Source organism: Haliotis cracherodii, unplaced genomic scaffold (assembly GCF_022045235.1).
Source record: "Haliotis cracherodii isolate W230 unplaced genomic scaffold, xgHalCrac1.p SCAF_5, whole genome shotgun sequence".
In the NCBI taxonomy this organism is placed as follows: Eukaryota; Metazoa; Mollusca; class Gastropoda; order Lepetellida; family Haliotidae; genus Haliotis; species Haliotis cracherodii.
In genome coordinates, this window is record NW_027266308.1 from 43,851,104 (window position 1) to 44,131,894 (window position 280,791).

The 280,791-nt window shown below is 39.6% G+C and overlaps 6 protein-coding genes and 1 pseudogene across 11 annotated transcripts; 5 read left to right on the forward strand and 2 right to left on the reverse strand.

Moving 5' to 3' along the window:
* Nucleotides 1-1,285: 1,285 nt before the first annotated feature.
* Nucleotides 1,286-125,647, forward strand: LOC139442050 (uncharacterized). 5 transcript variants are annotated; one of them, XM_071222832.1, is made up of 9 exons: nucleotides 1,286-1,362; nucleotides 37,867-40,173; nucleotides 107,999-108,101; nucleotides 109,091-109,231; nucleotides 109,901-110,028; nucleotides 121,528-121,677; nucleotides 122,388-122,489; nucleotides 124,614-124,685; nucleotides 124,949-125,647. In XM_071222832.1, the coding sequence occupies exons 2-9, from the start codon at nucleotides 37,957-37,959 to the stop codon at nucleotides 125,150-125,152; spliced, it is 3,117 nt and encodes a 1,038-aa protein (XP_071078933.1). In that variant the 5' UTR covers nucleotides 1,286-1,362; nucleotides 37,867-37,956; the 3' UTR covers nucleotides 125,153-125,647. The 5 variants fall into 5 exon arrangements, with proteins under 5 accessions (XP_071078933.1, XP_071078932.1, XP_071078936.1 ...); XM_071222831.1 differs by lacking the exon at nucleotides 1,286-1,362 and adding an exon at nucleotides 2,158-2,232; XM_071222835.1 differs by lacking the exon at nucleotides 1,286-1,362 and adding an exon at nucleotides 13,917-13,947.
* LOC139442171 (uncharacterized) lies at nucleotides 114,899-119,482 on the forward strand (annotated as a pseudogene).
* Nucleotides 125,648-127,054: 1,407 nt separating the features above from the next.
* Nucleotides 127,055-127,528, forward strand: LOC139443700 (uncharacterized). The gene has a single exon (XM_071224636.1). It carries the CDS (start codon nucleotides 127,055-127,057, stop codon nucleotides 127,526-127,528), a length of 474 nt encoding a protein of 157 aa, XP_071080737.1.
* Nucleotides 127,529-142,619: 15,091 nt separating this feature from the next.
* LOC139442692 (inositol-trisphosphate 3-kinase A-like) lies at nucleotides 142,620-155,966 on the forward strand. Its single transcript, XM_071223571.1, has 8 exons — nucleotides 142,620-142,797; nucleotides 150,256-150,346; nucleotides 150,446-150,586; nucleotides 151,264-151,391; nucleotides 152,922-153,071; nucleotides 153,315-153,416; nucleotides 154,528-154,599; nucleotides 155,418-155,966. Exons 1-8 carry the CDS (start codon nucleotides 142,654-142,656, stop codon nucleotides 155,619-155,621), a joined length of 1,032 nt encoding a protein of 343 aa, XP_071079672.1. The 5' UTR covers nucleotides 142,620-142,653; the 3' UTR covers nucleotides 155,622-155,966.
* Nucleotides 155,967-160,077: 4,111 nt separating this feature from the next.
* On the reverse strand, nucleotides 160,078-173,741 carry LOC139442855 (uncharacterized). The gene is made up of 5 exons (XM_071223759.1): nucleotides 173,617-173,741; nucleotides 170,937-171,141; nucleotides 165,615-165,845; nucleotides 164,828-164,889; nucleotides 160,078-163,851 (listed from the first exon to the last, which is right to left on the reverse strand). The coding sequence occupies exons 2-5, from the start codon at nucleotides 171,133-171,135 to the stop codon at nucleotides 163,306-163,308; spliced, it is 1,038 nt and encodes a 345-aa protein (XP_071079860.1). The 5' UTR covers nucleotides 171,136-171,141; nucleotides 173,617-173,741; the 3' UTR covers nucleotides 160,078-163,305.
* Nucleotides 173,742-193,044: 19,303 nt separating this feature from the next.
* Nucleotides 193,045-194,586, reverse strand: LOC139442404 (bifunctional protein GlmU-like). Of its 2 annotated transcripts, none has more exons than XM_071223217.1 (3): nucleotides 194,528-194,586; nucleotides 193,638-193,805; nucleotides 193,045-193,460 (listed from the first exon to the last, which is right to left on the reverse strand). In XM_071223217.1, the coding sequence occupies exons 1-3, from the start codon at nucleotides 194,531-194,533 to the stop codon at nucleotides 193,215-193,217; spliced, it is 420 nt and encodes a 139-aa protein (XP_071079318.1). In that variant the 5' UTR covers nucleotides 194,534-194,586; the 3' UTR covers nucleotides 193,045-193,214. The 2 variants fall into 2 exon arrangements, with proteins under 2 accessions (XP_071079318.1, XP_071079319.1); XM_071223218.1 differs by having other exon boundaries at nucleotides 194,482-194,579.
* A 258-nt stretch (nucleotides 194,587-194,844) lies between these two features.
* On the forward strand, nucleotides 194,845-220,276 carry LOC139442606 (putative E3 ubiquitin-protein ligase UBR7). The gene is made up of 11 exons (XM_071223463.1): nucleotides 194,845-195,026; nucleotides 195,923-196,056; nucleotides 199,262-199,322; nucleotides 200,422-200,517; nucleotides 201,269-201,322; nucleotides 204,132-204,237; nucleotides 204,971-205,215; nucleotides 207,032-207,160; nucleotides 210,003-210,168; nucleotides 215,847-215,908; nucleotides 217,734-220,276. Exons 1-11 carry the CDS (start codon nucleotides 194,877-194,879, stop codon nucleotides 217,827-217,829), a joined length of 1,299 nt encoding a protein of 432 aa, XP_071079564.1. The 5' UTR covers nucleotides 194,845-194,876; the 3' UTR covers nucleotides 217,830-220,276.
* Nucleotides 220,277-280,791: the final 60,515 nt, after the last annotated feature.

A 280,791-nucleotide genomic window follows, 5' to 3' on the forward strand; every position in this document is an offset into this window, starting at 1 on the left:
CATTGCGGTTATGTTTACGTCCAGACGATATACACGTTAAGCATCGCCAAGAAGTATGTTACATCACGAAAGGGGCGGTGGGGTAGCCTAATGGTTAAAGCGTTCGCTCGTCACGCCGAGGACCCGGGTTCGATTCCCTACGCGGGTACAAAGTGCGAATCCCATTTCCATCGTTTCCCACCGTGATTTTGATGGAACACTGCTAAAAGCGGCGTAAAGCTTTTCCGTCACTCACTCACTCACTACATCACGAAAGAAACTAACATCTGAAAAACAGTTTTCCATTGAGTTCACTGTGTTGTTCAGTGTCATATATCACGTGCGTGCAATGGATATAACAGTATATGTTTAGTTTGATATTCGCAGGACAGAATGAAAAAGAATACAGCCCCCTTCAAATTCCGATTCCACTATATTTTATAAGAGCGCATTATGAGCATATTTTAAGTACCAGACATTACATACGGCTGTGAGTCACGAAATACGCCAATGTTTACACACGTGGTTTAAACCCCAGACTGCCCAGCCTATATGCACATGTCCTTTGTAATGCGAAGGAACGTGTGTAAGAGATGGGATAATAGGGCCGACTGTTGTTATTTAAGGTGGTGATAATTGTGCTTGCATGGCTAAAAGCTGTTGTTTTGCCTTAAACAGATTATATATACGCCTTATATCTATATATAGGGGAGATGGAGAGAGGAGAGCAAGGTGGGTAGAGAGAGGGAGGGGTTGGGGTTACAGGGGACCGCGGGGAGGGAGAGGAGGAATGAGGGTGTGGAGGATGAGAAAGAAGGCTGTTAGTCACTTGCGGTTTTTTTTTAAAACAAATATATCCGAAAAAACCAAGCAAGTCTACAATACTTTGACAAATCTAGATTTTTCAGTTTCTGAAAAGAAATGAAATTTCTGGTCTCAATTACATTATATATAAAATGACAATTAAAAAAACAACTAAATTCAGTTCCTGGTGTGCCTTATAGCAACAATTCGGTCATATCAAGCCGGAAACATAAGTGTTTTGCCCATCACGATCTGTTACATGTAACAGAATATAAGGTCGACGTCGGCAGACAAAAACGCGACGTCGTGTCAGATCGCGACGGGAACCTCAGTAGAATACCTTAAATATGTCGCCCTTTAACGGGACCCTTCAGCGGGTATTCAATATTGTGTAAGACGGGTTTAAACTGGGTCTATTATTGTCATGGTGTTCTGACGTAAAAGTAAACACACCGTTACAGAAGCGTATCCGTGATGATACAGTTTCAAGTATTTTGTCTAGGAAAACGTAGACTGCGGCTGGAGATGCAGGTTTGAGACAGTACAACCTCAGCAGCGTACATTACTTCATATCGAAAGGTAAATGTAGTTATATTTCAATGTGTGTGTGTGTGTGTGTGTGTGTGTGTGTGTGTGCGTGCGTGGGCGGATACAGAGGAGGTGCGGGGGTTTCTGTATAAATTACCACCAAAGACAATAAATAGATCTTAATTGTGCATCCCCCCTCTTTTCAAAAATCTGTATCCGCCCTATTGTGAAATAAGTACTCTGATTTATTATTTTTATTATTGGGGAAAAATATGTTGAGTGGCAATGAGGCAACATATGTTGACATGTTCCCAAAGTGATTGATCTGCCATTTGCTGAAAGTTCAGCAGAAATCGTTACTGGTAGCAAAAGATTAACATATAATGATCGCAACACATTTTGTCACTCTGCATAATTTATTAATCAGTTAAATTATCAATAATACAATATGGGTAATATATATATAATAGGTGTTTGTATATATGTATATAGACTATGACCGTTTGCAATCTTGATTGTGAGTATAGATTTGAATTCAATGATAAAAAAACTAAACACAATAGACCAATGCGGAAGTTTATTCAATTGAGGCGAATTCTCATTTTAATAACCAAATCTCACATGACGCCATGTAGTTTCCAACTATTGCGTATTGTCATGCCTATCAGTATATATATATATCTATTTATCGATAAGTAATTGATCAACGCATATCCATTGGAAAATGATAATTCATGAACACCATAGTACAACTAGCCACATATGTTAGTCCAAATAAATAATCGATAGTGTAAAACGTGTACCGAAATGACGACAACCCATGTAGGGCCTCTACTGTCACATATCGAGCGAACTCAATGTAACAACATGGCGGGCACCTGTTGTGAATAGCTGTCAACGCTATGCAGTGAGGAATCGCAGGTATGTTCGGTGAATGTGTAGTGGGCCGTGACTTACATATTATAGTCTAAGACAAGTGGCGTGACTGTCTTTATTCTCGGAACAACATGTAAGCGCTAATTATGATTGGAATAACTCTGTTCTATTTTCGATCACAAAGCAAGCGTTCCGTGTCTGTCAGCATACTTTCAAAGATTTCACCTACACGTATGTATGGTATTGTGTGTTTTCTAAACAGGGCATAGACCCTATACGTGTATTGACGGGTTTAAGGCGTGTAATTGTTTTTTTAGACAGTTATATTTGGGGTAGTGTTTTATAGTAGGTTGAAATCATATTTGATATTGTCAACTGGATATTAATGTTTGTGGTGCTAGTTAACGAAACAGATGGCCACACTGTGATACTATGTAAATAGATCTATATATTCACTCTTTCTCATCATCAACTCAAGGGTTTCCTATTATAATGACAGCTATTTATAACATACGACACTGTAAGACATACGGCTGGCTCATGGAAACATATTGCCAAATGCTTATAATGACACTCATAAAATATTGAATTGTGTGTGTGTGTGTGTGTGTATGAGAGTGCTTGTGGCGTCCCTGTGTGAGAGTGTGTAAATGGTGTTTGTATGAGAAGTGTGAATGGCTGTTGTTTTTATGATAAAAAAGGGGATCCCATCATGTGATACATATATATTATGTATTAAATCATTTATTATCACCAGTAATATCAATCTCACATTACAAATGATGTGCAAACAGTTAATGTATTAATATGCATTATATCGTGTACAATGTATCCTGTACCCTGAATAAAAAAAGTATCACCAAAAAAATAAAAAATATTGAATTTATTTCTGAATCTAAAACTGTTTGCATATCACACAACATGCCCATTACCAGTTGCCCAGATTATTGTAATTTGATAAAACCAAAGAGAACGTGTTATCATAATTCAGATGACACTTAAATGCAAATATTATGATAAATAAATTGTACATGTCTGCAAACATATAAATTCACAATATTTCTTCAATTGAGTTGTAAAATTGAGTTCATTACCAATAAGAAAATTGAATTACTGTTTTTCTTAAAAGCTTTGGGTTGTGGTCGAAATAATAATTTGTTTGTCCTTTTTGTTTTTGTCAGACTATGGATAGGACGTTCCTGATGGGTTGTTAAATGAGGGATAAATAATGGTCAAATTCTCTATTTTCGTCGTGGCATTTTTGTGAAATGTGACAGAAATACAGTGCGCCAGATAACACTTTCAGCCTTTTTGCATTTTGCATTCATTTTGCATCAGGAAATAGAGATCTGCAAAGAAATACAGTCACACACGCTGAAAAGAATACATTGGGTAATTACACAGAGTTTTCACATTTATTAATATATATTTGAATGCAAACAACTCATAAGTAATTGGGTAATGGTGATATATTTTGTGTATTTTATGCAAATACGCAGCTTATCTGGAGCTTTGGGGATACCAATATACTGTTTGCATCAACCAAGTCAGCGAGCCTGACCACTCGATCCCGTTTGTCGCCTGTTACGACAAGTATGTGTTGCTGAAGACCTATTCTACCCAGGGTCTTCGCGGGTCACCAGTAAAACTAGGAATAGTTCTTGAGCCAACAATTATGCATCATTAAGCATGTACTGCTCGTAACAAGTTGGGATGTTTTATTTATAAGAGTGATTATCAGACTCACAGGTACTGAAAGAAGCTTTAACTGGGAGTATTTAAGATATTTTCCACATTCCGAAATTTTGAAATGGAGGTTCTTAAGACAAAATTTCAAACCCCTAACTGTACATTCACATTTTACATTTTTGAAAGATTATAATAACAACAAATTGTTTTAATATAATTCAAAGACAATATTTTAGTCCAAGCTATTGACTTGATGCTGTATTGATTTTGACAAGTCTCTTTGTCTATGAACAGCTGGCAGAAATAACTGAGAATGTTGTCTTTCACACTTGTAAATTAGATGAATCTTTGTGTACACATATTCTGGGCAGTGTATTTATGAATATTGCTGCCGTAAGCAGTGTAACAGCAATTGTATTTTCTAATAATTCAGTTGGAACTGGAAGGCTCCAGTTTCAAATGAAAAGAAACTCTATTCTATCAGGTGTTTGTGGGAACGTAATATACCATTAGTAAGAGTTTTACTTACATCAGGACATCCTGGACATTGGGGGACATAAGTTGATAGAGCTTGTGTGTTTCTATGAAACAGTGACCAATACACCCTGAGGCAGCAAATTGCAGCCTATTAGTGATCCCTCAGTGCATAGTACACTCTTAACAGTTTGCATGCATTACCGTATTCGACATAATAAGCGCCTCTCTCTAATAAGCGCCCACGGCTATATTGCTAATATATTGGCTAGTGAACAATCCCAATTAGCACCCCTTCCAATTGATCAATGTACAAAAGACTTATTTATGATGCACTCGTGTGTTTTATGCACCCTTAATTATGGGCAATTAAATTCTGGAAAAATATATCTATCGTATATAAACATTTAAGGCTGTCAGCATAAACCACGAAACTATCTTTCAACTCTGTATTTTTTCACTAAAATAATATTCTAATAAGAGCCCCCTATTTCTAATTTTGAGAAATAGGGGTATTACGTCGAATACGGTAAGTACAATACTTCCCATGCTAACAGGCTGTGTTTCAACCAAATACAAAAGCAGGCAGAGTAATTCTGCTTGCATCAAAGTGAGTAGGTATTCTCTTTTGACGAAAGTGGACAAAATTGGATACTGTACTGTGATTAAAGGGCAAGTTCACACGGAAATGAACCTTTTTTTCTTGTACTTTTTCCACATTAAAAGTGTTAACATAGAAGTGACATAGACAAAAATATAAAAACATCATATTTAATTAACATATTTTTTGCACTAAAACGATTTATATTTTTCACATTTACCAAGTGTTCTATTTCCATAACAAAAACACCATGGCTTATGTCCCTTGCAATATGACGTCATTGGTGCCAATTGATAAACATTATGACGTCATCATGCTTTGTTAGAGCCGCTTCACGTGGTGTAGGTACAGTTTTGTGATTCTAGCATCTCAGATGCCAGCCAGAATTGTGTTATGCTGAGTCACCACTGCGCCGGAGTGTGTCGTAGACCATGTTGTTTTACCGCAAACTGGTCCTTGATATCGTTTGCGTTGAGAATAGACAGGGACCCAGTTGAATTGGCACCAATTACGTCATAATCTAAGGGGGATAACTCAGGCCTGTTTCGCTCGTAAAACGAAGGCCTCATAACGGCATATCACTTTCACACTATTGTGAGCTTCCTACTTTCACTGTGAAAAAAAATGAGTGTATATTTTCAAACACAGATACTAACTAATTCTAAAACTGCGTTTTGTTTAGAAAAAGAAAGAAAGTGATTTTTGCGTGTACACTTCCCCTTTAAGTATCTCCTACAGACATCCGTGGGATTAAGCATTGAAAAGGATTTAATGCTTCTGTCAGGTGAAGTTGACTGATGACTGACAGTTATGACATCTTATATTGTTCTAATATTTGCATGTTTTTTCTTCATGTTGGGCCCCTGTGAAGATCTTGGTTAGAATTGGTCTTCAGCAACCCATACTTGTCCCCCGTGAAGATCCGGGTTTAGATTGGTTTTGAGAAACCCATGCTTCTCCCCCGTGAAGATCTGGGTTAGAATTGGTTTTGAGAAACCCATGCTTGTCCCCCATGAAGATCTGGGTTAGAATTGGTTTTGAGAAACCCATGCTTGTCCCCCATGAAGATCTGGGATAGAATTGGTTTTGAGAAACCCATGCCTTTTCCCTGTGAAGATCCGGATTGGAACTGGTCTTTAGCAACCCATGTTTGTCCCCTGTGAAGATCTGGATATTAGAATTGGTCTTCAGCAACCCATGCTTGTCGTAATAGGGACGAACAGAACTGGGTGGTCAAGCTCACAGACTTAGTTGATGCATGTCATTGTATCCCATTTGCAGAGATTGATACTCATGATGTCAGTCACTGGATTGTCTGGTCCCAGACTCAATTAAATACAGACAGCCATACTACAGCTGGAATATATCTGATTTTGGTGTTAAACAACAGAGATACAAACTAACAAGTCATGTTGGGAATCAGCAGGGATTTCATCTTCGATCCTAGATTATCTTGGCTTAGGTCAATTTGTACTGACAGAATAATCACATAGAACCGGAGACAAATATTTTGGTATTTGACACGTATTGTATTTCAAGATCGGGCTTTGTCAATGTTTATCATGCGGACATTTTCAAAACCGTATTCCTAAAATATCTCGAAAAGGTGAAACAAAAATGTGTTGTTGTTTGTTTCATATTACTGTGACGTCCGGGGAGAATATAGATTCCCGTTATTTGTCTCAGAATACGTATCCTGTAACCAATGTGTGTCTTCCTGTTGGGATTCTGATTCTGGGGTAGAAAAGGTCCCCAGTGTCCAATGTGTGTCTTTTGTTTGGGTTCTTGGGTAGAATAGTTCCCCGGGGTCCAATGTGTGTCTTCCTTTTGGGATTCTGGGGTAGAATAGGTCCCCAGTGTCCAATTTGTGTCCACCTGTTGGGTTTCTGTGGTGGAATAGGTCCCTAGTGTCCAATGTGTGTCCTCCTGTTGGGATTCTGTGGTCTAGAATAGGTTCCCAGTGTCCAGTGTGTGTCCTCCTGTTGGGATTCTGTGGTCTAGAATAGGTCCCCAGTGTCCAATGTGTGTCCTCCTGTTGGGTTTCTGGGGTAGAACAGGTCTCCAGTGTCCAATGGTTGTCCTCCTGTTGGGATTCTGGGGTAGAATAGGTCCCCAGTGTCCAATGTGTGTCCTCCTGTTGGGATTCTGTGGTCTAGAATAGGTCCCCAGTGTCCAATGTGTGTCCTCCTGTTGAGTTTCTGGGGTAGAATAGGTCCCGTGTGTCCAATGTGTGTCCTCCTGTTGGGATTCTGTGGTGGAATAGGTCCCGTGTGTCCAATGTGTGTCCTCCTGTTGAGTTTCTGGGGTAGAATAGGTCCCGTGTGTCCAATGTGTGTCCTCCTGTTGAGTTTCTGGGGTAGAATAGGTCCCGTGTGTCCAATGTGTGTCCACCTGTTGGGTTTCTGTGGTGGAATAGGTCCCGTGTGTCCAATGTGTGTCCTCCTGTTGGGATTCTGGGATATAGAATAGGTTCCCAGTGTCCAATGTGTGTCCTCCTGTTGGGATTCTGTGGTCTAGAATAGGTCCCCAGTGTCCAATGTGTGTCCTCCTGTTGAGTTTCTGGGGTAGAATAGGTCCCCAGTGTCCAATGTGTGTCCTCCTGTTGGAATTCTGGGGTAGAATAGGCCACCAGTGTCCAATGTGTGTCCTCCTGTTGGGATTCTGGGGTAGAATAGGTCCCTAGTGTCCAATGGTTGTCCTCCTGTTGGCTTTCTGGGGTATAGAATAGGCCCCCAGTGTCCAATGTGTGTCCATCTGTTGGGATTCTGGGGGTATAGAATAGGCCACCAGCATCCTGTGTTTGTCTCCTTATGGGGAGTTTTGGGTAGATCAGGTCCTCAATATCTTTTGTCTCCTTGTTGCGATCGTTGGTCAGTCAGTCAGACTGGTTGCCTCATCGAGGCATTTACAGACAGCAGTGATGTTTTTTACATATAAAATGATGCTGCTTGCGACCATAAGACCAAACTGATTCAGTCATCTATAACAGTGAAGTGAATGTGATTTCTTGGATGAGTATTGATTTCCCCATCTCGTCAGAGCTGTTGGCCTGCATTTTCTTGCTCCTCATCAGGATGTTGGTACGTTCCTATTAACAGGATGCTTGAAATGTGAATCCTCAGTACTAATAATAGAATGTGCTGTTGACACTATGGTCTTAGGAAGTGTGGAACTGTGGAAGTGCTACTATAAATAGAAACTATTGTCACGCACGGTGGAATATTTATATACCTGCTTCATAAAAAAAAAATGTCCGACAACCCCTGTTATAGCAGGCACGTGATGGTATTCAATTTAGGTTTGCTCATTTTCAATAGAAGAGGAGTAATGTTTTTCTAAAAATGATCAACAAAACATGCTCTTCTCATGAAACACTATTAAAATAAAATTAATGCATATATTACAACTAGTGGATAAAACGATTGCGTATATTACAACTGTTAGATAAAATGATTGTGTATCAGCTGATGTTAAAATTCACTTTGTGACAGTTACATTCAGAAAAGCTTGTGTAACAAATATACTGATAAATGCCAGTTGAAAAGCGTGTCGTGCCTAGTCAGTGTACAGGTTGTATCTTAAACAGTCGCTGATTGATGATTCAAGTAATAGCGCCATTCTTACGGAGCAGCAAGCAGATGTAGATGGGTAAACTACTCGTACTATTCATATACTTTAAATGAATTACATCTATAGCTCTGAATAGACATTAACCCTCCTTATAAATTCCAAGTTTTTTAAGCGCCATGCTGTAAACACTGCTTTATACTGAGATGAATAAGGTCATTACAATGCTTTCTACCCTAGGCTATCTTTTAGTCTATGAAATCTTATATTACACATCATCCGTCTTGACTCTAAAAAAAAAGAAATTTTCCTATGCTGATTTCATTTGGAATAGAGCTAGCTAGAGCTGGCTGGACTTGCTTTTGTATACTTTCCTAGATTGTGTTTTTCTTCTTCATAAAATTACTATATTCCACAGTCATGGTGCAGGACTATTTCTACCCCAGCACCAGTGTGGACATGTCTCTGCTGACATGTTCCAGTTTCAGGCAGGGCTCCTGATACGTTTTTGAGCTATTGACTATTTACTCGAATTTGTTCATTCAGTTTGAGGTTTTTTTGGTATTCTGTATATTTTTATCCCCTTTCATCCAGTCTATTGGGTACCGGTATTTTAAACCAATGAGTAGTCTTTTTTCTTAAGATTCTTAAATAATTTGGCTTAAATGCTGTTTCAGGTGACTTTTGTTTGTGTCTGCCAGTGTCCTGTCCCACGTGTGTAGCATGTCGCATAAACTCACAACAGCGATATGCATGTCTGACTTATAATAAGCCACACATAGGGCATTTTTAATGCATTATTCACTGCAGTCGATCAGCAAATATAAGATTGGTTACGCGATAAATTGCAAAGAACAATGAAGAACGAAGTGTGGTTTTTTTTCACGATAAAACATTGTTCTATCATGACGTCATTTCTGGAGATTCCAACATACGCTCGCAACATGATGACATCGTATAATTGACAACATTATTTTTGAGTGTTTTTATGAGTTGTACGCCATAGATGTAGCTGGACAAAACAAATTAACATGATGGCCGACCAATCGCATCCAAAAGCGGGAGATATATGACAATCAGTATTGGGAGAAAAAGTACTGTTAATCGATGTGAAGATAGTGAGAATATGCAGGAAATATCTACTTGTGCATAAAATGGACTTGTCCAACATTGCCGAGGTCAGATTCTATGCAGGGAGTCATCATTATTTGAAAAAAGGGGTAATTATTTTTAAAGCTTGTACACTTTCTCATTATCTTTAAAGAGGCTGTAATTAGTGTTGATATATGTCCATCATGGTTTATTCTCCCTCCAGTGTTTTAGTGTACGATAAACAACTCCCACTCATCGTTTATTTCTTAGATAAAGATCCGTATAGAAATACATGGATAAATACAAGTTAAAATGGATCAATACATTGGGTATTTGTGCAGAGTGATGTTATAGTATTGGCTTTTAAGAACTTTTGGGAATTTCTTGTATTCAATTACTGCTGGGACTAAGTCTGTGTTATTGTGTGGAACCTACGATCATCTTAGTGCTAAGATCGCTTTGTGGAAAGAGTCCCTTGCCCTTATCAACTTCAGTTTTTCCGATAGTCATCAAGGACTTACTTATAGGCAGACCCATGTAAACCCGTTCCATAAACGGATCGTAGTTCTACGATGATCGTAAGTCTATGTTAAAGTATGGGCTTTACGACGATCTCAGCACTACATTCACTTTGTGGAGCGTGGCCCTGGACTCTTATAAGAAACGTGGTACTCTACATCCCATTGTGGTCTTTTCACATACAGTGTTTCAACACTTGTGTGTCTGGTTACAACTCACGCTTGACTTCAGCCTCCATGGGTAGATGAGGAGATGACAGGGAATATCCTGTGGCCCAAATTGCTTTTGCCATGGTTCTGGTTCATAAACAGTCGCCCTCCTAATCATATTGCTCCATTTAACATGTTAATGTGGACATCGAATCCATCATCAGCCATTTGTACGATTCAGGTCATGCAGCCTCTCTGTAGGAAATTATGCATGCTGTTGTTCAGTTATGTTTGTTGGGAAGATTCTCTCTTGATAAACATCGGGAATAATTGGGTTTCATATGGTCCCAACTACCCCTAGCTGCTTATCACTTTCACCCATCATGCCTATAGAAACTGGAAGGTTAAAGAAATATAACACAAAAATATATGAGTTCGAAACGAAAATGAAAACACCATGCTTACAATGCTGCATTCAAACTGCGAGTCATCGCTCTAGCTGAAACATTTTCTCACGGGTTCATAATTCTATATACACAGATTCACAAAATGGCGTCTCCTTTTTGATGGCATCATAACAATCATTATGAGGTTAAAAAAGACAACAGAAACAGCTTCCCACATTAGGGGAGTGGAGGACTTGTTTGTTATATCTTTGTTAGAAATTATAATGACTTTTTCAGTATAGTTAACATTTTCAATATTGTCGGCTTATTTGCGGTCATACACTGTAGATGAAAGCAGTAATGTCAAGTTCCAAGATATACCTCTATGCACCCCTACCTGCTTCTGCCACTGAAATCTGTTTCTTATACAGTGGCGAAGCAACATATTTTTTTAATTGCCTTTCGCGGCAATCCATCGGTCTGTCCGCTAGAGTAACTGCCCTTTGTCAAAGGGAAGCTACTCTAACCCTAGTCTATGAGACGTCACGGCCACAGTCAGACGTTGTTGACAGTCGGTCTGTCCTGTCATAACGTTAAGAAATGTAGTCAGATGTACACACAGCCACAAAACGAAACAAGGTAACAATTGATACATATTTCGGCCAAATCCAACTATTTTGATTTGTGGAGAAGGTTTCAAGCCGCAGAGGTCTACAAGCACAGATATGGCTACTGATCCCGCTTGGCTAGGCCTCGTGCCCTAGCAAAATTATTTCAAAATTTATATCTCCAAAGTTGTCAAAACTTATAAAATGCCTTAGCTACGTCACAGTTAGACACTGATTTTCAGTATATTAGACTGTTCTTTTGATAATGATAGCAATTATCCATGTAGTTTATCCAGATTCCCAATGGTTAATTCTGACTCGATAGCCGAATGACGAGGGCGATGCCATGTTTGTTTATAAACAGTGACAGTAGTCCTACTTGACCTTTGATATTTGCATCTTTATCCGCATACATCTTCCCGAGGCAAGGGAGTTAACTGACTTTAAAAGTCCAGTTTCCACCCTTGCCGAACTAGGCTGGAATTCCTGGGCTTGATCGTAGCGACACCAGTGGCTATTATGAGTTATGTCCTTTCTATGCCTCTCCTACTGACCAATCAGATTCAACCTCTCGTATCACTTGCATTTGCTTCAAACAAAACGGTGGCGCCCAGTCAAGACGATCTGATTGATAATCAAGATCTATATTGTGATAAAACGAGTCTTTCATCGCGAAGTTCATCAAATAACGTGAGCACCTTGATTAAAAGCATGAAAAGATTTAGAAAATATCTGTTGACAATGAGTTAGCGGTGCACATGCTTTGCAAATCCTGCAGTCAACCAAAATCTGCATGACACTTTACGAACCGGATTTCGATATTGGTGTGCGATTTTGATTGGACTATGCATAGACTCGTAAGTCCAGCCAGAATGTAACTCCATAATACCAGCCTTGTTCGGCAAGGGTGGAAAATGGACTTTTATAGTCAGTTAACTCACTTGCCTCGGGAAGATGTCCGCATATGACCCCAACGGATATCGTTTTTATCCGTTGGCTTTATCCTGCCGAGAAACCTACACATTATATGATAAATTAACTTTATCAGGTGTTTGCTCAACCCAAAAGTATGCCATTATATATTTGTAAATTTTATGCATTATTGGCATGTGGCCTAAAGTATTGAATAAAAGTGTATCACTCAAAAACAATTAAAAAAAAAACAATAAAAAAAACTTAATTGTGACAGAATGAAGGTACCATGGCACACTTGTACACAGTGATCTTAGCACTTCTATGGGTTCGATTCCCAACATGGGTACAATGTCTTAAGCCCATTTCTCTTGTCCCCGCCTTGATATTGCTGGAATATTGCTAAAAGCAGTGTAAAAACAAACTCACTCACTCACTATGATCGTAACTCCCATACTTTAGCATAGACTTATGGAAGTTGTAGGGCCGTGATCACATGGTGCAAGTGTGCCAAGATGTGTAAGATTAACTAAGATGATACATGTACTATTCTGCTGCCACAGTTCCTGATGATTCAATGTCAATACATGGTGATTAAATAAACATCTAAGAACTAAATATTCCCAGTTACATATCGAGGTTGTTCCTTGTTTTGATGGCTTGATGATATAATACAATGTTCATGTAACAGTTAAAAAAACAAACATGTTTTTGGTTCATGACATGTTTTCTGTTTTTGAAATATGTTTTTGTACCTGTTTTATTTTTTAACCCCCTCATGGGTATTCCAGATTACAATAGGTCCACAGCAATCTCAGCTTGTTGTAAGAGGTCACGCCAGAAGAATGGTGGTCAGAGTGACTTGGTGGATTGCATGTGATTGCACCCTGATATCATGTTGCTCATAATCAATCAACGGTTTGTCTGATCCAAACTTGATTATTTACAGTTCGCCATCATACACTTGGTATATTGCTGATAACAGATTATCCTTTTTATGAAATCCAGAAAAGACACTTGATGCTGAGGGTAAATAAGAGATGGAAGTCATCTGGAGTGGGCGTCTTGAGTCTGTTCTTAGTTCGGACTAAATGAGTTTGTTTACAAACAAGAGAAATGTCCGATCATGTGATAAGCCTACACATGCGGTGTAGTCACTGCAGCAGAAAATTCTCCCTCGGAATAAGGCGAACAAAGCCAAGTAAACTCAGGGGATGCTTCAGAGAGGTCGACATCCTGTCCCTTTAAATTGCCCTGAGATGCATGCATGACTTGCGATGTATCATTCTTATCTGAATGCCAATGTATTTTTTTTATGATACCCATAGACGTTTTAGAGTGGTAAAATGCAGAATAATACTTACACGGTGGATAATATGATACTCCACTGTACATGTTTAAGAACGAGAGTAATTTGTTTTCATTGCTCTCTTCATGTCACATGATAATAGCTGGACCAATTTACCCTGTTTATTATGGATCATCGTTTCAACTTGAAAAGGACAACATTATCACTCTGCAGCCATTGTTGACGTGAGCCATTATCAAGTTGCTGTTAAATGCACATGCTTATGAATCAGGGCAGCCAGGGACAAACAAACATTCATGTGCATATAACATTCACATGAGAGAGAACCTGTGTCACTTTGCCCTTTATCTCTATTGAAAACCTGGTTGTGGTTTTGGAATATGTTGGTATTGCACTAGTGAATTCACACAAGGCAGTGAAAGCAAACACCACATCACCTACTGGGGCTGTCCAGGTAAGTATATAGGTTTTCAACATGCTATGTAGCAAGAGACTACTAGATGGATCAGACCCTTGAGGATCCAGGTTAGAATTGGTCCTCAGCAACCCATGCTTGTCGTAAGAGACTACTAAATGGATCAGACCCTTGAAGATCATCCCAACCAAATGTAGGTGTGACAGAAGGTCCAGGGTTAAATTCATCCTTAGAAATGTAGTTGTGATTTAAGGTCCAGGGTTAAATTCATCGTAACCAAATGTAGGTGTGACAGAATGTCCAGGGTTAAATTCATCGTAACCAAACGTTGGTGAGCCAGAAGGTCCAGCGTTAATTTAATTGAAACCAAATGTAGGCGTAACAGAAGTTCCAAGGTTAAATTCATCCCAACCAAATGTAGGCGTGACAGAATGTCCACTGTTAATTTCATCATAACCAAATGTAGGCGTGACAGAATGTCCAGGGTTAAATTCATCGTAACCAAATGTTAGTGAGGCAGAAGGTCCAGAGTTGAAGTTCATCCTGATTTTATCAAAAGGTAGGCGTGACCATGGTGACAAAAAATCCAAGGTTAGCTTCATCCAAATCAAAAGTAGCGTGACAGGATTTCCAAGAGTTCCAATGTGTGTTAGGCCACATCAGCTTTGAACTCTGGTAACCACAAACACAGAAAGACATGTGATAGATGGGTCTGCCACTGGTTGACGTTGTGACCCCAAATTACAGGTCACAACTGCTCCTTCTGTAAGAATGCAGCTCTCCCTTCATGGGACACGTCATCAACATAATGTTTCAACTATGTTAATAAGTGGAGTACATCAAGTCCCAGGAAGCAGGCGGGGGCATCAGTCTTACAAATCTACAAGATAATACTGGGACGTCAGGTCTTCACATGGAGGAGGTGTTTTACAAATAGTGTCTGGTGCTACGATGTTTCAGCAGTTAGGATTATTTTCCTTGAGAATGTCCTATGTGTGGCTGAGGACTTGTATGGCATGGTGAGAGGTGGGTTGAAGACTTTTTGGAATAGGATGAAGCAATAAATGTTACCTAAATTTTCATATTATGATCCAAATATAATCTACAGATCTTAACTTTTATTACCATATTCATCTATACAGAGCTCCAGATAACTTTTTGAGCAATTGAGTTTTTACTCCAGGGTTTCTATTTTAATTGGGTTATTACATTTTTCATTGGGTAACCAGTATTATTTCACTCATCTATTCATCACGCTTTTGGGTTTTTCCCAAAATTAGTGAACATTTTAAGGTTTTATAAAAATGAAATAATGTTTTCAATGTATATAACTGTTCTAAATATATACCGGGGTAGGCTTGACTAAAGTAGCTCATAATGTTTTCAAAAATTAACCACTTTGTGCGCATGCTGGAAAAGCTTCATTGGGTATTCACGTGTGCTGTTTTTATTCATTTGAGTTTTTCATTTAATGCATGCGTTTCTCTACGCAAGTTAATTGAACGTCATTGTATTTTGAATATTTTGGGGGTATTTAACTCAAATACGCTGCTTATCTGTAGATCTGTCTATATATTATTACTGTTTCATTTTTGTGCTTTAATTACATTTCTTTATTGTTTGATTTAAGGGTGAATAAATGTCATTATTTTACATTTGGCTGTCTAATAGTTCAAAGTCAAATGACACATATTCTTGTTTCAAAGATGCCTACAATTTCCAACCAATACTATCTACATCTATACCACACAAAAATATCGTCCATAAAGAAAAAGATTTCACAAAACAGCAAGAACACCATACTTGTTGTTGATATTGGTTGTGTTCAGTGGATTGCAACACTGAGGGGTGTAAGTGGGGGCAGACTGTGTTTGAGGTATTTAGATCCATTGCTTCAAAGAAAGGCATCCTAGACTTAGTTAAGGCCGTCTATATATTCATTTAGTTGGTTTATGAGTCCAACCGTCCAAATAAACTAAAAAAAGTTTTATTGAAATTATTTTTTGACAACAAAATTGTCTGACTACACAGTTAATAAAATGAATTATAAATAAACAAGATTTTATCACTGTTCTTAAAAAATTAGTGAATAATATGTATTAAAATCTTATTCTATAAAGCAATACCAATCTATTATCTTTCAGTATCTTGTAATGTTAAAACTTGATTGTTTTTTATTCATTAGGTCAGTACTAAACTGGCAGTTGCCTTATATAAATCGTGTTGGTATTTATCAATATATACTACTCAAAAGAAGTTAAACCCCTTACGGCATGATGGATTGACTATAGCAATATGAAAGAATCGGGCGTTCTTTAATATATTTTTTGTAGTATATGACCTCACTGTATGCACTTGACAATAAAATGTAAGACATTATGTTTGGTATTGAGGCAGGCGTGGATGAAAATCTATTATGGCCTAATCTTGAACTGATTCGAGGACAATGGGTCTGTCTCACAGTCCCTGAACCATATCATTTTATTCTGAACCAAGTTTAGATTTTACACAGGTTCTGAATCTCCCATCTCACTCTCCTTTTCTATTTATATGAAGGTAATTGTTTTCATCAAAATTATGTTTTTTTGGAGACGAAGAGTTAGTCTAGGTGTACCAGCTATAACCACCGAGACACTGAGTAGGCCATGGATTAGTGTATCCAGGCAACACTACTGTAGTCGGTAGACATGAACTAATCCTTCTTACCCAGATACTGCCTGATGCAAGGTGAGCCGAGCTGACTGATGTATTATCCAAATGGTCACGTCTTTCATAGGCATTGTTGGAGGACCATGAAGACAGTTTTATTGATACACGTCTTCATATCCCAGTGGTAGCAGTTGTTGCTAAAGCCGACCTGGTTGAACACATGGGCATTGTCTATTATCATGAAACAAATATATACCGTATTTCCTCTATTAGAGACTGCACCTCCAATACACACAGACATCTAGTTCACCAGGGCAAATGCCTGTCCTAAAAATAGAAGCCAGGGCCCCGTTCCAGTGGGTGATTGAAAAGCTAAGATGATCGTTACTCCCATACTTTAACATAGACTTACGGCAGTTGTAATTCTAAGATCGATTTGTGGAACAGCAACTGGCCTCTATAAGATGTATGATTAATAATTACTGTTTCCTGCAAATTTAGCCTTTCCATGGAGTGATTGTAGCACTAAGATGAGCGTAACTCCCATACTTTAACATAGACTTACGACAGTTGTAATGCTAAGATCGATTTGTGGAACAGCAACTGGTCTCCTTAAGACATTAGGTGATTAATAATTACTGTTTCCCGCAAATTTAGCCTTTCCACTGAGCTATAGTAGCGCTTAGATGAGCGTAACTCCCATACTTTAACATAGACTTACGACAGTTGTAATGCTAAGATCGATTTGTGGAACAGCAACTGGCCTCTATAAGACATTAGGTGATCAATAATTACTGTTTCCCGCAAATTTAGCCTTTCCACTGAGCTATAGTAGCGCTTAGATGAGCGTAACTCCCATACTTTAACATAGACTTACGACAGTTGTAATGCTAAGATCGATTTGTGGAACAGCAACTGGCCTCTATAAGACATTAGGTGATTAATAATTACTGTTTCCCGCAAATTTAGCCTTTCCACTGAGCTATAGTAGCGCTTAGATGAGCGTAACTCCCATACTTTAACATAGACTTACAACAGTTGTAATGCTAAGATCGATGTGTGGAACAGCAACTGGCCTCTATAAGACATTAGGTGATTAATAATTACTGTTTCCCGCAAATTTAGCCTTTCCACTGAGCTATAGTAGCGCTTAGATGAGCGTAACTCCCATACTTTAACATAGACTTACGACAGTTGTAATGCTAAGATCGATGTGTGGAACAGCAACTGGCCTCTATAAGACATTAGGTGATTAATAATTACTGTTTCCTGCAAATTTAGCCTTTCCACTGAGCTATAGTAGCACTAAGATGAGCGTAACTCCCATACTTTAACATAGACTTACGACAGTTGTAATGCTAAGATTGATGTGTGGAACAGCAACTGGCCTCTATAAGATATTAGGTGATTAATAATTACTGTTTCCCGCAAATTTAGCCTTTCCACTGAGCTATAGTAGCGCTTAGATGAGCGTAACTCCCATACTTTAACATAGACTTACAACAGCTGTAATGCTAAGATCGATTTGTGGAACAGCAAATGGCCTCTATAAGACATTAGGTGATTAATAATTACTGTTTCCCGCAAATTTAGCCTTTGTTTGACTTTAGAATAAGGGATTTGGTAAGGCAGTGAGTTAGTTGCCACTGTGCCTGCATTGAAATAGTATGGACGCCGTGTCAACAGCTTGTGTGAAATGAATAGATGCCTGGGTGTCTAATAGAGGTAATATGGTACCTTGGGAAATATTTCATGGTTTGACTGACAATTTGAATATAATAACAATAGCATTACGTATTTACGAGTACAGAATGATTTGATTCATTAACTGTCTGTCGTTTCTAAATGTTTAGCAGACTTTGTTCGAAAAATTGTCTTCGGTCATGAAGAAGTGAAAACTATATACAGCTCCACTTTTGATATGGACATTTTTCCATGATACGCAAAACTAATTTTCATAATATGTCAGGTGTATATCTAAAGATATCTGATAATCCTCATCACAAGTTGAATACAGTAGAACACGGATATAGCGAACAAACGGATACAACGAACTGTTAATAAATTCCCGATTTATCTCCTATATAATATCATATAAAATATACGTATATAACGAACTCTCTACAGCGAACTAACGGATACAGCGAACTGATATCTGATCACCGACAAGCCCACGTGTATAGCGAACTGAGAAATCTAACTCGGTGTCTGTACGCAATCAGCGGTGAATCAACACAATCACAGCGAATCAATATAATCAGCGGTAACGGATCAACCTTGTTAAACTTGCATTGTGTTAATCTTACCTGTACCTGTAATCTTGTCTGTAAAACAAACATTAAACATATATATTTTACGAGATTGTGTCCAAGTGTCAGTTCACTTGCATATGCTATCATGGCGGGCAAAAGTAAGAGGAAGCTATCAGTTTACACACAAAATTGAGAATCATAAATGCTGTTGATGCTCGCATAAAAACCAAGAAAGACATTCCAAAATCAACATTGAGTACGATTACGAAAAGCGAAAACGTGTATAACGAACAACAGATGTAATGAACTGATTTCTCTTGCCCCTTGTAGTTTGTTATATCCATGTTCTACTGTAGTATATATGGCTTAAATGAATGTGGCAGGAGTTCCTCCCCATTACTGTCAACACTGCATGATCACGTTAAACATCGCTGAAGCAATTCCTTCTGCAAAGTATTGATTCTTCATGGCAAAGCTGTATCATTACTGCATTGCAAGATTCTAGAAATATAATTTTTAATTCTGACACAAAAGTTTTGGGGGATGGCAGTACTAAAATATTTTTCACCACATTTTTTCTTTTTTTTCATTTTTCTCAGTTTTTTTGGGTTGGAGGCATTTGTTATGATTGTTGTAGTTCATTATCTGTAGTTCAGATCATCTGTATGTGTAGTTCAGGTCATCTGTATGTGTAGTTCAGGTCATCTGTATGTGTAGCTCAGGTCATCTGTATGTGTTGTTCAGGTCATCTGTATGTGTAGTTCAGGTCATCTGTATGTGTAGTTCAGGTCATCTGTATGTGTTGTTCAGGTCATCTGTATGTGTAGTTCAGGTCATCTGTATGTGTAGTTCAGGTCATCTGTATGTGTTGTTCAGGTCATCTGTATGTGTAGTTCAGGTCATCTGTATGTGTTGTTCAGATCATCTGTATGTGTTGTTCAGGTCATCTGTATGTGTAGTTCAGGTCATCTGTATGTGTAGTTCAGATCATCTGTATGTGTAGTTCAGATCATCTGTATGTGTAGTTCAGATCATCTGTATGTGTTGTTCAGATCATCTGTATGTGTTGTTCAGATCATCTGTATGTGTAGTTCAGATCATCTGTATGTGTAGTTCAGGTCATCTGTATGTGTAGTTCAGATCATCTGTATGTGTAGTTCAGATCATCTGTATGTGTAGTTCAGATCATCTGTATGTGTTGTTCAGATCATCTGTATGTGTAGTTCAGATCATCTGTATGTGTTGTTCAGATCATCTGTATGTGTAGTTCAGGTCATCTGTATGTGTAGTTCAGGTCATCTGTATGTGTAGTTCAGATCATCTGTATGTGTAGTTCAGATCATCTGTATGTGTAGTTCAGGTCATCTGTATGTGTAGTTCAGATCATCTGTATGTGTAGTTCAGATCATCTGTATGTGTAGTTCAGATCATCTGTATGTGTAGTTCAGGTCATCTGTATGTGTAGTTCAGATCATCTGTATGTGTAGTTCAGGTCATCTGTATGTGTTGTTCAGATCATCTGTATGTGTAGTTCAGGTCATCTGTATGTGTAGTTCAGATCATCTGTATGTGTAGTTCAGGTCATCTGTATATGTTGTTCAGGTCATCTGTATGTGTAGTTCAGGTCATCTGTATGTGTTGTTCAGATCATCTGTATGTGTAGTTCAGGTCATCTGTATGTGTAGTTCAGGTCATCTGTATGTGTAGTTCAGGTCATCTGTATATGTTGTTCAGGTCATCTGTATGTGTAGTTCAGGTCATCTTTATGTGTAGTTCAGATCATCTGTATGTGTAGTTCAGATCATCTGTATGTGTAGTTCAGGTCATCTGTATGTGTAGTTCAGGTCATCTGTATGTGTAGTTCAGGTCATCTGTATGTGTAGTTCAGATCATCTGTATGTGTAGTTCAAGTCATCTGTATGTGTAGTTCAGGTCATCTGTATGTGTAGTTCAGATCATCTGTATGTGTAGTTCAGGTCATCTGTATGTGTAGTTCAAGTCATCTGTATGTGTAGTTCAGGTCATCTGTATGTGTAGTTCAGGTCATCTGTATGTGTAGTTCAAGTCATCTGTATGTGTAGTTCAGGTCATCTGTATGTGTAGTTCAGATCATCTGTATGTGTAGTTCAGGTCATCTGTATGGGAGTTCAGATCAGCTTTAATTGTAGTTGGATGTGTGCATGATTTGAACCTTTGGGTGTATGGGTGCATGATTTGAACCTTTTTGAATGTAGGTGTCCGGAAATCGTCATATGCGCCGGACATGTCCGATTGGGAATCTCAAATGTCCAGTTTAAAATATTGCTTACCGGACATTTAAATTTTTCTGTCCGGACATTTTAAAAGTATTGTCCGGACATTCTTAAATTTTGAAAGGACATGATCAACAGTTAGGACTGAGCAGTTTCTGTCTGCAGTTGTAACACAATGAAGATAATCTACACTGATTGCTGTAAAAATACATCGTACCTACATGCTAGTCCAATCGGTCAATCACTGTAATAGGCAATAAACTGAGTTGACACTGATTAATCGTCTATTAATTACTGAGAACATCTTGTTAATTTGAGTGAAAGGTGTTTACAACTGTACATAAATACCTTGCATCATCGATGTACCTCATTATCCTCACAATGCTACGATACGTAACCTCAGACAAGAAGCAAAAGCGTGATGACAGCCAGTCGACCGATGCAGATCAGTCGAGCGGATCTGCCAAACCCTCAAAGTCTGGACGATCATTTTGTAAGTCGTGGCTAACGACTTTTACTTGGTTGACATACAATGAGGATTTGCAGATTTTATTGTTTTCAGTAGCTAGTCGTATATTGAATCTTGATTGACCGCCATTTTGCTTTCTCTGACGAACAATAGTCATTTTTTTTTATGGTCAATAATTAAGGACAGATGAAAAAATTGTTCAAATAACTATTGCTATCAAAGATATTTTAGTATTTGTGATTATATTATCTATCTTGTTTTTAAATAATCTTTAGTTATTTAAAAAAACTTTTATTCTGTGAGGTCACGTGATAACCAAATATGGGATAATAGTCTCGATCCAAATGTTACAACGCGTACACTTGAGAAGACTCATGAATATTAATTAGACCATTCACTACGTTAACAGATCGTTATTATAACAGAAACAAACGTATGTTTTCCATGTATATCTAAAATGATATTATTTGTTATTAATTGTCCGGTGAATTAAACAATTTAAATTAAAACAATTCATAATTGGTTATATTATGAATACATAACAACTTGTAATGTGTGTGAAAAGTTGTACTAAAATACTCTATTTGAAGGGGGCGTGGCCTAAATGCAAATGTCCGATTGGGATTTTATATTTTCCGGACCCCTGGTGTACACGATTTCAAACCTTGGATGTCTACATGTAGATGTATGTATGCATGATTTTAACCCATGGATGTATGTTTGCACACTCTGGGCAGGAACTGCAAATGCTCTGACGCTTGTTTCTCAAAGTCCTTATAGTGCACATGTTCATGTAATTAAACTTAGAATTTCGATCATACATATTAATTAATCCATCAACAATATTCGCAAAAGATGATGGAAAACTTCACGTTTAGAAACAACAACATATTCTTTCATAAGATAATGAAGTATACAAAGCGTTATGCATGTTAATTATGAAGGGGAGACTTTTGTCCCCATTTTCTCCACACCATGTAAAGCAAGATTACATGAGGGTCCTCATCGGTTTCCTATTTTGTGAGATGACCCAGAAACACTGTCCTGCAGATACGGTTCATTGTAAGAGTTAAACATAAAAATGGCAATAGAATACTGCTTTGTGTAAAGTAAGACTTTATTGCCTAGCGTTAATGTCAAACATTGACATGTGACAGAAAAATACCACTCCTTCACGACATTTATCATGGAGTCACTTCAACAGACAAGAAGGGCTTCGCTCGTTACTGGATAAAATAGTCCTTTTTGCCAAGGCCTCAATAATAACCAAGGGACCCTTTTTCGTCTAGTGGACAGACATATGCTGGAGCTGATTCATGACCTTAATGCCTCACTATGGAATAAGCAACAAGGGGACAATTAGCAGGATGACAGTGTCAGATATCCTCATTATCTTAGTCCTGCATTGAAAATACTGTAATGATGTTGGAAGTGGCTTCAAGCCCCAAACGACTATCTCCAGCTCTGTGGATTCGTACATTTGTTGAGATTATGCTGTTAATACTGGCAGGAAATGTATGAGGATCATTTTCTCTATTTATGCTGGCTGAATGAGAAACTTACAAAACACACAGAAAAGGAGACTTTTTCATGATTTACAAGAGGTAAAACTGTTATATTAGTTTACCACATAACTGGTTCATATGCAATAACAAATAACCTTGTGGGCTCCCAACATTTTATTCTGGTCATAACAGGTTACTTAAGGGATTGGCAGTCAGGTGACTGATTCAGTCTTATGCAGTTACTTTAATATTCCAATGTCAACTTGATTATTGATTATCTTGTTTGTATAAAAAGTAATATTTAAACAACACTTTTGTGCTTAACAATAAATTTCAAAAGTAAAACAATTAACAGATTCTGACAGGAGATGACCCATTTCACACAGGCTGTTATTTTTTATCATGACGATGAGATACTATTTCCAGAAATTCCTTGCAATTATCGCTAGATGCATGAATATTTAAGCTTATTCCTTGGTATACTACTGTCAATTAAATATAATTCCAAATACAGAACAGCTTCCTTCCTACACATGCCAAAAACAGTTAAAAGAGATGAAAACACTCGAAGCAATTGTTTACACATGGGCGCAGCCATCTTGAAACTCTCAGCGCCCTTAGCGGAAGGAAGATAACTCATCCTGGCTTAACATGCCGACTAATATAAACCATTGAACGTGGAACTTAGATGAATTGATTGACTCATTAACTACTAATCATATTCCTGGGAAACATCAAAAATATCTAACATTCATATATAATAATAGACTTTGATGGCTTAAAAATATACACAATTTACATCAACTTTACCTGTGAGGCCGGTGCAGTCTGACCCTGAACTTGCCTAGCTAATTCTAGCGCTTTCACAATTTGTACAAACCTATCACCTACATATATAGAACCTTGGACATATAATAAATGTTTATGTATGTATACTGATGTGGTAATTAACTGTGGGGAAGAATAACGCAAAGCTAATAGCTGATGTTCACTCGGTGCTTTACTGTCAAAAATGGCGAGTCTCATGAAGGCAAAGATGGGAACCCCTTAGCTGAAATACCATATAAGGACGTGCTTACTTAGAGTTGCTTCCCCTTTGACCATGGTTGACACGATAAAGAATGCCAAAGCTGCAGTAACTGAGTGACGAACTATTAGATTTTGTGGGCCCCCCTTTTTAAATGCAACATTAAAATAAAGCAATTTACCACATGTTACACTCTCCCCGGGAAAACAAATGTCGACTCGACATTTAACTAATCATGAACAACCAGTGACTAAAAGTCAAACAAGATGCATTCAATCTAATACAAGATTCTTAAATAACTCCTGAAACCACATATACAACCTTTCAATGTCTTCCACAAGACACAATATAGCACTTCCTAGGGGAACATTAATAATGTTCTGACGCTATTCGGAAAGTTGCTTTGAAGATCAAGTCTTCACTCTATACACACTGTACAGAAAATCAGATAAGTGTAGAAACATGGATGGCCAGTCCATATTAATCACAACTCTACCTGGGCTAAACCCAGAGTACATTGTAGCTCATATTTCAATGCTGTACACACTGCCAGCTAATTATTCTAGTTGATTCATCCCCCCACATCTCTTCTTCAATCAGTCAGATGAGATACACAACAATACTAGGTACTAATAAATCAATACTTGGAATTGTACTTTTATCTCAGTCACATCACAAGGCAGAATCAACTAGGTAAAATTCCTTATCACATGAAAATTCCTTTGGCACATGGCACTTCGTAAATACTAGAAACATACAGGAGATCGGTGAATAGTTCTTCATCAAAGAGTTCAATCATACTTCTTTCACACTAGTAGTATGTTACTGGAACGAGGGGGGGCACGGGTGGCCCAGTCGTCTAAGGCGCCGCGATTCGCTGTGCAGACTTGCGTCCCTTGGGCACGCCAGAAACCTATGATTGTGGGGTCGAATCCCGGTTCGCCCCAATTATGTTTCTAGGTTTGTCAGCACCATACCCGTGCTCGTGGGTTTCAAGGAAGTGGTAAACGTCTGAGACCTGCATCACTTCGGGCTTTCCTCCCACATTAAGCTGACATGCCGCGATATGACTGGAATACTGTTAAAAGCGGTGTTAAACCCAACTCACTCACTCACTACTGGAACGAGGTAACAATACACAGGAGACATCATAGTTACCATTTCTGGGAAATAGGACCATGCTTTCACTACATTAACTGAGTAAGAGGGTTGACCTAACAAGTCATACTGGAATCGTGCTGGTGGACGACGCTGTAGATGTGAGGAATGATAACTGACTGGTGAGGTCTGCACCTCATTAATTGGAGTTTTGGGTACGCACTCATCAATAGCAGTCTCTGACTGTGTAATGTCTCCATCTGTCACTAACTGATCTCCATTATCAGAGCCCAAATGCTGGTTGTCGTCAGCCTCTACTGGTTGATTGTCATCTGTGGAGTAACTGTCCACTCTGTCATTATTCTCCATTTCTGGTGGAACTGTTTCATCACCCACTGTGCCGTCATGATCACCCCCAGTGTTGTTGATCTCGTGCAAAGGATGTGTATGAAATACAGGTTCATATTCGTCGACCGAGTCACCGTCAGATATTTGATCAGTTTCTTTTGAAATGTCAGCTATCCGCTGTCTGTTTGCCCTTGGTTGTTCTGTTTCTCAGATTCAAATTTTAGGGCTGTAGAGGAAGACTATTGCAGGGCATCAACATGTTTCGATGAAGTGTTCGAAGCTTACCTGGTCCTTGGAGAGGCTTAACCTCATATACTGGGGTGTCGTTACCTACCCTCTTAACAACTTGGTAGATGCGCTCTTCCCAGTAGGACTGCAGTTTACCTGGACCACCCCTTTCTGTATAATTCCGCACCAAAATTCTGTCACCAGGCTCAAGAACAGCACTCACTCCACGACGGTCATGTGCCCTCCTTGCTTTCTCAGACTTCTGTTGTGTTCTCTCTGACGCATTTCTGTAGGCTTCCGCCATGCACTCCCTCCATCTCTTAACGTAATTTTGCTTGTCAGCCTCAGAAACAGTTTTCCCAGTCTTAAACATCAAGTCGATGGGCAGATGCAGGTGTCCCCCAAAGGGCAAGTAAAAAGGGGAGTAGCCTGTTAAGTCATGTATTGTGCAATTATAAGCGTGGACAACTTTGTTTAGATGACTTTTCCATTCAGCCTTATGATCACTGGACAGTGTCCTCAACATTGAGAGTAGAGTGCGGTTAAATCTCTCTACTTGTCAGTTTCCCTCTGGGTGATAGGGAGTGGTTCAGGATCTGGCAATGCCTGTACTCTTCTGGAGTTGATGGAAAAGTTTATTCTCAAACTCCTGCCCTTGATCGTGATGCAAACGGGTAGGGAACCCAAATTTCAGGAAGAAATCATTGAACAGTCTGTCAGCAGCAGTTCTTCCAGACTTGTTGGTGGTTGCATATGCTTGCGCATAAAGTGTATAATGGTCCATTACAACAAGTATATATTCATAACCGCCATGTGATTTTTCAAGATGAAGGAAGTCAATGGAAATAAGTTCAAAAGGTGAAGTTGTTATAATAGGCTTCAAGGGAGCATTAGCTTGTCTCATTGGCTTCTTGTCTTTCAGGCAAGTACACTCTTGAGTAATGTAATGTTCGATGTCACTAGCCATGTGTGGCCAGAAAAAGCGATCTCTAACCAGTGCTATAACACGATCTATGCCCAAGTGTCCCATGTTGTTATGCAGCTCCTTCAGAACAAACTTGCGATATTGTTCTGGCATGACAATCTGTGATCTAAAAAGGCCTTCAGGCAGGTGAGTCTTCCTGCACAAGATCTGATCCTCATTGAAGTACAACTTGCTCCATTCGTGTACCAAGGCTCTTGTCTCTGGTGGCTCTCCTCTCCTCTCAAAACGCATGGGTTTACGGTTTTTCTTGAGATAGTCTCTTCCCCGTTTTATGCCAACATCCTGCTCTTGAACTCCTCGGGGTCTATTGAACTCACGACTGGAATTACCTTTCCCAGCTCCTGCTCTACTTCTCTTGCACTAGTTCCAAAGGCTGTAGCCCACTCATGGTCCGCAACAAATGAAGCAAAAGTTTACTTGCACACTGTCTCCAAACTGTTAGGGGATATCTCCTCTGTATTACCTTTCACAACTTGATTGATGTCCAGTGGCATGCGCGACAATCCATCAGCATCTTTATTGGCTGGCCCTGGTTTGTAGTGAATGGTGAAGTTGAATTCCGCCAACTCTGACACCCATCTGTGCTTTGTGCTGTCCAATCTTGCAGATGACAGTATATAAGTCAAAGGATTGTTATCCGTAAAGCATAGTAAAGGTAGTCTCTAAACTTATCTGTTATGGTCCATTTTAAGGCGAGAAACTCCAACTTCCCTGAATGAAGATGGTAATTCTTTTCTGCAGGGCTCAATGTCCTTGATCCATATGCACCCCCATGCTCAATGTCCTTGATCCATATGCACCCCCATGTTCTTGGTAAAGAATGGCACCAAGACCCTCTTGAGATGCATCCACATGAAGAATAAATGGCTCATTATAATCAGGATAGGTCATAATCTTATCAGCCAGAAGGAAGTCAACCAGTTCATCCACTGTGGTCCGATGTATCTCCTCCCACTGAACATGCTGGTTACTTGCAGCCTGACCTTGTAGAACTCCTTTCCTCCTTGATTGTTTTCCCTTTGATCCCTTTGTGTCTGCCTTTAGGAGATCATACACTGGTTTCGCCCGCCGTGAAAAATCTGGAATGTATTTTCTGTAGTACCCTATGAATCCCAGTAGCTGTCTCACCTCCCCTACTGTACAGGGTTTCCTATTCTTCAGGTCAAGCACAGCTTGTCTATCAGCTGGGTTCATCCTGTACCCAGCAGCAGAAACCAAGTGGCCAAGATATCTGACCTCCCGTTTAAAAAGTTTGCACGTGGTTTCAACTTTATACCCTTTGACGTCAGTCTCTGTAATACTGTTCTTAGGTGTTCAACATGGTCATTAAAATTTTCACTAAACACCAAAACATCGTCTAAATAAGGCAGACATATTTCGTCTCTCAGTTCTTCCAGACAATCCTCCATGAAGTGCTGGAAGCATCCTGGTGCCTGTGATATACCAAAAGGAATATGATTCCATTGGTACAAACCGGACGAGTAATGAATGCTGTCAGATGACGATCCTTTTCTCTTACATAGCCCTGATGATAGGCTTTCCCCTGGTCAAGGAGTGTGAACCACTGTTTTCCTCGCAAAGTATTTAGAGAATCTTGGATTCTTGGAATTGGCTGTCACTCGACAAAACTTTGACGATTTAGCTGGCGATAATCCACGCATAGTCTCAGGCTGCCATCCTTTTTTCGTACACACACAACTGGACTAGAGTAAGAGGAAGATGATTAAGATACCCATCCCTTTCTAATCAAGTCGGTCACATAATCCTTCACTTCCTTGTGCAGGGGTGGTGGTATTGATATGTAGGTTTTTCTAATGGGTGAGTCATCCTTTAAGTTGATTTCCAATTCTAGAGAAGGAACATCCCCAACATCATCATCAGACTTTGAAAATACCTGACAGTTTTCATGAAGGACCGATCTTACTTTCTCCTGTTGCTGCTCATCACGATGGTCCAGGTCAACAGGTGATCCCAAGTTTCATCACTTCCTGGTGCTGCAGATTCAGACTGCTGCTGTTTATCTGTGCTGTCTTCCTTCCGCACAAGTGGTATTACTGACTGAACTGGTTGTACCTCTCCAAGGGAAGTTCTGTGTATGACCATATCTACTATCGGGAACTCAGGGTAGGGTACAAACAAACCTTCCCCTGTCACCTCACACACTCTAGCTGTGCACTTCAGAATTACAGTACTTTCCTTTGGCACGTGGATGTTCTTTCTACCTGTCTTGATGGAACAAAGTGGTTGGGATTCTGTTTTTAGCAAACGCACAACCATTGATGCCCCTGTGGAACTAACACCTGGGATTGTGGATTTCACAACATTAACCCAGCTGGAGTCCTTAACACCTGAAACATACACTTTAATTACATTGTAACCCACTAAAGGCTGTGTCACATCATCTGAATCTGTGACAAGAAAAGGTACAGTTAACACATGATCATCTGTAGGCTTAACCTTAAGATCTAATTCAACAAACCCAGAGTATGGAATTGTGCTATTGCCCAGATCTGATACCTGCAAATCAGTATTAATTAAATCTGAAATTGGTTTAACAGGAATGTTCGGGAAATGGTTCATAAGCCAAGAGTCTCGAGCAAGGCTGACTTGTGCACATGTGTCCCACAACACCTTAGTTTGAGACCCGTTGAGGTAAACATCCATCTCGCATACTTCCCCCACAAGAGAAACCATGGTCTTCTTCTGCTTTGGCGATAGATAACATCCCTTCCCCTTCTGCCTTTCCATGTCATTCCTTGATGAGGTTGGCACCTGTGAGTCCTGAGTTGAACAACCCAAAGCAACTTTCCTGATTGCCTGACAAATGCTTCTGTGTTGCGCCCAATGTCGCCTTTGGTAAGCAATGGATCAGTACGTAGCAGTATGACAACCAGAACACATGTTTGACTTTTGTTTCACCTCCTGTGTGCACATCAAGCATCTTGGGATCTCTTCCTCTAATGGCTCGGTCACTACAGGTCCCCTTGCTGAAGTGACCTCTGTCCGTTTCCCTGCTTGCTGGTTCTGCAACCGATGGTGATGTGATTAGCACTTCCACACTTCCAGCAATGTTTGCACATCTCTCCCTCTTTACAGTTTGGACACACTCTGAATCTTGGTTTAGCTGAAGTTTGTGATTGTACTTGTGATGGTCGTGACTTGAGCTTCTCTCGCAGAGTAGCAACTTCTGCTCTCAACTGCTCAACCTCAGGAATTTTCTTGTCTGCTTCACCAACGGAACCATCAACTTTGTTGACCTTGCCACTCTGTCCAGTTTTCTTAGAAGTCGTTTTCTGTTTTCGTTCATTCCCATCAATAATCAACTTCCCTAGTCTCTGGATCAGCTCCTCATCGGACACAACACGATTTTCTGTGAAACAGCGCATCTCAGCATGCACAGTCTCATCTGTGAAGCTAGAATTCAGCGACTGTATGAACATATTCTGTACAAGAGTCTCATTCGCATTTGTGTTTTCTTCTTTACTAGCAAACAGGATCTTCTGTTTAAGGTCCAGGGCCCTAAGTAGATAGATTTGGGATTCCTCAGTGGGGCCCTGGGCTAAACGCCCTAACTTGGAGTACAAGTCTGTGACACTACTCTCCTTGAAGTGCGATCTCTGAGGATTCCCTTCAGTGTATTTAAAGAGATGTCTGCCCTACCATCTAGATAGTGTCGTAGTGAACTGGAAGGCTCAACAACCCGTATAACCCCATCCACCACTTCCCTCTCACTGTACCCCTTCTCCAACCCAGTGGTAATCTGCCGTGCTAGACTGGCGTAACTTTGCAGCATTTGCGATGAACTCCTCAAGTATGTTAAACAGGTCAGGTGAGGTCAGTTTCTCAGGTTTGCTGATTTGTATCTGTAGTGTCAGTGCAAGATGACAAAGTTGTTCCTTGGATAGTCGATACAGCAGTCCCTTGGCTCTGTATATGGCCTCATCTGCCATGGTTACCAATTATTTCATCCTGCCTACGAGACTCAGGAACTCTAGACATGGACAACGTCAAACATGGCTCCCATCCCCTTCTCCAAAGTTGATGGATCTCTTGCAGTCCCGTTTCACCATCAGCGACCTCGGTAACGTTCTACCCCTTGAGTGTGGGACATAGTCATCTCGCATCCCGGACGAGCCCCCAAAATTGTTACACTTGCCGGGAAGCAAGGTGAGATGCAGCCACGAACCTGTGGGGAAGAATAACGCAAAGATAATAGCTGATGTTCACTCGGTGCTTTACTGTCAAAAATGGCGAGTCTCATGGAGGCCAAGATCCTTCAACATATGTATCACTCAATGGTTACACAAATAATTGGTTACATGTTGATAACATTGTGTAGTGTGTACTACAATCTATATACTTTCATTGCTTGTTGTCTAGGGGTATATTTACTTAATGAAAGTACAAACAACTCTGCACCAAGAGCACATGGCAATTACCGAATGGTACTATAAAGAACTACAAAGTAACTACAATTCAATTGGAACAACCACTGTGTATTACAGAACAAAATAATCCAGAAATGACTGGCATATTAATGATCATCAAGACACTGAATATGCATCTTTGTAATGCTTAACTGCTGTTGTTACATACAAGGTAACAATACTGATTCAGTCTTATGCAGTTACTTTAATATTCCAATGTCAACTTGATTATTGATTATCTTGTTTGTATAAAAAGTAATATTTAAACAACACTTTTGTGCTTAACAATAAATTTCAAAACTAAAACAATTAACAGATTCTGACAGGAGATGACCCATTTCACACAGGCTGTTATTGTTTATCATGACTATGAGATACTATTTCCAGAAATTCCTTGCAATTATCGCTAGATGCATGAATATTTAAGCTTATTCCTTGGTATACTACTGTGAATTAAATATAATTCCAAATACAGAACAGCTTCCTTCCTACACATGCCAAAAACAGTTAAAAGAGATGAAAACACTTGTTTACACATGGGCGCAGCCATCTTGAAACTCTCAGCACCCTTAGCGGAAGGAAGATAACTCATCCTGGCTTAACATGCCGACAAATATAAACCATTGAACGTGGAACTTAGATGAATTGATTGACTAATTAACTACTAATCATACTCCTAGGAAACATGAAAAATATCTAACATTCATATATAATAATAGTCTTTGATGGCTTAAAAATATACACAATTTACATCAACTTGACTGATCACGTTACCCGTGAGGCCGGTGCAGTCTGACCCTGAACTTGCCTAGCTAATTCTAGAAAATACGTTATTGTCTTTTGTACAAGAGGGCTTTTTTCTGTTTTGTCCGGGTAGTCCTGTGGGTACCCCTGTCCGACTGAGGACCCACCCGACCCTTGTAACCAAGTTACCCATACCAGCCGTATTTTGTACACTGCATGTATTGTCTTTTGTACAAGAAGGCTTTTTTCTGTTTTGTAGTGAACAAAGACTATACCCAGGGTCATAATTCTCTAAGGGTCACCGAGGTATGTAGGTTGTCAAACATGAACATATGCAAAGGGTCTGAGTATGGTGACAATGTCATTGACAGTTGAAGAACATGTTGTTTATGCCTATGTCACACTGATTGGATGCTTTATGAAACTAGAAAAATAAACAACGGCTATGAAAAACATTGAAAAGTTCAAAGTTAGGTGATGGAAAAAGCTTCCCCAAACACGCCTAAACACAAACAATGGTTTAGCCCATGCAGGTGCAATGAATGACAATTATAAACCTATTCATTGGGATCGCTATTAAGTAAGAGACTTCTTTCTATAGGCATTAAAACCTGTTGTGAGGTTTTACTTTCCAGTCTGGTTAAATCTCATAAACATGGACGTTGTAATGTCCCTGAGATTTTATATAATATCCCAGGGATATTATATAATGTCCTGGGTATTTTATTAATATAACTTCCGTTCATATTGTAACATGTAATGAAATGTAAAATCAAATGACAAATGTTTTCTTTATATTCCCGAGGATCGAACTCGCAACCTTCATATTTGTAGCCCACTGAGTGGACCACGAGGCTACAGAGGTGTTGATAAGCCTCACTGGTTTTTAGAATGTCCTTTTCAAGATCCGTACACCAGCAACAGATATTTTACGCTCGTTTCCTAAGGTTCATGGAAAGTATGTTCGAAACATAAAAATGTTGATAAATGTTGTTTTTCGCCCCCTTGGTTTTTCCCTCTCCCCAGGGCATGCTCTGTCTACCAAAACCTCGTGAGCGTGTTTTCCCATACGTTACAGTCTATGGGGGGTATAAAAGGGTTCATTCCAGATGCAACTGATATACATTTTTCTCCTATTATCTGCATGCCCCCTGAATAATAACGCTAAGTATATACACAATACAATTGATCAAGTAGTAAGAAAGTTAATCATTGTTTTTGGTACTGATTTGTTGTGTTGTCTTTCATATCCATCAAAGAGTTAGGTGGAATTTTGTGTTTTCCTGAATGGGGTTTTAGTAGGGCTGGGATGGGTAACTCGGGTACTAGGGTTGGGTGGGTACTGAGTAGGACCCAGGTACAAACAGGACTACCTGGACCCTTGGCTAGTCACATGATATATTGTTTAATGGCCAGACTTATCTTGAGTTACAATACAAGTCAGTGATGTTCGCATTTCTTTCTGACTCATACGTATTGGAGAAAACACGCTCACAACGTTTTTCCCCGACCCCCAGGGCATGCTCTGTTTACCAAAACCGAAGGAAAGTGTTTTTCCATACATATAAACTGTCTAAATTGATTAAATGTTATAACGAGCATCTATAAATGAGGCGCTTCATTATAGCGCTTCCTTGAAGACGTGATATCATAACTTGTACGTGAAATTCGCTGTCTTGCCAGGCGGTCAAGAGCACTTGGATGTGTCAACAACAAAACACAACTAAAATACTTACTTTTAAATGAAAGTGAAATCTTTGGTTTCTAAATGTTTGTGTTGCAATATTCCACTTCTTTTAAACTTTTCAAAATGAAAATTCGTAAATTTTTAAGGTGTTTTTTGCTTTACAAGATTTTCGACTTTAAACAATCCAATTGCTACACAAAGGTAGTTGTGACGTAACGGCTAGCAGTAACTGCACATGCAAATTTTGCAGCATTGATAAGCACTTGTTTAAAAGCATTTGTTTTGAAACCTCGCTGTCCTTTCACCAGAGACTCTGAAGTGAGGTCGCTTTTAAATGTCCACGCGGAACTGTACACCTAACATTCAATTTTAATTGAATTAAAATTTTGAATTGCTACTTGTTGTTGTTTTTTCAGTTACTTGGTTAAACCTGGGATTTGAGGTTTTACATTTAAAGTAAAACCTCCAGAACGAAAAAAACACCTCATAATAGGTTTTACTTTGAAAGTAAAACATCTTAATGGGTTTTACTTTGAAAGTAAAACCTCACAACAGGTAGATAAAGAAAGGTCACCTGTACTCTAACTGCCTTTGATTTATGTAGGTTATCAGAGCTCTCATTATGCTGCCTATTTGCATAAAATACGCATTATATAAACTGAAATATGCAGACAAATCAAATCCCTAGTGTGTCAAATACGCAACAAAATCTATAAATACGCTATTGAAATAAAACAAATGCGTATATTACAACTGTTAGATAAAACGATTGTGTATAAGCCAATCGCAAAATTCATTTACCGATTGTTACATTCAGCAAAACATGTGTGACAAACAAACTCATATGTGCCGCTAGACATAGTTTAATATACCTTAAACAGTCGCTGATTGGTGCTTCTAAAAATAGCGCCAAGGTCTTTCTCACAATGCTAGGTTTTGTAAACAAAAAGGCTTCCCAAAGAGGTCGTCAAAAGCAGACGCTGCTAACGGGTCAAAACAAAATTTCAAGCTTATCTAGAGCTCAGAATTATCATACAGACATAGTCTATATAGTGTTCATCAATATTTTGTTGCTATGTGGTTTCCAGTTTGGCTGTGGTGAGACAGAAAGCAGAGTTAAAGAGGATCTGATTGAGAATAATTGCCTCCACTATTGACAGCTTATGTTGCAGACGCTAAGCCCCAGCTGGATCTCCAGAATCACTTTTACATTTAAAGTGTTGGCTGTCCTTGAACTGTCACAGTTAATTTACAGCCACACAAGCAAACTACTAATAGTACTATTAGTTATAAAGGCTTGAGGAAATCGGTGGTGTTAGGTGTTGTGACTAGTGAAATTTGAGATAATACGTCACTGGACATGATGAATACCATTTAAATTGCATTTCCTGTTCTGCTGGGCATTGTTTCATATGAGATAAAGATTACAGTGTCTGTTTTCTCGTAAACTAGTGAGTGAATTAAAATTGAACGTCACATCAACATTATTTCAGCCACATAGCGACTTCTCGTAAACTAAGCCAGAAATACGAGCAACAAACTGAACTGACATTTTCACCCAGATCTACTGGTGATTCAGTGAAAAAATACCCAGTGATATAATGTAAAGGATTTTGATGCAATGATCAGAAGAAATTTTATCTGAAACAATTATTTTATAAGGAATAATATGTTCCAGCACCTACTTATTTTTGTTGCAGCTTTTGTTATATATATTTGAAATCATAATAACCATAAACATAGCACTTTCGTACAGCTGAGTGCTATTGCCAGATTGTTTTATGTGTGGACCAACTTGACCATTCACCATTTAGGCTGCTTTTTTTACAAAGCAAATACAAAAGTCCATCTACACTAAATGCACTTTTTTATTTTGACATGACATATTGCCTAATAGAACAGTTGGATGAGTCACCGTTAGAGGTTTTCTGCAGTCGACGTGTGATATATGAGATATGTATCAATTCGAGATATGTATCAATTCTGTCAAGTTAGGTTCATTTCAAGGCATTAATAGTAGTATTCTGAACGTGGTTGACGTTAATAATGATGAGTTGGTGTGATGTACCAGTCAGTTGAAAGATGATTTTGCCTAAATTAATGTAAACAATGTTGAATGAAATTTTGAATAAAATTAATGAAATGGATTGCAAACATAAATCCAGATATACAACTAACCTTTTTATATCCAGACAGTGTGATAACATGATTGACTTACGTATTTCTGCACAGATTTGTTGACATGGTATTTTCGGCGTTAAATGCTCATGGATCAGAAGTGGTTATTGTGATTTGAAACCTCTGTGTGATGCCTTATGCTTATTAATGATGGAGATTTCCTTGTTTTAATCTAAACTTAGTGATGGGTGATGACAATGTGACATGGATTGTCTGAACATTGATTTATTTGGACTGACAGCCTCCGTGGTCTAGTGGTGCTCGAAGAGCAGAAGGTCAGGGGTTAGATCCCTGATCGCGTCATACCAAAACACATTAAACCCTGCCTGGTGCTCCGCGTTAAGGGTCAGTGAATCAGAATACTGTGTCTGTGTCTGGATATTCATGCCAAACTATGGCATGGCATCTCCGTGGGCTAGCACTTGGAAGTCGGCGTTAGTCAGGACTAGCACAAGCAGCCACACACACATATATGTGCATGCATGTCGCTACTAATAGGGCTGAGACGATATTTACAATTTCACTACCAATTTTCACTACTAATTAGTGTTTAGTGTAATTGTTATTTAAGCAAACATTAAAGGTAAGAATTGATATTTTTCACTTAGCGCGATACTTGTATCGAGAAGTAAAAAATGGCGATCCACCGATGCATCAGGGTATTGTCCCACTATACTGCCAGTGCAATAATCTTGAATGCGACGTAAAACCCCATTTCACCTCACCTCACCTCACCTCACCTCACCTCACCTCGCACCAAGATCGAAACAAGACGGAGAAATGCATTGTGTGAGATAGGCTATGAATATACATATACAATTTATTGTAAAATGTTCAATTTATGGGGAACTACTTTTACTCTTGAATAGAGTAGTTCATTGTAGGATTTTCTGTATTCTTATTTCTGAACAATATTGCGTTCATAAAGTCACTGTACCAGACAAATACTTGAATTGTGAATTGTTTGCGACAACTGTGGTAACTGTGTTCAAAGAAATTTATCAGTAGCTGAAATGGTAATCTTGTAAGTCTGCATCACATCAGGCTTTCCTCCCACTTCAAGCTGATGACCCGTGAACATTCCGGGTTAGAGTAGGTCTTCAGAAACCCATGCATGCTGTAAAAGGTGACTATGCTTGTCGTAAGAGGTGACTAGAGGGATCGGGTGGTCAGGCTCGCTGACTTGGTTGGTGCATGTCATCGACCCCAATTGTGTGGCTCGATGCTCATGATATCAATCACTGTATTGTCTGGTCCAGACTGGGTTATTTACAGACCGCCGTTATATAGCTGGAATATTGCTGAGTGCGGCGTTAAACAACAAACCAAACCAACCTGTGTGCACAACAATACTCTTATCAAGACAGGCCAGGTCAGCTTCGTGCTGTTCTAGGGGCGGTCGGGTAGCCTAATGGTTAAAGCGTTCGCTTGTCAAGCCGAAGACCCGGGTTCGAATCCCGACATGGGTACAATGTGTGAAGCCTATTTCTGGTGTCCCACCCCCCATGATATTGCTGGAATATTGCTAAAAGCGGAGTAAAGCCATACTCACTCACTCGTGCTGTTTTAGGGCACATTGTTGTAAAACAGAAACACACTCCTGAGTTGTCTTTTCTCTCTTTTAAATTGATGCACAGAAGTAAAGAAGACAAAAAAATGCTAGACAGAAATTGAATTTTATGCATCAAAATAAAAAACAAATTATTTTTTAAAACATTGAATGCCGCTTTGAACAGTATTCCAGTTATATAAAGGCGTGTGAGCTTTTTGTGGGAGGAAAGTCTGAAGTGATGCAGGTCCCAGATGTTTACTGGTTTGATGAAACCCACGGGCATGTGTATGGCGCTGACAAACCTTGAAACATAATCAGAGCAAACCAGGATTCAAACCCATGATCTTAGCTTTCTGGCAAGCCCAAGGGCTGCAACTCTGCACAGTGAATTGCGGTGTCTTAGACAACTGGGCCAAGAAGAGAGAATTTTTCTAAAATATCACAATATGGTAAAGAAGAACATAGGCACTTGTTTATTCCTTTGAGTATATTTCATCTCTGTCATTACATTACGTACCACAATCGGCATGTATCAAACTGATTGGTTTATGTTTCAGGTGATGTCCGTCTCAGTCTACACAAGATAAAGTTTGGACATTCTCAAAACAGTGAAAACATAATTTAATGGAGCACCAGTCGTGGCTAAAATGTCAAGTGAGAAAAACTTTTCCTCAAGGAAATCTCGAGGGGGTGCTTCAAAATCCACACATCCTCCTGAGAACAAAGGTGAATATCCGTCTCCAGAGTTGACTTTGCGTTCACAATTGAGTGTAGTATTACGGAAACAAGAAAACCTGTCTTCCAATCGCATTCACCAGGTGTTCAGCCCCCAGAGACAAATGGCAGTTACTGAAAGAAGACAGGGAGGGAACGACCTGTCCACAAATCCATCACCAGGTTTGTGTGATTCCAATGTACAAAATGGTATCACTGAGAAAAAACACACTCGAAAAGATATCTTCCATGTTCAGACACATGAGACTTGTAAACCTCGGAGACAAATGTCAGGTTCACAGAAACAGGATCTTTCTCCTAATCAATCCATACAGGTGGAGAGAGAGAGATCAGTAATGTGTGATAGGCTGAAACGGGAGGATCACTCTCCAAGTCGAACTCAGGTTCAGAGGGAGAGGTTGTTGATGGAGAGTCGCCTCAAAGGTCAGTCTACTCCTGGTCAGGAGCAAGGGGAAGTGATTCAACAGGTCAGGAAATCATACCAGTTTGATAAACCTGCTCCCTCGGAAGTATGGACTAAACCGTTTCAGATTTGTGTTAAGAGGAGAACAGCTCACAATGATGTGAGCAGAACTGGTTATGATTTTCAGTCAGTGAGGGACAAGTTCGAGCAGTGGTCACAGTGTTATCCAGTTCAGCCTGTCGATTACAGCATCACTGCAGGGCTGAGAGGTAGGTCACCAAAGAAATCTCCACACACTGGTGGAAACAAACGATCTCATAGTGCTTCATCACCACAAATATCATCCCGAGCTACACACTCAAATAGACTGTCAGTTGAGGCAAGCCAAAAAAGAAACTCATTTTCGGGTGAATCGCTTTCTGAAAAATACTCAAACTGTTCCCCGGTTTCATCGCAGCAGTCATCAGACACTATCAATTCTAGGACAGTGATCAAAAGTGTTTCTTCATCTGGTGGTTCTGGTTCATCCTCACCAAGCCACAAAACAAGTAGCTACTCATCTTCAAGGTTCCTCTTGCCCGAAAGCTCTACACATGTGAAAACTGATGTGGTGAGTGCTTCCAAGCATTCAGTGGCTGCGGGACATGGGCACAGGGAATCGAAATCTCATCACAAAATGCTCAAGAGCCCAGCAAGGGCTTCCAAAATGTCAATAAATACACCTAACCAGTATTGTGAAGATGAAAACAAGATGGTTTATCACAAGGAAGTTGCTGTGGATGATGCACAGCAGACGTCAAGTTTGCATCGTCAAGACGAAATGCACAGTTTAGATAATTGGTTACAGTCTGTTCTTCAAGCAAAGGAGACGGATAGGAAACACTTTGAACAGGCTCAAAAACATTGTGGTGGAATAAAACCGCTCAGCAAACACACTCTTGCATCAGAGCAACACCAGTATAGTTATTTGAATCAGACAGTTCGAGACAGAGATGTCAGGAAGATGCCTGCTGGTCAGGGACGACATACAATTGATAGTGCTCAAAAACACAGTATTTCATATGAACATGATACTCGTAAGGAACTGTCCAGAGCCCATATTGATGGACTCAATGGGAATGTGCCAGCCAATAACGAATCAGTGCTCAGACCAAAGAACCCACCTTATATATGCAATTTCTTGCCAATAAACTCACAGGAACCCCCTGTGACTATTTGTGTTACGGAGGAACCGGATGATGATGTTCAGTATCATTCATTATCCAGAGCTTCAGTAGATGAAGAGCCATCTCCTCAGCATCTTCCCCTCAGTCCTCGGAGTAGCTTCGGGAGTGTGTGCAGCTTCAAATCCAGTAATGCAGACTCAGCAGTAGACATGAATAACCCAGATGAGGAGCCCAGCGAAGACTCAGTGATAGACAATAAGTTATTGCAGATCCAAAATCAGTCGCATCACAACCGGCAATCCATGTCGGACTCTTTGTCCTATGTTCCTCATCTTAAACTAAATCTTCCAACTGTTGTTGTCAGTGATCACAGTCGGCCAAAACAAACCAAGTCTCTGCTGGACCTCCAGACAGGAATCCTGGAACATGAATATGATTCCAACGAATTGGATAGGATACCTCATCCATGGAGCCCTGAAGATTCGGCATACTCAGGAAACTCAGATCTGTCCATGGATGACTCTGAGGAAGAACAGCCGCTTCCACCACCAAAGAAGAAGGTAGGTGATTTAGTATGGCTAAAAATATTTATAGTCTTTGTTTTCAGGCACTGAGCGCATCATCATAAAGTCTGCTGCACTTTTCGTTTTTTATTTCCTTTTAAAATTCTTTTTTTATAAATGTCTTCCCATATGTGATCCAATATAGCATGCAGTTACTTCCCTTTACATGTGCACTGCTTTACTGTGCATTGTGTGTTATGGTCATGGCAGCAATAGGAGTTTGTATGCCTGTTTATGAATGGAGGCCCTTTTCCAGGTTACATGAACAAGCAAAAAAAAAACCACCGCCCACTCGCACTATTTTTTCAAAAGTCATTGCCTGAGAACCAGTTATTTTATTTATGAATCATTATATTTGGATATTATGCTGTCTTTATCAGGGCCCTTTTCAACAAACCGATCTTAGTGCTACGATTATCTTAAGGTTATGTTAAAGTAAGGGATTTACGTTCACCTTAGCGCTAAGATAACTTTGTGGAACGGGGTCCAGGGATTAGCCTCGGATTTTCAACTACTGTAAGTGTCACAGGCAATTTGGATAAAAGGCATTATTTTATTCACAATTGGGAATTTTTGTTATAATGATGTAATGACAATAACAAAAATTCAGACTTTGTTCATTTCCATAATTTCATGTATTATGCAACACCACATATAGAGTTAAGGCTAATAAGTACGAAAGAGGTTGATTTTAAGTTTTTTGTTGATTTTTTTTAATATCTTATTTGAATATGACACAAGCTGATTTTTGGAGGAGGCAGATCAAAGATAATGTGTAAAATTCAGGATTGAGAATACATTTGTCAGTCACACGAACATGTCAAATTAATTTTCATTGCATTATTTTAAACTTTCTATAAATTTGAAATTTGGCATTTCCCGTGACCTAAAAGGGCCTTTTAGCTATTAGCTAATTTCCCATCTGGAACTTTTGCCAACACTTTCTGTAGACCAGAGGATGAACATCAGCCTCTGAGCATGCCTAGATACATCCCTGCAGCATACCCTTGGACTTGCAGCTTCCATTTGCCCGATTTGATCTAGCTTCTCCTGACGCCAGTCTGTAAATAACCGAGCCTGGAACAGACAATGCAGTGATCGACATCATGACCATTGATCCTCGCAATTGGGATACGATGACACGGAATCAACTACAATTCCACCCAATTCATTTATCACCTCCCATGACCAGGACAGGTTCTCCCAAATCTCTCCTGGGCCGTTTGACAATGTGTCTTGAGGTCCATTTTGATAATGATTTAACAAGGTATTTAAACACAATTCTGCAGCAACAAGTGTAATTGCTGTTGGTTATTGAGCTGCTATGATAAAGCTGAATTATTGTTTATACTGTTATCACATAGGGCTTGGGTTACCTCCCTTTGTTGATTTCTCCCATGTATATCACTGATGGTGTGATCCAAGGTGCTAAATTCCAGGGTTTTTAAAACCTATATTTATTACCTACGAGGGCAAATATATCGGGGTTCATGAAAATCATATGTGCCAAAGGGTCATATCACGTCACGAGACAACAGTGTTTCTGTCATCCGGACGGAATTGTTGATGTCATTAGAATCTTATTGTGACGTGAGGTTGAGGTTGGAATGACGTCACGCTAGAAATGACGTCATAGCTGAAGATTGTTGACGTCATTCTACAAATTGTGGTTGCGCTGCTGTTGCAACTTGCTGTCCTTATAGGTAAACACTAAAATTCATCTCTGTATGTAGACATCTTCTTCGCTAATAAATAGAACATTACATGAGTGTTCATGTCATATTTACGACACTCGTGCCTAATTTCCAGTATTTCCTCATGTCGTAAACATAGCTTGACATGAACACTCATATAATATCCTCTATATATGACAACTCGCGTCTGCTCTTTCATCAAAAACAAGAATGGAAACATATATTTATTCTGGAGTTGTTTACCTTGTTTACCAGCACTTTACCTGTCAGTAACTCCGAAGGCGTTTAGTCTGTGTCCCAAGAGGGGCGGTCGGGTAGCCTAGTGGTTAAAGCGTTCGCTCATCACGCCGAAGACCCGGGTTTGATTCCCGACATTGGTATAATGTGTTAAGCCCATTTCTGGTGTCCTCTGCCGTGATATTGCTGTGATATTGCTTAAAGCGGTGTAAAACTCACTCACTCACTGAGAAAAACAGAGAGCAACTCATCTAAGGTACTTTGCACAGAGAACACATGATATCAAAATGGCCAACATTTACATTTATCATCCCTATTCACAGTGTTATTACTTTCATCAGAGACCATATTCCGAGGGACAGGCCTCAGCAGTAGATTATCATTAACGATCACTGTCATGCCTATGAGTGTAATTGATACATTTAGACTACTCACTGTCTAATTAGCTCTGTTTAAAATGTTTTGTATTATTTTGAAAATGAGAACTTTTTAAATTAAATTTATATGTTGTTTAGCAGAGAAAGTAGTCCAAACTTTATATCTTTAAAATGTAAATTTCAGCAAACACCGTCTCAACAAGACGATTATCGCTTGAAATATTCAATGTTTTTTCTAATGCACAAAATAATGGTCACATGTTATAAATCTAATTTTAGTTCATTATTACAATATATATTGGAGATACATGTCCTGTAAGATGTAGTGTAAAGAAGTGTGGTCGACAAAGAGTAACAAGGTTATAATTTTAGTGATACTTTCTGATGGACTTCCAAATAATTAACAAAATAAATTATGCCACTACAAAGAAATATAATAAATCTTCCGAATTGTGATTTTCTTGCAGGCAGCCATTTCTTTTGGTATGATCGAACAATGGGATGTGGTACGAATATTGATGTATCGATGTTTGTGTGCGCACTTTTTATGTGCTTCATTCCAGGTCGCTTCATACACGGAGTACAGGATTTTGGTTCAATTTTGGTCTTATACGTGGGGTCGCTTTATACACAGCAATATACGGTATACATATAGTTACTTATATGTTATAAATGTCCTTCAACAAATCATCTATGATCTAGGTGCTGATATCATTCTGAGAAGATCTTCTCTCTTGATGCGATCACATAATGGACACGAGATTCCTAAGAAGAGAAGACACAATTTTGGTACTCATATAGCATGTATAGGGGTGACTATTGGTCTGGAAATCACTAATGTGATAACTATTGACATTGAAAGAAACTATTGGGATAACTATTGATATTGCAAGCAACTATTGCGATAATTATCGATAGTTTTCAGTGTATCATTTTAGATGGACTTTCGGCATCCAACACGTTTCTTGTCAAGTTTGTTTTTTTATCTTTATAGCCAAAAGACTTCAAAACACTCGATTTTCCACCCAAATTTGTCCCAAACTCCACTTGACTGTCACCCTCAGTCATATTACTTTAAGAAAGGGCAGCTTACTCTAATTTCTCCCTCGGCTACGTTTGTGAGCGTGTTTCTGTGACTCAATCGCATGATATGGTAACTGTCGAAACTATCGATATTCCTACCTGAAATTGATACTATTGATCGGAAACTGATTTATCAATCGATTTATTGACTTTAAGTGCTTACCAATAGCAATATATAGATATTTCGATTAATATTGACACCCCTATTAACTCATATAAATGATATAAATTCCTTTATTAACAAAACCCTACCTGACAGCAATAGTCAAGATGCAACTTTTTGTGTGAAATGGGGGATAGCCTGATCCATCAAAGAAATACCCTTCAGGTCAGTGATTAAATCAATCAGACAGTGACAGTCAACATAGTTCCAAATGAAAATGTGATGCGACAAATGTCTACGCATAACTTTTCAACTTTGTCAGTGATCATGATTGGTGCCAATTGATTGGTCCATGCTCTAATTGCAACAAAATGAAAGAAGGTAAAATTTCAGCATAATAAAACTGTTTTATATTGAGTCAAAAAAGACCACAGAGGTCTACAACCAGCGATATCTTCACTAAACAGCTATCTGCTGATACTTGTAAAAACCCTCAGCTACGCCCGTTAGACACACAGGAACTCGATGATAGCGTGTATAACATAATATATTCGTATAGCCTGAGCTATGATTTGAACCCAGTGCGAAATCTTGATTAAGAACCAAGATGGCAGGTGTCACTCCTTGTCTTTATGTATATAGAGGGGTGTGATCTTTTCTCTATACGAATATATTACGAATTGCCCTGATGGGCAATACAGACAATGTGTCCTGCTCGTAGTCGGGGTTAAATCATTACATTGGTCATTGCCATTCATTAAGGTGATACTAAGTAAGGCCATGTTTCTAGTTGCTATGGTTACTATGGCTCTCCTTTGAGGATTCCAGTTAACATGGTGATAGAGTGTGTCAAGGCTGTCCATTTGTCTGTTTTTAGTGTATTTAAGTTATTATAGGTATTCTTATTATGTAGGTGATTTATTAAAACTTTTCAATTGATAATTGGACTTTAAGCATCCGATAAGCAGCTGCAATTTGACTTTAAGCATCTGATGATCAGCTGTGATTTGACTTTAAGCATCTGATGATCAGCTGTGATTTGACTTTAAGCATCTGATGATCTCCTGTGATTTGACTTTAAGCATCTGATGATCTCCTGTGATTTGACTTTAAGCATCTGATGATCTCCTGTGATTTGACTTTAAGCATCTGATGATCTCCTGTGATTTGATTTTTAGCATCTGATGATCTCCTGTGATTTGACTCTAAGCATCAGATGATCAGCTGTGATTTGACTTTTAGCATCTGATGATCTCCTGTGATTTGACTTTAAGCATCTGATGATCTTCTGTGATTTGACGTTAAGCATCTGATGATCTCCTGTGATTTGACTTTAAGCATCTGCTGATCAGCTGTGATTTGACTTTAAGCATCTGCTGATCAGCTGTGATTTGACTTTAAGCATCTGATGATCAGCTGTGATTTGATTTTTAGCATCTGATGATCTCCTGTGATTTGACTTTAAGCATCTGATGATCAGCTGTGATTTGACTCTAAGCATCTGATGATCAGCTGTGATTTGAGTTTTAGCATCTGATGATCTCCTGTTATTTGACTTTAAGCATCTGATGATCTCCTGTGATTTGACTTTAAGCATCTGATGCTCTCCTGTGATTTGACTCTAAGCATCTGCTGATCAGCTGTGATTTGACTTTTAGCATCTAATGATCAGCTGTGATTTGACTTTTAGCATCTGATGATCTCCTGTGATTTGACTTTAAGTATCTGATGATGACATAACTTTCATATTTATTATTAGTAGGATTAGACCTTTCGAATGGTGTATAACATGAAGCAAAGCTGTTTTACAAGCAGATTATTTCATTGATAAATGTAGGCTTCATCTATCACCAATAGTCTCTGGGGAAATCATTGTTAACTGGTGTTTTAAGGAGTTAATAAATTAATCCAACACAAGTCTAGAATGATTTGGTAAGTCTAAATTGCCTCAGTTCTTGAAATGAACTATTGTCCTGGGCTCCATTTGGATTTTATTTGGTATTTTCAAATAGATAACAATAATTTCTAAGCCTAAGAGTTCTTGAGTATCCCAGAGCCCGCTTGACATTGCCTGATGAAGCAGGCTCTAATGCAGTACAATGTAGAAGCCAGTGAAGGTAGACTGACTGGTCAGTGCTCTACAACCCCTGTGGTGTAATTGGTTGGATCTTGCCCTGGAGGTCAACATGGTCAAGGAGATTCATGTTTCATGCATCGACATTGTACACTGAAGTGATGAGGCAGTAACACGATGATCTATCCATGTTGAATATGACAGCAAAGCAGGGCACATCCTTCTCCTAATGGGCTGAGTGAATTATACTAATGCATTATGACTGCGAACACATTTAGATACATATAATGGTCAACTGGAGGTGTAACAATATGATGAGGTCCTGATACTATGTTTCCGTATATTAGGGGTGTGATATGATCCGTATCCCGATGCAGTACTATTATTTCACAAGTTGATATTAGCAGGTGAATCACATCTCTGTATCATTTGTCTTTATATTTAAGAATTTGAAGATTGGATATTGTAGGGCAGAAACAAATAGGCTAGCAGGCGCCACTGTTTGGTTGTAACATTCTAACTTCACAGGACCGCCTCCATGATCTGCCTGGAGAGCTGAAGGTCATGGTTCGATCCCCTTGCCTATGTCGTACCAAAAGACATTAAAGAATGGTACTTGTTGTTACCCTGCCTAGCTCTCGACAATAGGAGGATGAAACAAAAACATTGGTCAGCTGGGAGTAGTATGCGGTGTCTGAGTGGGATCTATTCATGTTAAACTGCAGCAGCATCACAAGGTATCTCAGTTGGCTAGCACTATAAAACTGGAATAAGCGATGTATTTCTGAACCTATCTGTATTATAAATTCCATTGTAACAGTTGCATTACATATTTGTGGTTTCAGTCTTCTGTTTTCAGAATAAGGAGCATCAGTCTCAACTTGTATAAATTACACATGAGCAAATCCCCTGCAGGCCTCTAGTCCATCTGCCTGGTTAAATATATCTGAGATATTTTACATGAGGGAGACTTGTCCACACTCTCAGACACATTTCCTTTGTAAATGGACTTTTATTTTTAGCTCCTCTGACTGTAAGTCAAGGAGGCTTATGTTGTGGCCCATTTGTCCAGTCTTGTGTGTTATCCCTCCTAGAATTTTTTTCCAGAGAATTCACTGGAACAAGGTAGCAGAAACTTCCCATACTTGTTCTAACAATCATTATGGTGACACCCCAATTTGAGGTTCAGATCTTTTTGTCAACAGATCCACCATGTTGGTATGTGACCTAGACTAACATCTAGTCTCTGAAATGAACATATTTTACAGATAAAAACAGTTGTTAAATTATAGTTATGAAATATAATGAAAAGGGTGCCAGAGACTCTCTTCAACTGCACAATCAAATGACATCACTAATGGTCTGCTAGTGAAGCTGTTAGCAGTACTTTTTAAACTGAAGACACTGCTAATTACTGTCTACAAATTGAAAAAGTTGGAAGAATGATGTTGGATGATAAATAAAATCTCACCCTCGTGTCTTTTGATATCAAATATATCAACACTCGATAAAAGTGGCAAAAGCCTTGGAATTTTTCCAATTTTATCAACTCGTGTTGATATATTTGATATCAAAAGACACGAGGGTGAGATTCTTTATGTCTACAAATTGAAAAAGTTGGAAGAATGATGTTAGATGATAAATAAAATCTCCCCCTTGTGTTTTTTTATATCAAATATATCAACACTCATTGATAAAAGTGGCAAAAATCCTCGGCCAAACTCGGAATTTTTCCACTTTTATCAACTCGTGTTGATAAATTTGATATCAAAAGATACTCGGGTGAGATTCTCTATTTGTCAAATACTATAGACTTGCATGGGCTAAATTGGATATATTTGTTTCAGGGTCTGTATGACAGGCTATATGTGACCTGGCCATGTCTGTAAATAAATGTCCACCATGTTTATTCCTTGATGATATTTCTGCATGTGTTTATGTGCCATCAATATGCCGGATAAGATAGAAGCCATTTTTAAAGGGGATAAAAAATTATTAATGAATGCAAATCATGGAGACTTCCTTAGCCTTGGGCTCTTTCATCCTGCAAAAAGTTGGCTTGCATATAGAACCCAACTGATGATAGAGTTTGCAAATAGTTTCTGATCAGCAAGTAGCTCGTTATTCAGCTTGATACTTTGTTCATGTCGGTGATAATGGCTATTGTCATTTTTTGGTTCAGGCTTCAACACCATTTGTTATGGAAGGGAGATAACTCTTACGACACTACATTAGTCTATTGACAGTGCATGTATGACACAATGGCAAATCCAGACCAGTTGACAGCTGTAGGTATATATTGACTCCCATGCACAGCTATGTGCCGGAGATAAGTTGTTCAGTTGCTGCATGTGTCAAACACAGTTTGTCACACATAGCAATTGTTCATCCACAGGACATTTTAACGAAATTCATGAATATTCATGAATTTCACTGAAAAGTCGTATGGTTTATAACATCCTCATCACTGACCCAGTAGTCACCCATATTCAACAACAGGAAGCTGACAACTTCTGTATGACCAGGATATTCAAGATGTCCGGTTTCATCCAGATATACACAATACATTCAGAGCCAACCCTTCTTGTGATGATTCATTGCTCATAGTAATTAACATTGTTTTCAGTGCCCAAATAGACAAACGAGGTACTGAAGTGACAGTATATATTTATTAAACCCTAACCTTTAAACAGCAGAGGCGGATTCAGGATTTGGAAAAAGGGGTTGCACATAATACCCAAGTCACGAAGAGACCTGACCGAGTGGGCAGTTAGCATGTTTGGTGTCTGAAAAATGGTGGCTCCTAACCTGTGCATCCCCCATCTGGATCCACCAGTGAAGAGGTTATTTAAACCCTAGGCTATAAGATTGATCATGTTTACAACAGATGCTATCTGAAGATCATGTGATTTGATAGTTTTGTGACATTCTCATGCCTCTCAGGTTCCTTCCTGTAAGCAGTGTGCAAAACAAGCACCTGCCTAGTAGCCCGTGGCTACTTTATTTTCTCCCTTGCAAGTGAAAATAAAATCTTATAAGCCCAACTGGCAAACTTCATTTTCTGTCAAGTGGGATATACTATTTTGTTATTCAACTGTGAAATATGAAATAGGAATTTTGAAAATGGTCAGTGGCTAAATTTAAAATGTTGATATTCGGATGTTTGGGATGCACTGGAACATTTGATGTGTTTGTTTTGAGGCCTTGTCACTTATAAGTTCTGCCAGGGTCTGAAACCTGTTTGATACTGACTCAGATTGGAGTTCTAACCTTGTTCAAAGACATATATATGTATTGTATATATACATATTTGCCTTGTTAAATACACTGGCAACTCAAATGTAAAATTGGCAAGGAAAATATCATCTAGCTAGCCCAGCTGACTTGTACTGTTGAAAAAATATTTCACACACTGCCTTTTAGTTGTTTGTTTAACGCCGCACTCAGTAATGTTTCAGCTATGTGACGGTGGTCTGTAAATAATCGAGTCTGGACCAAGTTACTGTCCTGTGTCCTTTGATTGACATCATGAGCATCACTCATGTTTTAACCAATATTACCTGTAGATGTGGGGGGAATGAATCGCAATCTTTGGCGCCATCATCTGCTTAGCCTGGAATTTCGTTTTTTGTCGTTTTTTCTTTGAAGACAGAGGGAGTGAATTTAGGCAAAGTCAGTGGTATCAAGGAAAGGGACATATCGCTTCATTTGTTTTGCAAAGAATTTTGCTTTGACTCATGGACTAAACAATTTGGTGAAATATTAATGTCAAATTGAGCATCAGAAGTTTTATAGATGATATTTTTAAAAACACTGATTAATGATGTGTCGGCGGAAATAAAATGTGTGTAAATTTGGATTATACATATTTTTAAATTTTGAAGAAAATAGGGTCAGCAGATCCGTCATCCAACAAATAAAAAGATAACTGCCCAATAGTAATATCGATGAAATATTTGTTTGTGACAATATAATGTATGTTTACCACACTGGTCACATCAATCAGACACCCATGAACATCCAGGTAGAGAATAGGTCTTCAGCAACCCGCATGCTTGTCGCAAAAGGCAGCTATGCTAGTCATAAGAGGCAATTAATGGGATTGGTTGGTCAGTCTCGCTGACTTGGATATCATTGTATCATAAATGCGTAGATCGATGCTCATGATGTCAATCACTGGATGGTCTGGTCCAGACTCGATTATTTACAGACCGTCATCATATTGCTTGAATTTTTCTGAGTGCAGCATAAAACAACAAAATAGCAAACACTTGAACAAAACATCCATCTAAATGGATGGAAACTAAATTTGAGCTAAAGATAAGAAATGTGTATATGTGAGGATAATGTTTTTGGTATGAATAAAAACTGTACAAAAGCACTATGTTCCAATGGTAATAGGAAAAACTAGCTACCAAAACCTTTCCCGGTTCATTATGTTTAGGTTCAGGTCTAAGTAAGTTATTCATTCGACTGAAGGTGGAATACAGCTCCATAACATGGCAAATGCATAATTTACTATGTTAAATGGCAACCTTACCATCAAGATAATGTTATATCGCGACTGTGTATCGGTGAACCGTTAAGTACAGAAAGGGCATAGAATGACCTCATTATGATAACGGTTATTATTACATAAGTGCCGTGAGTATCAATTAGTGACATGACTGTATTATGTGACTTGCTTCCATCAATGACAGATTGCTTTCATCAATGTAAAGTACATCTGTCATCATGAATGGTTAATCATGAATGTATGGATCTGGTTGTCACTGAAGTGTTGAGGTCAGAAAAGACGCATTTTTTACGTTAATCGGGTTCATTGGCGTTAAACAATTGTTAATATATCATAGAGACATGAACAGAGAGTTTGTGCAGACACACCAGGGTATGACCATGAAAACTCAGTATCAAAAATGTCAACAAATACTCACAATTTACACTTGTCAGAGGGGTACTCAAAGTATGTGATCTAGACTACCAGTTGTCAGACTTTCACTTTTGTGGAAGCCTCGGTCGCTGAGTGGGTTAGATCACTGACTTTGTGTGCTGGCGATTAGGTGCCTCACTCTGGCAAGTGTGGGTTTGAATCCCGGACGAGACTCAACCCAAAACAGTACGAGAATCTGTACTTTACTAAGAAAGTCCCAAATATAAAATTTGTTAAACACTCACTCACTCACTCACTCACTCACTCACTCACTCACTCACTCTCATCATAGAGATCATATTGTGATTTTTGTTTAATGATTCATAATGACTGCAGTTTATTTATGTCCATTGATAAACAAAATTGCATTGTATCTTGAGACATGTTCTTGAAAGGAATCAATAAAACAAGAAAGACAGTTGCCCAGAGCTAAGCCTTAATGCTAAGACCATTTTCACTCCCTTACGCGCTTATGATGCTTTGTGAAACAGGATCCTGGTCTTCAAATGGAATATGCCATAATTAATGAAAACGTCAATGTGTGTAATTGGAACCAGGAGAAAGTGTTAAGCAATTTGTAAGAGTATGATCTAAGATAAGAAAAGCTAAAACTGAATTGTTTCTCGAAAACCATTTCCGAATAAAGAATTTATGTCAGACTGTTTGTCAATATACTTATCACGATCTCTTCATAAAAGCATGCTTTATCTTCAAACATTCGACAACCTATAATAACTGTGTACCTTTTCTTCAACTTGTTTGCATAGTGGAGTGTTGGTCTGTTTCTTTTTAATTTGAGTCTTTATTGTCACCATGGAATCTGCAGCATGTCCTTGTGGTTGACATGGTCAAAGGCTATACAGAGAGGCATTAACTGACATGCCTCTGTTGTTGTTCGCTGGTAATATAGGCCTGTGTTGCACCTACTCCCTCGCCACCTCCTGTTGCCAATATGGATGTATTCACAGCGAGCCTATTGATTTTGTCTTTTACAATCTATGGGTGAAGCAACGCCAGCCCAAACTCTCACACCGTAAGATATTCTGCAGAGGTGGTGGCAAGAAAATAGCAAACCTGCACTATTCATGAAACCTTCGGGGCAAATGTACAATTTCACGGTGAGAGATGTAGGACTATGGAATTATCATTAATCTGTTGCAGACATGAAAATCGTGACTGTCAATAGTTTCCTTGTCCACGGCTAGTTCCTCCTTGAGCTCACATGCAGTAGCAGTGACGGGTTTGCAGAGGATATTAGGCTACGGATTTAGGTTTAAATTGGTGACATATTTCCTTGGTGTTTTGTTACTCTGTTGAGACTATGAGTAGAAATATGCTGCAAGATTGAGTGGTTAAATAGAGTGACTGAACGTCCACATGTTGCAGCGGCTGATTGGTTTGGAATGAAGTTTTATGGAGACATTGTGTAAGTCCCAAGATGCATAGTTTCCTCTGTAGAAAGTATTGTAATTTGTGTTGTTTTCTTTATTGTTCTAATGTTTACAATTTGGTGTTATATCATTTATTATTCACACTTGTACCATTAGTACCATCAAATGTACTTGGAGGAGCCCAGCTGTCCAAGGTGCTGCAGTTCGTTGTGCAGAGTTGCGTCCCTTGGGCTCGCCCGAAACCTTTAGGTTTGAATCTTCATTTGCCCCGATTATGTTTATTGGTTTGTCAACACCATCTTGGGTTTCACCAGAGTGGTAAACATCTGAGACATGCATCACTTCTGGCTTTCCTCCAGCACTAAGCTGACACGCTGTGTAATAACTGGAATACTGTTCAAAGCAGCGCTTAACCCAACTCACTCACTCACTCTACTAAAGGTTAATTGTAGAGAGTTAAGGTTTTGAAATATGTGTTCATAAATTATAATCAGGCTTATGTTTAATTAGATGGTCTAAAAGTATGTCACAGTGTATCCCCACAAGTGTAAACTTATTTCTGGTGTTCCCTGCTGGACTATTACTAAAAGCAGCGTAAAGCCAAATGGGCGGATACAGAAGGGGGGTGCGGAGGTGCGCACCCCCCCTTTTTATTTCGAAAAAAATCTTTATTTCTGTATAAATTACCACCAAAGACAATAAATAGATCTTAATTGTGCACCCCCCCTTTTCAAAAAAGCTGTATCCGCCCATGAACCATATCACTCACTCACTCATATCAATACTAAACAAACATATTATGAACAAAGGGTCATAAAAATAGCATAGAGTATAAGCTAAATATACCCTGTCATCCAACATTACAGCATCAGAGAGCAGGTATATGTGAGCATACCAAATCATTATAACCCCAAGAAAACATCAGGAATCAGCACAGTAATATCTAAAAGCAATGATGAGCACAAGAAATAATACACCAAATATGTATCATAAGGCATATGAACATAACCAACTAATCGTCAATATTACAAAGTCATTGAATAACAAGATACATGTATATAAAAATAGACTTACTTCAGACTTGGAGACAATGCAGGCCTAGTCACGACCTGGCCAATTAAAGTGTAAAAGCTCTATGCTAGTTTATGGTAATAAGTGCACACATTTGTAATCACGATGTAGGCAATTAAATGCTAAAGTTAGAAATAGGAAACCCTGTCCCAGTTGTAGAGTAGCAGAATACATCCGTCATCAACTTAGGGAGGCGACTGGTGACCATTTATTTATTTGCTCTCCCAACTCATGGTGCAGACACAGCCTGTGGGCTATTTTTACACAATTGTGAACAAGTGCTGGCCCATTGAATTTCATGGAGGGAGTTTTGTGTGATGGGTTACATTTTGAGGGCTGTACGCATTGAGAGGACACCGAAGTGAACGGCATATATTTGTGTCGATTTATCTCCTCACAGTCTCGGGTTGAATAATTCAGAGTGCTAGATTGATCGTATGAGATTGGCGTGATTTGGGAGACACCCCACTGTTACATGAGTGTGAATATCACATCATAGAAGTCACACTTTTGTCACATCTTACACACATCCTGACGGCAAGTGGATTGAACACTACCTCTGTGGACCTTTGGTCAAGGAGTTATAATAAAGCAGACGTCATAAATAACAAGAACATGCGAAGAGTGTTCTCTACTGATTGGACGAAAACTCAAGATACAGGGATAGAGTGTGCTAATATTTGTAAGTAAATCTTGATGAAAAGAACACAGTGGCAATTCCAGTGAACGTAATGTTGTTTTCTTTACTTGGATGAATGCCTTGTATTGAGATGGAACTGTTCCCTTACAAAATTTGAATTAGATCATAAAAGATCAATATCTTTTCAAAATCTGTTCCTAAATGTTGGAACCCATGTCACTCAGGATGCAATTTCGCATGTAATGCATATTTTGCACACAGGTTGTGTCAGGAAAAAAATTAATATTTGGAATAGAAAATATGCGTGTGAAGCTACATTAAAGATGTTAACAAATTTGGTGATCGTGAAGCTGGCCATGCCGGGGGGGCAACCTGTAACTGATAGTCACAATTAATAGGATAGATTACTTTGGTGATTGAATGGGGAGTCAATGAAGCATGACACAACCCATACATGATCGGGATAAGGTGTAGAGCCATTACAGAGCACTTTCCTCAATATATATTCACTGGATCTGAGTCGGATTTGGAATGATGGGCAGCAGGGACCCTTGCCGTGAACCGATTACAACGGTGGTTGGAGGAAGCTTCAAACAGGGTTAGTCTTACAAGCTCCACCAAGCAGGGCTTGTACTGGGACAACAGTGTGCTCTTTGTGACTGCCATTTAGTGACGTCTGCTCACATGAATATACTCCAGATGTTTGTTGTATAATTGCCACCTGCAGAAGTAATAGCAGCTAGTCTGAAACAAGTGTAAAGTGGAACTCACAGTTTCCAAGCTGACCAAGGTAGGCTGTTGTGAAGGACATTCTGAGATAGAGGTATATGTTTGTGTACAGGGCGACTGTTCCTTGCATGTTGTGATCAAGGGCTGAATGTCAGGTTCACATCAGACCCGTGAGGTTTGGATGTTTAAATACCAGCCCCGAGGTCTTGACCTGTTATGTTTGTATAATTTAATTAGGGAATTGAAAGTCAATTTTTAATGTGTTTTTTTTTTTGTGTGTGTGATTATGCTGATCGAACACACTGTTCACTAAGTAATGAAAACAAGCAATGTGTTCTTGTTTTTATTAATATAATACATAAATGCTGTTTTAATTTGCTTGCCCACCTACTTTTCTTATTAAAGTGCCAAAATCTTGAAAATAAGGTCAAGTATTTAGATAGTATAGTAAATAGAATGTTTTTAATGATGCTTATCAGCTAAACTCGTTAAAAGATATACCCTTTTAAAATTTTATTTATTTACTCCCTGTAGTATAATATATGCACAAGTTAAGGAACATCCAATTCTTTCCTATTCCTTTAGTTAATCTGTCATTTTGACAAAGGACATCTGATTCTTTCCTATTACTACAGTTAATCTGTCATGGTATGACAGTTTAAGTAAAGTATATGAAAGAATAAAGTGTTCTTAAACTTATTTTGAGTAGTATATATTAAGCTGTCTCCTGTACACTGATGTTGTGACTTAGTGATGATTGATTATTATTACCTACCTCACAAAAATGCAGTGATCCATCTTGAGTCTCCATAATCTATTGTTAGAAATGTTTTTACTGAAAGAGCCTACTCGCAGTCAGAAAAATACTTTTTAATTGAGCAAATTGAATATATAATTAAAAAAATAATGAATAAGAAAATTCAAATATGCTTGAAACATCTTAATCTATCTTTTAACCTTAATGTAAAGGAGCTTAGATCTATTAAATTTAATTTTTGATGAAAATGGACACTTTGAAATGTCAATATAGGAACACAAAGGAACTATTGGTTACTGTTCACATGGAGTAAACCAAAAACTGACAAATGATAAAATCCCACCCTATTCTCAAGTCTTACAATCAGTAATGAGAAAACAGTCTTAAAATTGGGTATAATTCATTTCTGTTAACATCACTTCGGGCTTTCCTCCCACATTAAGCTGACACGCCGCGATATAACTGGAATACTGTTAAAAGCGGCGTTAAACCCAACTCACTCACTCATTTCTGTTGAAACCTTAGAAATGGTCATAGTCTGTCTCACAGTCTCTGAACCATCTTATTTTCCCTTCCACCAAGCCCACAATAATGCTATCCCTCTAAATGAAGCAAGTCTAGATTTTTGCCGCAAGTTCAGGTTCTTTATCTCTCATCTCATTTGGGCCCCTTTTCAATTTAAATATTGTATTTTGTTTCTATCAAAATTATATATTTTCAGAGTCTTAAGTGTTATTAATCTCAACTGTTCAGCACTGACAAGTTAAAGCCTGTTCAACAGACAGCCATATCAGAATGCTACTTTTGAAGGCAGATTACATAAGACTGGAAATGATAGTATCTTGTGAAAAAGATATGTCAGGAAAGTTGTTCAACGATTAAGAAGACTTATTAAAAGGAAGCAGATTGATATCATGATAGAACAACAATGATCTCTTAACCATTTCTACAATTACAGGGTCACATGGTCCAGGTTAAGTGTGTTGCTGGAAGCTGTGTACATTAGGTAATTGACAAGAGATTAGTGTCATGACTGGAAAACTGTCATGGGGAAGATAGCCACATGTCACCCCATGCATATCATGTCCATCAACCATGATGAACACGAGTAGAACTGGGCCCCGTTCCACAAGACGATCTTAGCGCTATGATTGTCGTTAGTCAGTGGTAAAGAATGGGAGTTACGATTGACTTAGCGCTAAGATCGCTATGGGGAACGGGGCCCAGTGTGTTGCAGACACTAGACTTGCACAAGTCTCTAAGGAAATGATTAATAGTTTAAACCATAATTCAGGGATTGTATAAAAAATAGGAACAAGTGGTCCCTGTGAAAAAAATGGTGTCCTTACTGTCCGCTTATCTAGACTTAACTATTACATGAATAAGGATAGAATTACTAAACATCCATGGACTTATCATTCAGTATAGTCTTGGAGCAAGGCTATGCAGGCACCTGCAGTGAGTGAGTGAGTGAGTGAGTCACACACTTCTCTGTATTTGATTCATTGAAATTCAGTATATTGCTTGAGTTAGTTTAAGCTGCTTTGGGGTGTCATATGGCTGTAATGGGGAATCAGCCTACAAAAAATAGATTCACCGGGATGGATCAGAAAAAGATTTATTCTCAGGACATTTCGCAATGCAATACTGCCAGGAACCAGTCTACAACTGCGGGCTGTAAAAGCCAATTCTTGGTGTCCATCATCATGATATAGGTGGCATTATGCTAAAATCAGAGAAAAACGACCTCACCTAACCTTTCAGAATAACAGTCTGTGACTTTAGCCTCTGGTCTGACACCCGAGGCTAGTAAATTCTTCTTGGGCTACCGGGTACTAGGCTCCGCTAATACAGTCTTCATAGTAGTGCTAAAGTAGACTGAAAAGGAGGCTGAGAATTGTCTTCGGGATAGTAAACTGAAAAGTTTTGGGAACAGACTGGAACAAGGCAATTCTGCTAAACACTGAGTGGCTTGGAAGAAATGCATTTAACATTAGGTTCAGAACCCGTGAAAAACATAATGCTATGGATTCAATATTTCTCAATCAGAATATACAAAAAACAGACAAAAGCCAACGAAAATAAATGCAAATCTGGTCTTACAGCTTTATTGTGATCAAGACTTGTGTTACTGATACGTAATCGACGCTACCTAATTACTCAATCGTGGGGCTATTTTCGTAGGCTATTTCTAAGCAAGATTTTGCTCATTAACACATAAGTGCTTTGGTAAACCATTTATTCACTACGCCTACTACATCATAATCCCTGGCAGTAAAGCCATTGTTTGGTCAGTTATAATAGGGATAGTAATCTTTCATTTATTTGTAAACAAACTGACAGCTGTAATTGGATGTTTATTTACTCGACAAATCCAAGCTCATGTCTGAAGGCCTGGCTGTAACACAATATATTTTGGGGCAGCATGATTCCTGCATGTGGGGTGGGTTCAAGGGGGAAAGCTATGATGTCATTGAGACTAGGGCTGGGACGAGTCCAAATTTACTACCCGGGTACCCTCCCCCTCTATTACCCGACCCTACCCGAATACCCGCTGTAGGTCGCAAGAGGTAGGTACAAACTGTCCGATTGAGAAAAGTTTGACCGTAGCTCTGGCAAAATGTGTTTAGATACACGTATAAAACAATCTGGTGTATACACTGAAGTTGACTGAAGTTGACTGAAGTTTTATTTTTATTCAAACATATAAACGTCAGAAGGAATGGGCATAGTAGTCAGAAAGAACTGCGAACATTAGTGACTTGTAGTTAAAACATACAGTCCTAGATAATTTGTGTCTTCAAACAACATATATCGTGACTGACCATGGGTCCGGCTAGTCCTGTGGGTACCTGGGTCCTACTCATTACCCACCAGACCCGAGTACCCGAGTTCCCTGTCCCAGCCCTAATTGAGACAGTCTGACACTTCAACTTCAGTCTGACACGTCAACTTCAGTGACACTTTAACAACAAGATCTGGGGCAGTACATTTCTGTGTGGATATTTTGATCCGCAGTCAGGAAAATTCCAATTATGACTAGGTATCCATCCTCTAAACATAAAATCTGGGTCATGAAAACCAGGGGTTGATAGTGTGAGCAACAATCCACACCGTTGGAGGTCAATGACACAAATCAGGTAACATGTAGCCCAATCCTTATTGTTTTCTTCTCTTATACCAAGCATTTGTATTTCAGGGGTAGGGGATTTTGGTTTTATATATATTTTTTCTGTAATAATCTTTTTGTTCAGGATTCAAAATACATTGTACACGATATAATATATTTTAATACATTAACTGTTTGCACATCATTTGTAATGTGATGATTGATATTACCAATGATAATAAATGATTTACTGCATAATATATATGTATCACATGATGGAATCCCTTTTTTTATCATAAAAGCACAACAGCCATTCACGTTTCTCATACAAACACAATTTACACACTCTCACACAGGGACGCCACAAGCACTCTCATACACACATACACACACACACATATTCTCAAAGAGAGAGCATATATTATTTTAATGTTTAGGAGCTCAGTTTTTATTTTTAACATGGACAGGTACTCATTTACTATTTTTTAAATAAATATAGATAACAAACATGTATCTTTGGACACGATGTAGTCTGTGAAAAAAAGGGTTCATTGTTTATGAGTGGCATCTGCATTTTTCTTTCAGTAAAACAGGGACTTAAGGAAATTGAAACAGGAAAATGATATTTGTTAATTCAGATATATTTTAAGGAAATTGAAAGTAAGTTCCAGAAAGCAAAAGATTTTGATTACTTGATACGTTTGTTTTTATTAATAGACATATGGTTAATTGATGAGAAACCTTTATCAAGTTAGAAACTGAAATGTGTGAGTGTGTATGAGTTTGTTTGCAGGGGATGTTTGTTGTCTAGGCTTCAGGAACTGAGGCGAGACGGGACCAGACAGTGAAGACACGATGACACTCGGCTGTGATCAACATTGTCTAACTTGTCTGTCTGTATTTATGTAAGATGGTACGCTAAGGATATGAATTTTTCACTCACACTATCAACCCCAATACAGCCAAACTTGCAAAACACATTGATGGTCAAACATGTTTTTGACAAGATTGTGGTATAAATCGCAAACACAGGTCTACCAAAGAAAAATAACTAATGTGTTCAAAAACACAAATATGTGTACGCTATTTGTGTATTTTGCACACTGAAATGTTGACTAGCAGAAATATGTGTAGATGTTGCACACTAAAACTTGGCACTGGGTTGAGTACGAGTTCTCAATGTACATGTATTCAGAAACGAAGTTCTGTAATCCATCTGATGCTTACTCATTGGCAGACATACATTGTCCGCTCGTTCACTCTCTGAAATAGGAATGTAGGTGTCTAATTTGTAAAAATAAAAATAAATCTTTGAGTTTTAGCAGGAAGTCCCAAATATTAAAATCTGCATATTTGTGTATTAATCTTTGTAAGACTTTAGTTTAACCCATGCTTGCCATAAAAGGTGATTACGCTTGTCGTAAGAGGCAACTAACAGGATCGGGTGGTCAGGCTCGCTGACTTGGTTGATGCATGTCATTGTATCTCAATTGTGTGGATCAATGCTCATGATGTCAATCCCTTGATTGTCTTGTCCAGACTCGATTATTTACAGACCGCCGTCATATAGCTGGAATATTGCTGAGTGCGGCATTAAACAACAAACAAACAACAGTTTAACCTCCAAACAAAACCAAATAAATCTAATATTCTTTGGACAAATGGAACATTTTCAGTTAGACTCAATTGATATGATTAATTCAATCCTGTCCACTTGAGCCAGTAACTGTCAATGTTTAAGCACCACATGAAGTATTATATTTTGAGAAATATTTTGTTGTGCCATGAATGAGCTTTACAGAAATATTGATAAATAGTAATAAATACTCTTTTGTCGAACATTTCATTGTTTTCAACATTGGTTAACTTATATGTTATGACCAGCAGACACTTCCAGAGTATTATCTTGACTGCTTGTGTCATTTTACTTTTTTTATTGAACTTCAAAATCAACTTTATAAGTTTCAGTTTTTCATTTTCCCTCTTGCAAAAAAAACGTTAATGAAATAAAAGAACCGACCATTTTCAAACTCAGTGTGCATTTTTTTCTTTCTTGAAATCACTTCATAAGTAAAGACATATGTGTCATTTTGAGTGTTTATCATCAGATTTAATTAGGCTTGATGACAATCAAAGAAATCTTTAAAGATGGAATTTGGATTTTTTAAGATATTTGAGGTTTTAAATGAACATATTTATGTATACATTTATATGTAGTCCAGCGTGAGGCTCCAGGTTGTTGGTGTATTTTATGAGTTGATTTGCTTGGTCAACTACAGTTGAGGTATTTGCATATTAGTATGAATAGGCAATGAACAATAAACTTCCTTGTGATTAGGAAATAAATATATAGTTTCCGTTAATATTGTAGGATAGATTTGAATACTTCAGTAATTCGCAATATGATGATGTCATGAGTATAAAGTCATCATTAATTTCAGGCTGCAATTGGATGGAGTTAATTACCGGGTAGCTTTTTAAATTGTTTAGGACTTATGAATGTTAGATAAACTGTATTGAAACTTATTATTATCTTATGATTAAGACTAAGGATAAATATTACTAAAAGATATTTTAAAGGCAATGTACCTGAAAAGCTGTAAGCCTGTTACATTGGATGAACTTTCTTGAGAGTTGAATGTGTGTAGCATGGTAGTGGAAGGTGTTAAGTTCATCGAGTCATTTCAATCCTTGTTAAAGGTAGCCTCATAAACAGCTTGGGTGGAGGTTTTGCGTAAAAAAAACTAGGTCACTATGTTGTTCATTCAAATATATATCTTAGCTTTGTGAGAAAGGTTTAATGCTTACTGATGTTACTTAAGTTTTCTCATGCATTTCATTTATTATAAGTAGCTTTACCAAAGAAATTGCCTAAAAATCAATGTAGGTGAACTAGGGCATGTTTTTAAAATAAATTTACTTCCAAATTTCGACTGGTACTCGATTGATTAATGAAAAACAGACATTTTAACATTGCAAAATACCGACGAATCATTGATAGGATTTTTGGGGTTAAAAAAAATATTTTTGTTTGTATTATTCAACATTTCTTACACACAGTAGCGTTATAATCACTTGCTTTTTCATTTGATCTAATTGTAAAACAGAGTCATTCAATTTGATTATAATATATTCAATAGGAACTATAATATAAATCGTAAAATATACAATTATAACAATAGTGTTGTGTAAGATAACAGTCCTCATAATATATGCTTTAACAATTTTTGCTGCTGAAAATTGGCAACATATAAAGATTATAAAAATATAAATAATTATGAACTGGTAATACGATAAATATAAAAGTTGTGAGTTTTGTAAATACAATTGTTTCATATAGAATGTAAGAGATGGAAAACAGTTTCGAATGGCAGGGAAAAGATGGAGATCAATAAAAACAACCTTCTAAGGATCTTTTCCCTCGTCAGTAATTATTTTATTTTACAAGGATTAACATTTGAGTTTTACTCATTGCATAGGAGTATAGAATGTTCAGTATCTTGTTTACAGTAATAACATTTTTTTGCTCATCATCAGGGTATATATTCACTTAAAACAGCAGCTCTATCAGGTTCTGTGGGCTAAACAAATTTACTGTCGCTTTTATACACCAAAACAGCCCCAGGTATTGAATCAGCGTGACGTGTGCTTGCTTGGGGAAGTTTGGGCAAAGGCCTAATAGATTACAAACTCAATTGACACACTTTCAAATTAGACAAATTTCCACGTGTGATTAGATTATGAACATAAGAACCGAGAATTCAGGTGTCGTAGTGTACATCAGACATCATAGAAATGTGATTGGCGAGAGATTGGTAGAGTAGTAGTCTTACATTGAACAACCATTATGTGGATTTTCAGATTTGCATTCTTTAGTAAACTCGTTTCAATTATGAAAGCCTGAGGCTCATGATCTTGCCTTGAGCAGGAACGAGCTGTGGTTAAGTCTATCAATATTCATTGTCACTTCAACACTGTCCACAGCATACCCACTTGGCACAGAGAGGTTACACCATGTACTGCGCTAGGAAGATACCCAGTGGACACGATGCCAGTTCTTGTGTTGTGTGTGTTGTTGAGGAGTAGAGAGATTGACTTTCTTGTGAGACAGGCAACTAGTTTCATGGAATGAGTCGCTGATGTCAATGGATTTATCAATGGAGAATTCTAAAGATGACTTTTTGAGGACAGTTGATATTAATAACCCTACAAGCTGCCTGTGTGGTGTAGACAGAGACAGACCTGTTGATAGGAGGAGTGCTGAACAGCTAGGGAATAGCAGTCAGGTCAGGACTGAGAATCCTAATCCAGACGATGCTGCAGAAATGCTACTGTCTGTGGAACTAAGTAGTGCTGAAGGAAAAAAAATCAGTGAAAAGTGTAGGGAAAAGGATGATATTGAAATGTCAGTGGAATTAAATCCAACCGCAAACTCTTATACCGAACATGATCAAAATTTGTTGGAGCAAAAGACGCAATGTGAATCGCAGCAGATGACAAATTTGGTTGCGGACGTTGAGCAGAATGTGCTTGTTAGAGAGAAAAAGCCTGGCAAGTCCTGTAAACGTCTAAGGGATAACAATATGGCTAATATGCCTCTACTGACAGTGGAAAGACATCATAATAACAATGAAGTCTCCAAGAAGGACAATAATCAGAGGCATCTTATTTCTGCAAGTGACAATGCAGAAAGTGATCAAGTTGACGTGCTCCAAGAGAGGTCACCTCTCCCCAACAAACTTTCCCCACGACTGTCATCAATAGCCGAGGATCAACTTCTAAGTAATCAGGACACAGAAAATGAAAATTATGCTGTCAATGTCGAGTTTAATCCTGATTCAACGGTGTCTGTTGAGCTTCCCCCCTGCGACTGTGATGCGTGTGTTCTCACAGAGGGAGAAGTCACTGCACAAAAGAAAGGGATCACCATGCTTAAGAGGGTAATTTTTTCCTTTCAGCAAATTTCAGTTTCCCATTTAATATTTTCTGTTTACATTCTGGAGGAATCATCTTGGGAATATATTCAATTTCCTTTCTGAAACCCAATCTAGTCAGTTTTACTGTTCTTTACAGAACAAAAACGCATTATCCCTGTGTTATGGGTTTTCGGACGCTTAAGAAACGTTTGTAGTCTTCTCCCTAGTCACAAGAACTACCGTAGAACATTTCACTCACTTATAAAAGACAACTTTATCTCAAAAACAAGCCTTCAACTCAGTATTTACAATGTCTGTGTGACGCCACACTCCTAGTTTTTGCTTGAGTCGTGCATCATAAACATGGTCGTCCGAAAACGTACAATATATTTTTTTAAGGCTGAAATTATCATGTTATACTTGGTTCAGAGGTACAAAGTAAATTCTAGTTGCTAACAACTGAATTTAGATACTGAACTTGTGTATGAAGATACCAACATGCCTTGGTTTCTTCAAATGGTCCTTCAAGAGAATATGATAACTTAAATATGTGGTATGTCTAGTCATAGTTAGTGCCCAATCATCAAGTGACCCAAGGGGCGGTCGGGTAGCCTAGTGGTTAAAGCATTTGATCATCATGCTGTAGAGCCGAGTGCGATTCCCAACACATGTGAAGCCCATTTCTGGTGTTCCCCGCTGTGATATTGCTGGAATATTGCTAAAGCGGTATAAAACCAAACTCAGTCAATCACTCAAGTGACCCAAATATGTCATTCTTCAATTCCCACTGCACAGATAAAAATACCATACTGAGATAAAAGAACATCACAAGATACAGCAACAAATACAGGAGACCACATTTGCTGCCCGTGTACCCAGCCCCCGATCACCTGACCATGCCTGGGTACCCGCTAGAGGGTGCAAGAGTTGGGTACAAAATGTCTGATTGAGAACATTTTTACTGGAGCCCTGGCAAAAACTATTCAGATACATGTATCAAACAATCTGATCATGCATGCAATGAAGTGGTACACAGTTAGAAAGAAATGTGAACATTAGTGACTTGTTATGTAACCATGGCGTTTTAATGTTATTGTCATTAAATACTATATCAAGTGACTAACCACGTACGATACCCGGGTCCTACTCAGAACCCACCTGTCTCGAGTCCTTGACTTACCTGTCTCATTAGTGACTCGTAGTGTAACCATGCATGTTGTAAGAGCCCCAATTGATATGGATTACCCATTACGTTGTAAGAGATTACCAAATGATGAAGATTGAGTGGTTACATTGAGTGACCTGTCTGAATGTGTACCAGTGCGTCCTGACTCTCGAGTTGCTGCTCATGCAGCCAGCCATCGTGTGTCCAACCCAGACTCAATGATTTACAGGCTGTTACGATACAGTGGGAATAACTGCAGTGGAAAACAATATTCTTACCCTCTTTTCAGGGAAATATGTTCATTGCTCATCAAAATCATTTGGTGAAAGAGTGAATGTAGTTATTCGCTCATTCAGCAGTATTCCAGCTGCATCACATCTGATCACAGACATATCATCTAATCACAGATCTATCATCTAATCACAGATCTATCCTCTAATCACAGATCTATCCTCTGATCACAGATCTATCATTCAATCACAGATCTATCATCTGATCACAGATCTATCATCTGATCACGGATCTATCATCTGATCACAGACATATCATCTAATCACAGATCTATCATCTAATCACAGATCTATCCTCTACTCACAGATCTATCCTCTGATCACAGATCTATCATTCAATCACAGATCTATCATCTGATCACAGATCTATCATCTGATCACGGATCTATCATTTGATCACAGACATATCATCTAATCACAGATCTATAATCTGATCACAGATCTATCATCTGATCACAGATCTATCCTCTGATCACAGATCTATCATCTAATCACAGATCTATCATTCAATCATAGATGTACCATTCAATCACAGATCTATCATCTGATCACAGATCTATCATTCAATCACAGATCTATCATCTAATCACAGATCTATCCTCTGATCACAGATCTATCATCCAAGCACAGAGCTATCATTCAATCATAGATGTATCGTTCAATGACAGATCTATCATCTGATCACAGATCTATCATCTAATCACATATCTATCCTCTGATCACAGATCTATCATTCAATCACAGATCTACCATTCAATCACAGATCTATCATCTGATCACAGATCTATCATCTAATCACAGATCTATCATCTGATCACAGATCTATCCTTCAATCACAGATCTATCATCTAATCACAGATCTATCATCTTATCACAGATCTATCATCTAACCACAGATCTATCATTCAATCACAGATCTATCATCTAATCACAGATCTATCATCTTATCACAGATCTATCATCTAACCACAGATCTACCATTCAATCACAAATCTATCATCTGATCACAGATCTATAATCTAATCACAGATCTATCCTCTGATCACAGATCTATCCTTCAATCACAGATCTATCATCTAATCACAGATCTATCATCTAATCACAGATCTATCATCTAACCACAGATCTATCATTCAATCACAGATCTATCATCTGATCACAGATCTATCCTCTGATCACAGATCTATCCTTCAATCACAGATCTATCATCTAATCACAGATCTATCATCTTATCACAGATCTATCATCTAATCACAGATCTATCATCTAATCACAGATCTATCATCTGATCACAGATATATCCTTTGATCACAGATCTATCATCTGATCACAGATCTATCATCAAATCACAGATCTATCATTCAATCACAGATCTATCATCTGATCTCAGATCTATCCAGTGTTGGGAGGATGACAAGCAATCAGTCGGGTAAGACTGGATGTCACCCATCTCAGCTGTTACAACGAGCAGGGGTTGCTGGAGGCCATATCTGACCAGGCTTCCCAACAGAAAATCTATATGTGGTTGAACTTAATTCTAATTTCCAAAGCATCATGACATTGAAGAATTACATGAAATTGTTTTTCAGTTTTTGTTATCCATCAGTTTTGTTTATGTTTTCCAGGGAATCAATAAGATAGTTGTTCCGTCTTCTGCCATTAAACTGTACTGGAGGGAGGTCAGCCCTGTGAGGAGGCAGAGTAATATAGATTGTATGTGGCTCCCAGTCACATCGACTGATAACGCTCACATAAATGGATACAGTATATCTGGCTTGACCAGGTTTTGCTATGTCTGTGTACATGATTAGTTATCTGGGTGTAGGTGTTAACTGTTTCCGAGGACTGCATCAGCTGGTGCTAAGTATACCACTCAACTCGTGATAGGGATATTCTGAGCGTCTTGATGGGGTCTGAATGTGGCTGATTGCATGATGTCATACAAATCTGATTCAATATTGCGATGGGGGCGGTCGAGTAGCTGAGTGGTTAAAGCATTCGCTCGTCACGCCGAAGACACGGGTTCAATTCCCGACAAGGGTACAATGTGTGAAGCTCATTTCTGGTGTCCTGCGCCGGGATATTGCTGGAATACTGCTAAAAGTGGCGTAAAACCACACTCACTCAGTCACTCCATATTACGACTGAATTGATGCATTTCCTGATTCATTTGAGGATACAATAAAAATTAGCAGACCTCATGGTAACAGTCACAAATATTTTATCCTTCTCAAAAGTTGAGTAGTATGGTTTCTTGAATATGAGTTGGGTCAGAAAAGCTGTCATGCTTTGCAATCTGATCTTATCGACCACACACACTGTTTAAGATCCATAAATGTGCATAAAGATAATAAATGTCAAAGAGAGGATTAGAGATTATTTATAATCATTGACATGAAAGTATTCTTGTAATTGTGTCCTATCTTTGCTGTACCACCCTTACCATATTTACCTCTCGGCATCATTCTTTGGAGGAGTTTGTCCTCATACCTGTCCATGCCCAAACCGGTCCCCGTACCCCGGTCGTGTCTTTAGCTGACCAGGAAAGGATCAGATGCTTACAGCATGTGCGGGTACTGTGCAGTGATGTAGATCTTTGCTTCTGCTGACAATCACTGGTTTGCCTCACCCAGAATCCCATGACCCACAATCCCATGACCCACAATCCCATGACCCACAATCCCATGACCCACAATCCCATTACCCACAATCCCATGACCCACAATCCCATTACCCACAATCCCATGATCCACAATCCAATTACCCACAATCCCATGACCCACAATCCCATTACCTACAATCCCATGACTCACAATCCCATGACTCACAATCCCATTACCTACAATCCCATGACTCACAATCCCATTACCTACAATCCCATGACTCACAATCCCATGACCCACAATCCCATGACTCACAATCCCATTACCTACAATACCATTACCCACAATACCATTACCCACAATACCATTACTCACAATCCCATTACCCACAATCTCATTATCCCATTACCCACAATACCATCACTCAGAATTGCATTGTGTACTGGATGGTACCATATAGCTGTAATATTGCAGAGTGACACTTAAAACAAGATTCACTTACTCAGTCACAAACTCAGCAGCTGGATGGTACTGCCAATGCTCACACTATCGATCATTGGTTTACCTGCTCAACAGATTTTCAGACCTATGGCAGTGTCCTCAGATCTTAAAGGGGCACTGATCTAACGCCATTCCCCGGACTGGTTGTTGCCTTTGTTATTGTTTTTTCCCCCGTGAGTACCCGGATGATACGCAACGCAACTGAGCGTGACCAGAGACTGGGCTACCGTCTGCAAGGACAGCTAAATACACTTGGAGGCTGGAGGCAATATTTGTTTTACGCATTTTTGAATAAACACTGATTGGTTAAATGTGATCTATAAAGATTCGACAAAGGGCGCATGTTAATTAATTTCTTCAGCCTAAACAAACAGACAAAAAAAACGGCGGAGCTCATTGGAAGTCGTCATTTGGAAATACCCCAGATGGTTATAGTTTAATACTAAAAAAAAGTATCCATGCAGTAAAAGCATTTTCGGTTTTCGGATTGCGTCGATAATACGATTACTACTCCCTTGTTGTCATCCACGTTTTCTCGTATAACCCTACACTTGTGTATTTGTCGTCATTCACTTGATGCTCAGTTAATGAATTTATTACAGGTACAATTAGTGGTAGCACCACTTAGATTACCTGACAAAGGTTCTCATTTGGCATTTATTGTGTCTGGGGTAATTATTCAATCTAAATCCAGGTTTGAAGTGATGTGAAATGTGCGTTATGTAATATGCACGTGGCAGCCCAGCAAGAGATGAATGATCAGTTGATTTACTTTTTTTGGTAAATCAACGGATCGTTCCTAGTCATCAAAGGATTAACAGAAAATACGTTGATTGATTAATCACTGTTATCTTGCACAGTGGATATGTCAAAAGTGAGTGTTTACATGTCTAGGTTTACTAAAACAAAGGGAATACACTCATATCACGGCGTGAAGTGCCGATGTAAAAACAACATACTTTGTTCAAAGGGTTAACTGATAATACGTTGATTGGTTGCTCATTGTTATCAAACTCAGTGGGTTTTTTAGGAACCGTGGACATAATGAAAATAGTTGTCACGTGGCCTTTCTCAGCCAACCCTTGAGACTTGACACCTATGTGAAACACCTGAAACAATCCAAGTGATCAGTTGAGAAACGAACACTGGTTATAATATCCAGAAACGATATATATCTTTTAGAATATTTGATAGTTACAGAAACACGTGACATCGAATAAGTTATTTTGTATAGCTGCAGATGAGTGGGATATTATTCCTTTGTGTGGATATTCACGGATACATTCCTCGAACAAGGAATCTGCCTATTTATACAAATAAATTTGGTAAGTTGTAATTATGGTATTTGCATTTTGTTTTCCTTCATTTGAACCGATTCGTTCTTGTTTCTCTACGTCTTGGTTGGGAAATTCTTCAATGCGCGATAGACGTTGTTTTCACAGGTCATTTCCTTTGTAAGCGTGTATAGATTACCGTCAATTTGTAAAATGTGATTCTCTCAGGCAATTTATAAAATGTGTAAAATGTAAAATGTCATTTTGACTAAAAAATCTGTCCAGATTGATTAAGACGATCAAAAGGGCCTACAAACATCACAACAGATAATTATGTAGGATTAGAAGCCAAACAACATAGAAATGTACTTTTCAACGTTACATTTTCAGTCTCTCGGTGATGACATTAAACATCAAAATGTTTGGAATTCGTTATCATAATAATACAGATGTTGTTCAGTCACTTTGTAAAATAACTGAATATTTAGACGTTTAATAAATATGTTACACATTTTGACAGTAAAAAAATATACACTCTATAAAAAAAGCAATGCTTAGATGAAATATTTACTTTGTGTTGCAAGTCAAAATAGTGTAAACGAAAATCGCAAAATTACCAAGCAAGTGACTTATCAAAACTTCGTCACCATTACCGATGCTACCCACAAAGATACCTACATTTCCTTATTATCTCGAAAACTGTATTTCATTTTGTTGATCAATGTGACCATACGGTCTTATTACTACCGGTATCCATAAAAGTGACTAATGCGCTTACGAATGGCGCAACTGAGGTCGCGAGCTAGTCTAGATTTCTGCTCTACATCCGGGTACTCACTGGGAAAAAACAATAACAAAGGCAACAACCAGTCCCGGGGAATTGCGTTAGATCAGTGCCCCTTTAATGCAAAGAGGTGGTTAACCATACCAGTGGAAAAGGTTATATCTTAATAATATTGTTGTCTGCTAAAAGTCAAGACGTTGTAGCAGTCATTTGACAGTCTGCCAGTAAGGCTTTAAAACTCATATCTGTAAAAAGTCAGATAATGGTTCTCTTGTCTTATTTTAAACAGATAATTGTTGGAATGTATATATGTAGCATTTCTTTAGATTATTAGAGATTAAATATTTACCGATTATTGATTCAATATCATACATCTTAGACAAGAAGGAAAATTTGTTTTTAAACTTTATTTGCCTAACAATGTTGATATGTAAACATACATTGGTCTAAGACGGCTTCCCTGTGTGTCTGTCATGGTTCAAGTTTCCTATAATCACCATGGCAACCAGGACTTCCTGTTGTTGTTATGACCCCTTTCACTGACAAGTGTCAAATGTCCTATGATTTATTGACCGGTTGTAAATTATATGTCTGAGGTTGTATCAGTGTTAATTTCACCTCTGCACCTGTTCATGTATTTCTTGAAAAAGGATTATAATATATTTGAGAAAGTTGCATGTCTTATTTTATGGATTGTGAAACAACTCTGACACGATATGAAAGGAAACAGGATTTCTTTGTTGATCAATATCAATTTACAGGAGAAAGCTGGTCAGGTTTATTAAGTGATGTACATCTCCAGTTATCATGGCACTTTTGTTTACATAGCTGACACAAATAGGGTCAGTGGGTAGGTGTTCTCTATTCCAGTGTCATGATGATGACAAAGTAGTTCCAGTGATATCCTGCAAGGTTCTGTAGTTATGTGATTGATTGTAAGATCAACATATTAATTTGAAAATGTAAATTTCAGCTTTTTCAATTATCCTTTTGAATTGCTGGTTACTAAATTCATTTACATCTGAATTAATGTTTGTTTGTTTGTTTGGTTGGTTGGTTGTTTGTTGTTTAATGCCGCCCTCAGCAATATTCCAGCTATATGACAGAGGTCTGTAAATAATCAAGCCTGGACAAGACAATCCAGTGATTGACATCATGAGCATCAATCCACAGAATTGGGATACGATGACATGCATCAACCAAGTCAGCGATCACTCGATCCCCTTAGTCGCCTCTCACTACAAGCATAGTCGCCTTTTATGGCAAGCATGGGTTGCTGAAGACCCTTGATGACCAACCATTTGGCTTTTATGATGGAGACAGAATATGTTTTTGTCTATGAAGGGAGGGACAATTTAGTTTTCATAATACATTATTTTCAACATGTGCAGTGAATCTGATTTTGTGTGTGTAAAATTAAAGGTCAAGTATTTTTCTGAAACAAATTATTTTCTTTAAATCTTAGGCACCCCCTTAGACCCAGCAGAGAATATCAAATGGTCAATGACAATGATTCCAATGACAATACTTTATCACCTGCAAATGAAAGTGTCTAGAATAAATTATATTTATCACTCACTCGTGAAGAGATCACCTGTTTAATAAACATACAGCTGTATTACACATTGTGTAATTCCAAGGCGCGTGCTTATGTGCTGCGGGAACATGTTTCACTAACAAATATTGAAAACTCCCAACATCCTTAGGCTTATTCAATGACATCGTGTGTAGCTCGTCAGATACCAGAACTATTCACAAGTTTCATAGTGAGTGAGTGAGTTGGGTTCAACGCCGCTTTTAACAGTATTCCAGTTATATTGCGGCGTGTCAGCTTAATGTGGGAGGAAAGCCTGAAGTGATGCAGGTCTTAGACGTTTACCACTTCGGTGAAACTCACAAGCACGGGTATGGTGCTGACAAACCTAGAAACATAATCGCGGCGAACCGGGATTTGAACCCACAGTCATAGGTTTCTGCCGTGCCCAAGGGATGCAACTCTGCACAGCGAATCGCAGCGCCTTAGACGACTGGGCCACCCGTGCCCCCCCACAAGTTTCATAAAATTGGTATTACACAGGAGCTCATTTAGTATTCTGTATAGAAGTTACGATACACATATATAACAACACATATTGAGATACATATAATACACACTGGACAGAAAACTGGTAACTACAACAAAACACACCATTTGATAGCCGTATACATATTGGGATACATTTTGGGGGGATCTGTTTGTTCTAAAATGTGGCATTAGATATGGCCTTTCAGAAGGTAAAAGAAAATACTCCAAATTTGAAAAGTGGGTGGGGTCCAATAACATTTTATTAGAAATAGTAAGAGAGCAAATGTCAAGATGGACTGATGGATGATCACATGTAACGTGGAAAGTTTGCTTGCCATTAAAACAATTTGAGTGAGGTTAGATTTGTTTATGGCATTCAGGGAGCCATACCAACATTGAATAATGTAGGTGAAATACTTTCAACAAAACAATGGTAGAATATAGGGCAGGGACGAGTCCAAATTCACTACCTGGGTACCCAACCCCCTATTACCCGACCCTACCCGGTTACCCACTGTAGGTCTCAGATGTCTCAAAATGTCCAATTGGGAACAATTTTTTAGCATAGCCCTGGCAAAACGTATTTAGATACAGGTATTAAACAATCTGGTCAATCATACACTGAAGTTGAATTAAGTTATATCTTTATTCAACCATATGAAAAATCAGAAAGAAATGCGAACATTAGTGACTTGTAGTGTAACCATAGAGTACTAGATAATTTTTGTCATTAAACAATATATCAAGTGACTAACCACGGGTCTGAGTAGTCCTGTGGGAACCTGGGTACTACTCGGTACCTACCCGACCCAGGTACACGAGTTACCCGTAAAGTATTTTCACTTGAACATTAAAATATCTCAATTTACGAAAAAATGTAATCTTTGTTGACATTTCATAAAAAGATAAGCTTTGTGAGCTTATTGTCCACGATTGGGCCAAGATGCTTGTATTCGGTAACAATTTCTCCGGTTTCTCTACTACCATCTCACTTTTCTTGCTTCTGAAAACAACAAGAAGTTCTTTTGTTTTATGTGCATTTTAAATTAATTGTCTACTTGACAAGTGACAAAAATACTATTGTTATGTGTGTAATGTTGGGTCCATTACATGATTAAGCTGTCAGACAAACTTGTGTTGTGTTTGTGGTGTTAAATGAGAAGCCAACAGACATTTGATATTGCAACTGTTTCCCACTTACCGTAAATCCCTGAAAAAATGGCCTGCCGTCATCAAACGCCCTTTCAATCGACCATCTGACTTGAATATACGCCTGCCTTACGCTGAGACATATTTTAGTTTACAAAATTTAGTGACGTAATGCTTCCCTTTAAAAAACAATTTTTGTCTGTAAGGATCCATATCATATACTGTATCGGTTTGAGGTACAGAACATGAGAAAAAAACACACAAAGCATTGATGTAGAAATCTCCTTCTGAAAAAAATATATGCCTACCTTGAATAAACATAAAAAATAAACGTGGGCGTTTATTCAAGGATTTTGGGTACCCTCACACCAGGAACATGTTGCTTACTTCATTGTTAACTTTCAGTAAAATATAATGAAAAAAATAAGATACCTTCATGTGTATTAGAACATAAACAAGATTGTTATTGAAGAAAGATGAAAGTGAAATGTGACCTTCACCAAGTCTAGTGTTCCAGTGTGAAAGGTCAGTTTCCTGAGGTTGAACAACTGTCATACAAAACACTGTTTTCACAACAGGGATGTCAAATGTAACTTTGTGTAAGGCATTATCACACAGGAGACTATGCAATAATGAATCTGTGTCAAGGTTGATCTGTATTATTTAAGCTATATTTGATGTTGGGCGATATCCCCAAATACATATATTACCCCGCCCTATACAAATATATTGTAAATTTTAGCTAAAGGGAAACCTGTGTTACACACCAAACTAACTTATAGATTGGTATTGTGTATTGGTAAATGAGGTTGAGCTATTTCATGGTTCAGTGAACATGCTTTAAAGTTGTAGCATAAATATTTCCAACATTAAGTCATATGACGGAATGTTTCATTATCAGAATGCTAAGAAACAAGAAAAACAAACAAACGGTAGTCCATTACAAAAGTAGGAATCTGATCAGTAAGTTTGCAGTTCTATTTGGATCTGTGGTTTAATGTGTAATCACTTGGGGGTCTCGATTGATTCAATGGGGCATAAAAAGAATAGTTATTTCTATTATTTGAATGGAATATTGAAAGTCAGTGATGGTACTAGGTGTTCGTAAAAAGGGTAAGCATTTCCTGCCCTACCTGCCAGTGGCACTCACCACAGTTTTCATGAAAAGACTTGATTATTTACAGACTGCTATCATACAGCTGGCATATTGCTGAGTGCAGCATTAAACAAACAAACAAACAGAACAAAAAACAGGAAAGTAGTGTGAGACCACCGGCATAAAACCACTCACTCACTCACTCACTCACTCACTCACTTACTCATCCACCCACTCACTCTCACTCACTCACTCACTCACTCACTCACTCACCCACTCCCTCACTCACTCACCCACCCACCCACTCCCTAACTCACTCACTCACTCACACACTCACCAACCCATCCACCCACTCCCTCCCTCCCTCCCTCCCCCACTCACTCTTAAATGACAAATTACCATTATCAACAAATTGCAAATCCAGGGTCTTGCATTGTTTTAGAGAGCCTGGTTACCCTGGGCGGTCAGCCTCAGTGACTTGGTTTTTGTTCATAATCTCGATCACTAGTTTGTCTGGTCCGGGCTAAGTTATTTCAAGCTCCCATTTGGATGGAATATTGCTAAATAGTAATCAAACAACAAACAAACAAACCAAACAGAAAACATACAAGTTCTTTAACTTTCGACTACCATGAAATCAACATTCATTATCTAATATGGAGTATTATTGTGAAATATCTGTGTAGCTTTTTATATCTTATGTGTAGTTAGCTACAATGAGGAGAAACAGCTAGTAGATTCTTCCAATTCATCCTTCATTCCATCTTAATGTAAAATCTTCGAAGTTGAATCGATTTGAATGAAACGAAAAAATGCTGCAAGATGCAAAAGGCAGCATTCCTTGTGATCAAATCGAAAGGGAAAACACTGCTACGGAAATGTATTTCTTAACTGTTCATTGTTTCTTCTGGTAAAAGAGAAATAATCTAATTGAATCTCCTTCATCAAGGGGAAAGAAACAGCCTTCAATTAAGAATAAGGTGGTCTTTGAGGAGATTGATGAGCGATACTTCCAGAAATCAATATTGTGAGTGAGGAATTCCACAATAAGAAAAAAACATTGGAGAACATTTCTATACACTTGAGAACACGCTCAACTCCAATTCTTCATTTTTTATAGATTGTATCTATTTGTTTTCCAATTTAATAACAATAAGAATACATCAAAGCCAACAAGAGATTACAACTTAGCTTTGGAACAGCCATTTTAGGTTTGTGGTCAAGAAGGGTTCCAGCCATTAAGGAATTAATGGGAAAAGTGACAGTGCTGACATTTCTGTTGTTTACAGCCGAAGACAGTGACAGATAATTAGATAAAAATAGCAGAGGAACAGGATCCAAGCTGAGTGGATCTTCTGCTGCAATTTGTGTCAGGTTAAAGATAGCCTTTCGTGCAGCTGTAAGAGCCAATCCTTCAAAGCCATTGAAGATTGTTTTGAAAGTGTGAACTTTTACAAAGTCATGTGGATGAGCCCTGTTAAAAAAAGCAAAGTGGAAACAGGAAAATGTTTTTAAAGGGCAAGTTCACACGGAAATGAACCTTTTTTTCTTGTACTTTTTCCACATTAAAAGTGTTAACATAGAAGTGTCATAGACAAAAATATAAAAACATCATATTTAATTAACATATTTTTTGCACTAAAACGATTTATATTTTTCACATTTACCAAGTGTTCTATTTCCATAACAAAAACACCATGGCTTATGTCCCTTGCAATATGACGTCATTGGTGCCAATTGATAAACATTATGACGTCATCATGCTTTGTTAGAGCCGCTTCACGTGGTGTAGGTACAGTTTTGTGATTCTAGCATCTCAGATGCCAGCCAGAATTGTGTTATGCTGAGTCACCACTGCGCCGGAGTGTGTCGTAGACCATGTTGTTTTACCGCAAACTGGTCCTTGATATCTTTTGCGTTGAGAATAGACAGGGACCCAGTTGAATTGGCACCAATTACGTCATAATCTAAGGGGGATAACTCAGGCCTATTTCGCTCGTAAAACGAAGGCCTCATAACGGCATATCACTTTCACACTATTGTGAGCTTCCTACTTTCACTGTGAAAAAAAATGAGTGTATATTTTCAAACACAGATACTAACTAATTCTAAAATTGCGTTTTGTTTAGAAAAAGAAAGAAAGTGATTTTTGCGTGTACACTTCCCCTTTAAAGATATTTGTGACAGGAGTCTATAGGGTATTATGGTTGACCTTGGTATTATGGATGACCTTGAGTAGTCATAGGGGCTGCAAATTGCATCTCTTAGCTGCCAAGATTCCCTGGCCATGGGTTCCGGACTTAGAATCGTCCTGATTATTGTCTGTCGTGTCTGAAGTCTGTTAGCACTATTCCAGTGCTCCTGAGATTCATCTAAGTGGTAAATGTCCCTGACCTTGGTCTCAATGGGCTTCCGCCCACATCATGCTGTCGGGCTGGGATAGCACCAAGATACTGAAGCAGTCCAGTCACTCAATGTTATCTTTTCTACCTCTGGTTTTTTACACTCTTTGTATAGGAAAACATAAATGACATTACTAGCCCCTTTCAGAGTCATTCTTTCTTGCAGTTGTGTTTCAGGATACACTCTTGTGATACACACCATTGTTTGTTATTTTAGACTCGCATACAGACCCAGAAACAAACCTATCCAAAGATTTCCTTGGAAGCAAGTTTTCAAATGTTAGGTAATTATAGATTTCTGAAAGAGATTCGCTGGGTTCCTTTTTTCGATTGTATATTGTTCGACAATGTAACAAATAAAAATCTAAAAATATACTACTCAAAAGAAATTAAAGGACTCCCAATCTTTTCCTATGACGATGGTTATCAGTCATTGCTGGTGGATTTTGTAGACTGACATTTAGTCCATGGAATCTTTATTACATGATAAGCTTCTTTCCTCTAAAATTAAAACAAATGATTTTCCTGATGCTGATTAGAGCTGGCTAAACATGCTTTTATGTATATCTTTGTTTGTTTGTTTGTTTGTTTGTGTGTTAAACGCCGCACTCAACAATATACCAGCTTTTACGCCCAGCATGGTTTGCTGAAGACCTATTCTACCCCGGATCTTATAAATATCTAGATTGGTTTTGTTTTCATGAAAAAATATATATTGCAACACACAGCATTCTTATTGTGGGTGTCCTCTAACTTTCAGTAGTTTTCATTGTTCATGTGGTTCATATTCTAAGAATATTTCTCAATTTCTGTCCACTTGGAAGTTCAGTCTTATAAACTGTCAAATCTGTGAGCTGGCCTGATTAATACTTTATTACTCTTCCAGTCCTATAATGACTGGCACCTATTATGAGAATTTTATTGACTGATCATTTATCAGGGACGATCGTCACCTTCTATTTAAGTACTTCATATTTTACGATCATGGTGTTAGAGAACGAGCATTGATAATGGGAAGTCAGTTATAGATTAGAATGCTCAGGGTAATACCAAACCCAACTTTGAAACTAGTCTGTGCTGCATATTTTTAGGTCTTACCAACAGTTTCAACAACTCAATCCATTTTCTATTTCTCCGTTCTTTTATCAGAACAATGCATCTCAGACAACACATGTGCACCACTCCCACAGAGATGTAATCTAACTAAGCCTGCCCCACAGGACAAAAATACACCTGATAACTAAGGCAAAAAACTGGAAGACAAATTATCATCTGATAAGAATTTGAAAGATCTCACTGGCACATTGTTTGAAAGAAGGGCGGAGATGTAGGACATTTTGTTTATTGCACACATAAGAAACAAATTATGAGTTCGAGGCTGTCATATCACTAAAGTCCACACCATGGCTCTTACAACACACACATATGAAATATTTCATTAAATGTTATAACTTTGGTTGGGCTGTATTTACAACACAAATCTGGATCTTGACCTTCTGAAAACCGATAATTAAACAGAATTTACCGCCGTACACCAGACAAGAAAGACCTTTTTCACCATCAGGGTAAAATGTATTTAAGACCCATTTGATTGTCAGATGTAAAAATTGAAATTAGACTTGGCATGAGTCAGTTGATTTAATAACATTCTGTTCAATGTTGGTTCAGTATGCTAGAATGTAATTCAGTAGTAGTTTCTGCATGTCATGGATAATACATGGACTCTTATGGCAGTAATCAAGTTTACACAGTATGGTGCACATGCTCATGTTAAATTGATCTGTTTTGAATAGTTATTAAAAATGGAAATTATGATGTGGAATTTATCTGGTTGACAGGGTCAAAATATGTAAATGTTCTTGTTGAAAGCCCATGGTTAAGGAAAAGATGATAAAACAAGGTGTTAGAATGTTGTTTGAAAAAACATTTAATGTCTCTTTAGGTATTGTATTTTGACAATGGTGGTTATGGGATTGTTTATGATACAAAACTTTTCCGGTAAAAGACATCAATCAGTAAGGAATAACTAGTTTTAGTCAATAAAATGCATGTTAAATATGTTTTCTGGACAGTGCATTCAAATTTCTGGCTTTGAATCAAGATGTTATGTTTTTAGTAGTGGAAGCCATATTTTATGTCACACCAGTCCTAACTTTGAATGACCTCCTGTCATTTTGTGTGTCTCAACTATATATGGGGTGATTTCCAAATTGAAACACTGTAAACTAAATAGAGATCAGTAAATGACATCTCAGCATCAATTAGGAGATAAACATACTGTGTTTTCAATGTAGAACAAGGTTACCTGTAGATTTAACCGTGCTAAATTGAATTTGGAACCAAACTCGCAGCATGAAGGGTATATTATTGGCGAATTTAGCAGCTGTTTCAATCAGAGGGGGTTGATTGTGAATTAATAGCCTCTGATTAACCAATCAGAATTGAGTAAATTCCAAATTCATGGCAGAATTAATAATGACTAAATTATATTGAAACACACAGTTCCAGGTTGACAGGCTATACACTGGGTCAAACACGTGGCAGCAGCAGTGTGTAACAGGGCCTAGAAGTAACGAAAGTGCCGGGTTTTATGCCACGCACAAATGGGGGTGTAATAGGGCTGGGAGGTAACTCAGGTATGCGGGTCAGGTTGGTACTGAGCAGGACCTGGGTACCACCTGGACCTGTGGTTAGTCACGTGACATGACAAGTGGTTACACTGCACGGCGCTAATGTCAACATTTCTTTCTGACGATGCACACATTCCTTGTATATGTTTGGGTAAATAGTCACGTGATATATTGTTTAATGACAAAAACTCACTATAGCTCAGTGGTCACACTACAAGTCGCTAATGTTGGCATTTCTTTTTGACGATGCACACATTCCTTTTGACTTGTACATGTTCGAGTAACGATAACACTTCAGCCAACTTCAGTGTACCCATGATCTGATCGTTTGATACATGTATCTAAATAATTTTGGCCAGGGCTGCGGTAAAACAATTACCAATCAGACGTTTTGTTCCAGACTCTTGAGACCTACAGTGGGTACCCGGGTAGGGTTGGGTAATAGGGGGTTGGGGACCTGGGTAGTAAATTTGGACTCGTCCCACCCCTTGTGTCCAGTATGGACAAATGTTGAGATTGGACACAGAAAGAGAATATACCGGTACTGTGTCCCAGGGGATGCACAATAATATTCACTGTACCTACAGCGCAAAATGAGCTGACCACTGTCATGACCACTGTCCACATCATCACTGATTCATTACAGGCTCAATAGTAATTATCTGAATGTACAGTACACTACACCATTTCATTACTTTACACGACCCTCATATTGCCTGCAAGGACCCTTAAAATTTATTTTTGGTGGTCTCCTGGTCCCCTACTTTTGTAAGTCAAGGTAAAACGCTGGAAGTGCACTCAAGAATGTTCAGAATTTTGTCAGTGTTGTCAATGTCTTGAAACAGGCCAATCTCCATTCTTGGATCCGGACTAGTGTTGGAAGCAGGCAGGAAGCTGGTGTTTTCAGATAGGTATCCAATCTGCACTTAGCAAGTAGATAAGTGAGCAAGTTGGGTTTAACGCTGCTTTTAACAGTATTCCAGTTATACCACGGTGTGTCAGCTTAATGTGGGAGGAAAGCCCGAAGTGATGCAGGTCTCAGACGTTTAACGCTTCGGTGAAACCCTAGAAACATAATTGGGGCGAACCGGGATTCGAACCCACAGTCATAGGTTTCTGGCGTGCCCAAGGGACACAACTCGGCACAGCGAATCGCGGCGCCTTAGACGACTGGGCCACTCAAGCCAGGTTGAAATCGGCCTGGAACTGCCCTCGTGTCACTCTTTTATAGGTACAGCCAGCCCTTTTAGAAACCTACAAGAAATTTGCTACTCCTCTTCGGACATTAATATTACTTCTGCATAACATCAGGGACTATAAACAAATGAATTTCATGCTTACAATCATCCTCTTGATATGGATAGGCATATAGTCAGAACAACAACATTTTGTTATCAGAAAGTCAGAGAGTTTACACACATTTTAATGTCTGGAGGCTCCTTTTTCAATTTAAATGGTGTCGCAATCACTGACTATTATCATTTATGAGCCGGATCGTCTGATTTTGTTTAGACTTCATGCATCTGAAGAAAAGTATTTTGAAAAGAGAGAATGCTTTCATTGTTGCTCTTGAAGAGTGATATCTGCGTTCTTGTTAACGCTTGAGGAATGTAATTATTAAAACATCAAAGTGATAGTCCATCCATCTCCAATCTTGACGTCACTCAAAAAAATGATCAGCATTTCTTAAAGTGACACCTGACCTTGGTGCCCTCTTTCAGGGTTAATACCTCCCTCAAGGTCGTTTACTGGTGTCAGTTTACATCTTTCTGTCATTCCATCCTGTCAAACAGTGGGATAACCTTGAAGAATCAGTGATATATAATCCCATTGCAGTTAACCTAGTTTACACACCGTTAATGAGGTTTTGTGACGTAATCTAATATTTGTATGCCAAGGTTCATGATTCGTGAAAAAATGATGATGGCTGAAATTTAGATAATATTATTACATTATGTTGCAGAGGTTGACTGAAATTGACTGAAAAAATTATGCTGACTATTATATTATCAGGACATTTTTGCAAATAGTCAGGGAAGCATGTCTCCATTATAATATCAGTAAATGATAGTGCAAGAAATGCATACAGTACACTGATTGTATGTAGTGTCAAGATAGTTTTCTTGGCGCCATGATATTCGACAGTAAACTAAGCTCCAAAGAGACTTGCAGAGTTTTCTTGGTTTTGTTGACTCCCTCTGTGGTCAAGTGGATAGAACATCTCCCCGGAGAGCGGAAGATCCGGGGTTCGATTCCTGGCCGCTTGATATGTAACCAAACAACATTAATAGAGGGTAACTTGTTGTTACCTTGCCTGGCGCTTGCCATTAAGGAGATAGCATACCGTGTTTGAGTGGGGTATTCATGTGAAACTGCGACATGGTATCTCAGTAGGCTAGCATAAAAGAAATCAGGTAGTCAGACTCGCAGACTTGGTTGATGCATGTCATCGATCCCAATTGCGTTGGTCTATGCTTATGTTATCAATTACTGGATTTTCTGGTCCAGACTCGAATATTTACAGATGGCCGTCATATAGCTGGAATATTGCTTAGTGTGGCGTTAAACAACAAACAAACAAACAAACAGTAGGCTAGCACTATAAAACCTACATTAGTCCATACTTATACAAGCAAGTACACGCGTGTGAGACCCCATTTCACCTAACCTCACCTCATGATTTAGTTTTAGATACCAAACTTTCCTAATGTGAAAAGAGACTAGATATATCCATTTGTAGATCAGACTTTCTGAAAGTATGCCTTGGGACTTGAATGTGTTTCACGCCGCCACATTGCCAAATCAACTTGGGGTTTCATTTCAGTTAACTTCCTCGACACAATCCTTCTTTAATTTCCAGACACAAGGCCATTGAATAATACGATGTTGAAACTGTAAAGACAAACCAAATAAGGGCAGACTGAGGTACTGCAGATATAGACTGCCTTAGTATTTGGAGGGGGGTGGGGAAATGTTTAGAATTGTATGATATCAAGGGGTAGAAAATGTAAATTTCTCATAGTCTTCCTGTGTTAATGTGCTTTCACAAAGCAACTGTCGTGCTATTGTAAGTCTGCGTTAAGCAGTGGGAGTTACAATAGTAGCGCAAAGATCGGTTTGTACAAGTGGGGCGAGATCTGATGATACCATTGCCATGTTAGATTTGCATCGAGTCTCTGTGGGGTGGTCGGGTAGCCTAGTTTGATTCCCGACATGGGTACAATGTGCAAAGCCCATTTCTGGTGTCCCCTGCAGTGATATGGCTGGAATATTGCTAAAAGCAGTGTTAAACCATACTCACTCTCTCTAGTCTTTGAAATGATCATATTTTACAGAAGAAAGACAGCTGTTGAATTATAGTTACAAAATATAATAAAAAGGAGCCCAGAGACTTTCTTCGATTTCAGATACTGCAGTAATCTAGACTTGCCAAACATTATAGACTTGCATGAGCTGTATTGGCTATATTTGTGGCAGGGTATGGATGACAGACTATTGCTATGTTGGCCTTATTTCTTGCCCAAGAAAGTGTATGCGGATGCATCTTGTAATATTTTATGACTGCTTCATTGTCTTAAATGTTGCTAAGCTTCATAACTTAGCACTAAGGTGAGGTGTTATATTTATTTCATGAAGATTTGTGTCCCTTGAGTAGGGATGGCATTCCGCTAACAGACCCCCTTTTTTCTATCTGTTGTGGAAATTTCATGTAAGTATGTATAATAGGTTGTAAAGGGATTTGCCAGGACCTGCTCGGACGTCCCTATTCAGTCTCAAGTCAGCATCAAACGTTAATAAAAAGTGTAAAAGGGACTTTTCCCAAAATTGTTTGCTACCTGCCCTTAGTTTATAGTCCTAGATACGTCCCTGGTGTGTTTGCTACCTGCACTTAGTTTATAGTCCTAGATACGTCCCTGGTGTGTTTGCTACCTGCACTTAGTTTATAGTCCTAGATACGTCCCTGGTGTGTTTGCTACCTGCCCTTAGTTTATAGTCCTAGATACGTCCCTGGTGTGTTTGCTACCTTCACTTAGTTTAAAGTCCTAGATACGTCCCTGGTGTGTTTGCTACCTGCACTTAGTTTATAGTCCTAGATACGTCCCTGGTGTGTTTCTAAGGTATGCCTATTATTACACCTGTCAAGAGGTCAGAGTGAGTGAGTGAGTTGGGTTTCACATCGCTTCTAGCAGTATTTCAGCAGTATCACGGCAGGGGATGCCAGAAATGAGCTTCAAACATTGTACCCATGTGGGGAATCGAACCTGGGTCTTCAGTGTGACGAGCAAACGTTTTAACCACTGGGCTACCTCACTGCCCCCATTCGTATTTGTGGACGCTGCACATGCGCACCTATGAACAGATATCGTACAGATTTTGTCCACTTTTTTGTTGGCTAAATGTGCAGAGCTTGCTGAAAAAACCAACAGTGGAACCAGTTTACTGACTCACATCAATTTGCAGCACGAGTTTGAATCTGTTTGCCTGAGGAATATTTCAGGCTTCAGTGGAACTCAGGTTTAATGGTCCAGAACAATTTAATAATGATTAACAAAATTAATTATGATGCATGCCTACATTCAACCATTTGTGACTTTGTTCGCATGCCTTTTGTAATTTTTATGGTGATGATGATGATGTTTTGTTATCATGTCACTGGCAGTGGCTGCTTCACAGCTTTCAGTGTCATGACAGATGCTCCTGCCTTTCCAGGGAAGGTTTTGTAACTCACTAACTTGAAAATATTACTGGTACATTAAATTCACTTAAAGACTATGGAAGTGTTTGTATGGAACATACCCTCTACTTTGGTGATCTAGCCCCAGTCCAAAGTTCTACTTTTGACTTTGTGACTACAGTGTGGAAAAAGAGAGATATGCATCAGTTTTAGAAATAAAGTTTAAAAGATCTTGAATGCTTACATGTAGAGTTATGTTTTGGCCTTCCTATTTTGCCTTATACAAAATGTCAAAATTTGTTTATTTGTACACCTTACAAACATATCTTAGTTCTTAGTCATACTTAAAGACATATCAAAAACAACAAATGGTTATTTTCAGGTAGGCGGGGACAAAGTAACACCTTTGCAAATTGAATTCTACGTCACATAATATAAATATACATACCTAGATAAGGTATTGACGTACAAAGGTTAAAAATAACATGTTGATGCTTCAGTCAATGGTTTGGTCATGCTAACGTACAGGAAATATGAATGTTTCCTAAGTGCCAGATTATGACGGGTCCGATCTTTTTTTGTGTGGGAAATTGTTTTTCATTGCTATGAGAAACTGTAGCAGAATAACTTCGGCTGTATCTATCAAAAGCTGATTGTTGTTAATTGTCAACACCTTTTCCTGAAATGCTGTGTGCAAGAAATGAAGGGATAAACAAATAAGCAACAACTTAAGTCATTTCTTTTGGTCTGATTCGAAGTCTTGATTACAAAGCATAAAATCCCTGGCATTAAGCAACTTGTATTCATGTGCATCAGAATTTGTTATCTAAAGTGGGAGACATTTTCTTGTATCAGTTATCACAATTAAATGGGCAATAGTCAGATATAATCTCCAAACAAGCTGCAGATGTTTGACATCTCGCCCATCTGCCTACCAGATCCCAGCAATCTTGGCAACTGATTGGTAGCCAAAATACACACATCAGGATCTGGTTATGGTAAATGTTAATAAAATACATATAAATTAACATTATTGTTTAAGTGCCAATGAGCTACATAAAAATTCCTTAATGTTGACATTGACTGACAAATTTTTTTATTAGCCCTGTTATATCAACAATTATTGGGCAAATACTAGATCCAGCTGTAAGACATTAACAGTGAATGAAATTTGGGGTGAAGTAATTTATCTAGCTCTATGCAGAAGCTTTCCATTTGACTCCCATCAAAATACATCGTTAATGAATACAATATACATTTTTGCTGAATGTGTTAAGTTGCCGATGCCGTCGGTTCCAGTAGCGGCTGTGTGGTGGTTCCAATGAGAACCACTGTTACGACTATAGTTACTGCATTTATGTCGCATCTGAAACTATTCCTTCGCACCTGGTAGCTCTACACACTTTATCACGTACATTAATTCCGATAATGCGTCTTTTCCTTCAAATAGGTCATCATAAGGAGGGCCAGAAGGTGGAAACAAAACAAGGGCAGCCAACAGTTAATTGGCGCCCATATAGGTGATTAACAATGAAGCAATTAAAGCCAAAAATTAAACTTAACAGTTCACTTATAAAGTGTATCACTTCTAAATGCCATTCAAAGACTTGGCAAGTTTATAGGTAAGCAAGAGGTGTCTGATATATGATATATAATATACCCTGTAGGGTGACGCCCTTCACAGGATGCCTTGCTTTCAGACGAGCTAGGTGTTGGGTTTATAGTCCTTTGTAGGTACTATTGTAAGTGTATGTATGTACTGTACTGGGCATAAATCTCCCCTCTACTCAGCACTACTCAGTTGTTCAAGTCTGTGTGAATGTTTATATAGGCGGAGAAGGTGATAGCATATCTGGGGAACATTTTTGAGACTAGAATACTGAACTAAGCCAACACCACCTTGTATACAGTATATCACCACACACCTGTGATCATGTATACAGTATATCATCACACACCAGCTTGTATACAGTATATCATCACACACCACCTTGTATACAGTATATCACCACACACCTGTGACCATGTATACACTATATCATCACACACCACATTGTATACCGGTACAGTATATCATCACACACCACCTTGTATACGGTATATCATCACACACCACCTTGTATACAGAATAGCACCACACATCACCATGTATACAGTATATCACCACACACACCCTTGCATACAGTATATCATCACACACCAGCTTGTATACAGTATATCATCACACACACCCTTGTATACAGTTTATCATCACACACAACCTGGGTACAGTATATTATCACACACACCCTTGTATACAGTATATCACCACACACACCCTTGTATACAGTATATCACCACACACCACCTTGTATACAGTATATCATCACACACCACCTTGTATACAGTATATCACCACACACCACCTTGTATACAGTATATCACCACACACCACCTTGTATACAGTATATCATCACACACCACCTTGTATACAGTATATCACCACACACCACCTTATATACAGTATATCATCACACACCACCTTGTATACAGTATATCATCACACACCACCTTGTATACAGTATATCATCACAAACCACCTTGTATACAGTATATCATCACACACCACCTTGTATACAGTATATCATCACACAACCACCTTGTATACAGTATATTATCACACACCACCTTGTATACAGATATCCCAGTACTGCAGGAAGTATCAGGACACAGTAGGTATGCACTTAAGATAGTTGTGGTTTGTGGTGTAAGCAATGTAAACATGACCTGTTATGTAACAGTGATAAAGACAAGGCCAGCAATCTAGCTGCTATAAATCACACTTTTACTCCCCAGAGCATTGTATGGCTGTCAGTGTTATCTTGTCCCATTGGAATGTCTCCTCCCACGCAGTAGAAAAGAGGACAATGGTCGCCAGTCATGGCACATCTTGTTCTTCTGATCATTATCCTCAAGCATTCAGACCCATGCAAACTGAATATATTAACTTCAAAACCTGTACGGTTATTTGTGTCCTTTTGTTGTTCATCAATTCTCTTTTTGAGTAAGGCAAGCCCAGAATATCTGAAGGCTTCAAAACCAAGTTTACATTGATTTTAAACCGAACAGATGTGCCACACTTTCCAATTGGTTGCAGAATTATCAATAAGGAGAAAGCTGCAAAGGACTGCTCAGAAATCAAGTTGCACATTTGAATTTTTTTTGTATATTTTGTTTAATTCGTTTGTTTAACACTGCATAAAGCAATATTACTACTATATTAGGGTGTTCTTTAAATAATTGAGTCAGGACTAGACAGTCCAGTGGTTTACATCATGAGCATCGATCTATGCAATTGGTATACGATGATATGCATCAACCAAGTCAGTGAGCCTGATCACACAATCCGTTAATAGTTGCCTCTGCGACAAGCATAGTCGCCTCTTATGGCAACACAGGATGCGGTATGCTCAGTGGTATGCACACCTTACTCCATCAATATCGGGACACCTTACTCCATCAATATCAGCCGCCAACTCTTCAGGGAACACATGCCAACGATGTCTGAAATGTTTGATGAAGACATTTCTGCCTGTCAGTATGTTACTGATGATATCTTGCTGTAAGGTCACAGTAACATCAGACATCCATCAGCTAAAATAATATTTCCCCTTTCAAAGTTACAGATTTATTCTCACGTCAAACACCAAAAAGGTCTGAAGGGGGATGTTACAAGTCAGTAGTCTGTAAATTTGGCACTTTTAGTCAGTAATCATGAATTTTTCATGTAAATCAGTAAGTACGCCGCGAAGAGGTTTTCCTCATCATTTTCAGTCAGTAAATTTGAAAGGTGTCTTAAAAGGTATTATATTCTGTTAATAACTTTGAAATTAACACCAACAGAAAGAAGAAGTAACACTTTGCTGTTACTGCAGCAGAATATATCTGCCAGAAGGAATGCATACGTTTGTGAATCATTCACCTCAATAGAATAATATACTTAGTATATGAGTTGACATAGTTACCGACTACTGTTTGTCGTAAGAGCCGACTACAGGATAGGGTGGTCACACTCGCTGACTTGGTTGATGCATGTCATCATATCCAAATTGCGTGGATTACTGGATTATCTGGTCCAGACTCGATTATTTACAGACTGCTGTCATATAGTTGGTATATTGTTGAGAGCGGCGTTTAACAACAAACAAACAAAGATATACATAAAAGCATGTTTTATTTAAAATAGGGTTGGTAGGTAGGGATATTGTATGTTTTAACAATTTAGATTTAGATCTATAGTTCCAATAAGATTGTTGACATCTTAGGGTAATCTTTTTCAATAAATATTTGACACATTTTTTGTTTACAATATTAGGTAGCTTACTGGTTAAAACGTTGGCTTGTGAGGCACGCACGCACGCACGCAATCCCACCCACCCACCCACTCACTCACTCACTCACTCACTCACTCACTCACTCACTCACTCACTCACTCACTCACTCACTCACTCACTCACTCACTCACTCACTCACTCACTCACTCACTCACTCACTCACTCACTCACTCACTCACTCACTCACTCATATAGGCCCAGCCAGATAATGGTTGTGACACTTGCTGCGAGATACTCCCTGATCTGTATTCACCATGACCCCATTCCTTTCATGCGAATTACAACCAAAATCAGTATTTTCCTTTCAAGGAAAGGCCAGAGTGAGCCCAGCTCTATATCTCGGTGTGCTTATTGGAGGTGATATCACTTCTGACCACTTCTCAGGCCAAAGTTTACAGTTTTATTGCTTTTGTAAGCAAACTCGATTGTTTACTCTGTGGGTCAGAGCTTAAATACCTCACTAGAATGAATCCAAGAACTTTGATTAGGGGTCCAAATTAAGTTTTAGCTCACCACACTGAAAGTCAAGTCAGTCTATGTTGTGGCATGTTTGTTAGTGTCTTTGTGTTGTGTAACCTGCAGCGTCTGATGTACAAATCTTTCTGTTCAGAAACCACTAGACCAAGGAAATGATTACGCTCTAATTTCATATGGCTGCCATGGGATATATGTTCCATGCATGAATTTTGACCATGACCATCATGCAAGCTGAATCTTCTAATGGACAAAACTCAGCCTTTTTCTTTCAACATGTTGTGAAATTTGTGTAGCGGCACCCCATATTTGCTTCCTAATTGCGTAAAATATGCACTCACAAAACACAATTACACAATTTATTTTGATGTGCATGTCTACCAAAACGCATGATAATTCACCAAAACCCAATAGTTTCACAATTCCATCTGTAAATATCCTGTATAGCATTTTTGCCATTTGTACTAACAACAGTAAACTATGTTTATAACAAACACGTTTATAACAAACTGACGGATATAACCAACTATTTCATGGTCCCATCCATTTGCTGCATATATGTTGTACATATGCTTATTACAAACAACGGTTATAACAAATTAAAATTAATGGTCATCAGGGTTCATTATAACCGTAGTATACTGTATTGGCATTTGCCAATCAAATTGAGAATAATCAGTGAATCCCTACCCTACCTCTAGCATTGCTAGTCATCATATCTAGGTGCTAGTTATAAGTTCTAGTCTAGTCACACAAGGGGTGGTCGGGTAGCCTAGTGGTTAAAGCGTTCGCTCGTCACGCCGAACACCCGGGTTCAACTCCCGACATGGGTACAATGTGTGAAGCTCATTTCTGGTGTCCCCCGCCGTGATATTGCTGGAATATTGCTAAAAGCGGCGTAAAATCAAACTCACTCACTCACTCACTCACTCTAGTCACACAATTATAGATTATTAATGAGAAAACTGTGGGTGATTGGACAGATTGTTACTCTATACTTACTGTTATTGATAATGACACAGGATGCTATTTGCTGTTTACTGTAGTTCTTCATACTGAATTTTTACTTTCGAAACAAATCGTCAGTTCAAAAATACCCAATTGATCAAATGTAAGGGAGGGAAAAAATATGGGTTTCTCAATGAAAAATGCAAATATCCAATTAGATTGAAAACAAGGTAGGAAATACCCAATGTTTCCAAAAGGTGTCTGGAGCACTGGTGTAGATGGTAGTGGGGCTCAACACATGTTCCATTTTATACAATTTTTAAATTTTGACCGTTCCATTTGACCCTGCTCATAAATTCTCTCAAGATACATTTCCAAGCACTGTAAACATCATCTTCTTAGACTAATGAAGCTAAAACTTTACCTGCATGGTCCAAAAGTGATGACACCTGACATTTTCAAGAGGTTTGAATCTGATTTTCGATATGGCCACCATGACAGCCATATTAAAAAAGCTATTTATAGCCATTGCAAAGCCATTATGTGCAAAATGTAATAACATTTGGTGAAATCTAGGGATTCAAAACATATATTCTCTCAAAATGTGTATTTCTTATTGTCACGTACCTGCCTGGCTGGCAGATATGAAGTGTAACATGTATATGTTTCTCCTCATGATGGTGTCATTTTTGGTTCAGTTCATTAGACGTTAGGGTTTTTAGTATTTTTGCAGAAAATATTTGAATATCAATGCTGATCGCTGAGAACGACAACAAGATTGCTGATGCGGCGTTTAAGCAATGTTTACTCCTTCAGTGATGCTGATGCAACCATCCCCAGTGTAATAGTCCAGCTTATGAAGGGTTTATAAAGTAATGACCCTTTGTATAAGTATATAGACATTGCAAACAAGATCATCAGGAAGGCTGGTTGCTGGGCTCAGGGGATCTTCATTATAATGATTTTACTGAATGTAATCAAATGTGAGGGAGACAAGAGTGTAGTAGGCCCACCTCACTTCCCTGAATGGTCAGGAGGTTCAATTTGGTAGTTGAACAACTAATATTTGTTTTCTGTTACTTTGACGTCATCTCAACTGTGTCCTAGTAGCTATATAAGTTGTATATCACCATGGCTCCAACAGGCTCTGCCTGGCTCCAACAACTGAGGCTGTGACAGCAGTCTAACTGTGATTTTACTGAAGTGTGAATGATTACTTCGTATACCTGAGGAGATGTTTTCAGGAAGTACCTCACTGTGTGATGAAGGATTGGTGATCCTCGTTTCATAATAATCTGACTCCATCACCAGGCCACCTTCATACACCTAGAGTACAAATGGTTCAAGATTCAGGTAGTTCTGAATATCTCTGCTTAATTAATGCAACAGCGACGAGGTGATGGTGTAAACAGTCACATGGTGAACATGATTACTGTCAGCTTTGTCGATGTGGAGAGAGCTCCGCAGGCCATTGCTGGGCTGAATAACACACTAAGCTCCAGGTAGACTTGTAGCCATTGTTGTGAAACTTACAATACAGGACTTTAACAGGTGTGTGTGTGTCCGCTGTTGTGGAAGAGATTACACACAAAGCTGTCTGGTCAGTCAATGGTGTGGAGCTGTCAGCCAGGGACAGGTATTCGAGCCAGGGCTGTGTCGTGGGTGGATGTGTGGAAGATTACTGTTATGAGCCTTGTGTACAGGCTGTAGATGTGTACGGCCGACTGGCCATGTGACGAGGCAGACGGACCAGCCCACGCTTACAACAACCGTGTTGTGTTTACATTTCATGATAGTGGGTATTACCTGAACAGATTTATCTTTTTCGCCATGTGCTAGCGACAGAAATACAGACTTGCTGATTTCATTTTCCTCCATGGATTAAATTCCTCATCGGCAGATTTTGGTGTATCATGCTAGACTGAGTTTTTCACTCCAGGATTTATTCGTAAGTTTCCCCTGTGTGGTGTGTTGTAATGGAGGGGAAGACCGAGACCCTCCCCAAGACCAAACCCTCTCCTTCCCCACCTACGGTGTCCCGACACCACCTGTGTGTGATCCACACTCGGACGGGGGATGCTACGGACGATGACCTCAGCGATTGGGATGCACCAGTTGAGGTTGATCTTGCCGCACCACCCACACCCCGCACCCATGACCAGGTAGTTGCAGCATTCTTCTATAACTTGTCATTATGTCACCTCGGCTGTTGATATCAGCAGTTTGTTTACCTGTATACATTGTCAGGAGGTAATTGTCAAACTTTTATGCTACTGTTATGGTTAAAAAGGTAAACAGAACAAAGAAAAAACCTGTTGTGAAAGTTTTGGGAATCAGCTGATCGAAAATGTCAGTTATTTTGATAATGTTTCTGTGTCATGTGTATCAGACTTTATCAATGACTTTATTAACGTAATGATTTCCTGCTTGTATATGATTATGGGAAACAAAGACACTATATTCAGTTATTCCTATTAGGGGCCCAGGGCATGTTCTCAAGTGCCCTAAATGTGGAATAATCAATATTTAATTCTATGCAAGTACATGATTTTTTGTCACAGAAGAAAGTTCACTTAAAAGGTTGGTTGTATTGAAAATTTGAAGTAGTATGGATTTCTAAGCATATATAATGTAACATCCTCCACAAGTCCTGTGTGATGGCAGGTGCCGAGAGCCAAACACCTCTCATCAGGTGCTTGGAAAGAGATTGTTTTCGAAATAATGTGATAGTCACTATCATTATTGTCATGGTTCAGCTGTGGAAATGTGGAAATAACCCTATTTTATGTAACTTGTTTACATTAGGTGAAGCTGTGATAAAGTTCAAGAAGTGACGTGTTAAATGTCATGAGGGTAAAATCGTAGCGTCTGTCATGAGTGTAAAGTCGTAGCGTATGTCATGAATGTTAAGTTGTAATGTATGTCATGAATGTAAAGTTGTAGCGTACGTCATGAGTGTAAAGTTGTAGCGTATGTAATGAATGTTAAGTTGTAGTGTATGTCATGAATGTAAAGTCGTAGTGTATGTCATGAATGTAAAGTCGAAGTGTATGTCATGAGTGTAAAGTCGTAGCGTATGTCATGAATGTTAAGTTGTAGTGTATGTCATGAATGTAAAGTTGTAGCGTATGTCATGAGTGTAAAGTTGTAGCGTATGTCATGAATGTTAAGTTGTAGTGTATGTCATGAATGTAAAGTCGTAGTGTATGTCATGAATGTAAAGTCGAAGTGTATGTCATGAATGTTAAGTTGTAGTGTATGTCATGAATGTTAAGTTGTAGCGTATGTCATGAATGTTAAGTTGTAGTGTATGTCATGAATGTAAAGTTGTAGTGTATGTCATGAATGTAAAGTTGTAGCATATGTCATGAATGTAAAGTTGTAGGGTATGTCATGAATGTTAAGTTGTAGCGTCTGTCATGAGTGTAAAGTTGTAGTGTATGTCATGAATGTAAAGTTGTAGCGTCTGTCATGAATGTAAAGTTGTAGCATATGTCATGAATGTAAAGTCGTAGCATATGTCATGAATGTAAAGTTGTTGCGTCTGTCATGAGTGTAAAGTTGTAGCGTATGTCATGAATGTAAAGTTGTAGCGTATGTCATGAATGTAAAGTTGTAGCGTATGTCATGAATGTAAAGTTGTAGTGTATGTCATGAATGTAAAGTCGTAGCATATGTCATGAATGTAAAGTTGTAGCGTATGTCCTTAGTGTAAGGTCATAGCGTATGTCATCAGTGTAAGGTCGTAGCGTATGTCATGAATGTAAAGTCGTAGCTGATGTCATTAGTGTAAGGTCGTAACGTATGTCATCAGTGTAAAGTCGTAGCGTATGTCATCAGTGTAAGGTTGTAGCTGATGTTTAGAGAAGAAAGAAGTAGTTGGTATCACCTGTGTGGACCTCTAGCTAATATCATGTGTGTAAAGCTCAAGCTAATGTCACCTCAGTGTATAACACGAATGACACAAGCTTAAAATACTGCAATGGAGTACTGCCAGGCAGATGTCATACACCACAGTGGAGAGCTGACTAGACATAAACTTAAGCACTGAGAGCCGAGGTGTGAGAGTTAAAGACTTTGTCCTCGGTGCCTCAGGGCACCACTCTGTGCCTGCCTGGCTCGTCACTGGTCTTGTTGTTCATTGTGTATTGTGAGCACAGCCTGCATCTCCAGAGCTATTACTGGTGTAGCATTGTTTCCCCGATCTAGATCCACACATCCCCAACTAGATCTTCATCTCCATGGTTTGCTTCCATTTGCGTTATGGACGCCTGTAATCAGGCAGAGAGACGAGAATGAATTCCCCTAAGGCGATTACATTTTTCATTGTTCTTTTACTGAGTTTTGTTTTGTTCTTACAATGTTGGTGGTCCCAAAATAAAACCTTGACTGCACTTGAAGCACATGAATGTCGCCATTTTGCCACCTAAACATCAAACAGATAAAATAAAACATTGTTTTGTCGAGGCTGCAGAGACCTTTATAAATACTTCAAGGTTCGGCACACCCGAAGAAGAACTTAGCATGCATCTACTGATTGACATGAAGAATGAATAAAACATATGTTTTGAAAATGAAATAAATTACCAAAATTACTTTTATTATTGATCACTCTTGGCATTTTGGGCAAAGTAACTAAATCAGTTAATGTAATATTTGTGTATCATTAATGGTATACAATGCATCTACATACACGGAAAAAAAACCCGAAACAGCTCACACATTCAACTATTGCAATGCTGAACTGGACTGATTAATCGTGCCAAGATTGATTTATCAGAGTACATTTGTGCTGGAAGTACATGTTTGGGACTGGAAAATAACTTTGACACATTAGTTTCCACACATCAGAGTTTAAATAATGATGAATAAAGAAGAAATACGCATTGACCAAGCTTCGAGACTTCGAGACGACCATAAGTTTGACATATCAAAGTTCGTCACAACAGTGTTTGACTGTATGTCATATCAGTAACTGTAACTGTAGCCTGTCGACATCACTTCAAACTTTATGGTTAAGTCTTCGCTTAGTATGTATTTGGCATTTCAAAATGATGCCTATTTTGACTACAAACTAATTTAAGTGATATTTGATGTTAACGTATTCTTTAATTCCTCTTTTATATCATTAGAGTCAGCCGTATTATGTATATATCATAAAAGGCATTTTAATTCTATTTTCATTATTACATGGAAAGCATCACCAGTTTGGTTTTGATAGGAGCAGCAGTTCAGTCTATAAAACCACCATTCATTATCTCTTAAAGAATTGTGTCAAGCCACTGATATCTGGGGCATGAGCGTCTGAGTTATCTAAACCACTGCACTAAATTGATGAGCATAGGTGGGTCCCACAGGCCCAGCGGAAACCTATGATCTTGGGTTTGAATCCCATCATGCCAAGGTTGTTTCTAGGTTTGTCAGTATTACAGGTAACAATTCCCGTGTTTGTGGGTTTCATCAATGTGGTTAGCATTTAGACCTGCACCACTTCAGGCGTTCATCCTACCTCATGCTGTTACACAGTGAACTACTGTTCAAAGCTGCATTAAAACCAAACTCACTCACTCACTCACTCACTCACTCACTCACTCACTCACTCACTCACAAGGAGATCCCTGTGGGTATTCCATGCTTGTCGTAAGAGGCGACTAACGGGATAGGGTGGTCAGGCTTGCTGACTTGGTTGATGCAGGTCATCGATCCCAATTGTGTGGATCAAAGTTCATGATGTCAATCACTGGATTGTCTGGTCCAGACATGATTATTCACTGACCACTGTCATATAGCTGGAATATTGCTTAGTGGGGCGTTAAACAACAAACAAACAAACCCAATGGGTATTCCAGGACAGGGCCCATGCTGACTAAACCATTGGTTTTCTTCATGACAAATGGTCCCTAGGCAAGAACTAACATACTTTTTGGTCATCACCCACCAATGTTGTCTGTGGAAACTGATTCTAATTCAGTTGCATAATGCCTGTAGGCTACGTGCTAATCTCATTGACCCATGGACAAGGCAGGTGAAATACACACTGAAGCATGTCCATCAGACTCTCAGGGCTGTATTGATCTCAGCTGTGATAATCATCTGCCTTTGCTTAGTGATTAGAATTATCTTGGTGGTTTGAAGGTTGTGGAAGGGCTTGTTAAAACAATTGATTGTGTGTCCTAGAGTTTGTTGCTGAAGGATTGCAGGTGGCTCTCGTATATGCTGGTAGTCTTGTTGACCTACTGAGGTGGGGATGGTCGCAGGTGAGACTGAGTTTATATGGTTGATAGAGTGGTCTGTCATAGTCTTGTTCATCTGGTGAGGTGGTGTGGTGAGATAGAGCTAGTTGATGAAGTGATCTTATATTCTTGTTCATCTTGTTCAATTAATTAGTCCTTTTCATATAGGAAGGATGGTTGAAGAGATGGAGTATCGGAGATTAAAGACTTGAAACCATCTCTCATTATAACCAATGCTGTATGGTGTAGTTGGGGATGGAGAGATGACTTTTATGAGGTTGATAGAGAATAGAGACACTTGTTAAGTCCTAAGATGTCAAGACTGCCTCCATGGTCTAATGGTAGAGCATCTGCTCGGAGAGCTGAAGGTCCGGGGTTAGATCCCCAGCCGCGTCATACCAAAAGACGTTAAAAGATGGTACTTGTTGTTACCCTGTCTGTCGCTCGGCATTAAAGGGGCTAAAACAAGGACTGGTTGGCTCGGAGTCAGTATATTGTGTCTGAGTGGGGTATTCACGTTAAACTGTGGCATGGTATCTCAGTGTGCTAGCACTATAAATCAGCATCAGTCCGGACTACTACAAGCAGCCACACACACACACACATTCATGTGCAGGCACGTTGCTATATAAGTGCAATAATCTTGGACGCGACGTTAAAGCCCATTTCTACTCACCTCACCTCCTAAGATGTCACCTGCCACAGCAAACGAACAGTCCAGGTCTCTCACACTACTCTGTCAAAGTAGGTGTACACTATATACAAAGAAGATGAAGTGATATTGGCAAACAAACACCACAGACATTATCCTTCTGATTTAAAATCCTACTGATTTTCAGCTTTTTCAAAATAGGTGTGTCAGTAAGGTTGTATGACTTTGTTGCAATATAATTAGTTAAGTACCTTTGACACCTACATTAAGCAATAAGAATATGGTATTAGTTAGAGTATTAGTTATGTTTTATACTTTATCATTTTATACCTTAAATCATTCATTCCATTAGGGCTGGGGGAAGTCCAAATTTACTACCTGGGTACCCAAACCCCATTACCTGACCTACCCAGTACCCACTTGTCTCAATAGTTGGGAACAATATGTCTGATCGGAAATTGTTTTACCACAGCCCTGGCCAAAATTATTTAGATACATGTATCAAACGATCAGATCATGCATTCACTGAAGTTGACTGAAGCGTTATCTTTACTCAAACATATACTAGCCAAAAGGAATGTGTGCATCATCAGAAAAAAATGTGAACATTAGTGACTTGTAGTGTAACTGAGCTGTAGTGAGTTTTTGTCATTAAACAGTATATCTCGTGACTAACCACGGGTCCAGGTAGTCCTGTGGGTACCCGGATCCTACTCAGTACCCACCTAACCCGAGTACCTGAGTCATCCGTCCCAGCCCAACACAAGCTTTCTCTCCGTTTCACCTCCACTATTTGTCACACCGCATGCTTTTTACTTTCTGCTCCCAGCAAGCCCAGTCTATTGTCCTGTTGACTGGCTAAGCTTGCCACAGCTCAACTTCGGTTTTTAGATTTTATATATTTTAAAAGCTCAAAAAAAGCCCAAGCTTAGCGCTGTTACATTTCCTCTGGGAGCAAATCATAAGGTTTGAGACATAACCGTTACCCCCTAAATTTGATTGGAAGATTTTCATTTAGAACTTACACATAAATCATTGGACCATGCATTGCATAATCATTATCATCGTATAGCACATGAAATCATGAACTTGTGGAGCATAACCACCACCATCACCACCACCACCACCACCACCACCACAACCACAACAACATACCAAAGAAGACTCTTGTACAGGCACAATCTTTCTTGTGTTTCGATCATCTTGATTTACCTACGATAACTTGGTTGATGCATGTCATCATATCCCAATTGCCTGAATTGATGATCATGAAGTCAATCATTTGATTGTCTGGTCCAGACTTGATTATTTACAGACTGCTGTCATATAGCTGGAATAATGCTGAGTGCGGCAAACAACAAACAAACAAACAAAAGCTACAAAATAGTGCTGTTTTCAATAAATAGTTAAAATATGACAATTAGAGCTCTTTATTTTACTTGAACTATAAATCCCCTGAGAAGTTGATGATGTCCAATGGAAAATGTCCAGGCCAGTAATCCCCACAGACCCTGACTAAGGAATTAATTTTTGTCAAATCAAATATTTTAACTGGTCGTTTATCAGCATAAACAGGCAGATGCCCTCATTGTGATGTTGCCATATTCAGTAATAATCTGTACAGAAAAATACCTTCAAAGCCAAGTTTGTTTAACTAAAACTTTCCAAACACAGTGAGACCGCCTCCGTGGTCTAATGGTAGAGCGTCCGCCCGGAGAGCGGAAGGTCTGGGGTTCAATCCCCAGCCGCGTCATACCGAAAGACAGATAAAGATGGTACTTGTCGTTACCCTGTCTGGCGCTCGGCATTAAGGGGCTAAAACAAGGACTGATCGGCTCGGAGTCAATATACTGTGTTTGAGTGGGGTATTCATGTTAAACTGCGGCATGGTATTTCAGTGTGCTAGCACTATAAATCGACATCAGTCCGGACTATTACAAGCAGCCACACACACACATACACGTGCATGCACGTCGCTATATAAGTGCAATAATCTTGGACGCGACGTTAAACCCAATTTCACCTCACCCAAACACAGAAACAGGATTGTGTTTATTTAATGTCTTTTGACAACGTTTAGTTGACCCTAGATCATGGTAATCTATATCTTGAGCAAAACCTGATCTCGCTGTGTAAAAACGACACCCATTGTTGGTGGTTATACGACACCTAACAAATAGTTGTTTAGAAGCTTAGTCAATGCTATATTTCAAATATTTGCCTACAATAGGTGACCCAGTATTGAATGGTTGTATGGTAATTCACTATATCCCATCACAAATATATATACCATATTTGTTGTAGTATTATCAACATGAAAATATACTGTTAGGCCACAACTATGAAGTATTAGATTTTCATGCACCTATTTTTCTAAAGTGGAAGGAAAAATAAAATGCCACCATACTGTTTTTGTTCATGTTTACTGATGCTTACAGTGCCTCGGAATAAGAGACCCATGAACACCTGAGGTAGAATAGGTATTCAGCAACCCATGCTTGCCATAAAAGGCGACTGTGCTTGTTGGAAGAGGCAACTGACGGGATCTGATGGTCAGGCTCGCTGACTTTGTTGATGCATGTCATCGATCCCAATTGTGTTGATCGATGCTCATGATGTCAATCACTGGATGGTCGGGTCCAGACTGCTGTCATATAGCTGAAATATTGCTGAACAAGAAACAAACAGAGTAAGAAATGTACTTGTGGAGGCCATGAAGGTGTTATCGCGTCACACAAGAACCAGTTTTCTTGGTGTCCCTGGCTGCGGAATGGCTGAAATAAACCAGTGTGACACCACAATCAATCCCTTGAACTCACAATGAACAAAAGGAAGAACTATCATGACTATCTGGACTCTATACTCTATGAAATCTTTTATTACACAATACATTTCTCTCCTTAAAAATAAAAAAAAAAATTATTCTGACGCTGATGTGGAACAGAGCTACCTGGACTTGAAATAATCATCAATCTAACCATCTTGATTGCATAATTATGTTACTTGACTGACTCTTGTATATGCTAGATAGGCATTACTCAGAAGTTGACGGATGTCAAAGTAGACACAATTAATGGATAACAACATCTTTATTTACTGAAAAGGCGTTGTTTGGTATGGATCCTTAAACCGTTGTCAAGTAAGGCAAAGGTATGAGGATCCATACCGAAATGATTCCTTTACTGTAAATAAAGAAGTTGTTATCCCTAAATTGTGTCTACTTTGATTGACTCTTGTCTGTGTGTTGTCAATGGTAGCTGACCAAACGTGTGTATAAAGATGTGAAGTATTCTCAACAGCCCACACCACAGGATAAACCACGATAGGCCATGTTTGAACAACATTGTGATCTGGCTGGGGGTTTGGGTGGTGGTGTGGGGTTTGTCGGGGGACCTTTATTGAGGCTCTCATTCTTCAATAGCTATTTGAACAGCGGGGAATTTGTTGGTTAACAAATGTAAAGGACATACTTCAGACCAGCGCCCTGGACATCTTTGATACAGGTTTTGTGTGTGTCACGCTCATCTATTTTACCCCAGGAGAAACGTTAAGTTGTGGGCGTTGGATTAAGTGGTGCACTTTCCCTGTCATCATGACCGATGCTGGGGTTGTCATGTTTACTCCGAGCATGACGCAGCATGATATGTGAATATTGTTGTACGCCACATTTGCATAAGAGCTTCATCAACTTCCTAGTTCTAAATTTTTGTTGAGTAGTTATGTACCCCGTATACTTTTTCTGAATATTATTGTGAGTTAATATTGACCAATAATGTTTGAAAGATGTTGTTCCTTTTAAATGCTTGGGGCGATGTGGTTGCCATTGTTAATAAGTGGACAAACCCGTTACACATAGATGTTACTATAAGCTACTAATACTAAACATCGTACAGAATTAGTCTTTAATTTTCCCAACTAAACCAACCTACCCATAGAATTTCATGCCAAATAAACTGGTAAATATTGAACACAAACTTACTTTTAATTGAACTGATCCATTTTTCTTCAGGTAGCTATCTAGACCTGCTCAGATGCAGATAATCGGCCCCAAACCTGCAGCAATTGTCAGTAAAAATTCCTAATGGCGATAAAGTGGGATTCATTGATAACAGAGGCTATAAAGAGGAAGTCATTGATAACAGAGGCAATAAAGAGGGAGTCATTGATAACAGGGGCAATAAAGAGGGAGTCATTGATAACGGGCAATAAAGAGGGAGTCATTGATAACAGGGGCAATAAAGAAGGAGTCATTGATAACAAGGGCAATAAAGAGGGAGTCATTGATAACAGGGGCAATAAAGAGGGAGCCATTGATAACAAGGGCAATAAAGAGGGAGTCATTGATAACAGGGGCAATAAAGAAGGAGTCATTGATAACAAGGGCAATAAAGAGGGAGCCATTGATAACAAGGGCAATAAAGAGGGAGCCATTGATAACAAGGGAAATAAAGAAGGAGTCATTGATAACAGGGGCAATAAAGAGGGAGTCATTGATAACAGAGGCAATAAAGAGGGAGTCATTGATAACAGAGGCAATAAAGAGGGAGCCATTGATAACAAGGGAAATAAAGAAGGAGTCATTGATAACAGGGGCAATAAAGAAGGAGTCATTGATAACAGAGGCAATAAAGAGGGAGTCATTGATAACAGAGGCAATAAAGAGGGAGTTATTGATAACAGAGGCAATAAAGAGGGAGTCATTGATAACAGAGGCAATAAAGAGGGAGTCATTGATAACAGAGGCAATAAAGAGGGAGTCATTGATAACAGAGGCAATAAAGAGGGAGTCATTGATAACAGAGGCAATAAAGAGGGAGTCATTGATAACAGAGGCAATAAAGAAGGAGCCATTGATAACAGGGGCAATAAAGAGGGAGTCATTGATAACAGAGGCAATAAAGAGGGAGTTATTGATAACAGAGGCAATAAAGAGGGAGTCATTGATAACAGGGCCAATAAAGAGGGAGCCATTGATAACAGGGGCAATAAAGAGGGAGTCATTGATAACAGGGGCAATAAAGAGGGAGTCATTGATAACAGGGGCAATAAAGAGGGAGTCATTGATAACAGAGGCAATAAAGAGGGAGTCATTGAAAACAGGGGCAATACAGAGGGAGTCATTGATAAAAAGGGTAATAAAGAGGGAGTCATTGATAACGGGCAATAAAGAGGAGTCATTGATAACAGGGGCAAACATTTTACATTATTGCAGTGAATGCAATATTAGGGTGCAATGTTAGAATACATTTTTCCGAATTTGCCTGCCAAAGCAAAGGCCATATCAGTATATGGCCTTGTGCAAAGGTTAGCAAGTATAGGGGCAACAGGTGTGCTTCTCAAACATTCTCCTGGAAAGCTGCTATCTGGACACAATTAACTTTCTTTCTAATGGACTGTGACAGGCACTGGACAACGCTGTGCTGTGGAAGAGTTAGAGCAGGTGGTATTTGATTACTTGATTTGTGCATGCTCTAGCGATTTTCATGGGAGTATGTTGCAATTGCAGGCAGGTAGTTTTCATGAACTGGCTCTCTGGTTGCATTTTTGGTTGGATGAGATAACAATATACTCCAGTGCTATTTGCAGAAAATGTTTGCAAGGATCTTGTTTGTTTGTTTGATTGTTGTTTAACGCCAAACTCAGCTATATGACAGCGGTCTGTAAATGATCAAGTCTGGACCAGACAATCCAGTGATTGACATCTTATCAGCATCGATCACGCAACTGGAATACAAAGATATACATCAACCAAGTCAGTGAGCCTGACCATTCAGTCCTGTTAGTCACCGTTTATGACAAGCATAGTCGTCTCTTACAATAAGCATGGGTTGCTGAAGACCTTCTCTAACCCATGATCTTCACAGGTTGTTTTGTAATAAAACTGTCAGTAAGGTGTGGTCAGCAGACTTTCCAGACCCGTGAAGATTCGGGGTAGAATAGGTCTTCAGCAACCCATGCTTGCCGTAAAGGCGACTATGCTTGTCGTAAAAGGCGACTAACGGGATCGGGTGCTCAGGCTCGCTGACTTGGTTGATGCATGTCATCGGTCCCAGTTGCGTGGATCGATGCTTATGATATCGATCACTGGATTGTCTGGTCCAGACTCGATTATTTACAGACCGCCGTCATATAGCTGGAATATTGCTGAGTGCGGCGTTAAACAACAAACAAACAAACAAACAAACCATGCTTCCTGTCCCACCACTGAACTGTATATGGGGAACACATTTACATCACAAACATTTTTTAGAACCGCCTCCGTGGTCTAGTGGTAGAGCGCGTGCCCAGAGAGTGGAATGTCAGGGGCTCGATCCCCGGCCGCGTCATACCAAAAGACGTTAGAAGATGGTACTTGTTGTTACCCGGCCTGGCGCTCGGCATTCAGGGGCTAAAACAAGGACTGGTCAGGGTTTTCATGTTAACCGTTGGCAAAGTATCTCAGTGGGCTGGAAGTATAAAATCGGCATAAGTCTGGACTTGTAGTACAAGCAACCACACACACATGTGCTTGCACGTCGCTATGTAAGTACAATAATCTGGAATGCGACGTTAATCCCCATTTCACCTCACCTCAATTCATTCATTCATTCCTCACAAACATCTTGTAGAATCCCTTGAAAGATCTACATTCTGGTCAAAACTGACCTGTCCAATGAACTGTGACAGGCGCTGTCTGTAAACAGGACAGAGCTATGCAGTGGAAGAGCTAAGGCAGGGACATTAGATAATCCCTCTCCATGAGCCATCCCATTTCTGCCCTTACTGTAATGCAGACCGCATCACGTGGTCTAGTGGTAGAGCGTCCGCCCGGAGAGCGGAAGGTCCGGGGTTCGATCCCTGGCCGCATCATACCAAAAGACGTTAAAAGATGGTACTTGTTGTTACCCTGTCTGGCGCTCGGCATTAAGGGGCTAAAACAAGGACTGGTCGGCTCGGAGTCAGTATACGGTGTCTGAGTGGGGTATTCATGTTAAACTGCAGCATGGTATCTCAGTGTGCTAGCACTATAAATCAGCATCAGTCCGGACTAGTACAAGCAGACACACACACACACACACACACACACACACACACACACACACACACACACACACACGCACACACACAAATGTGCATCACGTCGCTATAAAGTGCAATAATCTTGGACGCAACGTTAAACCCAATTTCACCTCACTAACTGTAATTCTATGCAGCAAGTCTAGATTTTCCACAGGTTCTGAATCTCCCTCGCTAGGGCTCCTTTTCTATTTAATTTGAAGTTTTTGTTTCTTTAAAAATCAAATCTTTTCAGAAATTAGCATTAGTCAAGGGTATTTTTGACATACTTTCTGCGACTTTCATGGGAGTATGTGTACAGTTATGTGGCTGAATGAGCAGAATGTGGCCTGTGTTTAGGTGGGATTTAATGAACACATGTGGTGAACCAAGGTCAGGGTTGATGGATGCAGAGCTGACATAGTCCTCATCACTCACATCAGTGACTGACAGCTGACAGATCTAATAGACATCCTCCTGAGGGACTGAGTTGATTGCAGGGAGCCATGTATTGAAGACCAGAGCTGTTTGTTTAGACTAACATTTAGTCTCTGAAATCTTATATCACACAATATCCTTCTTGACTCTAAAAATAAAATAAAAATACCCTGTGCTGATTTGGGGAATAGAGCTAGCTTGAGCTGGCTAGACTTGCTTTTTTATGCGTTTCTAGATTTTTTGATTTTTTTCATAAAATATATATATATTCCACGGTCATGGTGCAGGACTAGTGTTTGTTCTGCACGTCGGGTAGATTAACATTTAGTCCCAGAAATAAAGTTATCTTATTTATAAATATGTATCTAGAACCAGAACAATGCTTATCTAGACTTGCCAAATCATTCTAGACTTGAGTTGGCTCCATTTCTGAATTTTATATGTAGGGTCTTGGAGACCTACATGTCGTGGTGATGAACAATATTTACTTCATGTTTTTTCTGATGAACATAAAACACCACATTTTTCTTAGGTTTAAAAATCCCCTGACAACTGTCCGAAATTCCGTTAGTCATTTCCATCTGACTATCTGACTGCATTGTATATGACAAAGTAATATGACCAAACAGACTCATGATCGAGACAGCTTCCCTTTGATACAGGGAAATTGCTCTAGCGGTGGACTGAAGGATTGACATGAAAGAACATCACTGTCAAAGTCATATATGTGCTTTAATAAATTACCTTGAAAAATTATTCCTCTAAATTTAGTTACAACCCTGTCTAAAAAACAAGTTTCAGTTGGAACTATATTGCCTGTTTACACAGGGTGACTGACTAAGCACTGGCCTTGTGACAAAATATACAATGTAATAATACATACATTCCAGGAAAACTTGCTATGTTTAGGTACTGTTTTTTACAATAGAATTTGAGCGAGATTTTATTTGATAAGAAATTGTGTGTTTTGGGGTGCTAATTGTCCTGTATTAGGAATAAGCACCATGTATTTAGCTCCCAAGCCGCACCATATAATGTTTAATCCTAATACAGTTTATTAACCATCTCACACTTGTATGGTAACCTCTGTTCTTCTCACTATATTTCAAGATTTGAATTACCATTTTCAACATAAGTTTAATGATTGTCAGTGGTATTAAAACAGACATTTATCCAACTGTTTCATTGTCAATAGATGGCAATTAATTCAAGTACAGGTCTTTGAAAGGCATTTAGAAGTGATACACATAAGGAAGAGAATATATGGATGTCAACTTCTTTATTATGAGGAACACAACATTTCGGAGTATAAACGTACTCCTTCATCAGGTGAATGATGAAGGAGTAAGCATATACATGTACACCGAAACGTTGTATTCCTCATAATAAAGAAGTTGACATCCATATATTCTCTTCCTAATCATTCAAGTACAGTTTATGTCCATAGATAAACCATGAACTGGACCCTTCAACATTTTACAACATATTCATTACAATAGTATGTATTATTAAATTATTTCATTTCTATGATTAAGTGCCTTAACTGAAATGCAACTTTTTTTAAGTGTGTATTTGTATATTTCATTCCACAAATATCTGTGTTACGTACACCATGCACGACGGTTCTTGTTCAGCACCACTGGACCATGTGACTAAATTCTGGACAGGACAGATGTTTCATTGTGCTCTATAAACATGATGGAGGTTTATGTTCACAGATAACTGTTTGTGTGTACTGTAAAATTAATGTGCAGTTGAAATGATAAATAAAATGGGGCTGGAATGAGTCCAAATTTACTACCCAGGTACCCGACCCCTACTACCCTCCCTGACCCGGGCACCCTCTGTAGGTCTCAAGAGTTGGGAACAAAATGTCAGACTGGGAATTGTTTTACCGCAAAAACTATTTAGATACATGTATCAAAGGATCAGATCATGCTTACACTGAAGTTGACTGAAGTGTTATCTTTACTCGAACATATACAAGTCAAAAGGAATGTGTGCATCGTCAGAAAGAAATGCCAACATTAGCGACTTGTAGTATGACCACTGAGCTATAGTGAGTTTTTGTCATTAAACAATATATCACGTGACTAACCATAGGTCTGGGTAGTCCTGTCGGAACCCAGGTCCTACTCAGGACCCACCTGATGCGAGTACAAGAGTTACCCGTCCCAGCCCTAGAATAATCCTCCAAAGTGTATAAGCTTCTGTTCATCAATTCCTGGGGGCGGTCGGGTAGCCTAGTGGTTAAAACGTTCGCTCGTCACGCCAAAGACCCAGGTTGGACTCCTGACATGGGTACAATGTGTGAAGCCCATTTCTGGTGTTCCCCGCCGATGTATTGCTTGAATATTGCTAAAAGCGGCGTAAAACCACACTCAATCACTCACTCACTCACTCACTCACTCACTCACTCACTCACTCACTCACTCACTCACTCACTCACTCATCAGTTCCTGATGAGTGAGTGGGGTGTGGTTGTCTGAGGCCCTACAATTAGCTGTGCAGAGTTGTGTCCCTTAGTGTTGCAAGAATCTGATGATTGGTGTTTCACTGGATATTGGCATCATTTGTTGCAGAAAATTGACATAATTTGCCAGAGAATATGGAAATTAATTTTCCTCACCACATTGGCATTATTTGTCAGAGAAATTAGCATTCTTTGATCCCAGAATTATTGGCTTTATAATAGAACATTGACATTGTTTATCACAGAATATTGGCATTATTTATTACAGAACATAAGATAGCTACGTGATAAATCACAAATAACAATGAAGAAAGAACCATGGTGAATCACGTTAAAACATTGTTCTATTGTGGTGTCATATTTCTAGAGATTCAAGCATGAGCTCGCAGCTTGGACAACATCATTTTTAGGCTGCCACCCTCATGGTTTATTCTCCCTGCAGTGATTTATTGTACAATAAACAACGACCACGAGTCATTTATTTCTTAAATATGCAGGGATTTATCTAAGACTGTTCAGAGGCCAATTTTCGACCCTAAGTAAAAAACATTCCCCATGTTTAATTACAAGTTTCCCAATTCATGTTATACAGTAATAACTAATGTTATAGCTTTGTACTGGTGACCTGTATATCACTGAATAATTTGAGCAAAGTAACATTTATTTCCAAATTTCCTGCCAACGACGCTTGTTTTGGAATCCTAGATCAGTCCCTGATATGCACTGACAATTGTTGCTTGCGTTGCCAACCAATGGTGTGTCTGGTCCACACTCGATTATTTTATATGACAGTAGCATAAGATGCATCACCTGTGTTTTTCCAGGTATAGACAGAGTATTTCAAGATGACGTGCTTGTGGAGGGTAGTTTCTACTAGTCCATTTATTCTCCTCACCAGTCAGTAAGGTGTTGACAATAACTGACAATGTTTAAGTTCTGTTTCATCTATTGTATTCAATGGCCTCAGCAGTGGGGTTGCCTAGTTTTTAGAAGCATTGACTCATCACCCAGAAGGCCAAGGATCGGCACAGGGGTACATGTTGAAGTGCTTTGTTAGTAATCCTTGCCGTGTTATTGCTAGAACCTTGCTCAGTCTGCGTGAAAGCCTTACTAACACTTATGAATATGGAAATGGCGTCACCTAGTGTAGTACAGGGGTGGTCAGGTAGCCTAGTGGTTAAAGCGTCCACTCATCATGCCGAGGACCAGGGTTCGATTCCCAAAATGGGTACAATGTATGAAGTCCATTTCTGGTGTCCCCCGCCGTGATATTGCTGGAATATTGGTAAAAGCGGCATAAAACCATACTCACTCACTCACTTACTAGTGTAGTACAAATATTAAGGAGAGCACCCTTCTAATTTGTTCAGATCATATCTTATTACAGCAAAGTTGATGTGTTAGTTTTGACAATTAACAATTTGATGATGTATTGATTCCTTCCTCTTCAGCAAAGTTCATGGAAAATAATCCGCAGTATCGTGAGATGGTCACCCTTTGTCCAAGTGTTCAAGAAAAACAAGTACCCCTGGATCCAGCTAGCTGGCCACCAAGGTGAGCAGAGAGAGGTTGGGGTATGAATACAGGACATTTGGTCCTTCCATTGGGAGAGTATAGTGTAGAACAAAAACAAGTACCCCTGGATCCAGTTAGCTGGCCACCAAGGTGAGCAGAGAGAGGTTGGGGTATGAATACAGGACATTTGGTCCTTCCATTGGGAGAGTATAGTGTAGAACAATAAAAATGTACCCCTGGATTCTGATGGCTGGCCAAAGAAAGAGCTGTCAGGTTGGAGTGTTGAAGGAACTTTGATCATTAGGATCCCAGGGAAGAATCGGTTCCACACCCCATGCTTGTCATAAGAGATGACTATTGAGGATTGATTGTGTGTCCTGATTCGATCCAATGGATTGGTTGATTTGTTTGTTTGTTTGTTTGTCTGTTGTTTAACCCCGCACTCAGCAATATTCCAGCTACATGACGGCGGTTTGTAAATAATCGACCAGACAATCCAGTAAATGATATTACGAGTATCAATCCATGCAATTGCCATTAAAAGACATGACCACCCGATCCTGTTAGTCGCCTCTGCTTTTGGACTCGTTCTGTCAACTAATGTCTAGGAGTCCTAGACCATTTACAGGCCGTCTTGAAATAGCTGGAATATTGCTGGATGTCACTAATATCTTACCCCTGGGATTCTAAGTAAGAAAATAGGTCCCCAGCAACCTATGCTTGTTGTAAGAGGCAACTAAATGGATCGGGGGGTCAGACTCTGTGACATGGTTGATTACATGTGATCGTATCCCAATTGCATAGATTTATGCTCATGATACCAATCACTGGATTATCTTCCAAGACTCAATAATTTACAGAGCACCGGCATATAGCTGCAATATTGCTGAGTGCAGCGTCAATTAACCAACCAACCATCTGTTGACTGTTTGAGCTGTCTGTCTGTCTGTCTATGTAAAGCATGTACTTGTCTGTCAACTGTTGACTGTTCAAGCTAACTGTCTGTCTGTCTGTCTGTCTGTGTGTAGGAAACTTCCAGGCAGGTGATGCTGGTGCTGTGTTAAAAAAGCTGGACAGTCGTGAAAGACAGTGCTACCTCAAGCTGATGTCGGACTCACTCAAACCCTTTGTGCCCGAGTACCGGGGAGACACCGAGAAAGCTGGCGACAGTATCCTTCTTTATCATAATTACATCTCATGATGAGATACAGTAAACTACGTTTATAACGAACACGCTTATAATGAACTGACCGATATAACGAACTGTTTCTTGGTCCCGGCCATTTGTTGTGTATATGCTGTCTATATGCTTAGAACGAACTACGGTTATTATGAACTAATATAGGTGGTTCCTTTGAGTTTGTTATAACCGTAGTATACTGTACTACATTTTACGAGGAATTTGTAGACCTTTCACCTTACATCCTAGTGCCATCTTCATTTGTGCTATCTGACATTTATTTAAAATTTGTATTAAAAAATCATGCCACTGAGAGCAGTTGAGAATATTAGATGTTATCATATCGAGTAAATCCTGCAAATACAAAATCTTTATTGCAACATTGCCATTAATCCTGTATTTTGTCTGTCACGAAACTGTAAAATATCTTCAGATTTACAACATAAGTCCTCTTCACTGTCACCATCAATAATCAGTTGTGCAAGTAATAGTCTCTATGTGTGGTCAATGTGTTAGCTTGATGTCACAAAGAAGACACGTGTTCTATTCTGACAGGACATGTGCAGTACATGCACAACATACATGTGATATGGCTGCACCTTTGTTGACAGTGCATTATCCCAACATTTTTGCGTATTTTCTCTTAAGTGAGCTACAGAATATATACAGCTGCAGGACCTGCTGTGTGAGTTCAACACACCGTGTGTGATGGACATCAAGATGGGCTGTCGCACCTACCTGGAGGAGGAGCTCGAGAAGGCTCGCAGCAAACCCACGTTGAGAAAGGTAGGATCCCATTGGTTGATTGATGATGGCAATGGTATCATTGCTGTAGCACGACTCTTATCTCATTGGTTTAATGTCAACTCTTATCTTATTGGTTCAATGCCAACTCTTATCTTATTGGTTTAATGCCAACTCTTATCTTATTAGTATAATGTCAGCTCTTATCGCATTGGTTTAATATCAGTTATTATCTCTTTGGTTTAATGTCAATTCTTATCTCATTGGATTAATGTCAATTCTTATCTATTTGGTTTAATGTCAACTCTTGTCTCGTTGGTTTAATGTCAACTCTTGTCTCATTGGTTTAATGTCAACTCTTGTCTCATTGGTTTAATGTCAACTCTTGTCTCATTGGTTTAATGTCAATTCTTATCTGTTTGCTTTAATGTCAACTCTTGTCTTATTGGTTTAAAGTCAACTCTTATCTCATTGGTTAAATGTCAATTCTTATCTGTTTGGTTTAATGTCAACTCTTGTCTTATTGGTTTAAAGTCAACTCTTATCTCATTGGTTCAATGTCAATTCTTATCTCTTTGGTTTAATGACAATTCTTATCTTATTGTTATAATGTCAGCTCTTATCGCATTGGTATAATGTCAACTTTTATCTCATTTGTATAGCAGCAACTCAACAATGTATGCTGCCCACTTCTGGTGTTTCATAATATTCTTGAGTGTTGCTAAAAGTGATGTAAAACCCTGCTCACCCACTTGAGATGACAAGGAGCAATACAAATGAAATAACCTGCTTGAAACTAAGTACAGACAATCTGTCCCTCGTCCCCTGTAAGTCCTCAGTCCATGTAGGACATTTGTTAGTCTCCAATTATCTCAACTTTATAGTGACATCAAACTCAAGAGCAGCTTTAGTTTGACAAAGCATCATTGCACACATCTGAAAGGTACCACCATCATGACATTACGGGGTGGTGATAGCCCACAGCCTGTTGAATAAAAGTCAACAGAAAATGCTCCAAATGTTTTGTCTCATTCATTCTAAGTCAGCTAGTATAGCTGTACCACTAAGATTAAGTACGCCACCCTGATTAGGTCGCACCTCAATGCCCATTTGAAGTTTTCAAACCTGTTTGGTTGTTACAGTGACGTCAGTTTGTGGGGTTGGCGTCACAAAGCATTCAACAGACAGGATTTTCCGGTCGATGCAATTTACGTCACGATGAAACTCATCCCCCGATGAGTTAGTTTTACAAAAATGCAATGAAATGGATAGTGAAGAATAGTGTCACGGCTGGAGGGGTAAGAACACATTGGTCATTGTCAGACAGGCGGAGCGGTAAGGAGTTGGGGTGGGGCTGAAAGTCAATACTTCAGAACAGGCTACAAGTTGTACATCATTGTATGAAGGGGGAGACAGACAGTCTGTAATGATTTACATTATCCTGGGACTAGAGAAATACAAAGACACACTGTTTGTTTGTTTGTTGTTTAATCGCACTCAGCAATTTTCCAGCTATATGATGGCGGTCTGTAAATAATTGAGTCTGGACCTGACAATCCAGTGATTGACATCATGAACATCGATCCATGCAATTGGGATACGATGACTTGTCAACGAGTCTTCAGGTCTGCGCTTCACTGTGAAGAGTTATGTCCCTTGGGCACGCTACAAACCTTTGATCATTGGTTTAAATCCCAATTGGCCCTGGTTATGTTTCCAGGTTTGCCAGCACCATTCCTGTGTTTGTGGGTTTTACATAAATCGTAAAGACCGCCTCTGTGGTCTAGTGGTAGAGCGTCCACCCGGAGAACGGAAGGTTGCAGGGTTCGAACCCCGGCCGCGTGTTAAAAGATGGTACTTGTAGTTACTCTGCCTGGCGCTTCGCATTAAGGGGCTAAAACAAGGACTGGTCAACTCAGAGTCAGTATACTGTGTCCTGAGTGGAGTAATTCATGTTAAACTGCAGCATGGCATCAGTCCTGACTAGTACAAGCAGCCACACACACGTGTATGCACGTCGGTATATAAGTGCAATAATCTTGGATGCGATGTTGAAACCACATTTCACCTCACATAAATGGTAAACGTCTAACGTCCATGATGTAACTGAGATTCTGTTCCAAACTGTGTTAAGCCAAACTTTGTCTCTCACTATATTTTGACACCGGAGATAAAGGTTGCAACTGAGATGTGACAAGAAAGCCAAAAAAAAAATGCTATAGGTGTCCATGTCCGAATCGATTCAATTTTTTTGTATGGTGAGCGCAAAAATGGTGAAGTTTTTTGCCTTGACAGAATAAAAGAAATAGTGCTTTTCAGATATAATTCCCCCCCCCCCCCCCCCTCCTTGTTATTATGTTAGGATGATCTGAATTAGTAGACCATTTGAACCAAATCCTCAACATCGTACCTTTGTTTTGACCCCTGTGAATGTATATCAGCTGTGATCATAAGCAAGTTGGGCATAATCCACTGCACAGGAAGTCCTCTAGGCTTGAAAACTCCCTCAAGAGTGAATATTGATTCATCGATTGATTCTTTAGATTATGCCAGCCGCCTACCCACACATGGCGAGTGTGTGATGCAGTTGATATGGTTACACAGATAATCTGGAAGTTTTCTTGTGGCTTGGTGCAGTGTTGTTGGATAAAGAGCAGAAGGTTATTCACAAACCTGCATGTGGAAGTCTTGTGGTCAGCGTGGACCTGGGAAGACTGATCTTTTGTCCTACAGTTCACCGAGTATGAGACCTATCAGATTAGGAGTGGTCAACAGAGTATGGTCAGCTGGGGGGATAATGAAAGAAAATCCAAATCAATAATACTAGAAAAGTTGATTACCTTTAAATAATTGCAATTGAATGACTTTTGACAAATTTACTGTGGAGGACATATGCCTCTTTTCATGTGAAAAAATGTCAGGATTTTTCCAATGAAATTAACTATTTTTGCAGTGCCTCCAATCACCAATGGGAATGTATATTCTGTAAATACTTAATTAGGACTTGGGGAGTAAGGATCTTTTGGATTTGCAGTGGGTACAGGAATCTTCACAAGCATTAGGTATTTCCTATCTACAGTACGCCTTAGTATGTCAGGTGTCTTGTGTCAGTATCGCTACCTGATGATGTCCATGGCAGACAGCATCCCCAGTAGGGTTGTTGTTTGTAAATGATACTTGAGAGTTTGTGAAGTGTGTGCTACACCGGCATGTCACTGTTTGACTCAGTGAAGCACAAATGTCATCTCTCACTCATCCACCCAGGTACAAACCCACTCACTCACTCACTCACTCACTCACCCAGGCACCCCCTCCTACCATCACTCACTCACCCACCCAGGCACCCCCTCCCACTCTCACTCTCACTCACCCACTCACTCACTCACTCACTCACCCAGGCACCCCCTTCCACATTCGCTCACTCACTCACTCACCCCCTCCCACACTCACTCACTCCCCAAACTATAAAGTATGGTTGATAGTTCAGCATTTTTCCCTCAAGGACAAAGCTGGCCTCAACATATTGGAAGCGAACCCAGATCTATGACATACTAAGCGAACCCTTTAACTACTAGGCTACCCAAGCAACCTCTGCCCTAAGTTCTATGCATAATGTAGTCATGTAGCATGATGATGTCATATTAAGAACATTTATCATATGGTCAGAAGGGAAATATGTCCTTATCACACAGCTATTCTCAGTGTGAATGACATTGAACGGTCATAGAAATCCCTGGAGATTGGGACGTGGGAAGGAAGTAAATAGAAAGTTCACTGCGACCACAATGAAAGTGAAAGGAGGGTATGACGCTTGACACACATTTCATTTTGGGAAACATGTGGCTGTAGATAGCCGGACAGATATGTCAAACACTTACAGGGCAAAGAGCAAACAGTGTTGGGTTGCTCTGATGTCATTTAACCAAGCTGTTGTGTATAGATATATTACTTGCAGGGGAAACTAGAGGGAAGGAGATATGTATCTTGTACATCTTTTCTTCTGTAAATAGTAAAAGAGAATCCTATCCAACATTGAAAGGAAAGAAGATTTTGAACATCTGAGTAGTTTTTTTTATGGCATTACGAGAGAAAATCGGTCATGTATATCTTGAAAGGAAAAAATAAAAGTCAAATATATTTTGATTATGAAACATGTCTATGGACATGCATTTTAAGATTTTGGTAAACAGGTTTTTCTTGTCCAATTTCCAATTTATTCGGTACTTTTAGGCCTCAGACCTTTCTATACAAATGTTATGGTATGCCCTTACCAATTATCTCAGTTCAGCCAAAATAACATTAATAATTGGAGTATCGGTAGCTCGTTTTTGATCTGGCGCGAATATGTTTAGGTCATTCAGTGGGACAAAATAAATGTGAATACAGTTTGAAGTACAGCATAATTATTGTTTCTACAATGACATGTTGATGTATTACTTCTGAGGAGCCCTAGCTGTACTTGTATAGTTTGCAGTGGCCTCTCTACATAGCATTGATTGTTAATGTTTAAATAGTTAAAACACAAAGTTAATACTTTTATCTCGTAATTTATTTGGTAGTATCCTTTTTGTTTTTGTAATCAATCAAATATACAGTGGTTTGGCAAATAAAAATGAATTAAGACTATTCGTTGAATCTGTAAAACAAACAAAAAGGATTGCCAAAGTACTTGTGAAGAAAAACAAGGGAAAATCTTGTATAGAGAAAAGAAAGAAGAAGGGAAGGTTTATTATGATTTTATTTGGAAATAATCCATGAAGAAACTTTGAAAAATGAAATTCAGCTCAAATGATGTGCTGAAAATATATCTGCAGCTGCTCATTCTTCTTGGTAGGCTTTTAATATGTATGTGGAATGTTTTAAAGTGGATGAGTTGGATTTAACAGGTTTTTAACAGTATTACAGTTATATCATGGCGCGTCAGTTTGATGTTGGAGGAAAGCCTGAAGTGATGCAAGTCTTTGACATTTACCACTTTTGTGGTAAACCCACGACCATGGGTAGGCTGCTGACAATTGCGCAGCAAAGTGCAACACCTTAGATGACTGGGCCCCTGTGCAACACAGTGTGTTTTAAAGGTATTTGAGACACATCAAGTGGAAGGACTTTTGTGTGCTAGGATATCTTATGTTGACATTGGTTGTAGATTCACTATATTTCTGTAACATACAAGAATAATATAGAGTCTAGATTAGAACCCAGGATCTCAAGACTATATCTCTGTGAGAACACTGCAGGGGCTTTGACCATCCAGGGGTTGCAGATATAATTCGGTAGTCTGTCAACATGAAACAAACATGTCTAATACAGCCCATGCAAGTCTATAATAGTGGGCAAGTCTAGATTACTACACTAAATGGAGAGTCTCTCGGAACATTTTTATTATGCTTTTTACAAATAATTTAACAACTTTCTTTTGTGTAAAATATTTTTATTTCCGAGACTAGACATTTGTCTAATGTATGGGTGATGGTATTGTAAAATTCCTGCCTTTGTCAATATTTTACGATTCATAGTCTGAAACGTTCATTCTCGGTGTCAATATGATACTTCGTAATAGATAAGTAGTCTTGTCATCATCAGCTTCATCCTCATGGTGTCAGCGGCATTATAATATAGGGCTACGTGAAGACATCTACCCTATGTCAACACTGAACTACACGCGGTATGTGACAGATCAGCTGATTGAAGCAAATGGTATCTCAAGTTGAATTACGTCAAACTAACACATCCCATAGACAAAAGTTATTTTCAGAATGGGGTGTGGCTGCTTTAAAACCTGTCGTAAGAGCTGCATATATGATGTGCTCACAACGATTAATAAGGCTTTGCGTATCTATGAGATAAGGGATTGAATAGGGTTCTGTTAGTCGAAATGTTGGAATGTTATAGCATCCCTTGAAAACGCCATGAAGCTATGGTTGGATCTTTGTTAAACTGATCTAACCATATTTCACTCTCCAGCTTCACTCAGTTACAACACAAACAAGAGTTTGCCACTAACATGGCTATATCCCCCGCCCCTGTTGCAGGATTTATGACATAATTAAATCTAAACAAACCCTAACCTTTTTTAACCGAGGTGGAACTTGTCATGGAAATTGTAAAAAAAAGAAAAGTTTGGAACCTAAGTCCATCTTGTTGCCATGGAAACGTAAAAAATAAATATTTCTAAAATTTCTAAATAGCAAAAGGCACCAGTTCAGCATGTACTTGACAGACCTGCAAAGTTTCATGAACAAATATTGAATGGTTTCTGAGTTATGCTCCGGAAACGAAACGTGACGGACAGACGGAGCCCGTTTCTATATCCCCGCCAACTTTGTTGGGTGGGGGATAATAAGCGTTACCCTGATACCCATGACTAGTAGTGATGGGTGTTGGCCTGGTTGGCGGTCGCAATCACAGTGACCAGAGTCCCATTCAACTTAGCCCTCAGATACTCTAACATAGACTGGGCGGCGGGGTAGCCTGGTGGTAAAAGCATTTGTTCGTCACCCCAAAGACCCAGGTTCTATTTCCCACATGGGTACAATATGTGAAGCCCATTTCTGGTGTCCCCCACCATAATATTGCTGGTATATTGCTAAAAGCAGCGTAAAACCATACTCACCCACTCTAACATAGACTTTAGAAAATCATAGCACTAAGATAGCTTTGTGAAAGTGGGCCCTGGTTGATAGTGTGTCATCATAGTCTATCAATGTTGATGGTTCCTCATGTTTTAACCACTAGTGGGAGCACAGACAGCCTAGTCGTCTTAGGTGCCACAATTCATTGTGCAGAGTTGCATCCCTTGGGTGTGCCATAATGATCATGGGTTCAAATCTCGGTTTGCTCATTTATGTTTCTAGGTTTGTCAGTACCATACCCATGCTCATTGGTTTCACCAAAGTGGTAAATGTCTGAGGCCTGCATCACTTTGGGCTTTCTGACCTTATCAAGCTATCATATCAGTGGAATACTGTTCAAAGCGGCATTAAACCCAACTCACTCACTCACTCACTCACTGAGATAATGCTGGAATGTTGGTAACTGGGACCTAAAACAACATGCACTGACACTGATGCCACCATGACCTGACATGTTCAACAGTTTATTATGACACATATCAAATCAGGACAACTGTATTAAAGTTCAACGTACTTGAAATACTTGACTTGACAAATTAATCATAAGTTGACATTTGTGTAGAATGTGGGCCCTGATGTCTAAAGTCCTCTCATCCTGTTAATAGATTTTTAAGTATCGCATCAATCACTTCAAGCTGTGTTTTCTTTGCCATCAACACATCTAACGGCTTTTTGTTCAATGGACTTAGTTCATTTCGTACCCTGAACTTGAATATCATGTACGACAACATCGGTGACCTCAGCATTCCAGCTGTTTATACAGCCTTGTTATCTGACCAACCGTGCTAGACCTGTCGGATCTTTGCTGAGCTGTTGAATAGGCTGGTAGGTATGCCGTGTAGACAGATGATATCGCCAGATTTGGCTGTGTCTTAGTCCTTGTTGAAAGATCATCTTGATGTCCTGTCAATAAAGCTGTTGGGGTCATGAGCACACACATTTACCCAAGGTACCTTTCTGTGTACACATATATACCCCGGCTACCTTTCTGTGTACACATATATACCCCGGCTACCTTTCTGTGTACACATATATACCCCGGCTACCTTTCTGTATACACATATATACCCCAGGTACCTTTCTGTGTACACATATATACCCCGGCTACCTTTCTGTATACACATATATATCCCGGCTACCTTTCTGTGTACACATATATACCCCAGGCGCCTTTCTGTATACACATATATACCCCGGCTACCTTTCTGTGTACACATATATACCCCAGGTACCTTTCTGTATACACAGATATACCCCGGCTACCTTTCTGTATACACAGATATACCCCGGCTACCTTTCTGTATACACATATATACCCCGGCTACCTTTCTGTGTACACATATATACCCCAGGTACCTTTCTGTATACACATATATACCCCAGGTACCTCTCTGTATACACATATATACCCCAGGTACCTTTCTGTATACACATAAATACCCCAGGTACCTTTCTGTATACACATATATACCCTAGGTACCTTTCTGTATACACATATATACTCCAGGTACCTTTCTGTATACACATATATACCCCAGGTACCTTTCTGTATACACATATATACCCCAGATACCTTTCTGTATACACATATATACCCCAGATACCTTTCTGTATACACATATATACCCCAGGTACCTTTCTGTATACACATATATACCCCAGATACCTTTCTGTATACACATAAATACCCCAGGTACCTTTCTGTGTACACATATATACCCCAGGTACCTTTCTGTGTACACATATATACCCCAGGTACCTTTCTGTATACACATATATACTCCAGGTACCTTTCTGTATACACATATATACCCCAGGTACCTTTCTGTATACACATATATACCCCAGGTACCTTTCTGTATACACATATATACCCCAGGTACCTTTCTGTATACACATATATACCCCAGGTACCTTTCTGTATACACATATATACCCTAGGTACCTTTCTGTATACACATATATACCCTAGGTACCTTTCTGTATACACATATATACCCCAGGTACCTTTCTGTATACACATATATACCCCAGGTACCTTTCTGTATACACATATATACCCCAGGTACCTTTCTGTATACACATATATACCCCGGCTACCTTTCTGTATACACATATATACCCCAGGTACCTTTCTGTATACACATATATACCCCAGGTACCTTTCTGTATACACATATATACCCTAGGTACCTTTCTGTATACACATATATACTCCAGGTACTTTTCTGTATACACAAACATACCCTAGGTACCTTTCTTTATACACATATATACCCTAGGTACCTTTCTTTATACACATATATACCCAAGGTACCTTTCTGTGTACACATATATAACCTTGGTACCTTTCTGTATTCACATATATACCCCGCGTTTATACTTTTATATCAACTGACTTGAAATTATATTTACAGTTTCACTTCCATCGAGAACATTATACACAATATTCACTATCGTATGACAGCATTCCTGACAATCTGATTGGAGAACAGGATTAGTTCACATCAAGTTCTGTCTCTGTATGATGGAGCGGGGTTGTACCTATCAGATGACCTCTCACCTGTCACACCGCCATTGACGTCATACCTTTCAAGTCCTCTATAATGATGATAAAAATAGCACTGGATTGATAACTTGCTATTTTGATAATAAGGCAAGGTCACTAACTTGTAAAGGGAACTGTAGTATTTGGTCGTCACAGCTCATAGATGTGCAAATCTTAAACCAGTATGCATCAATGCTTAATGGTTGGCCTTTGAAGTTTTTTTGTTAAGTGAACGTATGACTCCTTACTTCACAAAGCAAAAAAGTCTTCATGTGTTTTATTTGGGAAGAATTACCTTGATGGCATGCAGAGATAAAGATGTAGATACCATCATTTTTTACTATCTGCCTCTCATCGCTCTACGCAGTGATTTGCTTGGTGGATTTTGGACATGCTAAAGGCAAACTGGGACATGGCTTCGGTGTATAGAGAGTTTTTATTATGTTCGGGCACACGATTGTGTGGAAGGTTTTCAATTGCATTTGATTATTAAAGGGAACTTTTGTATACATTTCCTTTCAATAGAACCCGAATGATCAGTGTGTGCTAGAAATGTTGATGTGGTTGTTGTAAGGATATGTGAACAGCCTGATTGTACCCTAGTGTAGCTGTATCGGTTGTGTGTGTGTATATATATATATATATGTATATATATATATACTGAACAAAATCTGGGTGGGGATCATGAATAATTTTGGGAATATTTTTATGAAACTGTCCCCCAAAATATTTATGATCCCTTACTTTTGTTTGGTCTGTATATTTTGACATGTGTGGAATATTTGTGTAGCGATTGGAATGGGATGAGTGGGCAGAAAAAGAGAGGTGGCGTGGATCGTTGTTCCCAATATCAATCACTGGATTGCCTGGTTCACATTCAGTCATGTACAGGCCGACATCATTTTGCTGGCATATTGTTGCCTGTGATGTTAAAAAACAAACAAAACATAGAAAGAGAGTGCTACAGAAAATAATCTATGCTTTTTTGTGTTTGCAACGTCAATAAACATCATGTTATCAGATGTTCTTGATTATTTGATGTGCAGAAATTTGGCATCAAATTCTCAATAACAGCAAATCTGAAAACATAATATTTATGTCCTAAATGAATAGGGTCTTTAAAGACAGGAAAACTCCACAGCTTTGATCTGGGAACTATGTTTTCTATTTCTGACTGGTTCTAAAATACAACTGTCTGTTAAAGCCATGTTGATACATGAGACTAGTCCTGCTGGCGTCAGCTGTGGGGCCCGGCCACCAATTACAGCATCGTCCATGACACCCCAGGGATGTCACAGACACAGATTAGTTGATAGATATTCAAGGCCATGGAATGCTGCTGACAGCTATTTCATATATGTTACTTGATATACGTACAACGATTTGTCAGAATACATGAACCTTCACTCTGTCTTAGAGGTATGTCAAACATGCATTTCCTCAAAAAGGGCAATTCATTCCCAAAAATATTTCATGTTTTTGACATCATCCAAAATGCAACAAATGGTATTCTTTTTCCTTGAGATTAGTTTTTTGCCTAATGAACAGCTAGCATTTGCCAATGTAGTTCTTTTTAAAATAATTTATTATGCTGTTTTTGATTTATGATAAATTGATTGATTGATTTGTTGTTAAACGCTGCACTCAGCAATATTCCAGCTGTATGACGGTGGTCTGTAAATAATCGAGTCTGGACCAGACAATCCAGTGATTGATATCATGAGCATCGATCCACGCAATTGGGTTCGATGACGTGCATCAACCAAGTCAGCGAGCCTGACCACCCGATCCCGTTAGTCGCCTTTTACGACAAGCATAGTCACCTTTTACGGCAAGCATGGGTTGCTGAAGACTTATTCTACCCCGGAATCTTCACGGGTTGATTTATGATAAGATATATCCGTCATCCATCATAAACATCTTCTCAGAAACCACTGGACCTCTGAAGCTAAGACTTCACATGCTTTTCCCAACAATGGTCATACCCCAATTTGTTCAAAAGATTCAAATCCAATTTTCAACATGGCCACACACATGCTTTCATGTCGCTATATGAGCGAAAGAAAATTGAACATGATATTCAACTCCGTTTCACCTGACTTATAATATAACTGTGTTCCTATTCTTACCCGGTATGTGTCAAATCATTACTTAATGGAAACACATGCGTGTTGGCCCCTTTATGCCAACATCTTTTGGTATGACGTGGTCCGGGAACAAACCCTGGACCTTCCGTTCTCAGGGCGGACGATCTACCACTAGACCATGGAGGTGGTTGAAGATTTAAGAAGTACTGGTGTTTAATCGCAATGGCTTTCTAAAATGTTCAATCAGTCAGACACTGGGCACCTGTCGTTTCAGGATATGTACAAGAAGATGACAGAGGTGGATCCCAACGCCCCCACGCCCGAGGAACGAGAGAAGGAAGGAGTGACAAAGGCTAGGTATCTACAGTGGAGGGACGAGATGAGCTCTTCTGTCAGTCTCGGCTTCAGAATTGAGGGCATTAAGGTAAGCAGCAAAAGAGTCCAGATACTCACCTAGCACCTCACTCTGGCTGTCGTAGTGCTAAAGTTGGTTGGATGGTTGGTTTGTTGTTTTATGCCGCACTCAGCAATATTCCAGCTATATGATGGCGGTCTGTAAATGATCGAGTCTGGACCAGACAATCCAGTGATTGATATCATGAGCATCAATCCACGCATTTGGGATCGATGACGTGCATCAACCAAGTCAGCGAGCCTGACCACCCGATCCCGTGAGTCGCCATTTACGACAAGTATAGTCACCTTTTACCGCAAGCATGGGTTGCTGAAGATTTATTCTATCCCGGAATCTTCAAGGGTCGTAGTGCTAAAGTGCTAAATGGTGAATAAACACTTTACATACAACATATGTAAGGATACACTGTCCTGCTTTCAGTTAGAACAAGAAAGAGAATATTTTGTCAGCTGTTGGTAGATAGGAATTATGGGTAATTTGAAAGATTTACATTATATATTATTAAAATGTTTTTATTTTATTAAAATATGGAGGATTCTGATCTGGGTTTGAAAAACAAATTTAAGAAAAATTAATGATGTTAGAAAATTTAAGATTTTATTTTAGAGATGCATAAAAAAAATTCATTTGTTGTACTGTGTATATAGTTCTTGTGTTACTTTAAGTGTTGACAGTCTGAGTCTGTGTGTTTGATATAACTGATGGATGTTTGGTTGCAGAGAAGTGATGGCTCATCAAGTAAGGACTTCAAGAAGACTAAAACAAGAGAACACGTCCTGGAAAAACTGAAGACCTTCGTTGGGGAAAACACAAATATTGTGGTCAGTTGATAAGGAAATAGTATGGTGTTTATCATCCCAAACTGAATTCCACAGGAGATATCACTTGGGTGAAAATATCTCCTGAAGATGTTGCTGCAATGAAACTGCATCATAATGCAGACCTTTGTGACATCATCGGTTACCATGACATCACAATCAAATTACATCACTAATCTCTCTGCTGCTGAAGCTGGTCAGCAGTACTTTTTACACAGAAACACTGCTTGTTACTGTTTACAAAATGTTGAAAGATTTTGGATGATAAATTAAATCTTACCCTTGTGTCTTCTGATATCATATATATCAACACTCGTCGATAAAACTTTAAAATTCCTCGGAGAGCCTCAGATTTTTGAACTTTTACTGGCTTGTGTTGATATATTTGATATCAATATTCTCCATTTATCTGCTCTCATATAGTTGTCATCTATGGGTTGATTCCAGGGCAGAATGGGGCAGTGGGGTATCCTTGTGGTTAAAGCATTTGCCTGTCACACTGAAGGCCCGGGTTCGATTCCTCACACTGGTACAATGTGTGAAGCCCATTATCCGGTGTCCCCCGCCGTGATATTGCTGGAATATTGCTAAAAGTGGCGTAAAACGATATTCACTCACTCCAAGACAGAATACGTCCTCAATACCTCATGATTGTTGAAGGAGTCTTTTAATGAGGATTAGTGGATTGCAGTGCGTCTCCTTGTTATTTGTGTGCCATCTTACCCCAAGGATGTGGAATAAATTGTTGCTCATGCTGTTAACCACTGGTTGCCTTGCTCAGAGTTCATCAATTACAAACTGCTGTGAGATGGCTGGAATAGTGATGGCTGTGACATAATCCAACATGTACTCAATGTCATCCAGGATTCCGGGTTAGAATAGGTTCCCAGCAACCTGTGCTAGGCGTAGGAGGGACACCAAATGGATTGGGCAGTCAGGCTCTGTGACTTTGTTGATTGTGTCTCATCATACCCTGATGACGTGGATAATTGTTCACTAGGCTGTTTGGTCCAGAATCGATTATTATTGAAAGGTCTGGTGTCATAGAGCTGCAGTATTGCTGTTTGCAGTGTTGAACAACGAATGAAAAAACAAACAATGATGAACAGGGGCCATGGGTGGCCCAGTCGTCTAAGGTGCCGGGATTCACTGTGCAGAGTTGCGTCCCTTGAACACGCCAGAAACGTATGATTGTGGGTTCGAATCCCGGTTCGCCCCGATTATGTTTCTAGGTTTGTCAGCACCATACCCGTGCTCGTGGGTTTCACCGAAGTGGTAAACGTCTGAGACCTGCATCACTTTGGGCTTTCCTCCCACATTAAGCTGACACACTGTGATATAACTGGAATAATGTTAAAAGCGGCGTTAAACCCAATTAACTCACTGACACATGGGTTGCCCAGTCATCTAAGGCATTGCAAATTGCTCTGCAGAGTTGCATCCCTTTGTCATGATTGTGGGTTTGAAGCCCTGTTCGCCCTGATTATAACCTTCTAAGACCTGCATTACTTCAGGCTTTCCTCACACATTAAGCTGACAGCCATGACATGACTGGAATACTGTTCAAAGCAGCGTTAAGCCCAACTCACTCACTCACTCACTCACTCACTCACTCACTCACTCACTCACTCTGATGATGATGATGATGATGATGATGATGAGTGAGTGAGTTAGTATGGTTTTACGCCGCTTTTAGCAATATTCCAGCAATATCACCAGAAATAGGCTTCACACAATGTACCCATGTCGGGAATCAAACCCGGGTCTTCGGCGTGACGAGCGAACGCTTTAACCACTAGGCTACCCGACCGCCCCCCTCTGATGATGAACAGAAATATAGACTGTAATGGAGGACATAGTGAGCTGATCTGTGCATAAGGATGATGGAGGAACATAGATCTTACACAATGACAGGGATGATGCTGGGGGGTTGTTTCAATGTGTCAATGCATCCTAAAGAGTTTTTCGTTTTCCTTAGGCAAGAACCAATTGATTTCATGCTAGGTGTTGTATATGTCTGGTGATGAAATATCCTTGAATCTTGATAGACTGAATTCAGAATATGGAATTTAGATTTTGACTTTCATGTTCAATTGATGTAACTGACAAGGTTTCCACTGTTGACAGGAGCAGTACATTGAGAGGTTAAAGGCTGTACGCGATGCTCAGTTGGAATCAGAGTTCTTCATGAGACATGAGGTAAGGGCCGGTGATGAGGTAATTCTTATAAAGGATGCGTCATTTATGACAAAAGATGAGAATCTGGAGAGTCAGCAAAACTTGTGGAGCTTCTAGAAGGGAAATGATCGACATGATAAAACAAAATACTGAAAAATGTACAGTAGTATTCCAGATTGGATTGATAAAATTTTATATTAATTTTTTTTTCTTCCTGTGTCTAGTGTCCAATATTTAGCAGAAACATACACAGTTTATATAATGTATTTTGTTTTTTCCAACAGGTGATCAGCAGTTCATTGTTGTTTGTCCATGATGCTGAGAAAGCTAATATATGGATGATTGACTTCGGTAAAACAGAGCCACTCCCATCAGCTGTGATTGTAGATCATCGTACGGAGTGGCAAGAAGGGAACCATGAGGACGGCTACCTTGCTGGCATTGACAGACTCCTCTCCATTTTCAGCGACCTTTTGATCCAGACATGACCTTGCAACCGTGGAAATGGTCATGTGACAAAATGCAAATGAATTGCTGCCAACATCAAAAGCAGTATTTGTGTACTCATCAGTGTTCATTGGGTGCCAAGACTGTCTTGGGAAAAACCCAGGGGGTTGTGTGAACTGGGTCTAAGTCAGTTTGTGATTCCGTAAGGAAGAGAGATTTTCTTCATATTTACCTGAACAAAATGGACATTTTGTGGAAGATGATCTGATTTTACGGACAAAGATTACCTGGAATCTCTCCTCAAGCTCTCTGCTGAATATGTAACATGAAAATGGTTTGAACAGCATTTTGAATCTCCTGGACTCTCTCAACGCATTGTGGCATTGACTTGACTGGTCTTGATTTTGGAATGGAAAAGAAAGGGAGATAAATCAAGCTTCACTCGTTGTTACAGCACATTTCTTCTGAAAAAGTGAGCCCTTGTCATAGAAGGTCCATCTTGAATTAGGGACTGGTCATTTTAGGAGGGGAGGGGGGGGGGGGGGGGGGATGCTGTCTTTATGCACTGATTTACTGAAAATACTGACCCTCCCCTAATGCTTGTACATGTTTTTTATGATCCTCCCCCCAAAAGACAATTCAAAAGCACTTCTTTCTTTTTTATTAACTATCCATTTTCAGGACACTCCCCAAATATGTGTATTATTTTTTTAGGACACTCTAGTGACACCCCCCTCAGTGATCAATTTCTTAATGAATGATGTAATCTGTGGACCACCTGCCAAAGAAATCAAAAGGGCATAAATCAGCAGATATTATGAGGAGAATGTTTGAACATCAATCATGCAATCACTCCAACACAAGAGCTCCTATGCATCTTCTTGTTGTGAAATGCAAATCTCTCTCATGATGCTGTTTACACTGCTACAAAGGGAAGTTTGACACCAGACATACTTGGTCAGAATCTCACATTCCTGGATAATGTGTTCAAGGGAGATAACTCTTTCAAGGAGTACTTTACTCACATTTTTAACTCCACAGCTGGAAACTCAAATTAAATTTTACACATCTCTCAAATGTTTGTGTTTCCAAAATAGTGCAGACTTTTAATGACAAACCTTCTTAAGCATTTGGCAGCCTGCTTCTGTGTTCAGTGTAATGCCGAGTTCTTCCTCTGTACAAATCCTTGAACATTGGTTCAGCTGACATGTTTATATGAAAAAAACTCTTTGACAAGCTCTGAGGCTTCATTTGCCCTAGTTTCAGAGTCTTTGATGTTGTACTGCCACCTTGTCAGCTGGTCAGCTGGTCAGCTATGAAGTATATTTGCATAGGGTTGTTTCCAAGTCATGGGCAGTGTGACCGTCTGCTCTGCATGCTCGTATCGGATGGACAGTGTCCATGTGACTCATATAGTGCTTTCTCATGTTCCAACAACTCTATGGTTACTACATGTCATCATCTTTGTCAACTTTATTTTTTAAGAATTTTTTTCTCTCACATCAGCACCTTTTAATGTGAAAGAGATGGCATTTCACCTCATTGAGGAGACAAATGGCCTTGGTTTAAAAGGGAAGTGGACTCAGGACAGTTGACAGCCCAAGTTTAATTCAAGCCATTTAAACACCAGTTTGTTTGTCTTCACAGAGAAATTTCAGATATACATCAATCTATTAGTTTACGATCAGCCAAATTAGACAAAGTAAAGTGCACGGTACATATTAAGACCTCAAGAAAATCATTGAAATGGGAACTTGACTGCCATTGTCAATACTTCACAGATTGTATACACTTTGTTCCTTTATAACCCATGAAGACATAATGACAGTTAGCATTGTACTCATATATTTATCTATCAAATCAGGCTAGAGAGAAACCAGCGAGTGCTCTGACTAATGAACATTCAGACTGCATTTCACAAAAGGCAAAATGTCTCCTGCAGCATGTGCCACAACCCTGTGGCCATCTACTCCACATCCTGCAGCATGTGCCACAACCCTGTGGCCATCTACTCCACATCCTGCAGCATGTGCCACAACCCTGTGGCCATCTACTCCACATCCTGCAGCATGTACCACAACCCTGTGGCCATCTACTCCACATCCTGCAGCATGTGCCACAACCCTGTGGCCATCTACTCCACATCCTGCAGCATGTGCCACAACCCTGTGGCCATCTACTTCACATCCTGCAGTATGTGCCACAACCCTGTGGCCATCTACTTCACATCCTGCAGCATGTGCCACAACCCTGTGGCCATCTACTCCACATCCTGCAGCATGTGCCACAACCCTGTGGCCATCTACTCTATGACGGGAGAGTTTGCACAATGTACATGCACGTTGGAGTTGGAAGTACTTGGGTTACACACTTCCTCCATTCATCACTTGACTACATACCCAGAAGATCCGGGGTAGAATAGGTCTTCAGCAACCCATGCTTGCCGAAAAGACGACTATGCATGTTGTAAGAGGCGACGCATAGGATCGGGTGGTCAGGCTCGCTGACTTGGTTGATGCATGTCATTGTATCCCAATTGCATAGATATATGCTAATGATATCAAGCACTTGATTGTCTGGTCCAGACATGATTATTTACAGACCGCCATCATTTAGCTGGAATATTGCTGAGAGCAGCATTAAACAACAAACAAACAAACTTAACTACAAATAGACATGTCACTATCAAACTGCATATACGTCTATAATGTGGCCCATGTAGGAGCCTTCAGTATCAGTACTAATTCATATATACCATACGTGTCATGTCAATCGTCCATGCCAGCTTGCTCTCAAATACTGATTGACATCACCAGTAGAACCTGAAACAGCTAGAGAAAAACATGAGATCTTCTACCCCATGCCTTTTACAACCCCCTTCCTACCCTCATTATAGGTGGGGGCACGGCCGGCTTGCTCTCAAATACTGATTGACATCACCAGTGGAACCTGAAACAGCTAGAGAAAAACGTGAGATCTTCTACCCCATGCCTTTTACAACCCCTTTCCTACCCTCAGTATAGGTGGGGGCACGGCCGGCTTGCTCTCAAATACTGATTGACATCACCAGTGGAACCTGAAACAGCTAGAGAAAAATGTGAGATCTTCTACCCCATGCCTTTTACAACCCCCTTCCTACCCTCATTATAGGTGGGGGCACGGGTGGCCCAGTCAGCTAAGGTGCCGCGAGTCCCTTGGGCATGCTAGAACCGTATGATTGTGGGTTCGAATACCAGTTCACCCCTATTATGTTTCTAGGTTTATCAGCACCATACCCATGCTTGTGGGCTTCACCAAAGTGGTAAACGTCTGAGACCTACATCACTTCGGGGTTTCCTCCCACATGAAGCTGACACGCAGTGATATGACTGGAATACTGTTAAAAGCGGCGTTAAACACAACTCAATTCAACCTTATCGTCCGTATGTAGTCAAGTCTGAGGAGGAACATCGTGTACACCAGCCTGTGAAGTGCTGATACCACCTCTGTAATGATGACTTAAGAACAGTAATGCCACACCTCTTTGCTTTCATCAGTGATAGCCGGAAAAGTTCCAGCTACAGCATTGGTCCACAGGTATTTCTGTGTTTCTGGGGGCGGTCGGGTAGCCTAGTGGTTAAAGCGTTCGCCCGTCACGCCGAAGACCCGGGTTCGATTCCGACATGGGTACAATGTGTGAAGCCCATTTCTGGTGTCCCCCCGCCGTGATATTGCTGGAATATTGCTAAAAGCGGTGTAAAACCATACTCACTCACTCACTCACTCACTGTGTTTCTGACTCCAGGTCCACAATATCAAGGTGTCGTTGTATACATGTAATGGAGCTAATCTCAGCATACCCATTTAGGCTCTCATTACTATCATAAACATATATTAAAGAATATCGTGAAAAGGTGATTCTACAGCAATATGGTTTTCATTTTGAAAACTGTCACATTTTTTAACTTAGACATTCCTGTATCTTGCTAACAAACTTAGGGTACAATTCTCACTGTGTAGTTATTTTCTACTTCTCCCATTATTTAGTATTTTGAACATTTATAATTCTTAAGACATCGTTTTCTGAATACTGTTTTATCATGATATATCATATATTATATTTTCTTATGTATTATCTGTTACAATGGCATTTCAAGAGTTTCAATAATGTTAAGCTGAGATTGAACAATTGTTGTTTATTTTGAATTGGAATATTGGGATCAAGTTGAAAATTCTTTACATTTTTGGTTATCAATTGACAGTTTTTAGTAAAAATATTTTAGATTTCTTGAATTCAAGTTTCAGTTTTTCTCTTTTTAACATAATTTTGCCTTTTGATGGGAGATAAATATAGATGTACTATTTTAAGCCTATTTCTTGTTTCGGAACTTCAAGTGTGCTGTCATGTTTATTGGCATGATAGATTTGTAGTGACTTTTTAACTTTTTCCCCTTTGAAAGTAGTTTAAACATGAGGCAACTCTGAAGTTTAGATTTAGAGGTACAATTATATTGATCATTATAGTGATGATGTTTTTTAAGATGATTGTATTCAAAGTTATCTACATCCATTCCTTTAAGACAAATATACTACTAAACAAAAGTTAAGGACAACCCCATTCTTTCATATTGCTATAGTTAATATCTAATATGAAAGAATTAGGGGGGAGTCCCTTTTTATCAGTAGTATAGGTAAATAAGTTAAGTATTTGTAGGCCGTCTTTGCATATTTGAAAGTTTCTGCATAATAGTGTTTGAAAATAAGTTTTTCAAAATGTTAATAATAAAGACAAGGATCAGAGTTTCATATCCTCTGTGAGTATATGCGTGGTAAATGATTCTGATTCTTGGCTGCAAAAAGGAATTTAGGTTGATATAATTGCAAAAACCAATATTTTCTAGAAATTAGAATCATGCACGGTTATTTTACCTTTTATCAGTGAGGCTAAATGGTTAGCTCTCATTTTTCAACTTTGCCTATATAGACTGAACCTGTGCAATCTAGATCAATATACATGTTAAATAGAATTTTAATATATCCTAACATTCTGCTCTTGTACATATGTTTTTATACCAGCATTTAGTGAAATGTTTCTGTGAAAAATGATTTACTTAATTGTAGCAAATTGTTAATCAGTGAAGGATATTCTATTTCATATTTTGTATCATATTAATGTTTAACTCAGTGAAGTAAAAAAAATGTCAATACAAACTTATTATATGTCATCAGTCTGTCGTCTTTCTGATACACCACTGTAGGGCTGTCGATTCCCGACATGGGTACATTGTGTGAAGCCCATTTCTGGTGTCCCCCGCTGTGATATTGCTGGAATATTGCTAAAAGCGGTGTAAAACCAAACTCACTCACTCACTCACTCACTCACTCACTCACTGTAGGACTGGGCTGGGGAAATCTGGTGGGGTGGGTCCTGAGAAGGTCCTGAGTAGGACCTGTGTACCCACAAGACTACCCAGACCCGTGGTTAGTCAAGTTGTTTAATGATAAAGTGACACTATGAAATCAAGATTAAACATGTTTTGATGCTCCAGAGAATAATGTGTGTTAGTGACAATGCAAAAGGTGCACGAGTTCAACATTACTTTGAAATTGACAAAAGCGTCCATAAAATCGTCACACCATGTTCAGTAACGAACATGAACATTCGATAGAAGTGTATGCCATGAACGTCAAGGTAAATAAAAAGCGACGTATTCATTGCCTTTTTTGTTATGGGTTTGTGAAAATTACATGTGGACAAGGGAACATGGAGATGAGTAATCGTTGGAAAGAGTATCCAAAGAACCTTTATCTTTGTCTCGCATATGTATAATGATATGCATACATACTATACACAACAACAAAAGTTCCTGTGACACCAATATTTTCGTGTATTCTTCAAACAAGTAAAGTTTGGTTTTCAATATTGTAGTACATGTATGGAATCAAGTCACAAAAACGCAACTGCTACAGAAAAGCATGCATTCCATGCAAAAGTTTACTTGTATGCAAGCCCCATGCATTTCACTACCCAATAATGGGTATAAAAACATGTGCGTTAACGGGATTCCATATGCATTGTTTAGCATCGTGCTGACAACAACCACTCAGAAAAACAACAAAATTACGCAATTATTCAAAGTTACGAAATGCCAAGCCTGTCCGAAAATGAGCGTCTGGGAGCCATTGGTATGCTTGAAGCAGGATAAAGTCAACGTGATGTTGCAAGACAGTTTAACGTCTACAGAAACATCATTTGGTGTTTATGGAAACGTTGGCAACAGACGAATGCAGTCAGAGACCATCCGCGGAGTGGCAGGCCACGCGTTACCAATAATCGACAAGACAACTGGATTCGAGCAACACATCTTCGAAATCGATTCCAGCCAGCAACAGTGACTGCAAGAAGCATCCCAGGCCTTTGACGAATATCTTCACAAGCCGTACGCCGTCGCCTCAGATGTGCAGGGACTGTCGCCAGACGTCCCATTTTGACAGGAAACCATCCCACCGTCAAGCACGTCTACAGTGGTGCAGACAGCGTCTACGCTGGACGGCCATGCAGTGGGGACAAGTTCTATTCACTGACGAGTCTTTTCACCTCAGCCACAGCGATGTTCTCAAGAACTCTGATATATAAAGTTACCTTCATCATTGATTTACTGATGTATTTTCAATCTTTATTCAGCACAGAAGAGGCCACAGGCCTATAGTACGAAGCATTAAGTTTATGAATTATCAGCATTGATTTTGACTCCATAAACTGTCATAAAGTATTCATAAAGTATCAGGGGTCATTTCAACTTGCAAAATGATTGACATAGTCCTTTATAGAGCGGGGTGAAAATTGGGTGAAATGGGCTTTAACGTCGCGTCCAAGATTATTGCACTTATATAGCGACGTGCATGCACGTGTGTGTGTGTCTGCTTGTACTAGCCCGGACTGATGCCGATTTACAGTGCTAGCTCACTGAGATACCATACCGCAGTGTGACATGAATACCCCACTCAAACACACTATACTGACTCCGAGCCAACCAGTCCTTGTTTTAGCCCCTTAATGCCAAGCGCCAGACAGGATAACAACAAGTGCCATCTTTTAACGTCTTTTGGTATGACGCGGTCGGGGATCGAACCCCGGGCCTTCCGCTCTCCGGGCGGACGGTCTACCACTAGACCACGGAGACGGTCCCTTTATAGAGCAAGGATTGGGCTGTTTTTTATCTGTTGTAAACCGAAATTGTTTCAGATTTGGTCAAAAACATAACTTTGCATTAAATCTTATTTAATGTCACAGGTACCTTTGTTGTTCAGTATATATGTATAAATAATTATGAAAATATTTTTTAAATCATTACTGTAAATTATTACTCTGAACATTTCTGTGATATTCGGCAACAATCATAAGAGGGAGACACGACCTGTCCTAGAGAGCTTGTGCTTGTCGCCTGCAGCCGCCAGGAGGCGAAGGGCAGGGTACCAGTCCAGCTCTGTCCGACCTATTTCCCCATACAGCATTTCGCTGCAGTGAAACGGTGACCCATTTCCGTAAAGCGGGGTCTGCCTGTCGAGAGGGATAGGGGGGCAGGCGTACAGCATATCGCTAAGGGGGAAACAATGATCTAGTTTCCGTGTAGCGAGATATTAGCACTTTTGGACAGTGTGAATAATTGATGTGTCATGCTTCAGGAGTAAACAAATTACCATTGGGTTGTAACTCTCATAGAGAAGTATTGTTCATGGTTAAAAACATCAAAAACACTCTGAACGTTACATGGGTTTTAATTTTAACAATATCATGTCTCCACTCATACTTTATTATAACATTGTATTACAAGTATTACAACAATTTAGCTATTGAATTACCATTACCAGTTGAATTTCAAAATATGTTTGTTTTCTACTTTTACATAAATATATAAACTGAATTGTGCCATGTTCTTATTCCTGATACTGAAGGTACCATATGCCAAATTCTTCCTGAAACAGTCGATAGTACGATAAAAAACAGGTCTCGGTATAGACGTGACAATAAAAGGTGTTTTTTCTAAAGAATGGATGCATTAATTGAAGCGGACATAAAATATCAATTAGTGATTAGTATGAATTATCTGTCACATTTGGCTTGGTCTGACTGAGTATGGTTTTACGCCGCAATATCACGACGGGGGACACCAGAAATGAGCCTCACACATTGTACCCATGTCGGGAATCGAACCCGGGTCTTCGGCGGGACGAGCGAACGCTTTAACCACTAGGCTACCCGACCGCCCCCATTTGGTTTGGAAATGACAATACATATACATGTATAATCTGCTTATATATGTAGTCATTCACTCCAAATGTATTCATCTAATCTCGTCGATATAGGTTTAACCCCGTCAGTTCATACTGCACGCAACCAGCCTCGTGTATCATGCTCTCCTTAGTTAATTGATCAATGTTATCTGAGATGTTTAGTTTCAATATCCGATAACGCATTGAGCGCTATCTAACAGATATAGGAACAGATTGAAATGTTAAATTTGACTCTCTACCCTAAAGGCACTCACTGTCCGTTCGATATATTTTCGATCCCCACTCAAGTGCTTTTGATGTCATCTATGACATGCTGCAAGTGAGCGACTGAATAAGATTTTATGCCGCTCTAAACATTATTTCAGTTACACTACGGAGTGTCAGCTTGAGATGGGAGGATGGTGACGCACTTCTAAGACGTTCCCCATCTTTGGTACCGGAAGACAGATCAGGGCGATTCTGGCAATTAACCTGCTATCAGCGGATCCTGGCAGGACTAAGGGACGCAACAATATGTTAAATAGAATCGGTGATTACAATCGGTGTAACCGGGCTGAATGTGTCTCATTGGGGATTGCTGCTCGTGTTATCAAGAATCCATCATAACAAACTATCATTAACTACCCAAAACACCGGATTGAAGTGGTACAGGGACAGGTTAAACTCACCAGCAATAGCTAATTCAAACAAAAGCAATGGAACTCACATATACGGTACACTACAGTCAAGCAATATAAGTTAAATCCTCTGTGTGTGTGTGTGTGTGTGTGTGTGTGTGGATAAAACATATAGGTGAACTATTACAGTCACATTGATATCGTTTGAAAGCCGAGTTATTGAGTAGAGTTTATACATATATACTGACGGAAGGAAATAAGGGAACATATAAACAGAGGCATTTAGGACAGATCTTGCGCGTATATGTTTCACTCGTTATTGTAGTTATGGAAAACGTGCAATATATTTTATACACACAAGACTTAGACTAGCAATCCGAATACTGATTTGGGTCTTTTTTTAAGAAATAGACGAGTGGGAGTTGTTTATCGTACAATAAAACACTGTGCCAACTGCCGGAGGTTCTGTGGTTGTTGCTGACATGCTCGCAGTCGTCGATTCAGTGCATCTCTTAAATGTTCGATTGGGATCAAATCATGAGACCTGGGACCACTTGCACAAAGCGATCTTAGCGCTAAGATGATCGTAACTCCCACAGGCTTACAATAGTCGTAGCGCTAAGATCGCTTTCTGCAAGTTGGCCCCTGATGGCCATGGTGGGACCTGAATTTTGAGAATCCTGAAAAAAGGAAGTTGTCAGTCTTGCCGTGTGAGGTCGGGCGTGATCTTGTTGAAACATGGCGTTCGCTTGTTGCATAATGGGAAGGACGTGTGGCCGAAGATTCTCATCCGTGTTACGTTTTGACGTTAAAATCCCTAGAACTTGCACCAGGTCTGTTAGACCAGTGCAGGAGATGGCTGCACACACCACACTTGTCTCAATCGCGTTTGTGGCCATCCTCCGTGACCTTGACACCACTGACGTCGCAAGTGACGAGGCAGGTCCTAACTGTCTGGGCTGATATCTTACGTTATCCTGGTATTGCCGTAGCTGTAATTGTAAAGATGGCCGTGGTGGTTCTTTCACGTCAGTGTCGTAGCCGTATGAATCTGTCCTGTGCTCTAGTCGTGGTACGTGGTCGACCGTGTTTTCCCGTGTGTGATAACGGTTCCACAGTCTTGTAATGGTGCTTGGTGCCACATGGCAAAAACCTGGCTATAACTGAAGCTATTTTCCAGTTTGCAGTCGCCCGATGGCGTTGTTGCGTTCGGCTTCTGTAAGTCTCGGCATATTTTCGCTGTTCACTTGATGTAAGATTGTGATGGCATGCAATTGAAAACCCAACGTTTTATAACCAAACAAGTGATGCTGCACGTGCATGACATGTTGGTATATTTCGGCGCCAGCTTCTCACGTGGTTCTGTTTTGGCGATTTTTCCATCTTTGCATCACAAGTTCGCAGTACCTCACTCTTTCCACACAAATCAATCCCGATCCACGCAGAAACGGCCCCGTGAAGATCCGGGGTAGACTTGGTCTTCAGCTACCGATGCTTGCCGTAAGAGGCAACTACGTTTATCGTGAGGCAGTTGCTGAGTGCGGCGTTAAACAACAAACAAACAAACTTAAGAGGCGACAAACGGGATCGGGTGGTCAGGCTCGTTTACTTGGTTGATGCGTGTCATCGTATCCCAATGCGTGGATCAATACCCATGATGTCAAGCACTGGATTGTCTGGTCCAGACTCGATTATTTACAGACCGCCGTCATATAGCTTGAATATTGCTGAATTCGGTGTTTAACAACAAAAGAACAAACAAACAAACAACCATGCATAAATTACCAATTGGTATTAATTGTGTATGGATGTTGGCAACACTGCCAGATATTTACGATTTTACAACTTTTGCGTTTCGTGTTTTACAAAAACAAGTTCACGAAAACGCGTGTTTTGTGTTTGTGTTATGTGTCATTATAAACGCACCCTTTAGAGAAGAATATATATGCTTTACAAATATATTCTCCTCCTCACAATAAATATTTCATTTATTATCAGCATTTAACATTGTAATCAAAACAAAATGCGTGGTTGTAGCACGTGATGAGGAACGTGAATCGTCACATAGTCATGCGCCCCAGCCAAACCTCACGTATCTCTGGCTGAAGGTTACGCACATAATCACAGATAAACAAACTCTACACACAAAGACCCCGCTATGAACAGGGCCGTTGACAAACACACGAGACCATATATACAGACGGAGCCCAGTCGTTTGTTCACGGGCCTCAAAAGCACTTAGTGACCTTTTTGAGTCAAACGTTACCACTGCTAAGAGCTCGCTCCCAGCGAGAGCACTTCACCAGAATATATGGAGTGAGAAGTATTCAATTGTTCTAACCTTTTAAAACTGTCTTGTTTTGTTTTTGAGCGTTTGTGAAACTATGGGTTTTAGTTGATTTGTTACTACAAGATGAAATTAATTAAACACGTCAATAAATTATCTTTAATTTTCGCGAAAATATAATTAAATATGTCAATAAATTATTTTTAATTTTCGACAAAATCTCAAAAATTATTTTTTGTGCTCTGGCGGTCTTAAGACTACTTGAATTTCGGCACTGTTCACTTACGAACATATTCCAAAGTAGATTTGACCACGGACCTATATACCCTGGTTTGACAAGCTGGGCCAGAGCTGGGTCACATAGAGGTCACGCAAACTGCTCCTGTCAAGTACTTGTAGTTCTTATGTCATCTCAGTTATGCAGTTAACTTTGTGATCAGTAAATATCAATAACATGTATTTTTAAAAGATATAAGCACAACAGAAATATTGTTTTGAAGATAACAAGTTAGAAGAAATAAATAGATACCTACAGATTACGTTTTTCTTTGTGTAAATTACAAAAAAATCGATGAAACGTACAGAAACATGTTGATAGAAATTGAATATCGGTGAGTGATTGAGTGTTATTTTCCGCCACAGTCACCAATATTCATCTCATATCAGCCCAACCAGGCAAACATACCAGAGGTTGATAGCATGAACCAGATCAGTCATTGTGACCGTCCACTCATTAACTCTACTCAGCTCTTACGGCGAGCGTAGGATAATTAGACATTTGAACCAGGTGATCCAAACAACATTCAAGATTTAACACAAATTTTACATAAGGAAGAGCCGTATGGAAGAGCCTGTGTATACATAGGATTTGCTTGATAACGGTGTTAGAATCTACACCGAAACGTCGCCCAATTGTAATAAAGAAGCTGCTCATCCATAACAATATTGACTTAGTTACCATTCCAACTTCTAAATGCCACTCAAAGAAGTTACATAGGACTAGTCTGTCTCACAGTCTCCGAACCATATTACTTTCCCTTCCGCCCAGCCCTTACTGTAACGATCGCGCCCTAATGAAGCAAGTCTAGATTTTCCACAGGTTTGGGTCTGAATCTCCCATCTCAATGGGTTAATTTTCAATTTAAATGTAGTTGCTTGTTTCTAGCAAAATTATATATTTCCAGAGGCTAAGCGTTAGTCTAGGGTATTATATTTTACGATTTTCACGTACTTTCTGGGATTCTTATTTGAGTATATACACACTCATGAGGTTGGATGAGCAGAATGTGGCTTGTGTTTAGCGGGGAAGTGAAAGCACTCTGTGAATTAAGTCAGGGTTGATGGAAGCAAAAATAGGCTGACATTGGGCACGTTAACACATGTAAATATTAAACTGTTGTGCAAGATTTAGTCGCTGTATATTTTTAGAGTTGTCGTGACGTGATAGAGTGTAGCCCTTGTGGGTTGTACATAGAGAGACGCCATCGTGATATTGGGAACATATTTACAACAGACACGTTGTTCTTTCCCCGAGCCATGATGTTGGACAAGAAGATGCCATAAATACTACTGACGTGGTACCTGCCCGATACAACGTGATACAACGCATGTTGACGTGTGGATTGACGGCCACTGTTTGGTGTCAAGGTTTGCATGTGCCGAAATGCACGTCATTGTTCCAGTCCCAAGTTAACCCTGTAAAACACAGAAAGGTCGCCGTCAGACAAAACAAGATGAAGTATATCTGTTTAAGCCGTTTAATTTTTTGGTGAGAACTTTTCTAAGCGTCTTTTACCTTTCAACACTTTTCAGCACAGCTAGAGATCGACGTCCAAAGAAAGGTCGTGATTGGATCATGTGAAATATACCCAAAAGAAGTTACAGAACACCCATTCTTTCACATGACTATAGTTAGTCTGTCATTGCATAGGGTTGTTTGTTTGTTGTTTAACACCACACTAATCAATATTCCATCTATATGACTGCGACCTGTAAATAATCGAGTCTAGGTCAGACAATCAAGTGATTCATTTTAAAAGCAACATCGAGGTACGATGACACACAATCAACCGAGCTAGAGTGAGTGAGTACGGTTATACGCCGCTTTTAGCAATATTCCAGCAATATCACGGCGGGGGAGACCAGAAATGGGCTTCACACATCATGGCAATCATGGGTTACTGAATACCTATTGTACCCCGGATCTTCAGGGGTCTCTATGATAGTGGGTAGAGTCTAGATTACTGAAGTTTCAGGGTCATTGGGAATGAAGAAAGTCTCTGGGCTCCTTCTTATTATATATGGGGGTACGGGTGGCCCAGTAGTCTAAGGCGCCGCGATTCGCTGTGCAGAGTTGCGTCCCTTGGGCACGCCAGAAACCTATGATTGTTGGTTCGAATCCCGGTTCGCCTCGGTTATGTTTCTAGGTTTGTCAACACCATGCCCATGCTCGTGTGGTGGTAAACGTCAGAGACCTGCATCACTTCGGGCTTTCCTCCCACATTAAGCCGACACGCCGTGATATAACTGGAATACTGTTAAAAGCGGCGTTAAACCCAACTCACTCACTCACTCTTATTATATATTATAAAAATGATTTAACAACTTTTTTTCTGTAAAGTATGTTCATTTCAGAGTCTAGGTATCAGTCTAGAGACGTGTTCCACCCATCAATACACATAGGATTGTGTACGTTCTTTTCCTGCAAGATGGGGTATTTGGGTGAGTATTGAAAAGAAATATCGTTATGACAATAAATTATGGCGGTACCAAACAAATACAGAATACACAAGTGTATGATACGCAAGGGTCTAATCGTGGGATGGAGAGGTCAAAAGGACAAGTCTGATAAGGTTTATTTTATGACTGTGGGGTATATATTGTTTATCTTTGTCTCAGATCACAGCCCCTGCATGACCGCCCAGCAATGAAAACACAGTCCCTTATAGATTTATCACCACTATATAATGGAGGGGGCACCGATCAAGGGTTACATATTGCATGAATGACATACACGTCCAACACTTGACCTTCCAATAAAGCTGTCGAGGTAGGTCAAGAGTGAAACCCTGTACACAAAAGACGTGTCGTGGTTAGCACTGAAGAGCTCGGAATTTCCGATTAGTTAGAAGAAGAAGGGGGATGAGGAGGTGAAGAAGGAGTAGAAACAACAGCAGAAGAATGAAGAGAAGAAGGGAGAGAAGGAGAAGAAGAATAAACAAAAGAAGAAGTCAGAAGAGAGGAAGAAAGAGAAGGGGAAGGAAAAGAATCATATACATTTTATGTTGCTCATGGAGACAATATATGGTATACAAAGAGGATTCATCACGAGTGTTTTTTATATATGGGAAATATCAGCCGGGTCTTAGTTAATCGGTATTTGCCGAGCCTTTGCGATTACGTATCCTCCTCGCACAGGTGATCCTATAATACAATAAGTGGAGCCACATTATAGACGTATATGCAGTTTGATAGTGACATGTCTATTTGTAGTCAAGTTTGTTTGTTTGTTGTTTAACGCCGCACTCAGCAATATTCCAGCTATATGACGGCGGTCTGTAAATAATCGAGCCTGGACCAGACAATCCAGTGATTGATATCATGAGCATCGATCCACGCAATTGGGATCGATGACATGCATCAACCAAGTCAGCGAGCCTGACCACCCGATCCCGTTAGTCGCCTTTTACGACAAGCATTGTCACCTTTTACGGCAAGCATGGGTTGCTGAAGACCTATTCTACCCCGGAATCTTCACGGGTCCAATCCCGGCAAGAACCTTCACACGCCGCTCACCTTACTGCCGTACACTTGGGGGTCCATACTGGAGCCGGATTCACAAGTTCCACTAGTTTACTAGCCACACTATCTTTTCATCAATTACGCCCAACTACTAGATGCTACAGAAACACGTTTCACGGACTAAACCTTCGGGCAAAGGAAAGTATACGGCCATGTTTGATGGTGGCTAAAAATGAAACAAACAAGGTAATTGGCTTATTCGATGGTCACGTGTTAGATACAGGCATCACTGTTGTGATTTGGACCTTTTACCGTGTTGTGGCGACTATTTTCAGCGCAGTAACGTTTAAATATCGTTTCTAATTTTTTGGTCAATTCAGTTTCCAAGTGTATACTTTTCTTTCCCCGGCAGTTACAGTCAAGACACCGGGTGTTGTATTCATAATGTGTATTATACTCAGCAGTTGTTTTACCCAGCAGTTTATATGCGATGGGAAAGATTGAGTTTTTCTTCAATATCCGGGCTCCGAGGTATAATGTAGGCAACTGAATAAGCTCCGAATTCCACTTTGGATATATTGAGCTACAGATTATTACAACGTTTACTACCTATGGAGCAGCTCAGAAACATATACCTAAATCAACTTTTTCTAAAAAGTATAACCCCAATTCGTTTCACATCAATGGGAAAATATTCAGTCTGTTGTCCGGATACAAGAAATCTAACAAGTTTACATTGTTCATCCATCGCGCACCCCGGAAGTGTCAGTGGTTCCAAGGGGAGATAACCCTTCTCCCTGTCTGCGATGGCAACGTGCTTAAATTGAGAGCGAGTTATGAGACAATTATGCCTTAAAGGTATATTCTGGTATTGTGAGTGAGTGAGTGAGTATGGTTTTACGCCGCTTTTAGCAAAACTCCTGCAATATCACGGCGGGGGACACCATTGTACCCATGTCGGGAATCGAACCCGGGTCTTCGGCGTGACGAGCGATCGCTTTAACCACCAGGCTACCCGACCGCCGCTCTGGTATTGTGTAATAAGTATTTGCATCTCTCTGCTGTAAGTTTTCATATTGAGCATATTGAACATAAAGATCTTACAATGATTATAGTCTATCATGAGTCAAATATGATTCTCCCCGATCGAATTTTACTGGATGTTGTCAAAGATGGATTCTAAACGGTATCCTCTTAGAATTCCAATTAGTAGCTCAGCTAACCTACCGAGGCCAAAGTTATTTTAATATCTTTGGGTTGTATCAAATATAAAAATAGATTGTATAATGTTTTCATGTTCTTTGTATTGCCATCAAACACTTGAACGTGTGTCCTCGAGTCATCCATTAATAAGAGATTTCGGAATAACAATCATCTTTCCCTCGGCCAATACGACAAATATGGTTTCCTAGCTATGTTGGAAGGGCAGGTACAAATTGTCACTCTAAGACCGCTGCTGCGGCTAAAAGCAGCACGTGATAACAACCATCTCCCCTGCTTACCCCACACAGTGATTTTAAGCCAATAATTAAAAGTTATAATAGGGATCGTATTCCAAAATAGGTGTGACACAGTTTTTTATGCCATGGAAACTGACACTATGACTATAAGCCAACAATAAGGAATACCCACGTAGGTTATCAGCCAAGACATGGGGGTCATCGTGCGATACTGCCGTAATGGGTGGTCGGTTGTCTCATGAATATCTGCGAAACGCCAAATTCAGTTTTAAGTTTATCCTCCCAAATTTATCCCCCCACCTATAATCTTTGGTTCGAATCCCACATTCGCCCTGACTATGTTCTTGTCAACACCATGTCCGTGCTTGCGGGGTTTCACCAAAGTGGTAAACGCCTGAGATCTGCATCGCATGATTTTCTTCCAATGTTTACATGACACGCTCTGAAAGCGGCGTTTATCGTCTCTTCAAAGCGGCGTTAAATTCAAATCAAGGCCACATTGACAGAAGGTCTCAAAAGAACTTTACTATAAATATTATAAATTATTGCCATCTTACGAAATGTACCTGCTAATACCATCTTCTACTTCCAATCCATGGTGAACTTATCACCATCTTCCCATTGAGCCCTGAAGAAGACCGATCATGTAAACTTTGCAGTTCTTTATTAATTGCCGATGAATTACCTTATAAACCTTAAATCAACTAATATCAATAACAAACTGCTTATGCCACTTAATATACCTTCTATAAAAAATATCGCATGTAGATCGAATCGTACATAATAACTTTTCAGTAAGTTCCATACACTTCTGAATACGCGTCTAAAGAGGTAGTTTATAATTATACACCCAGTGTTGATTTCTATGTTTTATAGGGTGTATTTATTCCACTTGCTTTGGTACCAAGAATTGCGGCTTAATGAGATGTAAAGCATCAGAATCAGATAAAATGGCCTGTATGACTGATGGGAGGATACCATCTAAGTCCATGACCGGGCTATATGTTCCGCTTGGCCGCCGTTCCGCACGACGCAACGCCACCGCCCACAATTACGACTGTCAACATTACGAGAGGTACATGTATTTATAGTGACAGCCCGGTCCCGTTCTTTATAGCCAATACAACTGGTTGCAGTGTAACTCAGGTACTTTGGTAAAGTGTATGTGTAGATGCACGTTGCCGCGTCTGTTATTTGGATCTGTGACAGCTGCAGTTAAGATGGCGAGCACAGGTGGCTCTGATGATGATCTCAGCGATTGGGAGAGTCCCGTGGACATCGACTTGGATGCTCCCCCAAGTAAACAGGTAGATAGATACTCGTGTGTACCTTGTGCAGGTGTATCCCATGTCATGGTATTCAATAGGCCATCTATACAGCGTTACGTCATATATGTTTATTGTACATGTCACATTCCAACCCCTTGACTGGGACCAAGGCATGTAGATATGCATGTACATTGCGGGTACATTTAAGACCGGTTTTATTAAACTCCATTAAATACCACGCTTGTTGGGTACTGGATATGTCATCTATATGCACAAGGTCTATGAAACCAATGAGCATACATCAAACTTCAACCCACTGAATATAGCCTCTAATGTTTAATCGTTAGAATTATGTTAATAGTATTGACAAGTTACGCATGCTGTGTGCACGGCTGCTGTTGTGATATTTGTAGTAAAATTAATACCGGTTATTGACCCAGGGTTAAGTTTCCGTTGCCCTGCAATATTCGAGAATCAGCCTCACAGATGCGCCGCCTCCGTACTTGTAATGCATAGCCATGTACATCAGAATTAGAGCTGACAGAGACCAAACAACCATCCTGTCACTATAATACTGCATTATACACAACATATGCTTGCCAAAAGATTCATCGGAGAGTCAAACATTCCTAAAAGAATATGATCTCACCACATCTCACCAATGTACTCATCTTGTTAACTGCTGTATCAAACTGCGTGAAACTTGTTAACACATGTATCAAATTGCGTATAACTTGTTAACTCCTGTATCAAACTGCGTATAACTTGTTAACTCATGTATCAAAATACGTATAACTTGTTAACTCATGTATCAAAATACGTATAACTTGTTAACTCATGTATCAAACTGCGTATAACTTGTTAACTCATGTATCAAACTGCGTATAACTTGTTAACTCATGTATCAAAATACGTATAACTTGTTAACTCATGTATCAAAATACGTATAACTTGTTAATTCATGTATCAAACTGCGTATAACTTGTTAACTCATGTATCAAACTGCGTATAACTTGTTAACACATGTATCAAAATACGTATAACTTGTTAACTCCTGTATCAAACTGCGTATAACCTGTTAACACATGTATCAAAATACGTATAACTTGTTAACTCATGTATCAAAATACGTATAACTTGTTAACTCATGTATCAAAATACGTATAACTTGTTAATTCATGTATCAAACTGCGTATAACTTGTTAACTCATGTATCAAACTGCGTATAACTTGTTAACACATGTATCAAAATACGTATAACTTGTTAACTCATGTATCAAACTGCGTATAACCTGTTAACACATGTATCAAAATACGTATAACTTGTTAACTCATGTATCAAAATACGTATAACTTGTTAACTCATGTATCAAACTGCGTATAACTTGTTAACTCCTGTATCAAACTGCGTATAACTTGTTAACTCCTGTATCAAAATACGTATAACTTGTTAACTCCTGTATCAAAATACGTATAACTTGTTAACACATGTATCAAAAAACGTATGACTTGTTAACTCATGTATCAAAATACGTATGACTTGTTAACTCATGTATCAAAATACGTATAACTTGTTAACTCCTGTATCAAACTGCGTATAACTTGTTAACTCATGTATCAAACTGCGTATAACTTGTTAAGTCATGAATCAAAATACGTATAACTTGTTAACTCATGTATCAAAATACGTATGCCTTGTTAACTCATGTATCAAAATACGTATAACTTGTTGTGCAGTTATTGCATACTGTAGCCTTTCTCCGTGAAGCAAACAATGAATACCATTCACTATGACCCACTATTTTACGTACAGTGGTACAGGTGTGGTGTGCATGCCGTGGCCTAGTTTGTCCCCGGAGACGTATAAATCAGGGCTGACAGGCAACGTTTCAAGTTTGACGACTCTGTAACGCAGAAGTATTGTCATCCTTGCAGTAAATTCTGAGATATCTATATATTGATTCTAACGCTTTTGTCCACATATTGACTAGCCCAGCTCACTTCCGAGAGTAGCACATGTCACCGGCATACTCCCCAGTTGATGCAAATTCACGACATCGGATAATCATGTATTTCAGGAAAAGTCAATTTGTACACAGGACACCGCCGGAAATACATATAGTGAAAGGTAGCCTGTCCAGCCTTATTTACTCTGTCCTCGGGACAAACTAGGTCACAACCATGATGATGAATAGAATATTGAGAGAGAGAGAGAGAGAGAGAGAGAGAGAGAGAGAGAGAGAGAGAGAGAGAGAGAGAGAGAGAAGGAGAGGGAGAGAGGGGGAGATGAAACTTTCTGCAATCATTTTGAATGTGTCTCTGTGTGTGTGCATGCGTGTCACATTCTATACGTCACACGTTACATTTACAAGACAGAAAGGTAAATATGCAGTTTCTATTGCGTATCCATATACCGTTCTATACACAGTGTAGGTACCCATACAGGTTGTGCATGTATAGTAGCGGCAAAAGTAGACAAGACGTCTGTCTCTTGTCACTATATTTCTATATTATGAGCCAACTCAACTTCTTACCTCAAATGCGTTAGACCGGCGCGGGTAGGCCTGATTTAACTGTTGCTTAGAGTTGAACAAGCGGTTGGTTAATAAATGAATGATTTGTCAGCACTTTTACAGCTATATAATGGCCGATTCTGTAATTTGAATTTATCAAGTATATTAATACAGCCAACTACGTTTATTACGAACACGCTTATAACGAATTGACGGATATAACGAACTGCTTTTAGCTCCCGTCCATTTGCTGTATAAATGCTGTGTATATGCTCATAACGAACTACGGTTATAAGGAAATTAAAATTAGTGGTCCCTTATAACCGTAGTTTACGGTAAAGGTTTGCTCTCAAATTACTACTGGCTACTTGCCATCGCAATATTGACTCCCATCACCGATAGATAGTAGGGCAATTGCCAGTCGTCAGAGTCTGCATATAGCTTCGGGTCAGTTTGTATGCATTGCCTGACTTGAACGATGGCTCGGTTAACCCTGCTCAAATATAGGACAGTCAAGAGGTGATCAGCATGAAGTTATCAGTTTAATTGTAACCGTGAGAATCACCGTCCAGTCAACTGAATCGAAACTGCATGTAGTGTCTGTTTGTTTTTTGTTTTTTGTTTGACCCCCACAGTCAGCAATAGCCGTGCTATATCACGTGGCCTGTACTTAATCGAGTGTGGACCAGACAAACAAGTGATTGGTGTTATTAGCAATGTACAAACACGAGAAGATCTGGGCTAGAACTGGTCTTCAGCAACCTATGCTGGTTGTAAGAGGCGACTAACGAGATCGGATCGTCAGGCTCGCTGACTTGGTTGACAAATGTCAACGTATCCCAATTGCGTGGGTCGATACTCTGGATTGTCTGGTCCAGACTCGATTATTCACTGACCGCCGTCATATAGATGTGCAAACAAGCAAACACCAAAGCTATGTACATGTCCCGAAACGTCGGGGTACGATAACACACAACCAGCCAAGTCACCGCGGATGACCAACCGATCCAGTTAGTCGCCTCTTCCGACAAGCATACGTTGCTTGGTCTCATATTCCCACCCGGAATCTCCACGTCGGCGTATACCCGTAGCACGGGTGAGATGACACTGAAAAGGGGATATAGCCTCATGGTTAAAGCGTTCGCTCGTCGCCCGGATCAATTTCTAACATGGGTTCAATGTTTGGTGCCCCTGCCTTGATATTGATGTAATATTGTCAGTCAGCGTAAAACCGCTCTTTTGACAATGGAGTCTTTGATGTTATCAATATCAATTCATAGCGTGATTAAAGTTATACGACCTCTTGAGTGACTGATATACGAAAGATCCTATGTATCTGACATGGTAAAAAATATACTCGTAGCGTTCCCTTGCTATACTATCGCTCCTTTACAATAGCAGATAGGATACTGATACGATTATGCAGTATCAATACCACGCGAGAGCCTGGCGCCGAAACACACCAACATCACATGCACGTGCAACATCACGTGTTGGGCTATAAAAACGTTGGGTTTTCATTTGAATGGCATCACAATTTTACATCAAGTGAACAGCGAAAACATGCCACGACTGACGGAAGCCCTTCGCATCAACGCCATCGGCCGACTGCAAACAGGAAAATCATCTTCAGCTGTAGCCAGGTTTTTTCACGTAGCACCAAGCACCATTACAAGACTGTGGAACCGTTATCAGACACACGGACAACACGTGACCTTCCCAGATCCGGTCGACCACATATCACTACTAGAACACAGGACAGATTCATTCGGCTACGCCACTTATATTAAAAACGTAGTGTCATTTTGACGGACCTGCATCATCGGCTGCGACGTCGATGGCGTCAAGGTCACAGAGGATGGCCACAACTGCGATGGAGGCAAGTGTGGTTTAGTGACGAGTCACGTTTATGCTTCACCGTGCGGACGTTACAGGCGTTACGGAGAACGTTATGAACGATACTGCCTTCAGAAAATGGACAGATTTGGCGATGGCAGTGACACCGATAGAACAGACTTGGTGCAAGTTCTGGGGAAGTTAACGGCATAACGTTACACGGATGGTCACGCGTCCTTCCCATCAGGCAACAAGCGAACGTCATTTTCCAACAAGACACCGCCCGACCTCACACGGCAAGACTGACTACAGCCTTTTTCAGGAATCACAACATCCGGTTCCTGCCGTGACCCTCAAGGCCTCCAAATTAAAACCCAATCGAACATTTATGTGATGCACCGGATCAACGACTGCGAGCACGTCAGCAACAACCACAGAACCTCCGACAGTTGGCGCAAGCACTGCAGACAAAGTTGGTGAACATTCCAATTCTGGATCTGATTACTTTCATGAGACGACGACGCCAGTCAATTGTGGACTCTAATGGAGCATTTATGACCATCTTGAAAATTTACTGTTCCATGTGTGCCATATGGAACCTGGGTCAATGACAATGGTGTGCCAATTTTAAACAAACGATTACCATCTGTTGATTATTTATATGATATATAAGATATACATCTAAATTCACTTTTGCGTTTCTTTTTTTGCAGAGTATATTTCAAAACCCTGAATGACCCAGGTGAACTCAGTTAACTTTGGTTGACCAATATTCGCTCATGTTAACTAATTGACGTCATACTTAAGCTGCCAGTACATTCTGAACCCTTGGGGTGCATCACTCTTGTTACTCCAAGTGACGTCACCATTAAAGCTAATTAGTTTCATTTACTGATTCAATCATGAATATAAGCATTTTAATGACTGCAATAAACCAGGTATTGATAGAGTATATGTATTCTCATATGCGTCAAGAAAAATGAACTTTCGGTTGTTGATATAAATACTTAAGAATCAATAGTGCAACTTGGATGATTATTTTGCATCTCATTGGATGGTGTCCGCGTTGTTAAGAATTTTCTTGTCGGTTTACTTGCATAAAATAGTAAAGGCACAACAGCAGTGCTGTCAAGCAATGACAAACTTGTTAACCTCTCACAGATGTGTTTTATTGCAATGGCTTTTGTGTTTCTCCTTGTCCAGACAACCAATGTTATAAGCAAGGTTGCATTTTGTGCTTTTTGTTTCTGGAAAAACCTAAATTCCTCTACTTGTGGTTGAGCGTCCGCCCGGAGAGCGGAAGGTTCGGGGTTCGATCCCCGGTCGCGTCATACCAAAAGACGTTACAAGATGATACGTGTTGTTACCCTGCCTGGCGCTCGGCATTAAGGGGCTAAAACAAGGACTGGTCGGCTCGGAGTCAGTATACTGTGTCTGAGTGGGGTATTCATGTTAAACTGCGGCATGGTATCTCAGTGAGCTAGCACTATAAATCGGCATCAGTCCGGACTAGTACAAGCAGCCACAAACACACACACACACACACACACACACACACACACACACACACACACGTGCATGCACGTCGCTATATAAGGGCAATAATCTTGGACGCGACGTTAAACCCAATTTCACTTCACCTCACCTAAATTCCTCTTGATTAACGCTGGTTAACGAAGGCTGAATCTAGTCAACCCTGGTTGCCAGGAACGTGGTTGACCCAGGTCAGTCAAATTGTACTAATGGAACACACCTACTTACAGCAAAGTAGGCCACGCCTCCAGGGCACAACGACACATAACAAAAAATGTCCCATATCCAGTTCACATTAAGCGGCACGTTGAGGCAATGACGCACGAGGAGCAGCATGTGCTTGTAATCTCACTAGTGCAAATTCGTAATTACTGATGAATACAACACCTACAACATTATGATTGTTGTAATTATATTTTCGTATCGTTCACAAGATAAAAATAATTCCCCGATCCGTGTTATATTGCAATTTCTTCGAATGAGAACGGGCACCGTATATCAACTGGCCTCTAAATTGTAACATGAAAGATATTTTCAAACGATCAGAAAGCATAAACTGTCCTGGTATCGGTGCTCGAGCACATGTTGTCGTCGGCAGCCTCATACCAAAACGCGTTAAAAGATGGTACTTGTTGTTACCCTGCCTGGCGCTCGGCATTAGGGGTTTAAAAGCCAGTTTATAGCCAGTCGGCTGGCTCGGAGTCAGTTTATTGCGTCTGAGTGGGGTATCCATGCGACATGGTATCTCAGTGGGATACTATTAAACCGGTATTAGTCCGGACTTGTCCAAGCAGGCAATCCAACGTGTGGATGCACCTCACCACCTGTCTTTTTTTGCGTATTTTTTTTTTGGAGAACCACTGCAAACATGGAGCGGTGTGGCTGCCACGCTACGGCCGAGAGAGTGCAGATGAACACCGAACATGTTCCAACTGGGCGTCTGCCGTCTCGTCACTTTAATTATGCTTTAAACGTTGCCCTCAACAAGGGCTATCGGTATATGGTCTCTGTGCTTATCAACCATATGTTTGTAACTCATAAAACACCATTTTGAATACACGTACTTAGAATCTCGTATCGAATGTAGTTAAAGCGTTTTGAAGTATCGTGTTCGTTTCTTCTTAATATAATAGAATCTATGATATTTGTGCCTTATATATATAAAACCGGTATCATAAGTGCATACCAGATAAAACTGGTATCTTGCATGCACGTGCTGACTATAGTTTGTTGGTTTGTTGTTTAACGCAGGACTCAGCAGTATTTCAGCTATATGGCGGAGGTCTGTAAACAATCGAGTATGGACCAGACAATACAGTGATTGACATCATGAGCATCGATCCACGCAATTGGGTAACGATGACATGCATTAACCAAGTCAGCGAGCCTGACCACCCGATCCCGTCAGATGCCTCTTACGACAAGCATAGTCGCCTATTACGGCCGATAAGTAGGGTCCAAAACACAACCATGATACCCCTATCAAATACATCACCATCGATGAACCGTTTCTTGCAGGTTTCAATTTGCAGCCACTATCAAACATGGTTGTATACCTTCTTTTGACCGGGAGTTGATGTGCTGTCATTCAACTCCCATCGTGTAACTGTTTCAGATGAATCCATGGAGTGTGGTGACTAGTGTGGCCAAATGGGTGGGACTGGGCAAAAACAAGAAGTTGTGGACACAGCTCGCTGGACACCAAGGTAGTTATCAAATAATAATAATTATGAAAGATGCAGACAAAAAATAAATTGATGCCTATTGTTTTGTTTGTCAAAACGCTGTTCACACGTATATTCCAGGCAGTTTCCAGGCAGGAGAATCCCAGACTGTCCTCAAGAAGCTGTTGGAGCGGGAACGACAGTGTTACGTTAACATACAGTGTGATCTCCTGAAAGACTTCACCCCGGAATATAGAGGGGACGTCCAAAAACAAGGGGAGAGTATCCTTCTTCCGTGTTGATAAGTAAGCCAGTTCTAGCGAACTGCAAATTTCTATCCAATAAGAGCAGGACATGGATGACAACGTCACTATTATTTCTTTAGGACATTTCGGCGTGAGTAGGTGGGTTAGTTAGGTAGTTACTTAGTTAGCTAGCTAGTTAGGTCACTGCCGCTTTAAGCAATGTACCAGCAACCAAAAATGAGTGAGTGAGCGAGTGAGTATGGTTTTACTCCGCTTTTAGCAATATTCCAGCAATATCCCGATGGGGGATACCAAAAATGGGCTTCATTCATTGTACCCATGTCGGGAATCGAACCCGGGTCTTCGGCGTGATGAGCGAACGCTTTAACCACTAGGCTACCCGACCGCCCCCAACCAAGAATGGTTGTTGGTTCGAAACCAGGTTTTCGCTGTGCCAGTAAACACTTTAACCACGGCGTTCCCACTTCGCAGTTCTTTTCTTATTTTCGTTTTAAATTCGACAAAGTCAGGAGTGAAAATAATATATACTAAATAATTTAAAGTTATGTACAAAAAATTGGTATTTAATTCATATTTCCAAAAGTGAAACACTACTATTTTTCCAGGACGGGTATTTTTGGGTGCAAAATATCAGAATTTCCAGAATTTTATATTTTGAATGTGCAGTATCAGTGGAACCTTGACAGTCCCTAGCTTACCTCCAGCTGCAGGACTTGTTGAGTGGGTTCACCTGCCCGTGTGTCATGGACGTAAAGATGGGCTGCCGCACTTATCACGAGGAGGAGTTGAAGAACGCCAGGGAAAACCCAGTTTTTAGAAAGGTATTTTTAACCTTTCAATTTCATTAAAATCTGATCTTAGATCTTAGAGTTTAGAACTGAGATCCTGATTTGTTCACATTTTTTTTAATAAGAGCAGACCTGAAATACACACCCGGTGAACCTACGTATCGAAACAATGAACCTACACATTTTGTATCATGTTAATGTTATGAAGTATTTGACTGGCATTCAGTAAGTTGGAAGAACATTAAGAAATAGAAACTCTCATGGGTGAGTGAGTGAGTTGAAACTGTACGTCACGTCGGTCATGTAGCGACGAGAACACGTTATATACCCATAAAACAACATGCCAGTAAAACAGTAAGTTAAAGATGACGTGTATATCTTTATGGATGACGGTGCCTTCAGTGTTTGTCTCGACGCCTACATGTTCATGTTAGGTTCTTTCTGTAATATCGTCTCTGGTCAAAGATTACGCCTTTATGTAAATGTCATGCTTGAACGCTTACGCCGTGTTGTCAATGTCATAGGTTAACGGTTACGCCGTTCTATGGATGGGATGCTTTAACGGTTACAGTGTCTTGACAATGTCATACTTGAACGGTTACAGCGTCTTGACAATGTCATGCTTGAACGGTTACAGCGTCTTGACAATGTCATGCTTGAACGGTTACAGCGTCTCGGCAATGTCATACTTGAACGGTTACAGCGTCTTGACAATGTCATACTTGAACGGTTACAGCGTCTTGACAATGCCATTCTTGAACGGTTACAGCGTCTTGACAATGTCATTCTTGAAAGGTTACAGCGTCTTGACAGTGTCATACTCGAACGGTTACACCCATCTTGACAATGGCATACTTGAACGGCTACAGCGTCTTGACAATGTCATACTGGAACGGCTACAGCGTCTTGACAATGTCATACTTGAACGGTTACAGCGTCTTCACAATGTCATACTTGAACGGCTACAGCGTCTTGACAATGTCATACTCGAACGGTTACAGCGTCTTGACAATGTCATACTTGAACGGCTACAGCGTCTTGACAATGTCATACTCGAACGGCTACAGCGTCTTGACAATGTCATACTTGAACGGCTACAGCGTCTTGACAATGTCATACTCGAACGGTTACAGCGTCTTCACAATGTCATACACTGTTACCGTTACGCCTTGCTATTAATTATATCCGTGTATGGTTTCACTGGCAATAAATCCCTCAATGACAGACAAATCAGAAGAAATCGCCCGACCCATGTGGGAGTAACTTCGATCAGAATTGCATAGTGGATTGACGTGTAGCTATATTTTAATGGATATGAATCGATTGATCTCTCCCATACCAAGATACCGGAGACGGAATGTGAATTTACGCGAAACACGTGACAGGTAATTAATAATGTTGCCACTGGTATGATGAAACTTTCTTCGCGTGTTGGGTCCGATCAGGCTTCAGTCAGAAGGGCATTAGTTCCATATGACTAGAAACGTGATTAGCCGGATATTTTGACCTCTGTATAGGCTTTGCACGTGTCGTGTTTTATTCTTCATTCTCGGTTGTTTCAAGGACATATACAGGAAGATGACTGATCTTGACCCAGATGCACCGACGCCAGAGGAGAGGGAGAAAGGGGGTGTGACCAAGGCTAGGTACCTGAGATGGAGAGATGAGATGAGTTCCTCTGTCAATCTCTCATTCCGCATCGAGGGAATTCGGGTATGATACAAAAGTTTTGCGTGTTGAAATAATGTAAATGTGACATGGCTGAATCGGTGATGGCTGAATGAATTAATGAACGAAATTCTTCTTCTCCTTCTTCATTATGATGATGATGATTATTATTATTATCATCATCACCACCATCATCATCATCACCGTCGTCATCATCATCATCATCATATTATTATTATTCAAAGCGTCGTTGTTCACACTGTCATTGTTTATGGGTGTCTCCTGCAGAAAGATGACGGCAGTTCCAGTAAGGACTTCAAACGAGTGAACCTTCGCAACCAAGTGAGAGAGAAGTTTAGATTCTTTCTTGGAGGAAATAAGATCGCCTTGGTAAGATGTGTGAGTGTGTGTGTTTGCTGCGCGGGTGTGTGCATGTGGGGGTGGGGGTCGGGGCGTTGTACTGGTGTGGGAGGGGTAGATACGGCCAGGTACTGGAGTGGTGGTTGGTAAGGGCGAAGTACTGGTGTGTGTGTTTGAGGTGGGTGGGGGTGACATGGCGGACAGGGATTGATAGAGAAGGGAGTGATTCAATGTTTCTTATTCCAATCTTATGACATTGGAGACAATCGTCACTATTTGTTTCCGAATATTTTGTCGATATAAGAAAGAAATTATTGACATGTTACTGTCTCAAGATGCCTTCTATGTACCATATGATAAATTGCTTTAAAAGTAAAAATACTCTTATTGTAAATAAAACGTCTTTGAAAGGTATTTAGAAGTGATACACATAAGGAATAACTTCTTTATTATGAGGAAGACAACGTTTCGGAGCATATGCTTACTCCTTCATCAGGTAATTCATTCATCTGATGAAGTAGTAAGCATATACTCCGAAACGTGATCCTCCTAATAAATAAGTTGACATCTATAAATTCTTTTCCCTTTCTAGATTGTGCTGTCAAGTAATCAATATGTTTAATATAAGTGTAATCTGTCGCCATATAACTGTATTTGATATCTGACAATTACCTCAGTATGCTATGCTATGTAGCCTTGAGTGAATAAAGTTCTGTTCTGGCGTGGGGGGTGGGGGTGGGGGGGGGGGGGGGGGGGGGGTTAAATAGTCAGTTGGCCAGGGGTGAAAAACAAGATTTTCGTTCCCACATTTTTCTGTATACCTTAAACCTTTTCTATTACATAAAGGAGGTATCTGTACACAATTTTCATTGGATAGTAAGCTTGCAAGTGTGTGCAGGAATTTTCAGGGGGTCAAAATTGCATAAATTGAAGGAAAAATGCATAATTTGACAAAATTGGCTGTAACATTTTTATTAAGTCATTTAACTATCCAAATTATGTCTTTGATTACAGGTAATATGTTCGGTTATCTGAATTTGGCACACATTTGGCAGCCTAGTGTAGGAGGGGTGAACGGGCCGGGTACTGATTTCGACTTGTATATTTATAACGTATCGATGACGGTGTTTTGTATTTACAGGAGGCCTACCTTAAGCGTCTGGAGGCAATCAAAGCTGCTGAAGAATCGTCAGAGTTTTTCAGTCAGCATGAGGTGCGGCATTGGTTGTTTTAGGTTTTCGGAAGTATCTTACCATTCTTGTAGTCTTACCACTCGTCTATAAAACTTATCAGGGGCGGTGGGGTAGTCTAGTGAGTCAGGCATTCGCTCGTCACGTCGAAAACCCGGGTTCGATTCCCTACATGAATACATTGTGTAAAGCTCATTTCTGGTGTCCCATGTCGTGATATTGCTAAAAGCGGCGTAAGACCATACTCACGCACGCTAACACTTATCCATGACTGTTAATGACAGAGTGTTTACTATAAAAATCGCGTATCGTTAAATCATTTAGCTGTGTACATGTACTGCGTGGATGTGGATGTGGTTATGGTTGTGAGAGTGTGGATGTCGTTGTGAGTAGTGATGTGAGCGTTGATTTGGGGGTAGGTGTTTGACGATGTCGTTGTGATTTGGTTGGTTGGTTTGTTGTTTAACACCGCGCTCAGCAATATTCCAGCTATATGACCTTTCACGGCAAGCATGGGTTGCTGAAGACCTATTCTATCCCGGAATGATGTCGTTGTGAGTATGGATGTGAGCGTCAATGGGACCATGGCTGTTCGTGTGGATGTGAGAGTTGATAGGATTGTCGTTGTGTGTGTTGTAGGTGTGATTGTGTGAGAGTTGATGCCGTTGTGGGTGTGGATGTGAGTGTTGATGCCGTTGTGGATGTGGATGTGAGTTTTGATGGTGGTGTGGCTGTGGATGTGTATAAAATATAACAGACGATAGGATAAGGCGCCTAGCTTGCCCTTTGGTATATTTTGACTTCACTCACTCACTCACTCACTCACACACTCTGGTTTCAGTTGGTCGGGAGTTCCCTGCTTTTTGTGCACGATTCAGAGAAAGCCAACATATGGATTATAGATTTCGGTAAGACCCAGGCCCTGCCGGCGGGAGTGAAGATCGACCATCGGACGCCATGGGTGGAGGGCAACCACGAGGACGAGTATCTCAAAGGCCTTGAAAATCTCACTGCTATCTTTACAGAACTGGCCAATGACACATAAAGGTCAGAGAAGAGACATGCATCTACCGCACTACCTTGTAGCAACGTCCAGAGTCCAGCTGATTTCCCTGTGTAACTCGGTGTCAGTATGCGGCCTCCTATTTGTACCTCCGTACCCTACACATGTTCATCTCGCATCTTAGACTCCAGGGGCCCTTTTCACTAAGAGATCTTAGCGCTAAGACGGTCGTAAGTCTATTTTAAAGTATAGGAGTTACGGTAGTCGTAGCGCTACGATCGCTTTGTGAAACAGGCCCCTGGGCCCCGTTCCACCAAGTGATCTTAGCTCTAAGTTGATCGTAACTCCCATTCTTTATCACTGACTTACCACAATCGTAGCGCTAAGATCGCTTTGTGGAACGGGTCCCTGACAGTTACAGGGGTCCGTTTCACAAAGAGATCGTAGCGCTAAGACGGTCGTAAGTCCATGTTAAAGTATAGGAGTTACGGTAGTCGTAGCGCTACGATCGCTTTGTGAAACGGGCTCCTGTCAGGATCTTAAATTTGATGTAAGTTCCTAGGCCCCGTTCCACAAAGCGATCGTATCAACGACATTCGTAAGTCTATGTTAAACAATGGGAGTTACGCTCACCTTAGCGCTACGATAGCTTTGTGGAACGGACTCCTGCAGGGCCCCGTTCCACAAAGCGATCTTAGCTAAGATGATCGTAACTCCAATTCTTTAACATAGACTTACGACAGGCATAGCGCTACGATCGCTTTGTGGAACAGGGCCAAGCCATTTATATTGACTTTGTCCCATTTATGGATAAAAAAACCAATCAAATTGAAGGTATTGAAAGGGATAGTTATCAATGAAGAAATAAATGTGAATATGGTTCTTGTCTTCCAAAGCTGAAGTGTATACTAGTATGATTATCTGTTTATGTATTGTCACCTCTGTATGCAACTCCTGTGGTCTTCAAAATCAATCCGTTATATCCGTCTATTCGTTTCATCCGATTCATTATATTCGGTGTTAACTGTAAATGGCAACGGCTCCACTTGTTAAGCTTCAGATAGTGCCACGTATTTTACAGTGTATCTCATGACATTAACTATGTAATGTTAGTATCATACATTGTGTAAAGACCAATACGTGTTCTGATGTGGAATATTAGTCTATATTGTTAATCTGCCTATGCTATATTAAATTTGAAAGATCATATCTGCAATTTGTAATTTGTGTATGGACTAATTTGGAGTTTTGTCTGATGAACTATTCTCGTGATAAAGAGGAATCTCGCGATAAAGAAGAAATCTCATGATAAAATGTAATCTCGCGATAAAGAAGTAATTTCGAGATAAACAGTGATCTCGTGATAAAGAAGTAATTTCGCGCTAAAGAGTGATCTCGTGATAAAGAAGTAATTTGGCGATAACAGTGATCTTGTGATAAAGAGGTAATTTGGCGACAACAGTGATCTTGTGATAAAGAAGTAATTTGGCGGTAAAAGTGATCTCGTGATAAGAAGTAATTTCGCGATAAATAGTTATCTCGTGATAAAGAAGTAATTTCACGATAAACAGTGATCTCGTGATAAGAAGTTATTTCGCGATAAATAGTAATCTCGTGATAAAAAAGTAATCTCATGCTGAAGATTGAACAGGACACTGATCTTGAAGTCAGTTTTGAGGGATCACATAATCTCCGCACTGACGTTCTTGTCTCGTGCTTTTTCACGGTCTATCCCATAGCTATTTGTGTGGATTGTGCTTGTCTAAAACCCATAGTTTTGTCACTGTAGGCACTGTGTGTCATATTGTTGTCGAACTTAAATATTCGCAATACATGTACATATAAATGATTTTCTTAAAAAATATATTAAAATGGATAATGCAAATATATAGGAGGAACTTTAAACAGTGCATCGTTAAAACAATGTATGGGTTGATGGTAAGCAATGATATGATCTCTGACAAGAGAACGCCAAAGGCTTACGTTACAAGGTTCACGTTTGCAGCGTTAGTTCTGACATTTTTGAGCTGTGAATGATCACTTCATGATCAACATTTGGGGTCATTAATCAATGTTAGTAATGGAAACATTGACACTTATTTTTCCTTTTTGTTGACACAATACATTTAAAACTGCTGTCAATAAAAATTATATCACCAAATTGTTGATTGTCGTCAACAGCTTGATTGAAGATAGCTTCGTTAACATGTCTGTTTGTTTGTTGATAAAAAATACCACTCGCCAATATTCTAGCTATAGGACTGCGGTCTGTAATTAATCGAAACTGAAACAGAAAATCCAGTGATTGACATCATGAGCATCGATCCACGCAATTGGGATACGATGACATGCAAGCAACCGCATCAGTGAGCCTATCCATTTAGACGTCTCTGAAGAGATGGGTTAACCTTACCATTATTCCCCCGAGAGCTCTTCAATATGTCGTTCACTGACATTAGAAAGTCTTTGTGTTTCATTTGGAGACACGTGCGTGTCAATACGTCCAAGACCTGCATCACTATCCTTCAACATGTTGTTGACACGCATAAATATAACTAAAATACTTCTCAAAGAATTTTAACCAAACCAACTAAATCCCCATAGTGTTGAACCCGTGAGGATCCGGGTTAGCGTACCCATGCTTGTCGTAAAAGGCGACTTACGGGATTGGGTGGTAAGGCACGCTGACCTGGTTGATGCATGTCATCGTATCCCAATTGCGTGGCTGAATGCTTGTGATGACAATCATTGGATTGTCTGGTCCAGACTCGATTATTTACAGACCGCCGTTATAAAGCTGGACTATTGCTGAGTGCGGCGTTGAACAATTAACCAACAAACCCAATGTGTGGGAGTGTGCACCGCCTCCGTGATTAGTGGATAGAGCGTTTGCCGGTTCATCCCCTGGCCGTCATACCAAAAGACGTCATAGGATGTTACTAGGTGTTACCCTGACTGGTTCTCGGCATTAAGGGATAAAACAAGGACGGCTGGGAGTCATAATAGGCGTGGAGAATCCATGTTAAACTGCAGCATAGAATCTCAGTTGGCCACACTTACAAGCGTATGCACGTTGCTATGTAATTGCAATAACACCATGTTGAAACGATGGAGAGGTTAATAGCCGAAAGTTATGCCAGAGTGAGTATGGTTTTACGCCGCTTTTAGCAATATTACAGCAATATCACAGCGGGGGACACCAGATATGGGCTTCACACATTGTACCCATGTCCGAATGCTTTAACCACTAGGCTACACGACCGCCCCACTACCAGCAAGACTTTCCTCATCCTTCGAGTCCAACATTCGAATCTGGATTACAGACACACACAGCCATCAGGTCTTTGAGGAACAATATTTTGACCTCACTGCATTCCTCACTCGAATCTGGATCTTGCTCTCGCTCACAAGCCCACACACATACACACACAGGCACCACAGATTCAGTTCAGCATATTCTGCAATAAAAACGAACATTTTACTAAAATGTTTTATTCATTATTGTCAACAGAGAAACCAGTTTGTTCAAATACCTGGATGTAACAGTTACCCTAATGAGCAAAATCAAACAGCACTGAAACAAACTGTTAGCCGTCCCTCAAAGAAGCCCATTGCATCTGCATGATGCCACACTTTCAATCTCTTTGTGTGGTCATTGACATATCAGTCCCCCAATTCTACACAAGACAACAGTATTCACTATACCAATATTACATTAAATGTATTACCAAACACATACAAAAAAACAAAGAGAAAAGTGGATATTAATTCCTTAAAAAGGACAAAGGGGAACTTACATATACTGCTCAAAAAAGGTCAAGGACCACACAATTCTTTCATATTTCTGTAGTTAATCTCTCATTTCATGTCATGGCATGACAGATTAACTATAGTAATATCAAAGAAACAGATGTCGTTAACTTTTTTGAGTGACATAATTCATGTTCCTGACATATTTTAATTCTGCATATCAGAATACAACATTTTTTACATCAGTTCTTTGAAGAACTATTAACGTGCAAGATGGACGGTAAATCTAGTGCCACCAGTTTTCCTTGTCTATCAGATCAGTCATAGATTTTGAAAATGCAGAAATATTTTTTAAAGTTTGATTACACTATGCCGATTTCAAACCTGTTAACAGTTTAACAAGAGGGAAACAAACAAGAAACTTTAAAATCAACAGAAATCCAAATAATATCGTTAATGATTTATGTCAATGGCATTGCTTTGCCCTAAGGAAACCCTAAAGGGCCGACCTTTTGATATTGGGTGGGGTTTGCCTAGTACTATAGGATTTTATTGCAATCATAAAATGCTTGAAAAAAAAAATAGATATGATTCAGCCACGTTGAATAAAATAAAGAAATTGCCCCCCCCCCCCCCCCCCCATATATTGTGGCAAAATGTTTATAGAAAACGATACTTAGGCTCATAGTTCGGAATAAAAAAATATATCAGGTTTTGCAGGTGCAGCTGTCTCCAAACAAAATCCCAGATATCCCAATATCAAATGGTCTGTCCCCCCTGATATCTGACCTGACCCTACAATGGGCATAATAGACTAAAGATCTGTAAAACAAGAAATATAACTGGTCTGGCCCAAAAACTTAAACACTAGACAACAAAAAAGTGAGTGAGTGAGTGATTAATGAAATGCAGCGTTTAAGCCATGACAATAAATCAGAAACATTCAAATACATCAATTAAACATAATAAATGTGTCAGGAATACTCAGATCTGTGGAATATTTCTATCTTTAATCAATCTCATTTAAAATCAGATCTTAGTTCTCGCTTCCGCTAACCAAAGATCTGAGGACATTCGATTACAGGTCACGTCAAATGACATTTCACAAACTTTGACCGACCAATGAATTGACTAACAAGATGACGACATTAATCTCAAGCTTTACAGCACTAGCTTTGAAAACCAATTTTACAGGTATGCTCAGATCTATGGCATATTTTCTACCTATGGCAGATCCACAAACAGTATGAAGGAGGATAGTAATTGGTCCCAAAGGGCTAAAATAGAGAATAAAAGGTCCCAAGGCCTGAAAAAGATAGTTAATGGTCCCAAAGGGCAAATATAGATACTAACAAGGGTCCCAAAAGGCTGAAATAAAGAATAAAGTGTCCCAAAGCGCTAAAATAGATAGTTAATGGTCACAAAGGGCAAATATAGATATTAACAAGGGTCCCAAAGGGCTGAAATAGTAAGTGAGTGAGTGAGTTTGATTTTACGCCGCTTTTAGCAATATTCCAACAATATCACAGCGGGGGACACCAGAAATGGGCTTCACACATTGTACCCATGTCGGGAATCGAACCCGGGTCTTCGGCGTGACGAACAAACGCTTTAACCACTAGGCTACCCGACCGCCCTGAAATAAAGAATAAAGGGTCCCAAAGTGCTAAAATAGATAGTTAATGGTCACAAAGGGCAAATATAGATATTAACAAGGGTCCCAAAGGGCTGAAATAATGAGTAAGTGAGTGAGTTTGATTTTATGCCGCTTTTAGCAATATTCCAACAATATCACGGCGTGGGACACCAGAAATGGGCTTCACACATTGTACCCATGTCGGGAATCGAACCCGGGTCTTCGGCGTGACGAACAAACGCTTTAACCACTAGGCTACCCGACCGCCCTGAAATAAAGAATAAAGGGTCCCAAAGCGCTAAAATAGATAGTTAATGGTCACAAAGGGCAAATATAGATATTAACAAGGGTACCAAAGGGCTGAAATAATGAGTGAGTGAGTGAGTTTGATTTTATGCCGCTTTTAGCAATATTCCAACAATATCACGGCCGGGAACACCAGAAATGGACTTCACACATTGTACCCATGTCGGGAATCGAACACGGGTCTTCGGCGTGACAAGTGAACGCTTCTACCACTAGGCTACCCGACCGCCCTGAAATAAAGAATAAAGGGTCCCAAAGTGCTAAAATAGATAGTTAAGGGTCAAAATGGGCATACTAAAAAGGGCCCCAAAGAGCAAAGATAGATTGATGATCAACAGAATAACATGACCTCTAACAGGAATGACCTCCCATCCCATCTGTGTCACCTTGGGCATAAAAGCAAATAACAATAGGACTTACATTCTTGCTAACATTTTGCCATTCTGCTACAGCTTAGAGTCCTACTGGTGTGTCTTCACAACAGAAATAAACTAAGGTAGTTGTATCACAAATACTACAATAAGAATACCACTAGGACTTTCACATGAAGGAAAGTTGTCAACTAGTTTCAACATCTACCAACAATCTCTTGAAAAGTAACAGACAGAGATAATGTCTCTCCCTCAGCACTACTAAGAGATGATGGATGTCAAAGCACCAAACTTTCCAAAACATTGATCATGGCCAACAAAAGCCAAGTAGAGCAATAGGCCAACATGATCAGGTTTAATGGTAATGTCCCAAGATACAACTTAAGATGTTTTGGTATGTACTTTACCATAGAAGGATATATATCTATATCTAGATATAAACAAGTGTTGATACAGCGGGGTATTGGTGTGGGCGGGGTTGATAGAGTGGGGTACTGGTGGGGGAGGAGTTGATAGAGCGGGGTACTGGTGGGGGAGGGGTTGACAGACCGGGGTACTGGTGTGGGAGGGGTTGATAGAGCGGGGTACTGGTGTGGGAGGGGTTGATGGAGCGGGGTACTGGTGGGGGAGGGGTTGATACAGCGGGGTACTGGTGTGGGAGGGGTTGATAGACTGGGGTACTGGTGGGGGAGGGGTTGATAGAGCGGAGTACTGGTGTGGGAGGGGTTGATAGAGCGGGGTGCTGTTGTGGGAGGGGTTGATAGGTGAGGTGTGGGAGGGGTTGATACAGCAGGGTACTGGTGTGGGAGGGGTTGATACAGTGGGGTACTGGTGGGGGAGGGGTTGATACAGCAGGGTACTGGTGGGGGAGGGGTTGATAGAGTGGGGTACTGGTGTGGGAGGGGTTGATAGAGCAGGGTACTGTTGTGGGAGGGGTTGATAGAGCGGGGTACTGTTGTGGGAGGGGTTGATAGAGCGGAGTACTGGTGTGGGAGGGGTTGATAGAGCGGGGTACTGGTGTGGGAGGGGTTGATACAGCGGAGTACTGGTGTGGGAGGGGTTGATAGAGCGGGGTACTGGTGGGGGAGTGGTTGATAGAGCGGGGTACTGGTGGGGGAGGGGTTGATACAGCGGGGGTACTGGTGTGCGAGGGGTTGATAGAGCGGGGTACTGGTGTGGGAAGGGATGAGGGGACTCTAACCACAGATTATGCATGTACATGTCCAACTGCTGCACTGCTTTTCTCCAATAATACATGAAAACATTATAATTGCCTTGAAGCCTAATTAAAAAGAAAAAGAATCAGAATTTCCAATTGAATAAGAAATGGGCACTATACACCTTTGGTAAGCAGTGAAAAGTCTCAACAGCACAACCTTTAGATATAAAGCCTATACACAAGTGCCTTGACTGTGACTAGTAACAAATCACAACAGCATACACACAATCAAAATTTACAACATTCAAAGATTATGTACATCTCAAACTTGAACATACTCTAAAAAAACAGATTTTTGTACACATTTTAACAAGGCAGACTTTCACACATGCTACAAAAACTGATTTAGATAACATGAAACTTCCAATTAGGTTGTAATGATATGCAAATGATATGCAAATGATATGCAAATGAAGACGAATCCAGAACAGAGACCAATGGCAATCATGAAGACTTGATAGAAATGTTGTGGTTCTCAAAGGACTTGTGTTTACGGGCGTAAAATTGTGCCTGCATAGTGAGAAGAGCTTGCTTGAAACTGTTATTTTCAGGATTTTTCAACACAGATAGCATCAGCTGTTTAGATTCTTGTCTCAGTTCGTTCAGCTCCTGTTGAAGTGTTCTATTCTGAATAATCATTTCGCCAGTCCTCATTGCAATCTCCCACAAGCCCAGCTTCTTCAAAGCTTCAGTTGTACGAGCAAACCGCTTCTTCTTCTCAGCCTGCATGGAATCATCCAGGTGGATCTGCTTTGGACTGGAACTGGATGCAGAGTCCGACTTGCTCAATGAATATTTCCTCTTGAGCAAGCTGCGGCCTCTATGGTCACTGCTGTCCAATTCCTGGTAGTTCATGTCAATGGCGTCAGTCACACACTTGTTTGGCAAGGGAACACAAGCCACGCGTGTAACTGGGGTTGTAGTAACAGGCAGACTCTGCAGGTCCACAAGTCCTGAAGAATGAGGTATCGCTCTATGTCTTGTTGCACTCTGAAACAGAGGATATATACTGACATTAACACCACCAAGCAGTAAGTGAATCAGTGAGTGAGTTGATGTGGGAGGAAAGCTCTTGCCTTAAGCAAAATGTTAATCATGGTAAGCTTGATAAAGAAACATCTTTAGCAGTTTTGTTTTACAAACATTCCTTCTGCTGTTTATCATGTGCATTATTTGTCCTCTCCTGGTTTATGGAAACACTAAATTTTCACAAATGTGGACGAATGTTTTTCAAATATAAATTTCTTCCCACCCAATATATTACATGTAACTATTTTCAGTCATGAAAACAAATTCAACATATACTGAAACACTTTGAAAACACAAATTTGAATTTCTGTAATATTTAGCAAAATGGCCACAAAATCAAAATAAGTTGTTCTGTGTACATGGTGTATTTAGGCTTGAGGGAATGAAACACACTCATGTTATTGTTCAGGTGTGAATCTCATTGGATGTGTTTCAAGACAGACTTGAGAACAAAATGATTACCGTATTTGACGTAATAAGCGCCCAGGAAGCTCTCAAAATTAAAAATTAGAATGTTATTTTGGTGAGAGAAAAAAACAGACATGAAAGATAAATTTTGTGGTTTATGCTGACACCCTGAAATGTTTATGTACGACAGATATATTTTTCCAGAATTAAATGCCCATACTTAAGGGTGCATATAACACACGAGTGTGTATTATACGTGAATAATTAAGTCTTGTGTACATTGATCAATCCGAAGGGGTGCTAATTGGGATTGTTCACTAGCCAATATCTTAGCAAATGTCGCCTTGGGCACTTATTAGAGGGGGGCGCTTATTACGTCAAATACGGTCTGCCCTTTCATTGTGTGTCAGTATATGTCAGTTTTGGAACAGCTGCCAAACCCCCAAAACTGACCAACAATTCTTTTGAGAGATCAATAATTAAAAAACAAATGTTTAACATATATTTTCATCTAATTTTTGACACATACCATGCTCCTTGACTGTGCATCGCACGGCTGAACAGAATCATCCTTGGGATAGCTGGAGTTGTCTGTTATGGAATAAAACGGATGTATAAGTACACCTGTCTTATTGTGTACGCCATATATGAACACATGTTGCAGTGGGTCTGAAGGAAACATTCAAAATAGCAAAAAGTCCCAGGAGAATTTATGAAAAGAATTCAATAATATCGGAAAAACATGGAAAACTGTTAAAATAGTTTCCTTGTAAACCCAAGCTCACACAGAAAGTGAGTGAGTGAGTGAGTATGGTTTTACGCCGCTTTTAGCAATATTCCAGCAATATCACAGCGGGGGACACCAGAAATGGGCTTCACACATTGTACCCATGTTGGGAATCGAAATGGGGTCTTCGGCGTGACGAGCGAACGCTTTAACCACTAGGCTACCCGACCACCCCTCACACAGAAAAGAAGCTATGTATTTCCACCTTGCGCTTGCACAGTAGATCAGTTTTGATATCGCTTCCTGTGCAAAAGCAATAGATAACTGATAGTGAAGAGGACTTCTGTTAAAAATCTGAAGATTTTTAAAGTGAGGGTTGAGCTAAAATGGAAATTAACGTTATGACGTAACAGAGGTAAGGTCTATCCATGAAACTAATTATCCATAAACTTGTGACCAACACAATATGCTATTGTTAATAATCAAGTACACCACACATTGTACCCATGTCGGGAATCGAACCCAGGTCTTCGGCGTGACGAGCGAACGCTTTAACCACTAGCCAGACAAATGAATCTATGGGCCATACCTGTAGATGCTGCCCCTCCAGTGAATGCTGCACCATCTCGCAGTAAGGAGGACATGCTAGTAGGGCTCTGCCAGGAGGAGGATTGAGACAACATGTGCTGCTGCTGCTGCTGTTGTTGCTGATGTTGCTGCTGCTGTTGCTGGTGGAGGATGTTGAGCACCTGCCGGCTGAGGTGGTGAGGTGAATACTCCTGACTGGGCCAGCCCATTTGATGGTATCCCATCCACGCATCTGAGGAAAAAGATCATACATTTACCATACTGACAACAAATGTCTGATTGCAGTTGCCAAGATCACCAGGGCCGTATGAATCAACATGATGAAGTCTTGTTTGTTTGTTTGTTGTTTAACGCCACACTCAGCAATATTCCAGCTATATGACAACGGTCTGTAAATAGTCGAGTCTGGACCAGACGATCCGGTGATTGACATCACGAGTATCACTTCACGTAATTGGGATACGATGACATGCATCAATCAAGATCCCGTTAGTCACCTCCTACGACAGGCAGTCTCCTCTTACGGCAAGCATGGGTTGCTGAAGACCTATTATATCCCTGAATTTCACGGGTCGATGAAATCTTGATTGAATCTTAATACAATGTGTCACTATGTGCAAGTATATATACAAGGGCAACAAAAGATCTGTTATAAGCATATATACAGCATAAATACATCAAATGGCCGGGACTTAAAATTAAGTTTGTTATATCAGTTAGTTCGTTATATCGGTCAGTTTGTTTTAAGCATGTTCGCATTAAACGTAGTTTACTGTATATTGCTTTTCTTTAATAAGTTATTTAGCACACCAGCAGAAGCATGTAAACCTTTATTAAATCTGGTGACCTTTCATGAGTCAACCAATCATCTTGTCAATGACTAAATAAGGCATGTAAGCCAATGGACATTTCATGGCCTGTGTCCTTCTTAAAGAATAATATGTTCCAGAAAAAACTGAAAAATTAATAAGTTTGTCTAAGGTTTATAAAATAAAAAATGTTCATGTGATATACTGGATGTCCTGAAACAACATGTTGTATAAAAAGAAAGTTATTTCACTTTTCTTTCAGGAAAAATAATGTGGATGTCTTGAAGTTGTGGCCGAAAAACCCCAAGAAAACAGAGATATCACTATCCCCTGCCATGGGTCACATTAGAATTAGGTGTGTTCATACAGTACTGAAATCACATGGGGAAAGGGAGGGTAACTCCAGAGGATGAAAAAATAGGGCATAAATTTGTTAACTCAGTCTTGTTAAGTATCTCTGGATAAGCATGGAAAGATTAATTCATGTAAGTTCTGTAGTTTCTAAAAAATCCCGACCCAATTGCAGCCACACGAAGTAAACCAAGGAAACTAAAACACACGAGTCTTAAGCATTAAGTCCTGTTTCTTGCAAAGGATAAAAAAATATGTATTTTAATTTAGAAATACCAAAACACCAAAAGCACCAGTTCAGCAGGTGTTTCATACAAATGCAAAGTTTCATAATAAAAAAAACAAACAGTTTCTGAGTTATGCGCTGGGAACAAATCATTATGGGTGCCACTTTGTGGCAGAACAAAAAACAAAACATGACATCTTCCCCAAAAGAACACGACATGGTTGGACCAAAAGCTTACCAGACCAAAATAGATTTTACTGGACCTGTGCTTCCACAGCCTACAGGTATGTTGAGGAAAGACAAAAATGGTGTAGTCTGTAGACACGGCCACTATTCTGTTACTCAGAGACTAGAAACAATCTAGACAGACTAGTTGTTTTAAGCCAAGAACTAGTTATTGTACATAACCCCAAATCAGAAATCAGCTGTGGATTAGTCAAATTTTATGTATAAATGTGGTATAGTATTGATTGACCAGAAATCATTATGAGGGTGACTTTAAGTACTCGACCATGTATTAGTGAGCGAGTGAGTGAGTTTGGTTTACGCCGTTATTAGCAATATTCCAGCAAAATCGCAGTGGGGGACACCAGAAATTGGCTTCACACATTGTACCCATGACGGGAATAGAGCCCGGATCTTTGGCCTGACGAGCAACTAGACTATCCCACCGCCCAGGACCAGGTATTAACACATGCCTACATTATGGTGACCAACAGTAACATATTTGAAAGACAAGTATAACCTCCCTAACAACATCTGTAGCAATGCATGAATCCTTGAGACTAGCAGATGGATTACCTCCCTTACCATGCTTACAACATCTGTAGCAATGTATGAATCTTGGAACTAGTGGATGTATTGTCAGATGCTGAATAAAACCAATCATAACTTTGCAAATAACCAGACTTACAACCACACTGATAACTAACAAACAACCCCAAACAGCCCCACATCCAATCAAATATCAATTCACAATCAAATTCCAAACCCTACTCACAAAATATTTCCACAATAACCCCTACTGATAAACATTTTAATCAAAAAGAACAAAGTTCATTACAAGTTACTTGAGTGAGTGAGTTTGGTTTAACACTGCTTTTAACAGTATTCCAGTTATATCACGGCGTGTCAGCTTAATGTGGGAGGAAAGCCCGAAGTGATGCAGGTCTCCGACGTTTACCTCACGAGCACGGGTGTGGTGTTGACAAACCTAGAAACATAACCGAGGCGAACCGGGATTCGAACCAATAATCATAGGTTTCTGGCGTGCCCAAGGGACGCAACTCTGCACAGCGAATTGCGGCACCTTAGACAACTTGGCCACCCGTGCCCCCTAAACCTACTGGAAATGGCCATTGCCCAACACCTACTGGTACTTCAAAACAACAAAGCATTTTGCAACAGTGAATAATGAAGGTTCAAAGCTACCACCACCTGGCTTGTGTTGGGGACCTTTGTCATCAGACGAACACACAGCCTCGATCCCTGGCAACATCACACTTTGGACAATATCCACAAACTGCTGGACATTGATAGCAGTCCCATGCTTAGGAGTCGTCGTGTCCGCCTCAGCAAGTTCAACTTTCATTGTAACTGTTTCAACAGTCTTCAGATATCTTCCACAGATTATCCCCCTGTACAGTATATAGTGGTAGACAGCTGTTTCTGCTTGACAACTTGGTGCCGTGTTAGTACATACTGTTTCAGCCTTAAATTACATGGCAGCAATCAACACGAACACAGACAAATCATAATGATTTTTACTTATCCTTCCAGAACAGAAACTGTTTAAATAATATGATCCAACAGGTTCATCCTTTTCCCAACTCTGCTCAACATATTTGCAATGCCATGTAATAAAACTCTCTCTTCACATAATCACAGTCTGTATTCCATCAGCTCAAGCAACATATCACTGAAACAATGACATCCATGTCAACGCTCTTCCAAAAATTATCCGAAAAGTCTAAGAAAAATCTGTAACCTATTTCATTTTAGACCATCCAATTTTCCCAAAGGAGATTTTCAAATTCACAATTGTCTCCCAATATCTCCTCCAGATGATCTTTTCACACTGAACTTGTCAGAAGAAAACTCGGTCATCATCCTCAAAGCTCGCACTGGCACTAGCTGCTCACATAAACTGAGACCTCACTGGCCCGATCCCCACTGCCTGAAGTTCACGGTCAGACTTCATCATGCCAAGCAAGACTCAATGTTTTATCACTGCACATTTTTCGATCCCCATGTTTGTGCTTCAGAGAAACAATATTTACGAGCAGCTTAAGACCAGCAGCCAATGACGGTGAGCCTCAGTCCCCAAGGCTATACTCAATGAGACAATGTGCTCCCGGCCACCAAGCTTACAACGTGAGCCCACTTAATCCGTTACATGCAGTTTGCCCACGTGAAAGGCCAGTCCCAAGCATAACCAGATCTTAGACATTTGACATGGCCATGAAATACTTAAACATATACAAAGATGATATTTTTGTTTCACATAAAAAATGCCCATGTGTGTGGACTACAAAAATATCTTATTTCTCTCTTGTAAGTTTGTAACATAATAAAAGTTGAAAGATAAATTCTGTGGTTTACGCTGACAGCCTGAAATGTTTATATACGAGAGATATATTTTTCCAGAATTTAATTGCCCATAATTAAGGGTGCATATGACACACGAGTGCGTATTATACGCGAATAAGTAAGTATTGTGTACATTGATCAATAGGAAATTGGGATTGTTCACGAGCCAATATATTAGCAAATATCACTGTGGGCGCTTATTACGGTATATCTATAAAATGGGACTTTATGGAAAATGAGTCAAAATGTTTGATGCTATGTATCTCTGTAATAAATATGAATTTAAGCTTATGAATTTTATTTTTAGTGTACTAAGATACTGTAGTTTTAAAGTATATTATCCCAGAAGGTCCTTTAACTCATGGTTGGTCACACATATCATTGCTCACGATGTCAACCACTGGTTTGTCGAGACCTGCACTTAATAACCTGTAAATCTCACTGTACACAGGAGCCAATTGTAATATAAAACCCTGGCAGGTTTATTTTGTTGTTGTTTAACACCACACTCAGCAATAATCTAGCTATATGATGGTGGAATCCGATGACATGCCATAAACCAAGTTACAGAGCCTAACCATCTGATTGAGTTTTGTAATGATTCTTACGACAAGCATAGGTTGCTGAAGACCAACAATTGTACCCAGAAACCCCCGGGTTCCTTGTCAGGTAGTTGGTATATGCCAAGGTGTGCTAAGGTCACTTTTTGGCACACTAAATTGGCATGATTTAAGAGACTAAAATCAAATTGTTATCAAAGATACTTGGAAGTTCAAGTAATTGGAACTTCAGATCTTGTTCTTTTCACCTGTTTTGTGAGACCTTTTACACAATGATCAGTTAAAAATGTTTAAAAAAAGATGATTTGGGAGGTTTTAAAAAATAAATGGTAATGATTGAAAATAGACCGACCTTAACTGACGTTCTTAGGAGACGTTTGTGAAGACAGTACCAACAGGGAAAAGAAAGCAGTTTGTGTGAGTGAGTGAGTGAGTATGGTTTTACGCCGCTTTTAGCAATATTCCAGCAATATCACGGTGGGGGACACAGAAATGGGCTTCACACATTGTACCCATGTCTGGTATCGAACCCGGGTCTTCAGTGTGACGAGCGAACGCTTTAACCACCAGGCTACCCGACCGCCCCGAGTTTGTGTGAGAAACCTGACAATAGGTTTTCAATAGTGAACCTTATTAACTCATGTTAGCAAAACTCTTGTACTCTGTGATCAACTTTACAATATCAACCAATTCCTAACATAGCCACATGCACACAATTTAACAACATTACAAGATTTCCTTACTTCAACATCAGGACAAAAATGATCATCACAAAGCTGATGGTTTACCTGAATCTTGTTCCTTTCTGCCTGCCTTGTGTTGACCAGTATAGATGCTGTTCTGTCGAACAAAGCACAAGTCATCTTCATTATCTGGTGTGGAGCACCTGGAAATGCTTGGCGTCGAGTCAATAATGCTCCCTTCAATTCCTTCTGTGACAGTATCGTCATCTATCTCTCGATGATGTACTGGACCCATATTAGACATATGAGACTGGAAACAAGAAAAGTAAATGTATGTGTTTCTTATTTCAATCTCTCAATAATCAGATAATGGAGGTTCAGATGTTAGGGGTACGTTTGTGTAATTTTACCACCATTAAACATGTTAAAAAGTTTTCAATTTTTGTTTTAGACCAGACCAATTTAATGCTGCGTTTCGTTACTTAGAAAGATTTTCTTTGTAAACATGAAACAACAGGACCAGATAGAAAATGTAATCACTGTCAATTTTAGGTTAATGTCTTTAAAACAAACTCTCTGAAATCAAAGTTCAAATACCAACAAGTATATTGTAGAAAAGAATACGGTAAATCTTAAAATTAACGCGAGTGTGAATTTAATGCAAAAAATGAGAGTGGTCTTTGCTCGCATTATTAAACAATACATTTATATCAACAATAAGACATTTTAGATAGCAGACATACGCTGAAAACAAACAACTATGTATTCCACATCACTGTTTATTGAGCAGCACTAGTAAAAAGTATATAAACTATGCCATTAAAACACTAATTACATCCTGTGAATTGTCACACTGGGGTCAAGACAAGAGTTCTACACACTTTGGTCATCAGTGATCACACCTGCAAATGTAGACAGACGCCACCCAGGCGACATGGTGTTTTTGATCTTTGTTACTGCGTAAAAGGCCGACACGAGCCAGCGCGCATGTATCTTTTAGCGGAAGTACTCTAATCAGTGCTAATGAGCGGTGCTATTTGGTTGTGATTGGATTAATGTAAGGTTGGATGAGGTGAGGATTCTCCTGTAAACCTGACAGAGGACATTTTCTTTAGATATAAATCCACTGAGTCTTGAGAGGAGGGGCTGTCGCATTCATATTGAGTCGCATTATTGACTAGGGGCCAGCGGTTGCATTCTTTTGATGAAGTGTGCCAACAAGAAGGTGTATTACACTGATTTCCACTTACTCGTCACTATAGGACTTAAATTCAAAACGTCAGTTACCAATGGCAACCATTGAACTGCTGGATAACTTTTACAATATTACTGTTGGTGACATAGACCCATAATCTAGGCTTCACCTTCTTCAAGTGAGTGAGTTGGGTTTAACACCGCTTTTAACAGTATTACAGTTATATCACAGCATGTTAGCTTAATGTGGGAGGAAAGCCTGAAGTGATGCAGGTCTCAGAAGAGCACAGATATGGTACTGACAAACCTTGAAACATAATTGTGGCGAACTGGGATTCGAACACACAATCATAGGTTTCTGGCGTGCCCAAGGGACGCAACTCTGCACAGCGAATCGTGGCAGCTTAGACGACTGGGACGCCCGTGGCCACCATCTTCTTCAAGAGTGAATGCCCTTCACCACAAGCTATATCATAAGCAGTTGTTATTTACAAAGGTTTCCAATTTATTAAAGCCCCAAATAACTCAGTTTGTCAGTCTGTTTACTAAGCGGTCACTTAGCGGTCAGCAACCATTCACTAAGTGTTCACCACTGGTAGTACTGCACCAGACTGCATCTGTGGTCTAGTGGATAGAGCATCTGCCATGAGAACTGAAAGTCAGTTGTTCGATCTCCTAGCCACACCATGCCAATAGACGTTAATAGAAGGTATTTGTTGTTATCCTGCCTGGCGCTCTGCATCAAAGGGATGAAACAATGACAGTTCTGCTCAGAGTCGGTATACCATGTCTTAATTCACACATTCCGAGGCGTAACTAACATGATCAGAAACTATTCATAAATATTCAATCAATCACATTATCACTGATTCACCATTACTTATTGATGGATAGTACAACCCAACAGTAGACGGAACTACAGGTATATTTTCTGAAATAGACTATAAACTTTGCATAGATAATTATCAAACCCTGGGCAATAACAGTTGCTTCCCTTATCCAAATTGGCTGAGCGCCCAAAAATTATGAAAATAGCAATCGAGCAATGTTGCTAAACAAAGATAGTAGAATAGAATACAACACTGACACAATTCTCCGAAATAGCTGGAAATTTGTTTTGTTGAAAAATTATCATTGTCACATGATGAATATGGAGTTGGTCATATTCGGAAAAGAGTGATACCCATGCGCCACAGGAACTCGTTATTGGTCAGAAAATAAGAAAAATAGATATATACCCCTATATGTAAGTAGAGAATACATATAGCGGGTATATATTTTTATTTACGTACCAATAACGAGATCCCGTGCGCTGTTCCTATATAGAATATGTTTGCCACTATTTGTAGGATCGAAGGGCCGAGGATAGATCTAGAGTTGGGGGTTGCCTATCCTAATCCTAACACAAATAACCCCAAGTATCGAAGAGGCGCGGGTACAGGTATTTTCCGATACTAAACATATTTTCTTGAGATATATGTAGTTAATGACACGAATGGATGGCGGACAGATTCCATAAAACCTTCTATGCATTATTTTCATCAGGTTTCTGATCTTAGACAACGTTTTCAAAGAGCAAATACAAACTTACCTCTCATCCGTATGTAAATTGATATGCCGATTCACAACAAACATGTACTTAAGCAAAAGCAGCCGAGTAAATTCCCAAAATCACCTTTGCCGTGGATAGACTATACAGGCAAGCACACTCCTCGCCACGTGAGGAAGCATTTATTGATGTGTTGTTGAACAAGCACGCGTTTTGATTGGCTGAACTCAACGCGAGCAATTTCGTCACGTGTTTGCTAGCTTTTCGCCACGCTGTACAATCTGCAGCTGAAATCCATTGTTAAACAGGCTCGATTGACAAATACCATGTTTTGTAATGATTTTTTTCTTGACCTCTTTTAGGACGCATGCATATCACAAATACGTTGTAGGAAGTATAAATATTGCTCGTTTTGTCCCTGAATAATATGTTTCACTTTTGTAACAAATATATCAATTTAAAAAATCTGAAGCCAATATAGATCAGGTAATAATGTTGTCTCACGATATATACATATACTCCCTCATTTATTATAACACGCGTCGGAAATAACGAAATAGAGTAAACGAGAAGAGAATGGCTACATATCGGCGCGATCAGAGCCCAATCCGTTTGTCCTTTTGGACGATTAAATTGTTTTAATAAAACACACACACACACACACACACACACACACACACACACACACACACACACATATATATATATATATATATATATATATACATGAACATTCAGAAAAAGTTATTTTTGTGTCATATCTAGAAGTCCCTCAACATATGGGGTTGATTGACATTCTAGAAGTTGGTGAATAAGTAAGAAAACGTACATCTTAATTTATGGATAACAACTTCTGGTTTATAGCATATAGCGACGTTTCTATGTAGATTCTTACACCGTTTTCACTCCAGCTTGATAATGGTGTATGAATCTACATCGAAACGTCGCTATATGCAATAAACCAGAAATTGTTATCAAAGAAAGTGTACGTTTTCTTAGCCCCGCAACTCAATAAATGACAAGTCTGCCATAATTGTGCCTTGTCAAAGTGGAAATAATGTAAAAAGGAAGTCAACAGCTTGTGTACCGGCTAAAGGGAGATAATTCGCGGGGAGGTAACTCTTGTATGATAATTGTTCCGTCAAAGTATTATGTTCACTGCAATGAAAATGTCACTCTTCGCAACTTCAGAAAACTCAGTCTTTCACATTGAAGTATGTAATAAATCGCCCTAGCCTAAACTTCTTTCGAAAATAAACCTACTTCATTGTCTGTACGACTGATATTATGAACTACGGAAGCTGGAAATTGTTCAAACGGATGACTGAGCTCAAAGAACATGTGCGAAAGTGTCAGGACAAAAGGTCGACCTAATAGAACAAGCTTGTAATATTGCCATTTCTCGGCATTTCTTTCTTCGCAGGGGAGGTCGGATAGCCTAGTGGTTAAAGTGTTCGCATGTCACGCCGAAGACCCGGGTTCGATTCCCGACATGGGTACAATGTGTGAAGCCCATTTCTGGTGTTCCCCGCCTTGATATTGCTGGAATATTGCTAAAAGTGGCGTAAAACCAAACCTCTTACTCACATACTTCGCAATTACTTTCTAAACTTTGTAAAAAGTAATTATTCACCTTTATGTCGCATTACAAAGTCCAATATTGGTGTCATGGTCGTTGATACAACATAGGTTTAGTTTAGACAACCATGATCGTACAACAAATATAGTTAGCATTGACATGATAATGGCGACAAGATAAGCGCTTCAGTTTTCGTTCACGTAAACAACAATGTCATGTCCTAGTTGCTAACGACGCTGTGGGATACAAAGGGGAGGGGAAATGCGGTGGCCACGGGTCTTGTACGGAAGGTAATTGAAGTATCAGTCACCGTAATTCATTCATCCTATCAACTGCTCATTGACAGTTTGCAGAATACAACACCTATTTCATATACGGTAAATTGGCATACTACTTCCGGTATATTACTACAATTATACTCCGAAAAAAAGAAAAATTAAACGCAAAGCCAGATTTGTGTGAGGTAGGAAAATGCATTTATACGAGGAACCGTACAAGGTATTGAGCCAAAATATTGTGGAGAGAACACCTGGTGATTGAAGTCATCTCAGTTATCGGTACATAGGAAGGTCAGCTATCATCAATAACGCGTACGCCCCCCGTTGGAATCGATAGCGGCCTGACATCTCCTGCCCATGGAAGAGACGAGAATGCGAATCACATCCTTGGGAATGGTAGCCATCTCAGCCTGCAACGCAAAAGCCAACCGCTGCAACGTATGGGGTTGTGGTTGACGTCGGCGTAGCCGTCTATCCAATTCATTCCACAGGTGCTCTATCGGGTTCAAATCCGGGGATCTGGATGGCCAGGGGAGAACACCAACGTTGTTGTTGTGTAGACAGGCTCTTGTGATCCGTGCTGTATGTGGTCGAGCTTTGTCCTGCTGGAATACACAGCATTAGGAGTAATTGGGAGGACGTGTGGTAGGAGAATTACGATTGCCCTTGATATGGACCAAACCTGTCCTACCATGATGAGAGATATCCGCCCAAATCACAACGCTACCAGCACCAAACCTGTCCACTTCCTGTAGGCAGTTTCCGACGTAACGTTCTCCCCGACGGACCCGTGGTCTTCCATCCCCTCGACGGAGGAGAAATCTTGATTCGTTGCTGAACCAGACTCCTCTCCATCGCAGTTGAGGCCATACCCTGTGTTGACGACACCAATGCAGTCATTGTTGACGATGTTGTCGACTAAATATGACGCGTCGAACAGGACGTCTTGCTCGTAGACCTGCTGCTCTTAAATGGTTTCGTACGGTCTGGTCGGAGATTCTGCGCAGATAGGGTATTTGGGATGCGGTTGAGGTGGCTGTGGTCGTCCTTTCACGTAGGTGGCGCAGTCGGATCTAGCGATCTTGGGCGGGGGTGGTTACTCTTAGCCGTCCCGACCTTGATGTTTGATATAAGTCAAAGCTGTAAAGATAGTTTTGGCCTCAGCAGTAAAAATTTAACTAGAAACTGGTATTCTAGAGGAGACAGTTCTGGATCCAATGATGGTGACACTGGCAACTTTGCCACCATCCTTGGACCCGTCTGTAAAAATGGACCTATGAGAATTATATTTTGTGCGTAATCTGTAGGAAGATTCAACAATTACAGAAGGAAACTAAGACATGGTTGTGGTCAAACCACATGATAAATGCCTCATGATAAATGCTTGGTTCGTTTCATTGCCTCATGATAAACGGTTGGATCCTTCCATTGCATCATACTAAATGGTTGGGCCCTACCATTGCCTGAAGCTTAACAGCTGGGCCTCTTTCATCGCCTCACACCAAACGTTTGGGCCCTTCCATTGACCCATGGTGAATGGTTGGGCCTTTCAATTGCCTCAAGCTAAACGGTTTGACCCTTCCATTGCCATAAATGGCAGGCCCGTCAGTTACCATGCTAGCTGACTGTACAAGTGTATGAACTGGCCAACGCTTATATATGCCCTGCAACATATTCATCGAATCACTGGGCGGTCGGGTAGCCTAGTGGTTAAGGCGTTCGCTCGTCACGCCGAAGACCCGGGTTCGATTCCCAACATGAGTACAATGTGTGAAGCCCATTTCTGGTGTCCCCCGCCGTGAAATTGCTGGAATATTGCTAAAAGCGGCGTAAAACCATACTCTCTCACTCACTCGAATCACTATATATGAATGATTGAAGATTCGGGATGTAGTTATTTCGAAGAGACTGTTGTGTACGTTGGTTTCACAACTCCTTGTATCATTATTTACACGGAAGTATTGCCAGGTGACTATTGATTTAGGAAGGGCCCAGGAAGGGTCTATCGTGCTTGTTAATTTATGGCAGCCATTTTATTATTTTTGACTTGAGATCCTTCATCACGTTCAAATTAAGTGGTTAGATGAGATTAGACTGAGATATTATCAACTAGCGGCAGTGATCAAGGTTCATGTTCCTTCAACGCAGTGATGGCATTTACCTGGTGGATATTGAGTTTGTTTGTTTGTTTGTTTGTTGTTTAACGCCGCACTCAACAACATTCCAGCTATATGACGGCGGTCTGAAAAGAATCGAGTCTGGACCAGACAATCCAGTGATTGATATCATGGGTGATCGAGTAGGTTTTAGCATTAGTCCAGCAACAGCACGGCCCGGGACACCAAGAATGGCAGCGTCAGAAACTAAAAGTTTCAGTCCACTAGTCCTTATGATCATAACATATGGCAAAACACCTAAACATGGCAAATGTCTACTGGTCCTTATGATACGTTAACAATTTGGCAGTTTGGCAAGGACTATAGGACTAGTGCCAATTTCTAATATCGTATCCCCAGCTGGACCGGGGACCGGGGTCATCGGTGCGACCAGTGGCTACCTGCCCACCACCACCACCACTACTATCATGACGCTTCCACTGCCAAATCGGTCGACCTGTCTATCGTTGGCGGTTGAACGTTCAGGGCGACGTCGTACACCTTCCCCGGAATTTCCATCAGCCCGATCGATGTCGCATAAACCTTGACTCGTCGCAGAATCAAATCACTCTCCGCCGCTGGTAATCCATACTCTGGGTTGGACACCACTGATGTAGTTGACGGCGTTGTTGCGTCAATTCAACAACGTGTGAGATCATCCCTCCAGCCAACCTTGGGTCTAACTGTTCGTGCATCACTAATACTATAGTAGTCTTGTGTGAAGTAAGCTACCGATGCATTCTCAATAAATTCAGATCTTAGTTCCCGAATTTTTAACATTTTATTACAGGTCATTTCAGAACGGCCTTTCGCCAAATTTAACCGACCAATAAATGACTAACAAGTCAACATCAGCCAATCAGAAATCAGTTTTCTCAAGCTTTACGGCACTAAGTTTCAAACTTGCTGCTTCAGTTGTAGGCTACGCTTTGACATTTTTTTTTGACAAAGTTAAATTCTCGATTCAAAATTTGAAACGTAAGCAGGAAAATGGTAATGTCTAATATATGCCCGAGATAGTATGGCAGTACTTACCACTGAATTATGGATCTTAGTTCTTTCCGTTTCATTTTGACAGAATCAGTCGTACAGCCAGTAACTGTAGTTCGGAATATCCCGTGTTAACCTTTTCGATGTACCAGTGAAAAGAAAATGCATTCCGAATGTCACTTTCCCGACCTGGTAATTGACGCTCTGATTGATCGGATGACAGGTCGTTCTGGCGTGACCCTACTTGGGATGATCTTTGTTTAGCAATAGCGAGAACTAAGATATCTGATATTAATGAGATTGTCTACCGATGTTGTCTCTTCAAAATAAAATTCGTACATCGAGTCCCTGCATATATGCAAACGTACATATACTATGGGGGCAGGGGTGGCCCAATCGTCTAAGGCGACGCAATATGCAGTGTAGAGTTGCTTCCCTTGGGCACGCCACAAACGTTTGATTTTGGCTCAAAAACCCGGTTCGAACCGGTTATGTTTTTAGCTTTTGCAGTACCATACTCATGCTCGTGGTTTTCACCAAAGTGGCATCTTCCCGAAGCAAGAGAGTAAACCCACTATAAAAGTCCAGTTTCCTCCCTTGTCGAACTAGGCTGGAAATATGGAGTTATATTTTGGCTGGACTAACGAGTCTATGTTTAGTCTAATCAAAATCGCGTAACGACTTCAACATCCGGTTCCTAGACTACAGCGCAAATTTAAGTCGATTGCAGGATGTGCAGAGCACGTGTATCGTCAACTGGGTGTCTGTAGCGACTAGAACTGGGATTAGAACTGGGATAAGACCAGAGCTGGGATAAACACCATAGAGAATTATATCTGTCACATGCAACTATGTGTTTAATTGACAAATAGTTAATAACTTCTTGTGTTTTTTATTCTTAGTCCGTTCTGCAAAGTGCCCCAATGGCAAAGCTACTGACTCGATATCCGCCATTTGTAGCTAAATATAGCAGCGTATAAAAAGTGGTAATGCAGAACTTAACGCTCCACTCTGACTATAAATAGCCCGCAAGGTGGCGGTGATTCAGTTTCGAACAATGACTGACAATGTAAACACAACCGAGTGTCGGGAGAAGCTTTTTCCAGCAAACCCTGGATACCACAAATGGCTCATTATATATATATATAAGTCAATAAACTTTTTTTAGTTTTATCATAAAAATCGAATTGATCGTGTTTGGCGACTGCATCAATCACAGTGGGCGGAGGTTATTTACGGTTGCACTATAAAAAGCATGTGTACATGTGACACATTCAATGCATTTGTGGTCAAAGCGTATTGTTTTGTATACCCGATGGAGCCAGCAACTGGTGTAAGACTGGTGCGACCAACAGCTGATGTAAGACTGGTGCGGAGAGCGATTGGTGTAAGACTGATGCGGCGAGTGACTCGCGTGAGACCGATGGTTGCTTTGTGTCTTCTTGCAGAGTTGCACCACCTTGGCAAAATGTTATTTGGAAAGTGAAGAGCACTGAGAACAGTTGGATTCGTCAGTCCACCTCTTGGGTCTCCACTTTCAGGTAGATGAGTGCTGATCCACGGCGACATTAACATGCCCATATATCTTCAAAAAGACGATGTTGGCGATGCATTCTGGGTCCTAAAACAGGCTACCATCTAGTGACTTGTCTAAGGTAAACAAACTGAAATAAACAATCCCCTTCAGTTGTATTCTTGGTTCTTGGGGATGATGTAGCTTGTTCAGATTATAAGCCAGATTTGTTGATCCTGTCCATTTATTTATGTTTCAAAGTTTCCTGTGTTAGAAATGTACTCAGATATGTATCTGTTGCCTGACTTGTGTCAGATAGGACCTGTCTTAGAATGTACCTATCTGAAAATGGCAACATAATCATAAATACAGATATTTGTGTTGCCTGAATCTTCTATAAACACAACATAACTAGATGGCATGTTGAAGAGTCTTGGGGCATTTCTTGGTTAACTCTTTACTCCAATTTCCACTGGACTTTTAAAGTCAGTTAACCCTCTTGCCCAGAGAAGATGTATTCTAACAGTTCCAGGCTTTGGTGTCTACATTTCACAGTGTCTGATGTACAATTGAGCATGCTCTCTCCAGGAATCGTTATACAACTCTTGCTCAAAAGTTGTTTGATCAAGATTACAACATTCACGGCCTCAGTAAAGCTTTCAGAATGTTTTATGGTAGATATGCGGTGGACATTTCCAAAGTCGACACGTCAGTGACAAAAATAATGTCCGATGCAATTCCCTATTTTAAATTACCATATGTTCCCGTGTTTTGTCAGGTGAACAATTGACTTGCCTTTGCATGTGTTTGTGATGAGTGCAACGAATGCTTGTCGTAAGAGGCGACTAACGGGATCGGGTTGTCAGGCTTGCTGACTTAGTTGATGCATGTCATCTTATCACAAAATCGTGTGGACCGATACTCATGGTATCAATCACTGTATTGTCTGGTCCAGATTGCCACTCTGGAACCATCGTCAACATCCACCTTGGATATGTTACTTCTTCCTATGTTTCTAAGTTTACATTGCCTGCAGGGAGGTCGGGTAGCCTAGTGGTTAAAGCGCTCGCTCGTCACGCCGAAGACCCGGGTTCGATTCCCGACATGGGTACAATGTGTGAAGCCCATTTCTGGTGTCCCCCGCCGTGATATTGCTGGAATATTGCTAAAAGCGGCGTAAAACCATACTCACTCACTCACTCACTCACATTGCCTGCATCTACATCATTCTGAAGTATGTATAATATAATACATCCGATACAAACCCTCTATCGTTCTGAGTGTATATTTCATATCCGGTATACATACTTCCCCGCGCCTTTCATTTTTAATGATGTATATAACATGTCTGGTTTACAATACCCCGCGTTTCATTCTGAGTAATGTATATTTTATGTCCGATGTACGTGTGCGCTTCCCCGTATTTCTTTCTCAATGCTATATGTGTATATAACATATTCGACATAAACCATCCCCCATAGAGTCGAAGTGCTGTATGTGATATATTTGGTACTTGTATACCGTCTTCAATCTATAGATATCGTTTTGCACGAACAGAATTTAATTCCGAACAGACTGTCATATAAAGCGATATTGATTTTCTCCAGACAAGCGGTATTAACTTTGTAAAAAGAATCTTAAAACAATTTCATCTAATGTAATTTTCGGCTAAATCTTATGGCATACCATATACAATTAATCCATACAACCAATTTAAAGAAGTAGAAAGAGCATGTCTAAATGCAGAGACAAGAGAAATAATTGTTTTGAAAAATTACATAAAAATAGGATCTATTACATCCACTCATATGTGAATTACAAGGATTCCCTTCAGCACAGTTATATTAAATTAATTAGTGGGGATAAGTGTTTTGCATTTCTGTTCACATCGTGGGATTGGAGGAGACTGCACGTTCAATTGGGCCACGAACAATAGAATACGAAAAGTTGTTTACAGTTACAAACAAAACAACAACTAAATGGAATGCATATTGAGTCAAGACTCATATATTCCACGGCAACAATCTGAAATATTTCAGAAACCTCACAAATTACGGCTTTTACCATTGTAATATGGACGATTCTGTTACATATACTATTGTGACCACAGTATGATGTAGAAACACTTCCTTGCTTCAATTATTGATCTAATTATAACATAATTTATGAAAAGAAATATCGTAGACACAGTGACATTAGTGCCTGAATTTGAATTGCCGCACATAAAGGCGTGTGAGTATTTGACAAACTGTACAAAATAACAAGCACTCAAGATGTTTCCAATTTATAGTGAAGAATTTAATGTGGGTTATTTATTTGGAATGGAACATGGAAATATACAAAAGATCATATTCAGTGTGGTACCCCAAAATAGTATTAACTAAATCATATTCCGCATATTTATCGCCATACGTTTTAAAGCTAACCGAAAGCACTACCGCAATAAATGGGGTTTTCCAAAAAATGTGGACTGTTTATCCCAGCGAAGGTCGTATACCAGTTCTCGTCGCTACCATCTTCCCGATGTAAGTGAGTTAACTGTCTATAGAAGTCCAGAAACTGGACTTTTATAGTCAGTTAACTCACTTGCCTCGGGAAGATGCGTCGCTACAGGCGTTGACGGATTTTTTCCCAAATCTTTGCATGTTTTTAATCAAGGCGCTCAAGTGATTTGTGGTAAGACCTGTATTATTACAATACATATAATGGTTTTCTATCAGATCGTTTTGACTGGGCGCCGCCATTTCGTTGTAATGCAAGTGATATGAGAGGTAGAATCTGATTGATCAGTGTAGGAGTGACATAGAAGGGACATAACTCGTAACAGCCTCTGGTGGCGCTACGATCGAACCACGAAATTCCAGCCATGTTCGGCAAGGTGGAAAATGGACTTTTACAGTCAGTCAACTGGGAAGATGCCAAAGTTGTAAACGTCTACGGCCTGCAACACTCAGGGATTTCCTATCACATTAAGCTGACACACCGTAATATGACTGGAATACCGGTCAAAGCGGTGTTTAACGCAACTCACCCTCTCACATATAATAAACAACGTAATTGTGTGAGTAACTAACGTGCCTATATCAATAAACGGTTTTGGTCATTATGTAATCGTAGTGATGTAGACGATGGAACCCAGACATTATTTATATTTGACTATTTTAATGAAATTAGGAATTAATCAATGCCTGCATATTTTTGGTTTGCGTATGTACTGTAAATATGAAATAAGTATTTTAAAGTTAGCAAGAAAGCGTCTTTAACACACGTGCCATCTTCAGTGTCATCATTGTATGTACAGGGAGACACCGCCCACTTAAAAATTCAAATAAATTGATGGTAATTCGATCAGTATATCATAGGCTGAAATATCAAAAGACACATGCGAACGTTAAAGAATTAAACATAAACTTCACTTTCTCATTGACTGAAAAGGGTGGACATGGTCCAGCAAGTCTTAGCTGACGATAAGTATCTGATGCCACGTGCCTTTTAGGCGAATATAAATACCAGAGTTAATTTGACGCTCGTATTAAAAGAGATACTGCTACCACACGTTTCCGTATAAATATAACGTGACATTTAGTCCTTTTACCTAAAGGCTATCATCAAGGCTATTGATGAAACTGTGTAGGGACGTTCATCGGATTTAATTATTTTCCAATTTCAAGCGTTCTCAGATAACTCCTTGTATGTATGTATGTATGTATGTATGTATGTATGTATGTATGTATGTATTGATGGATGGATGGATGGATGGATGTACGTACGTACGTTTTATATACTTTATTTCCTCAAGATTTCAGTATTCGTAAATGTTGTAAATGCGTCAAAACCCGTGAAGATTCCGGGGTAGAATAGGTCTTCAGCAACCCATACTTGCCGTAAAAGGCGACTAACGGGATCGGGTGGTCAGGCTCGCTTACTTGGTTGATACATGTCATCAATCCCAAGTGCGTGGATCGATGCTCATGATGTCAATCACCGGATTGTCCGGTCCAGACTCGATTATTTTGCAGACCGCCGTCATATAGCTGGAATATTGCTGAGTGCGCCGTTAAACAACAAACAAACAAATGTAAATGCGCCAGATCGATCACAATTCCCGGATTTTGTATGTTGTTTAACGACACACTCAGCAATAGTCCAGCTATAGGACGGCGGTCTGTTGGTTGGTTGGTTTGTTGGTCTGTAAACAATCGGGTCTCGACCAGACAATCCAGTGATTGATATCATGAGCATCGATCCACGCAAATGGGATCGATGACATGCTTCAACAAAGTCAGCGAGCCTGACCACCCGCCTCTTACGACAAGCATAGTCGCCTTTTACGGCAAGCAAGGGTTGTATTGCTGAAGACCTATTTTGCCCCGGATATTCGCGGGTCCGACGGTATGTAAAAAATCGAGTCTAGACCAGATAAACCAGTGATTGACATCATGGGCATCGATCTACGCAGTTGGGATACGATGACATGCATGAACCATGTCAGCGAGCTTGACCACCAGATCCCGTTAGTCGCATTCCAGAAAGCATGGGTTGAGATTTTAATGTAGAGAATTAGCATCTTCGTAGATTTGTTTTATTCAACAGAAATTGTCTTCGGAATATAGCGAAAATGTTAAATCAGCTTCCGGGGTTAGGGTGATTCATTCTCAAACACGTGGGGAAGCGAATGACATTATCCAGGCCTTTGATTTGAACAATTGTGACGTAAGCCTGACGTATGTAGCTGTTTCACAAGTACAAGGATAAATATAAGACACATGTTCTTCAGCTATATATAACTATCGAACCGGACCTTCATACATATATCTCTCTCGTAAAATCAATACCCAAGATCAGAATGTTGACAGCTTCACATCTTTATGTGGTTCGTTAATGTGTTCTGAACGTTTATGATTTGTGTGATCTGGAAGAAGCGCGGATAGCAGCAAGGATAGACTGTATGGGAATTACGCATGACGCAGCCTGTCTCTGGACCATCCTACAGCCATTGACATCTATTCAGTTTACTAACAGGGCTGATATGTGGTATGATATGAAAACTGCCATATAATAACCTTTCTATCATATACCAAAACCTCAAATTGTTAAATGTAACTATTTGCAAGTGAATGCAATTCATGTTCACCTTGTTTAGAAGACTTTGTCACGGGAAAGCTTAATTGCCGAGCAGACGAGCAGACGATGCACTAAGGGACGTAACTCCAATTTCTTACCACCAGGGCTGACATCGTTCGTCCATGAAAAATGCAGTGACACGCCAAATCAGGCCGGCAGGGTGTAATACAGGTCTGGTTATTAAACCCCCTGTGATATGACCGTCTTTTTGTTGGCTCTAGTATTTATGCAAAATGCCTCACATCATTGATAGGTATATGATAATTACTAGTATTCCAGTCTTATGTCAGTTTTATTGTATACTAATAACGATTGTGATAATAACAGTTTTATTCTGCTACGTACGCACAATTTCGATCAATAATTTTGTCAAACATTCTGGTAAACTGACATTAGTCTGGGTAAATAATCGAGTCTCGACCAGACAATCCAGTGATTAAAAGCATGAGCATCGATCTACGCAAATGGGATACGATGACATGCATCAGCCAAATCAGCTAGCCTGACCACCTATCCTGTTTGTCGCCTAGCCCAAAGTCCAATTCTAACTCGGATCTTCACGACGGGCTCCAGCATCTGTGATTGTGCAAACTGGGTTTAAAGCGACTTTGAATTGTAATTCAGTTATATCACGGGGTATCAGCTTGGAATAAAGCCGATACATCCACGCATCTTCATTCATGATCAGGACAGGGGGAATTATGAATTCGAACCCACAATAAGACCCTGGCACGGTTAGGTTTTGCTGTACTTCGTTTGTTGTTTAACGCAGCATTTAGAAATATCTACCTCAGGGCGATCTGTACATATTCGAGCCTGGACCAGACCAGTGATTGATGATATGAGCAGCCTATGCCGACAATCACCCTCAACCAATTCACCGATCGTGGCCTGCATTTCTATTTAGTCGCCACTAAATATAACATGGTTGACTGGCGACCTATTCACTTAATAGGAATCATCGAGTCGGGATTAGCTGTAGACAAGAAGTCGGTCTCAGTGAATGAATAAGTATGGTTTTACGCCTTTTTTTAACAATATCACGGCGGGAACACCAAGAATTGGGCTTTACACATTGTACTTATATATGGGGGAATCAAACCCGGGTCTTCGGCGTGACCAGCGAAAGCTTTAACCACTAGGTTATTCTTTTTTGTAGTCCACCCAGTTCTCGGCTCAGCCTATATTGACGTCTAAACACCCTTTCAGGTCCGGTATCCCGATTCGGTTAGGTAGTGAGATGCCACTGGACCAGCATTGAACAGAATGGACGCTGGGCCAGTGGTTTGCGCACAATTAATATGCAGCCAGGCGTCTATTCGAGAAAAAGACGGTACGTATGTTACGTTTACCTGAACATTTTGTATACAGATTTCGTGATTTGACATTAATGTAATAGGGATAATACATTTCACATCCCGGCCTCTTTCAGAGGAAATACGGTATTGTGGTTAAAATAGCTTATTTCATGCAATGAAAGCGAGATTATTTGACAAGACAAAAAGGACGTATGTTTTATATATAAGGCCAAACACATATATCGTATACGTTTGACATGCGTTCGTTTTGAGGTTAAGGAATTGCCATATATTGAGGCCAAAAACAAAATCTTCTTTCAGTGGCATTTAGAAGTTGGTGTGATGAAGTAAGACGAGTTCTATGGATTAAACAGCTTCTATATTACAATTAGTGCGACGTTTCGGTGTAGATCCTGTTAGTATCTACACCGAAACGTCGCACTAATTGTAATAAAGAAGTTGTTCATCCATAGAACTCGTCTTACTTTAAAAACAAAATCACCAAGGAAAATCGATTCCTAAAAGCTCGCCTTTTCTGATGCTTCTTTCCAGGGACCATCTGTTCATCCGTATGTTCATTGATTTCGACGGCATCAGTTGATGGGTGGCCAAACAGGCAGTACAGAAGATTCACGGGAAGCTCTCCAATGCCATGTCTGGCGGGAGGGTCGTTGGTGTAGCAATAAGTTGGACTAAACTAGACATGCATAATAAATGAGTGAGTGAGTTAAAATTTAACGTCGCATCGGCATTATTTCAGCCATACAGCGACGAGACCAAGTAAATATATTTACAATTTAGTTATTAATGCATTTTTTAAATTTAAAAACAGGTTGTGAAACATATTTGAGCATAACAATATTATGTATACAGTTTTAAAACACGGGCTATAGGCCACCAGTAACCAAAGCTAGGCCACCTCACTGAGGATCATGGGGACTTACAGTACCTCTGCTACCTGCATGATACCCCAGCAGGATTTACGTCGTCACTTTAGCCACTGGTGGTTGTAAACAATACTAGCCAGTATTTAAAAATACTCAGCAATGAGTTAGCTTAAAAACACTGGTTGATGATAGTTACATCGATTATGATAGGATTACGTGTCACACAGGGGGACAATAACTTTATGATACTTTAATCCCCTGGACAGAGCCTTCAATAAAGTCAGTGGATAATAGCATCACACCAAATTTAAAAACAAGCATTTAATTATTCACATACATATTTAAAATTTATTATACAGACCAATTTCTTTCAAATATAGCTGATAATAAGATGCCCACTGACACGGGAAAAGAGATCTTTCAGATTTATGCCTTGATAATGTAAATGCCTTGAGACTGCAAAGTCCACACAGTAAAGCAATATATGCTTCAGTTCTCTGTCAGATTCGGCAATTCCGGTCACAACAAAAGAAAATCTACACAGCATAAAACTTCCAATGGCTAGTACAAATTTTTGGGAAGTAAATGTCATGCCATGAAACTGACGTCATAAAACGTCAAAATATAAAATACCTGAGAGAGAGAGAGAGAGAGAGAGAGAGAGAGAGAGAGTAATCATGATCAAAAACATCTCAATATGTTATATGTTTTTCATGTTGTACTCATTATGTCTGCATATAAATGGGTACATTCAAATGAGGTATAAGTTCTCTCTTCAAGTAATATGAGGATGTAGATGTTGTGAAAGTTCAGTAAGCCAGGATACAAATATACACCTGGGCAAAAGTTAAGCATCCCCTATAATTTTATAAATGTAGATGGAATATTGCTGAGGGCAGCGTTAAACAACAACAATAATAATAAACATGTAAATCTTCTACGTATGAAATATTCCTTAAGTGAGAATGGAGCGTGTCATGTTTATTTGCACCCACACGACTCCCACTTGATCCCACAAGTGCTGAATTGGTTTGGGATGTGGACTTCTTGCTGGAAACAATATTGCATCGATTCCATTCCAGCGCAAATGACCCTACACTGTGCAAGTTCCAAGAGGTAAGACGGCCATTCACGTTTCCTCGAACTGTTATCAAATACAGTTTTCAGTCATTGGAAAAACAGACCCAAACCACGACGGACCAACCACCAAAGGGCACAGTGACACAAATGGTCTGTTGATTAAGGCTGTATTTTGATGTTTGACGTCCATCAGTCATGTGTCGCATAGCTTGCTGCTTTTAAATCGAAAACCCCATGGGGTAGAAGTAGCAAGAGTAGTAGAGTTTGCCAGTCATAGCTTTATATTATTAACTTCACAATCATTTTTTTTCTATAACCATGATCATTAGATTACCATTCCATTTTTAAAAAGTGTGTGTGCGGGCATGTGTGCGTGCATGCCTGGTTCTACTAGCCCAGACTTATGCTCGTATTATAATGTAAGCCCACTGAGATACCAAGCCACACATTTAGCATGGATACCCCACTCACTCACTCAGCCAACCAGTCATTGTTTTATCCCATTAATGCCAAGCGACTGGCTGGGAAACAACAAGTCCAATCTTTAAACGTCCGTTTTGGTATGATGCAGCTGGGGATGGAACTTCTCACCTTCCACTCCCAGGGCAAAAGGTCTATCCAAAGTTTCCACGAGAACAACTTATGACATTAATAACAACAGCGGTTCTCAAGAACGAACCTCAAACCGTTTACCAAATGCATCACAAAATTAGAGATCAAGAAGTACTTATCAATCACATATATCCTTTATTTAAACATATTCTTACATTACCATGCAAAAAATATTAAGCACCAAAGAATAACAGCAACAATCGAACAACCCTTTAATATATGTTTATATTGTACCTCCACATAACCCAATTGATTGTATTACACACATACCCAAGCAATCATTCTAAAATCATCCATTACACATAGTAAATTAACGCAAAATATATGAACATCTTTCCAAAATCATACAGTACAGGTCTTATATAGGAAACAGTACAAGGTCCACTTGCACAAAGGGAGCATGGGGCTCTGACTATGGTAAGCTTAGGGGCCGAGCATTACATATTCATTTATAGGGGCTAGGATTTCTTAAAAAGAAAAATGGGAAAAATAATTGTCCTCAGGTTTTGCAGAAGCAGTGGACATGCTGGATGCTCTGAAAATAAATATGTTGTGGGTCAAAAAAGACATGTTTGGCTCTGGCTACATAAGTGTTATTTTTATTTATTGAATTTCAAAATGAAAAAAATATTTCCCCAAAAAAACTGTCACTTTGTACAAGAGGGTGCAGGTCTATAGCATTTTTAAGGTGTTTCATGGTTTGGCACATACTTGAGCTGTATTCATACACAGCAACATGTTACAGTAATATGAAGCACATACATATACATATATATATGGACAATTCCTCTAAGATTGTTGTATTGAAAGTGGCAATGTTTTTTTCCTTTCCTGGAATATTGGCTACAGCAGAACATAACAAAAGGGTAATTAGGACTATGCAAAAATAACTAATAGACGTGTATAATGAATATTTCAAAATTAATCAGAATTCTGTAGGGTAATTTGAGTGACCCATTGCTGAGATCAAATAAAAAAACAAAACCTTCAGCTTCATGAAAACCTAGGTGTTTCAGAAGAAATGCGGAAAATTGGTAAGAATATAGCTGGGCTGAAAATCCAAACACGACAAAGAAATGTATTCACTATTATCTGATAAGTTACATTTCTATGTTTCAAATTTCAAAACTGATACATGCATAAACTGGTAATTGGCCAAAGCAACATTTTCAATATGTCTCCCTTGTCTAAAATCAGATCAGAATGACTGTGGCATGTCTTTAGAAACTAAATGAACCCAGAGGTTGTAAATACCGCAGAATAATAGAGAGGTCAGAGGACATAGCAGGGCCCAAAATTAAAATACGCCCAAAACCGTATTAATGTTATTCCCAATACCACAGATTCAATGCATATCCAGTTTGTGGTTTCAGATGAAATGTAAAAGTTTATGACTGGAAGCGGGACAAGACACCATGATCATAATGAATGTTCAGGTGAGCTAAAAAGGTAGAAATTCTGCTCAGGATTCTGATAAAAAACAAAAATGGCCAGGTGGTAGACAGTTATTTAATGGATTTATTATAGGAGCCAAGGAAAGGTTTCTGTCAATTCCTAGGGTGAACCATTACTTTAGTACTTTAGAATAATGATGAAATGAATTGTCTTAAGAATAACTAAATAAATAGCCTTCATTCGTCATGTCTAACAAGTCGTTTCTTTGAGCCTACTTCTGACTATAACAATCATCAATACCTTGCACTAAGGTACCTCTCAGACAACAGTGTGAGAAAAGGGCCTCCTTCTGTGATTCTGAACTATCAAAGGTGTATTGTCAAGTATTGTAAGGCTGCTATGCAGGCAAGATACATTTGATATCAAAAGATCCATGTCAAACACATATAACAAGAAAAGCATCTTCAACTCAGTTACATGCATCACTTCACACATATAATCAAGGCCAGTAACTCTGTCAGGCATATGCCGCACACAGATGGAACCATGTCAAGCAAATTGGTTTGGCTAAAATGGACCAAACTTGAAATACAAGAGTGTGGCTTTAATAATTCAATAACAAACCAAATACACTCACTACCTTTAACATGTTTGAGGTATTAATAAGCAAAACTACCACACACACAATCACAGGCTGTTATCAAGTTACTGAGTCTGACCTCCCTATTCATATAGTGAGTGAGTTGGGTTTTATGCCGCTTTTAACAGTATTCCAGTTATATCACAGCGTGTCAGCTTAATGTGGGAGGAAATCTCAAAGTGGTGCAGGTCTCAGACGTTTACCACTTCGGTGAAACCCACGAGCACGGATATGGTGCTGATAAACCTAGAAACATAATCGGGGCGAACCGGGATTCAAACCCACAACCATAGGTTTCTGGCGTGCCCTAGGGACACAACTCTGCACAGCGAATCGCGGCACCTTACACGACTGGGCCCCCCTAGCCCCCCCTATTCATATAGACGCCTCTTACAACAAACATAGGTTGCTGGGGACCTGTTGTAACTTGGAATTGAAACAGGGAGGTATGACATATACTACACAGAATATCCTGTATGTGGACCAGAGTTTGCCATCTTTAAATGGTACATAGCTATGGATCCACTTGTTTTGTTAATAAAAGTACAGTACACATCTCTGCTGTGGTAGTTCAGTATGGATGTAAACAATGCAGCAGCAACAAAACGTGTAAAGTCCAAGTGTTCCTGAGGCTTTAACTTCATAAATGTAGTTGATACATGTACTTGACCAGCAAATACCAGCCACAAAAATATTGCACAAGTATTGGCTTACCATGTGAAGACCAGTTTGTATGTCCATTATTTCAGCAAATAATCTATTACATAAATATTGCACAAATACCTGGATTGCTCATTTGTAAGGCCTACCCCCCATCCGACCCTTATTTACCCTACAAAATAAATTGTTTTTAAGCCCATGGGCTTAAAAACATAAGGAAAATTGAGTGATCTCCCTCACTGGATGTTGTTCAACGTGTTGCATCACACTTCTATGTGGCCAATTTGCATCAATATTGCACCTTAAGCATTGTTTGTGGTTTCCACAATTACAAGACACATTGAACACCTAACACAGTTGATGTTGATAACTTAAATGCATATGAGACACCCGTAAACTGCTATCAGTTTGTAGTTACATTTTTGACAGTGGTCATTTTAAATTTGAACCTGTTCTTAACTCAAAATTCTCAATTGGGACATTCAGTCCTTATATCATGTTCCTGTGCTTTCTTGTTTTTAAGCCCTGGGCTTGAAACTGGATAAAATGTTACTCAATTAAAATAGACAAAATCTGCAATCAAACCCAGAGCCCCATTCCACAAAGCGATCGTAATGATGAGATGATTGTAACTCTAAAACTTTAACATAGACTTACAACAGTTGTAGCTGTACAATCACTTTGTGGAACAGGGACCTGGGCTTAAAAACATTAAGGTTTAGCTTAATATGTGAAGACCACTTTCACCAACTCATATTTCACACCAGCAAACCATCTATTACAAAAATATTGCACAAGTTTTGGCTTAATATGTGAAGAAAGGTTTCTCTGTTCATTATTATCAGCAAACCGTCTATGTAGATTCCATAATTTTATTACATTACAGTGAAGTAGTACCTTACCCTGAAAGTACTCTTGCACATATGTTCTCTTGGCAGCGTCTTAAAGAGAGCTATGCTCAACAGTTCACAACAGTCTTGACCATGCAGTTGTGTATTTCAGGTAACCATTCACTATTGGATTGGTACAATGAAACATGAATTAACAGATAGTGGATTTCGGATGACATGAATCAAACACACTTGGATTGCCAATTGTCCCGAGCGATGTTCCCACTTAAAGCATATATAATAGATAAAATCTCTCATGTATTTCACCTTAACCAGGACAAATGTCTTGCAAGCAAGTATCACATATATCGCAAAATACATTCTGAAAATCAGAAACACTTTCATATAGTACAATATACATGATATACAGCCACAACACTGATTACTGAAATTTTGTGCCATGGTGAATTTTCTCTGGATTAACTAAAAGCTTGGTTAATGCCATTGTCGTGTATATTTGTGATGACTTATGTGACCAAATTAAAATATCTGTGTATTCTCCATCAGCTATTACCGTGAGTGTGATGTAGTAACCTGCTTATTTTCTATAAATTACAAGTTCATCATAGCCGGTCTCAAGATCATCTTCTCGTTGGAACTTTGCCCCTGTGCAATCGCCAATTACTACCTCAGCAGTTGTGTAAACAATGAGGTCACCAACAACATGACCTCCGATCACATGACCTTCAGGGTCACTCAATGATATATGAAGATGTCCACTTTCCCCACCAGAGAGTGTGCCAACAAGGGAGACAATCTCAAAATGACCAGTCAGCTCCTTGATCTATGAAAATAAGTTTAAGATTTTAAAAACATATTCCTAGTTATGAACACCAATATGTAGCGAGATTTTGATGTATACAAATTTTAGCAGTAATCCAGCCATATCAAAGCAGAAGACACTAAGAATGGGCTTCACATTTTGCACCCATGTACTATCAAGTCCCTTAATGAGTATTACCGTGGTAGAATCTGCCATCCTCAGCTTGGCCTTGGTAACACTACCACAACAAGTCATCACAAAGGCAGCCTGAAGTCCATTCCTCTTCACAAAGTCCAGCATGGACTGCTGTATGTCTTGTTTGGGTCGCAGTCGGATAGGGTAGCAGGTCAGTGGACTTGCTACGGCCTAAAAAGGCACCTTAGACGTCTTAGTAAACACAGTGTTATTATCACAGAATATAATACAATTTAGCGGATTGTTAAAGGCTTTAAGTCAACATCTAACTTGTCAGGCTGAAAGTTATTCATTGGTTAGCTGGGATGCCAAACTCAAAGGAAAATTTGATTATTGTGTTTTTATCAATTTTTATTGGATCTAGACAGCTTTGAAGAAAACAAGTCACAAAAATAACATCACTATGTTCCTGCATTTCTTCAATATGCTTCATGTCTCTGGTCTTGTTTTTTAAGAGAAGATTTTAAACATTTTCCAAATCTTATTTTTCACTTTCTTTGAAAAATTGGCAATCCTGCCATTCCCGGTCATCCTGACCTCAACAGCTCAACACGAAACCTCAAGTGACATCAGTGCATATATGCATCTCTATTAGGGTGAAGAGCAACTGTACCTTAATTTGAAGACAGGGTTACATAACTAGTTGAGTCAGTCAGTGCACCAGTCAGTAGACCAAGACACCGTATACATTATCAGTTATTGTATGATTTGATCATTTGTTTATCTTACAACATGGCCACCGTTTATGAATTATTTACCGTTGACACTATGACATGCCGCTGTAGATTAGAGCAACCGTAACAGACGAAAACGTATAGAAAAGCTATAATTGACGCTTCATAATTACCATAATTATCCCCTACAAAACTAGACTAATGTTCCTTATGACACACCTGCATTTTAAAATAAGAAGCTTCGTTCACTTTTTGGTGTCGTCAGATTGAAAAGCGTGTCACAAATTCAAGAGTGACTTCCCCTTTCCCGCGTTCATCGCAATGATCATTAATTGCGTAGAATTGGAAGAGGGCCGAAACTTCATTATCACGGTAGTTTTATGTTCTTTAGCCGCATACATTTCACACAGTTTATATTAATAACTGTTCTTTTCACAATTTTCTTTGTAGATCTATGTCTATGACATATTCAAGTTCTTTTATTGAAATTAAAGGTCGTACAATTACATGAATGCTCCCCTGTGTTTCCTGTTGCAAGTAAACACAAATTTTGCTTTCAGCAGACAAAATGTCAGAAACACCAGAATCAAGTGGAAAGGCAGATGCCGAAGACACTGGTGTATCCATGGTTGAAATTCTAGAGGAAGAAGAACGACTTGAGGCGGATGCCAACGCCGTTCTAGGAGATAGCGATGATAAAAATTGCACTTATCCGAGGGTAACATTTAGTTGTTTTTTTATTTTGCCAGTATACTTGAAAAATAAGTTTGTCATTTCATTGTTGGTACTGGTATGTTAGCTAGGTGAACATGATTATTTTAAACGTAGTGTTGAGCAAAATGAGAACACAGCAGCCCCATCATTGGCATCAAGAAGAGCTACTGAAAATAAAGTCTTGATCTCCACGGTTCGCTTCTTTCAAATATGTATTCTGTAAACATTGAAAAAGTGAAAAAAAAGACGGAGCAAAACGGAATTCATAAAATATTCATAACATCAAAGTATTATGCCCATACAGCTTGCTGACTATCTAAAATGTCATGACATATTCATGGCTAAACCATCTTCAGCATTCTTTGACTTTATGTGCAGGGTTGAACACAAACATTATTTTGTTAGTCAAAAGCATAGTGCAAATTTTGAAGGACAGCATTTTATAATCCCAAAATCTGGTTGTGTTAGATGAACCACTATTTGATGATTGGCAGCTGATTATTTAGATTTACTTATGGTATCAGAACTGTTTAACTTAATCACCAACTATTTCCCACTTTATACATGATGAACTGTAGTTGGGAATTATTACAACTTATTGTATATATTATGAAATGACTTTCAGTTCTATGAATGTTATATTTTGGGTTTCCAAGGGGCCAAATGAATTTAACCTAGAGGTAAATCTTATCCCCCAAAATTTGTTACCAAATATAAATATCAGCGTAATTTTGTACATGATGTAAGAATAGCAATACATTCTAATGAACAGCTTTAATAGATTGCTATGAATGCAGCTCACTTCATGTATCTTCTTATACATACACCTCTCTTGGTAATTTAGTATTTAAATAATATTTAAGTAAATGCATGTGCTAAAAAAATGTCTTTTCATTTCAGGGCTACATTAATCGTCAGGCATTGTATTCCTGCAGCACATGTAAAGCAGAAGGGGCGGAGCCTGCTGGAGTGTGTCTTGCATGTAGTTACGAATGTCATGAAGGGCATGACCTCATTGAGCTTTATACCAAGAGGTAAGCAAGCCTGGACAAATATTTTGACAAACTAAGACAAATGCCAGGGAAATTTAATCCTGGCACGGCTTGTATATTTTGACTTGACAAGACAGCTACTGAAATAAATAGAGATCATGCCCGTACTAAAAACTACCTTTACAAAACTTTTGGTTAAATGTAAGGCTGCTGAAACTAGTTTACCATTTTTTCCAATAGATTATTTGTCTTCGTAGCAATCAACAGTAAACAAATTATGTTGACTAGTTACTTCTTTTCATACCTTTGGAAATATGTCCTGTAAATAATTTCTAAACGTGGTAAGTGCACTGTGAATATGTCAATTGATGCATATCGTGCAATATCTCACAACTGCAATATGCTTGGCACTTTTGGATAGGGTTATTCAAATTTTGCTACATGATTCTGTTCTTTGCTGGCTAGTGTCTATTTGTTATGAAAATCCCTGGGGGTATGGGGGGCCCAGTTGTCTAAGGCGCCACAGAGTTGCGTCCCTTGGGCACTTCAGCACCATACCCGTGCTCATGGGTTTCACCAAAGTGGTAAACATCTGAGACCTGCATGACTTCGGGCTTTCTCCCCACATTAAGCTGACACGCCGTGATATAACTGGAATACTGTTCAAAGCGGCATTAAATCCAACTCACTCACTCACAATGAAAGTCCCTGATAAGTTCTGTTTGCTATCCTAAAGAGTTAAGAACGGCTGACGTTCGGTCGATGACGTTTGTAAAATACCGGTAACTGCTTCACTTGCAGATATGTTACCTGTGGGTCATAATATTTGTTTTTCGCTTGAAGCAGAAATAACATGATTATATGCTGGATAATCTCATTCTGCTGGTGCTCAAAATCTGATCTTATAATCCTCTCTTCGTGACTATGTGAGGACACCTCTATAGGATTTCAAGTCAGGGGAACTTTCTATTCAGCTAAGTAGTTGCATATCTGATGTCTGTATCCTGAAAACAAGTATGATCACAAGTTCCAAATGCAAAAAATAAAAGCTATGCTATTATTTTGTTGTCAATATATATACATCTTGTTGTTTCCAATAGCCATGGCATCTACATCCATGAAAGGAATACTTTTTCCGTGTGGGTTTTCTTTTGTTAAGATCAAAACTTCCAAATCACAGTGGTAAAGAAATGATGCCAAAATGAAAGCTGACATTTGATCTTAGATTGGGCAGTCAAAGTTTTTCAGGGTTTACCTGACACAAACTCTATGGGGGTGTCCTCAGATCTTCATGGAAAGATGTATCATATCAGAGTAAAATGTCTGATTTTAATGAGACTGATGCTGTCAAGCACTATGGTACTGCTGTATTTAAATCTGGGTATCCCAACCAAGATTCATTAGGATAATGACAAGGAGCCGTATGAAAAGCATATGGACTTTCATTCTTTATTTTTAACACTGACTTCTTAATTTAATCATGTAATCCAATAACACCAATGTAGCTTTTTCTTATTAACGGGGCACGGGTGTCCCAGTCGAACGTTCACTGTGCAGATGCATCCCTTGGGCACGCCAGAAACCAGTAATTGTTACAAATCCTCTGCCTCTGTTACATCTTTGGGAACCAAATCCACAATCACAGGAACAATAGACATTATTGTTAATAATTCTAAGAATACTACCTCTATTACATCATTTTGGCTGCAGTCACACAAAACTTATCTTCATAATTTTCAACAGATAGATGATAGTCGTTTGGGAAAGAAGTGAGGTTTTCCTGCCTCAGCAAGCTGGATGGTGATTGGTGGTCCTATTGGCTTGACAACAAGTCATGTGTAGTTGACAGTGATAAATACTTGATAGCTTGATAAACATGACTAATGATAGAAACCCTAGGAAGTGCTATGATATGCTAAAACTCTACGACAGTATTGGAAAACGAAATTGGGTAACAAACGTAAAAGAATTATCATATATTACAGGTTTTAATTATGTGTGGTATAATCAGTGTGTAGAATCAGAACCGCTCTTTTTAATGTCCTTCGACCAGAGACTAAAAGACATGTAATTGCAAAAATGGTTAGAATTTATGTCTAAATCAAATAAATGTTTATATTATAGAATCATGAAAAGTAATATTGAAATTGAGGCGTCCCTCTGTAAACTTGAGTTTAAAAAATTTAGAATTGCACTAGCATGATTTAGATGTTCCTCTCACAACCTGTATATAGAGACTGGTAGATATAAGCACACTAATAGTTTCACTTTCTCCTGGTATGTCAAGCTTACAAACATTTACGTGATCAATATTTGCCATCTTTCTACTCTGTACACCCGAATGTCCATAAGTTTGTAGATCTTTTAACTTAATCTAATGATACTATGTTATGTAACCTGTCAACATATGTTTATCGCGAGATGTCACATAGAAACGGAATTGTTAGTTAACCACCACGTCACCTACATGTAAATATGCATTGTACTATAGGCCTGTGGCCTTTTAAGTACTGAATAAAACTGATTGACAGTGAAGAAAGATAATTTTTGTGTGATTGTAGCCAAAATACAGGATTTATGGCAATGATGTAATAGAGGTAGTATTCTTAGAATTATTAACAATAATGTCTATTGTTCCTGTGGTTGTTCCCATTATTTGTTTCTAGGCTTGTCAGCACCATACCCGTGCTGGTGGGTTTCACCTAAGTGGTAAACGTCTGAGACCTGCATCACTTCGAGCCTTTCTCCCACATTAAGCTGACACACTGTGATATAACTGGAAAACTTAGAAAGGGGTCCCAAGTCCCTCACTCACCAGCTCTTACAGATACTCTTTGTATAGGTATTATCTTATTTTAGAAATTATTCCAGTATTGCTTGCTTGATTTGATTAGATATGCAAATGAAGTCTGAATTAATTATTGCTGCTATTTATCTACCGGTACATATTTTTTATCTTGACTCTTGATGTAAATGACTCCATAGGCATTCCCAGTTAGAATTTGTCCCAAGACGTCTGTGCTTGTCATAGAGAAGTGGCGGATGGATTGGATGTCAGGCTCGGTGACTTTTACGATTGCATGTCATTGTATTTGTGTGTTCATAATATGAGACTCGGTTATTTACAGGATGATGCAATATAGCTGAAATATTCAGACTGTGGTATTAGGACAACATATATTCCACCATGTGAATAAAGGAGTCGTTCATGCAGTGATACAATCATCTGTTTGGTTTTTTTTTCCAGATTTTTTCGCTGTGATTGTGGAAATTCAAGATTTCCCAACTTAAAGTGCAAACAGTATCCTGTGAGTGTTTATTGTTTTTCTTGTAGTATTTATGGCATTCATTTGTCAGTTGAATAGTTCTGTGAACCAGTAGAGCTAAGAATATAACTTGTAAGCATCAGTCTTTCGTAACGTGACCTTTTGACATGTTCAAAGGCATTATTTCAGTAGTATTTACTAGCCGTATTCTTACTTCTGTACTTTTCTGATCAGGGTTTGATTTGCAAACTAGCCTCAAGTGTCTGACATGGAACCAGAGACAACAGAAGGTATCTAGGATCAGGACAATTGCCAGTCATAGCAAGTTTGAGTCAGTCTGTTTGCTGAGGTTAAAGATTAATTGACAATGTCTAATTTGGAAATGGATTCCTGTACCGTGGATTCTGATCCTTCTTTAACGCATCATAATATCAAATGAGCATACTGTCACAGTGAGGCCTTCGGTTGGGGTATGTAATTGATTGAGTGGTTTGAGAATTGTATAGGTCAGCTGTAAATTCTGAAAAGCCCTTGGTTGTTTTTCTTTTAAATCAGACCTTAACCCCTAGTAAATATTGTCAAAGGTAAACACATGGTAAATTTACAGGGATGGAAATTGACACTTGCCTGTAGGTCCGAGGCTAATGGTCATAATTCTACCAGTCCGTAAGACCAGTTAGTTGTTTTACACATGCAATTAAATTATATATCATCCTCTCAATTCCACTTGTCAGACCACAGCACTAGAGTAGACATTTTGCACAATCTTTCGAGTCATTAGAGACAAAAATTTGAAAGTCTTTTTATCTTATGAGTAATCTTTGCAGGGATAGCAGAAAAACAATTCTACTAGCCCTGTGGGCTTGTTTGGTTTTTTTATTTATTTCAGCACTAAGGAGAGTTAATTTAAGAAAATGTTAAAACATATTCTTAAATCTTTGACTGAAAGACTCATTTGATACACCAGAATGTAAAATATTCCCAACATAACAGCCTCCTATTATTCTCTATTCAGAACTGCCTGTTTTTGTTCATTTTGAGAGAACTTGGTCGCAAAAGAGATTGTTAAGGTATCTATGAATGATATCACACTGCAACATTGCTTACCCCAGTAAGTGTATTATTTGTTTTTGTTGTTTAGGATAAAGATGCTGTTAACCCATCCAATAAGTACAACCATAACTTCAGTGGCTTGTACTGCATTTGTAGTCGACCCTACCCTGACCCTGACGATGAGGTAAGCATGCTCCAGGAGCCTGATAAATTCACTGAACTGATAGTAATTCGACAATAAAATTTCATATAACTAACAAGTATTAACTTTTGAACCATGAATCCATCACCTGGACTATATCTCAGAGCTCCAGATAAGCTGCGTATCTGCGTAAAATACGCATCAGAAATGCAGAAATATGCAGTAAAATAAAATCCAAGCGTATCAAATACGCAACGAACATTACAGATACACTACAAAAATAAAACTTGTGTGTATCATCAAATATTGTGAAGTAACCCTGCATATTTGATTAGCAAATCAGCAACTTATTTTGAAAATTATAAACGGGCATTCCGTCAACCTTGCCAAACTCAACGATGACAGTTACATCATGATCATTTGCCATCACACTTTCTTGTGGAAGTATCGTGGTATTTTTTAGTCTTTTGAAGCTCTTGAACCCACACAACACCAGTTTGCAGGGACTAGATGAATAGTGTTTTTAAATATTTAACTTAAATACCCACGTGTAAAAACTAGTGGGTAACAGAAATTTGAATACCCAGATAGAATTACTGATACCCAATGATTTTAAAATGCATGGGTTAAATACCCACAACACCAAAAGCTTATCTGGATTTTTCAGGTTAGAGACCATTCAGCAATGACAGAAATTTAATGTGCATCACTTCAGGTTTTCATTCCCATTAAACTGATTCTGTTCAAAGCGTCATTGAACCAAGCTGAGTAACTCGACGTTTTCTGTCCCCAGGTTGACGATGAGATGATCCAGTGTGTGATATGTGAGGACTGGCACCACGGACGGGTAAGTCAGAGAGTAGGGGTAAATAATAACTGATAATCATTACCTTTATTAAAGCCTAGCCATCTGATTGGCCAGACATGTTTGTAAAAATCAATACAAGTCCAATACAGATATCAGTATGCTATTTATGTTGGATGTTGGATCACCAGTATGTCATGTCACAATCCACCCTGTACACCAGCGTTAGAAATTGGCTTAAGTCCTATAGTCCTTGCCAAACTGCCCAATGGTAAAGTTATCATAAGGACTAGTAGAAATTTGCCCTTGTTAAGGGTTTTGCTATATGTTATCATAATAAGGACCAGTGGACGAAAACTGTTAGTTTCTAACCCTGTACACACTTTGAGATAACAGCAGAGTGTGTGTGTCTGATAGTGCGCAAGGTCAAATTGCAAGTGATTCCGTGGCATTTGATTGGCTAACCAATATTTTTTAAGTGTTAATGTTTCCATAACTGAAAAAACATGTAGCAGTGTTCCGGCTGGCTTTTGAAACGGTCAGTCAAATAAACAAATGAACAAATAGGAAAATGTATGAAAATTATTTGGTTTTCAATTCTTTCAACCTTGTTTTCAATGCAGTGTATGTTCATGGCTGACAAATTCAATGATGTCATATCTGCAGTAACTTAGTCAGATCTACATGTCATTCACACAAAGTTCAGTTAATATTTCGTGTTCTTTTCTCCGGAATATTCAAATTTGGTTCGAGATTACGTCGCTACAAATAGATATTTAATCTCAAAGCAAAGTGAAATGTTATTTCCTTGCACTGATAATAGATAATAGGGAAGACAAGCTGACTTTGTTGGAAAAATAATCTTTACTTATTACCACCAATAATTTCTTCAACAGCAAAGATTTTTAATGTAATTTACTTGCCAGTCACATGAATTACCGGCCCAGGCATAATTTTACTGGTAATTAATGAATACCATGAAGCCATATTGAACCAAACCACAATGACATCATTTTGAGATATCGGCCATCTCAAATAGGTCTTCAGCAACCTATGCTTACTATAAAAGGTGACTATGCTTGTCGTATGAGGCGGCTAACGGGATCGGGTGGTCAGAATCGCTGACTTGGTTGATGCATGTCATCGTATCCCAATTACATGGATGAATGCTCATGATGTCAATCACTGGGTTGTCTGGTCCAGACTCGATTATTTACAGACTGCCCTCATATATCTGGAATATTGCTGAACTCAGCGTTAAACAACAAACAAACAAACTGACAAGAAGTCGACATTAGCCAATCAGAAGGCAGATTTCTCGTGCTGTACGCCACTCATTTTAAATTGGCGACTACGCTTTGAATCATATTTTGACAAATTCTGGATTAAAAATTTGAAACCTGAGCAAAAGAACATTCTGGAATGGCTAATAGATGGTATAGGTTGTATGGATTCAGTCGTTAAGCCCGTAACTATCGTGTGGAATACCCTGTGTCCAAGTTTACGTGGTTGCATGCTTAGAAATCACATTCCGTCTGTCACTTTCATGATTTGGTAAGCGATGCTCTGATTGGTCGGAAGAAAGGTTGTTCTGACGTGACCCCTAATGGGATGTCCTCAGATCTTTGTTTAGCAGTGGCGAGAAATAAACTGTCTAAACTTTTCAACTTTGATGCCTGAAATGAAATAACCTTCAAACATATCTGGTCAAATCCTTGGCAACAAACTGGTAACCTTTTTATGTTTTGTACATAACTCTGTGTGAATGTTTGAGAAAGGAGATTGTTTACACTGGTAATCTATATTATGAATGTTTGGTTCAGTATGGATCCTGTTTGTAGTTATGATTTGAACTTAAATGACAAACAGACGTTGTCATCATTTAGAAAACAACACACACAGTTTATTGAAACAATAAATGCGATAAATACAATAAACCACAACATAAGAATAAATGGATCTGCATGACTAGATTTAATATTTTTGTTTATATTCCATAATGAACCAAACCTAGGAATATGTGGTTGGCATATTGTTTTTGATACCAGTGGATGGTTCTCTTTGAAATGACTAATTTGACTCTTTAGGGCTACATGGACTGGAGCTTTTGTCAGCACAGACCCTTTCCAACTGGTAAATGTCTTGGGACCTGCATCACTTCAGGTTTTCCTCCCACATGAAGCTGACATGCATTGATATAACTGAAATAATGTTCAGTGCGGTGTTAAACCAAACTCACTCAAAGCGGTGTTAAACCAAACTCACTCAAAGCGGTGTTAAACCAAACTCGCTCAAAGCAGTGTTGAACCAAGCTCACTCAAAGCGGTGTTAAACCAAACTTGCTTAAAGCAGTGTTAAACCAAACTCACTCAAAGCGGTGTTAAACCAAACTCACTCAAAGCGGTGTTAAACCAAACTCACTCAAAGCGGTGTTAAACCAAACTCGCTTAAAGCGGTGTTGAACCAAACTCACTCAAAGCGGTGTTAAACCAAACTCGCTTAAAGCGGTGTTGAACCAAACTCACTCAAAGCGGTGTTGAACCAAACTCACTCAAAGCGGTGTTAAACCAAACTCACTCAAAGTGGTGGTTAACCAAACTCACTCAAAGCGGTGGTAAACCAAACTCACTCAAAGCGGTGGTAAACCAAACTCACTTGTGTATAAACACATGCATCCAGCGGTGTCTGCAACTTGTTGACTTGTTCAGGCATGATGGTGGTGATGATGGTCGCCGACACCAAAGTTGAGTGTGCAGTGTTAGAGTTTCATGTATTTATTCGTGTCATTATGCTGCCAATGTGAATCACTCTGACAACCCTCCTGATTGGCCAGTACTGTGTTTTGTTTCAGCATCTGGGCACAGTTGTTCCTGACAACCAGGAGTACAGCGAGGTGGTGTGCGCGGATTGTATGAAGAGACATGACTTCCTCTGGGCTTACACACTAACGTCTCAAGGTAACCACAGTACAAACAATATTTGCCCATTCTTCATCCATTTGTTCTATCATTTTGAGGGGAGGTCGGGTGTCCTAGTGGTTCAAGCGTCTCTCGTCACGCCGAAGACCGGGGTTCCATTCCCGACATGGGTACACTGTGTGAAGCCCATTTTTGTTTCCCCCGCCATGATATTGCTGGAATATTGCTAAAAGTAGCGTTAAACCATACTCACCCACTCACTCACTCTATTATTTAGATATATGATGTGCATCAAGTATGTGCTGTACAGGATAACAAATAGTATGTTTTCTTATTGTAAATATTGATTTTTGACCAAGGTACTGCCTTTGACTTCTCTGACCTCTAGAGAGATCACAGGTGGCACAGTCATCTGAAGCGCTGCAATTCATTGTACAGAGTTGTGTCCTTATCTACTCGGGACACGTAATGGCTAAAAAAATAATAGTCTTGGTTCTCAGGCACCGCCCGCATCATCATAAAGTCTGTCGCACGTTCGTTTTTATTTCCTTTTTCAAAAAAGAAATTAAAAATCCTTATACTTATAAACATTGCGATCCAATATAGCATGCAGTTACTTCCCTTTACATGCACACTGCTATACGGTTATGGTCATGGCGGCATTGTATGCTTGTCTATGTAGGGAGGCCCTTTCCCAGGTTGATGGTACACAACTGTTTATTTGGTTACATATTACATACCAGTTTGAACAAGGAAAAAACCCAAATTCCAGCCACTGTATTGAAGGAGGAGGAAAGGAACACTGAAGTTGATGTGGTGGCCAGTGATAGTTCCGACCAGGCTAGTTACAGCATGAGCGCTGGCACCAGCAGCCTTGACGCAAGCGCATCCAACATCAGCTTGGGCAACCTCTCGGGCAACAGCGACGACCCTGACTGGTCCAGTAATGACCCGAGGTTTGAGGCACTTGTTAAGAAGTATCCACCACGGTCTCAAGTTGCAACAACCTCAGACGGGGTAAGGTCAAGTCATTCAAAGGCCAAACTTTTATTTCATGTGTGATGGGGTTTTGCTCTTGAAATAGTTATCTGAATAAGTGTGCTGTGAAGGTTAAGAACATGAATACATGACACTTTTTCATGGATAAATTTTTTTATGTATGCTTCTTCAAGAACATTAAACTCTTGACTCATTACATACAGAATTGCACATTTACTTGTGGTTACTTTACAGACAACTGCCGGGGGCATATTTCATTTTTCTGATGACTCTTGTTTTCTTTCGATAGAGAGCTACTTCTTGCCCTTTCATCAGGTGAATACTGAGCACACTACAAGCGTATTAAGTTAATGCTGTAAATCTGGAAACATCCATTGTCAACTACAAAAACATTCATCTATAGATTAAAAAACACTGACTGATGCTTCCTATTTATGAAATATACCACATGGAAATATATCTTTGATATTTGTTCACCTCAACAGGGCATCGCAAAACTTTCCAGACACAGCTAAGGTTAGTGTTAGCCACTAGCAATAATTTCATGGCACAAAATTTTCCTGATTTACAGTACACATGCTGATATGTTTATGTTTACTCAAGGTAAGATTAATGTACCTTGTATAAACATATAAACATGGGATGTATATTTACATGAACTCAATATGGTTACTCATCACCTCATTCAAACTGAACCTCCAGGACGCATATAATCACCTACAAAAATTAAACCACTGCTAATCAAAACTTATCAAACACAAATCCAAAAACCACACAACCACACACCCCCTTAGTCCCCTGGCTATTGCAAGTTTCCAAATTCCAAATTTCTCAAAAGTGAAAATAAGCAACCCTAACGCCCCTCGGGTTGCCTCACCTTTCGGACATACCCTCCTTGGCAGTCTCACTAAATGGCCTGGCGAGCCCGTGTCAGAAATATGCAATATGTCGGAAAGCGCAAGTTAAATAAATCTCCAATAGTAAGTAAGTAAGTAAGTAAGTAAGTAAGTAAGTAAGTAAGTAAGTAAGCAAGCTTACTCAGTATTCACCTTATGAAGTAGCCCTGAACCATTCTTACAAAGAATAAACAAGTTGTTAGCCTTAAAAAAGTGTCATGTCTTCAGACTCATGGTTCTTTCTGTATAGCGTTTTGTTATAGTTGATGCACCTTTGTTTTGTGGAGAATATATATTTTTCATCTTTTCAATTTTTAGGGTTAGTGGATCTATTAACCCTTGGGGATTCCGGGTTAGAATAGGTCCCATGCAACCTATGCTCCTAAAAGAGGTGATTTAACGGATTGGGTGGTCAGGCTTGGTGACTTGGTTGATGGCGTGAAATTGTACCTCAATGATGTGGATCGTTGCTCACAATATCATTTACTGGTTTGTTTGGTCCCCACCTGGCTAGTTGAAGGCTGCCGTCATACAGCTGGAATATTGCTGAGTAAACAAGAAACAAATGCGCAAATAGTATCATCTATTACCATAAGATCTCAGGTTATTGTTTTGAAATGCCTGTTCATTAGAATGCTGGTTGTTTTGTCCTGAAAAAGATCTGATTTAGTAGCAAGCAGGGGCGGTTGGGTATCCTAGTGGTTAAAGCGTTCGCTCGTCACGCCAAAGAACCCGGTTAGATTCCCGACATGGGTACAATGTTTGAAGCCCATTTGTGGTGTCCCCCGCCGTGATATTGCTTGAATATTGCTTAAACCATACTCACTCACTCACTAATAACAAGCAATTGAAACAATTGTCCTAGAAATGGAATTATAAAATCTGAAGAAACATTTATATCTGTGATGTGTACAGTTTCATGTGATGCTTTCCAACAGCGACAACAGCCGTCTGTAGACACCTGTCTTCTGAAGGATCTCAAGTCCCGCAAGTATGAAGTGAAAGAAGAAGCCATCTTCTTGCCAGAAGGGTGGAGGAAGAAACTCTGTCAGTGTGTGGAATGCATGGTAAGGCTACACTTGCACACACACACAGATGCACACACACATGCACACACACACACATGCACACACACACACATGCACACACTAGAACACACACACATGCATGCACACACACACACACTTGCACACACACACATGCACACACACACACGCGCACACACACACATGCACACACTAGAACACAGACACATGCACACACACACACACACACATGGACACACGCACACAGACACATGCACACACATGCACGCACGCACACACACACACACAGACACATGCACACACACACACACAGACACACATACAGACACACATATTTCCACCCATCCTAATTAGGGTAGGTAAGTCTTTCTGTGGGACGTTTTATATAAATTTCTAAGTTTGCCTGTTCGAAAATGAGAACTAATGTTGGTTTTTATGTTACATACTGTTTATATAAACTAACTAGATCTAGCTGCCGGATTCATTCCCTTGGAGTATTATTATTATTTGTTAATTATTATTAATGAGATAGATTGAAGTAAAGAATTGAAGCACACTTAAATCATTTGGAACTATATCTGTGCATTGTAAGTCTTGAGTGTAAATAGAACTTGTAGAATACTGGTTCAAGGATTTTCACATTCTCTTTAATAATAATAAATGTGAATTGATTATAATAATAAATGTTTGATTAATAATTGTTGGTCATTTATGAATTATTTAATCATAGAAAAGTGAATGGTTATTGTGGTGTAGATGAGCAATCCATATGCCCAATTTGTAAATAAGCCACTTATTGCCTCTCTGCACAAACCAAACCAAACCAAACCCCCTCAACCTACTGTACATCTGGATCAGCCAATCATCTGTGTTCAATTTGTTATCTACTACCTGTTCTTAATGTTAATCTGCTTAACACAGCATATCATGCATATATACCGTATTCGACGTAATAAGCTCCCACGGCAATATTTGCTAATATATTGGCTATTGAAAATTCCAATTAGCACCCCTTCTGATTGATCAATGTAAACAAGTCTTATTTATTCGTATATAATACACACTTGTGTGTTATATGCATCCTTAATCATGGGCAATTAAAATGGAAAAATATATCTGTATCTATATAAACATTTCAGGCTGTCAGCATAAACCACAAAATGTATCCTTTAACGTTTTTTTCCACAGAAATTAATATTCTAATAAGAGCCCCCTATTTCTAATTTTGAGAGCGTCCTGGGCGCTTATTACGTTGAATATGTTACCCCTCTTCACTCTAGCTTGCCAGATATTATCCATAAAAGTTGTACACTTTGTTATATAACCCGTATTTCCCTGATAACCAGACCAATAAATAGGAAGAGGTTTTAACTCTTAGATTTATATTATTTCATTCCAATCTCAAAACACAAAACACAATTCAACTTTATGAAAAATCAATATTGATTTCCCCAAAATTTACCTGCCGGGGGCCCGTAGTTTAATGTCCTAGATAAATCCATGAGTATGTCAGTTAAATCCTGCTCTCACATGAAGATAATGACTGGTTTATCTATAGTTGAGCGCAACAAATTTTCACTAGTGGCGTAAATTGTGAACAATACCAGCATGGTGACAATAAACATGGTGCCGCTTGAGGAAGATGAGAAAACTGGTTCAGGGTCAGGACTCTTGATTTGGGCAGTTGGGAAACCAGAAATAACGTGTGATGTATGTTTACCTAAGAACAATAATAGCTGCAAATGGATGTAAATATTCATTAGGCAAGTGACCTACTTGTGACAAGGATGGGTCAGGTATCAGAAATGATGGTCTTGGCACCAATGTTGCTCATAATTGATTCTGGCCACAAGTTAGTTCTTCTTTTTTAAACATTGTGTCTATATCTATCATAATTTGTGCTGGTTAAAATTAGTATTTTCTGGACAAGAAATCCTGTTTCTACCCCAGAGATGCTTTGAGACTGCAAGATTAGGAAGCAGCTATGGCCACTTGTCTCCTGTCTGGTGAAAAGCAAATCTTGTGGAAAGTGCACATGCACACTTTTTAAAATCCTGGATCCTGTCCAGGCTTCTTAGGCAAATTAGAGACACAATGTTATGGCATTCCGGGTATTACCTTGATTAACAAGAGTGGTGGTCAGGGAACTCCCAATAATTCATTTTAAGAGTCCTTACAGACAATATGGGGGTCCTGCAAAGCTATGGAATGGTGTAGTGGACTGTACGTTCAGATAATTACTATTGAGCCTGGAATGAATCAGTGATGATGTGGACACTGGTCATGATTGTGGATAAAATAACAGATACTAATAACTGCTCTTGATGTGATGTAGCTTCAGTGAATATTATCATGCCTCCCTCGGGTGTCGGGACACAGTATATATTTTTTCTGCCTCCATTCTCTACATTTGTGCATTGCGTAATACCTTGGCATTTCACGACATCGTAAGAGGCAACTTACGGGATCGGGTGGTCAGGCTCGCTGACTTGGTTGATGCATGTCATCGTATCCAAATTTTGTGGATCGATACTCATGATGTCAATCACTGGATTGTCTGGTCCAGCTTCGATTATTTACAGACCGCCATCATATAGCTGGAATATTGCTGAGTGCGGCGTTAAACAACAAACAAACATGCCTTATTTGGTTCATATGAACATTCTCCTGGGTTAGACACAACCATTAACCTGCTATATATCTAACCTGCTATATTTCTAGAAGGACAAATCATTTTCTCCCAAAATCTAGTTATTTTACATAAGCCTAAAGCTGTGGACTAGTTGGATAGGATTGTGTCTTCCCTGATTGTCATACCGTTATTATTTTTCCACTACATTTTCCACATCCCTGCCTTCCCCAGACAATGTACAAGGACAAAGGGATCCTGTTTCTGACTGACGACCATGACACTGTACAGTCCTATGAGGAGCGTGGACGTCAGAACCAGGTGCCAGTGTCGCAGCACGACAAGGAAGTCAGTGCTCTGTCCCAGATGAACCGGATACAGCAGGTGGAGCTAATCCAAGGTGAGGATCTGGAGCTGATGGTCTGCTGCATTATGGGACCTTCAGCTGAATGCTGTGACACTGTAACGAACAAGTCCACGATGAAGTGTTTGACACATCAGCCTTTTAAATTTTCAACTTTGAGATCAGATTTAAGTAACTTTCAAATGTGTCATATAAAATTCATGCCAATGAAGTCATTTTTTTTCAGATTTCTGTGCATGCATCATTATGTTTTTGGGAACAAGAGCAATTCCTTCCTTTTTATCCCTTTGTTTCAAACTTAGGTTCTCCAGAGAACTATTCATGCGTTAAAGTCTTTGATGGGCATTTAAAAGTAGGGAGAACATGAATACCTGACACTTTTTATGGATGGCAACTTCTTTTATTCTTTGTCACAACGTTTCAGAGCAACTTCTTGCTCCTTCATGCTTAGAAAGTGCATACAGTTAATATAGAGCCATGATATGTTTCCACAACACAAGGTGGGATGAATGTACAGTAACAAAGCCAATGACAGGATTAATGTGCAAGGATAAAAATATAATGACAAAAGCTGCTCGGATAGGCTTAATGTACAAAGATAACAATATAATGATGAAGCCAATGAGATTAATCAGAGAGGATTGAATAAGTACACTGGAGGTGAAGTGCTGACAATCTGGCTACTTGGACACCACCAATAAGGTAATCTCGATGCATTACTATGGATGTTTGAAATAAAATAATAACCTTTGGTGCAGCTGATCACCGTTGATGCTCCCACACTTGCGATCGCGAAAACTTTATGTTGACATATGATAGTCAAACTACAAGAAATATGACTTTCAATGACTCAAAGTGTGGCATGTATATACCGTATTCGACGTAATAAGCGCCCATGGCGATATTTGCTAATATATTGGCCAGTGAGCAATCCTAATTAGCACCTCTTCCGATTAATCAATGTACACAAGATTTATATATTCGCGTATAATACGCACTTGTGTGTTATATGCACCCTTAATTATGGGCAATTAAATTCTGGAAAAATATATCTGTGGTACATAAACATTTCAGGCTGTCCGCATAAACAATGAAATTTATCTTTTAACTCTGTTTTTTTTCATTCAATAAAATATTATTCTAATAAAAGCCCCCTATTTCTAATTTTGAAGGCGCCCTGGACGCTTATTACGTCGAATACGGTATATCTATTGTCTGTCATCTAAAGTTTGTCTCAAGGCATCAATAGCGGTAATCTGACTGGTTGCTGTAAATAACGAGGAGTTGTACTATCTACCGATCACGTCACACACGATTCACAAAACAAATGTAAACAATATTAAATGAAATTTTGAATAAACCTAATAAAATAGGTTACAAACATAAGTCCGGATATACAAAGAATACTATGACAGTGAAAATACAAGATTAATTTGCATTACTTTAGCATGGATTTGTTGACCTGGTATATCTGGTGTTATGTGCTCATGGTAATGTCTTTGTGCATGTTGTGTTGGGGGGAAAAAACATCCCAACTCTTCTACACTGTGCATAATGCAACCCCCCTTGAAATCCCCCTAATTCTAGGTGCAAAAAACTTGCCTCATTCATGGTGATATACGCACCATTAGAAACTACCATTTTTAGTCCACTAGTCCTTATAATGATAACATATAGCAAAACCCTTGAAAATGGCAAATTTATACTAGTCCTTATGATGCCCTAACTATTGGACAGTTTGGCAAGAACTACAGGACTAGTGCCAATTTCAAACACTGTATACAGTAATTGCTTATCTCTTTTCATTCCCAAAAGATAGTGGAAACTTCCTGTGCTGTGTTCCCCAAGAACACAAAAATATCTCTCACTCAAGCGAGCCGGCAATCAGAAATCCGACCTTCAACCAGGTCATGGAGATCAGATTCATTACGACACGGAATCTTATTCAAGTGCCAGAGGATCGGTGGATCTAAATCCAAAGCTATCTTCCAGTAGCTATTTACAAACAGATTTCATTCAACCAACGGAAAGTGACCTTAGGTCTGATCACTACCGCTCAAGCTTTGACATACGGGACAGGCTTCATCTGAGTTCAATCTAATAATTCCTATAGCTGTTCTTGGACCTTCCAGAATCTTGACTTTGACATCAAATCGAATGTCTGCTGAGGAACATATTTGAACGAGCAGGAATACAATCAACACCTATTTGTAGACGCCTCACTACAAGGATGGGGCGCCCACCTCAACTCAGAGGTTGCATCAGGACTATGGTAGGTACAAGAATACCTCTTCCACATAAACCACAAGAACAGACAACTCAACTGTGGCCTTCTACATAAACTGCCAAGGCACGACCTGATCAACAGTCCCTTCTGAGGTTATCCTTTCAGCTGTATAAACTAACTGACAGTCTGAATCTACCATCTTCCCGGGATAAGGGGTGAACTGACTATAAAAGTCAAGTTTCCGCCTTTGCCAGACTAGGCTGGATTCCTGGAGTTACATTTTGGCTGGACCGAGTCCATGGATAGTCCATTCAAAATCGTGTAACAAATTATACATTCAATTGGTAAACAACATGGATTTCAGCATGCAGATTTCGGTCAACTGCAGGATTTGCAAAGCATGTGTACTGACAACTGGGCGTCAACAGATATTTTGCAAATATTTTTATGTTTTTATGATCAGATCGTGGAGACTTGGTGCCGCCATTTTTATTGAATCAAATGCAAGTGATATGAGAGGTGGAAACTGATTGGTCAATAGGTTGGACATTGAAGGTACATAACCGGTAATGTGGCACTACGATTGAGCCTGGAAATTCCAACCTAATTCGGCTTGGGTGGAAAACATGACTTTTATAGTCAGTTAGCCCTTTGCCATCGGAAAAATGGAATCTATGGGTCAAAGCAAGACACATTCCAGGAGCATCCATGTGTTCACAGATGCCATCAATACCGTTACCAACAGAGTGGATGCTACACCCATAAGCATTTCAACTGGCAACAAGGGAGGAAGGTTGCCCATCGGTTGACCTATTTGCCACCAGAATCCAACAGACAGACAGCAGCTTAAGTGTCCTCAGTAGCAGACCCTCTGGCTTGGTCCAACGACGACTCGCAATATTGTGGGAGGGACTGGACACGTAAGTGTTCCCACTACCAGCACTGATACTTCTGGTTTTACAGAAGATCATGCATACGAAGAACCTGAACCTGCTCTTGGTTGCTCCCTTTTGGCCGGCGAGAACGTGGTTCCCGTACCTCGTCGCAATAGTTCCCCAACTGGCCAAATCTGCTTCATCATCCAAATTCAAAACAAGTTCATCCAAGACAGGATCTCTTCGAGCTTACACATGGAACATGTTACGAAAAATTACGAATTATGATTCGAGAGTGGTGAACATGCATCGGCTTGAGATGGGACTTCATCGCTGAAATCAGTTACCTGAACAACCATTCTTGATTCAAAGGAACCCAAGGACTTATCCCTTTGCCCAGTTAGGGCTCTATGCATCTACCTTCGATAGACAAGTATTTTAAGACTATTTATTCCTTTATCGAGGAATGTTTCTTCAGAAGTCTCCAGAACAACCACTGTACTCGGGCCTACAGGGAAGCAGGGTTGAACCCACATTCAGCGTCCAACCCATGCGAAAGTCAGGGCGATAGCATCTACTCTAGCCCCACACGGGGACTGCACCACGCTGACCATCATGGGGGGTTTCTGGAGATCTGACTTCATTTTAGCGAACCATTAACCCAGAGATATTGTCACAAAAGATGTCTCTGGTATTCATCAATTTGGACCCCTTGTAGTACCACATCAACTAACAATACCAACCAGAGATAGGCTAAAGATGTACGTTCACCCATAATCACATGACTCATTGACTTCAGGTTGCTGTCCCATAACCACCGGCTGAGAATCCATGTTCCCCTGTATTACTATGTAATTCAGCTCATGAGTGATAAATGTTGTGTCAAGATTACACCCTTCTCTTAACACTGTCATTGTTATAAAGCAAGCTGGAATGTTATTCTATGCCCGCTTTATCAAATCCACATAAAGCGTACATTTACTCCCTATTCTCTAAAGAGGAGGTGGTACCCCTCTAAAGAAATAGGAGCCTACAAGAATGTCTGACCATGTTCCCAATGTCTTTTTAACATCAGAACAGATCATGTCAGCATCACACATAGAGGGGAGACTCACCGCCAACTGTGTGATTTTATCAATTAGTATGGTGAGATGAAATATGATTTTTTTTAGGGTAAGATTGTCATTTGTACTTTTCCTGACTCATACGCTGAAGCATCCCCCACCTGTCCCTGCTGCCCCTGATGTGCTTTTTCGGACATATAGAAGTAGGAAAATGGAGAGTGACAAGTGAGCCGGTGTGGTGACGTGGTTCCGGTGCAACTGCGTGTTGCAGGGGTGCGTTTGGGTGAGATATTTTTTCTGTTCTTCAGGAATACAGCACAGGAAATTTCCACTACCTTTTTGTTATGAGACGAGACAAGCAATTAGTATGAGTGATATTTTTACCCTTAAAAAAATTCATTGTGCTCAAGTCCATCTCCAAGCACATTTGAATGAGATTCGTAACCTGTACAACGATATTGTTGTGTTTGAAGATCTCATCCCTCCTGAACAAGTTAATTTGATTTTTGTGGCAATTTTGCGAAATATTACAGAACATCGAATATGAGTTTTCAAAGTATTATGCAAGGATACAACTATAGCATTTACTTAACAACTACCAATATTTACTAGTAGAGGTGTGACGATGTGGCGATTGTATCCAGTATTCTATCCCAATACAAGACCCACGATACTCTGCAACTCCGGTATCGTGTACAAGTAATATTTGTGTAAAAACAGATTAGTTGTTATTGTCAGTTAGTTTTTGAACAGTAAATTAGTGATTGACTTCAGGGATGTCCTCTCAACATCTCTATAATTAGAACGTTAAAGAGTTTCAAAGTGTTGTCATGACATGAGTCTTGATTCAGGGTTGTAATTCCCCTGCAAAAAGAAAGCATATCAACTTTGCAAATAAAAGTCTTTGTATACAAATCATGTTGCACCCATAGTATCAGGATACATATCGTATTGCGACCCCAGCGTATCATTACACTGCTACTTGCTAGTTTTGGTTTGAATATCCCACTTTCCCCCGAGTATTATCCCTGGTCATGCAACATGAGATAATGTTCAAAGTGGTGTTTTAACCAACACACCAGGGTTTTACTGGAGTCATTATGTTGCATCTACCCTCGTACAAATTGTGCATGGTTGCACTTAATTACATTGCGAGTCCTGAGGTATGAAAAAGTCCCCTTTGAATTTAAAAAACTAATCCAAATTGTAGATTGCATGTAAAATGTAACTGACGTTTCTATTATGGTTGGAAATTCACTTAAGGTTCGAAATCATTGTTGATTTTATTCAGTCTAGCACTGAAATCCCTATCTATAATAGAATAAAGGCTTCCGCGCTAGTGCAGTGATAGGACGTAATAGTATGTATGGAAATCAACATGATCACGTGAGCATGCCTCATGTCGCCAGTCGGGACTCCCATGTCCGTGCCTTGGACCCAACAAAATTCGAACTGAGAGTCCCTGGGCTAAAAGATAAACCCAGGTAAATCTGTGACTCACTCATTCATTCGAATTACAGTTTAAAACAGTTTTTTATGTTGCTGCAGGTTTCAATGATATGAAGTCCCAGCTCAGTGATTACCTGAAGAAGTTTGCTGAAAATGGAAAGGTGGGTTGCATATTGTACAAGATACATGACACACATTCATTTGAGAGACTCAGGTTATAATGAAATCAGCTCTCTGTACACAAGTGCAACAACTTACAAGATACAAACTACCTTCTGGGACTTCAGTGGGTGGGAGATCATACTATGGATGATATGGTTCAACAAATATGCTACTCAAAAGAAGTTAAGGGCCACATGATTTGATCATATTACTATAGTTAATCTGTCCTGCCATGATTAATTAACTATAGTAATCCGAAAGAATCAAGTGCCAAGTGACATTAATCAGGATCAGTCTGGTTATGATTGAGGTTGTCCGGGTCAAATATACAGGTACCTTAATGTTTGACAGTAATCTACAGGTACCTTAATGTTTGACAGTAATTTATGGTTACCTTAATGTTTGACAGTAATCTACAGGGACTGTTATGTTTGACAGTAATCTACAGTTACCTTAATGTTTGACAGTTATATACAGGTACCTTAATATCTATAGTTACCTTAATGTTTGACAGTAATCTACAGGTACCTGAATGTTTGACAATAATCTACAGGTATTTAATGTTTGACAATAATCTACAGGTACTGAATGTTTGACAATAATCTAAGTGATCTCCTTGAACTTCCTAAGCAATCTGTGAACTTAGGAAATTGTAGACATTTATTTAAACTATTGCAATATTATTTCAAGTGGTTATATATATTATTTTAGCTATTGCAGTGCCTAACTTTTCAACCCATCCCTCAATTTTCCAGTCTTTTGTATCTCCATTCTATTATGATAAGGATCCTGGACCAACGTGAAATGTCACCACCAACTCCATTGCTCCTATCTCATATTTGGAGAGGCGGTCGGGTGGCCTAGTGGTTAAAGTGTTCGCTCGTCATGCCAAAGACCCAGGTTCGATTCCCAACATGGGTACAATGTGTGAAGCCCATTTCGGGTGTCCCCCGTCGTGATATTGCTGTAATATTGCTAAAAGCGGCGTAAAATGATACTCACACTCTTATTTGGCACAGAATGCTTCTTGCTCATGGGAGTAATTTGAGTTCTTAGCTGCATGGAGTGTGGCGTTAAACAACAAACAATCCGAGCTACATGCCATTCAACAGCTTCAACACAGAGCCGTAGTTGTGAATAGGCCAAGGGTATACTGTAAATCTTGAAATTAACGCGAGCGTGAATTCAAAGCGAAAAATGCGAGTGGTCTTTGCTCGCATTATTAAACATCGCATTTATATCAACAATAAGACATTTTGGAAAGCAGGAATACCAACTTAGACATACGCTGAAAACAAACAACTATGTATTCCACATCACTGTTTATTGAGCAGCTCTTGTAAGAAGTATATAAACAAGCACTTGTAACAAGTATATAAACAATGTCATTCAAACACTAATTACATCCTGTGAATTGTCACTTCTGGGGTCAAGACAAGACTTCTACTTACTTATGTCATCACCGATCACACCTGCAAGTCCAGGCAGACGCAACACAGTGTCTTTGTTCTTTGCGACTGCGTCAAAGGCCGATACCAGCCAGCCAGCAGAACTACTCTACTCAGCCCTAATAAGCGGTGCAATTTGGATTCTCCTGTAAACCTGACAGAGGACATTTTCTTAAGATATAAATCCACTCATGCTTGAAAGGAGGGGGTGTTGCATTCATATTGAGTGGCATTTTGGGCTAGGTGCCAGCGGTCGCATTCTTTTGGAGACGCATTAATTTCACGATTTACAGTATATGCAAGTTTAATGGAGACATGCACGGCATGATCAAGGTTATCGTCAAGCCAATGGGAGCTAACTCTGTTTTCTGTCCAGGTTGTGAGAGAGGAAGACATCAAGGAGTTCTTCTCCAATATGCAAGCGAGGAAGAGGCAGAAAACAGAGGAGGGCTTTCAGTACAATTGTAAATAAAGACCAACTTCACAATCTAGATTCTGCTGAAAGTCAAGATGACCATGTGATGACCACTGGCTAAGACCATTGAACAAAGAGAAATAGATACAGTGTTTGGCCTCGGAGACATTGAAGGTGCATTGGACCATGTTGTACTCAGTTGTGATTTTATGTCAGACTCAGTTTGCTCCTTATACAGATTTGTTTTAAGATTTGCTCACTCATAAGAGGCCCCCATAGGGTTTCCTTAAAAAAACTTTTATTTTACTTACACAAAATTAAGATTTTACTATGAATTCTGTTTTGAGTTTTACATCTAAAGGAGACGATAATTGATGATTCATTTGGATGAAATTCTATTACTTTACAGTGTTTATCTTAGTATTTTACCCATGCCCTAAATATGAGACTTCTAGTGACTGAGTGTTACCCTTTGGAATATCCATTTTGGAAACAAACACAGTGCTTCCTTAGTCTGGAAACCTGTTCCCTCTGACATTGTTATCTGAAACTGAAACCAGACTTCACTCTGACATTGTTATCTGAAACTGGAACCAGACTTCCCTCTGACATTGTTATCTGAAACTGAAACCAGACTTCACTCTGACATTGTTATCTGAAACTGAAACCAGACTTCACTCTGACATTGTTATCTGAAACTGAAACCAGACTTCACTCTGACATTGTTTTCTGAAACTGAAACCAGACTTCACTCTGACATTGTTTTCTGAAACTGAAACCAGACTTCACTCTGACATTGTTATCTGAAGCTGAAACCAGACTTCACTCTGACATTGTTTTCTGAAACTGAAACCAGACTTCACTCTGACATAATAAGAGATCTGATAAGAGGGCATATTATGATGGGTTTTTTAATTTTTATCTTTAATTTTTTATATTTATTAAGGTGACACAGCTGGCCAAATTATAAATTTGTTGCCTGCATCAGTTAAAAAAATATCTCACAAGGTATATGTAATATTATTATTAAGTATATATTTAGCAATACCATAAGTTTTAGTTTCTGTGCATATGATAATTATTTTATCAGTTCGTACACAATGCACCATCTCTATTGTAATCTAATAATATATGTCGCCTATGTTTTCATTTGAATGTTTGCATTGCTGCAAGTTGTTGAGCATTTAATCGTTACAGTTTCCTCCAACAGATGTTATTGCTGCTGTTTTTTTAGAGTTGGCAATTAGCAAGACTGGTTCTGATTGTTCCTGTTTTTGGAGCTGTTCACTATTATTCAAAGTGTTTGTTCTCATCAAGCCTTAGATTTTATGTTTGTTTTTCTGGATCCAAACCTTTAATGATGATGACCCAAAACAATTTAGATTTAATCATTCATGTGATATTTTTTTAATTCATAAAATCAAAAGAAAAATACTTTGCAAAATATTTAAAATTGAAAATCATTTACTGAGGCATTCCAAGACCAATTGAATGTATTGTATATTCTGTGAACAATGCCAAAGCAAAAATAAATTTGGCGTGTGTTTACTAGTTTTTTTTATGATAAAAAGGTTCTTTATATATATTTTAGTTTCTTTCACATTTTAACAATATTTACAATATGCTTTTCTATACGGAAACAAACTGAATTGGCCTGTCCTGAGAGTATATTAAAAATTCTGACATTAAAAAAATTACATTCATTTTACATATTATGTGAAATATTAAGGCGTAAGTTACTTCACTGCATTTATGAGAAGTTACTACTTCAGTCCAATATTTGTCAAATCTACATGTGTAAATTATCAAGATGAAATATATTCTACATGAAGCAAATGTTGCAAACGATTAACAGTTGCTGGAGATGTTATCTGTGACCCTGTCTCAATTTCGTTATGAGCTGTTCAGTGTCAACATTCCGTCCTACTGCTGTCGGTATCCTCTGTATTGTCATATAAAACTTTTCTTCCCTCCCCTCCCTCATACAGATTTGGGGGGCGGTCGGGTAGGCTAGTGGTCAAAGCGTTTGCTTGTCACGCTGAAGACCCAGGTTCGATTCCCGACATGGGTGCAATGTGTGAAGCTCATTTCTGGCGTCCCCTTCGGTGATATTGCTGGAACATTGCTAAAAGCGGCGTAAAAACATACTCACTCATTCATACAGATTTGATATGATCTTATCTTTTGCAGAATCGATTATTGTGACCCTTGAATTTTGGTCTGGACTGTACATGACTTCAATGTTGCTAAATGTTTCATATTCATTCAATATTGTTTGTTATTTGAATAATAATTGTCCTAATTGTGACTGTCCCAGTGAGTACTGTGTGGGGTGAAGTGTAGTGGAGCTTTAAGGGTGAATGTGGACAATAAGTGAGAATTTCCGTCATGTTTGAGTCCTGTCAACTGATGGAGTTGATGTTTTTTTAATGATTGACCTTTTTACTGTTACTATAACACCTTGTACAGATGTTGGGTGTTTTTATGTTCAGTGATGGTGCAAGTGACACATAAATAAAATTTACATTTACCTGTCATTTTTGTTATTCAATGCAAATTAATTGTAAGGAATTTTTTTTTTTGGATTTTTTTTTTGGGGGGAGGGGGGGGGGGAGGTGGATCTCGAAATGAAAAGTGGGAGTAAATATCTCTCATGCACTATATGCTTTTTCACATTTTGACAAATTCAAACTGGTGTGCACCACTAAAAACATTTGCATACAATATCTTAAACTGCTTGACTGGGGAGGCCGGGTTATACAACAGGAGTGACAGCATAATCAGATAACATTTAAAAAACATAAATATTTGTAGAACGAGAGTGGCCTGTCTCTGAACTTGCTGATTGAGATCATGTGAGTTGGGGTGGATAGTTCTTGATGCGACTGTGAAGATCCGGGGTAGAATAGGTCTTCAGCAACCCATGCTTGCCGTAAAAGGCGACTATGCTTGTAAAAGACGACTATGCTACTCGTAACAGGCGACTAACAGGATCGGGTGGTCGGGGCGCTGACATGGTTGTTGCATGTCATGGTATCCCAGTTGCGTGGATCGATACTCATGATGTCAATCACTGGATTGTCTGGTCCAGACTCGATTATTTACAGACCGCGTCATATCGCTAGAATATTGCTGAGGTGCGGCGTTAAGCAACAAACAAACTATAGACAGCACATGCATGCAATATACCAGTTTTATCTGGTATGCACTTAAGATACCGGTTTTCTATATGTAAGGCACAAATATCATAAAATCTATTATATTCAGAAGAAACGAACACGATACTTCAAAACACTTTAACTACATTCGATACGAGATTCTTAGTACGTGTATTCAAAATGGTGTCTTATTAGTTAAAAATGTTAAGCGCAGAGACCATATACCGATAGCCCATGTTGAGAGCAACGTTTAAAACATAATTAAAGTGACGAGACGGTAGACGCCCTGTTCGAACATGCACGGTGTTCATCTGCACTCTCTTGCGTGGCAGCCATACGGCTCCATGTAGGCAGTGGTTCTACTCACACAAAATACGCAAAACAAACGATTGGTGGTGAGGTGAAATGGAGTTGAACGATTATCGTGGGGTTCAAGACTACGTCACTTGTATAGCAACGTGCATCCACATGGTGGAAGTGTTGTCATACAGACCCTGGAACAAATATATCCAATACACCCCATGCAAGTCTATAATGTTTGGCAAGTCTAGTACACTGCAGTATCAATCTCTGGGCCCCTTTTTATTAGCTCACCGGGTCCGAAGGACCAAGGTGAGCTTATGCCATACCGCGGCGTCCGTCGTCCGTCTGTCAACAATTTATTCAAACGACTTCTTCTGAACCACTGATTGGAAATTATTGAAATTTGACTGGAAGCATCCCTAGGTGGTGGGGATTCAAAATTGTACAAATGGTGGGGCTGATCTCCCAAGGGGCTGAGGGGCAGGGCCAAATAGGGGTAATTTGACTATACTGCTTTAAACGACTTCTTCTCTGGAGAAACTAAGAGATAGATATCAACCATATTTGGTTGGACGCATCCCTAGGTGGTAGGGATTCAAAATTGTACAAATGGTGGAGTTGACCCCCCAAGGGACTGAGGGGCGGGGTCAAATATGAGTAATAAAATCGGCTATATTACTTTAAACGACTTCTTCTCTGGAACTAAGAGATAGATATCAACCATATTTGGTTGGAAGCATTCTCCGCTGGTAAGAATTCAAAATTGTACAAACAGAAGGGCTGATCACCTACCAAGAGGCTGGGGGGCGGGGCAAAATAGGGTAATTTGGCTACATTGCTTTAAACGACTTCCTCTCTGGAACTAAGAGATGGACATCAACCATATTTAATTGGAAATATTCTCAGCTGGTGGGAATTCACATTTGTACAGGGGCTGAGGGGCGGGGCCTAAGAAAGTTTATAACTTGGACACGGTTAAGATCCCCACCGTATACCATCTGTACAATTGCTGAGTATAATGAGAGGAATGCACATATGCTACCAGGACTGGCCCTTCTGTTGATCTGTCCTTGTAGTGGGGCGGTTGAGGCTAAAATTGTGCACTTTGGGTTAAAAGCACCAAACTTGGCACACTTATACATTGAACCTTTCCGAACATTTTTGGATATGGATCCACCTCAGCAGAGCCCCCAGGTGGTAGACTAAAATCCAGCCTTAACCGCCCCACTATTGACCATAACATGCAAACGGCTGTTATCCCCACTCTATGATAAACAGATACATTGTATACATTTGTTTGTTTTGAAGAGAATAATACCTTTAATATGACTTATCCTGGATCATAACATGGAATCGGTTCAGATCTTTATGCTACATTTTTATCTTGAGAAATACATGGTCATGCTGTCAGATTTGCCATCCACCCATTTTAAATGCTGACAGAGTCAAAATTACGAACTATTTGCAGTATTATATACATGTACAATGCAAATATTTATTTTGCCATGATTGCGTAAATATCCTGGTGAGCGATACAGGCCTTATGGGCCTCTTGCTATATTTTATAACTATAATTTTACAACTGTTTTTTCTGTAAAATATGTTCATTTCAGAGACTTGATGTAAGTCTAACATTGTGGGTGCGGCTGCTTGTACTGGTCCGGACTAATGCTGACTCTGCTTTATGCAGAGATTTCTATTGGATGTGGAAAGGGTTTTGTCGCTATATTTTACGTCATATAGCTGGACTATTGCTGAGTGCGGCGGTAAACAACAAACAAACAAACAAGATGTTGATGCTGTCGACCACAGATTTGCCTTCCCCATACTATTACTTTCAGGCCACACTAACATATAGCTGGAATATTACTGTGTGAAGAGTACAACAACATTCATGGACTTGAGGATGTTCTTATTCATCCTTGACTTACTCTAGCAAGTATGCCACAATTATATATACATAACACCCAAAAAGTAGGACAAGCCTGGTGATCATAGTCGCCAACAGCATGTATTCCTTGACATAGTAAGGTTTTTGTCCATCATCAATCTGCAATGCTCTTGAAACACTTTGGAAACTGCTCGCATTGCAATAAAAAGTATAAATGGCCTTCAGATTTGAAACCAAACTCTTTTCATTTACACAATCACTTAGAGTTAGGTTTTGTTTGAATGTAATAAAAATCTTTTAGATAATAAATATTCATCGAGGTCAACATGATCTATATCAGTGTAACATTGAAAATGAATTCCACATACACTTGCCAGGCGGGGACGAAATATGTTTACATTTGTAAGTGTTTATGATGTTGGTTAATAAAAAACAATGAAAAATATAACCTCTCAAAAGTTGCATATTATCAGAAATAGAAAGGCATAGATAACATAATCATAGACAGGGTTTCTTCTCTTCTTAATCTGCCTGTTGGTTCCAGTCTCGAAACGAAACGTTTACAGGGCTCAGTTTGCCACCAAGATGCTTCAGTGTACGAATCGACCCGTGAACATCCGGGTTAGAATAGGTCTTCTAACGGGATCGGGTGGTCAGGCTCGCTGACACAAACACTTCCAAATGCAAGTCAATTGTTCCCACGAAGAACGGGGACACGAAAAGTCAATTTGGAAATGTCTTCCACATGTCAACCATAAAACGTTTTGAAAGGTTGAATGTTGTACGCCTGATCAAACAAAGTTTGAGCAAGAGTCATATGACGCTCTTTGAAACCTTAGTAGAAAGAGCATGCTCGATTGTACGTTAAACGTGAAATGTGGACACCAAACGCTGGATCTGCTTGACTATTGCTCGACATAAAGTTGGTTGGTTGGTTGGTTGGTTGTTTAACGCCGCAATATTCCAGATATATGACGGCGGTCTGTAAATAATCGAGTCTGGACCAGACAATCCAGTGATTGATATCATGAGCATCGCTCCACGCAATTGGGATCGATGACATGTATCAACCAAGTCCCGTTAGTCGCCTTTTACGACAAGCAGTCACATTTTACGGAAAGTATGGGTTGCTGGAGACCTTTTCTACCCCGTGTGTGTGAGTGTGTGTGTGTGTGTGTGTGTGTGTGTGTGTGTGTGTGTGTGTGTGTGTGTGTGTGTGTGTGTGTGTGTGTGTGTGTGTGTGTGTGTGTGTGCTCTTCAAAAGGGAAACGCACAGGTAGTATGTAGCTCACTGAATCTGACTGCACAAAAAAATCCGGTATATAAATTGGATATATGTTATTGGAAAATGTTGGTGGCCTGATATTCGACAAACGGTGCGTCAAAACGCAGCCATTGTCGATTTGCAATGTCTTAAACGGCATTGTTTTCACACTTGTTAAAAAATGTCATGGGGGAAAACAGTAAAGACAAATGCACGTGCAAGTCATGGCATTCGTAACTCGTGGTAGTGGCTATAAAAGGCAAGCATAAGCCAATAATTTGTCATTCAATTGTCAACATTTTTTCATGTTCGAAAATGCCGAGTCTCAGCGCTGCCGATCGGAACACCACAACAGTCTTCTGTTGCACGCCACTTCAATGTCCACCACAGCACAATTTGCCGCCTTTGTGACCAATACACACAATTCAATTCCGCTGCAGACCGTCCGAGAACCGGCCGACCAAGAGTTACCAACCCTGCACAGGATCGCTACATTCGACTGTTCCTCCTACGTCATCGCAATGCCACAGCTACGGAGACTAAAGGACGCATCCCTGGTTTGAGGAGGATATCGGACCAGACTGTCAGGAATCATCTTTGCGAGGCTGGAATCCGACCTTTAAGACCAATGATCGTCCCTGTTTTGCAACAGACGACGCTTGCGTTGGTGCCATTCCTTACAGCCTTGGAATTTGAGAAACTGGAGACGAGTGTGGTTTAGCGATGAATCACGATTTCCTCCTCACCGGCGAGATTGAACACAACGTGTTTATCGTCGTCGAAATGAGCGTTTTGCCCCACATCGTGTACGTGAATACGACAATTTCGGTGCTGGTAGTGTCATGGTGTGGGAGGCCATATCCTACACCACGAGATCTGACTCGGTTGTGGTTCAGGGAAATGTGACAGCAAATCGTTACATGAATCGAATTCGTGAACCTCACCTTCTTCCAATCATTGACCGCTAGAGGGAGCAGTTTCAACAGGACAACGCTCCACCACACACAGTTCGTGTCACGGTAGACTACCTCCATAATGCCAACATCAACGTCATGCCTTTGCCGTCGAGATCTCCAGATCTCAGCCCAATCGAAGACCTCTGGAATAAAATCGATCGACGTGTACGTCAACGCCAGAGGACGCCACAGACACTCCCACAACTGGCCAAAGCGTTACAAGCAGAATGGCGCAGAATTCCGCAGGTAAGAATTCGTACACCTATCCAGTCAGTGCCGAGGTAGGCAGAGCCGTGATTACTGCCCGGGGCGGTCACACGAGATACTGAGTTCAGCGCAACCTTGTGGCCTTATGTGACATGGCAATGAACAGTTTTCAATGCCTTTATGTGTGTGTGTGTGTGTGTGTGTGTGTGTGTGTGTGTGTGTGTGTGTGTGTGTGTGTGTGTGTGTGTGTGTGTGTGTGTGTGTGTGTGTGTGCACCAACTGAGATAGGATGGGTAATAACAGCAGCACATGACTATGAGCCTTTGTGGACTACATTACCACAAACGTCTACGTCATGCCAAGAGCTTCTGAGATGTAGTTGTTAGTCTGGGAGGGGGTGCAGAGCAAGGTGTGGCTGTGTTGTCCCACATTTGATTTGCACACCACTTTGCAAGTGTGATGACATGTAATTGTCGCAAGCCAACCAAAACATGAGCCATGTACAAGCATATTTCAATAAATAAACATTTTGTCCTTATAATATTATGTTATTTACTACATGAGTATACAATACTGGTATAGTTAATTGGCTTTAATGATATATGTCTTAGAGATATAGCGAAATAGTGAGAAATGCATATTCCTTTCATTTTTTCACAATTTATATGACCCAAATCAGAACATATAAAGAGGTTATTTCCTGTGTCGGGTGTGTGTGTGTGTGTGTGTGTGTGTGTGTGTGTGTGTGGTGGTGGTGGGGGGGGGGGGGGGGGGGGGGGGGGGGGGGGGAGAGGGACGGGTATATTTAATATCTCCTTCTCCCCCGTCACTCGACACATGGTATATCCTATTTATTTTATACTAGTAGTTGTCTACCAGAAAATTAAATTATTTCATCACAAATGTAAAACCTTGAAAAGTAAATTCTCCCTAACTAACACACAACGGTTCGCCACCTCTTAAAAAGTAGTTTCGTGTTCTCAAAATCTTTAAAAATTATACTCTTCAAAAAAAAGAAACTTGACATAGATGTAAAACCGCTTTTTGCCAAATATCTAAAATAATTACATTAAATGAGAACCAAATACGTCAAACAGTAAGATGATGTGTCTATAATTCGCGAAAACATGCAAAGCACTTAAACGTAGCGTTTGGGGATCAATTTTACAGCTTCATCCTAACGCAACCGCCTGTAAAAATCGTGCATCACAGGATCCTGCATTTAGGCATGCAGGCCCCCCTGCTGAATGGGTATAGAAATCCACATCAACGGCTGTTCATACAGTCCTTATAACGGCAGTAGAGGCGGGGACAGAATGCCAAGACTGAATGCAGTTCAACGGAACAACGCCATTGAGAGATTACAAGCTGGAGCAACTCAACAAGAAGTGGCCAGGCACTTTGGCATATCCAGACAGACAATCTCCGCTCTGTGGACCCGATACAACAACACCAACAGAGTTGACGACAGACCAAGGCTGACAACCCAAGCACAAGATCGATACATCCGACTGCGACACCTACCGCACTACCACAGCCACGTCTACAACCACACAGATCCTTGGGGTACGCAGAACATATGATCAAACGGTACGCAACAGACTGAGGGAGGCTGGACTTTTTGCACGAAGACCTGTTCGACGTCATGTATTGACCCCACGTCATCTGGCGGACCGTAGGCTTTGGTGCCAACAGAGGGTTAGATAGGCACGTGCAAGGTGGAGAAATGTACAGTTTACTGACGAGTCCCGTTTCCTACTCACACGTGCTGATGGGCGCGCACGTGTCTAGAGACGTCGGGGTGAACGTTACGCCCCCAACTGTGTGCAGCAGGTTGTCCCATTTGGCGACGGGAGTGTCATGGTATGGGCCGGAATTCATCACGGTGGTAGGACGCCTCTCGTGCATGTGGCAGGTGCATTGACAGATGTGCGTTACAGAGACTTGATCCTACAACCTTACGTTCTTCCTAACGTCAACGTTCATGGCGGACAGTTCCAGCAGGACAACGCTCGACCGCATATTGCACGTGTTTGTCAGGACTTCTTACAGCACAACAACATCCAGACATTACCTTGGCCAGCCCGGTCACCAGATTTGTCCCCGATTGAGCATCTGTGGGACGAGTTGGATCGACGCGTTCGCAGAACGAATCCACTGCCCCAAACACTTCCGGTGCTTCTTGATGCACTTCAGCATGAATGGCAGCACATCCAACAGCGTGTTATTGACAACTTGATTGCATCTATGGGTCGGCGGTGTCAAGCGGTGATTGATGCACGTGGTGGGCACAACCGATACTGACATTTTCTGTACCCCTGTGACATTAACTGTATCGTGTACGTGTGTCTGTCTAGGTGACACGATTAATGTTTTGAACATTGTGTACATTGATCTTCAAACAGTGTTTCAATTATGGTTTCTGTGTCCTATTTTGAAACCATCGCTTTATATTACATTTTGAAAGTCAGTGTCAAGTTTCTTTTTTTGAAGAGTATATTAGGAATGTCATTACCTACAACTGTGCCAAGTTTCATGCTTTTATCACAAAGTGCACAAGACCCGTGAAGATCCGGGGTAGAATAGGTCTTCAGCAATCCATCGTTTGCCGTAAAAGGCGTCTATGTTTATCGTAAGACGCGACTTACGGGATCGGGTGGTCGGGCTCGCTGACTTGGTTGATGCCATGTTGTGAATCACTGGATTGTCTGGCCCAGACTCGATTATTTACAGACCGCCATGATATGGCTAGAATATTGCTGAGTGCGGCGTTACACAACAAAAACAAAGTGCACAAACGGCTGCACTATTGTGCCCATGTGGATGCCTACTTGCCTAAACATCTCCTCGCTAACCTCGCATAGAAGTTATCTATAAGGTGTACCAGCGTTTCCCATATTGTTTTCTTTTATACCCACATTCAGACAGCGCACCACGGCAGTTGTTTAGAATAATCTCTTACTGTAACTGCAGGTGTAACAGCGTTATTATATTGTATATTTAACACATGCTGGCTGTACATTACAGTAGAAACAATTGGAATCTTGCCATGTATGGCGGAGAGGGGATGATTCGTGAGAAGAATGCATTAATACTAATGTGTCGCTATTGGAGAAGACGAATATATTAATGTCTGTAATATTATTCCAAGAGCGATGCAACGGCTAGCAGCAAAACTATTTTTTGAGCTAATGACTTTTATGTCTACACGCTGCGGACGTGTAACGATAGTGTGAGTAATGAGGCCACTGACGCGATGATATTGATATTTTCTGCCGCCACTTCAGTGTGACCTAGCCTTAAAGGCGTCTTCTGTTCCGCATGTTTAACGCTGCATTCAGCAATATTTCAGCTGTAAGACGGCGGCCTGTAAATAATCGATTCCGGACCAGACATCATCATGAGCAACGATCAACGCAATATTGGGATACGATGACATGCAATCAGCCAAGTCACCGAGTCTGAGAACCCGATCCAGCATAGGCTACTGGGGGCCTATTTTGTTGCCGGCAATCACCATTCTGTTCAGTTAATGATTATCCCTAAGAAAGCCTGATCATTGCTCAGAAGACAAGGATCAACGCCTAGCTGTATCAACTCTGACGTCAGTATCTATAGGTTGGGAGTTCGTGTGTCTTTGTTTGTGTAAGGGCCCCAGGCTAGTCTGTCGCCCAAACCCTATAGAATAACCAAACCATCTCAAGTTTAGATTGCCTCTACTATGATTAAGCTTTGTTCTGGGCTACATTGGGCACGGGTGGCCCAATCGTCTAAGACGCCGCAAAACGCAATGCAGAGTCGCGTCCCTTGGGCACGCCAGGAACCTGTGGTCGTGGGTTCGAACCGCGTTCGCCCCGATTATGTTTCTGGTTTGTCAGCACCATACCCGGGCTCGTAGGTTTAACCACAGTGGTAAACGTCTGAGACCTGCTTCACTTTGGGCTTTCTTCCCACAAAAAGCTGATACGCCGTGATGTAACTGGAATACCGGTCAAAGCGGCGATAAACCCAACTCACTCACTCACCAGGTGCTCCATTTTGGATTTTCTTTTATTTTGAATATGAATATTTTTAAATAAAGTAACTTTATTTCTGGGACTAAATGTTAGTCTAGGCCGGGGCGCCTAAAGGCCGTCCCGCACAGAGTCTGCGCTGTGCAGCACGTAAGAGCGTTTTTTATGACCCACATTCAGGCATATATACTCACACGCAAAAGAAACGCAAGTAGATTTAAGCAAATAGGTAACAAACACTGAACCATAAATTGATACGGGTTTTAGCATATAGTGAAGCCTGGTGGTGTTATCAATATTTTTGGTTGCATTTTGGAAGCCCCGAGTAAAAACATAAAAAACGAATCGCCAAAACGCACCATGTCAATGAATATGTGGGTATCATGCACCCATTTCTCGCGAAATCGAAAATGCACGAACTGTCACGAACTGTAGTGGGTATAAAACTGTGGCCGATTCTTGTACTTACCACTCCTTGGTCAACAATGCCACGCCTAACTCAAATTCAGAGAAACCAGGCTATCGGACGTTTGGAAGCTGGAGAGTCTGTCCAAGATGTTGCCCGTCATTTTAACGTTAACATAACCACAATTTACCGTCTCCTGCATCGATACAATGATACACAAACCACAGATGACCTTCCTCGGAGCGGTCGTCCTAGGGTCACCACACCTCGACAAGATCGGCAGATTACCCGTCAACACCAGCGACATCCGTTCCTAACTGCAAGTGAAAGTGCTCGACAGACCATAGGAACACATGACACATTAGACGGGACACTGTGATCCGATGTCTCCGTTCCAGCAACCTCAGATGTCGCCGACCAGCACGTCGTCCTGTTCTCCAACAACGGCATCGACAAGCACGATTTCAGTGGGCACAGGGTCATCACAATTGGCGTCATCGTGAGTGGAGGCGTGTCATCTTCTCTGATGAAAGTCGCTTTTGTGTCTTCCATGCAGACGGAAGAGTCAGAATTTGGCGGCGTCGATGTGATCGTTTCGCTGACAGAAACGTTGTGGAAAGGGATCCATGGGGTGGACCTAGCGTCATGATATGGGCAGGGATTGGACTTCATGCTAGACTTGGACCCATGTGCTTTGTGAATGTTGGTCAAGGTCGGGGACACGGCGTCACTGCTCAGCGGTATATCGAGCAAGTGATCAGACCCCTAGTTGTTCAATTTTTTGCACAACTTCAACAACACATTTTCCAGCAGGACAACGCTCGTCCTCATGTTGCCAGAGCTACCATGGCCTTTCTGCAACAACACAACATCCGCCAGCCCTCAGTCCTGATCTGAACCCCATCGAACATTGTGGGATGAGGTTCAAAGGCGTCTGCACAATGTGCGCCCAGTCCCTACAACTGCCGATGAACTACGCACAGCTGCTCTGGATGTGTGCAGGAGGATCCCTAGGGCCTTCACAAATCGTCTGATCCACTCAATGTACAGGAGATGTGTGGTAGCGATCAATGCTAAAGGTGGTCACACCAGGTATTGACTGACATTTTGGGTATTGACCCGAAACTGTGTAAACCCTTAACATTTTAAAAAAACAATTATGTCATCTGCCTTTTAATCCATTAAAAGTCAATTTTTTGTCAATCTTGACCTATTAATATTTCTAGTCTTTACTGTTGAAAATAAATAACATGTATACTGCATACTCGACTTGCGTTTCTTTTGCGTGTGAGTATATGTTGTACAATTTAATGAAGTCTGGTTGCACATGATTGTAGAACCATTGAAAACATGCGTGAGAAAATAGCGTTTATAGTGACGCGTCTCTGTCATTTTAAGAAGACAAATGAAAATGAAAGTATAACGAAGACGCTGGGTTTCTGATAAATGGGATCCTAGAAGGAACACTGTCGCTTTGTAGCATTGCAGCGTTTCTATCCTTACAAGGAACAAGCAGTTAGTGTCAAAATTAACCATATTTTCACACATTGTTGTCGCCATTGAATGATATTTTTTTATTTTTACCAAAGGGCGACAATGCGGCATCGCGACATTTTTCAAGGTCAAACTCATCAAGGTCGCCCCATCTGAAAAGTGTAAGGACACAAACATCTGAATGACCGACAGCACGACATATTGATATTGTGGTGGCCCCTGTCCAGTATCGCTGCGGAAGTGCAGTACCTGAATTAATCAACGCAGCGACAGAAAGGGTTATACACCTTTTCAAGCGCCGTTGGTCTTATTCTAGCTCCAATGATTCTACAACCAAAGTACCAATGTGAATAAAGGGTGCTTTCTCAAAATAAAAACAAATCTTTCATCGGTTGTTCAGAAGTAATTTAACATATAGTTATAACCATGAAACAAACAGTTTGTATCAATTTCAATTTCATTTAATTCCGGTCTCCAACAACTTTTCAAATCAGTGAGAGGGCCCAATTGGCCCAATCGTAGGGATGGCGCAATTCGCCATGCAGAGTTGCGTCCCCTAGGCGTGCCATGCAACTGTTGTTGTGGGTTCGAATGCCTGCACCATACACATGCAGCTCTTCGGGCTTTCCTCCCACACCAAGCAGACGCCGTGAAAAACCGTGAAAAGCAGCTTAAAACTCAACTCCCTTACTTGTGTATAAACACGTGCCCCCGGCGGTCCTTGCAACTGCCGTATGGGCTGCTGCGCTGAATATTACGTCAGCTTGTTCAGACATGACGGCTGCAATGTTGGTCCACCAAAAGAGTAGAGTTTTCTTTAAATCGGAGACTATTGTCTATGTTGAATGTAACTTGAAAACTATGATTTAACTTTGAATCGGAGACTGTTGTCTATGTTGAATGTATGTTGAATACTATGATATATACCTTTGAATAGGAGCCTGTTGTCTATGTTTAATACTATCATGTACCTTTGATTCGGAGACTATTGTCTATGTTGAATGTATGTTGAATACTATAATTTACCACTGAATCGGAGACTGTTCTCTATGTTGAATGTATGTTGAATACTATGATATACCTTTGAGTCGGAGACTATTATGTATGTTGAATGTTTGTTGAATACAAGATATACCTTTGATTCGGAGACTTTTTTCTATGTTGAATGTATGTTGAATGCTATGATATACCTTTGGTTCGGAGACTATTTTCTATGTTAAATGTATGCTGAATACTATGATATACCATTGAATCGGAGATTGTTGTCTGTGTTGAATGTATGTTGAAATCTATGATGTACCTTTGAATCGGAGACTATTGTCTATGTTGAATGCATGTTGAATACTATTATATACCTTTGAGTCCGAGACTATTATCTATGTTGAATGGTTCTTGAATACAAGATATATACCTTTGATTCGGTGACTTTTGTCTATGTCGAATGTATATTAAATACTATGATATACCTTTGATTCGGAAACTATTGTCTATGTTGAATGCTATGATACACCTTTGATTCGGAGACTATTATCTATGTTGAATGTTTGTTGAATACAAAATATATCTTTGATTTGGAGACTATTGTCTATGTTGAATGTATGTTGAATACTATGATATACCTTTTAATCGGAGACTTTTTTCTATGTTGGATGTATGTTGAATACTATGATACACCTTTGATTCGGAGACTATTATCTATGTTGAATGTTTGTTGAATACAAAATATATCTTTGATTTGGAGACTATTGTCTATGTTGAATGTATGTTGAATACTATCATATACCTTTGAAACGGAGACTATTTTCTATGTTGAATGTATGTTGAATACTGTGATATAGCTTTGAATCGGAGACTATTGTCTATGTTGAATGCATGTTGATTGCTATGATATACCTTTGAATAGGAGACTATTGTTTATGTTGAATGTATGTTGAATACTATGATATACCTTTGAATCGGAGTTTATTGTAGAAGATCAGATTTAAAGAAAGCAACCCCATCCCATCACTGCAAAGAAATTATACTCTATCTAATATGAATAATGCAAATAATCTCTTGTCTCAACTGTCAAAACTTCTTGGAAAGGATGAACGTATATCACGTATAGCGATGTTATCCTTTCGAAAAGTTCTTCTTCTGAGGCAAGATTGACAAAATCACGGCTGGTCTAGAGATCGCCGCAAACCTGTGAAGCATGAGATACACGTGTTGAGGATGTGTATTCTAAAGGTGTCAATGGAGTAGAGCTGGATTTGAGACGGGGTCTGAGGATCTAGTCCTTTTTGAATGAATCAAAGCCAACTGCTAATATACTTGAACCGAATCCAACCAAACTGAATCTGCACTTTCGTCATGTTCTTAGTCCTGTCATAACAAATATCGTCAAAATATGTTTTCAGGCTGGCCGTGTACCAAAAGTGTTAAAAAAACCTGGTTAAGCCTCTCACTAAGAAGACAGTCCTTGACATGAGTGAGTGAGTGAGTTTGGTTTAACGCCGCTTTTAACAGTATTCCAGTTATATTGCGGCGTGTCAGCTTAATGTGGGAGGAAAGCCCGAAGTGATGCAGGTCTCAGACGTTTACCATCTCGGTGAAACCCACGACCACGAGTATGGTGCTGACAAACCTAGAAACATAATCGGGACGAACCGGGATTCGAACCCACAATCATAGGTTTCTGGCGTGCCCAAGGGACGCAACTCTGCACAGCGAATCGCGGCGCCTTAGACGTCTGGGCCACCCGTGCCGTGGTCATCACCCACTGCTTGTTTTTTAATCTGAGACCGCCTCCGTGGTCTAGTGGTAGAGCGTCCGCCCGGAGAGCGGGAGGTCCGGGGTTCGATCCCCGGCCGCGTCATACCAAAAGACGTTAAAAGATTGTACTTGTTGTTACCCTGTCTTGCGCTCGGCATTAAGAGGCTAAACAAGGACTGGTCGGCTCGGAGTCAGTATACTGTGTCTGAGTGTTAAACTGCGGCATGGTATCTCAGTGAGCTAGCACTATAAATCGGCATCAGTCCGGATCAGCACAAGCAGCCACACAAACACACACATGTACATGCACGTCGCTATATAAGTGCAATAATCTTGGACGCGACGTTAAACCCCATTTCACCTCACCTCACCTTTTATTCTGACTAAAATGGGAATCGGCAGGTCCAGATGAACGTGGTCTGGTGCTCATTCTTTCAACCATTGGCTACACGGATTCACTCATTCAGTAAATAACAAATCCCCGTGTGATGAGTCTTAACACATCCATATTTAATAAAGTACCATTAGGGATATGTTATTAAGGACGGTAAAACATAAAGACTACTGTACACGAACCGCTCAATGGTGCAGAGCACGTTTTTCTTGCTGACAGGAAACCATAGACATCAACGGTCACCGAATGTGTGTTATGACAACGGCGCTGGGTCAGCGTGGCAATGAGGTTTGTTTATGGGTTTACGCATGTTCAACACATATTTACTGGACTGGACTGCCCAAGGTCAAAGTCAGAAGCTTCTTGGAATCGTCAGAAGTGTGACAAATATAACAAATGACTGTGCTATTATAGTCAGTTACCGAAACTGATCTCTTAGGCTTTCCTATTAAGACATTTCTCTCTTTCGTCGACACTGATGACATGGCTTATTTTTAACGATCTATTCATAGATTTTCCCCCACTTTTTGCCCTTTACGCCCAGTTGAATCTGTTTCGACAGATATTCGAGATATATTCTCTGGTGTTTAAATCTTCTGAACGATGTAAAGGTTTGTCGTTAAAGGGGGACTGTGCTCAACTATATGGTGCCCATGACCCGACGTCAAGACGTTCTCATTAGTGTGAGGCATTGCAAGTGTAAGTTGCATCAATATTAACTGATTCGCTGTTTTATACCATAACAGTTTAGACAGTAGACACATAATGTGGGTGTGATGACTTTAATTCAATTCGTCTGATGACTGGCACGGAACCAGTTTATGTCCTCCCTTACGCACCGTTTCAGTAGCTCACCTTGCTTAGTTGCAGGTCTATGGAACTTTGAATATCCATGCTGCTTGTAATTCCAGGCAAAAGAAAGTATACATCCTTGTTTGAGGGTGGCTAAGAATAAAGAAATGGTTTTTCGATGGTGATGTATTTGAACCGGGTGTCACAGCTGTGTTTTGGACCTTACCGAATGTCTCCAGCCTAGTAACGTTTTGATAACGTTTGTAAGTTTCTGGTGAAATCCAATTTTCAAGTGTGTACTTACTTTTGACGAGCAGATTAGTAAGAGAATAACCAACGAGGTCGGACGAATTACAGATTATATGTCCCAAGTGAATAGATAGTGTAAGAGACAGGTTAACAACAAGTACCAGGTGTTTAGGTATGACGCGGTCGGGGTTCGAACCCCGGACATTCCGCTCTCCGGGTGGACGCTTTACCACCAGACCATGGAAGCGGTCTATGGAGAGTGTGGAAGCTCATCGAATCCACATTGTCGCACAGGAGCCGAAGCAGCCATTGCAAGTCGAGAGGTGTGAGATGAGGCATTGTCATGAAATAGTAGAACTCCAGCAGTCAGCATTCCTCGCCTCTTTATTTTGATAGAATCTCTCAGGCAAATCAGCATAGTAGGCACAGGTAATCGTCTTTTGACTTTCTAAGTAATCAAGAAGGATCACACCATTTGCATCCCAGAATACAGTGGCCATAACTTTCTTCACTGATCTTGAAGACTTGAATTTCTTTGGTGCCGTTTTGACTCGGGATCATAGTGGTAAACCCATGTTTCATCACCCGTTACTAATTTCTTTTTGAATTTGACGAAATGATCCTCAATTAGCTCTAAATTGTCTCTGACAATGTCAGTTCTTTTTTGGCACCAAACGAGCAGGTACCTTATTCATCTGTAAATGTTCGTGACTAAAAGTTTCAATGGATCCATTGCTTAGACCTGTGTCTTCCTCAAGTTCAGTAAAGGTAATACGTCTATCTGACAGTATAGGGTTTTCTGTCTCCTTGATTAAATCTTCATTGGTGGAAGTTGATGGACGTCCAGACCTAGGGTCATCATCAAGGCTTGTTCTCCCAGCCTTAAACAGAGCTGACAAGTGGTTAACAGTGGAATAGGAAGGTCACTTATCCCTATACACCTGTGACATGCGGTCACGAATTTCTTGGGGAGTATTTTTCTCTAAAGTTAAACACTCGGTACTCGTTCTTTTCCATTCCCGTGTCCATTTGGACCCCTATCACGTTCAACTGGCTGTCACTAATATACAAACGGCATCAACAGACCAAATACATTTACAATGAACTACTCAAACAATGTACAACATTGACTAGTTAGTCAGGCTTAGAATTTTTTTTACCAGCCCTCGTATAGGACTTTAGAACGTTTTCAATTAACCTGTCTGTCACAAAACGTAAACATTAGAAACATGTATCATGAACTATTCTGATTTCACGAAATCAGGTGACAGCTGACTTTACCAATTTATTTAATACACAGTACCATCCACTTGGAAAAAACCGGGTTATTGACTGTACATCCGGTTTGGGAGCACACGTCCACAAGGCAACTCTAAAACAGAAAGTCCTATGCATTGATCTACTTTAATAATAAAGTATAGGTCAACCGGACGAGTGTTATTACTTCCCGTTGGGGACATTCCATGATGTGAGCAGTCTTCCATTAAAAGATAATGCCTCACGAAACGGGCTACATTAATAAAAACGTTATATGCACTTCCGGTTTAATGGCATCACGGTTGAATAACACATTTTCAAAAATGAAAGCATGATATTTTTTTTTGCTCGTACAAACATAGCATAGACACAAACAAGCAATACTACTTTACGAATGGCAATTCCAGTGTCTTAGGCCTTCAATGAAGATCGCTTAAAACATTATTACTCCAATGCCTCACCATAAGGATGCTTTTGAAGGGAACGAGAAGGCCGACTGTAGTTCAACGTTGTTTATCGCTTGTACTCAAACATATGATTGACCTTGACAATTCTATCACCCTCGCAACGAACCGTTCTAAACCGCGACACCCCATACACACAATACCATACATTCATAACATTCTAAAACCAGCAAACGATTCCAAACACGCGCCATCTTGGTTACATCATGAGTAGCCAAGCTTTGGAGTTTCATTAGAGTGCCGAATTTCAATTTTCATGATTAAAAGAAAGGTTAGGAACTTATGAACTTAGTAACTACCCCAGTAAGTATCTCTGTGACAGCGCGTCGTAATTAATTTACAATAAGGTCATGACGTCAAAATGGCTGACACGACAAACGCGACGGGAGGCATTGCCAAAGTTGCTATTCAACCTATGGCGATTTCAAGTGTTGGTCATCATTGATAAGTTGGCCGATCATTCAAAGGTTATTATAAAGATGGGTCAAAAAGATACTAAGGTAAATTCATAGATTGCTGTAGGCTTTCAGTGTCAGTCTTAACAGGATCGAAACGATAGTTTGGATGTGTATTTCTTCGTTTTGTTGACTAGGACGCGTCGTAGTGATGACATTCGTGAAGGGACATAAAGGCATACTCTCTGCCTTATCTACCGTATGCTGAAATGCTGATTTCAAGATTAAAGTGTTTAAATTATGAGAAACAACGATTCTTTATTCATTCGTGCTTGAGAATTCCCAGGGGTTCCCAGCAATATGGAAGTAGTCCTCATATTGCTCGGCTTGTTCAGGATTCTCTTCAACAAAACAACGTGAATGTCATCCCCTGGGCGGCTCGCTCCCCCGATTTCTCACCAATCGAGCACATGTGGGATGAGATGGATCGGCGCCTTCAACGTCAACCACGTGTTCCACAGACACTCCAGGAACTTTGAAACATGCTCCAGCAGATATGGACAGATATCCCACAGGACTTTGTGCGACTCCTGGTCCATTTCATGAGAAGATGTGTTGCTTGCATCGCAACCACAGGTGGACACACGCTATTGATGTGTAAATTGACATTTTGGCATGTTCATGTTTTTTTTTTAGGAAATCACAAGTCAGTATGGCAAATTTAACCTTTTGAACACTTACAAGAGTCTTTTATCTGTTTCAAACCGAAATTGTTTCAGATTTGGTTAAAGACATAACTTTGCATAAAATCTGATTCAATGTCACAGGATCTTTTGTTGTTCAGTATATTATTATCATTTAATTATTTAACGACGCGTTAGTAAACGAAATATGTTTTTTTTCGTACCATGATTAAGTACACTGCTATCATCCAACTGTGATATTTTCCCATTGATCAACAACTAACCGTAGGCGAACTCCATTTGAATTTTGATATTTGAAAACCCAAGACCATGACATGCATTATTGTTCCTCGAAATAACACTAACGTCTTGTATATCGCTTCCTTGACAACCAGCTCACGTGTGTGTGTGACGTCAAACGACAGGCGACATTCAAACATATACACGTTTGCAATTTCACATTCGGTTTCCGTGTACAAATGAGATGAATTCGATGCAACTGTTAGCAATATTCTGGCAACATCACACCAGGGGACCCCGGAGGCCATATGGTGAATCTCAGCCGAAAATTTGTTCGCGGAATCCGTGGTGGTTGATTTGGGTGGTTACAATGTGTTCTTGATAATCTATCATGTTTGCATAACATTGTTCTGTCGCTTTATATAGGTAACATTGTTCTGTCGCTTCATGTAGGTAACATTGTTCTGTCGCTTCATGTAGGTAACATTGTTCTGTCGCTTAAAATCGAATGATGTTTATTCTCGTAAATCACGGCAGTGATACAGAGATGTAATTGGACACAGGAAGTAGATACAATGAAGAAAACATGTCAGTGGAACATTTCCATACATGATCTTATATAACTCGCCAGTTTTAATAGAGTTGGCTTATAAGTAATGGACATCAAATGAGAGAATTTTACGGCAGAAGGATACATACAGTAGTATTGAGGCAAAAACTTGTTTCTAATTTCTGAGAGTTTTGGACATTCTAATAAAAAGTGCATTTCATCACATATAATTTTTTTACTTTTTACACAATGTACATTTTCTTTCCTCTCTCACAATATTATACCATCTTCCTGTTTCAATGGGTAATCTATGATTTGCTGTTCTAAAACGAGCAAGAGAGATGCGTAAGGTGATTGGTAGTTCTAGTAAATAAGGTTCTAGAGATTTTAACTCTTTAAACATGTTATAACAGTAACCTTTAGATGGATTTTTATTTGATTCTCGCCATCTTTGCAGAAAATTATCAATGAGAACATGTTTCACATTTTGTTTCAACCATGCGGCACTAATAAAGGTTTGAGACAGCCAAATGTAATTAAAGCCTATATTTTGAAGAATGCATTTTACTTCTTTTGATAGTGGGAAATGGTAATCTGGATTTGCATTGGACATTTGAAACATAAGTTTATATACTATACTAGAAAGGTAACATGTAGGTAACATTGTTCTGCCGCTTCATGTAGGTAACATTGTTCTGTAGCTTCGTGTAGGTAACATTGTTCTGTTGTTTCATGTAGGTAACATTAACCTGTAGATACATGTAGGTAACATTCTTATGTCGCTTCATATGGGTAACGTTGTTCTGTAGCTATATGTAGGTAACATTGTTCTATAGCTTCATATAGGTAACATTGTTCTGAAGCTTCGTGTAGGTAACATTAATCTGTGGCTTCATGTAGGTAACATTCTTCTGTCGCTTCATGTCGGTTAAATTGTTCTGTAGCTATATGTAGATAACATTGTTCTGTAGCTTCATATAGGTAACATTGTTCTGTAGCTATATGTAGGTAACACTGTTCTGTCGCTTCATGTAGGTAACATTGTTCTGTAGCTATATGTAGGTAACATTGTTCTGTCGCTTCATGAAGATAACATTGTTCTGTCGCTTCCTGTACTGAATATTGTACTGTCGCTTCATGTAGGTAACATTATTCTGTCGCTTCATGTAGGTAACATTATTCTGTCGCTTCATGTTCGTAACATTGTTCTGTCGCTTCCTGTAGGTAACAATGTTCTGTCGCTTCATATAGGTAACATGTTTCTGTAGTTATATGTAGGTAACACTGTTCTACAGCTTCATGGAGGTAACATTGTTCTGTCGCTTCATGTAGGTAACATTGTTCTGTAGATTCATGTAGGTAACATTGTTCTGTAGCTTCATATAGGTAAAATCGTTCTGTAGATTCATGTAGGTAACATTGTTCTGTCGATTCATATTGGTAACAATGTTCTGTAGATTCATGTAGGTAACATTGTTCTGTCGCTTCATATTGGTAACAATGTTCTGTAGATTCATGTAGGTAACATTGTTCTGTCGCTTCATATAGATAACAATGTTCTGTAGCTATATGTAGGTAACATTGTTCTGTCGCTTCATGTAGGTAACATTGTTCTGTCGCTTCATGTAGGTAACATTGTTCTGTCGCTTCATATAGGTAACATTGTTCTGTCGCTTCATATAGGTAACATTGTTCTGTCGCTTCATGTAGGTAACATGGTTCTGTCGCTTCATGTAGGTAACATTGTTCTGTAGCTATATGTAGGTAACACCGTTCTGAAGTTTCATGTAGGTAACATTGTTCTGAAGTTTCATGAAGGTAACATTGTTCTGTCGCTCCATGTAGGTAACATTGTTCTGTAGGTATATGTAGGTAACACTGTTCTCTCGCTTCATGTAGGTAACATTGTTCTGTAGCCTCATGTAGGTAACATTGTTCTGTCGCTTCATATTGGTAACATTTTTCTGTCGCTTCATATAGGTAACATTGTTCTGTCGCTTCATATAGGTAACATTGTTCTGTCGCTTCATGTAGGTAACATGGTTCTGTCGCTTCATGTAGGTAACATTGTTCTGTAGCTATATGTAGGTAACACCGTTCTGTAGTTTCATGTAGGTAACATTGTTCTGAAGTTTCATGTAGGTAACATTGTTCTGTCGCTTCATATAGGTAACATTGTTCTGTCGCTTCATGAAGGTAACATTGTTCTGTCGCTTCGTGTAGGTAAAACTGTTCAATAGCTACATATAGGTAACATTGTTCTGTCGCTTCATGTAGGTAACATTATTCTGTCGCTTCATGTAGGTAACATTGTTCTCTCGCTTCATATAGGTAACATTGTTCTGTCGCTTCATATAGGTAACATGGTTCTGTCGCTTCATGTAGGTAACATTGTTCTGTAGCTATATGTAGGTAACACCGTTCTGAAGTTTCATGTAGGTAACATTGTTCTGAAGTTTCATGTAGGTAACATTGTTCTGTGGCTACATGTAGGTAACATTGTTCTGTGGCTACATGTAGGTAACATTGTTCTCTCGCTTCATGTAGGTAACACTGTTCTGTAGCAACATGTAGGTAACATTGTTCTGTTCTGTTCACTCACTCATGTTGGAAAGGCAACATATTTGTGATCTGTTCATGGTTACATCTAAATCTAAAAAGATAATTCCTGCATGCAAGATGTACAGTTAATCAAGTGCACGCGTTTGATCAAGACGTAACATCGTTAAAACCACCAACGTTTGGCCAAGTATAAGCTCACCATGTAATGACGTCTTGCCATCACCTAGATTAAGCGAAGCCTTCAACATATCAACATACATTTTCTTTATAGATTTGAATTTATTTTGGAATATGCTAATTCTAAGCTTACATTGAAGGGTACTGTTTTCTTTTTATCCTCTTTTCAAATACATGCACCATATTCAGCATTCTTCACAGAAAAAAAACCCAACAACCTTAATTTGCAGTATCAACTTTGGCTAAGGTCATGCTATAACTTGCTTCAACCATAAAACGACTTCTTCTTCACCTGACAGCATTAACTAGGCCGTGTGAGTGGCCGAGCACTACTCGCCAACTCACATGCACGCCTACACGTGCTGTAATGGCTGAAAGTTGACCTCCCATGACAACCATCATTGTTCTACTATTGATTTGCGATATTTTCGACGGAAGCGCTCATAAAATGATAAAATCGATACCAAATGACAATACTGTACTTGCAGCAGCTGAATCTCAGCTTGATATTCAAATGTGTCTAGGAGTACCTCACAGAAAAGCGATGAGTATTTTAAGCCTTGATCTTCAGCACAGTCCTTGGCTTGTCATCATGTGTGGCAGCGCCTTACTGCGACACGTGCTGTGAGCTTAAACGCTACAAGAATATTCATTTTGGGGGTGAGTGACACTGGTATGTCTCATAATACTGTAGGAGAACAGTGGTAAGGGTCTGAGAGCAATCTGTATGGAGAGCACAAATTGGAGGAGGGATATTAATGCTGGTTAGGGACCGACGAGTTGATCATTCAGGGAATGATCAAGGCGTCCCAGAATATGATTGAAAAAAAAAATACGCTCTGGACTGTTGAGTAAATAGAAACAGTACATATACATTATTGCAAGTCTCCTGTTCAAATGTAAGCCTATTTGGAGCGAATGGCTGGATTCGCTGAGAGAGAGAGAGAGAGAGAGAGAGAGAGAGAGAGAGAGAGAGAGAGAGAGAGAGAGAGAGATATCACATTTGGTTGTTGTTTAAAGCCGTACTCAGGACGTACTCAGTAATATTCCAGCTTTATGACAGCGGTCTGTGATAAGTTGGCTCTAGACCAAACAAACCAGTGATTAACATCCTGAGCATCGGTCTACGCAATCTTACGCCGTAATATTGTCAAACCTGAAATTGCGTAGATCGATGCTTATGATGTATACAACTGGATTGTCTGGTCGAGACTCCATTATTTACAGACTGTCGTATTATAGCTGGAATATTGAGTGTGGCGTTAAACAACAAACAAACACTCATTCAGATACGCACGGGGGGCGGTCGGGTAGCCTAGTGGTTAAATCGTTCACTCGTCACGCCGAAGACCCGGGTTTGATTCCCGACATGGATACAAAGCGTGAAGCCTATTTCTGATGTCCCCCGCCGTGTTATTGCTGGAATATTGCTAAAAGCGGCGTAAACACCCCACCCCCCACCCCACACACACACACACACGCACGCACGCACGCACGCACGCACTCTTCCCGTTCTCACGGAACACATCGTTAGTTCGGGTGCACACTGCGTTCTCCTGTGAATACATACGGCTGATCTCCGTCTAGTGGTGGCGAGTGTCTATTTTCAGTCAGCTAATCGAATGAGTTCGTGTATATCTCGAGGAATTCAAATGAACCCTACTTAAATGATATTATAAAAAAATATTTTAAACGAGTTTTATTTTGGCCCAATATTCATAATACAGAACGTAAATAACAACGAATGAATCTTAAGTATTGATACTGATAATCATGTTTCTGAATCATGTTACAGTTCTGAGGGGACACAAGTCAGACGATGCAAACACTATATCATCGTAGCGGTTCCCGTGGCAGGAGATTGCCATATCTCCCCATTCAATATCATGACATCGTTGACGCTGTTTCGTTGACATGGCAACCATGACTTTATCGTTGCCTTCAAGTGAAAGTTGTTCCTACAAGGAGTTTGACACAGTTGTGAGAAAATACCTTAGGTTCATCAATCTATACAAGACAATCTGCTTGACCTCCAGATGGGAAAGCCTCAGGCGTATCCAGGCCAACAGACCTGACCTTGTCTCTTTTGATAAATCCAATGAAATCATTTATATTATTGAATTATATGTCCTTTTAGACAATAATGTGATTGACAAGATTCAGGAAAACATGGCAATTATGCAGACCTCGTTTTCGAAATGTCACGCTTGCATCCCAAATACCAAGTTGTCCGACTCCCCATTGTTCTCGGTGCCATAGGTTTGGTACCTCCAAATCTGTTTACTGACATTGGGAGAGTGCCCGGGTTTGCTACCTTGAATACAGCCCTTCTGACAGTCTGGGTAATGCAGAAGGCTGCAGTGTTGGGGAATCTTCACGTTCTCCGAAAAGTTCAGGGTTTGTTTGACCAGCCAGCGCTTCCTGAGAGAAGTCTCATTCGCTGTCTGGGCTGCGTTTGGAGGGGGCGAGGGCCCTGAACGGATGATTAGCCTAACCAGCTTGTCTGTGCCAGGATCACCCAAACCCTCTTTGCTGCATTTTGTTATTTTAATCTGTAAATACTAATATTGATAATCAGACAATAGATCCCACCACGCTGGCTCTTTCCCCAATCGCTCCCAGTTATAATGAGAGGGCCTGGTTTGATTAACGTGAAGGCGCTTCATGATAGAATTGGATTGTGCACTTTTGCACACATTTATTTGTCTGATGGTCCTCTTGTGAAGCATGTCCAGACTCCTGATGAAAACAAGCCATCCCACGGTTACCTTAAACCGTATTTTTTGTGTATAATATTACGTAAATGGTGTGAATATATGACACAGAGTTTAAGTACCTTTGACATCTAGAATGACTGCCCCCATCTCTTTGTCCAGCATAGTAAGTAGTCGGTCCTTTATAAATACATGAACGGTTACTAATTCTAGTGTTTGGTCGACAAATAGCCTTTTAGTCCTAGTTTGTGTTTACAAAGGAAATTCTAAGTCACACATCTGCTGACATTGAATAAGTCGATACAATAATATACAAGGTTTGTAAAAATTGGATGACGTTCAGAATTAATATGTCTGTAAACGTTAAATGAAAACTGAAAATCCATTATAACTTATCCATCTGAACATACCTAAAGCCCACACATCTAAGGTAATATCCGGGGTAAGCCAGGATAAGTTAAGTTGTTCTCGTTGGTTCTTGCGTCGCTCATCAAAGAATACTTTCTTCTCTTATCCTCATTGCATGCATATCTTGTGTTCCAACAACGATGAAATGTCCGTGAAATGTCGACTGAAGACACTATAGCAATATATCATATACTGAGTACCTAAGTATCATGCAAACTACGGGTTTCCTTTTGTATTACAATACTATTTTCACAAAACCCGAACTCTATCCTTATCTCAGCTAATATGATCCATTATGATCTATAATGATCTCAGTCTATATATTAGTATGGGCACTCATCCACACCAAGGGCTTCCAAGTTACAACATGTCAGCTGAAACATATCATGTTCAATCTTTCCAATCAATAACTCTTGCACCCTGCTGTATCTATCAAAGCGAAATAATGCAATATTGAGATAATCAAGTATTAATTGTCTGAATATATTTGGATTGGACGAAATTATAGACAAAAGAATAAGTGATTGAGCCCACTGGGGAACCGTGAAACCGGGAACACGTGTCTTTTCTAAACACACACGCACGCACGCACGCACGCACGCACGCACGCACGCACGCACATATGCATATAATCATTCCTTTGTAGAACTCGGAATAAAAAGACCCAAACTATGACTTTTACATCATATTTATTATTCGTGTAAACCACTTTTGGCAATACCAAATCCGCTCTTTTTAAAATTAGAAAATAGTCAGAAATTGTTTAACCTTTGACAATCAACAGACATGTGTTTGAAATACGCCATGAGCACGAATTTACTGCGGTATGAACGGAAGTCATGCGTTGACATTACTTTAAATCCGTTCTCAATATTAATGACGATCGTGCGTTTGCGTAGGCCACCGGTGGGGCAGGATACGCTCACCTTTTCGCGAACACCTGGTATCATTACTATTTGATAGTGAGTCATAAACACATGTTCATAATATGTTCAACATGTTCAGTCGGAATCGTACAATCGATTTATGTAGAGATTTCTATTGGATATGGGAAGGATTTTGTCGCTTTATTTATATGAAATAAACACCCAAAGTTAGTTCATATCGGAAATCATATTCAAATCAGGCCGACGTATGCATTTCTTACTGTTTTTGCGTTTGTTTCATGTGTGTAAAATCCATCTTTTTGTCTCGTGTAAACCCGTGAATGGAGAATGTGTCCTGCGACTGGGGTATATTTCTGGAACTGAATCAGCTTTAACGATGGATCGATACGACGATAATATTGCCATTGTCTTGAACCAGTTTAGCCTTCAGAATAGATTAGCACAAATCTGTCAGCGTTGTGAGGAATCTTGGAACTGGTGCGAAACGCAGACAAGGCTTTAGTCGAAATTTCAGTCAATAGTTGTGTCAGCCAAACGTCACCGAAGACACCAAAGGCTGGAGCTGCATGAAGGTAAAGGTGACTATTGGAAGGTTAAAGTCATCCTTCTTGTCATACAGTCTTGTGGAGAGTCTGTATCCAAAGATTTAAATATGAAAAAGACGAGTCTCTTTTATTTCTAGTTCAGGTAGGGAAATCAGTGGAAGAGAATTGACTCTTTGACTATAATTAAACTATATTAGATAATCGATAAACCTGAACCTTAACTTAACTTGGCTTGTTTCGATTTTGCAATCCAATTTTGCCAATTTCCACATTTCTTCATAGACTAATGTACAAATTAGTCTCACAAACTACACAGGAAGTTAATAGTTTCCCCGTAAAAAGCCGGACGTCTCCAACTTATCTTAGACCCCGGTGTTGGTAACAGGACATCGCATCAGAAGTGGAAATGTATTTTATTACATCATTTTTCACCTTTAACGTATTGGGGAATATTTCACCTTTAACGTATTGGGGAATATTTCACCTTTAACGTATTGGGGAATATTTCACCTTTAACGTATTGGGGAATATTTCACCTTTAACGTATTGGGGAATATTTCACCTTTTACTTATTGGGGAATATTTCACCTTTAACTTATTGGGGAATATTTCACCTTTTACTTATTGGGGAATATTTCACCTTTTACTTATTGGGGAATATTTCACCTTTAACGTATTGGGGAATATTTCACCTTTAACGTATTGGGGAATATTTCACCTTTTACTTATTGGGGAATATTTCACCTTTAACTTATTGGGGAATATTTCACCTTTTACTTATTGGGGAATATTTCACCTTTTACTTATTGGGGAATATTTCACCTAACGTATTGGGGAATATTTCACCTTTAACGTATTGGGGAATATTTCACCTTTAACGTATTGGGGAATATTTCACCTTTAACTTATTGGGGAATATTTCACCTTTAACTTATTGGGGAATATTTCACCTTTAACTTATTGGGGAACATTTCACCTTTAATGTATTGGGAATATTTCACCTTTAACTTATTGGGGAATATTTCACCAAACAGAATACAACTATCATTCTATTGGTTCGATTAGATAGATACAATAAAGCCCATTTCTGGTGACCCCGTCGTGATATTGCTGGAATATTGCTGAAAAGCGGAGTAAAACAATAATCACTCACTCACACACACACTCGGTCTATCCTCCCACAGTACTGACTGACACACTATTCTTTGTTTTTCATTAATCTTGCATACAATTCAAGACGAACAGATTTCGCAACAATTATATTCAGCACATTTCAATTGGGGAGGGAGCTCAAACTTACATTACACTCCCTTTTTCAACCAACACACACACACACACACACACACACACACACACACACACACACACACACACACACAGACAAATCATAACGGCGCGCAATATACGTTGATATTGATGACGACGTCGATGCGTTTACGACAGATTATCGAAGACCACCTGCGAGCCTTCAACGTGCTGAGAAACCTAGAGACCTAGAAATGGGGACTAGATACAGGTTACAAGTACACATGCACTCAACACGTGTCCTCGGCGACTCGTGATTTTTAGATATAACTGTTTCATCAGATTGCAAACATCTGCGTTTATTATTTATTATTTTAAGGTAATCTGCGTTCGCCTCAATTCTAAATGCCAATGGTTTGGCACATTTCCTTTTCTTAAAATAACCTCCAGCAACAATGCAATGTTGCACACACGGTACGTTTCAAGTGAGCTAAACGTTCCACGTTCTGATATCTGTTCCCATAAAAAAAGTGTGCCTGCCAATAATATGATATTACATTACTTGCATGTGTAATGCAGTATACTGACGTGAAAGGTAATATGATCTCAATGTAATGTTCTTTAGTGCAACATTCTTCATTTCATCTGTATATTTGGTACAGCCATTTCTTCTCATCCAAGGGGTAAACATCTACAGCCATCAACTCCTCCGTGGTCCAGTGGGTAGAACGTCTGCTCAGAGGACGGAAGGTCAGTGGTTCGATCCCCTGGTGCTTCAACAAGAACTGGGGGCACGGGTGGCCCAGTCGTCTAAGGCGCCGCGATTTGCTGTGCAGAGTTGCGTCCCTTGAACATGCCAGAGACCTATGATTGTGGTTTCGAATCCTAGTTCGCCCCGGTTATGTTTCTAGGTTTGTCAGCACCATACCCGTGCTCGTGGGTTTCACCGAAGTAGTAAACGTCTGAGACCTACATGACTTCGGGCTTTCCTCCCACATTAAGCTGACACGCCGCGATATAACTGGAATATTTTTAAAGCGGCGTTAAACCCAACTCACTCACTCACTCACCCACTCACTCAACAAGGACTTGTCGGCTCGGCGTCAGTATACTGTGTATGAGTGGGGTGTTCATGTTAGACTGCGGCATGGTAACTCAGTGGACTAGCACTATAAAACCGACATAAGATCAGTACAAGCACACGCACGCGCACGCGAACACGTGAACATATTTACATATTATTCACATGACGTGGATAACATTGATTATATCAATTCCAGAGCTACAGATAAGCAGCGTTTAGAACAGTTATATACATCTAAAACATCATTTCATTTTTTTAATCTTAAAATGTTCACTAGTTTTTTGGGAAAACACAATGGAGTGATCAATTGAAAAAGAAACCCTAGCGTCAAAACTCAAATGCTCAAAAAGGTATATGGAGCTCTGCAGTTCGCAACACGTAGGCATGGTATATGAGGAAAGCAATTTGCGTGAGACTTTAAACAACCAGAATACAGTGTTTTCTCAGACGTTACCCTACGCCATGGCATGATGTGTTAATCACATCTAAAACACATTATGGTCCTACACAGTTTTTAGTTTCAATTCTCTGGGTCGTGTTGCTTCTGAGATCCTTTAAGATGTCGAAGTTCGAATTTGTTTTCTACTTGTCAAAGCAGTGTTTCAGATACCAAGAACTAGCGATGTTTCACATTTCGATACTGTTTCCATTGTTTTTACAAACAATTCTTTTCTTGGTCTAACGCTAGACATCCTTCTAAAGTTTCAAATGCTTGAGCTATCTGGTTAAAACCCATAGTCCTATAGCAACCTGTGATCCTCGTACGAGGGGTTGACTGCATGTCATCGTATCCCAGTTGCGAGGATCCTGATATCAATTACTGGATTGTCTGGTCTAGACCAGCCGAAAGTCTTTGTTTCAACACAAGTGTCAATCTTATTTCACTATTCCGTCCCCAGAGTTTGTAGCTGGCTGAACGTGACAGAACGTTAAGTATGTTTACATTGTCTGTCAGTTTTATTCAGTTCCCAGTTGTAGCAAACCTGAAAAACCCGAAGCACTGAGTTCAGAATCACAGCCCTCAAATGCTACTTGTCAACATGAGGACAACCAGAGGATTTTTACTTGTCTTCAGCACAATTTAGAAGTCTCGGGCTATTTCGAAGGCTGCAGACACCATTATTCCCAAAACGCCGTTACGGAGCCAGTGTGGTGTTAACCGATTAACAAATTAATACAAACACAGCTCCTGAAGTTTCAGGTTCTTCCTTTGCAGTACCACTTTGCTTTGATACACCTGACTGCATGTATACTCCATGTGTACCCCATGTGTACTGCATGTGTACTCCATGTGTATTGCATGTATAACTCTGATGATGCCATAAGCTCACCTTGCACACATTAGTTCCCAAAATACACTTGACCGTATGTATAAATCTGATTGTGCCATAAGCTCACCTTGCACAAATTGTTTGCTGAAACTTCCGAAACTATTCTTTTTCTAAAATACACTTGACTGCATGTTTAACTCTGATTGTGCTATAAACTCGCCTTGCACACATTAGTTTCCGAAATACACTTGACCGTATGTATAAATCTGATTGTTCCATAAGCTCACCTTGCACAAATTGTTTTCTGAAATAGACTTGCCTCATATGTTTAATTATGCCATAAGCTCACCTTCTATGCTTCATCATACTTCTGATTATGCTACGAACTCGCCTTGCACATATTGGTTCCCGAAAAATGCTTCGCTGTATGCATAACTCTGATTGTGCCATAAGTTCACCTTCCACAAATTGTTTGATGAAAAACGCTTGACTGTATGTCTCAATCTGATTATGATATAAACTCGCCTTGCAAAAATTGTATAACTCTGATTATGCCAAAAACACACCTTGCACACATTAGGTCCCGAAATACACTTGACCGTATGTATAAATCTGAGTGTGCCATAAGCTCACCTTGCACAAATTGTTTGCTGAAACTTCCGAAACTATCCTTTTTCTAAAATACACTTATATGCATGTTTAACTCTGATTGTGCTAAAAACTCGCCTTGCACACATTAGTTCCCGAAATACACTTGGCTGTATGTATAAATCTGAGTGTGCCATAAGCTCACCTTGCACAAATTGTTTGCTGAAACTTCCGAAACTATTTTTTTTTCTAAAATACACTTGACTGCATGTTTAACTCTCATTGCGCTATAAGCTCACAATGCACAAATTGTTTGCTGAAACATACTTGGCTGTATGTATAACTCTGATTATACCATGAGTCCGCTATGCTCATATTGTTTGATGAAATGCACTGGACTGTATATATAACTATGATTATGCCATAAGCTCACATTTGACATATTGTTGGCTGAAACATACTTGACTGCATGTATAACACTGATAAGGCCATTAGCTCACCATGCACACATTTCGAAATACACTTGACTGTATTTATAACTAAAATTGTGCCATACATTTGCCTTGCACACATTGTTTGATGAAATACACTTGACCCAATGTATAAATCTGATTATGCCATTAGCTCACCATGCACATATTGTTTCATGAAATGCATTTGCCTGTATGTATAACTCTGATTATGCCATTAGCTCACAAGGCACACAATGTTTGATGAAATACACTTGCCTGTATGTACAACTATGATTATACCATTAGCTCACCATGCACGTGTCTCCACGTATACATCTGATTATATCATAAGCTCGGCTTGCACACATTTTTTGCTGAAATGAGCTTCAGGGAATGTATAATTCTGATCATGACATAAACTCACCTTCCACACATTGTTTGCGGAAACATACTTTACTGAATACGTAACTCTCAATATGAGATCATAAGCTCTCCATGCACATATTGGTTCCTGAAATACACTTTTCATGCATGTATAAATCTAAATATTACGTTAACTCGCCTTGCAAACATTGTTTGCTGCAATACACTAAATCTTGACTGCATGTAAAACACTGATTATACCATTAGCTCACCATGCTCATATTGTTTGATGAAATACACACGACTGTATGTATAACTCTGATTATGTCCTAAGCTTAACTTGTACACATTGTTTGCTGAAATGTGCTTAACTGTTTGCACAATTCTGATTATGCCATAAGCTCACCTTCCACATATTGTTTGATGAAATACACTTGACCTTATGTATAACCGATTATGCCATCAGCTCATTGTGCACATATTGTTAGATGAAATTCACTTGACCTTATGTATAACCGATTATGCCATCAGCTCACCTTGCACGCATTATTTGCTGAAATGCGCTTGACTGTATGTATAACTGTGACTATATTGAGGCTCACTTTGCAAAAATTGTTTGATGAAAAGCACTTGACCTTATGTAAACTCATTATGCCATTAGCTCACCTTACACGCAATGTTTGCTGAAAGACAATTGTCTCCATTTATTACAGGCACAAATTGGTTCCCGAAACACACCTGGCTGTAAGTATAACATTAATTATGGCATAAGCTCACCTTGCACACAATGCGCTTCACTGTATGTATAATTCTGATCATGCCAAATACTTATCTTGCGCAAATTGGTTCCTGAAATACACTTGACTGTATGTCTAACTATGGTTCTGTCATAAGCTCACCGTGTACGTATTGTTTGATGAAATCCATTTGACTGCATGTATAACTCTGATTATGCAATAAGCTCACCTTGCACACATTGTTTGCTGAAATGCGCTTCACCGTCTGTATAATTCTGGCTATGCCAAAAGCTCAACTTGCAGACATTGTTTCCTTGACACTTGACTGAATTAAAAGTCTGATTCAGCTCACCATGCACATATTGTTTGATGAAATACGCTTGACTGTATATATAACTATGTTTATGCCATAAGCTCACATTTGACATATTGTTGGCTGATACATACCTGACTGCATGTATAACACTGATAAGGCCATTAGCTCACCATGCACACATTGTTTGACGAAATACACTTGACTGTATTTTTAACATTTTGCCATTAGCTCACAAGGCACACAATGTTTGATGAATTACACTTGCCTGTATGTATAACTCTGATAATGCCATAAGCTCACCATGCACTTGTCTCCACGTATACATCTGATTATATCATAAGCTTGCCTTGCACACATTGTTTGCTGAAATGAGCTTCAGGGCATGTATAATTCTGATTATGACATAAACTCACCTTGCACACATTGCGGAAACATACCTTACTGAATACATAACTGTCAATATTAGATCATAAGCTCACAATGCACGTATTGGTTCCTTACTGCATTTATAAATCTGAATATTACGTTAACTCGCCTTGCAAACATTGTTTGCTGCAATACACTAAATCTTAAGCTTGACTGCATGTATAACTCTGATTATACCATTAGCTCGCCATGCTCATATTGTTTGATGAAATACACTCGACTGTATGTATAACTTTGATTATGTCCTAAGCTCACCTTGCACACATTGTTTGCTGAAATGTGCTTAACTGTTTGTACAATTCTGACTATGCCATAGGCTCACCTTCCACATATTGTTTGATGAAATACACTTGACCTTATGTATAACCGATTATGCCATTAGCTCACCTTGCCCATAATTGTTCCTGAAATTCTATTGACAGTATGTATAACTCTGTTTATGCCTTAAACTCATCTTGCACGCATTATTTGCTGAAATGCGCTTGACTGTATGTATAACTGTGACTATATTGAGGCTCACTTTGCAAAAATTGTTTGCTGAAAAGCACTTGACCTTATGTAAACTCATTATGCCATTAGCTCACCTTACACACAATGTTTGCTGAAAGACAATTGTCTCCATTTATTACTCTGATTATGACATAAGCTCACCTTGCACAAATTGGTTCCCGAAACACACCTGGCTGTAAGTATAACATTAATTATGGCATAAGCTCACCTTGCACACATTGCGTTTCACTGTATGTATAATTCTGATCATGCCAAATAGTTATCTTGCGCAAATTGGTTCCCGAAATACACTTGACTGTATGTCTAACTATGGTTCTGTCATAAGCTCACCGTGTACGTATTGTTTGATGAAATCCATTTGACTGCATGTATAACTCTGATTATGCAATAAGATCAACTTGCACACATTGTTTCCTTGACACTTGACTGAATTAAAAGTCTGAATCAGCTCACCATGCACATGTTGGTTCCAGAAATACACATGGCTGCATGTATTACTCTGATTATGCCATAAACGCAACTTTCATACATTCTTTCCATAAATGAGATTCACTCTATGAATAACTCTGATGATGCAGTAAACTCAACTTGCACACATTCTTTTCTTTAATGCACTCTTCTTGTGGCATAAAATCACAATGTACATATTGTTACCTGAAACACACTTGACTACATGTATAGCTCTGTTTATGTCAAAAGCTCACCATCCACATATTGTTTGATGAAATACACTTGACTGTATGTATAACTCTGTTCATGTCAAAAGCTCACCATCCACATATTGCTTGATGAAATACACGTGGCTGTTTGTTTACTCTGAATATGCCATAAGCTCACCTCGCGCATATTATTTTCTGAAATTCACTTCAAAGTTTGTATAGCTTTGATTATGCTATAAGCTCACCTTGTACATATTTCTTGATGAAATACACTTGACTGTATGTATAACTCTGATTATGCCAATAGCTCACCGTGCACATATTGTTTGATGAAATACACTTGACTGTATGTCTATCTCTGATTTTTGCCATAAGCTCACAATGCCCATATTGTTTGATGAAATACGCTTGAATGTGGGTACAACACTGATAATGCCAATTTCTCACCATGCACATATTGTGTTATGAAACTGTATGCATAACTCCGATTATGCCTTAAGCCACACCTTAGACATATTGTTTCTGGAAAGTTTATTGTGTGCATAACTCTGATTATGGCATGTACTCTCCATGTACATAGAGGTTGCTGACATACTCTTGGCAGTATGTATAATTCTGATTGTGCCATAAGCCACACCTTCCACATATTGTTTGATGACACTGTATGTATAACTCCGATTATGCCTTAAGCCACACCTTAGACATATTGTTTCTGGAAAGTTTATTGTGTGCATAACTCTGATTATGTCATGTACTCTCCATGTACATAGAGGTTGCTGACATACTCTTGGCAGTATGTATAATTCTGATACATGTTTGCTGAAATACATTTGACTGTACTGAAAACTCTGATTATGGCATACAATGACAATGTACATATTGTTTGATGAAACACGCTTGACTGTGTTAACAACTCTGATTATGGCATAAGCTCACCTGGTACATATTGTTTGCTGGAATACGCTTGACAGCATGTATAGCTCTGATTATGCAATGTACTCCACTTGCACACATTCCTTGCTGAAATAAGGTTGACTATGTATAACTCTGATCATGCCATAAGCTTGACTCCAAGTATAACTCTGATTACACCATAAACTCTGAAATACACTTGGCTGAATGTAAAACTACGATTATGGAAATAGCTCACCTTGCACATATTGTTTTCTGAAATACACTTGGCTGCATGTATAACTCCGATTATGCAATAAGCTCACCTTGCACATATTGTTTCCTTAAATTCACTTCAAAGTTTGTATAACTCTGATTATACCATAAGCTCACCTTGGTCATATTGTTTGCTGAAATATACTTGACTGTATGTATAACTCTGATTATGCCATCAGCTCACATTGCACATATTGTTTGCTGAAATACACTTGACTGCATGTATAACTCTGAATATTCCATATACTCTCCTTGCACACAATATTTGCTGAACTTCGTTGGACAGTATGCATAACTCTGATTATGACATAACCTTGACTCTAAGTATACCTCAATAAACCCATCTACCACACATTGGTTCCTTAAATGTGCTTCATTCATAACTATGAACATTTTGTTTGCTGAACAATACTCGACTGTATGTACAATCCTGATTATGCCTTAAGCTCACCTTGCACATATTCTTTGCTGACATACCCTCCAATATATTTATAACTCTGATTATGCCAATAGCTCACCATGCACATATTGTTTGATGAAATACTCTTGACTGGATGTTTAACTCTGATTATGCCATAAGCTCACCTTGCACATATTGTTTGATGAAATACACTTAAAAGTTTGTATAACTCTCTTTATACCATAATCTCACCTTATACATATTGTTTGCTGAAATATACCTAACTGTATGTATAACCCTGATTATGCCCTAAGCTCACCTTGCACGCATTGTTTGCTGAAATTCACTTGATTATATGCATAACTCTGCTTATGACAGAAGCTCACCTTGTACATATTGTTTGATATAACACATTTGACTGCATGTATACCTCTGATTATGCAATACAGTGTACATTTTGTTTGCTGAAATACACTTGAATCTTTGTATAACTCTGAGTATGCCATAAGCTCACCTTGGCAATATCGTTTGATAAAATACACTTGACTGTATGTATAACCCTGGTTATGCCAATAGCTCACCTTGCACATGTTGTTTGCTGAAATACATTTGGCTATATGTATAATTCTGATTATGCTATACATCAGTGTACATATTGTTTGCCAAAATACTCTTGAATCTGTGTATAACTCTGACTATGTCATAAGCTCACCTGGTACATATTGTTTCATATAATACATTTGACTGCATGTATACCTCTGATTATGCTATACAGTGTAGATATTGTTTGCTTAAATACACTTGAATCTTTGTATAACTCTGAGTATGCCATAAGCTCACTTTGGCAATATTGTTTGATGAAATACGCTTGACTGAATGGATAACCCTGGTTATGCCAATAGCTCACCTTGCACATATTGTTTGCTGAAGTATACTTGAATCTGTGTATAACTCCAACTATGTCATAAGCTCAGCTTGCACATATAGTTTGATACACTTGACTGAATCTATAAAACTGATAATGCTATACAATCACCATGCAAATATTTTTTTCTGAAATATACTCGACACTATGTATTGCTCTGATTATGCCATAAGCTCACCTTGAACATATTGTTTGCCGAAATACACTTGACTTTACATATTACCCTGATTATGCCATAAGTTCACCTTGCACATGTTCTTTGCTGAAAACACCTCAGTGTATGTATAACCCTGATTGTGCCAATAGCTCATCTTGCACATATTGTATGTATAACTCTGATTATGCTATATATCAGTGTACATATTGTTTGCCGAAATACTCTTGAATCTGTGTGTAACTCTGGCTATGTCATAAGCTCACCTGGTACATATTGTTTGCTGAAATACACTTGACTGTATGTATAACCCTGGTTATGCCAATAGCTCACCTTGCACATATTGTTTGTTGAAATATACTTCACTGTATGTATAATCCTGATTATGCCATAAGCCCACCTTGCACATGTTGCCTCTGATTATGCTATACAGTGTACATTTTGTTGGCTGAAATACATTTGAATCATTGTATAACTCTGAGTATGCCATAAGCTCACCTTGGCAATATTGTTTGATGAAATACATTTGACTATATGTTTAACCCTGATTATGCCAATAGCTCACCTTGCACATATTTCTTTTCTGAAATATACTTGACACTACGTATTACTCTGATTATGCCAGAAGCTCACCTTGCACGTGTTGTTTGCGGAAATACACTTGACTATATGTATAACTCTCCTTATTACAAAAGCTCACCTTCTACACATTGTTTGGTAAAATACATTGGAATGCATGTATACCTCTGACTATGCTTTACAATCAGTGTACATATTTTTGGCTGAAATAAACTTGACTGTATGTACAAACCTGATTATGCCAATAGCTCACATTGCACACATTGTTTGCTGATATACACCCGACTGTATGTATACCCCTGATTATGCCAATAGCTCACCTTGCACACATTGTTTGCTGATATACACTTGACTGTATGTATAACCCTGATTATGCCAATAGCTCACCTTGCACACATTGTTTGCTCAAATACACTTGATTGTATGTATAACCCTGATTATGACAATAGTTCACCTTGCACACATTGTTTGCTGAAATATATTGATCTGTATGAATAACTCTGATTATGACATAAGCTCACATTGCACATATTGTTTGCTGAAATATACTTGACTGTATGTATAACTCTGATTATGCCATAAGCTCACCTTGCACGTGTTTTTTGCTGAAATACACTTGACTATATGTATAACCCTCCTTATGACATAAGCTCACCTTGTACACATTGTTTGGTAAAATACATTGGAATGCATGTATACCTCTGATTATGCTAAATAATCAGTGTACACATTTTTTGGCTGAAATAAACTTGACTGTGTATAACCCTGATTATGCCAATAGCTCACATTGCACATATTGTTTGCTGCAATATACCTGACTGTATGTATAGCCCAGATTATGCCAATACCTCACCTTGCACATATTGTTTGCTGAAATATACTTGACTGTATGTTTAACTCTGATTATGCCAATAGCTCACCTTGCACACGTTAGTTGCTGAAATACACTCGACTATATGTATAAGTCTCCTTATGACATAAGCTCACCTTGCACATATTGTTTGATGAAATACACTAGACTATATGTATAACCCTCCTTATGACATAAGCTCACCTTGTACACATTGTTTGGTAAAATACATTGGAATGCATGCATGCCTCTGATTATGCTATACAACCAGTGTACATAATATTTTGCTGAAATAAACTTGACTGTGTATAACTCTGATTATGCCATAAGCTCACATTGCACATATTGTTTGCTGCAACACACCTGACTGTATGTATAACCCTGATTATGCCAATACCTCACCTTGCACATATTGTTTGCTGAAATATACTTGACTGTATGTATAACCCTGATTATGCTATACAATCCTCATGAACATATTCTTTCCTGAAATGTACCTGACAGTATGTATAATCCTGATTATTCAACAAGCTCACCTTGCGCATGTTACTTGCTGAAATACACCTGACTGTATTTATTACTCTGATTATGACATAAGCTCACCTTGTACATATTGTTTGCTAAAATACACTTAACTGTATGTATAAGCCTGATTATGCCAATAGCTCACCTTGCACATATTGTTTGCTGAAATATACTTGACTGTATGTATAATCCTGATTATTCAACAAGCTCACCTTGCGCATGTTGCTTGCTGAAATACACCTGACTGTATTTATTACTCTGATTATGCCATAAGCTCACTTTGTACATATTTTTTGCTGAAATACACCTGACTGTATGTATAACCCTGATTATGCCATAAGCTCACATTGCACATATTGTTTGCTGAAATACACCCGACTGTATGTATAACCCTGATTATGCCAATAGCTCACCTTGCACATATTGTTTGCTGAAATATACTTGACTTTATGTATAACCCTGATTATGCAAATAGCTCACCTTGCACAAATTGTTTGCTCAAATACACTTGACTATATGTATAAGTCTCCTTATGACATAAGCTCACCTTGCACATATTGTTTGCTGAGATATATTCAACTATATGAATAACTCTAATTATGACATAAGCTCACATTGCACATATTGTTTGCTGAAATACATTGGAATGCATGTATACCTCTGATTATGCTAAACAATCAGTGTACACATTTTTTTGCTGAAATAAACTTGACTGTGTATAATCCTGATTATGCCATAAGCTCACATTGCACATATTGTTTGCTGCAATATACCTGACTGTATGTATAACCCTGATTATGCCAATAGCTCACCTTGCACATATTGTTTGCTGAAATATACCAGACTGTATGTATAACCTTGATTATGGAAATAGCTCACCTTGCACACATTGTTTGCTCAAATACATTTGACTATATGTATAAGTCTTCTTGTGACATAAGCTCACCTTGCACATATTGTTTGCTGAAATATATTCAACTGTATGAATAACTCTAATTATGACATAAGCTCACATTGCACATATTGTTTGCTGAAATATACTTGACTGTATGTATAACCCTCCTTATGACATAAGCTCACCTTGTACTCATTGTTTGGTAAAATACATTGGAATGCATATATACCTCTGATTATGTTAAACAATCAGTGTACACATTTTTTTGCTGAAATAAACTTGACTGTGTATAACCCTGATTATGCCATAAGCTCACATTGCACATATTGTTTGCTGCAATATACCTGACTATATGTATAACTCAGATTATGCCAATAGCTCACCTTGCACACATTGTTTGCTGAAATATACTTGACTGTATGTATAACTCTGATTATGCCAATAGCTCACCTTGCACACGTTGTTTGCTGAAATACACTTGACTATATGTATAAGTCTCCTTATGACATAAGCTCACCTTGCACATATTGTTTGCTGAAATACACTTGACTATATGTATAACCCTCCTTATGACATAAGCTCACCTTGTACACATTGTTTGGTAAAATACATTGGAATGCATGTATACCTCTGATTATGCTAAACAATCAGTGTACACATTTTTTTGCTGAAATAAACTTGACTGTGTATAACTCTGATTATGCCATAAGCTCACATTGCACATATTGTTTGCTGCAATATACCTGACTGTATGTATAACCCTGATTATGCCAATAGCTCACCTTGCACATATTGTTTGCTGAAATATACCTGACTGTATGTATAACCCTGATTATGCTATACAATCCTCATGAACATATTCTTTGCTGAAATACACTCGACTATATGTATAAGTCTCCTTATGACATAAGCTCACCTTGCACATATTGTTTGATGAAATACACTAGACTATACGTATAACCCTCCTTATGACATAAGCTCACCTTGTACACATTGTTTGGTAAAATACATTGGAATGCATGTATACCTTTGATTATGCTATACAATCAGTGTACATAATTTTTTGCTGAAATAAACTTGACTGTGTATAACTCTGATTATGCCATAAGCTCACATTGCACATATTGTTTGCTGAAATACACCTGACTGTATGTATAACCCTGATTATGCCAATACCTCACCTTTCACATGTTGTTTGCTGAAATATACTTGACTGTATGTATAACCCTGATTATGCTATACAATCCTCATGAACATATTCTTTGCTGAAATATACTTGACTGTATGTATAGCCCTGATTATGCCATGAGCTCACATTGCACACATTGTTTGCTGCAATACACCTGACTGTATTTATTACTCTGATTATGCCATAAGCTCACCTTGTACATATTGTTTCCTGAAATACACTCAACTGCATGTATAAGCCTGATTATGCCAATAGCTCACCTTGCACATATTGTTTGCTGAAATATACTTGACTTTATGTATAACCCTGATTATGCCAATAGCTCACCTTGCACACATTGTTTGCTGAAATACACTTGACTATATGTATAAGTCTCTTAATGACATAAGCTCACCTTGCACATATTGTTTGCTGAAAGATATTGAACTGTATGAATAACTCTGATTATGACATAAGCTCACATTGGACATATTGTTTGCTGAAATATACTTGACTGTATGTATAACCCTGATTATGACATAAGCTCACATTGCACATTTGGTTTGCTGAAATACACTTCACTGCATGTATACCTCTGATTATGCTATACAATCACCGTGTACACTTGAATGTGTGTATATACTCACCTTGCGCATGTTGTTTAGATTACAGACTGTGTTAATATAATTGTTGTGTCCAGTGACACTTCAGACAATGTAAAAACACTGTTGTTGCCTTGTTAGAGGGAGTATATATTTTCGATCAGTGGGCAAGGACATTCAAGCTATTCTCTGAAAACAATTTTGGGGTCGCCCCACATATAATTTTTCAGAACATAAAAAGTGAATTTAATTTTATTTCTGTGTGAACCCTTAGAGCAAACATTACCGACTTTGTTTACTTTGTGTCAAAGGCAGATGTCCAGGAGTATTGTCAAAATACCTAGTAAGATTATAAGAACACACGATTCTACATAAAGAGTAATTTAAACTCTTCGTCAGTTTTCTAACAATTTCCATTTACAAGAACGTTACTATTCTCCCTGCGTCTATATATCCTTAGCAACGTTTACAATTTAAAAAGTAATGACTATTTTGCAATGAAATCTGTTTCGGCAGATAAACAAGGCTGATTTTGCTTTGGCGCTGTCGTTATAATATTTAAATTCCGAGAGTTTTTTCTTGTTGAAGATGATTATGTATATGAAGAATAATATGCAAGTTGTTGTTTTTTCTTGGGTTTTTTTAACGCCACACAGAGCAATATTTCAGCAGCGTCTAAACGATTGCAATCCCCTCACCCAACCCCCTCCACACAATAAACTAATTGACACGCATCGACCAAGATGCACATCACTGTATATCGGACACGGTTGTCACTACGTCCGTACACCTCAGGTCTGGTCAAGTCAATAATTCCAAAATATACCTGAATAAACGGGGATTATAGTTACAAGTATGCCCCGATTACTTTTTAACTGTCTCTTGAAATATGCCATTCTTGAGTTATCACTCCATTTTGCATTTAGTTGGTTTAATGTTTTAAGGGTCATTTGAAATATTTTTGTTGGGGTTTCAGAATGAGCTCACCAAGAAAAAGATATGAATGAACTCGACATCGAGAAGGTCATAGCTCCGTGAATACGGAGCTGCTCTCCGTAATCCCCCTGAAAATCAATAATGAAATCATTTGAGCAGGGTCGTCTGCGAGATGGCCGCATGAAGCGAACTGGACACGTGTGGTATTGCACGTGATGAACGGTTTCGTGGGATTCCGTTAATGTCCGTAACATCTAGACAATCAATGCTGTATTCGAGCGATATGATTTCGCGTTGCCTGTATATTTGAGTTGTATGTTTGATGCTAATTTCGACGCATGGAGATGTCCTATATTTGTAATAATTTGGGAGTGAGAATATACAACATCAACGCTCGTTATACTATCAAAGTATTGCCGTTTTGTTTTACCCAGACCAATGTTTCCGTGTGTCGGGGACTATTTCACATTCGCTCGAACACATCAAAATAACTGCCACGTGTTCTCGAAACGCCTTTCCTTGGTTGAACGCTGTAACATGTTTGTCTACGAGAACATGTGCAACAGCACACGTGCGTCAGGTACATGGCCTGATACATATGCTGATATTACCTTCTATTTGCGTATTAAGACCGATTAGTATTATTCTATTTCTGGTCATGTCAGACGTTTACACCAAGTTATTCCATTGCACGACGCTTCAAAGACAGATTGTGATAAGATAAAATAATGATAATAACTTATAAGAAACTATTAGTCTGGGGCATGTTAGGGAACACGTGACGGGTGTTTGTGTTTACATAAATAATGTGCTTCACTTTCACATACTTTCGTTTGTTCCCCTCGGCTTCAGAATGGGCATTTCCCAGGAATCTGACACGAGGCGTTATTTATGCATGGTAGATTAAGGGGATGCATAAAACGTGAACGCGCATTCATCTGGGTGGGGAGACGATGCCAAGACCTACTCTGTTGCATGTCTAAGGTAAGAGTTTCCTGTCTAAAGCCTTGATGCCGACTCTTAAATATACTTTTCTTTAAGCTTCGCATTTATATGCATCATGCGGGATAAAGGAGATGCCACTTGTAGAATATTAGAACTTTTAATATATTGCAGACCTTCCACAATAGGTATTGGGACTCGACAGTATTTAAAAGCAAAGTCTTTTGGGGTCTTTGTCTATGAACGTTTTTCTTACATGCCTGACTTTGTTTTATAAGTGATTGTGTTCTTCTGCGTTTATGCTGTAGCATTTATGGGTGTGCTCACTGGTATAGTTTTGCTTACTTTGAACAAAAACTCTCACTTGCAAAGCTTTGCTTACTTTGAACAAGTGTTCTCACTGGTATAGTTTTGCTTACTTTGAACAAAAACTCTCACTGGTATAGCTTTGCTTACTTTGAACAAGAGCTCTCACTGGTATAGTTTTGCTTACTTTGAACAAAAACTCTCACTTGCAAAGCTTTGCTTACTTTGAACAAGAGCTCTCACTGGTATAGTTTTGCTTACTTTGAACCAAAACTCTCACTTGCATAGCTTTGCTTACTTTGAACAAGAGCTCTCACTGGTATAGTTTTGCTTACTTTGAACCAAAACTCTCACTTGCATAGCTTTGCTTACTTTGAACAAGAGTTCTCACTGGTAAAGTTTTGCTTACTTTGAACCAAAACTCTCACTTGCATAGTTTTGCTTACTTTGAACAAGAGCTCTCTCTCTGGTATGGCTTTGCTTACTTTGAACAAGAGCTCTCACTGGTATAGCTTCCATTACTTTGAACGAGAGCTCTCACTGGTATAGCTTTGCTTACTTTGAACAAGAGCTATCACTGGTTTAGCTTCGCTTACTTTGAACAAGAGTTCTCACTGGTATAGCTTTGCTTACTTTGAACAAGAGCTCTCTCTCTCTCTCTGGTATGACAAGCTTAGGGGTCATTATTTTCTGTGCATTGGTGCATCATAAAACCTCTAGACCCCCTGACCGCTCCCTAACCTAGCTGCAGCATCATTCAAAACAGCAGATCTTTAGCTCACTATTTAATAAGAATTATTTCTCTCTTCGTATTTGTCCTGAACTACGAATCGTCACAGTGTACTCAGTGATTTATCGAACGACGCATCCTTCATCGACCTCTTGTTGTAGTCGTCCGTGCTGGTTGCAGTACACGCGGTAGGTAATGTTGATGCTTACGTTAGCTTTGAAAACCCTGGACAACCCACTGGAACCCGTGTTGACCAAGGCATAACCCAAGTCAACCTTGGTAGACCAGTATTAGCTCATGTTAACTGATTTACGTTGACCGACGTTGTCAATATATTCTGAACCCTTGGGGTGCGGTACTGTGGATACTCCAAGTGACGTCATCGGTAAAGAATATTTTTTCATTTTGATGGATTCAATCATGAACAAAAACATTTTAATGAATATAATTAACTAGGTAATGATAGTGTATGTGTACTCTGATATGAAATTTAATTTTCGAATGTTGATATAAATACTTTAGAATTAAATATTCAACTTTGAGCATGATTTTGCATGTGACTTGATGTCGTGAGCGTTATTTTCAATTGTCTTGTTTTATATGCATTAAACAGAAAAAAAGTACAATGGCAGGTTTGTCAAGCAATGAAAAACGCGTGTACCTGTCCTAGTTGTGCGTTATAGCAATACACGTGGCTGTTCTGTTTCTCCGTCTCCTAGCAGCCATTTTGTATTGTATGTAAGGTTGCATATTATGTTTTTTATTTCGGATACTGCCCTTACTTATCCTTGTTTATCCTTGGTTGCCAGAAATGTGGTAACCTCGATTGACTCTGGTCACCGAAATTTTAATAATCGAACGCACCGTATGCATGTACATGCAACGCCAAACAATAAACATAACACTTGTCTGCTGCGACCCCTTCGAGAGTAGCCACGTGGCTCGGGGCACGTGACATCACTATACAGTCCAACGAAGCGTCACACGTCGCTATTGCTGAGCCCACTGCTTGTTAAAAATGGAGGCTGACCTATTGCATACCATGTGCCTCTGTTATCGAGTTTAATAGAATTTATTAGTTATTTCGGGACTGATTTTTTATCGACGACATTGCTACAGAACATCCTTTACTTAAATGCGCATACTAAGTGCTCAGGTAAATCGCAAAGTGTCGGGTCGATATTTACATGTTAGAGGTGTTTGTGTCACCTCGTAACGCTGTAGGACATTGACCGAGTCAAAGGCGCCGCCATTGCGCTCACTCACTCACTTACCCAAATCCAAACCGCCCACTCGCCAACTCATTCACTCACTCACTCACTCACTCACTCACTCACTCACATATCCGAGTTATTACGAACAAGGCGACATGATCTCGCTTGGATAGTATAACAACAACACACCCTCAACCGCATTCTTCATCCTGTGTAAGGGGCGGCCGGGTAGCCTAGTGGTAAAAGCGTTCGCTCGTCACGCCGCAGTGAGTGAGTGAGTGAGTTGGGTTTAACGCTGCTTTTAACAGTATTCCAGTTATATCACGGCGTGTCAGCTTAATGTGGGAGGAAAGCCCGAAGTGATGCAGGTGTCAGACGTTTACCACTTAGGTGAAACCCACGAGCACGGGTATGGAGCTGATAAACCTAGAAACATAATCGGGGCGAACTGGGATTCGAACCCACAATCATAGGTTTCTGGAGTGTCCAAGGGACGCAACTCTGCACAGCGAATCCTTAGACGACTGGGTCACGCCGAAGACCCGGGTTCGATTCCCGACATGGTTACAATGTGTGAAGCCCATTTCTGGTGTCCCCTGACGTGATATTGCTCACTCACCCACTCACTTATTCACTCAACCTTTTATAATGTAAGAGGAAGGTACGGGTGTAGAGAGAGAAAGAGAGAGGGGGGGGGGGGGGGAGAGAGATTCTTTATTTCCTCCAGATGTCAGTCCGACATAACAGTTTTACAACATATTAACACAATATGTGAGCACACGTTCAAGGAGTATCACTGGAGCGGTACATTCAGATCGGTACATTACACAGAGCGGGAATTATGAAGAGTTTCAGCCAAGTCGCTTGTTATGACGAGCATACGTATGTTTTGGGGGTCTACGCTATCCTGGAATCACCACAGGGACGAATATGAATACCTTCAGTGATTTTGCAAGAGACAATTGGCATAAGGACATTTTCATGAATTTATCCACGTTTGATAAGTCATTACCAAATTGGAATACAACATTTAAGATATTTTGGAATCAGTCAGTGTCCTAGAAAATGAGCCGCCATGAAAACTAACCCGAGGGCTTTTCCTTACTCCGTGATTGACTGAGTGAATGAGAGCGGTTTTAGGCTGCTTTTAGTAATATTCCAGCAATATCATGGCAGGGGACACCAGAAATAGGCTTCACACATTGTACCCACGTTGGGATCGAACCCGGGTCTTCGGCGTGACGAGCGAACGCTTTAACCACTAGGCTACCCCACCGCCCCTAGTCCGTGATGCAATATTGCTGACGAAACCTGAAACAACCATTGACGACTCGTTTCCATGGCTGACTTTATTTAAACAGTAGGGTCTGCATTGTATAATTCAAACTGCCCACATGACAGTGAACTTGAATCATTGTATCGACGTACGGCATAGCAGATCTTAAGGTTTAACCCAGGTCGATAATAATGCCACATTGATACCGGCAATGGATTAACCGGGAATCGAACCCGGGTCTTCGGCATGACGAGCGAACTCATTAACCACTAGGCTTCCCCGCCGTCCGTGATTGGACGTAACCAGAAATAACCATTGACGTGTAGTCTTCTTGGCTGACTTTATTTAAACAAGAGGGTCTGCATTGTATAATTCAAACTGCCCACTTAACAGAGAACTTGAATCTTTGAACGGCATCGAGGTCTTAGGGCATAACCCAGATCGACAGTAATGCACCATAAATACCGACAATGGATTAACCACTGTAATATCGTGTTATATTCAGTATCAGACATATCGATATGTTGCAGAAGTCTGCGGTGCTCACACAATGTTCTCAACGGCTGGGTATTGATCGGGGATGAATCCGCATCAAATAACGTTGTACACATACGTGATGATAATTTCATCGTGTGCGTGATATAATATTCCTTCCACCGCATTAGATGACGCCAAAAAGTTAATACCGCATGTCACTAAACCTTATCTGCTTTGGATAAGCCAAAGCCTACTGAGATTTAAAATAAACATGTCGTATTCATTATAGCCTTACGATATGCTATGTGACTGTACATCGTGTAAGTTTATTTCTGATAATTGTTAGTGGTAGTGTTAATGAAACCTGTATAAGAATGAGAGCCCTCCTCCTGAACTGCGACGCATCTCACCTGCCCAGTGCTAACAAGATACCTATCCGAAAACATCGACAACCTACAACAACCTCCTGTTTATTTATTATTTATTTGTAAACAAAACATTTTACAGCGCTAAATTTGCAAGTCACTGCTTAACACAGGATTATTTTTGTGAAATCAGTCACTAAACAGAGGAAAAATATAAACTGTACCTCTCAGTTGATTTCACCATATGTTTGATTGTCAATTGAAAATATCTTAAGTTTGCAAAATTATATTAAAAACATGAACTGTACTTGCTCTTAGTAAGCACTCAAAGAAAACATCTACGTGGTTCTGTTTTTATACACATACTATTGATGGGTATCTTAGACATCTTATCTTTGAAACTTAAAAAATGCTTTTTTCGGCACAAATTTACATTTCAAACATGGCAGGGGTCAGGAAGTTGCAAATTCATTTCTTAACCAAGAGTTCATAAAACTAATTTCTGTTTACACAAAATTACCCAGTTACATGTTACTATCCCTAAACTATTACAGGAATGAATGATGGTTAAACATACATTAATCACATTCAACAAAGGTTCTATCAAGTTTCTTTACATTAAAAGGCTAACTCGGTTTACTTTCTTTTGCCCCCCAGAAGATAGACCATTGCGTTTTAAGGCTGAGACATTAGTTCAGAGTCCAAGTGGACAGAGAAGGGGAGACGAGAAATTAATAGAATCAGAATTTCAAAAGGAAAGACAGGTGAATATTTCAGAGAGAAAAATAGAGATTTCAAATTAAGGAATTACATTGGATCTACCTTTTCAAGAAAAGGAAATGTTTTCTTAGACGTTGAGAAGGTTGCAACAAATTAGAAATGGCCACAATAACATTGGGTATGCTTGGATGGGTACCGCTGAAGTAGCTTATCCAGCATTATCCGTTGATGTTAGTTCATGATGAAGTTAAAAGGACCATTTTGAAGGCGTAGCAGTTGGTCTAGGCAGTCAAATAAAAGGGGTGACTGAAACTTAGGTGGAGTTTGCTCGGGAAAGGGACTATTTGCTCAAGGGGTGGTATTTGTCGACGGATGTTGGCCAAGAATTTGATAAATTGAGGCAGCTGATTTTGTTGAAATATTTCAGGCAGTAAGAGAATAAAATTTGGTTGAACATAAGGTAGATCGGTTACACCAGACTGCAATCGTGGCAGGACGATTACTGGATTACTCGCAAGGCTAATATCAGGCAGTGCAGGTACTCTCCCATGAATGGCCAGGGTACTTCCGGTCAGGTCAGTCGGTAATTCAGGTCAGGAAAGGTCACCTACTTCTGTTCAGACGGGTTAGTTCATTCTCTAGGAAATCAGATACCCAAGTTTCGAATTAGTTTTGGGGTTTGTCGTCAGGAGTTAGATAGAGGTACTGGGTGGGGGGAGCACTTCCCTATTATTTTGCCACTTAACGAAGGGAAGAAATCCACAATGCGACCCCTTACTATTCTGAGGGACAAAGGGGGCATCCTTTGCTTACTGTTACAGGACGTCTTCTACCTGGGATGTTCTACTAGAGGGTATTAGCGGAGTTACGGGTGCTCCTCTACGTTTTGTTAAATTGCAATCAGATTTAGTAGCATAGGTTTGGATGAAAGATAGTGTCAAGGATACTCTCCCAGTTGCATGCGTTGGCTTGTTTGTTGGTCATGACTTACCGGGGCTCGATGTCTTGGCTGATCCAGCATTGAGACAAGCACTTCAGAGAACGACGAATCGCTTCAGGAAGATGTGTTTCTTTCATGTGTTATGACTCGTTCTTTGGCTAACGTGATCTCACGTGACATTTTAGACGAGAATGATGCAACTTATGATTTAATTTGTACTTTCATTCACCAGTCTCTCAAAGAATACCCTTTCTTCTCATCAAAGTATTTCTGTTTCGGGTTATTTTCAGGGCCTTGACTCTGTACTCTCTTGAGCGCAGTTAATTTCTTCACAGGGTGGCGATCCTGAAATTCAAGTACCTGTTAGACGAGCACCTTCTTCTAATGAGGCTGCCAAGGTATATGTTTGTTTCCAATCAACATGGTGGTCTTAAGAGGAAATGGAGTGAGTAAGTTTGGTTTTACGCCGCTTTTAGCAATATTCCAGCAATATTACGCCGGGGGACACATTGTACCCATTTTGGGAATCGAACCCAGGTCTTCGTCATGAGGAGCCAACTCTTTTACCACTAGGCTACCCCACCGCCCCTGAGGTAAAGGAGACGTTCTGGTGTTTCTGCTGAAGACTAGTAGAACGTTCTTCAGCAGATATTGTTCCACAGAAATATCGAGTTTGACTGTGATTAGATTTTAGTTAATTTCTTCTCCTGTTTCTGTCTAGTTTGCATCAGGATGTTTTATGGTTTTGTAAGACTTTACAGGCAGAGGAAATCCTGATCGGAACCAAAAACGTTTGGAAGGCATGTCGATTGAAAGAAATAATTTGGAAATATTAAGAAAAGGCATAGAACTGTATGTAGAAAATATCAGCTATGTTGCAGCATGTTATTATAACAATCATTATTGTGACCAATATGTCACAGATTAAGAACTGGTTAGTTAATATACACATTTGTATCCATCAGTATTGAGTATCCTCGTTTTGATCAGGAAACACAAGCAGAGGATAATTGTTATGTTTGAACAGAGCAGTCTTATCATTAAATATGTATGTGGTTCAATGTCTGAACTCTTAAACATTAACACCCAAGGAACTGTTTAAATTCTTCGAAGTTATGCCTCACATCCATGAGAGCACAATTCGAAATGCCCGGTCTCAGGAATATCCCAGTGGTGAAAATACGATTTCCTTTGTCAAAGATGGCGGCGGTCCTTTACCTCGGGAACAATTGAATATGTGGGTTTCTACGAATCTGCGAACACAACAAACGAGAACTACCTACCTGACTCTACAAGCTGACGTCAGTGCATTATTGTTGCAGTAACAATTCACCATTTTCAGAAGAAAAGACTGCAAGCAACTGAGCGTGATATCCGAAGCCTAGCCCATGGTTACAACTGAGTACATGTATGTGTGACTTGGTCAGAAATTCGTCGCACCAATTTATTACGACGCAGATCTATTTTGATTGATAGGTATTATCATGCATGCGCATTGCTAGTTCCCTCTGAATCGGTGAACTTTTGGGGAAACTAAACATTTTCTATTCATCAAAAGTAAGAGATTTGTATAAGTAAAATCAATGAAAATCATTCATTAAATCAATATACAGTGATCTTGTCATTTCGTTGGAAGTACAATTGATGCGTACGTAAAATCTCTATAGTAATGTTAAATGACAAGTTTAAATCAGTTTAAATGCATACATATCAAGCTGGTGCCCTGTGAGTACACATCTAATAAAATTCCTGTCGCTGTTTAAGTAATTTTCTGCATATTCGTTGCTACAACTTCTTTAAGGACTAATCCCTGTTTTGATTAGTCCAATAAGCTAAATGTCATACATTTGTATATTCAAAAGAATGACTCTAGCGGTGGTGGTGGTGGCGGTGGCGGTGGTAGTGGTGGTAGTAGTAGCGATAGTGTTAGCAGTAGTAGTAGTAGTAGTAGTAGTAGTAGTAGTAGTAGTAGTAGTAGTATCGATAGTGGTGGTGCTGGTGGTAGTAGTAGAAGCGATAGTGGTAGTAGTAGTAGCGATAGTGGTGGGAATAGTGGTAGTAGCGATAGCGGTGGTGGTGCTAGTGGTAATAGTAGTAGTATGTAGTAGTAGTAGAAGTAATAGTAGTAGTAGAAGTGGTGGTGGCAGTAGTAGCGATAGGGGTGGTAGTAGTAGTAGTAGTAGTAGTAGTAATAGTAGTAGTAGTAGTAGTAGTATCAGTAGAAGTAGTAGTGGTGGTGGTGGTAGTGGTGGAAGTAGTAGAGATAGTGGTGGTAGTTGTAGTAGCAGTAGAAGTAGTAGTAGTAGCGATTGTGGTGGTGGTGGTGGTGGTGGTAGTAGTAGTAGTAGTAGTAGTAGTAGTAGTAGTAGTAGTAGCGATAGTGGTGGGGTGGGGGTAGTAGTAGTAGTGTGGTGGTGGTGGTAGTAGTAGTAGCGATAGTAGTTGTGGTGGTAGCAGTAGTAGTAGTATCGATAGTAGTAGTAGCGGTAGTAGTAGTAGTAGTAGTAGTAGTAGTAGCGATAGTAGTAGTAGTAGTAGTAGTAGTAGCGATAGTAGTAGTGGTATCGATAGTAGTAGTAGTAGTAGTATCGATAGTAGTAGTAGTATCAGTAGTAGTAGTAGCGATAGTAGTAGTAGAAGTAGTAGTAGTAGTAGCGATAGTAGTAGTAGTATCAATAGCAGTAGTAGTAGTATCGATAGTAGTAGTATCAATAGTAGTAGTAGCGGTAGTAGTAGTAGTAGCGATAGTAGTAGTAGAAGTAGTAGTAGTAGTAGCGATAGTAGTAGTAGTATCAATAGCAGTAGTAGTAGTAGTAGTAGTAGAAGAAGCGATAGTAGTAGTAGTAGCGATAGTAGTAGTAGTAGTAGCGATAGTAGTAGTAGTAGTAGCGATAGTAGTAGTAGTATCAATAGTAGTAGTAGCAGTGGTAGTAGTAGTAGTAGCGATAGTAGTAGTAGTAGTAATAGTAGTAGAAGAAGCGATAGTAGTAGTAGTAGTAGTAGTAGCGATAGTAGTAGTAGTATCAATAGTAGTAGTAGTAGTAGTAGTAGCGATAGTAGTAGTAGTATCAATAGTAGTAGTAGCAGTGGTAGTAGTAGTAGTAGTATCAATAGTAGTAGTAGTAGTAGTAGCGATAGTAGTAGTAGTAGTAGCGATAGTAGTAGTAGTATCAATAGTAGTAGTAGCAGTGGTAATAGTAGTAGCGATAGTAGTAGTAGTAGTAGTAGTAGAAGAAGCGATAGTAGTAGTAGTAGTAGCGATAGTAGTAGTAGTATCAATAGTAGTAGTAGCGATAGTAGTAGTAATAGTAGTAGTATTAGTAGTAGCGATAGTAGTAGTAGTATCAATAGCAGCAGTAGTAGTAGTAGTAGTAGTAGTAGTAGTAGTAGTAGTAGCGATAGTAGTAGTAGTATCAATAGTAGTAGTAGCAGTGGTAGTAGTAGTAGTATCAATAGTAGTAGTAGTAGTAGTAGTAGTAGTAGCGATAGTAGTAGTAGTAGTAGCGATAGTAGTAGTAGTATCAATAGTAGTAGTAGCAGTGGTAGTAGTAGTAGTAGCGATAGTAGTAGTAGTAGTAGTAGTAGTAGAAGAAGCGATAGTAGTAGTAGTAGTAGCGATAGTAGTAGTAGTATCAATAGTAGTAGTAGCGATAGTAGTAGTAATAGTAGTAGTATTAGTAGTAGCGATAGTAGTAGTAGTATCAATAGCAGTAGTAGTAGTAGTAGTAGTAGTAGTAGTAGCGATAGTAGTAGTAGTAGTAGTAGTAGTAGCGATAGTAGTAGTCGTATCAATATCAGTAGTAGTAGTAGTAGTAGTAGTAGCGATAGTAGTAGTAGTAGTAGTAGTAGTAGTAGCGATAGTAGTAGTAGTATCAATAGTAGTAGTAGTAGTAGTAGTAGTAGAAGCGATAGTAGTAGTAGTAGTAGAAGAAGCGATAGTAGTAGTAATAGTAGTAGCGATAGTAGTAGTAGTATCAATAGTAGCAGTAGTAGTACTAGTAGTATCGATAGTTGTAGTAGTATTGATAGTCGTAGTAGTAGTAGTAGTAGTAGCGATAGTAGTAGTAGTAGTAGTAGCGATAGTAGTAGTAGCAGTAGTAGTAGTATCAATAGTAGTAGTAGTAGTAGTAGTAGTAGTAGAAGCGATAGTAGTAGTAGGATAGGATAAGTTTTATTCCATACTGAAAGGCCTCAGGCCCATAGTACAATTCTGTTTTCGGGAGTGGTTACAGATCCGTTTAACAGGTCATATTCTGATTAACATAGCATGATAAATGAACATTGATAGATTTTTTAGAGTATCTTTATCAGTTGTTGACATGATCTTTGTAAATCTTTGTATAGTGGGATGTACATAACCAGGCAGATCAATATATTTTCTTCTAAGGTGGTCGTATTTTGGACAAACTAACAGAAAATGAAACTCATCTTCAATCACATTTAAATCACATTGCCCACATATTCTCAATTCTCTGTCTATGTTTCTATGCCTGCCTACTTCGATCCTAAGTCTATGAGAGCTGCATCTAAATTGTGCTAAACTTATTCTAAACCTTTTAAAGTTGATGTCAAACAAATAGTATTCTGGGGAAATTGTTGTCTTGAAAAGCTTGAAATAATTGCATTTTTCTGAACTTAAAACATGCGATGCCCATTTTTGCAAGTATATATCCTTACGTCTTTGGCGTAAAGATACTAAAAATAAATCTGGATTGTTTGGTACACATTGATTACGCCAAACATACCCATAGCCGCAATCATTTAATAACGATAGTAGTAGTAGTAGTATCGATAGTAGTAGTAGTATCAATAGTAGTAGTAGCAGTAGTAGTAGTAGTAGTAGTAGCGATAGTAGTAGAAGTAGTAGTAGTAGCGATAGTAGTAGTAGTAGTAGTAGTAGCATTGATAGTAGTAGTAGCGGTAGTAGCGGTAGTAGTAGTAGTAGTAGAAGTAGTAGTAGTAGTATCGATAGTAGTAGTATCAATAGTAGTAGTAGCGGTAGTAGTAGTAGTAGCGATAGTAGTAGTAGAAGTAGTAGTAGTAGTAGCGATAGTAGTAGTAGTATCAATAGTAGTAGTAGTAGTAGTAGTAGAAGCGATAGTAGAAGCGATAGTAGTAGTAGTAGTATCGATAGTTGTAGTAGTAGTATCGATAGTAGTAGTAGCAGTAGTACTAGTAGTAGTAGCGATAGTAGTAGAAGTAGTAGTAGTAGTAGTAGCGATAGTAGTAGTAGTAGCGATAGTAGTAGTAGCGGTAGTAGTAGTAGTAGTAGTAGTAGCGATAGTGGTGGGGGTAGTAGTAGTATTGTGGTGGTGGTGGTGGTAGTAGTAGTAGCGATAGTAGTAGTGGTGGTAGCAGTAGTAGTAGTATCGATAGTAGTAGTAGTAGTAGCGATAGTAGTAGTAGTAGTAGTAGCGATAGTAGTAGTAGTATCAATAGTAGTAGTAGTAGTAGCGATAGTAGTAGTTGTAGTAGTATCAATAGAAGTAGTAGTAGTTGTAGTAGTAGAAGCGATAGTAGTAGTAGTAGTAGTAGTAGTAGTAGTAGTAGTAGTAGTACACTGATGCTTCTGTGAATGTCAAAACAGCTAAACTGTGAAGTAGTAAAATCTTCATTCATGTAATCTCATACTCGCTTGTTAATCTCACACTGCTTGCTTGCTCCGAGATATCGACACACAGCCTGCCCACGTCGCCCTGTTGACCTCCCTGTTAGTTCATTCACATTTATTCATTGGTCCACGAGCATGTAGTTTTTATCAACTCGTTTGTCTTTACATTTCGTAATGTTTAGCTTTTCAGGTTATCGTTCACAACAGCTTTTTTGTTTGTTTATTTAAATGAAGCCCCCACATGCCCACGACCCATCTGAGCAACAGTTAACGGTATATTTTAGTCCAATGAAATGGTGGTCCTGTGGCCATACGCCAGATGTTCGCACTTAAATAATTCACTAATCAGGCCAAACGACACGCTAGTTGTCGGTAATTGATAGCGCAAAAATTAGAAAGTCCTCTCATGAAACATTTAATGCTGATCAATGAATTCTCGTGCTGTTTCCCCGTTTATCGCTTGAAACAATGAATCGAGGGATGTCTGCAGTTACATGCTTTGTGTTCCATTGTTGTAGACGACCCCCTAATTTCCCTACGGTATATGCAGCCATCTGTTACACGGGATGGTTCTCATCAGCTGTAGATGGTATGCATGGTGTTAGTTATCGGGGTGGGCTCGGCATGCGGTATTTGTAGTGGTGAGGGTATCGTGGGGTGTTACGGGTATGTCCTGGTCTAAGGGTGGACTTTGGGTATGCTGTATGTGTGGTGGTAAGTGAGTGAGTGAGTGAGTATGGTTTTACGCCGCTTTTAGCAATATTCCGGCAATATCACGGCGGGGGACTCAAGAAATGGGCTTCACACATTGTACCCATGTCGGGAATCGAACCCAGGTCTTCTGCGTGACGAGCGAACGCTTTTGTGGTGGTAGAGGTATCGTGGGGTGTTAGGGGTAGGTCGTGGTCTAAGGGTGGACTTTATGTATGCTGTATGTGTAGTGGTAGGGGTATCGTTGGGTGTTAGGGGTAGGTCGTGGTCTAAGGGTGGACTTTGTGTATGCTGTATGTGTAGTGGTAGGGGTATCGTGGGGTGTTACGGGTAGGTCGTGGTCTTCGGGTGGACTTTGGGTATGCTGTATGTGTAGTGGTAAGGGTATCGTTGGGTGTTAGGGGTAGGTCGTGGTCTAAGGGTGGACTTTATGTATGCTGTATGTGTAGTGGTAGGGGTATCGTTGGGTGTTAGGGGTAGGTCGTGGTCTTCGGGTGGACTTTGGGTATGCTGTATGTGTAGTGATGGGGGTATCGTTGGGTGTTAGGGGTAGGTCGTGGGCTAAGGGTGGACTTTGGGTATGTTGTTTGTGTAGTGGTAAGGGTATCGTTGGGTGTTACGGGTAGGTCGTGGTCTTCGGGTGAACTTTGGGTATGCTGTATGTGTAGTGGTGGGGGTATCGTTGGGTGTTAGGGGTAGGTCGTGGTCTAAGGGTGGACTTTGGGTATGTTGTTTGTGTACCACGTGACTATCATGGGGTGTTCTAGGTTCAGCGTTAAGGGTGGACCACGGGGTTGCTGTACTTGCACTGTTGTGGTGTATGTGGGGTGTTAAGGGTGGGTTCAGGTTTATGGTTACACTTCGAGTTGTTTATATATAGCGGTGATGTGCCCGTGGGGTTTTAGGGATAGGTCAGCGGCAGACTACGGGTTGTTGTATGTGTAATGTGTATGTGAGTATGTCTGTAGGTCACTGTCAGCAATATTCCAGCAGTAGCACACCTGAAATGGACTTCACAAATTGTACCCAAGTTGGGATTCAAACACGGCCTTCGGCTACCACGAGGCTACCCAACCGCCCCACGAAGGCGGTGTACGGTTGGATATCCAAATAAAGCACTTTTCCACTTATCGCCAGTTAGGGTCATAGTTTATTTCATCACATAACCTTCAAATTAAGATCCATGCGTATTCTATAAAACGACTCTAAAGGTAGCCATCGACCACTCATTCCAAGCGCTGCTTATTCTCCATGTTCCCGAGCTAAACTTTTATAGTCAGTTATCATCCAAAACTGGCTCCCACAGGAGATATCGCTTGCGTGAAATCAAGCAATATCTACACTGTAGATATTGCTGCAATGAAATTGCATCACAATGCTTTGGAGACCATTGTGACGTCATTGTTACCATGACGTCACAATCAAATGACATCCCTAATGGCTCTGCTACTGAAGCTATAAGCAGTACCGTTTACACTTAAGACACTGCTTATTACTGTCTACAAACTGAAAAGGTTGATAAAAGTGGAAAATCTCCAAGGCTTCTCTATTTAAGGCCCTTGCCTCAGGAAAATGCTTAACTCACAAGATGGCTTGCATGACCATGCTATTATTAAACTTCACAGTGTCTTCTTTAAATGAGTCGGTCGCTATAACACAGATGATACAGAACGGTTATTGTGACGTATTTAGGTCTCGTGTTACTTCCAGTCTGTGGGTACCGATCGCTGGCTTTCTTTAATATGTCTCCCGCTTCAACTTATTTTCTTTTCGTTTAAGGTGGTGATGTGGGTGTTGATCTGTGCTGAAAATGATATGTTCTGCTTATGTATGTTAAATATGTACGTACATATACCAATGTAACTGATATATGAGACCACGTACCTCATCGAACGTGGGGTGTGGGGTATATGTGATTACACGACGACATGCGTATTGACAGAACACATACATGCACATAGGAGATAAGGATCACATGTCTGACGACATCACCTTTGTATATTCATGTGTGTGTGTGTGTGTGTGTGTGTGTGTGTGTGTGTGTGTGTGTGTGTGTGTGTGTGTGTGTGTGTGTGTGTGTGTGTGTGTGTGTGTGTGTGTGTTTTTCTTTGTGCGTTTCATTTTTATAAGGGGGAGTGACGGGAGGGCGGAGCTGTTGGCGGGGCTGTGTACGGTGGAGTTTGTTGGGGATGAGTGGAGGTGGATGAGTATTGATCCATACGTTCATAACTAGGCCACAATCTCACTCACTCACTCACTCACTCACTCACTCACTCGCTCATTCACTCATTCACTCACTCACAAACTCACTCACTCTAATCTACTCTATCACTCACTCACTCACAAACTCACTCTCTCACTCACTCACTCACAAACTCACTCTCTCACTCACTCACTCTCTCATTCACTCACTCTCTCACACACTCACTCACAAACTCGCTATCTCACTCACTCACTCACAACTGTACGTGCAGTCAACCATACCTGTCAAAGAAACATGCAGTGTGACAATTGACAACCGGCGTGGAGGTGACCTGGGGACTGTGTCATGGCAACTAGCAGCAGCAGCAGCAGCAGCATGCGTTCAAACATCAATTGTTACATCATCGACATGACATTGACTTGACTTCCGCCTGTGTCAATATTGACAACCACGCCACTGTCTCTCAGACTAGGGCAACTGACATCGATCTCAATAGATGTTGTCATGGCGTTCTGTCCCACTGACCTGCAACTATACACATGAAATACACATTAGTCCCGACATATGGTCAATTTGTATGTTGATTAGTTTCCGTGGTTAAATCAATGTGGTGAATATGCTTATTTCAAGAGACATTTTACAGGTAATCCAAGGGTAATATCATTTACATCTGACATGGCTATTTTGTTGAAAGTACCTTTCAGCATAGATATTGAATATTATTTTTTGACAAGTTTACACATGTCCGCCTCCGTGGTCTAGTGGTAGAGTGTCCGCCCGGAGAGCGGAAGGTCCCTTCATGGAGAGAAAGTTAACACTAAATATGAAAATGCCTTTTCGGCACACCAAGACGTATATATATCGATATTAATTATAAGAAAATAAAATGTGTTGTTTCAACAGCTTTGCAATCTTCACTTCTAAAACTGGAACCCCTTAATCTGATTTGTAATGTTCACAGGGTCCGGTTTAACAATTTTCCGGAATAACGATTAATAGGATTATCGAATTACGCCCTATGTAGACCTTCCGGAGAGAGAGGGTCTTCACTAACAAGGTTTTACTGGGTGGGGAATATTTTGACGAGGTTGGGTGGTCTTCTTCAGACAATAACTTGTGTTTGTAAGTCAAGCGATGTCAAGTAGGTGTAAATTGGGAGTGAGACATAAGTAACAGCCCTTCCCAGAACAAGGGAGGAGGTTATTGCTATATTGCAATAACAAGGCAAACATGATCAATCCACGTGTTTTCACTCGCTCTCGTCTACAAACAAAAGGTGTGTATGTATTAAACAGTCATGGTCATTTCAGTATTAACAAACTACTCAAATAGTTATATATATATCGTTATTCTTGATAGAAGTCGTGCTATGGGGAAGCAGTTTGAATTTGTGGAAAAAAAGACATGCAAAATGCATTTTAGATCGAACTATTCGAAGAATGGTAAATATGACCAAAATATTAAGTAAAGTAAACTACGGTTATAACGAACTCGAAGGGACCACTCATTTTAGTTCGTAATAACCGTAGTTCGTTATAAGCATATATACAGCATTTATACAAAAATATGTTCGTTATATCGGTCAGTTCGTTATAAGCGTGTTCGTCATAAACGTAGTTTACAGTAGTTGTATTCTATTCTTTGGCGCTGTTAGTATATGATGGATGCCAAAACAGTACAGTTATACACTGCTGGGCAAAAGAAAGTAGTCATTTAGAAATTGGGTTTGAACCCCCCAAAATACAAACGTTACGGGGTTGAACACAGTCGTCAAAACACTGCAAACTTAGGGTCCAAAACGCAAGTATCAAACCGGTATCACCACAGAATAACCATGTCATGTTTGTTTCAATTTTAGCGACCTCCAAATATGGGTGTATACTTCCTTTTGTCCGACAGTTTAAAAAAGAAGAAAAAAATGTAAAGCGCTTTCAGGTGTTGCCTGAATGCCGGACCTTACAAATTACAGCCATACACACATGCGCTGCCTTGTACCCAACACACATTGTTACCTCATTGCACCGTCGTGTTACAATAGCAGGTACACCAGAGCCGAGGTGCGCAGTACTCGGTTGTTCAATGCAGACAAACACCGTTATTCCGGACACCGTTAATCTGGAAACTAATGTAGATTTTATATGAGACATTACTCAGAACGAACGGTTCGTTTATCCAGAACTGCGTCAATTCGACAATATTTCCGAAACCATGGTTTTCATTTAAGTTCGACAAGCGTACAAATCCAAGAGGTAGAGGATAGCAGTGAGGAGTGAAATATCCTGATCGGCTTAAATTAATTTAAGAAACAGTTTGTAAGGAATTTATTATGATTAGTTTATATCGATTATCACCTCATGTGTTGAATGGAAGTATGATCTGCCATAAATGAGACTTGAGGGAGAATTGTTTTACGCCGCTTTAGCAATATTCCATCAATATAACGGCGGGTGGGTCGGGGTGAGGTCACAAATGGGTTTCACACACTGTACACGTGATGGGCGAGACCAACGAACGCTTTAACCACTGTGCTACCCCCCTGACCCTAAATGAGACTCGACGAAGCGGCATGACAATGGTCATGACATCGGAGATTGTCTACAGCATGCACTGACGTCCTTTACAGAGGTGTAGGGACAACGCTTATATTTTAAATAGATTTAATGTCATATGTACGTTATAATCGCGATTGGGTATATGACGTACAGTAAACTGCGTTTATAAGGAACACACTTATAACGAACTGACGGATATAGCGAACTTACTTTTTTTGTCCCGACTATTTGCTGTAGTTATGGTGTATATATGCTTATAACGAACTACGGTTATAACGAACTAAAATTAGTGGTCCCTTTGAGTTCGTTATATCCGTAGTTTACTGTAAACTGTAGTGGAGCCTCGTTAATTCGAAC

What these genes read in the sequence shown, in the direction of transcription:
- LOC139442050 (XM_071222832.1), top strand. Translation starts at nt 37,957, where the DNA reads ATGTCAAGTGAGAAAAACTTTTCCTCAAGGAAATCTCGAGGGGGTGCT. An exon ending in GCAAACCCACGTTGAGAAAG is followed by an intron (nt 110,029 to 121,527) that starts GTAGGATCCCAT and finishes CTGTCGTTTCAG; the next exon opens with GATATGTACAAGAAGATGAC. An exon ending in AGTTCTTCATGAGACATGAG is followed by an intron (nt 124,686 to 124,948) that starts GTAAGGGCCGGT and finishes TTTTTCCAACAG; the next exon opens with GTGATCAGCAGTTCATTGTT.
- LOC139443700 (XM_071224636.1), top strand. Translation starts at nt 127,055, where the DNA reads ATGTGCCACAACCCTGTGGCCATCTACTCCACATCCTGCAGCATGTGC.
- LOC139442692 (XM_071223571.1), top strand. Translation starts at nt 142,654, where the DNA reads ATGTGTAGATGCACGTTGCCGCGTCTGTTATTTGGATCTGTGACAGCT. An exon ending in AAAACCCAGTTTTTAGAAAG is followed by an intron (nt 151,392 to 152,921) that starts GTATTTTTAACC and finishes GGTTGTTTCAAG; the next exon opens with GACATATACAGGAAGATGAC. An exon ending in GAGGAAATAAGATCGCCTTG is followed by an intron (nt 153,417 to 154,527) that starts GTAAGATGTGTG and finishes TTGTATTTACAG; the next exon opens with GAGGCCTACCTTAAGCGTCT.
- LOC139442855 (XM_071223759.1), bottom strand. Translation starts at nt 171,135, where the DNA reads ATGTCTAATATGGGTCCAGTACATCATCGAGAGATAGATGACGATACT. An exon ending in CAGAAAGGAACAAGATTCAG is followed by an intron (nt 165,846 to 170,936) that starts GTAAACCATCAG and finishes CTTTTTCCTCAG; the next exon opens with ATGCGTGGATGGGATACCAT. An exon ending in ATGCACAGTCAAGGAGCATG is followed by an intron (nt 163,852 to 164,827) that starts GTATGTGTCAAA and finishes CCTCTGTTTCAG; the next exon opens with AGTGCAACAAGACATAGAGC.
- LOC139442404 (XM_071223217.1), bottom strand. An exon ending in GGATGGCAGATTCTACCACG is followed by an intron (nt 193,461 to 193,637) that starts GTAATACTCATT and finishes TTATTTTCATAG; the next exon opens with ATCAAGGAGCTGACTGGTCA.
- LOC139442606 (XM_071223463.1), top strand. Translation starts at nt 194,877, where the DNA reads ATGTCAGAAACACCAGAATCAAGTGGAAAGGCAGATGCCGAAGACACT. An exon ending in ATTGAGCTTTATACCAAGAG is followed by an intron (nt 196,057 to 199,261) that starts GTAAGCAAGCCT and finishes TTTTTTTTCCAG; the next exon opens with ATTTTTTCGCTGTGATTGTG. An exon ending in TTGCAACAACCTCAGACGGG is followed by an intron (nt 205,216 to 207,031) that starts GTAAGGTCAAGT and finishes GCTTTCCAACAG; the next exon opens with CGACAACAGCCGTCTGTAGA.